At 47.8% G+C, this 288,358-nt stretch overlaps 4 protein-coding genes across 9 annotated transcripts in view; 3 read left to right on the top strand and 1 right to left on the bottom strand.

Moving 5' to 3' along the window:
• Window positions 1–56,766, top strand: part of Sk (small conductance calcium-activated potassium channel) — a 510,824-nt gene extending 454,058 nt beyond the window's left edge. The window contains exons 7-11 of the mRNA XM_077677315.1: window positions 26,586–26,721; window positions 48,381–48,491; window positions 52,952–53,079; window positions 53,601–53,670; window positions 54,898–56,766. Coding sequence (XP_077533441.1) covers window positions 26,586–26,721; window positions 48,381–48,491; window positions 52,952–53,079; window positions 53,601–53,670; window positions 54,898–55,326 — 874 coding nt within the window. The 3' untranslated portion in view covers window positions 55,327–56,766. The remainder of the gene's footprint in view (window positions 1–26,585; window positions 26,722–48,380; window positions 48,492–52,951; window positions 53,080–53,600; window positions 53,671–54,897) is intronic.
• Window positions 56,767–80,242: 23,476 nt separating this feature from the next.
• Nd-b16.6 (NADH dehydrogenase (ubiquinone) B16.6 subunit) lies at window positions 80,243–106,205 on the top strand. The gene is made up of 4 exons (XM_077677309.1): window positions 80,243–80,403; window positions 83,649–83,727; window positions 85,987–86,058; window positions 105,838–106,205. The coding sequence occupies exons 1-4, from the start codon at window positions 80,310–80,312 to the stop codon at window positions 106,046–106,048; spliced, it is 456 nt and encodes a 151-aa protein (XP_077533435.1). The 5' UTR covers window positions 80,243–80,309; the 3' UTR covers window positions 106,049–106,205.
• A 12,751-nt stretch (window positions 106,206–118,956) lies between these two features.
• On the bottom strand, window positions 118,957–120,622 carry LOC144146290 (uncharacterized). Its single transcript, XM_077678250.1, has 2 exons — window positions 120,352–120,622; window positions 118,957–119,248 (listed from the first exon to the last, which is right to left on the bottom strand). Exons 1-2 carry the CDS (start codon window positions 120,558–120,560, stop codon window positions 118,957–118,959), a joined length of 501 nt encoding a protein of 166 aa, XP_077534376.1. The 5' UTR covers window positions 120,561–120,622.
• Window positions 120,623–127,239: 6,617 nt separating this feature from the next.
• On the top strand, window positions 127,240–267,913 carry LOC144145633 (death-associated protein kinase 1-like). 6 transcript variants are annotated; one of them, XM_077677304.1, is made up of 19 exons: window positions 127,240–127,965; window positions 226,612–226,725; window positions 227,868–227,966; window positions 229,137–229,334; window positions 230,757–230,855; window positions 231,630–231,728; window positions 232,436–232,534; window positions 234,305–234,403; window positions 235,335–235,433; window positions 235,935–236,012; window positions 236,810–236,999; window positions 238,809–239,080; window positions 242,410–242,617; window positions 244,808–245,091; window positions 249,884–250,072; window positions 255,587–255,769; window positions 259,084–259,290; window positions 263,591–263,763; window positions 264,867–267,913. In XM_077677304.1, the coding sequence occupies exons 1-19, from the start codon at window positions 127,849–127,851 to the stop codon at window positions 265,585–265,587; spliced, it is 3,528 nt and encodes a 1,175-aa protein (XP_077533430.1). In that variant the 5' UTR covers window positions 127,240–127,848; the 3' UTR covers window positions 265,588–267,913. The 6 variants fall into 6 exon arrangements, with proteins under 6 accessions (XP_077533430.1, XP_077533432.1, XP_077533434.1 ...); XM_077677306.1 differs by having other exon boundaries at window positions 127,241–127,965; window positions 238,839–239,080; XM_077677308.1 differs by lacking the exon at window positions 127,240–127,965 and adding an exon at window positions 173,386–173,514.
• Window positions 267,914–288,358: the final 20,445 nt, after the last annotated feature.

Genomic DNA, 288,358 nt, shown 5'->3' with positions numbered 1-288,358 from the left:
CTATTTGCTTGTGTATTGTTGTGCGCCTGCTTAGAACGTGATTACTTTGATTCAACTGGTGGATTATATTTACGCCTGCTTCCTTCAGAGCAACATGTATCTCTTCATGCTGCCATGAAATGGAGCAAATGTGATGCTAAAAACCCTATTTTCCAAAGAAACGGTGGCGCGCACTGCAAAGGTAGCACCTTGTGACGAGCCGGCAAAATATTATGAAGACAGTGGGAAGCAAATGCTTACATCAGGCGCGTTCATTTGACGAGCAGCTTGGTGGAAAGCAACTGCCAATTTTCAACTTTTGTTGTTTATTTCCTAGGTTTTTTGGTAGTATGCCTACGCCAAGCTTTCGATTCGATTCGATTCGATTCGATTCGATGGTGATTTATTGATCACAAAGGAAACAACATACAGTGTGCATATGGGGAGGTCCAGAATTCAAAAACTGTAGGGGGACAGGTTTTGCTACAGAGGCCTTGCTGGCGCCGTTTTTGGCGGGGTAAGGGCGGAGGGGGAGGGGGGGGGGAGTCAGGGTAAGTGGAGCGGTGTGCAATAGCCACCCTTATTACAGTAGTTTGTATCTAAACCGAAATTTATGCACATGCGGAATGGAAATTTGTGGGCATGACGGATAGCCGCCGTATTTCCTCCTCTTTCAAAGGCTTGAAAGTGCGGCCATGACGCTTCAACGACTTTATAAGTCTATTGTATTTCAGCGCCATGACATGCGCATTTTTAATTGCTACATGTAGTCAATTCTTTCCTTTCTATTCTTATCAGAAAAGAGTGTCCTAACGTGAATACGAACCACATTTCTTTCCTTTTTTGCGAGAGATTAATTGCTCTAAGGCAAAAGAGAAAGTTTCAAAATGTAATACATTGCACCCACATGCTTTTCATGTCTTAACAATACGAAGGAGTAATGAAAGAGAAGTTCTGTGCGCATGCTATGTAAAGGGTCCAGGAAGACAAAAAACAACTTTGTATAATTTTAAAAGAACTAGCCTTTTGTAATTCTCTCAGCTCCATCTGAGCCACGAAAGGTGTTTATTAAGCGAAAAAACGCGCAGTACTATTCCAAACCTTTCAAATTTCGCGCTGCAGTGGCGTATTATGGGCACGCGTGACGTCATCTGGGCCAGCACTAAAAGCGTAGTGATCAGTGTGTTAACCGCGCGTTAGCATTCAAGTGATACTATCAAACGGAAGTAGAGGCCCCACTGCAATCGCTGAATCGGGTTTCTTGGGGGTTGCTTAGATCAGGGGCAGACAATCGCGCAAACAAGATTCTGTGACGTCACGAGAAATCGCGGAAAAGTGTGTATGGAATCGCCGCTGCTTCATATACGCGTGTACGCGTGCGCAATTTGGGACCCCTTTCAATCTAATCATACGTACACACTTGAAGCCGTTCAAAACCGTGCGATTAGATTCGTTTACTCCGACTATTCACATCATACTAGCGTATCTGCCCTCAAACGCCGCGCCAACCTTAAAACATTAGCTTCACGACGAAAAACCTCTCGCCTTTGCCTTTTTCATAAATTCTACCACGCATTGCCTCCTTCATCTGCTATCACACCCGCCCACCGGACGTCATGCCGCACTAGCCATGCAAAAGCTGTTTATCCTCCAGCAGCCCGTACATCTGCCCATCTGCACTCATTCTTCGTGCAAACAGCCAAAGACTGGAACAGCTTGCCCACCGACGCCATCCAACACTCCGACCCTACTAAATTCAAGAATTTCATCGATCACCTTATTAACTGATGTATCTGCCCACCCCTCATGTAATACCCCTACTCGGGGCATTTGAGGTACAATAAATAAATAAATAAATAAATATGTTTTCTTTATTGTCTCGATTATTTGTTTGAAGTTTGCGATCAAGTTGGCGTCACTGTTATCGGAGCAAAGCAATTTTATTTCCAATCACCCAAACTTGTATTTCCTCCTCATGACCCGGTGCACTGTTTGGACGTAAATTCGTTCTTGTGCGGCGACAAAAACGAACTTCACCGCGACTGTTCATGTAATGTGAAAACTTCGTTTCACTAGCCTTTTCTTGCTCGTCTGCCTGTTTCTGCCCTGGGTGGTTTTACAGGTTTGGATAGAGGGCCACGAAGTCATCAATCACCGATCCTAAAAAAGTTGAAACTAACAGGAATGTAATCACTGAGACTCAGTATATTTATGAAATTTGGCATCACGGCCACGATAGACGCAAAACTATTGATTTATGTCTTTAATCGTCCACTGTAGACGTCCAATCAGTTAAACCACTACTCTGTTCACGAAAGCGTGTCACGAAAACAGAAGGGTGAAAAAGCTTAGCGGCAGTTACTCATCTTACTCATCAGTGTTACCGGATGACTCTAGCTGGTAAATTTAAAGTCGCGAATTTCGTACATGGTACGGCATTCATCAGTACGCCGTGTAGTATTTTCCCTCAGATCTGAGTTAACGCAATCGAATACGGTGCGTCATTTATCATGCGCAGCCTTCGCGGTGGCAAGTTTAATTTTCAACGATCCCCGCAATTGCCGCCTAAATGATGCAGGACACTGCAAAAAGGAAGATTAATACAGCCGCGTAAAGCCCTTTATTAAAGCCAAGCTTCGCTTAACGCCCTTAGCCCTCCCATAATAAGATCAGGGGTCGTTAATTCCTGCCACAGTCATCCCATATTTCTTCTGTACAATGGGAATCCGCATCCGACGTGTGGGCGCTTGGATGCTCGAAGAAGCTTGTCACGTCTTATCCGGGTCGTGGCCTCCCGTTGTTTCCGTGTCAGCAAAACTTGCCGATTTAGCCGAACAAAAGAACTTCCCTTCGTGTTTTCTTTTTTATTGTTGTACTCGTTCGAGGCGGCGGAACCGAAATCAGGCTTGGCAGAATGGGAGAAGGAGGGATGCCCGCCCAAGTCAAGGTTACCGGACTCTTGGAATCACTGCAGGCAGCAAAGTTGATCCGTAGGAATAACGTTTGTCCTCCACCCACGCACGCAACTCGTACAAAAACACACAACACTCGTTCGCAATAGGGGCTCATTCGATTACCGCTATTTCAGGCGGAGCGTGTCGGTCTTAACGTGTGGTCTTTTCTTGCCACGTTCTTTGATGGTTCCGTTTCGACGGAAGGAGGCCTCGGACGCCACGTCCGCGTTTCCTTACGCCTTCCTCCCACTTCCGGTTCACCCCTCCGCCCTTCCCGCCTCCTTTTCCAACCACCGCTTTTAGCGCTGCGACATGGAGGAAAGAAAATGTTTCTCCTGCTTTTATCGCGCGAAGCCGGCCGGCAGTCCGGGGGAATTTTATTTACCGCCCCTCTCCGTGCAGATGTGGCTTGTTTGTTTACCCGCCGCGACGCGCACCGCTTCCTCTGTTGTCGACCTTTCCTCGGCGGCCGCTGTCAAATCCCGTCACGTCCTACTTCGAAAGCTTTCGCTGCGACTTCTGTATTTTTTTTAGGGGCGAAGCACCCAAGGACCTCGCTTTGTCCGGGGCTTGGCGTCCGTGTACACAGTGTTGCGCATGCGCGAGGAGCATTGGATTGGATTGGATTGAAACGGATTGGATTAAATTATTGTATCGGATTGGATTGGATTGGAATTTTATATACTGTACACACGCGTAGTCACTCATTTACATGCGCGAGTAGGCAATGCCACGGGTGATTTACGATAAGAACGATCCCCAGTGCTTCGCCCGCTCGTCATGATTCAGTTCGTGGAGATGCGTGAATTTTTTTTCTCTCGTTATTCCTGCAGTCCAGGAGACGACGCACCAACCGGGTTTCTGTGGTATTGATCGGACGTTTAAGAGCAAATATGTGTCTCTTGACGTCGGCTCGCTTTTCGACGTTGATCTGAGGTTTCCCAGAAGCATACGTGAACGGGGACTAGCCATTTTTCCGGGTTGCGTAAACAAAAGTTGGTGACGTGAAATAGTGCAAAGTAAACGAAATAGCGGAACTACTAAACCCAACCTGGCCAACCTGAATGGAAGACAAAGCGAGCGGAAGAAGCCGTCTGGTTTGGTCTGTCAACAGGACCTTGTTGCGGGAAAAGAGACTCTGGGAGGGTTCTTCTTGGTATTGCCCCGCTATAAGAGGAATCTGTGGTCGTTGACAAATAAAATGCTGAATCCGTGTTCTTCATCGAAACTTGATATACTGATTTCAATGTGGTAAGGACACAAGCAGCTGTATTGTTTAGAGCATTGATGACATGGCTGAAAGAACGGCACGGTTCAATCACTGTTATGGCGTGTATGCTACGACGGCAATGGTACACACAGAATTTGTCGTCCTTTTAACTGCGGCCAAGCATTCCCGTACACACACTTACATATGATCTATGACGCAAATCTTATTATCGCACACTCATGCTAGATTTTGAAGACAAAAGTTGCTTTTTATTTATTTACTGGTTGGTTTCTTGCTTTGTTTGTTTGCTTGTTTGTTTGTTTTTAACTTGCCTGCTTGCTTGCTTTGTTTGTTATTTTGTTTGTTTGTTTGTTTGTTTGTTTGTTTGTTTGTTTGTTTGTTTGTTTGTTTGTTTGTTTGTTTGTTTGTTTGTTTGTTTGTTTGTTTGTTTGTTTGTTTGTTTGTTTGTTTGTTTGTTTGTTTGTTTGTTTGTTTGTTTGTTTGTTTGTTTGTTTGTTTGTTTGTTTGTTTACACGTACTGCAGACCGTAATCAGGGCTATGACACCTCGTAGATTACCCACAAAGCGAAGTGGCTTACGTCATCATCCCTACACAGGCTGGCCAAGGTCAACCTACACCAGCGCGCGGAATGCGAAACCGTCATTCGCGGTCTTCAAGTGTTATGGCGGCTGTCGTGAATAGCATCCCATCATTGCCACTCAATGACAGCGCCCTCTCACTGAAACTTCCATATCTGCCCTTTAGAAAAATAGTAATAACAACAACAATAATAATAATAATAATAATAATAATAATAATAAAAGGCCTATTCAGGTCCACTACAGTAGTAACGCCTTTCCAGTCGACCTCCACCCGCTCCTGTCCTGCGCTGCCCGAGTCCATTCCTGGCATCCTAATTTTCTTATTTCGTCTCTCGATCGAGTTAATGTCCTTCCCTTCTTCTAGCGCCGTCTCTCTGTATCCATTCCGTTAGTCTCGTGGTACACCTGTTGTCAGTATCCAGGATAGCTAAGCCCCACCTCCTATGATTGGGAAAATACGACCCCTGAATTCTTTCACTGTGTTCTTTTTCATGCGAAAGCGTTAAATGGCACACGGAGCGGCCGAGACGGTTTCGAAGTTGGCATAGACGTTGGCATAGCTGAGAAAGGGCTTCCGCGACTGTGAAGTGTTCCATAATACGAGCTTCGCTTTCATGAAAACACAAGTACAGGACAGTGCTGATACCAAAGCATGGGCCTTGTGTAGAGCGGAGAGTTCAGTTGTGGCTGTGAGCGCGGTTTTGTGCGGCAGCGACACGTCATATGAAGCAACACTCCGCTGACCTCGCCAGTGGCGCAACGAGCACCATTACTCGCAACGAACACTAAAAGGAGCACTCAGCGGCGTTCAGTTGGACAATAATGCTTGTGCATCCAAACCTCGTAAGAAGTTCTTAGATGCCGTCGGAGTTTTTCTTTTCCCCCTTTTTTATATTTTTCGCCCCAAGAAAACCAATTGGAGCGTCATAACCTAGGTGGCGATCAAACTGCCTTTATCGCATTCATTCAGGCTCGCTGAACGCGCCCATAAACCCGTCGCCGTCGTCTCCCGCCTGGGTGCCCCACCGCCTCCCTCCCTTTGCTATCCGAAGGGTACGCGATCGCATCATCCAGGCCGGGATGCGCTGTCAGACCGCCGTTGAACGATGAGCTTGAAAGCCTGGAACAAATTCAATCATGGCAGCCGTAATCAAATTACGGATCAGCGAACGGCACCGCGCCGCTGATACGAGGGCTCAGTTCTTCGAACTCATTTCTCCTTGTTACCGCGGATGAGGATGAAGATGGCGAGGGTATAAGCTCTCCTCCGCTTCCAATTTATGCTGTATTATTAAGCTGTCGTTATGAAGTGTGCGCCTCCCCCAATTTATTTTTGAATCCCTTGCCTTAATTTTTACAAGCAGAGCGGTTTGAAACACAAGCACCCAGCTGTAATTGCGGCAGCTCATTTTTCAATATCCGCTCTTGTCCATGAACAAGAGCATTCGTCTTTTTTGTTACAGGGGAATGAATCCCACGGCGATGTTTATTGGGCGTCACAAACTGTTCCGGCTGTTATTCGAGCATTTCTTCTTGATCGACTATGCCGCTGTTTCGAGGTCGTGTCGATGTTAAAGTATCTGCAAAGCCCTCCCCTGCATCTTATATATATTTGACACAACGTTATTGCAGAGTGCACCCCCAATGTACCACCAATCCTCGGTGAAGGATTGTGGGGCAGATACATTGAGAATGACTAAGTACTTCCAAAGAAAACTTGGGTCGGCCCAACGGACTGTGGAAAGGAGAGTGACAGGAGTAACGTTAAGGGATCTGGAACGAGAGTCTTGGATTAGGAAGCAAACACGGGGTGGGAAGCATTACAGCTCAAATTAAAGGGTCCATGAACAAAGAATACAGGTTTGGTCTATCAGTAGGACTGCTTGGTCCCGACAACAATGATTCCAATTTCATCGCAAACTTGGAACAAATAATGGAGATGTTAAAGAAAACATGTGAAGCAGTGGCGACTCCCTGGCCACTTTCCGGCAACTTTTCTATGACGTCACAAAATCTCGTTTGTGCGATTGGTGGCCCCCGACCGAAACCATCGCTAAGACGCATGACTGGACGATTGTAGTTTGGCCTCTAATACCGTTTTATCGCATAACTTGAATGCTAACGGGCAGGTAACACAATAAAAATGGGTTTTCGTGCTGGTCCATGTGACGTCACTCCTGCCCATGACGTCACTGAAGCGCGAAATTTGAAAGCTTTTTAATACTTCTCGCTTTTTTTTCTTTCTTTTTTTTTTTTTTTTTGTAAGGCACAGCTTTTGTGGCTGAAGTGGAACTGAGTAAAGTACTGGAGCCTAGTTCTTTCAAAATTGAACAAAGTTGTATTTTTTCTTCGTGGCCCCTTTGAGAAAAATAATTGGAGTCTGGCGTGGCTGGAGTACTGACAACCACTGGGCCTTCTGGGCAACTAGCAAGAGACGGGACGTGAAGTTAGGAAGACCGATAATTCAATAGGGGGCTGATAAAAATATTGGTGCCAAATAGCGTACAAGACAATATAAAAACAGCTTGAAGCGCACGGGAAGCACCTTCGTCCTGCAGTAGACATACAATAGGGGGACGGTGATGAGCTCAACTTCTTTCAAAGTCGTTTATTAGTTCTCGCAGATAGTAGCACGTCTTAACGCACCGCGAAAGTGGCTGGCGCGTTACGTACAATTTATAGGTCTCTAAATGTTATAAAAGTGGTGAAGAAGGGCTATAGGTGCCGTACTATTTTTATTTATTCGCTTAAAATAAAAACTGAGAGACGACCACGCAGATGAACTTGAAATTACTTCAGCAAATTTCACGTACTTTCCGCTTTCGCGTGGCATAATTATGCGAGCAACGCTGGTGATACACATACAGTGGCGACGATAATCAGTGCATTGTCGGTTTGTCCATTGTTCATTGCTCTCCGCCGCGAAGACAGCGCGATTTCACGGACAATGCTGATGCTCTGTTAGGATGTAACTTTTTACATTTTGACAACTTCTGCTGTGAAGTAACTGTTTCTATAATGTCGGAACACTTCATGTGAGGGCACTCCAGTTTGATTCAATATGATTGATATGGCTTCTTGGTCGTTCTCGTGCAACGACGATAAGAGCCATCTCGTAGCTAAATAATGAACTAGGTTTCGTGCCATCACTTAGTAATTACTGATTCGATTAGAAGGCAAGTTGTAACAAGTAAACTGCTTGTAGCTTTTTGGCCAATCCCTACAAAGGGACGTGATGTCTCATAGAGGATGCTTATTATTTATCGCAACCACAGTCGTTGGTATTGAAGGTGGTGGAGGAAAGGTTTTATTTGAGATGGCTGAGCCGTTCTTCTCTTCCGTGGGACGTCCTTAGCCCTGGATGCCTACGCGCGTGTGGCCAAGTTGCCCTTGGGATAGTTTTTACGTTTATTAAAACAAGAAAAACCCCGGGCTGTCTTGCTAATGTATCAGGCTTTCTAGAGATAACAAGAAGCTATGGCGCACAGTGGGTATGAGGGGGAAATAAAGAGGGGATATAGATGGTTGCGATATAAACTTTTTGCTTATTTGTGTAGGTGTGGTTTATGGAACAGATTATTCAAGGAATTTGATTTTAAGTTGGCCGGAAGGGCATCAAGGGGAACCTGTCTTTCGTTCTTAAATAGAAGGCATGTGGAACGAATATGTTCACTAGTGTCCGGAGTTTCACGGGTGATGCGTGTGCCTTGATTAGGAGAAGAATGAAAACTCATTGGTCGTTTATAAGGGGAAAGGTGTTTGTCAGCCATAAGTTGTCTGAGGGGGCTTGTTGGGAGCGAGAATCAGACGAGGGAATGGGTGTGCAATTGACTAGAGAGGCGCGAAAATGTTCCCGGTGTTCCTGAGCAGCCTATCTGATTCCGCCCGGAATATCAGTCAGCTCGAGCTGGTCGCCCAGGTAGCCGTAAGTCAGCTGGCCCTCCGACTGCTCCGGGGTTGGGTTGGGAAGGGGGGTGCGGTTGGGGTGAGGTGGCACTCCCATAGCATGTGGTATGGGTGCAAGGGTATGAGAAGTGTGTGCAGTTGAGGCCGTATTTCGTAGGGTATACTTCGTGACGACAAATGCCGTGCAGGACGGTGGTGTTATGAAGCCACCGAAATAGAGATTCCTCTCTCTCGTGAAGCTTGGGATGCAGCGATAAATGTTTTGTTTGCTATAATCTAATAAGACGTGACTGTTGCGGAAAGGGGGAAGTGTGAGCAGAGAAGCACTCAATATCGTCAGCTTCCGACGTGCTCGGGGTATGAAACTCGGGGCATTTCAATTGTTTTAAGTGTTTTAACTTAATTGTTTTGTTATTTTTTTCCTAAACTTATCGAAATATGTGTGTAATCGGGGCTCCAGCGTGCTTTCTGTTATTGCAATCACGGCACGAAAAAAAAGTCTGCCACACGACGGTCGCGCGCTTCCTGTTATTGCAAAACTGCTGATTATTTGTTTTTATTTGTACTTGTAATTTTTTTTCCTGTACTTGTGCTGTTTTTTGTTAGACATGTACGCTGCCTAAAACTTGCATGTGTCATTATGTACATCACATTGGAGGGTGGGAGGGGGGGGGGAGCTAGTCAAACTGTTCGTACAGCTTTTTTTTTTTTCTTGCTTTTCTTGCCTAGTTTTCTTGCCTATTTTTCTATCTCAAAGGATGGAAAAATAAATAAATTATTATTATTATTATAAACCGCGGGCAGAGGCGTGAACCGCCTCGTTCTCAGGGAGAATTTCGGGGCTCGGTGTCCGCAGAATGTGGACATCGAGGTTGGTGTCGAGTGCAGGATGAGAAAGCGAACGGCAATGGTCGAGATGCAGCCAGCTTGACAGTGTCGTCAAGCGCTCTTAGATTATGGAAGGATAGTCACGTCTTCTGGGCTGGTTTGGTCGGCCAGGGGGATCGCAATCTCTTCTGCGGTTGTGACATCGTCGGTAGGGTGGTAATTGAGGCAACGAGAAGCTCCTTGGTGTCGATGACCACTGACTTATTGGGTAAGAAAGAGGGGCTGGAAGAGGCATCCGTATAATGGGATCCGTATTTGGCTTAGAAGGGGGCAGTCCGTGCCTTGTTGGGGCCTTGGTTGGGCGTTGAGTGCGAATGTCGAGGTATATGGTAGACAGTGATGGTACGGCGAATGGCTGGTGGGACGAGTTGAAGAGTATATGCAAATGAGGTGAGAAGATAGCCGAGGTGACTTATTATCCACATAGTGGTTGTTGCTAGTAGTAGTCTTTTTTAGCTGGTAAGATTCGTCTCGACGATATCGTGAACCACAAGTTATTGGAAACGCATTTTTTGGCGTGATGATGGGGAGTCCAAGCGCTGCTTTGAAAGATTTTGTATAAGGGCATTACATTTTGTCCGTTCCTCGAACTTCAATTTTATATATGGCTTGCCATGTTATTCGACATATTAGAAGAACCTGTACGTGGCCACGACGATGGTGAGTGATTTGTCGAATGAGGCCAACTAGTTGTTTGACAGTGCTCTGGAGTTGGGTTAGAGTTGCGTGGCCTGCCCAGCCTTGTTGGATTCGAAGTCCCAGTCCACGTAGAATGGTCACTTTGGTAACAGGTTTGTCCTGTACGGTGAGTGAGTGTGGGGCTCTGGCACTAGAAACGGTAGTCTGCCGCGAGCGAGTAGCGACGACTTCGGCTGAGCGTGAGTGAATCCGCAGGGGGTCATATTGGTGAGGGTGGCGTTGATGGCTTGTTGGAGTGAGCCTTTCGGGTCGCCCACCAAATCTCCTGTGATCTAGATGGTGAAGTCATGAGTTCAGGGTGCGCCAACATTTTAGGAAAAAGGTGGCGCTTTAAAATAGTGTCGCGACATTGAGTTGGTTAGTTACCTAAGTTACCTATCTGGCTAGATTGCGGATTATTACCTTCATTGGTTGGTAATATTTCCGTCTCTTGGTTGGAGCGGGAGTTATTTTCCTGCTTAGCTGTGTTCAGTTTATTTTGGTTTATTTCAATTTCTCACTCAGTTACACAGCAAATGAGTTGCATCGTTATTAAGTCAGGGATTTCGTTGGTTTGTCAAAGACACCGTCAGCCAGACATGAAGCTTAGATACAAACTGACACCTTACTTCGGGAAAGTATTCGCACATCAGTACGTTATGGCTTATGACAATAGAGAGTTTTAGCATAGCGGGTACCGTCCGCTAACACTACGGCGGCGGGTAGCGGGGCCCGACTGGGAAGGTGAAAATTTGTTCCGGTGGGGGATTAGTTCCGCGGACCGGCCTTCGCCATGCCCGCGCATTCTCTACACTGAGGGGCAACCTGCTTGCTCGCCCTCCCCGCGCGCGTATGCGCGGTCGGGTCGCGGTAACCCGCCACCTTAGCGTGAGCCTCCGCTAGCCGATATGCTAAAACTCTCTAGTATATGGGCAGCCAACCCCAACTTTTCCGGGCTCCTTTAGTCTCGTACACCCTAGGTAAGAGCGCTTTGTCATATACGTTACGGTACGATGCGATATGACATAGTGCCCAATACGACACGATACACTGCTAAACGCAAACAGACCAGGTTTAGTTGGAATGTGGACTCTATTAATCCTAGCAGCATCTGACAGGTCTCTCTCTAATTAATCTAATGCTTAACCGCTGTCGTAGAGCTTGAGCGCCGTGTATCGCGTAATTCCGTTCATTGTATTGCGAGTATGCTGAGAGTTGAAACTCAAAAGCAGTGACCTGCTCAATTGCCCCCAAAAATGTGGAAAACGAGGCCTCTGTTATCCAGAAAAAGAAATGTAGAAGCTCCTTCATGGGAATTGTCGAATAAACGCTTAAGCCGCTGTGCTATGCACAGAGCCATTTTAAAGGCGGCTTCGTACTTTTCGTAGTACTTTTTTCCAACGCCGTATAAGCAGTCATCCCAAAAAAGGAAGGACGTTTTAACAAATACATCCATATAAACACACGTGTCGCTGGAAAAACGCTATAGACTGAGCTTATGTAAAGTTGGTTTCACTTCCATGTAGACATGCCTTGCTGCGAAGGTATTCTCAGGGAGCAATATGAGCGATATGCGCCGTCGGTTGCAACTTCGGGAAAAATAAGAGTCATGATGCATGCTTGAAACATATCGACACTGTATTGGACAGCAAGATGTTGCTGGGGGTATGGGAACGAGCGGCTGTTCTTTCTTTTTCTTTTTTGTTTTCGACCCTAAAAAGCGAGGTATTGCCACACAAAGAAACACGGGGGAAAGTGTTTCGCAACTCGGGAACGTTGTGGGAATGCCTTCCGCTCTATTGCGTTGCAAACGCTGGCCGGAGGCAGAGTGGAGGGACAAAGCCCGGATTAGTGAGAGGTTCCCGATATAAGCCGCATTCACGCTTCCTCGCTACCGTCCGCGTCAGATTATTTACTTCGGGGAACAGAAGGGTAGACGTCAAATGCCTTGTCATTATTCTTGTTCAACCTCTCATCCTGCGCCGAAAAAAAAAAGAAAGGAAAAAACAACTGCGACTTGAGTTGAACTTCTGTATCCGTATGTATAAACGCTGCCGTGCCGCATACAGAGTTTAGGTTCCTTCTCCTTTTCTTTTCGACCCACCCTTGCGAAGATTTTATGGAAATATTCTCCGTGAGCGTGCATTAATTTGAACCGCCTAAAGCATTTAGAGCGTCGATAAAATATTGCCCAGAAACTACGCTTTCCGAGGACTCGCAGATTATCAAACGGTTGCTGCATATTTGGAGAGCTAGACATGGAATACTAAGATTAGTGTAACCAACTACTTAGAGGAATATAATGACTGACAACCATTGAAGGCAGCCCTCTCTCGACAGCGCGCCGTTGCCTCATCGTCGCTCCGCTGAAAGATTGCGAAGAAACACCGAGGGCTGTGTTGCGTCAAAAAACACTTATCCCCTATTAGCGGATTCAACAGGAGCGAGCATTTAAAATCGGTTATTCCGCAGGGAGCGTTGTTTTAAGGAACACTGCGGCCCCTCTATCCGTGAACCGTTTGCGGGCGGTATTCACTGCAAATCCTAAGCAACCGTAACCTTTGAAGTGAGATTTCGGCGTACTCAGAGAAGGATGAGAGCTGGGAACGACGGGGGAAGTATAGGCTCCGGACAGCGAAGTTTGCCGCGCGAGCGCAGCGCCAGCCGCGACAGACTCGCGCAACTCCGGGTCGGTCCCGCCGCGCAGACCGCCTTCAGCGCCAGTGAACGCAACTAAGCAAAAAACGTTTGTTATAACGTTATTTGCGCGTATATGTACTACATAATGCAACAAAGTCATGCAAAATGTTAGGCAGTCGGGGGAAGCCTCCAAATGAAACGGGGCACTGATAAAATGCTGTCGCCTCGCTGCCGAGCCGTAGGCTAGCACAACTGGGAAGCATGTGTTCAAGGCTTTGCATTCTCCCGCGGATTATTCTTCTCTGTTTCTTTTTTTCGCAGATACCGAGCATGGTTACTGAATCTTGAAAGCGGATTACATGCTGCCGTGGTGTATGATAAGCTTGTTAGTATGCTGGCTAGCAGGCGGTCAATACACATAATTGCGCTCTGAATTTGGTAACAAAGAGGGCTCCCAAGCACAGTTATAGCATTGTAGCTTTATCACCCAGCGGTTCTACTCTGCTTCATCTAATATTCCACGTGCTTATACCGCCGAATTAAATACATATAACCACATATGGGGCGCGGACACTTATATATAGGCGTTAATGTTCCCAAATGTTTCGCGAGCATTTGGATAGCATAAAATCACCGCCTCTTCTTGCAAAAGAAACAATAAAATTGTTGTTTAAGCCACTGAAAAGCAAAGAAAAATAGAGCTAAGACGTGCCGCAATCAAAGTTGGAACAATATGTACACAGGAAAAAAAAATTTCGCATTCGGGGAGGAGGAGGAGGACAAACTTTATTTATCCCATCCGTTGTGATTGCGGTTACTCCGTACCAGTGAGGGGTGTACTCAGGGAACTAAATTTTTTCTCCCGTGACTTTTGTTGCAAAAGTGTGGACGGTAATAAAAGCGCTACTATTCCTTCCTAACGGAGGCCTCCTGCCGAACCCGTTGGCGTGGAGAGAAAAAAAATGCCCGAATATGAATATTCCGTAATTTATTCCGATACGCCTATTAGATGTTCTGCGTACCCCTGCCCCATCCCATCCCTGCCCAAAGGAATTTATTGTGATAGCCTTCTCATGATGAGATTCTTTTTTGGGGGCGTGTTTGCATATATGCAACTAACGTACTGGGCTACAACTGGAAGCCCAAAGTTTCTCGGCGAAGCGGGCACTTATAACCTCCGCACTTTCGCTATACCCCAACAAACGTGAATTTCATACTGTTACATGTATGGAGCATCACATTCGGATCAAAGACCTATACGTAACTCCCGTGTGGTCCAGTTAGTAGTTCTGCAGTCGCATGCAAGTCCACTCACATGGATTGAATACCCCGCGCGGAAACATCGCGCAACGTCTGATATATAAAGCCTCCTCTTTTGTGGAGTGAATAATATAAATTACGTTTTTTTTTTTTTTTGAAGCGAAACATGCTGATCTTGAGAAAGGTTTGCCCCGCAGGCAGGCTGTACAAGCGTTTCTCTTCTGGGCATCACGGCTATGCGACCTTTATATGCCTTCTCATACGCGAGTTCAGCCGAATAAATCCTTCTCCATTCACATGCACTATGTGGCAAGATTACTTTACAATCTCTTACTTCGTTTTAAGCCCAAAAGGGGCGACTAATATGCTTAATCCGCGCTGCAAAAAGAAGAGCACCCCGAGCCAGCAGCGCAACGGCTTGCGGGGACCGCCCCAGTGTTGCGCATACTGCCGAAGGAGGCGCTGGGTGTCGCGGGCTCCGTGTCGCCCTCTGGGCGCTGTCCGGAGCCAATAGGCTCGTTTTCTTCGTTCAGAGGGCCTTGCGACACTTTTTTAATGTCGTAACAGCTTTGAAAATTGTGGCAAGTGGGTTAGGCAGTGCAAATTCTGCCCATCAATTACTCTCTAGAAATGGCGCGTTGCTCTCTCTCTCTCTCTCTCTCTCTCTCTCTCTCTCTCTCTCTCTCTCTCTCTCTCTCTCTCTCTCTCTCTCTCTCTCTCTCTCTCTCTCTCTCTCTCTCTCTCTCTATCTATCTATCTATCTATCTATCTCTATCTATCTCTCTCTATCTATCTATTTCTCTATCTATCTATCTATCTATCTATCTATCTATCTATCTATCTATCTATCTATCTATCTCTGTCTCTCTCTATCTCTCTCACTCTACGTCTGTCTGTCTGTTCTCACTCTCTATCTATCTCTCTCACTCTCTCTCTCTCTGTCTGTCTGCCTGTCTGTCGCTCTCTCTCTCTATCTCTCACTCTATCTCTCTCTCTGTCTGTCTCTCTCCCTGAATCTATTGGTCCTGTAGGTCTCGTAGGGGAGCAGAGTTTCGCGACTATCCACCATCTTAAGTTTTAGTTAGCGCGGGGAATCTACACATCGATCGTGCCGCGCTTCAGCGAACGCAGCCGGAATGCATGCGCTTCCCCACCGGGCGCACCGCTTTTGGGGGAAAAAAACTAACAAAAAATACGCTGGCCTAAAGTTATCACTCCTTCACCTGCAAACTTCACTCTGGGATTGTAGTTTATTTTCAGTCGGGACCAGTTTTAACGACAGTATTCGCATGCTCCGCTCACAACAAAACACCTCCCTTCGTTGGAAAATTACGTGTTAACGTCGTTTATGCGCATTGCGCAAAATACGCAGCTAATGAAAGCTCCACTGTGCATGCCTGCACTGAGCAGAATTTGTCCCTTTCACCGGATTTCCATCGGTTTTTAGTTTGCGATGCGACAGCATTGCCTGCTTATTGCGAGTCGTTAAGGCGTGAAATAGTCGCTTTGTTGTCTCTGCAGAAGACTTCCAGTTTATATATGCCAGTGACATTGTCGTAGCTTCGTGCAAAAACTAGACCAGGTCACGTTCAGTATGCATGTGCACGAACTGCTAGATCCTGCCGCCGAATCCGACCGGCTCGCACACGAACCGTTTCGCGCTCCCCCTCACGCGATGCCGAACGAACCCCATTTCATCGGGACACTCCATTGAAGGTGTAGACCTTTTGTAGCTCCTGCAAACGGGGTTCAGCCATGAGCTCTGTCGAGTGTCGAGCGGGGAAAAGCGATTCATGCTCTCACTGCTTTTGCAATTATTTATGCAAGCACTCTGCAGACAGCGTATATGTGAATATAGTCCAGCGTTTCCGGATTTCATTTTGGTCATGATATTCGAAACTTTCGGATCACATACTTTGTGATACGCAACATTCGAAGTTCGGAGTATTTTAGTTAGCGGGTTATAATTTTCCGAGAAAATCGTCTTTCAATTCCTAAATACACACTCGAGCTACAAAAATGATAATCTAGATGTGTCCTTTACAAGGAGGTAAAGAAATCCTTCTCTTTCGAAGCGTTTTAAAACGTGAAAGTATAAAATATCTGGACTCGGTTCAGTTCATCACACGCAGGCCTTTTCGTCGATTACGTTAAATATTGGGAAAGTCAGTCCGTTCATTGCCCTGTGTTTAGAGACAAGTGTAGCCTCGTGAACGTACCGTGGCGTGGACAACTACCGCCACCCTGGGGGAGTCGGAGGAAACTAGCCGCGCGCGTCATTGGAACGCGGATAGGGAAGGTGCGCATTGGGTTTTTCGTGACGGACCAGAAAAATAAACGAAACCCTTCGCTGTAAAACGGTAGGAAACACTGCGTGCTGACCCAATCTCAGTCTTATCTAATCCTTGGCCGAATTATGAATAGATCCGAATTAGCCGAAGTCTGCACGAATAGTATTGGAACCTGACGGCACCGTTTAACTTGGCCGGGTTAAGTGATAAAATCGACCGTATCAAGGAGAAGTGTACCTAGTTCGCCATCCGGACAATCGATCGCCACCTAGTCATTTCTAGTCGTACTTTTCTCCGCTACAGGTACGTTTAGATTTTTTTGCGCGTGTAAATCCATCGGCAATAAAAATACCAAGCGAATGCTGTACAAGCACGAGATTATTTATGGGTCTCTTAAAGTATTCAAACCAGACTGAAAGAAAGTTTTCACAGAAGACTTTTGATCGAATTGTTTACGCGTGCAACCATTTACAGAATCAACTTTATTTATACAACCATTTCCTTCTTTTCTTTTCTTTTTTGTACGGGGTGTGGAAAAGCTCCGTTCGTAAACTGAGGCGACGTCTTTAATCGTTACTCTTCGCTAACTTACTAAGGTACAGGGCCGAACGTTTCTTTAGCCCCCTTCCTACACCTTTAGACACATACGCGCCAGAGCTATTATTTTGGACTTACTGGGTTTCATTTCACATTCAATGCGGCTCCAACAGCGCTTTGTTCAAAAGGAAGCCTATAGCGCCGTTCAATTCGTGCGCTCCATTCTTGGCATACGTAGCGTAAATATTGATCCACGCAAACAAACGTTATTGATCGGGGAGCCTTTTAAAAATGCAAGCGAGCGCACTGCACACGGGCCTCTACTCTGAACTTGGAAACACTTCTCGCCCGTTTTACACGCTCTATGGGCGTGGTTGTGAGGATTGAGCATCACCTAATGGAGACAGCGCGTACACTATGCGTTGAAAAAGTTGGGAGCGCAGTGTTGCCCTGCCAGCGGGTCTTCCCACACGTTTGGCGGGTGCTTAGGGAATTTAGTAGGGCAAAGTAGCGCATGAAAGAAGCCAACCAGGCGTACTGGGTCAACACTGCCGAACGAGGAATAATTAAGGCAGGAAGGGTAAGTTATATATGCAAGGACAAAAGAAAGTTCGTAGTCAACTGTCTGGGGCACATGCTGTACTCGGCCGAAGAACCATTCAGGCCTCATTGCGAATTGGCGTAGGATGAAAAGAAAAAATTCTTGTGCCGTAGTTCCACCGACAACTGTGTAGGGGTTTTAAAGTCTGAACGAAACTTTCGAAGGGCAGATTTATAAACGAATGGAGAACTGGCATTTGAATCAATATTTGAAGTAAAATGCTTTTGAAATGCGCTAATGCGTAAGTAGGTCTTGGTTTTACCCTTTTACGTTCAAAATACCGCGAGCCTTGATTAATCGGCAGCATTATCTGTGCATCCCGCTGTGAAATGTAATTAGAGTGATGACTGTCGCCTCCTGTTGGGCGCTAGGCAATGGCAATGTACTGCCGTGCTAAAGTTTACTGACTGAATAAACTTTATTGAGGTAAAGATGAAGGAAAGGCGGAGGGGGAAAGAAAGATGGGAGAATAAAAGGTGGAACCCTTTGTCCATCGCTCCAGTGGCTTGTGCTCCCGTGCTCGCCCGGCTGATTAGGTCCTTTTGGATCCAAGGAACCGCCACAAACTACACGAGAATCATGGGAGGCCGCCCTCGCGCTAAAGCGGATGCATGCTCTACCGCCATCCACCGTCGTTCTAAAGAACCATGCTCCAAGGCACTTTATCCGCGGGGTAAAAAAGCGGCGTTTAGCTGTTGCGCGTGTATTGCGCAGTTTCCCATTCGGCGCTCGTGCTGTACTATCAATCACAGGTCTAACATCCGCACGTCGAGCAACAAGCAGCGTATACGGTAGCAGAGAGAGAGAGAGAGAGAGAGAGAGAGAGAGAGAGAGAGAGAGAGAGAGAGAGAGAGAGAGAGAGAGAGAGTTTGTAATGAGCTCGAAAGTGAGGGTGGAACCCTTGTCCGGTAATCCATGCGCTGCCCTAGCCGTTTTGGCCCGTGTCATCGGAAGAGTCTGGTCCTCCTGTCAACAGCTCATCAACAGTGTCTCCCACAGCTCAGGAAAGGAACGGGTGCAGAGGGTTGGTAGGGATGGGTTGTGAACGCATTCCAGAATTATATTCTGTAGGGTACCTAGCTGTGACAAAATTTGCATATATGTACTGTGCGGGAATCAATTCATTCGAACTGGGTCCCTGCTTGTAATTGTCGGAGTGTTATTTCCTGAGTTTTTCGGAGGGAAGGGTGAGGGCACAGGAATTTTTTCCTGGTGGCCCGGTAAACTGAGTAATGTCCTGATAGGTGAGATATGGCGTCGGCTCTGCGGTGACCTCGAGGCTCGGTGAGCCAGTCCGCGAGCCTGTTGGTGGGCGAAGTTAGTGCCCGTTACAGAGGCATGGGCGGGAGTCCAAACGATCGCCACTCGGTGAGATGGACGGTAGCGCTGAGGTAACCGTAGGGTCGTTGGTGCCACCATCCCTGAAAGGAAACTGCGGCAGGCTTCAGTGATGATGACTCTGCTGGAGCGTTGGATCAGTGCTAAGGCAATGACGAGTTCTTCGGCGTCTCGAGGGGAAGTCGTCCGGGTGAACGCACATACAATAAAATGGTTTCTGGGTGTTGTCACTGCGACCATGGTTTTGTTGTCAGTGTAGCTCACAGCATCGGTGTAGGACACGTCAGAGCGATTGCCGTGTAAGCGTTCGTGGGCTTGGCTACGGGCGGTCCTGCGCTCGGGATGGAGGTCGGGCTTCATATTCTTCGGTAGGGGTCGTACTAAAATATGTTTACACCGCTCGTTTGACAGAGGCGCTAGGTGGGTTTGTTCTGCACAGGGCAGTTGATGCATTGAAGAACAAAGCGACCTGCTTGAGTGTGTGTTAGACGGAGGCGCTGACTTGCTAGATGACCTTCAAACAGTTCCTTGGTGGTGTTTTGAAGACTCATTTGGAGAAGTCTGTTTGTCGAGATACTCATGGGGAGCCCGAGCGCTTGTTTAAATGATTTTCGAATGATCCTGTTATGTGTTTCAATTTCAGATTTGGTTTAAGGCCATGCACGAGGTGACATAGGTGAGGCGAGGTATGACGAAAGCTTGAATTAGTCTCATTGTGTCCTTTTCTTTCATTCCTCAATGCCGGTTAGTTACCCGCCTAATCATATGCACGACAGCAACGGCACCAGAACACCACCGCGCTCCTGCACGGCGCCGTTCCAGCCGCTCAGGTCACGTGACTTTCGTACCATTCGTGTCGACGCTGACGACGCCGACGATCCCTTTTCGCGTTTGGTGAGACATGTAATGATTTCGCTTTAAAAAATAAATTTGAGGACTCCTAGGCACTTGTAATGAATAATGAATTCAGATGCATGAAGGGGGAACTCACATTTTAAAATTCCTATGGGATAATTACTACTTCATGACACACGGACACTAATCCGAAAAGCTTTACAAATACATATCAATGCTCACAACGGCCTGGTATGCTTATTTTATAGATATTAGACTTCTGTACTTAAATAAAATATGAAACACTTGCTTGCTAGACTTATAGCGCCATCTAGTGAAAACTGGGTAAACCAAAATGCGTTCCTTGTTTATTCTTTATCTCAGTAAATAAGTGATATATTTCTAAAAGAACCAATTAATCTAAACCATCAGTATCATCTCTATGAATTTTTTAAAACCTTTCTTATCGGTACACGATGCTTTTTCAGCCCATGGGTCATGAATTAGTCCCATAGGAGGGGGTCAGGTGAGTCCCCCTTAAAGGGACCCTGCAACACTTTTTCCAACTTTTTTGGAAATCTTGTATGCTTGTAGAACGTAGTCACCCAGCACACGCAGTACTTAGATTAGGGGGTCGCAAAGTACCTCAGCCAAAAATTGCTGCTCTATGCCCATCAGATAACTTGTAAACTCGCTCAAAAGATTTTTCTCTCTTTCCCGCTCTTGACGTTTTTCTACAGCTCGAATTACGTCACCGAGGCCACGTAGCAGCTGTTGGCCGGTTTTCCTTCAGTTGCAGCAATGAACGCTTTTCGACAGCAACTTTAAAAATAAAGCCACGAAAACAAAGCAGAAATGGAAGGCGTATCTGGTGCGTCGAGCAAATGACGGAGTGCAGCTCGGTGCGGGCGATAACTATAGCTTTCGCAGTGGTTCCAGACGCGAAGGAAAGAATGAAAGCGCTTATCGAAAGTGTTTCAGGGTCCCTTTACAGGGAAACTGAAGACAACTAGCGAACTTGGTTCATACGAAAATTCAACTTCCACGTTGCTCTCTCAGCGTTTATCCGCGGCGAAAGATGCTTTGAAGGGACCCTGCGACACTTTCGATAAACGCTTTTACTCTTTCCTTCGCGTCTGGAAGCACTCCGAAAGCTATAGTTATCGCCCGCACCGAGCGGCACTGCGGGATTTGCTCGCCGCACCAGATACGCCTTCCATTTCTGCTTTGTTTTCGTGGCTTTATTTTTAAAGTTGCTGTCGAAAAGTGTTCATTGCTGCAACTGAAGGAAGACCGTCCAACAGCCGCTACATGGCCTTAGCGACGTAATTCGAGCCGTCGAAGAACGTCAAGACCGGGAAAGAGAGAAAATTGGGCCCATCTCCCCGCGAGGGGGACTCGAGTAAATGCGTCGCATAGGGGGTGGGTATATTGCGTTAACGTTTAGTGTTTGGGGAGTTGGTGGTAGTGAATGCGTTGTATCAGCAGCTTCTTGACGTAGTTTGAATGAGTCAAGGATATAAGGCGCGTTCGTAGCCTCCCATTCTGTGTCGGCTTTGTGGCGCAGTGGGTAGAGCACCATGTACATTGCGTTCCGCCCGCAGTGTCGAGGGATCGAAACCAGGCGCCGCATAGTATTTTTTTTATATAGTGTAGGGGGAGGGGTGCGGACTACGACTACGGACGTCAACGCGGGTGACATCGTGAGTTACTGAAATGCTCTGCATTTAAAATCTTTTGAACGGGTTTCCAAGTTATCTGATGGCATAGAGCAATAATTTTTGACTGACGTACTTTGCGACCCCCTAATCTAAGTGCTAGGTGTGTTGGGTGGCTACGTTCTGCAGGCATTTAAAATTTCAAGAAAGTTGAAAAAAGTGTTGCAGGGTCCCTTTAATTGCCGAGAAAGTACCAATTGAAAAACGCGTTTCTTCCTTCGCGCCATTTCATGACGTTTCGCGTTACGGAAACGGTGACCGGAAGCGAGTAAGACAGCGGTGGGGTCCAACAGGAAAACTAAAACCTACCAGGAGAGCCATCGCAGCAGCAGGAGCCACTGGAGGCGCTCTCGGCGCATACGACGAAACAACTTGCCTTCCCTTCACGTCCGTATACCTGCCGCTCTGTGCGCGCTAATCCTGATGCTGCGCGGGACACACGATGGTGTTTGTGTGAATACGCCGCGCGGCCTTTTACTTTTTTACCTACAAAACGTCAAGTGGCTGTCGGCATGGCCTAGAAGCTTTCGATAAAATGTTTCCGTACGTACTTAAGTAATATTTTTTTTTATTTTTGGGCGTAGCCACACATATATGACATTTATGGCTAGAAAACGTTTTGTAGTCATCCTTATGGTCGTTTCTTATTTGTGCAGCATCGTTTCTTTAAAGAAATTCTTCCTTTTTTTGTCTACTACAGTGGAACCCCGCTTATACGTTCCTCACTATTACGTTTTTCTAGCTATTACGTCGTAGTAGAGCGATCCGTCTAAGATGTCCACAGAACACCTTATGTTACAATTTGAATTAATGCGTCGTCACACCACGATACTCCTGCTTTGTACGTTGCGATTATAGGGAAGAAATGATGAGAAAATATCGCTAAACTGATAGAAGTGCGCGGAAAAAAAATAAAAGAAATTCCAAAATGTGTAGTCCCCAACGAGCGCCGTCAGTGGCGCACCACCGAAATCCCGGAAACGAGAAGGCACTGCGCGACACCTGTAAGCATCATCATCATTGTCGTCGTCACAGTGTGAGGAGGGAAGGAAAAACCCCCTCTGCAGGTTCTTGAGTAGGGTGTGTTCGGTGGCAAGTGGGGCTAGCCACAGTCGCCAGTTAATCAGACGAGGGCGCTTTGTGAGGTTACGAAGAAAACATGTATTTTAGAACAAAGCACGATGCAGACAATAATACGTATACGAGAGACTACCAGAGAGCTAACAACAACCCAAAAGGAATAACTAGTCTACTAACGCGACATCAAGAAACCAAAACGCTAACTAATGTACAGAAAAGCCTATAAATCTAAACACCAGAAAAGAGCAACAGAAAAGTTCATAAACAGTTCACCGTGACGTGGCGTAGTACTCGGGGCGTCGGGGTGTCGCGTTGCGTTGCGCTGAGGGCCGCGTCGGGAAGTCTCACGCGCTGGGCCATTGACGGTGCAGCTCCGTCGCTGCTCTTCCAGGAACGGTACTTGCGGGAGCAGTTGTGGCCGGAACCTGGTCACCACCAAGCGCCACGTCACCGAAGGCCGCGGGCAGTCGGCACACGGTAGCCGCCGGTAGATGATCTCCAGGTCGTGGTCGTTCAGGACCGGGGCACGACGCAGCGCGTGTGCCTGCCACGAGCCAAGACACTGGGGAATAGGACGCTGGTCAGAGGAGGCCTTGGCGTCAGGTAGATCCCTCCGAGCTTGGGTCCCCGAGACCCGATGAGCTCTCGATCTGCGCCTGGACGCCGCTCTCCTCGAACCGTCCTCTCGGAACTCCTCCACTGGAATGGCCGTCCTTCCTCGTTCCCGTCTGGCCTCGTCACCGCTCCGTTGTGGCCGGCTCTCATAGGCCACTCGCGTTCACCGTCGTCGGCTCGTGTAACCTGCCACTTCTTCTTTTTCGGCCCTGCCAAAACGGGGACAATCCCTTCACGGGCATGTGTCCGCGACGTCGTCGTCGTCGTCCCCGCCGACTGAGCGCTTCACCTTACACACAGTTGTCGCCACCCCATTTCCACGAGAACGCGAGCTCGTGACCACGCCCGTACAAACCCGTTGCACGTGTTTTCTGCTAGGGAGCTTACTACGATTCGTACTTTGTGTGCCTTCGCCGTGGCCATTGATGGCGTCAAGAAAACGGGAAGTTGTCTCTCTTAACGACAAACTTGACGTTCGGCGGGCAGTCAACACGGAACCTAACCGGGGACAAAAATACGTATCGCAAAAGACTTCCACTGTCGACTTTGAACTAAATTGTAGAACCCAACTGAACTGGACGTTGTACGAAGGGACGTGAGCCACTTCGGCGATGAGGACAGCCACAGGGCGATCTTACGATTGCAGAAAGGCAACATCATTTTACTCTCCCGGAAGGAACGCCAAACTTGTATCAAAAATGTTTTTAAACCTTGAAAATCTTGGGTAAATTTATTTTGCGTTTGAACCACGGCTTATGTCTTTTTATAATGACCAACAGCATTTTTTTTTGCGATACTAACGGCATGTTCGTGTTGTACTCTTCCCGGCCACTACGTTTTTTTTTTTTTTTTTCTGTGGTCCCGCGAAAAACGTACAAGGGAGGTTCTAGTGTATAACTAATGATTCTCTGCAGTTAGCAAACTTTCTGCGTACGAATGAGCGTCATTTAACGCCATCCAAAGAGCGAGAAAAAAAAAAGAATACAGTTATGTGCGTGCTTCTCCTAGCAAAGAATAATCGTGCCCGTGACACAAATGTGCGACACGCGCTCGTTATCAACGCGTGCTCGGGTCAGGGCGTGCGTGATGTGGAGGCGTGCGTGCCCGCTGTGTCGGCGCGGAAAACCACGGCCTTTTCTCGATAAGAGCCAGTCCATGGCGTGTGGGTGCGGCAGAGCTGCTCTGACGCTGCCTCCATTTGCCGCCTCTAGTGACAAACTGGTGGGAAACTGGGAAGCTGTGATTTTAGTTTAACTTGTGTACTCGACGTGGTTTCGAAAATTCGCATTGATTGCTGCAAGGTGTTTATTTGGCGCTGTGTACCGTCGACCAGTTATTGAGATCGAAGAGCAGAGTTTATGTTAAATGAAGGCCATTATGAAAGCAAATGTCAGCAGCATAGAAAGAGTAGACGTTTTTTTTCCGACACACACCACATTGCTTTTTTTTTTTAATTGGCTCTGGAATTGTGTTTATGTCCCCGCGCGTTTCGACAATAATATCGCATTCTCTCAGTTATTTTCGGTGTAATTACCTCGTGTAATTACCTTTTTTACGTTTGCTTTCGGTTTTAAATCAGAACACACAACTTCAATGTATTTCTTTCTACCCGTTATATCTTGGTGGTACGGGTAGGGTCTCTATGGATGAGCCCGTTTAACAAAAAAGTAAACTAGACACTTTACGATGTCGTTGAGATGTGCCTCAGAGGAACTCAATATGGACGGTAGACCACTGATCAAGACAAGATGTTTAGACTGAACGGTCTCTCTCTCTCTCTCTGTCTCTCTCTCTCTCTGTCTCTCTCTCTCTGTCTCTCTCTCTATCTCTCTCTCTATCTCTATATCTCTCTTTCTCTCTATCTCTCTCTCTCTCTCTCTCTCTCTCTCTCTCTCTCTCTCTCTCTCTCTCTCTCTCTCTCTCTCTCTCTCTCTCTCTCTCTCTCTCTCTCTCTCTCTCTCTCTCTCTCGCTCGCTCGCTCGCTCGCACACACGCGCGCACACGGACGCACCCCTCCCTCTACATCCTCCTCATCCTGCTCTTCCTTTTTTTAAACAGCCACACAGCGATGACCATGACGTCATGGGTGCTAGCTTTACAGTTGTAGTTACGGGCAGTCAACGTGGAGGTGGTCATTAGGAAAGAAGAAAAAATCGGGTTGGCGATTACGAAGACCATTACTATCGACGGAGCTGGGACTACCTGTCTGAGCTTGCCGTCAGTGAACTTTTCCCCCAAAAAAGGTAGAAAAACATTTCCGGTGTAGCATGGTATAAATGGTATCTATGACCTTCTGACACGCACACTAATTTTCTGCATGAATCTATGTTTTCTTACGTGAAATTTGGGTCGTTAGTCAGTGGAGGGTTCTGTCTCTTGTGGCTATTTTTGCCTGAATTCAAGCTTTTTTTTTTACAGGCTAGAAGTAACGTAAGCCATTTTATGCTACTTCGCGCGTTGCCGAATGTCGCACAGAGGTTCATTTTTTTGTTTTGTTTTTAACCTCCATTTGAGCAGCCGCCGTCAGGAGTATTATTATCTGCCGTTTCAGTAATCGAGACATTTTTATGCTCATGTTTGTTCCTTACACTCTTTTGTCGTTGTTACTATAGCTTTCAAGTTGTATGCATATTAATGCTGCTGCTTTTGTTTTCGCTGTAAACTCTACTTAGTTGAGACATAGATTTTTGGATCACGCTTTATGTCGCACTAGCATTATTAATTTGATGTGGGCCCTGCTTAACTTTAAATTGAGTTGAAAACAGCTCTGCACTGCTGTTTTCTCTTTTTAATGCATAGCATTCGTTGCCGAGTACCCTCACAGCCAGGACCGTGTAACGCCCTGCATCTCCACAAATGCGGATTTTGCGATAGTTCCAAATGTAATCGCTATAATAACGTAAATGGAGCTAATTGGTCGAGCGAAATTTTGAAAAACTAAAAATATAAGAAAAATATAAAATAATTACAAAAAATGGCGAACCGTGTAACGCCCGGAATTTCCACAATAATGCAGATTTCGGGAAAGTTTCACCTCTGGTCGTTCTAGTAGCGCAAACGGAGATAATTGGTCGGACAGGATTTAGAAAAACCAAAAAAAATGGCTGGAAATAATTCACACTCAAGACAAGCGCCATAAGACTGATATGCATTGTAGTAGGTATTCTCTGAATTTCTGCAGAATTTTTTTTCTTACCACGCCGGTTTTTGCAGCATCAGCAGCAGCGAAACACCCTTATTTATGATACTGCAGAAAGCTCTGGAGCTTCGCCACAACAGTTGGCTGCTTAGCAGTCCTGGCCCTTATATTACCTCATGTTTAAGTTGCTCGTCATCACAGACTATGTCGGTAGCCTGTAACTTGGCGACGAATGAAAGCGAAAGTGTGGTAATCTGTAATTCTGCCCTGCCTAAGTGACGTCCTTACGCTCTCTTCCATCTCCTACGGCGCAGGTACCACGACGAGGAGCATGCGAACTTGCTGAACACCATGTGGTTGACGGCAATCACGTTTCTCTCCGTGGGCTACGGAGACATCGTGCCCAACACGTACTGTGGCAGGGGCATCGCGGTCACCACGGGACTCATGGTACGTCTCTATCTCCTCCTCCTCCTCCTCCTCCCTAGTGGACGCGTGAGGTGCGGCGCTGCATTACAAAAAAAGGGAAGGAATGATCTTCTGTTTGGTACCTTCTATTTGATGACTATAGGTGGTATTCACTGAAAAGTTTAGCTGTCAGTTTCTTCGCTTGGCAACACTGGAAACGGCCACGGACATGGCGCCGCTTCTTGTGCCACTGCGACCGCACGCCGCAGAAAAAAAACACCGGCGTGCGTCGTCTGCTCCGTTTCAACCCTATTCCCAACGGTGGTGTCACCAGATAGGTTATTAATCGCACTCACATTGGAGTCGAGGTATTACTCTGCGTTCGTGTGTAGTTTGGAACGTTCAACACACATCATGTGCTTAGCACACACAAGTACCGCCATCCCGCGGAACCCGACGTAACCAGTGACGCCGCCCTCACATGGTTGCCTGCATGCGTACCTCTCCAGTGAATGCAACCTATAAGCTGAAAAGCTAATGGCCGTATTCTGAACCTGTCCTCCACTCCAAGTGTCTCCTCCAGTCGGCTGAGTGGAGCATACCGTAATGCTTATACACGCCGCCAAACTAGCTTTCGAGCTTCTACTTGACTGGACGATTGAGTGGAGGACGGATTCAGAATACGGGCGTAAGTCTTCAGTTTACTATGCACTAAGTTTGCTTTAAGAGAAGAGGCTGAAAATCTATAATTGTGGAGCTCGCACCAGTAGGAAGAAGCATTGGGATAAGAATTGGATGGCTTGTCAATATTATTTTCAACTAACGGTTGTATCTGAGTTCGTTTTAAATTTCGCAATTTTCATTGCACTCTTAACACTGCGTACGCGATTTCCTTAACGAAGCCCACGTCAACTTTGAGGTATTATCAGCGCGTGGGCGTTTCCGCCACGGAATAGAAAAATAAAATCTAAGTGACGCCAGTAGTAAAAATCGCTTCAAAAGTTATTCAACGTTTCGTCGCGGATCCGGCACTTAAACTCTGATCTTTTAGGAGTGAACCTAGAGACACTTAACACAATTCTCGTCCGATTCCTATTGAAAAAGCTGTGCCTTCATAAGAGGGGTATTGTCCGGGAAAATGGCTGCAACTCCCGCACAGCGCATATCTATTCAAAACTATTCATAAGCCCTACTGAGTCTTGCCCTGTTTATTTCAGCGAATAATTGCCCATCGTAATAACAAAACGATTCAATTGACTGCGCTGCTTCCGCAACCTCGCCAGCCACCGCTAACTCCAAATTACATCCAATAGCCGATAGTTAATTACATCGTATTGCTCACTAGGAATACATCTACACCCGCATCGAGTTTCATCACTCCGGCTAATCCAAAGTACGCGCGACCAGAGTGGGAAAACGAGTGTGAATTCGTACGTTGTATCATCCGTCCGGTCCCTGTAGTGCCAGCACACTGGTCGTGATGGAGGCGGCCGGCAACGCAATGCCGAGCAAATCTCCCCGCCCGTAAGATCTCCCGGCAACCGCGCCTTTTTGCCTTTTTCAAACAGTGTAAACTGTGACACTAATGTCAGTATCACGAAATTTCAAACAGCTGCAAATCCTGCAGACTTTTCTAGCTCCAAGAGAATATTTACTCGTATACGTGTACGACCTGGCTTTCCCGTTACCATCTCCATCATCTTCATCTTTGGAAAGCACTCGAGGGAGTTACAGGTGAATCCTGAATAGTAAATAACACTTTTATTTCCGTGTTCTAGTTTTAGTCTCCCTGGTTATTTGCTTGTTTTTCTTCTCTTCTTTTTAAAAATAATAAAATATGCTTCGGCGCCCGTGCAGAATGTATTAAACGTAAAAATTTCCCGAAAAAGCAGACGCGAAAAAATTTCGTCTCTACCATCCCCTGTGCATTTAAAAAAGAGAGAAATATTTGTTATTACCAAGCACTCGGTATTCCGACACAGCATATTACTTAGAGCCCGATACGGCACCCCACGTCAGCGGGTCTATACCAACTGAGAAGCATTTCAAGCACCGTCATCTTGATACACGGGCCGCGTTGAGCGGGACGTGCATTCGCCACCGTGGGGGCACTTCTTCCGACCGCTCATCCTCCAAAAAGGGGGTCAGGCTCCCCAAAGTCTGCGCGGCGGGAAACGGCCGCAGCAGAAGCCTCGGAACGTGCGTGCCGGGCGTTACTATCACCCCTCAGGTAAAAAAGCCATATGTGGGGCCCCTTTGCTCTACCCCTTACTGTAAAGCTCCCTTTAATAACAGAAGTGATGACAAAGTGGCAATGAAGAACAACGGAAGTTGTCGCCCGATGCTTGGAAGAAGAAAAATAAAACGAGATGGCTGTTTGCCAGGCTTCTTACATGGAAGGTGTTGGCGCGACCTGCCTCGTGTGCTCGTGCGACCCAGTTCTGCTGCGACATCTGACTTTTTTATGTTTTATTTCGTAGTTGGGACCAGGGAGCGTGGGATGACTCCCTACACCCAGCGCCCCCTTCCTGCATCCCCTCCCCTCTCAGAGTCTTTTCGCTGGCTGCCGCTTCTGGACGCTCGATGGGTGGCTGTGTGAGTGATCCCGGACCTCTTCGTCCTTATTAGGGAGCCAGCGACTCCGCGAGGAAAAAGAAACAGGCGCTATACTGGAAATAAACTTCGCGGCAGCCTTCTAGGGTACCAGTTTTTGTTTTTACTTGGCAGTACGCATTCTATTTCATCCTGTTTTTTTTTTTTTTTTTGTCTTTTACTTTCTTACAAGGTTGCTCTCACTCTCTTCAGATTTCGAAAGACATTCGGCGGCGCTTTCGTGGAAAACACGCACACTGGCGCACAATAGAGGGAAAAGTTCAAAGAAAAATGCTCGGCGTTTCATTCATTCGGGAGGCCGCATCAATGTAGGACTCGCCTTAGAGTTTTCTTTCTATACTGCCACGTTGTTCTTTGCCGCACGCTCGCTCCATCCATCCACTGCTCTGTTTGTGTTTTGTCCGTTACTTACCAGTGCGTTTGATAGCTTATACCAACGTTTTGTGAAAGCCCTTCTTGAACAATCTCTTTACGCTACGCTCTCAACTCAAACTGTTGTTGGTTGCATTAGAGGTTACTTTCTTCTTCTATTGTTGCGGTTCTTACATTTTTGTTTGGTACCTGGAAGATGGGGGAGGATGGAGCACGTTTGAATGCTTCAATCTTTTAGGTTCCGGCAAGCTGGGTCGACCGCTGTCCTAAAAAACTGAGCCGAGATAGCTTTCAGGGTAAGACGGGTAGACAGAGGGCCAGCGGACAGCGACATCAACGGCAACAACAGCAAACGGTTGTCGTACAAACCCTGGCCGGGAGGTCATTTCGAAGAACCAACAACAAAAGAACGAAGAAAGGAATTCGGTTCCTGCGGATCTCTTCCTCTCTCTCTCTCTCTCGAGCACTGCGGCATGCGCCGTGGCTGAATAATGGACGGTAGAGTGGGAGAAGGACGGAAGCGGGGTTTGTCCGCGCTCAGGAACGACGCTGCGCTGGCGGGACGATTTCATTGCGGGGAAGGCAGCGGTCAGGGAGCGGAGCCTGTCGAGCACAGATCTGCTTCAAACGGGGGTCTCCAGATGTCTGTCAGAACTGAGGAGTGATTTGGGAGTAACTTTGAACGCGGTCGTAAAGAACACTATTTTGAGGGAAGTTTTCTTCCGGAGCAATCTTTGCTAGCGGAGCAATCGCTGAAGCTGTTCCGATCACCCTTGCTCAGGTATTTCCTGTTCCGTTCGCATCCCCGACTCGAGAGTTGTGAGTTGCGTGCTTCGCTGGGCATTGGACAACGTAATGCGCCATGATCGACGCCGTAGTCCTCGGTTCTGTGCTCTCATAGGTGAAACACGCCTTCACGAACATCGGCAGATTTTTCCAGTCTCATTAATTTGGCGTCGCCACTATGAAGCCTAATTTGGTTCCGCATACGGCTGCGTAATCACCAACGAAGTTACAGACTGAAATGTGGGCGAAAAGCAGAGCATCCCTACGGAACTATTCTACGCACAACCGCCGGTGAAGTGTTCATTAAGCTCAATGTTTTTAATTGCCGAATAAAACTCCTAACGCTTAAACTTAGACACAATTCAGGCAAGCGGAAATCTCGTAACTGAAAGTTGTGCTTCGCGTCGTTTTATTCTTTGTTACGTATTAATCTTAGTTCGTCCTCGAGCTGAATGCGACATTTTTGAAGCTGCACCTCGTGCGTATCGAGTGTCCTTGCTAATTGTTCGAACGAACCGGAAGCGCATGCCTTAGCAGGAAGCCCTGTAATTCTCCTGCTAGTGAAAATAAAATAAACTAAATTACGCCAGGTTAGGTTCCTATAGGTTTTATTATCAAACAATGAATGGTTTCATCAGGCTAATTGCGCTATAAGTGTCTTTCGTTGGCAGTTTAAAAAGGCTACAATTTCTCGTTTCTCACCGCTCATAGGAATGGGCCTTTGTACGGTTCGCGGAAAAGGCCGTAACTCCAGTCGTAGTTCCCCTTCAACGCAAATTTCACCCAAATTGGCCGTTTAAAATGGGCCAGAACAGGAAGATTTCAATTAAACCGGCTGTGTGAGACAATTCATTACTCGAACAATAAAAGCGACTCCCATTTCGCCGTAGACGATCGCGTGGTCGTGATTACCGATGTTCCCCTCTGGTCATATTCTCATAGACGCACTGCAAATAACTAATGCGACACTCGTTAATTCGACTACGTGTAAGTCGATTTCATCGCCTAATTCGACCAAATTTTTGCCTAACGCACGTTTCTCAGTCGAAGGCCGCAACTCATTCACTAAGTCTACCTTAATCAGTTCCGAACTGGGGATTGGATTGGATTGGATTGGATTGGCTTGGATTGGATTGGATTGGAAAACCTCGCTGATGTCCTTTTTTCTGGGGGGGGAGTGCACATTTGTGCGCGCACGCACAGCCAGGCTTCAAGCATTCACCGATTATGTGCGCGTTCAGCTAGTGAGAGATTTCAACGTGGACACCCGATGTAGCCTGACGCTGTGATCCGTGTTCGGGCGGTTTGGGCTGGTATATTACACACACAGTAACATTCGTGCGACGTGGGTAGAAAATGGACAGTCTCATGTTTTCCCGCTAGAATTGAACTGTGGTCGTACCATGTTTCATTCCGCTAATCGGCTAGGAAGTGTGCTCAATCGCTGATTAAGAACAAGCGTGTTTTGTTTCGTGCACTCCTTTAACTGCGCCCAGGTTCGATGGTCGTTCTTAATCCCAATGTGGAAGGGCACTGAATTTGTTTAATTTGTTTTCAACTTAAATTTTCTGCTTTTTTATTCTTTTAGAGTTGGCCAATCGTATGTGCCGTTTGTGTGCCAGGCACGCCTGATTTTTGACCTACGGAGTTAACTAGTCTTCGCATTATTAACAATCACTCTAGGCGAACGTTGATTATGATGTTATATCAGCATGTGCTTCGCATCCGTTGAGGTACACCCTCTGGAGGAATCTCCTGTAATCTTGCGTGTATTTTTTCTTTCCTATCTCTCCGGCTCATCCGGGTCTTCCTTTTACTCGAATACGCGCACGCAACGACCGCTCCGATCCGCCATTAATCTGGCGCGTATACGCTCAAGATAACGGCTTACCATGCAGGGCACGTCCAAGCGTTGCCCTATACCGCAGTGAGACGCCTGGTCGCATCCTAAATGCAGTGTACCAGATTAGCTTTATAGCCTGCGGAATACGCGTTATTTCTCCCGGGTGCCGCGGCTCGGTGTTAGCGCGGTCACACAGCCATTTTCGACGAGATCGAATGAAGCGCGCGGGATAACGCGCTGAAGGAAAGGGAGGGGGTGAAGGGTGAAATGGTGCGAAAAGCACCGGTTGCTGTGACTGTATAGAAGGCCGTTGGACGTCTTTTGAAGTTATGAAGAAAACCCCAAAACGGCTTACTCACTGCTTATTCGTGAAATTATTACTACGCAAACAACGTTGTGTTGCAAAACTTTTTTGTTGTAAAAGGGTGGCTGCTAAAAACTGTGCACAATGGGGCAATGGCAGAGGTTTTTGGTTAAAATATGTGCGCTGAGAAGCAAGTTGCTGCCTGTAACCGGGACTCGGACTCCGTCAAGTGAATGAATTTCACTATTTCCGAGCTCCCACCCACTCTGTCGGATATAAACTTTTATCTTATGTTTATCTTGTGTCAGTGTGTCTGGGCATGCATGCTAACATGCAGAGCGCATTAAACGCAGCAGAGGTCAGAGGCTTTAAATATTTTTTGCATGATCTTATAAATTCTACCTCGGTCAGGAGGTTATTTTTGTTTGACTATGATTAAGACCCGCTCCAAGGAATTTTAAGAGGGGGCCTGGGTTGTTTGTTTGTTTTGTTCCCGGGAGTTTATCGGGCTTGTTTATACTTTGCAGCTGCTTGCAGAATTCTTGTCAAAAAAGGATAAGTCTATCGGTCGCTATAACTGTCAATTAAGAACTGAAGCTGGGAAATTAACGTACCTACAACACGACAACATCCAGCTGGCTTCCTCAGTCTTTTTTTTCGGCCAACAACTATTCATTTCAACAAAAAATACTAATAATATAATGCCTACCAGTTGAAGAAGAAAATTTACACCATCTTCCCGCGAGAGGAACCATGGGGTAGATGCGACGCATCGGGGGTTTCCGTTGCGTTTCCGTTATGTTAGCGTGTCCATTGTTGTTGTGTGTCCATATTTTACGCAGCATGTTCACCCCCGATGCGTCGCATCTACCCCATGGTTCCCCTCGCGGGTAGATGGTGTAAATTTTTATCAGGGTGGCCGGTGCTTGTTACGGTTGCGCCGACCATCGCGATAGCAGGCCTGTTAGTCTCCATTCAAATCATCGGTGGTCATCGGAGGATGTCATCGGCGGAGCGGCGGCGGAACGACTGAGGGAGCGGCGCAGTTACCGCGTTTATATGCAGTGGAATGAGAGAGAGCAGCGCATAGCAGCGCATGCGCATGTGTTAATCGAGCGCAAGCTGCGCGCTAACCCGCACCCACGCACAGCTGGCACGGCGACGGAGCGAGCGCCGGCGAGCGCTAACACGCAGATGGCGCTGCGGTGAGAGCGGCGCTAGCGCGCAGCTGGCGCGGCGAGGAGAATAGGGGAGGGATGCGGACTACGCCGCACGACGCCGGAGGGACAAGGCGAGTGAAAGAGATGCTTCGCATCTAAAAGGAAAGCCCAATAATGTGTAGGCAATTAATAACTGAAAGTCGTTTCAGTGAAGGGAATGCTTGGGGTAGCGCTCGAGCGGGGAGAGCTCCGCTTGATAATTCTTCGTTATCTTGTTTTATTTATTTTTATTAAATTGTTAGACAACGTTTGCATCAGACGACGTTTCCATTAAAACGACGTTTCCATCAGACAACACCTTCCCCCATACCATGACATACCATATATTGTGCCCTACTCCATATTCATTACTATGTCAACCCTCAACCCTGAGGAACCCCCTGGACCCTCTTTGATGAGGTAAAGCGTCGCGACCACGCCCCACTACACTCGCATCATTGCTTCCATTCTTCTTGCGAGCTTCGGGAAGCACCTTTGACCAGTTGAGCGCTGTTGAAGCAGGGTGAGCTAAAAGCACCTTGAATTTAAGACTCGTTCTTTTATTTCTTTGTTTTGAGCAGAAAATGTGTTTCTCTCTCTCTCTCTCTCTCTCTCTCTCTCTCTCTCTCTCTCTCTCTCTCTCTCTCTCTCTCTCTCTCTCTCTTACAGTGCGACTATGTGCAACGATTTAACAGCTGAGCCATTGAGTGTTGCCATAGCAATTCCACAATTCCACATCCCCCATCTCGCTCCAACAGCGCGCGCTTTCCGTGTTACCATTGGGATGGAGTGGTTCACACGGTCGGCTCCGCGATAGTACGGCGGCAGTCATGGCCAAACAGGAGCGTTCTATTAACAGCTGCCCTGTCAGAGCTGAAAACCGCCTGCTTGGACTACGGAGTAAACGATATCTTTCGGACAACATCAAGCCTGAAACTTAACCTGAAATCCACTCCTTTCTTTAACTCCAACGCCCGCCCCAATTTTATTGCGACTATTTTGCGACCGGAAATACGCGCCACAAATTTGATTAGGCTCCGGTTTCTGTTAATGCCTTGCTTTATTGCACAGCGGATGGCTCAACCAAGCAAACATTTTGTCTGACGTAATAAATAGGTGATGGAGGGTTGCAGCGCCCATTTTGGCAATATATATCGCTGGTACCGTCGTCCCCTCATATTTCATATTTCCCACCAAGCGTAGTCGACACAAGCCTTTTTGCAAAACTCGCCGCTACGGCTCGGTGGCTAAGGCGTTGTGCTGCGGGGCCCGAGGACGCGGGTTCGATTCCGGCCGTGGTGGCTGCGTTTGTGATAGAGGCAAAAAATTAAGAAAAGAAACACCAGAGTGCCGATATTTCCGGGAACTTTAAGGATCACCAGGTGGTGCTAATCAATCCGGAGCCCTTCACTGCGGCGCGCCTCCCGGATGTAGCTTGGGCCTGAAAGTCCCGAGACTTGAAACATTTATCCTAGGCACAAAATTAACTCCAGTATCGAAGCGATAGGCAGCAAGCGGAAGTGAGACTAGACCCCAAGTTCAATTTCCACTCGTAACTACGCGATGCAACCTTTCGAAACTACTGGGAAACCTAACCGCGCCAGACATGTACGCAATTGGGTTTTCCGTGTCGCCCAATTCTACCGCGATCATTCGTGCAAAATTGTTTCCTGTGTGGTTCATATTTTTGCTGTCTAGAATAAGCAGCAGAAGCGGCAGCGTCCGCGTAACACCCGACGCTAACCACGTTTACTGCGTCGCAGAGGAGCATGTATGTGCTATACTGCCGCGCCCCGACGTCGTCGCCACCACTCGAAGCGGTTTCCATCGCGTCGTAGGTTTCGGCCGCGGGCAAGTCTATTACATTAGCAAGAGGGCCCCCACCACCCACCACCCGTCTAGCAGCGTCGTTCCCCGCGAAGATCGTTGGGCACAAATATAAATACGCGTAGAGTTGGTCCTCCACATAATCTAGCTCATGGATCCACTCGCCACACATAAAAGAATTAGCGCTGGTCAGTGTCGACTCCGTCCCTCGGTTCTTATTCCTGCTGGTTGCTTTTGTCAACCCCGACTATATAAAAAGAAAGCCGCAGAACGTGGACATCACTCCGAAGGAAGCCTGCGTGCAAAAAAAGAAATAAAAACGAAGAAAAAATATCACAATGCCGACGGCGAAAAAGACCGGACCTATCTATCCAGCGCTGGGGTTAACGTGGCCGTCGTCGGAGTTGCGGCTTTCTTATCTGTGAGGCGTTTTCTCGCTTCCCGCTTCCGTCTCCCACGCTAGGGCCGCTCCCATTTACTTAGCACGGCGTCGTCGCGCTTCTAGCTTTTTATTCCGTGTGGTATGCAGCGGCAGTACCGTTTCGTTGAAAGCACAGTACCGCCTCTTTCCCTCCCGCCCACGTTCTCTTTTTTTTTTGCCCTTTTTTTAGTTCCCATCGTCTTTGTCTCGCGTGCTTTAGCCACACGCAGTCGCCTCCGCGTGATTTCCCTTAAGATTTTCTCCATTTACGCCGATGCCACCCTCTTGTCTTTGCGGTGCGCTCGGTTTTGCTGTTTTCCAGTCCTCTGACACCCGAGCGGTCTATTTCTGCTAATTAGCGTGTTTCTTGCCCTACACTTGCACGCGTGAAACAGGGGGCGTGAAATTGAAGAGAACGAGAGGGAATGGCTGCGCGAACGCAGCGCCGAAGTGAGAAAGCGTGCTCTCTTCCGAAGCACTAGACATTTTCTTGCGTTCCAGTTCGCCCCTTCCCCCATCGAAGTTTCTTCGGAAGTGAAGCGCCGAAACGCCCTCTGCGCGTTACCAGTCCACTCTGGAAATTGTCTTCATCAGGCGAGAAAGACGACTCCTCTCGTATTGCTTTTTGCCTTTTTCCTCCGTCCTTTCTATAGGAATGAGATGAAACTCCAAGAGATCCCGATGAAGCGAAGTACAGGAAGGCCGGCGCTGATAGACGCCATTGCGTGTGCTGGTGAAGATAGAATCGAGCGAATCTCAGTCGAAGCGTCCTGTGTGTTTAGTGCTTGTTACTCTTCCTTTCTCTGTACGTCAACCTTCGTTAACTTCAGCCGAGTAACACAAGAAACCACAATGAGTGAAGCGATGTTAAAGCCAGACCTAATTAAACACGATCAAGTTCTGGCTAGGTTATTAATCCGTTTATAATATGAAATCTGATGGGTTAACCAAAGCGAAAACAAAACCCTCAAAAAATTTCATGTCCCCAACCGTGCAACCGCAATTACGTGTTCTGTGGCATCATTTGTTGTGCTCGTTTTCCCTTAAAAAGAAACAGAGATGAAAAAAAAAAAAAAAAAAACGAGGAAAGCTCACACTAACACGTAAGACTTGAAGATAGCAAAGCTGTACGCAACCTTCACGACCATCAGGACGGCGTAAGTCTACGATTGCAGCCGAGTGCCTCCTTCTTCGCTGCCGCAACGACCTTTACCATCATTGTTGGTATAACTGTGAGCTTGCTTCAATGTTTTTGTAAGTGTTAATCATTGGAGATCACCTTGAAGGGGCGTACCTTATGACGTGTCTTTCTCGTCCCGAGCAAATGTTGCCACGATTACGGCGAACGCTAGAGCTTTGTTTTTTTTTTTTTTTGGGGGGGGGGGGGGGGGGAGTCAACTTTTGTCAATCTTCCTAACTGGGTATGCTTGGCTTGACAAACGTGCGCCGGGGCCGCTGGGTGGTCGCCGCGAGGCACGCGTTCACGTGTGGTCGGAATAGTATTCCTTTTATTATTAACCGCGGACACGAAAAATAACAATTTGCTGAACAGCTTCGCTGTTAAAATATCAAAACCAAACGAGCGTGTTTGAATAGCTAGCGAGAACGTAGTTCATAGTTTGCCAAGCCAGGCGCAGAGTGCGTCAGCGCTTATGGTTAGGTTTACACTGCGCCCGTAGGACGATCGCTCCAAGGGCAAATTTATGCACGTTCGTATCGGGAGTATCAAATGTCGGGATCGTTGTCACGGGGTGTTGACCCGGTGGTACGTACACGGCATAAAAAAAATTAGCGCTCAGGGCAGGCGCAAGGCTAACTAAACTACTCCGAGCTATCAACATTGCCCGCGCCTACAGTGTCGATATGCGCAGACACGCACGTCTCCTTAACCGATAGCTCACATTTTGCCCGAGTGCGATTTTGTTGGCTCTTCGCTGTGTTCGCTTCACTTAACCTGATGAGATCGGCGAGGCTTCCCGGCGTAAGTGGGTGAACGTGGACCCAGCGCAAACAGTTCGATTTTTTTCCTCCAGCTTCCTACTCTGCTTAATCATCCCTACACGTGCGAATAGCTGCATCACTAAATTGCTGGCGCTGCTTTTTCTTCTCAAGCTGTGTAAGCTAAAAATATTTGTGGGCGTAATTTTTTTTCCCAAGCGTTATGATACGTAACGGATAGCGTGAGCGCTAGCCCGGAAATTTCTAACGAACCCCCGCTTGGAATCGAGCTGGGTTTTCTTATTATTATTATTATTGCGTCAAACAGTACTGCCTGGTGTGGGTCAAGCTAGGTGGACGTTGGTAAAAGTTTCATTTTGCTGTCTTCTCCGAAGCGCTTTTACTTCGCAGCTGTTAGTGCCACTATTGACGGGATACCTCGCCAACCCCGCGGCTTTTGGCGTCGGACATAAAAAAAAACGCCTCCTCTATCCGCACGCACTTACTCGGGGGGATTGTCGAATGAAGGTAATAGTTCAAGCAGTTTAGTATTGATTCACCTAATCCTCACTTACGTAATGTGCTCAGAGGGCGCATTTTTTTTTGTCAACATTGATGACGGTCACGAAATTCGTTCCTTAATGCACGTATGCCATCTCAGGGCGACCCTCCAATGTTGACGACAGCAGCCATCGGAAGCCGAAGTGTGAGTTTATGGCTCTGCGCATCGATGGCGGTCGTGAAACGTTTCGGCTGCTTCAAGAGGGGCAATGCCAATTCCCCAGTCATTCGCCGGCCAGTGAAGTACGCGCTCCGATGGTTTGTCCAATGACAATTGCATGTAATCATGACACGAGAAACAGCTTCACTGGACAATTATTTGCCCAGTTTCGTATCTGTTAAACCAGCGCAGAAATGTACACACACGAAATAGAAGATACACAAGTGACCAGCGTGTGACTGACAACTAGAGTTTACTTGGAAAATTGGCATATACAGTCGACTTCTATTAATCCGCACTACCGTTAATCCCGTAAGTCCACGGTGCCCGCAAAAGGACTTCCAGTTACCTGAATTTCCAATTAAACAATTAAACAAATAAAGCCGTTCCACTCAATGGGAAAGCTGCCGGAAGTGCAGAGCAGTGATTCGCCATAATTGGCTGCAGCGCCGTTATCCACTCACTGCAGCTGCATTTAAAATTCGCCGCCTTCGCAGTGCTCGCGCGCTCCCAGCCTGAAACTGCGCCAGCGGGAGTTCTGCTCTTTTTGCGCTGGCTTTGATTTCGTATGCTGGAGCTGCTTTGCGTCATTTCGAACGCGTAATTTTTTTCTTGCGCGGCTGGAGCCTTTCTGCGTCATTTCGAACGCGCCATTTCCTTCTTGCGCGGCCGCTTTTTTCGCTTACTATCGTGAAAACCAACCCAACGAGCGTTCCTAACTAAATGAACGCATGGGCTGCCGGTTATATACACAGATTTTGCCTGAAATGTACCTGCAGTTTTCTTTGCGCTAAACAACTGGGAGATCTGGAGATATATTATGACAAGCGCCAACGGTTCACGAGGTTCGAACGGTTATGGCTATTTAAACCACGTGGTTATCGAGCGTGACTCCCTGACGACGGTACAGAAGGCTCTATTTGGGTCCGTTATCTCGCTGCGCCGCCTGATTCCGGCAGTCGCATCGACCGTTAGCGAGCTAAACGACAAGGCGAGCCCATAAAGTTCTCTGCACTTAAAAGCTCAAGAAGAGCATTGTTATTAGTCCCCAACACGCGCTTCTTCTTTCGTTTTGTTCCAAATCTCTCTCTCTCGCTCTCTCTCTCTCTCTCTCTCTCTCTCTCTCTCTCTCTCTCTCTCTCTCTCTCTCTCTCTCTCTCTCTCTCTCTCTCTCTCTCTCTCTCTCTCTCTCTCTCCCTCTCTCTCTCTCTCTCTCTCTCTCTCTCTTTCTCTCTCTCTCTCTCTCTCTCTCTCTCTCTCTCTCTCTCTCTCTCTCTCTCGACTGTCGTTGCCAATTCCAGAGTACGACATGCGCTGCCCTGATAGTTGAGCCTTATGGCTAAAATCGAATCCTGAAGCGCCGACCGCGCGGACTGCTCACACGGCGCTGGGCACAACAGAGAGGGATGCGTACGCTGGTGCGAGTCTCAACTGACCTGCCGCTTTATCGACTGTGGGCTGCCTCAGTTGCGATGGCGCCGACATGGTGCAGAGGATGGCGGTGTTTTGGCGCTTATAATTTTGAATTTTATCGAGAAATGACGGTCACCTCGATGCTTTAAATAACTTCCAATTAACCGATATAATGGGTTTTAGCTTCGAGTTATCGAGCCTTTTTTTTTTTCGTTTAATTGCAAGTAAAGCTGCCGGGACCAGAACATCACTTCTAATTAACCGAAAATTCCAATTAGGCGGCTTCGAATTAGCGAGAGTCGACTGTATATGGAATTAAGACTAGCTCATGCGTGCATGTGCAGCTTAACAGTAGAGATCAGTACAAACCACACCAAAAAAACAACACTTTTACATACCGTGCGGGGTCGGGATAAGCAAACTTTTTTTTTTTTTTTTCTGGGGGCAGTGTCATGAGTTTTTCTCGACTCAACGTGATAATTGCAGGTCCTTCATAAGGTTGCTTGCGCTAATCCGCGGTCTAAGCTGGCCTGTATGCGCATGCGTCAATCCCACCTCAATTCCAAATAAGCTTCCCGATAAGTTCCAAATAAACTTGAGCTTTTAATACAGCGCCGGTTCGTGTGTATATTTCTGTCCGTGTGTGTCCTTTCCTGTGCTGGTTTACAACTTCAACCAAAACCGACTCGTCAAACTAGCCATACCCTGATGTTTTTATTTATTTTTCTTTTTGTACAACACGGGTTAATAGTACTCATTGGGAGGAGGAGTAATAAATGTGTTTATTCATTCCGACAATAAGAGCAGCTGGGTGGCCTCCTTAATTCCGTAGGCCGCCACCTGCTTTCGCTACTTCGCTGGCATTGCAGGCTTCGCTGGCTTCACTGGCATTGCAGGTCCGAGCTGGTTAGCGGGCCTTTTTTTTTTTTTTATGCGTAGCATTCTTTGCCGAGTACCCCCACCGCCAGGACCGTGTAACGCCCTGCATTTCCACAATACTGCAGATATCGCGGAAGTCCCACCTGTAAAATGGGCTGTTGGGCTAGTTGGTGCATTATGAATTACGAAAATTGCGCTAAATGGACAAAACAGAGAAAGGAAGACAGACAATGCGCATTGTCTGTCTGTCTTCCTTCCTCTGTTTTGTTCATTTAGTGCAATTTTCTTAATTCATAGTCCCACCTGTAATCGCTAAATAGCATAAATAGAGATAATTGGTCGAACGAAATTTCGAAACCCTAAAAAATAAGAAAAATATAAAAAAATATGCTGAAAATGGCGAGCCGTGTAACCCCCTGCATTTCCACAATAATGCAGATTTCGCGAAAGTTACGCCTGTAATCGTTATAACAGCGTAAATGGAGAAAATTGGTTGAATGAAATTTTGAAAAACTAAAAAATAAGAAAATATTAAGCAATTACGGAAAATGGAAAACCGTATAACGCCCTGCATTTCCACAATAATGCAGATTTCGCGGATGTCTCACTTGTAATCGTTATAATAGCGTAAATAGATTTATAAAAACCAGAAAATGTGGCTGCATAACACTCCCTCCCACTCAAGACGAGCGGCATAAGAAGGCTACGCATTAGTAGATAATTATCTCAATTCCTGCTGAATTTTTTTTTTCTGGCCTTATTTACGGGGCTTCAGGAACATGACTTTTGCAAAGCAATATAACAATATCACTCCGAGTCTTATTTTTTGATATAGCTTTATCTCTCAGCAGAGCTGTATCGCTGGTATTTAATTCAAATATTCCCGCTGCCGGGGAGTAGGTGAAGAGAGTGGTATGGGCACGAGAATACGAGGTGAGGGGTAGTGGCCGGAGTGTTGCAGACAGGACAGTCGTTGGTGAAACGAGTGAGGGAGATGTGGGGCGTGATGGTTCAGTTGTAGTATGTTTCTGTGTGGAGACGTCGCGAGTTGTAGGATCTTGATGCATTCCTGAGTGTGGGATGTGGGGGAGGGCACTCTTGGCCCGCGTGTCGGTAGTGAGATAAGATATCCGAGTAAGTGGCTGCTAATAGGGGTTACGTGCTATATATGGGGGCCCCAGCACCGGTCTCTCCTTGGATTTTTGCGTGTTACGGGTGCACTGTGGTGCATTTGAAAACTTTTTCTTATGCCGTCGGGAAATCTTTCGCAAAAAAAAAAAGACGTGTCTGTCATGGTGTCTAAGAACGAATTATTTTTCTCGCAATCGCCAAACAATTTGTTTTGGGACATTGTTTTCACGGAATTACAGGGATACCAAAGAAGTGGGCGTTGTTTCGGACTAACTTTAAAGGCACCGCTCGTATAATGATGACTGAGCTTCCCATACGAACGGCAGTCTAGAGTCTTGGCGTAAAGTAATTTACAGACGACTACTGACCGCTTCAGTGCCCGACATTTCTTTGAAGAATTTGCGCCAGCACTTTTCAGGTGTAAGCAGCTGCAGCAGAATTCGATCTTATACGCAGCAGACGATGTGTTGGCCACTGTACCTCTTGGCGATCCAAACTTGGTGAGCTGGTACCCTGAGTGGACTCAAAATCCCCGACGTAGACTTGGAAACAGAATACGCCCATTTGGCTACTCGCTCTAAATCCTCGATCCGGTTGGCCGGCCACGCGAATGATCGAGGGAACAGGCACGGCGCTTTCTCTGCCGGCGCATGTAGCAGGACATTCTGAACATCAACGAGTGTACACTTCGACTCGGCTAAGTAAACTGTCGAGTCCGGCAATACTCTTGGTGAGGGAACATTTTATCGACTATAAACTTTGCCCCAGGCAGTTTTTTATTTACGGCGTTGATACAACCCAGCGGAGTCAAAGCTGGTGTTGGGGCTGTTCTTTGAAGTGTCACGCAGAGACGCTGCTTGCACTTAATCTTCAAAAGTATGCCGGCGCTACGCTCGTAGAACAAGACTGTGCCGTTCGCTCGACTGAGTCACATCGGCCGATGGTCGAGCGTGGAGAATGTTTCTCGATGCGGCCTGTTTTAGTGCCCGACGCGCGTCGAGCGGGCGAGCGACGTGCCGCTTGAGTTATGGCGCGGTCAACGGCCTTTCGTTCGGGTCTCTCGCCGTTCGCACTGGCCTGCCTGCCAAGAATATCACTTCATATTTCTGGTGAATCACGACTACTGCCTCACCGAAAAAAGCAGGGACGTCACTAGCTTTCTTTTCTGTCTTTTTTTTTTATTATTATCAGCTTAAAAGACGCGTGCCAAGGACGCTCGGGCACTCTCGGTAGTGTCTATCGATTGATTTAAAATTTTCGCCGCGATAAAATGGTCAAAAAGCGTACGAAGTAAACAAATGGCAACAATTGCCGGGATGGCTAGCTTTTCAGAGGAGAATGTCGCTGCTGTTTGTTCAGAAAGCACCAAATGACTTGCTTCAACACGAAAGAACACGGAGAGGGCTTAGAAGGAGGACGAAGCTGCCAGCGGCATTGACGCCAGGTACGTCTCCTGATGTCGAGGCACCTTCCGAGCATAGTTGCGGCAGCGAATAATCCATTTTGGAGGCCGCGTGACGTTCTTCTGAAGCAGCTCTCGTTACCCGGCTGCAACGAGACGTACTAAAAAAGGGAACTATACGTACCATCTTAATTGTCAAGTGATGATGACAGCAGCCATCACAGGTTCATGGTCGATTCACCAATTCCCATCGACAGTGACGTCAACTTTCCCACCCGCACACACGCATTCTCACCTCATACGAGAAAACCTAAGGTGCCCCCGTGCTTGTTTCAACACGATAGTGTTTTATTCCCGGATACACGAAGATTTCGCTGATGTCATATCCGTCACGAATGTGACGCCTGTACAACGCAGCAAGCGGCCTGTAAAGGGTGCACCCTTGCACATAGGTTCTTTTTGCGGGGAAGCAACCTTTAGTACTGAAGAGTACGTTATGCTTAGAGTTGTTCGTTTTCCGGTTTTATATTTTAACACGAAAGTGTTTTATGCCGCGATACCCCACGATTTCACTGGCGTCATATCCGTCACGGAAATGACGCCAGTACACCTTTGCCGAAGAGACCCACCAGCAGGACGTCGCTCGCCAAGCACACCCACAAGACAGCCGGCAACCCGCAAATCATGCTCAGCTGCAGATTTCGCGGCACATTTCACTTTTGTGTTTTACCGATTCCTATGACAGAGGAATCAACCACAGTTTTTTTTTTACCGGTATGCTTCCCAAGGCACGATGTTCCAGAATCCAGGTCCCGGCGAACTCGTCGTGTTCACTCAGCATTCTAGGATAATGCGGATGAATGGCGGGGTTACGACGTCTTTGTTCAGCGACACATTTCTGTTCGCAAGGCATGTCTGGCACTGCATACGCTTAAAACGGTCCCTGAACAATGCGTCCCGTACACGTGCCGCAGCCGCTTCAAACAGCGTCACGTCAGCTGGCCTCCCTTTTTTAATAAGGGCAGCGTCCTGGGCACGTTGGTACTCCATTGCTAAATAAATTGATTGCGCTAAAAAGGGGACACGGACGAAGAGAGGACAGACACACACACGGCGCCGTGTGTGTCTGTCCTCTTTTCGTCCGTGTCCACTTTTTAGCGCAATCAATTTATTTCTCCCTTTTTTGCGTGCATTTGGAATCTGTACATATGTGCAGCGGGAGAAACCATGTTAATGCGGTATTGCAAGTTATAGATCACGCGTCGGGCTGACATCCAACGATTGTGTATGAATTACTGTCTTTTTTTTTTCTTTCCCGAAGTCGGCAGAAGGTGGAACAAACCTCATCCCGCGTGTGTCCTTAACTTCGCATGCCGACTTCTTTGCGTTGCCAGTCATGCTTACAGAAAAGCGGGCTTTACAAATGGCGTGTGTAAAAAAGAAGGTTTATATGATGGTATGGGTACGACGTACGCAAGAAAAATGACCGCAAAACAGTGAGCAACTTGACCCTAAGATGGCTACGATCCCGCCTATATATTTTTGTACGTTGACACCAGACGGAAGCTCCGCGCTGTAGTGGTGCATCTACCATGAGAATGGTGGATGCATTACTCTGACTTGGCTTTCAATGGCGCGTTATCTGGGCCGGTGATTGACTGTCGGCTGTCCTCGTCAATATTTTCACAATCAAAATGTAGTTCAATGGTTCTAGCTTGTCCTAAAGTAAAAACATTTTTTTTCTTTACTTTACGTTTCTCCCCGGCGTGAAGTTTGGTTGTAAAAAGAGCATTCCACGCGTCCAAATGGCCGCTTCCTGCTGCCGTCATTGGGTGCGCAAGTTGATGCCACCGCCAGCACTTTCAGCGCTGAAAGCAGAGCATACTTCAGCCGGAACTCCATTTCGGCTAAAGAACGGTACAAAAATTCGTTCGTCCCGTTCCCTGACAACGAAAGAGAGGCAGCGCATGGCCAGAAAATTACGAGTAAAACCATCTTTTTTTTTTTTCTTCAGAAGTGCTTTATCACAACAAACTTTCTGCGCACTTAATGGCGGGCGAGCCATCTAACTCGGACTTTTCTATTCGTGGAATTAACCCGACCATCTTGGCAGTGCTTTTTTTTTTTTTTTTTAGGGCTGCGTGCATTTGCAACCCCTTAAAAGCGAACTATGGGAGCTTGGAGTAGCGGCTTTCATCTAGTGCACTTAAGCTTTGCGTGGGATGCCTCCATACACCCGCGTGCCCTGTCCCCGCCTTTACGATCGGGAATCCATCATCGCCTAAATATAGACCGTTTCACTGCTTATCAATAACGCTGCCAGAAAACTTCCGGTGGAAAGTTCCGGTTGTCGATTCCGGCTCGCTTTCAGAGACCGTATACGTCACGTCGCTTTCCATTTGGGGAATTCGCGGCCGCAGCAACAGTTGGCACACGTTTTCATCAACAGAGTCGACCTTTCCGCGCGCTCTTCGCCTTCCGTCGCGCACGGCCATCGGAAGTCAGCCAGCGGCGCTGTATGTAAGCGCTGAAGGGTCTAGTATACCACTGGGGAGTTGAAAGTAGAGTCGCCACAGGTGCGCGATGCCTGGATTAGTTCAACAAGGGCCAGAGAAGGAGCGCTTAATTACAAGGGAACGTTTGAACGCTTGACAGGGGAGCACAAACAACGCGGCCTATGCAAACTGCAGTTTGTAAAAAGCAGTTTGTATGATGGGGGGAAAACCCAGTTTCCGATGAGGTCGTAAACTGAAACTGTTATACCTGGCAGCCGGCACAGCTGCCTGCCCGAAAAAAAAACCCTCTCATGGCTTGTAGCCTTGCGAGGAAAGTATAAATGACGCTGAAGAAACAAAAAAAAAGTATGGTTGATCCCTCTTTTATGGGAATCGGTAAAACACGAAAGTGAAAGGTGCCTTCGCAGGAACAGTTGAATGTTAAAGGAACCTCCTTCATGTGCGAAGGGTTCGCGAGCCTGACCCCGCCAGACGAAGTGACGCCGACACGCAAGAAAAAAAAAAATGACCGGTTTATTCCGGGACAACAAAACCAAAAATGACATGCACAGAAACAGCAGCTTGAAACACATAACGGTCATAAGAACAACGCGACAGCAGAGGATGCCTCGATTCATGCGCGTCCCCCGTACACGAAGGCTCTGGTATCGATACGCCAACTGTCGGCGCTCATTAGCGTCATGATGCGCTACTTCGCTTCGCCTCTCCTAGACGGAAGCACCATCTGAATGAGTCATAGGGAATGACATAAGGCGCGTTCGTAGAGCTGCTCCGGTCTCTGTTCATAGCGCAGTAGGCAGAGCGTCACGTACCTCCCGTTGTGGCGAGAAGCTCGTGAGCTCGAGCTCAAATCCTGGCGCCGCCGCTTCAATTGCACTTTTCTGGCGACGTCACTTCTGTAATGGATATGACGTCAGTGCAATCTTTATGTAGCCGGGCATAAAACTCTTTCGTGTTAATAACGCCAGCTAAAATATTCATTTATTTGACTCGTGGAAACTCCCGCCGCGGTGGCTCAGTGGCCAACGCGTTGCGCTGCTGAGCATGAGGTCGCGGGTTCGATTCCCGGCCGCGGCGGCCGCTTCTCTGGTGGAGGCGAAAAGCAAAAACGTCCGTGTGTACGAGATTTCGGCGCACGTTAAAGATCCCCCAGGTAGTCAAAATTAATCCGGAGCCCTCCACTACGGCGCGCCTCATCGCCTGCGTTGCGTCGGCGCGTTAAACCCTACAATCAATCAATCAATCAATCAATCAATCAATCAATCAATCAATCAATCAATCAATCAATCAATCATCGATTATTGTTTTCGCTAACGTTCCCGCTTAACGAGCTTGCCCGCTTTACACTGCGCTTTCTTTCCGCTGGTCCCGCACAAGCGCTCCCAATCAACAGCGTTCCCGCGTAGCAGCGTGCATCCTCAACGGCGTACCCTGTTATGAGCGTGCCCGCTTGCCGGCGGGCCGGCATGCCGACGTGCGGGGTCTTGTAACATTCTCCAAAAAGTGTTGAGAAGGTTAGAATTGGTTGCCAAGGGCGGCGAAACAGCTGTCGCCGTGCTTGAGTCATAGTAACCCGTTGTAGCACTTTGGACACTCTCTTACAAGTCTGAGTGTGCAGTCTGGTGATAACTACATTCTTAAGTGCATCAGGCCCTCGACGAGATCCGTGTACGTCTGACTGTCGTATTTGTAATGTGCAGCTGCCTGCGTCTATTTTTTCACAGAGCGCATTTCGAGGTCGGATCGTTCACCCTTCCTTCCGTTCCCCAGTTCTTTTCAAATACCAAAAAGCGTTACTTGAAAGTTTATTGCGATATGTTGTGTGCTTGAAGTGTTTTCGACTTTTTTCTTGCAGAACGTAGTCACCAAACAGACTCAGTACTTAGATTAGGCGGTCGCAAAGTGCCTCAGCAAAAAAATTACTCCTCTGTGCTCATTAGATAACTTGGAAAAGATTTTTCTCTCTTTCCAGGTATTGACATTCCTTGACGGCCCGAATTACGTCAATGAGGCCATGTAGCGGCGTTTGCCCGGTTTCGCTTCAGTTGCCGCAATGAACGCTTTTCGATAGCAACTTTAAGAATAAAGCCACAAAAACAAAGCAGAAACGGAAGGCGTATCTGGTGCGACGAGCAAATCACGCAGTGCCGCTCCGTACTGGCGATAACCTGTAGCTTTCTCAGTGCTTCCAGACACGAAGGAAAGAGGGAAAGCGTTTATCGAAAGTGTTGCAGGGTTCCTTTAATGGCACTTTGCGTCACAACTTCTTTACGTCTGTCTTTTTTTCTTCCTCGCTCATGTTCTCTCTCTTTCTTTTTTGCCTTTTGTATTTACAGGGGGCCGGTTGTACAGCCCTGGTTGTTGCTGTGATAGCGCGTAAGCTGGAGCTCACACGAGCGGAAAAGCACGTCCACAATTTTATGATGGACACACAGCTGACGAAAAGGGTGAGTAGTGTGCCTCTGAAAAAAGGAAAAAAGCCCACACTAACGCGTAAGACTTGAAGGTAGCGAAGCTGTACGCAACCTTCCCGACTATCACGACGGTTTAAGTCCACGATTGCAGCCGATTTGCTTCTTCTTTGCTGCCGCAACGACCTTTACTCCATCTTTGTTGCTATAACGATAAAGAAGAAGCAAGTCGAAGAAGCGTAACGAACAAACGGAAGGCGTACTTTTAAGTTTGGGGCCCGCAGGTGCAACGTGTACCCTATCACGTGTTCTGTGTCGAGCAGGTGGCATGATTCCTCTCCCCACAGTCACAGCAGAGTGAGTAATACCTGTGCTACACGGTCGTTTCAAAGGCCTTCGGAAGGCCATTGAATCGATTGTATATCGAGTGGCCCATTGTAAATACATAGGGAGTAGTTGTGGGGGAGAGTTCAATGGTCAATTGAAAGTTATCGTGTAGCACAGGCATAAAACCTGTGCTACACGGTCGTTTCAAAGGCCTTCCGAAGGCCGTTGAATCGATTGTCTATCGGGTGCCCCATTGTAAATACATTGGGAGTAGTTGTGGGGAGAGTCCAATGGTCAATTGAAAGTTATCGTGTAGCACAGGCATAATACCTGTGCTACACGGTCGTTTCAAAGGCCTTCCGAAGGCCGTTGAATCGATTGTCTATCGGGTGCCCCATTGTAAATACATAGGGAGTAGTTGTGGGGAAGAGTCCAATGGTAAATTGAAAGCTATCGTGTAGCTACACGGTCGATTCAAAGGCCTTCAGAAGGCCGTTGAATCGATTGTCTATCGGGTGCCCCATTGTAAATACATAGGGAGTAGTTGTGGGGAAGAGTCCAATGGTCAATTGAAAGCTATCGTGTAGCTATCGTGTAATGTTATGGTGTAGCACTGGCATAAGCCGTTTGACTCTCGGGTACTAACTCACGGTAGTAGCCGAGTGGGTAAGGCGGCTGACTTTAACTCCATTGATCTGTTGGACACGTGTTCTGATCCTGTCGGTGCCGGTGATTCCTTTTCTTTATACTGTTATACTGAGTTTTTCGCTCAGAGCATTGGCCGTATACTAGAGCCACGGTGTCGTAACGCACCGCCGTTCTTTTTCCTTTATTTTTGTCTCTACCCTGGATAGCGTAGAGCCGTTTCTGTGTCAATAGGGGCCCACCGGATGGACGTTTATTGCACTCCGCCTAAACAAGGCGTGCCTTTCGCGCTAGGTTCTTAGCCTATCAATTTACGCCCCTTGTGAGGCGGGCAAACTTCGTGTCACTTCCGGCTACTGACACTTCCCTTTACTGTCAATCGTCCGAGGCCTCGCGGGGGTTTTAGTGACACTCGACGGCGAACGCACGGGCTGTCGTCGTTCAAGCTTCGCTCGATTTGATATATCAGGCACGTAATATTAGTGACACGGCGTAAAATGGAAAGAAAAAAAAAACAAATATAGCGAGCAACTAATTTATAGGTCTTTTTACGTTGCCAGCCATTTAAGAACGTAAAAAATACTACATCGAATTCGAATGGCTATCCCTGCGCGCTCAGGGGATTTTATCAGAGAGGTTACAAATTGAAAGGTTAGGGAGTGTTAAACCCTAAATTGTGCGACCTCCCAATTGATGGTTAATGGGTAACATTTGAGAAGATAACAAAAAGCCAACGATGGAAGGGGCACCGGTCGCGTCGGAACTGCGGTAGGGATTATATCTGGTGACATCTCGTGCGTAGCAACTAAACCATAAGGATAGGCTGTGCTCTGTCTTTTGAACAATGGGCATTTACAATTGTCGTCCTGATCAACATCAAAAATGGGTAGGACACTTCGTTCTTTGTGCCTTCCCTCCCTAGTTCAGGGTGACCTCTCCCCTCCCCCCCTTCCTTAGACCTTTGCCGGCACTTTAGAAGCTAATTTTGTTGATATCGAAGCTCCCACAGTCTGGATCTTGGTGTTCTAACGTACAGTTTTCGTTCTTGACCCCGCCGTGTGACCTCGGCTTCAGGGTACCAAGAAAAAACCGCCCCTATTTCTCACTATTTCATAAACACTGGTAGTTTATAAGGGCCGATTGTGTTTGCCACGAAGAGCCTTGCATTCGAAGAGACCTCCACCTGCGAGCTTGCGACTTAGCATGCGACGGAGCGTACTGACCGCCATGTTCCCATGATGTGCACCTCGTGCTCTTTAACCAAAGCTACATACAACGTAAACTTAGACACTTTGAACCTATTACTTTGGAGCGAGGCGGCCGTATATTGACGGCACCTTACGAACAACCGTATCAGTGTACAGCAATCGCGATCTTAACGACAGGACATTATTCATACGTGAGTTTTAGGAGCCCCATCATTGTTCCTGAACCGAATGCAGGCGGTCCATACCAGTATTGGATCCTTTTTACACTTAATTAAAAACACTTTCGTTTTCTTGTTTACATAGAAGCTGTTAGTGTTATCTTGGCCGTCATATTTAGTGACCGTCGTACACAAAAAGTATAATGTATTCATTGAACACTCTTGCACCCGGTTGGAGCTGGCCGAAGCGTATCGTTTATTCTCCTCGTTGCGATAAAAGTGGCACATGACAGCGTCATTTTTCCACCACTTCGTCAGAGATCGATGAGCAGCATTTTTTCTCCTTGCACAGTGGCTTTTAGCCACTTTCTAACAAAATTTCGTACAAACGCGCTTAAATTATTAGGAAACATTGGTTAGGTTAAATACTTCACAGCTGCCTATCAACGTCGTCCTATTATTTCTTTTACTCGCAGCTTAAAGGTGTTTTTTTTAGCTGAGCACGAGGTCGCGGGTTCGATTCCCGGCCGCGGCGGCCGCTTTTCTGATGGAGGCGAAAAGCAAAAACGCCCGTGTATACGAGATTCCGGCGCACGTTAAAGATCCCCAGGTGGTCAAAATCAATCCGGAGCCCTCCACTCTCGCGCACCTCATCGCCTGCGTTGCGTCGTCGCGTTAAACCCTACAATCAATCAGCTTAAAGGTATTTTTAAATGTAAGAAATGTGATTCCCTGTGATGTGGCATGGTGTGGGCTCCCTGGTTTGGCGGAGCCTTAGCGGACGCTTGTCGCGACACACGTCGTCAATCCCACCGTGTGTACGTACGTGTGTTGTCTTTTTTAAATTTGTGATGTGAGCTATCTTGTGCGTGCTATATTAGAAATGAAACGTAGCGCTGCAATTACCTGCAATGCGTGTGATGACCAACTTACAGCCATTTTTACAGCGCAACCGTTTTTTAAGGGTTATTTTCCTTCCATCGGGATGGAATGATGCCCGAGTTGGTGAATGGCCTGCTAGAGCTTCGAAAAGTTTTTGTTCGTCATCTCGGGATCGGAAGTGAAAATCCGCAAGAAGAAACGTGGATTCTAAATATGGATAGTTTGTTCAATAAAGAAAAGCAGTGCACTATTTTTCTTTTTCACTGCTTTGCAAACAATTTTAAGCCTTTTGCCGGGCCGTTCGTTCTTGTGCGAGAAAAATGAGCTTGTCAGGTGGCCTCAATTTCGCAACTTTCGCGTACGCACTTAGGAATTCTCGTCGTGCGAAAGTACGTACATCCTTGCGCCCACATTTTATTCAGGTGTGGATCTGGGGGAGTTGGTGTGCCACGCGAAACGTTCACTCCGCAAAAGGAGATGACGACGAATAGAAAAAAGCAAACGACACAACGCTCTTTGTGTCGTGTGCGCTCTACCGTTAGTGAGTGCCACGACCAGCTTAACATTCCATTCGTGCAAAAATTACTCTCAGCAAATTTAAATCATCGAAAAAAAAACAGCTTGCAATTATTTCATTCTTATGTCAGTCTCCGGGTTCTTTCTGCATGAATCACAGTTCGAGCCCCTTTTAAAACTCATGCCACCGTCATGACCATGAGGAACTTACGCCAAATAGTGTGACGTCAGCAGGCCAGATATTGGGGAATCTACGATAGCAGGCAACGCGTCAGAGCATTCCAGATCCCATTATGTCTTCTGAAATTCTTTCAAAGGTCAACTCTGACGTCACAGCGAAACCTTGCTCCGGACAAACTCAAAACTGGGATGTGGTAAATCTGCCACGGTAAAATACAAAGAGAACTGTTGGTTGCACCCGTGATTGCGTGATTGCAATCGGCGTCATTGCAATTACGCCAATTGCAGCCCTCTTATCGTTTACGAACAAGACTTTAATGAGGCAAAAAAGATAACCCCACTTAAAAGATCTTGTATCTATGCTCCCTTTAAAGGCCTTCAGCAACAGTAATGCTTACCCTGCTTTTTCTGAGGTGTCGGAGATAAGCGTGTTGAATCACGTGTTTTTCTTATCTGCAACAGCGGTACTGTTTTGTGGGTTCTTGCCCGCACAATAGTGTCCATATATTTTCTCATACCCCTCTATCCACCTTTTAGCTTTAGTTCTTTCCCCTCACTGCTATGTCATTTCTCTTTTCAGTTGAAAAACGCTGCGGCCAACGTGCTACGTGAGACGTGGCTCATTTACAAAAACACTAGGCTTGTAAAACGTGTGAACCCTTCCAAAGTGAGAGCGCACCAGCGCAAATTCCTCCTCGCTATTTACAGGTGAGAGAATTTTTTTTTAATATCTAACTTGCTCACTTTCGTTCCTTCTATTTTTTTATTTATTCTTCCTTTACTTCTTTCTTTTTTTATCGTCACAAGCGCTCGTCTTCGTGGCTATCAGGGTGCCCTTCAGTGCGTCTTAGGCTGTTATGGCTTGCTGCCACTTTCTGTTGTGCATTCATTGCACGAGTACTGGGGTCGCACTCAACGACTGAAGCATCCATCACTCCAGGTTCTGATTAGATTTGAAGTTATAAATTTAAATGCTACGTGGCCTTATTATTTTTGCATAAATTTAAATGCTACGTGGCCTTGTTATTTTTGCAACCGTATTTAAACACAAATTTTCTATGAACATTGTCTAGATTGCGGGTGAAGCTCTTCTATTCGCTAAGAGCAACATTTTGCTGACGAGTGGCACGGCCGTACCATTTCATGCCTTAAATGAAATCATAGGGGAGCACGCTCTTACAAAATTGACAACTTTGTGGGTTTTCTCTCTGTTTTTGCTTATTCACCAGCCTAAGAAAGGTTAAGATGGACCAACGGAAGCTTATGGACAATGCAAACACAATTACAGACATGGCGAAGGTATGAATCCGCTTCCTTGCTCCTCTGGGATGCCTCAAAGCTGTCTTTTCTTGCCCATCTTACATATATAAAGTCCTTCTTTCGGAACAGAAAACCACTATTTTTCGATGTTCCCACCCTGTCCACCTTTTGAAAATTGCGTACACAGCAGATTTCGACCAGAATAACATCATTAACGAGAGCATTTATTCGCGCTAAAGAGAGCTTCTATAAAGCAGTGTGCTTTCTAACGTTTCTAAATCAAAATCGACACTACCATGGTATAGCGTTTCGTCTGGCCAATGGGAAGTTGTGTTACTGCGATGGTTAGAAAAAGCCTCCAGAGGAAAGTTACACGTGGCAGGCCAGGAAAAAAATGGGGCGATTGTACACTACCTGTAAAGGGTGTTTTTCTGCAAGCATAGTCATTATGCGGGGAAGACAGAAAACAGCAATGCGGAGCTTCCCGCGAAAAGTTTGGCTGTTCCTGTCACAGAAACTTCAGAAACCTCCGCCAATATGCATTAAAAAAATTCCTAACTAAAACGATGAAAAATAAATATTCTTTATTAGCGAAGGTGGGTTTTCTATTGAAGGCGGGTGTTTAAAATTTAGAATTTTACTGCTCTCGGTCACTTTCTCGAGAATCCTTGTGAATAGAATGAGCGCTTTTTACCCCATGGTGGCACCTGAGCTAAGCGCCAATTTGACTATTTAGGTGTCTAAATAGTCTGACTGGTGGTATCCTTGTATTGACTTTTCTATATTTTTATTATATGATAAACTAACCATTGAATCGCTTGACTTATATCGTAATTAGATAGCCGAATCCTTACATGTTAACCTGCCAGCTTAATCACTGAATTCGTCACACACGAATATAAATTTCTATCCTGGCTTCGTCCAAGCTCGTTCAGTCTTCTAAATTGACCAATTAGTGTTAATGAACATATTTGGAGCCAAAAAAAAAACAACAAATCAAATATGTAGTTATGCAGTATACTAACAGCTATACTGTGTCCCTTTCTCTCTCGTCTTCTGTCTCTCTTAACCTGAAACATTCCACTCACGACCTCCTTCTGGCGGCCGGACGCCTTCCGCATGGACGTTCCGGCCCTTTTGCCCTCAACACCGTGCGTCCAACGACGTGATTGTGCGCGCACGCTCCAACACATCGGCCCCGCCTCAACGCCGTGGGTGTCGTGCCGTGGTGCTTTTCATGGTGTCGGTGCGCGTGCGACGCAACAGACTCAGAATTCCGTGTACGAGATGGTGTCGGACATGAACGCGCGCCAGGAGCTGTTCGACGAGCGGCTGGTGGCTCTCGAGGAGCGGCTGGCCGCCATCCACGAGCAGCTGGAAGCGCTGCCGGAGGCCGTGGCGCGCTCCTGCGGTGCGTTGGCCCTGCAGCAGCCGCCGCCGGCGTCGAGCCAGTCCTACCCGCCGGGCTCGATGCCGCTGCCGGAGGGCGGCGGGCCGGCGCAGCAGCCGCTGCCGCAGGCGCCGCTGCAGCGGCCGCCGCTCCAGCCTCGGCACACGCACCTGCATCCGGACGACGCGGCCTCGCTCAGCACGGGCCGGCCCAGCTGGTCCACCGTCAACCTCTCCGGCACGGGACGACTAGGGGGAGTCCTGGCGCCGCCCATGGTGGCGCGCTCGGGATCCACGGAGAACTGACACAGCCGCCGCGGCAGCCCGCCGGCCGGCCGGCGACGACGACAGTCCACGGGCGGCGAGGCGCCACGCGAGCGGCGGCAGCAGGCACGCTCGGCCTCCATCACGGTCGACGACCACGACGACCCGCAGGCCCTCCGGTGCTCCGCGGCACGCCGCTGCTACGAGTGCGGTGTGCGGCGCTGGCCGATCTAGCGCCGGTTGCTGGCTTCTCCCTATGCGTGACTCGAGCGGTTCTTGCTTTTACGTTTTAGCGCAAACGCTTTGCTCCCCGCTATACCGGCGCTCGGCACGGCGTGGGGCTGCTCGCTCTGAGGCTCTGTCCTGGAGGGCTCCAAGTTAGGCTGCGAACGGCACGCCGATGAACGCGGAGTTGGGGTGATCTTATCGGCCGTTGTACCCAATTACTATTTCGTATAAATGGTTTTGCTCAAACCAGTACAAGCGGCTAATTTAAGGCTCGATGGTTTCACGTGCGGATGAAACGATCTATCCAAAATTTTAAGATATACTGCTCGAAGATTGAGCTCTACTGTCGTTCCCGCGATGAAGCATTTCTCTGAAGCGAGATGAACCGTCTTAATATCTTTTTACAGCATAGTTGTTGGTTGTACCTCGACCACGTTCTCCCGAGCAGTTCATCAACAAAAACAGATTTAATAAACCAGGAGAGGCGTGTTCTACGTTCTTCCGGTCGAGATCGAGGAAATTTCACTTCTCTGTGCCATCATTTTCAGAGACCAATATGCGCACCATTTTTATGAAAAAAATATAGCTGTGTGCACGTAGTTTTAACATAGCGAAGTCTTCCGAGTTAATTTGTTTTCCACAAAAATCCGACGAGCTTCCACATCTTTAGATGTCAATGCCGGAAGTAGGATTGCTTTTGTGCACGCCGGTGAGGGAAGTTTAAGCACATATTTGCTTTAATTGGCTTGTTTTATGGGGTTTAGGGGAAAGTGTCGAGGGAGCTATAGTATCCGTTTAGGATGTTGCCTGCTCTTTGTATGATCTTTCTTTTATTCGTCACCATAATGAACCATAAGAGTTCAGGGCGCACTATTACTTGTTTTAATTCGCTTTTGATTTCGTAAGGACATGAATTTACTAACACAGACTTTGTTTCTTGTTATGCCTGGCTACTAACCCGCAATCAGGTCGGTTTGTTTCTTGTTTGTTTCTTAGCTCACGCACGCTTCAAAATTTTAGCATCTGTAGTTATAAGGTACGCACAAGTGTGAAAGGAACAATTGCCACATGTTTGCAAGAACCTGTAGCCTTAGGTAAAGCCACTGCAGAAAAACCCACACGTTTTTAACGATACACAGGTAGTCATGTTGCCGTATAAACCTAATTCCAAGCCCGATCTGCTTGCTTGCACCCGTAATCGCGTCTCTACTTGCTCGTACCTCTTGAAGACGTTGCAGTGGGGGGAGGGGGGGGGGAAGGGGGGGAATAGCAGGAACTGAGCCTACCTACCCGTCGCGGTGGCTCAGTGGCTATGGCGTTGAGCTGCTGAGCCATAGGAGGCAGGTTCGATTCCCGGCCGCGGCGGCCGCTTTTCTGATTGAGACGAAAAGCGGTAACGCCCGTGTGTTCGAAATTTCGGCGCAGGTTACAGATCCCCAGCTGGTCTAAATTAATCTGGAGCCCTCCACTGCAGCGCGACTTATCGCCTGTGTAGCGTCGGCGCGTTAAACCTCATAATCAATTAACTGAACCTATCTGCCGCCTATGAAGAAAACGACGTTCTTTAAAACCTAGTAACAAGTTGGCTAATCTGCAGACATTACGCCGAAAATCAGGGCACAAAGGCTTACTACTGACAGAACAAAATCTAACATTAGCCAATGAAGCAACAAAAACGAAACTATGCCTCCGGCATGAACTTCAACGACGATTTCGATACTGAACGAGAAGGTAGAAGTTCGAAGCGACAAGTGCGATCGTTAGGAGTTGAGCAATACTATCGACAACGGCGCCTTAATTTTTGTACGACCCGAGAAGCCTCAGAGCGGAAGCCCACGCAGCCAACCGATCTCCGATCCCAGTTTTTGTGTTGTCCATTCTCGCTTGCTCGCGCTGCCTTAAACAGAGCTTCGACAATACGTGCCTGCTGCGGTGACGCGAAGTGGTGGTGTCCTTGGCGGGAGTGTCAGGTGTGCGCGTATATATTAACCTGGTTGCCCACGAAGGCCACAGGCAGTGCGTTGGTGGCGCAGTGACAGTGACGATGGTGGCGACGACGCCCTCCCTGTACACAAAAGTCTTCGTCATCGAGTTCGTCGTGACGCTCTACAACGTGCGCGATCCCTGTGCCGTCTTCGATGTGGCAGGACTTATACGTCAAACTGAACTACAGTGGACGGGAATGGTGGCTGCAGCTACAGGATGTTCGTGGCCACGTTATTTACTGTTGCCTAATGTTACTTTGCTGACGTGACGTATGAAATCGGAGTGCAGATATCGCCGCAGAGCGGATACGTAGTGCTTTAGGAGTAAGTTTTGGATAGTGTTCAATCGTTGGCTTCTTCAATCGTTAACTAAATTTGCATCTTTTGTTTCACAACGCTCATTGTTGTTATACTTCCTCTCCCTTGTATGTGCATTACTGTTACTGATTTACAACTCAGCGCACATGGGGGTTCCCGCGATTTTGTTGCTCATTGCGCTCACGGTGATGTCGGCGACTGGCGTTAACTTTGACTTCCTGGCCTAATCTTTATTCGAGCGCACACCCAGAGGTTATTTAGTTACGTTCAGCGCGAGCCGTTGCTTCCTGGGTCGCCTGTAATCGTTTGTCAACGCAAGTTTAAATCCCAAAAGTGTATGTGTTGAGCACTGAACATACGCAGCTTAGGAGTGTAGCGAATGGACTGTTTTCGTTTGGTTTTGTTGTTCCCGCTGAACCCTATCATTCCAGAAATGTATACTCGTCACCTTGTGTTTTTGGCTTGAAATTTCTTAGAGGAGCACAACCAAGAAATGGAGAAATTTTAGTTGAGAACTTACTTTGTTAGAGAAGTGTATAATGAACTTACTAACTTGCGTCAGTTGATAACCCAGCCTCAGAAGCTGCAGTTTTCTCTTTCAATGGAAGAAACGCATGATGCGCTTGCGAGATTCGACTATTCGCCGTCTTGATAGCTCGATCGTTGGCGGAAGTACAGAACAGCATTCGATAGACTCAACTTCCGCTCAACACGCTACCGATAAAAGCGAAAGAAACTACGTTTAATGCATCGCGACTCGCGAAAGGGAAGCTATAAACGCACCCAACAAAATCTTCTAAGTTACGTCGCTGGTGGTATACGTTAACAGTGTCGACGCGGGGGCGAAGTTTTACGGTCTCAAGTCTAGGTCAATCGTCGAAGACCGTTCCTCCATCTTCTCTACTAAGCCGTATTTATGGCCTGTAAACGTAGCGACTCCGGGTTGTTGAGGAGAGAACGGGTGCGAAGCAGAGCCCGGGTTTCTCCTCTCAATTTTATTGTTGCATCATGCTTAGATGACTTTAAAGGGTGCCTGTGATCGCTCGGAAAGCCTGAAAAGCCGCGAGCTTAGTTTTATAGTTCTCCGGGCTAGAAATCTCAGCTACTTCTCTTCGGCCTGCCGTCTGCTCTCTCCAGAGTGAGCGACAATCAGCAAAAGAGTTGGGGCTGTTTTTTTTTTTTCGTAATTTATCCCGTAAGTTATAAGATTTTTTTGCTGCGTCACTGATTAAAGTAGCGAACGAATTCGCGCAAGACTCTTGACAAATGTGGCTCACTAAGCTTAAGAATCGAAACTTTAATAATTAGTTAATAATGGCTCGCGTTTCCCTTAACACGCCGTTGCTGCCCAGAGTGAAGCGGCGAAACATGTAGCCTTTGTTTTATTTATTTAGCGTTAAATTTTATGTAAGTTTGTTTTTACGTACTCGCAAGCTAAATTGTACAACCCCCATTTTAAAGAAGGGGGAGGTATTTCCGGGGGGGGGGGGGGGGAGGGGGGAGGGGTGACGTTGGGGGTGTATACGCAGCCGCGGCAGATATACTTTTAACGGGTATGAGATACCAACATGCTTGTATAAGGGGCATTTAGTGCGGGTCAGAGAAGAGCGCCTCTTACAGCAGGTTTAACCTAGAAGGCGGTAACTTAGAATGTAAAGAACTTAAACAGAATGAAACCACATCTTCTCCCTTGGTTTCGTTACCTCGAAAAAAAAAACGCGTATAACTCCATACGTAGTCTACGACACGGCTTAGTTACTTTGTTGGTTTTCGCTTTCTTTTATCCGCAATTGTTCCGCGCCAAATGGTTATTCTTCCTGATTGACGGTGCATAACCGCAATGTGTAATTGTGATTTATTGTTTTCACTTTTTATTATTGCGGTAAGCTTAACGAGCACTCAGGAATAAACGTTATTGTACAAATAAACGTATTTTGATGCATAAAAGCAATGTTTTGTTTTTACGCATAACGACTGGGAAACGCCCAGAAAATACTTCTTTCCTTGTTTGCAAATAGCCCTGGTGCATAAATTCTAGTCACGTAGCTGTCGTCCTTATGCAAAATTACCCTGAAGGCAACCAGAACGAAAGTTGCGAAGAGGGGTAACTGTTCTCGACGGCTCAATCCCTCGTCGACAACGCACTTGTTTTTTCAAGAAAATATCGCTGTAATTAATACAAGTAACCATGTTGCCTCCAATAAGTAATAGCCGAAAGTAGTCTATCCTTGCTTTTTATTGTGTTCGTTGGCTTTCCGAATAGACATTTATTACGCCAAGCGTATACATTGCACGCTATTTTATAGCTTGCGTGGGCGAGAAACCTAAGAACGTCACACATGTGTGACTGCCAGCACCGACGACCCTTGAATTCCCAAGGACGAGTTCAAAATTTCTACCCCTGTTCTTATGTTTGGGATAACATTTAGTCGTTTTATTGTGGCGGCTGCTACCCGAAAGATGGTAAGATAGAAATACCCGAAAAACGCCGCGCTCTTTAGCCCGAGAAGACTATAGGCACTGTAAGCAGTGGTGTCTGATGCTAACTTCGACACCCAGTTTTACGGCATCTGCTCACAAAGAACGCGCTTGCGTGTCAACTTGCCTATCGCCTTAACGCATCACGACGATATTGTTATGCCACTAACCACTTTTCAAAACAAAAACGAAGCTACGAGCTCCTTGAATCCTCTCACGGTTGTCGGCACGAAGGAGCCCCTCCCTATTTCAGTTTTGGAGTCGGGGTTTAAAGTAAAATGGAGCGAATTCGGGTAGTTGACCTTTGAGATTAATTTCGGAAGCCAGTTGGAAATGTTCTTGTTTGTTTGACAAACTTCGAAAGTGTATGAATTTCTTTTCTTTTTCTTATTTGTATGTTCAATTTTACGATTCACATTGGTTAGGTTTAACCTCCTGACTTCTCCGCATATTTTCGATATCCACTACCCCACCCCCCACCCCACCTACTGTTCTCACCCCTGAAAAAAAAAACGTCCTTTGGACGCCCACGCACAGTCTATACATTCGGCGACGTGTAGGCCACTAATTACTTATTAGTATTCTTTGAGGACTACTCTTAACATCGTGAGTTTTTATTTCTTTGCTGTTATTGGTTTTTACTGAAATGGCCCCGTAATTCTGAGTTAGCTGTGTCTGAGTTAGCTGTGTGTCGAATCGAGTCACACACTACACTTAGTCTTCGGCGACCCACAAGGCTGTTCATATGGTATACGTTTAGTGCATTTGATGATCTCGTTAACGCAGTTCTGTTTCACCAACGTGAAGTGTACTAGGACGACGGTGTCCTTCCGAAAAAATGTTTTGCAGCGGGGCGTTGCGACGAAAGACGAGAGTGCGACTTCGACGAGGCACGGCGACCCGACAAGAGAAAAGACGACAGAAAGGACTTCGTCAAAGCTTGAAGAAGCATCACCTGAGAACTTTTCGCACCCCAGAAGCATTCCCAAGCGATCCGACGTTGTGAAGAACGATCGCGTGTTGGGTTGAGCGTCGGTTATTCCCTCTGATTTGAACCTCGGTGTGCTTTTGAGTGAACCGACTATAGATTCTTTTCTACATCAGGGCAGTGACTGGGCGGTATTTTCTTCTATTTATTACGTCGATGAGAATGTCGGTGTAAGCCCTGTGATGTGTTATAGAACTTGTGTGAGTGTTTGTGTGCGTGTGTGCGTGCGTGCATTTGTCTCGGGAGAGTGGGGAAAACAGAGGACTTGACGCAAGGGCACACGTTAGTTTACACAAACATGAAATGCGTGGGGGCCGTCCATGTTGTTACAGGTGATGACGTTGCACAAAACGCGTATTACGGAAGGACGAAGGCGTGACGTCATAGACGGCGTCGGTACTGAAAAAAAGATCTGCTTACCACCTATAAACGCGCAAGAGTACTTTCTAGATAGTTAGCTGGCTTAGCATCGAAAAAAAAAACGTGTGTACATACTCGCAGTGGTGACGTTCTTCTCGATCGCTTCCAGTTTTCACGTCGACGGCTTCTAGAGTCTATTTCTATCTCTCTGTCTCTTCGATACATATATATGTCTCTCGCTGCGAACGTTTCAGTGACGAAACTTCCCAGCAGAATACCTGATGGCCGTTGGTACATGAATCGCAGCAGGTATTAAAAACATTGGGCTCCTTTAGCTAAAAGTTCACCCAGGCTATGTTTCCCTTGTGTGATGCTTTGATTGAGCCTAACGTAGAATGCTTTAACTTTGTGGCGCGCGTGAATGGGTCTGCCAAACTGACTATATACGCACGAACGAGGTTCGCTGATAAGCAACCTCTTCCCCGTTAGGCCTTACTTGAGATTGCTAGGTTACGTGAGAAGTTTGCGCAGTCCTTGATCTGCGCTAGTGTAATTAGAATTCGCTAAGTTACAGCTTACAGCGGGCTGAAGGCGGCGTTAGGATTAACCGAGATCGAGTGCCCGTCGCTAAACTTCTAACTACACTGTCGATTTCTTTTTAGAAATTTTAAGACGCTTACATCTTATTGTAGCCAAACTCGAGGCTAAATCTGAGGACCAATTTCGTGAGTCAGCATAGTTAGCTATATTTATATAAAGTAAACCCTCGTATAACGAAGTTCTCAGAATTGAGAAATTTCGAGAGCTGCGGTGGTGACCTAAAAACGTATGTATCGACGTGGGGTGCCGAAAATTTCGGGTGAAGCAGCAATTCAAACAGGAGATTTGAATTGTAAAGAACGCTCACTGTATATATGTATCCTGATGTTGTGTTGGAGGAGAAAATTTTCGTCTGATAACACGTGTGCTCGTACTATCTTGGCGCTTCTTTTGTTTGTTTGGGGAAAAGCTCGGATGAAGTTGCGAACCTGCACTGTGTGCGGTTACATTCTTTTTCAAGCGGCAGTGAATGGCGTGTAGAAGGAATGGCTCAGTGGCATTCATTTGGAGTTGCAACCTGCGCTCTTCAGAAACTTGTGGCTTGCAGTTCCTCCCGCGGTCGCTTCTAAAATACGCACCTTGTTGATCGTGTGTCAGCGAGAGTTCAGCAGTGGCGCCTGTAGGTGAACCCGGTGCTGCACGTGCACTTGCAACGGATGAGCTTCAAATGCGTTAACTAAGCACTTGGCGGTCAGGACTGGTGTACCTCAGTTTCATTCAAACACAACATAAGTGGGTGGAACGCGGAATAAAATGTGAAGCAGCTATAAAGTGCACCAGCGTGCGAGGCAATGAAACCGCATGCAGAAAGCTAAACTTTTTACATGATAGAAGAAAGACCCTACTTCAACATTTACCAAGCCACTCATTAAAAGTCCTACCCCGATATGTTTCATAATGTGCGAACTATCTTATTTTTAGTACAGCCTATAAATTACCGTTAAAAATTTCAGCTCCTCATGTTGCAACCTGAGAGAGACGTATTAACGAGGGCTTATGAACCCTTCTATTATACGATCTCACTCTCGGGTACCCTGTTTGCATAAACCTTAAAATGTACATTAGCACGCCCGGAGTTACTTTCGGTTAGATCAGTGTCCACTTCACTAAGGAAGTACGGAGAACCTGGAGTTCTTTTGTTGCGCTATCTAAACGACGGAGTTTCGCTGCGCAGACACCTTCGAAGCGGGAAGCACGTTAAACGGGTGTTTCGGCAACCCGGCCTGCCGATGCCGTATCCTCTCCCGTCTAGGTTGTGTCGACATGACCAAGTGGCATGGCTTTGTCGCCACGTGCGGAGCAGGGCGCGACCTGGTGTAACTTTCTTCCTCTGAAACATAAAATTTGAGTGCAACGGTGACGCACATACGACACGACTTTCCACCGCTCGATATCGCCTGAAGGCTCCGGTGTCACGTCGCTGAGACACCGGACACGGGGCGTACTGTTTCTCTACACCGAGCGCACGCGTTCAGTTCTCGAACAAGCACGTTCCGTTTCACGTGTCACTGATCGATGTCCGCGCACTTGCGAAGTTCTTGCCGCGATATTCTCCTCAACCTCTTGCCTTAGCCACGTGTCAGGGCTCGTGCGCGTTAAAAGAAAGCCTTTGCGCGCCACTGTTGGGAAGAGAGGAGCGACTGCTTGCACCCCAACCACTCGGGTCGATAAGTGATGTCAGGGGACAAGGATCCATCATTTTGTTTTAAATTTTATCAACATATCTCTCTTTCTTCTTACTGTTCTTTCTTCTTCTTCTTCTTCTTCTTCTTCTTCTTCTTCTTCTTCTTCTTCTTCTTCTTCTGCTTCTTCTTCTTCTTCTGCTGCTGCTGTCACAACTGTCACAACTGACTTGTCACAAAGCCGTCTTACAAAGAGGCGTGCAGTGTTGGACTCCGTGGTCTTGGCTCTTTAATCGCGCTCTTTAACGCATCCTAATGCGAGCAATAGTATACCATATGTACGTTAGCATAAATATTATACCTTTTAAGTATCCAGTTTAAACATCTGCTCCATTCAGCAACAGGGTTTCATTTCAACGCCTACTATGCAGTTCTGCACAAAAAAAAAAAAAAAAGCTGGAAGCCGTATTATCTGATCAGCTTACGGGTTCACGATTTAAAAGAAAAACGAGTGCCTAAAATTTACAGAGCACTGTTGTGTCATTCCTTCGTCTCTCTTTTTTTTTTTTAGAACTTAAATACGCTGTTTTGTTTTTTCTTTTATGAACTGCACAAGCTACGCATTAGGCTCACACCTTTTGTAAATTTGTGATGATGCAGGATACTTTGCTGGCAGATTCTGCGTGTATTTTTTCCCCCTTTGTTCCGAATGAAGCTTTTGATCCTCTGTCAGAACTTAGGCAGGAAAAAAATCGAACAAATACGATTTATATCTGTGACATACACACACCCTATGTTTACTCCTTCGCCTATTCCATATTCAAACATTGCATACTCTGGGGACGGTGCATCACATTTCATTCTTTAGGTGTCTAAAAAGTTTTCATGTATCTGCTTCGCCACAGTGTACCTGAATAACCACCCGCTGCGTCCAAGGAAGCGAATTTGACCGACAACAATGCACGACGCACGGTTTGACGCAAAAATGTTATCTGCGCTTTCCAATGACGTAATTCGAAACTTCGGGCTGGCATTGAGTGAAGTGCAACCACGCCGAGCAGGAACCGGGTTCACGAGGCACCTTGGGTACATCTAAAAGTGCCACCATATCGCGAAGCACACCCTAAGGCGCATCATAACTAGTGTTTGTTAGCATATCCTGGTGTTCTTTTTTTCTTTCTACTGGAAACAAACGGACAAAAAACTATTAGCAATAGCCAGTTTCGCGGTTTTCAGTGTATGTGTGCTGATGACTGAATGCGTAATATTTCGGCGGCTTAGTTGAGTTAGTTTCTCTCAGTAATACCAACAGCAGTTCGGCTTCCCTTTGCCTCGCTCCTGTGGAGTTCATGTTAGCTGCGCTATACTTAGGAACACCAAATTCGTTTTTTCTTGCTACTCTTTCCGACACAACTTTAACCTGCTCGTTGTCAGGTTACCAGTGCGACATCTAGACTACATTGCAGCTGAGGACAGCCTATATAGCGCCTATGTATTTATTCCCGAACTTGATCTCGTATAGCTACGCGTTCTAGTAACAGCTTCTTGAGCGCAATGTGTACAGACCTACTTCACGGCGGCCACAAGGGGATGCGGTGGCGCTTGCATCCGTAGCGATGATCATCAAAATAGTCATGAAAGATAAGTATGGGCGCTATATCGATGGCGTCGGCGGCAAATCTGTGGGTGTTTCGGCAGCTAATGCCTACAGATTTCCATAGTTTGTTTGCCAACTTGATGTAGATGTACAGCTTGCAACCGCGCTCGTGCTCTTTTTATTGTTCGTGATCTAATATTGATCCGTGCTATTGAAATTAGTCCTTCGAGTGGGGAATAAAGAATGAATAAAATGTCGCACCAATTATCACCGGTTATCCACGTTTAAAACGAGCTTAAGTCTAAAATTCAAAAAATTCATTTTGCGATGATTGGCTACTTCAGCGTCTGGGCTATAGGAACTGAAGCATCCAGCACCAATAAAACACGTCACTATCGCAACTGCGAATTGTAATTTGGTTGCTAAAACATTGACGCTAATTAGGAAGGAAAGACATCTCGCGAAGACAAATTTCAAATCGGAATGATAATGGCAGCGCGTTATATAAAACTCCCGTTACCGCCGAACTGTTTTCTTCCTTTTCCAGAACTGCGAAAAGAAGATCTCATCAAAACACATAATCAGGCCACACACGTCGTTCCTTTGCTTCTATTTACATGAAAAAGCAAATTCCCGGGCTAATCTTACTTTTTTTTTTCGTGGGCCTAGAGGTACTAGTTTCAGATCCCCAGACATTATCCTGGTTATATAATCTCGTCGTTAAGGTTAAGGAAGATACCCCAAAGTAGGTTTTAATGCCAAACTCCCTGGGCTCCAAGACGATTTTCAACTTTAAATGCGAGGTTGTCGCGTGCACCCCGCTAACGAGTTGTCGGGGAAAGCGCTGTATTTTACCTTCGATCTGTTTTTTTTTTTTTTTCGCTATCAAATGCTCCAATTCTTATCCTCCGTGCTCTGAGGCCACCGACCAGCGCGCAGTCAGAACTGCGCGCACGAGAAAAGAACCCTCACGGACACATCTCTCATTAGTAAAAGCAGAAGACTAATGATACGTGTGTGAGGTACTCGAGCTTTAGTGTGCTGTGCTTCTAGGGCACCGCCCCCTCGCTAATCGTGTCGCTGCCTCTTTCACTCTCTCTCTCTCTCTCTACCATCGCAAAGAAAGATTGTATAAATACTTACATATATACATACGTATACATATACAGTATACATATACAGATATATATATATGTACATGTGCGTACGCACACTGCTTACGTTGCTCTGCTTACGCACACAAGACGTCTTGTTCAAGTGGTAAAAAACAGTCAAACTGAGAGACAAGCGACTCCTCTCGGAGGAAACTACCGCGAAAACGAAGGCTGGGAAGCTTTGTACGCCCTCTTCGAGTCTGTAATAGTGTGCCTTTTTGCTGTTTTTTCTCGAGCATATTTTTTCATATAACGATGTACAGGAATGATAAACGTATATCTAATACGAATGAGACAAGTTCGAACCTTACTCTGCTGCATCATGGTATGAGTCTTTTAAAAAATGATTGGAAGAAAGAGGCACATTAAGTTTTTTTTTTTTTTTTGTTTTGTTTTTTTTTTTTAGGCTTCTGGCTCCGCTAACGTTTAATTGTTGTTACTAGTATAACCAGTCGCGCTGGAAGCTCGCACAGCGCTTTGGGTTTGGATGGCTTTGCAAAATGTGGTGTGCGCAGAAAATGTATGCGGGAGCCTATGGATGACTTCATACGCATGGAATTTGTCACGTCAGAGGGCGCTGGTTACGCCACACGGAGAGTCGTAGACAAATGAAACGCGAACACGAAAATATGAAACAGAACACACCAATAACGCGATTTATTTCCATCCCAATGAAAATGACGCGTGGATTAGTTACAAAAGCAAAGTTGGAAATGTGGCTTTCCAAATATACCAATAGCGCGTCATTATTGGGCCTCAAGGAACAGTAATATTCAATTTTGCATGTTCTGGTTCTTTTTTTTTTTGTATTCGCATTTCAGCTGTTCTTGATTTAGTATACGATTGATGCCCAGGAAACTGACCTTTTTCTCAAACCACACACCTGTTTCTCGATGCCTGAGGGTCTACATTTGCATCTTTCCTGCGCAAAACAAACATCTGTGTAGCTATTGAGTTTCAGCTCCTCTTTAAACTTGCTGCGATATCGTCATTATTCTTTTGTCCTAAAAGAAACTTGCCTTTTATTTGTTGCCAACTTCTTTTCGCGTGGCCCTAATTTTACAGCGGACTTAACGTGAAACCCCGTCCAATTAAAGAGATTGCTGCTATTTATACCTGAAAATCCCCGCGCTGTGTTAAACGAAGCCTATACTATGGTTACTGAACGCTATATAAGTAAAATTATGCAGGACCTAACTCACCGAAAGTATTATCCTTTGGACAACTAATAATTTAATAAAGCGGAGTTTAGTTTCCGTGCTTAAAAATTGCTGGCAGCGAAATGCATCAACGTCATTTGATTATGTTTAGAGCTAATAATGTAAATGTATAGTTATGACTAAGATTGTCGTGGACATTAAGGCTTGAACAAAGCTCGTAATCACCTCTTCTTAGCCACGACACTAATTTTATAATTTATCACACGGGAGTATCGTTGAGAGACCTGACCTGAGAACACTCGGGGCATTCGGAGGGCGGACAACAGGGTGACATGAGAATCGGGGCTGCAACCTGCCCGCATTGTAAGAATCTTGCCGAACCAACGGCTTAATCGTATGGAAGACATCCAAGTCGAATGCGCTGCTGACGGGCTTCGACGACTGATATACAATACACTCCACTGACCAAAATGTTCGCCCTTTCAAACGAAAAAAACAACAAATACACTGCGACGTGCTGGCATGGAAGTTCGAAGTTGTGGTGACTGTTACTGTCGAGGTATGTGAAAGGTTGTGTTTTCTTTTTGATGTGATGAAGCTGAAAAGTGCTATCTGAAGCCTGTGCGCGCCAAACGCAACTTGTTACTTCAAATCTCCCGCTCCCCTACCTATCCCTCCTCAAACAGTTTCGACCCGGGGTATCCTTCGTGTAAAGCTGCGGCTGCGCCGATGTTTATGATTGTAATTATGCCTTTTCTGTGCGTTTGTGAAGAAGGCCTGTGGTGATTTCCGCAGGGTTTGTATCATACATACGTTTCTTTTCAGTTTCTTGGCATCCTGAAAATTTTGTGACGAGCGATAGAGCGTTTAAATCGCCCGCGTTTCGTGCACTTCTAGCTCTTTTTTGCGGGCGTTGTTTCCTGCGGGATGTTGTAATCGGGCGCGCTTCGAGAGTTTTCATAGGTAACCAAATGTCGATTCACTTGGTGGCCATGTTTTTTCAAGATGTGCGCTGCTGTCACCGAATGAAGACAGAAGGCTCTGTTATTAAAGAACAATTTAAAAGCATGTTGCTTTTGTCCGTTTACTGGTTCTAGAGGTGGCCGGGCTTCCCAATACCGAGGGTAGGGCCAAACACATGTGCGGAGAGAGACGCGTTTCCGCATGCATGCATTTTCCCTCTCCGGAAACCGGTCCGGCGGCAGCCAGGAGCACGCATAAAGGCTATTGACCGGTTTTTGAGAACTAAAAAAACGCGTGCGAAAACGCGTCGCTCTCCGCACATGTGTTTGGCCTTTCAACCTCGCGTCAACGAAGATCCTCGAGGAGTGGTATTCTTACCTGGCCCCGCTGCCGTGACTTCCGAATGGGTAACGGACGAGACCAAGCTTTACCAAACCGTCACGAGTCGCTGCTCATCAGAAGGAACAACCACGCAGTAGAGGTAAGATGCAAAACTTTTCATGAGCCTGTCTGGAGTCGCCACTGTTGGTTTACGATGATGGAGGGGAGTGGGGAAGAAATTAGTAACTACTGATGCGACAGATTAGTGGACCTGTAATGAGTGATTCGAATGTCTCGTTTGACAAGATATGTGCGTTGCTGTTCAAGGGGTGCTTTAAAGGATAGGCGAGTGAACAGGTCACTAGAAAATCCTCCGGCAACAGTGGATGCGGGCTTTTAGCGCCTAAAATTTATTGGTTGACTAGATAAAGCCTCGACTCATCTAGCCGACGTTTCAAGCGTGTGCGGCTTTTTGCAGTACCATGGCTGATAGTGCGAAAGATTACACACAGTGATTCTCAACATCATTGATGATTGGCATGCCCGATGCCATCAATGCAAACCGGTCACGGCGAAACTGAAGGAATGTACTCAAGAAAGAAAAAAAGAAGATGTTTCCGTACGTGTTGCCAAACCTTTCAGTCAGGGGGCCGTACTGAAGGCCATCAGTAGTCAAGTGGGCGCGGAAGTTCAACAGTATAATGCAAAAGAAACAAACAAAACCAAAAAATATTCTAAGATATATGTTGACTCGGTTGCGCTATATAAATATCTGTCGCGCAAAAAGCTGTTTAAACTTTGGCATAACTCCACTCATTTTCACTGTACTGGTTAGTGGCGCACGCAAGGAAAAGCCGAGACCCCCTCCCCCCTTTCCCGCGATATTCTTGGTTTCGAAAGTGGAAGCGGGGATGTGGGGGAGGGGGTGAACGAGGGCCCTTATTCTGCCTTTTATCCCATCTCGACTACTGAAAGCTTTGCCTGTTGAAAGTGGTGCGCTCGTGTCTGCTTCCAACAGAACGATCAGCCAATTTGCAATGCCGCTGACGAAAAGCATAGCCCAATTGGAAGGCTTAGTAGAGTACGCTCAATACACCCCTGAGATTGTTTTATTACTTTCAGATAAATCATTTTCCGAGGTTTTTTCTTGCTTTTTTACTTCTTCCCTCCTTTTTTTCTCGGTCCGCGCCCCTCCGAAACTAAATACTGTGCACGCCACTGGTTCTGTATTGCTGTACCGAAAGTATCATGCCTATCAAATTCAGTATTCGCCCTCCAATTTAGCTCCCCACACGCAAGCATTATCTTCCTACTCCTAGCATCTTTCCGCAAACTATATACCCATTTAACGCTGCTGATTTAGCAATTTTGTGAACTTCAATAAGTATGCATATAATTGGTCGTACCCCCGAAAATGTAATTTATCTATGTAACAGATCAAAAAATTTCAGTCCTTCGTCGTCAGGATATCCAAATTATGAAACTCTATTCTCTAACTCCTAAACTGCTATGGAGGAGTTCAACGAGGCCTTCTCTAACGATCCGGGACTCATGATGCAGGGATATGGCGACAGACGACGCACTCCGCGGCTAGGGAGAGGTTTCTCGTAAGCCCTCCCGGGTGTGGCCACTGGCCAACCCCCTGTTGCCTCGCTGGCTACCTCAATGGTGACCCCTCGCAACAACTCCACGCCCGGAGTTTTCATCAACAAGACTCTTGCCAATGCTGCTCTCGTCCCTCATATCATGTCCAAATAGACCAACCCCGCGTTGCCCGCACTGTTCACTACCTCTATGTCGGACTTACATAATTTAGTTTGGCACTGCGCTGTATTCGCACACCATTGATATGTCCTCTAAAATTCACTCCCATTTGGTTTTTCACCAGATGATCCCCCCTTACCGTGACCCCTTATCCCTCTCCGCGCAAGAGAGAGAGAGAGAGAGAGAGAGAGAGAGAGAGAGAGAGAGAGAGAGAGAGAGAGATACAATTTTATTGGTCAACTTTGCTGAGCGTAACCACCCGAGAGGGAGGTTCCGGGTGGGCGCTTCGTCAGACGACGGCCACGAGCCCTTGGTCCTCGGCGGCATCTCCCGCCACCTGGACGACCTAGGCACGTTTTCCTTTGAGAGCGATCTGGCACTGGTGGTATGATCGAGCAGGGGTCTAAAACCAGCTCGATACGTTTAACTGATAGTTCCTACATTGAAAGATGCCTAGGCGCTTGCAATTGGATACCAGAAAAGTCCCTGATAGTCCCATACTCCCGCTCAGGCCAACCGGTCTACCCTTTCCCAATAAAGGACTTTACTATATACTACTTTTCAGATGTTATGACAACATTAGGCACATTTTAAGCCGCTGCCCTCGACATGCGAGTCAACGGGCAACAGCATCGAAGGCACTTGTGCGACTCCGACGTGGAGGGGCTCCAGAACTCTCACACTTCCTTGGACTCTGGCGAAATCATGACGAGGCAGTGCTGGGAACAAGAACTCTGCTTACTTTTCTTGCGGAAACAGGGCTAGAGGAGGTCCCGTCAACCCTCTGGACATATATATTTTATGTGTGTGTACATCTCCCCCCCCCCCCTTCTTTACTCTCTCTCTCTCTATTTCCCCCTGTCATCTCATTGTATTCACCCCCATCAGTAGTATCAAGCCCTACCGTTAGTGGGGCTGACCTCTTCAGCTTTCATTATAGGTTCTCTCTCTCTCTCTCTCTCTCTCTCTCTCTCTCTCTCTTCTCTCTCTCTCTCTCTCTCTCTCTCTCTCTCTATCTATCTATCTATCTATCTATCTATCTATCTATCTATCTATCTATCTATCTATCTATCTGTGCGTGCGTGCGTGCGTGCGTGTGCGTGTGTGTGTGTGTGTGTGTAACCATTCAATAATTGTTACGTGTTTGTTTTTTGGTTGTGCACACTTCTTTCCAAAAAGACCTCGAGTCTGATGGTGTTGTCGCGACGGCGACAGAGAGATGAGAGGACACACGTCTGCACGCTACAGCGCCGTGGACCCAAAACCGGGGTCCCCGCTTTATTCCACGCTCGTGCCCAGCGCGCACCGCAAGCGCGTGGTTAGCACTCGCCACTCGTGGCTCAGCCCCAGCGTCATCGTTCCTGGAGCGTGCCCGTTTGCGGCCGCAGACGACGCAAGCTGCTGGGGCGCCGCCACATAGCCCCCCCCTCTTCAGACGGAGTGTCGGCAAAACGGACAGTCTTTGCGCTGGGATGTTCACGGGTGGGGCTGCGAACGGAGGGGAGAGTGGTGGTGTTCAGGGTGGAGTGGTGGATGGTGGTGTCGAAGGCAGGCGGTTCGGCCTCGGTGAAAGCGGGCTTGAGGCGATCGATGGAAACGACAGTGTCGCGGCCGTTAACGCGAACTGTGAACGTCTTTTCGCCGCGTGAAATGACGAGATGAGGGCCGGTGTAGGGCGGTTGAAGTGGCCGGCGGGCACTGTCGACACGGATGAAAACGTATTGGCTGACAGAAAGACTTGGGTGAATAAAAGTGGGTTTTGTGGAACACGGCCGTGGCGGTTGGGGACGGATATAGCTGAAAAACCGGGTTAAATCCTTTACGTAGGATGGGCCAGGAGAGGAAGGGTTGTCTTGAGGCTGTGGAGGGACCAGGAAGTCTGCCGGTAATCGCAAAGACGTGCCGTAGACCATTTGGGATGCGGCACAACCAAGATCATCTTTGATGACAGTGCGCAATCCTAGCAGCACAAGAGGAAGGTGATCAGCCCACTGCTCAGGTGATTCGTGAGCCATCAGCGAGGCCTTGAGCTGACGATGAAACCTCTCGACCATGCCGTTGGCTTGAGGATGATAGGCTGTTGTTTTTAGGTGAGTAACACCGAGTAGGCATGTCAAGCGGCGAAAGAGTGTGGACTCAAATTGGCGGCCACGGTCTGTGATAATCTCCGACGGCACGCCAAAACGGGCGATCCACGTCGACATAAGCGTGGAAGCAACAGTCTCAGCCGTAATATCGCCGATTGGAGAAGCCTCCGGCCAGCGGGTAAAACGGTCGATCACTGTCAAGATGTAGCGGCAGCCCTTAGATGGTGGTAGTGGGCCAACAAGGTCCACGTGAATTGTGGAGAACCTTGAGTCCGGTAGTGGGAAAGTAGCCAGAGGCGATGTGGTATGCCGAGAGACCTTGCATTGTTGGCAGGCGAGGCAGGAACGGGCCCAGGCGCGTACGTCAGTATTCATGCCCGGCCAGACGTATCTCTCGGCAATCAAGCGCCGTGAGGCACGAACTCCAGGATGAGAGAGACGGTGAATAGAGTTGAAGGCAATGCGCCTGAGAGACGCAGGAAGGTACGGCCGTCTGCGGCCTGAGACCGGGTCAATGTCGCAAACGATGCTGATTCCCGAATCAGGGCATAGAATGTCCTCGAGTTGCAGAGAGGAGCTGTTTGAAGAACGTAGAGTTCGGAGCTCCTCGTCATCGCTTTGGGCTTGGGCCAACTCCTGAGAAGTGAAACCGGAGCGCTGTATGGCGGAAATACGGCTAAGGGCGTCGGCTGGAATGTTGTTAACTCCCTTGACATGCCGAATGTCCGTCGTAAACTCTGCAATATAGGCCAAATGTCGCGTCTCTCGGGGAGAATATGTAGTCTTCGATGACTTGAAAGCGTTCGTAAGAGGCTTGTGATCGGTGAAGATCACGAAGCTGCGGCCTTCGAGGAAAAAGCGGAAATGCTTCACAGCGAGGTATGCCGCCAGGAGTTCCCGTCCGAAAGTGCTGTACCGTTGCTCAGTGGGAGAAAGCTTCTTCGAAAAGAAACCGAGCGGGTGCCAGCTGCCGCGGATGTGCTGCTGAAGTACACCTCCAATCGCACAGTGGGAAGCATCTACCATCAGGCTTGTGGGAGCGTTGTGGCGCGGGTGCACGAGGAGGGTAGAAGAGGCCAGACGCTCCTTGATGGTAGTGAATGCGCGATCAGCGGCTTCAGACCATTCAAGACTGCACTCGGGAGACTTGGGAGTTTGAAGGAAAGTTTCGAGAGGTTGAACAATGGCCGCACATTCCGGGATGAACCGTCGGTAATAATTCACCAGCCCTAGGAAACGGCGCAGTTGGCGCAAGGACTCAGGTCGGGGAAAGTCGATTATGGCCTTCACTTTGTCTGGCAGAGGGCGAATTCCATTGCAGTCAACGAAATGACCGAGAAACTCCAACGACGGCAACCCGAACGCACACTTGTCGCTATTAAGGATGAGGCCATGCTCTGCTAGGCGTTCGAAAACTATCCGCAGATGGTGCAGGTGCTCAGATAGCGATGAACTGGCTACAAGAACGTCATCTATATAGGCGAAAACAAAAGGTAGACCACGGAGGACGACGTCTATGAAGCGCTGAAAAGTCTGAGCTGCGTTGCGTAACCCGAAAGGCATCCGAGTGAATTCGAAGAGGCCAAACGGTGTAATGATGGCAGTTTTCTTGACGTCATCCGGGGCTACGGGGATTTGGTGGTAGGCTTTTTGGAGGTCAAGCTTTGAAAAGATGGTACATCCACTGAGGTTATTGGTGAAGTCCTGTATATTAGGTAGAGGGTACCTGTCGGGTACAGTGGCCACGTTCAAGGAGCGGTAATCACCACAGGGTCGCCAGTCTCCTGATTTCTTCGGGACCATGTGTAACGACGAGGACCAGTTGCTCGATGACGGGCGAGCAATGCCGATTTCAACCATGTGGTGAAATTCCTGTTCCGCGATTTTATGTTTCTCTGGAGCCAGTCGACGCGCCACGGCGTGCGTAGGTGGACCGGTGGTGATGATCTGATGAACGACGTCGTGCTTCACTGGCTTTGTCCAGTCTGGAGGGGCAGTCAGGGAAGGAAACTCGTTCAGCAATTCCCGGTACGGAGAAGGTAGGTCGCAAAGAAGCGTGAATGCGAACGGATGGACTGGAGACGATTTGCCGATGACAGAAAGGCCGGTTGTGGCGTCCAGGATTCTTTTTCGGGCCATGTCAACCAGGAGGCCGAAGTGCGAAAGGAAATCGGCTCCTAGAATGGCGTGACTCACGTTGGCCACGAGGAAAATCCAGCGGAACGCACGGCGTAGGCCGATGTTTACCATCAGGGATTTTTTTCGGTACACGGGAATGCTGGACTTGTTAATAGCTTGGAGATGACACAGTGGTGCTTGAGTGCGGTCACAGGAATTAGCGGGGAGCACACTCACTTCAGCACCAGTGTCAACTAGGAAACGTTGACCACTGGTTGCATCTGTGATGTAGAAAAGGCGACTGTCGCTGGCTTGGGAATCGGTCGCCGCCGTTAACGATCCCTCGTCCCGTTTCCCGGCCAGCCGCAAGGACGGGTGCAACGTTGCGCCGCTGCACCGAAGCGGCGATGGTACCAGCACAATGAATCAGGGTGTTGAGGTGGCTGGCGCGTTGTGCCTTCCTGGCGAAATACTTGCGGAGACGGGGTACGGCGAGAAGGGCAAAACCGGCGAGCTCGAGGGTTGCGAGGCGGCGGCGAGCTGTAACCAGCCGAGGCGACAAGCTCCTCCAAGTTTTGCATGCGCTCTCGGAGCGCGGCGAGGTCGTCGGATAGCGGTGAGGGCAAAGGAGTAGCAGGCGCCGCCACGGTGGTATGGTCGGAAGATTGAGCGGATGCCACCGTGGACAAAGGCGGATGCAACGTGGCGACTTCCATTATCTTGTCAGCATGCGCGGCCAACGCGGATAAGGGAAGGTCAGAAGCAGTCGCGAGGATCATCTGCACAGAAGAGGGGAGCCTTCGCAGGAAAAGTTCCTTCAACAAACGGGAGTCCGTGGCAGAAGGTGCGTCGCCGAGCAGGGTTTGCAGTTCGTGAAGGAGCTGCGAAGGTCGACGGTCACCCAACTCCTCTGCAGAAAGCAGCCCCTGGAAACGCTGCCGTTCCGAAGGGCTCGTGCGGCTCAAGATGGCAGCCTTCAACGTGTCGTAAGGGTTCGTGGTAGGCGGGTTGGCAAGGATGTCACGAACCTCAACCGCGATCTCAATAGGCAGTGACTGTTGTAGATGGTTGAAGCGGGTCTCTTGCGACGTGATGTGACTCACTCGGAAGCTTGCCTCGGCCTGAAGGAACCACACGTCGGGGTGCTTAGCGCTGAAGGGGGGCAAACGGCAAGCGACGGCGGAGATGCCAGGTGAAGAGGCAGCGGAGGACACAGAAGGACCGCTGGCGTCGCGGGGAGGGTCCATTCTGAGTACGTGGCTCCGCTGCAACGTCCGGGTCACCAATGTCGCGACGGCGACAGAGAGATGAGAGGACACACGTCTGCACGCTACAGCGCCGTGGACCCAAAACCGGGGTCCCCGCTTTATTCCACGCTCGTGCCCAGCGCGCACCGCAAGCGCGTGGTTAGCACTCGCCACTCGTGGCTCAGCCCCAGCGTCATCGTTCCTGGAGCGTGCCCGTTTGCGGCCGCAGACGACGCAAGCTGCTGGGGCGCCGCCACAGTGTTATAAATAAATAATAGATAAAACAGAAGTAAGCGCAATATGAATGATACGCCTTATTTGCGTAGAATATTAGCACTTCGCGAGCTGTGATAACATGCAATAGTTATCACATACATACATAGTATACATACATGTCGTACATACATAGTATGAACCCATTGACATTTTAACATGCATAATGCAAGATATGTGAAGGAGCGCAGCAACGAGAATGGCGGAGCAAATTAGTTCTACTATTTTGCCGAACAGTTTTTCATACCTTTCTTAGAGACTCCTAGACAGAATCGCATTATAGTTTGCGCATTCTGGGCTATTTAATAAAACACAGTCACTCCAAATTGCTACTTTAAAATAAAACGCCAATTAAGCGTTATTTCAGGTTGTTCGTCAGCGAGAAAAATGGTCAACCGTGCCTTCATTTTTACTTGGGTAGTAAATAAAATGGATCTAACAATGATAAAGTACCAGAAAGCGGACGGCCAAAAACAGCAGGTAATTTTCGGGCGCTGTCCGCACGTCGTTTTAAAACCAATTCGCACGTAAGGCTGCACGCCTTGCACATGATTGCTTTTATGCGTGATTTCGAGCGGGTGCTACACGTTCACGAACCGAGCTGATCACATATCTTCCGGCCGTCGCTATGCGGAAAGCTCGAACTCGGCTGTGTGTAAACGGATCGCTGGCACCCGATGTTTGCGGTCCCAAGGTACGCAAAACAGAAAACCGATTTGTCTTCGGTGAGCGCGACCACGGGCGGCGCTGCGAAGCGCGTCTCCGTGACGTCGGCTTCTCGCCGACGTCACGCATTTGTTCTCGCATTTGTTGTCTGCTTCACTCGGGCTCTCTCTCTCTCTCTCCCTGCAGTTTCTTTGCGCTCAGTTGACTTTTGATGCTTGTCCGCACCAGATTTTGTTTGTGCGTAAATTTTTATCCTAATAAAGACTTAAAATCGCCCAGGGCTAGATTTAAAATATAGGGTCTATTCGTTTCACCTGCACCGCGTGAACCAATTCAGGCGGTGCCGCACTTCGCCGTTCGTTTCAGCGGTGCAGCTCGCGGCACCTGAACCGCGCCGTTCGATTCACCGGTGGTGCCGACGGGTGCAGGACGGGTTCATGGCTTTGCCTGCACTCCCTGCCGAGGAGGTGCAGAAGCAGACGACAAAAGTGCAGGGTTGGTTCCGCCGATGGCGGAACCCGCTTTGCACCACTGTGAACTGGTTCAAGAGGTGCAGGCTGAATCGAATAGACCCATATTCTTTGATGCCGCTCCGGAAGAAACATTGCCCGCGTTGCCCCATTCCTTGCGAAGCCGGCCCTGCGCGGAACGCGAAGAGTCGAAGCTATGCGTCAGCTCCTGTATCCAGCAATCCTTCGTACAAAGGTAACAGTCAGCTGCTAATAACCGACAACAGCTAAAATGCAAGACCAGAATAAATCCCCAGGCCTTCGGGGCTGTCGGCTTTGGCAGAAGGCATTACGGTTCCCGGTAATCTTATATGAGGTAAAACAGTTTTTGGAACCTTACCGAACGCTTCAAAGTATTGCATCACATCACTTTGCGTTGTCATGGCATGAAAATGTGCCTACAATGCACTATGGACGCAAAAATATCAAGGTGGGGTTATAAAAAGCTATACTGTGTATATAGGTGCGTGCTGGTTTTATACCAGGCTTCTAACCAGTACGGAGCCTTTTTGAGCAATATGAGTTACGTGTACAGTAAAAATACAGTAACACTATTTGTCTCCTCGATTTGGCTACACTTTCTGCACCAGTTCAGGCGGTGCAGCACTCGCGCACTCGATTTGCCAGTGCACCTTGCGCCACCTGCACTTCGGCCCTCGATTTGACGCCGTGCTGCACCAGTTCTACACTTCTGCACTAGCCCCTGTGCGAGTTCTCGTCTCGTGCAAGGTGTAGCTTGCGAAAGAACTGGCGCTGCACTTGCACGGCACTTTTGTGAACTAGTGCAGAAAGTGTAGCCGAATCGAGGAGACCATATGTTACTTCAGACCTGGAGGCATATTTCAGCAAATTTCCCGCAGCCTTATCTTCAAAATATTCAGATGTGCGTTACAGTAAAACTACACACAAGCGGAAAAGAAGGAGGAGGAGCAGGAATCTTTATTAATCAATGAAATCGAGCTGGTTAGTGGTCGGGGTCCTCAGTCCAGGATGAAAAAATAAGATTAGTTTTCTTCAATTTATAGAACGCCATCCCGAGTAGGCCGAAAGCTTCGAAAACAATAAGGAGCTCCTTGTACATATTCATCGGTTTCGATTCTTGTTGTACTGGAAACCGGCACGTATACTACTTATTGTACATATTCATCGGTTTCGATTCTTGTTGTACTGGAAACCGGCACGTATACTACTTATTGCGTTCGTTAGCGAGCCTTCAACACCGTACGCGTGTCGTGACTGCGGGGGTGGAGAGTCAGTTCGTTATGATAACGATGGTTACGATAGAAATTCTGGGCACAAAAGCCACGTTGTCGGCGCCGTTTCGCAGTGCCGTGGCAGAAATCTTTTCATTGCATTTGCTTGTGAATAAACAACGCACGCTGCTGCACCTTCTTGCACGCAGCCATAACGAAAGCCAATTTGTGAAGAAAGTACTGTATGCCTTACATCCCGAAGAAAATATCCACACGAACGCTGTGAGCCTCCCAAACACCCCCAAACTTCCTAACAAGACGTTTGTGATGGTACAGAAAAATTAATGCATTGGGCACAAAAAAAAAAAAAAAAAAAAACATCCATCTGATACAAGTCAACCACAACAAAAGAAATAGAAGACCGCCGTTTTAGTTCAAGGGCCCGCTAGCTGCTTGGTGCGCATACCATTAGACTGTCGAATCTTCATAAAAGCATCTCAAAAATGCTTTGGGAAAGCCTCTGCATTTGAATGCTTAGCGAGGAGCTTTGAGCTCTGAACCTCGCAAATAAGCTAGAAAGGACGAGTTACGCACGATCATCTGACCGATTCTCTGAAGAAAATTGTTCTCTCTCTCCTTGTGTGTTACAGGCTTGTCCGCATTATTCAGAGGTGTCAGAAGCTGTCAAAATTACTTAACTGCTGGAAATCGCCTTTTCCCGCTTGTGAGGGGCACTGTTGCACCTCACAAGCGCAGTGTAGCAGACGACAGCGGCGCGAATCCCAACGGCGCATGGACAGGAGGGCTAGATGTGTGTGCCTTGCTAAATCAAGGAAGCGATAAAACAACATTTGGAACGTAACTCTGAGTTGTGTTTGTTTCAAAAATGTTCATTTTGCGTCTATTTTAGTCGTGACGTAGTTGCATTTGAGATGTTGGCCTCTGACCAATGACGTACTTGTGCTGCGTCACACCGGTCACACCTGATCGTCTGCTTTTAACCAATCGGAGCTCGCTCGGAATAGACACTTTCGAACGGACATGACATAGAGTTTCTCACTAGGACATGACATGAACAAAGCTGAGCCACGCGTGGGCGCCAAAAATGAGTTTTCGTCATCAAGCCATCGCCATGACGTCAGGCGATGGCTTGATGGTCAGACGTTTTGTCCTCAAAGAGCAAGCCAGACTTCTCTTTTTTTGTCTTTCTGAGGTTAAATGTCAAACGTAAGTAACAACAGTTTTGTGATTCATAGTTACTTGCAAATTCAATTCTGATCATTTGCAGACGTCAAAGCATGAACCAAGCAACCTTTTTTCTAGCCATTGTTCCGACCTTTTCAAGCCAAGCCGTTCCACCAGCTGGATTGCTTTTTTTTTTTTTTCGATGAAAAATGGCGACCTCGCGGTTCAAGCAGGACTTGCCTCCTGAAGGAGGCTATGCCCCTTTCGATGTGAGGCGAGTCCCTGCTAGGGTTTTACTATCTGGTAAGCTTATTTGACATTTCTAGTTTCTGCTGCTTCTGATCTCCGTTACCGGCTGCAGCTACTGAGGGTTAACGGCATGTAGGACATTTGAAGGAGACGACTGCAATACGCCAGTCCGGCGAAACAATTTTGTGGTCAATGTGCTGAAATTTTAATGCACTTAATTCATCATAAGTTAGATGTACTTAATTCGTTTTAAGCTAGAAAATAAGTTGTAATGTTGCGTCCCGGGTGCTCATAAATGGACCCCCAGCGAGCTACTGCTCTAAGGTGCCAGGAGAGTAGCGCTGCTGTAGATGTTTCGTTGACCTGTTTTGATTTAATCGCAGGAATTAATTTCATGTGTTTGCGCCTATAAGTTCGGCCCACTGCAGTCGCATGCTAAAGGCTGGATGATTGTTCTAAGCTACGCATGAACTTAGCACAGCTGTGTGTTACGTTCGTGGTTGTGCCGCTGTGGCACCGTCAGCCGTAAAATACACCGTCTATGGTTACTTGTTATGTTCCAAAGCCTCCCCATAAAGCTTCAGAACATTTCTGCTCCATCGGAATCAAGCACTCTTCTGACTAAACACCCAAGGAAAATAGTACTGCAGGCGCGCCATTCCAAGTTACCCAAAGAAGGGCTGCCGTATCCCGTGCATTTTGTTGCAAATTCTCCTGCATCTGAAATAGTTTTGAGTGCGTTCGAACTTCGAAGTTACTTAATGCTACGCCGAGCGTTGCCCAGCTCACGAGTTTGGCTAACTTAGCACAAGCATCCTAAACCGTCTAAATTAAACTTAAACAATGCTGGCCACATTCTTTTAGGTTTGCCTGCATCTAAAGGTCTCATTGGAGCTGATAGTGAGACGCAGGGCCTATGGATGCACGACATATTCTACCACGCATTTCTCTAAACTGATTTTCTGAAACTGGAGCAAACGCATAATTCATGTGGTCAACAGCAACCATATCAAAGCCCGACTTAAATTGAGGGCATCGACAGAGTGTACGGTGGTGAGCTCACTTAGGGTGAACATGGGAGTGCGTGGCCGTCGCTGCTATCAGGGCAGCCTACCGTGGGCTGTGTGAAGCATCGTGCATGCACTATGCATGTAAGCTAGAATTTGCTTTCAGCTTGCGCATCGCGTCATTGGAGCATCTGCTTTTCTTCTGCTACGTTGCGCGTCGTCTGCTAATGGTGTCTTGCTTTGAACCTCAAATCCTCCACCCTTGTATGAACGTGCCCAATAAAAATCACAAAGGCGCTTTTCCACCTTAAATTGAATTGAGTTTCTAGTGCCGGAGCTCACTTCAAGCTCTCAATTTATTTCTCATAAACATTGTGCACATGCGTTCCTTTGGTTTCAGTGGCAATCACTGATAACAAATAAAGTGCTGTTAAAATGAGCGTCATCTTTTTATCGAGTCTGCTTGAAGCAAGCTGGCGCGTTGCGATGTGACAAACCGATTTCTCTGCATTGAAGCTAATGAACGAGTAACTGCTCAGTCAGAAACATTTTTCTTGCAGATTGCAGTTTCCAGTTATTTACACAGTGGTTGATTGCCCTACCGCTACAAACGAGATGAAGTTAGCAGACGACGTTCGTGCATCCCACAGTAGGCTGCTTTCATATTACCGGCAGCCACGCTTTCCCGATTTCACCTCAAGTGAGCTCACCGCTGTACAGGTGATATGCAGGTGCGATAGAAATGAAGTGGGTGGAACACAGGAATCGACGGCTGGACTCTAATGCAGGGCTGCTTTGTATTGCTGGTGGTAACTCCGGAGGGATAGACAGTGCATTGGAGCAAGCTTTTCATGATTCCTCCTTGACTCCTGCTAATCATTCCCTTGGCTGAGATTGGGAATCCAGCCTTCTGCGTGGCTGATAAAAAACTTGTGGCCTGGATGGTGCTAATTACTATCAGTAAATTCCCAACTTAGCAGGAGGCTGTACCGCACCTGTTTCTGTAGTTCATCCCTTGTGGAAAGTGTGCCGTTTCTCTGTTGAGTTTAAGTGAACTGTGAGTGTCACTGCGGGTGCTGTGTTACATCCAAAGAGCAGGGAAGGGTGCTCTGGATGTAAGCAGTTTCAGGGTAGATCCCTAAAGGTTCATTCACACTTGCGACTGTGGCGGCTATAGCGAGAGCCACGACGGGAGCTACTGCCACCCTCTGCGTTCACACTTGCGTGGGACCGTGGTGAAATTTGTTTGCTTTTCATTGTTATTGCTTCTCAATTACAGTGAGGCTTCACAATGTTTATGATGGATATTTGGTTCTTTCCCAGGGGCCCTTGACACCTTTTTGGGCGCATGCTGTCACAGAGGCACTCAGTTTGGAGCTTCGCTCAGTTTCCACCTGTTACTAGTAGTTTCTGCCTACATTGTGCCAAAATGGCTTTGAAACAAGGTTTTTCAAAAAAGTAGCTAACGTGTACGTACCACTCAGTAGTCAAGATTGCAGCAGTTACCACAAAGATTTAATTTTTGAGGTTCGTGCCCTGATACTAAAAGTGCCCTTTGATGAACAGAACTAGATTATCATTCTCGGTGGCTATTCCCGACTTCAACAAAAACGACGTCGCTGCAGTCGTTTGCGGCAGCGGTTGAACGCTGGTGACAGGGCGTGCAGCAGCGTACGTTTTCGCACGTGTCCAGCGCTCTGCCTTGTTCCGGTGGAAAATCTCCTGGCATTTCGGCAGGATGGGACTTCCCAAAATCATGCGACATCAGCCTCGCTGTTCTGCCGCAAGAATGGCAGCCATGACGTTGGCAACGAAAACCAATTGAGACCAATTGCTCTAGTTGCTGGGACTTAAGCGACACCTGGCGACTAGAGGGACAGAAATAATGTTGCTCGAGTTGCAAGTGTGAACAGGCCTTAACTTACCTTTCAAGGTAGCAATAAACTGTTTTTTAGGGGTATGCACATGACTCCTTTGAATTTGTCATGCTGTGAAATTTTGGTGCCTTGCCCAGCACCTTGAAACGAACTTCAGTCAGAACCAAGAGCCATGGAAAGCAGGTTGATAGGAGTTATGCGTAGGGATGGGGAACTAACCCCCTGTACTAGGGCCAAACTTGCATAGAAGGCGTCCTAGTTGAAAGCACTGGGGTCAGCTTGGACATGTGGGGCAGAGCCGACAACTGGCAAGTGATAGGAGCAACTAGAGTCTATGGAAAAGCCCTTTCCCAGCAGTGGACGTCAGCAGGCTGATGAGAATGATTTTTGCATGGACTGCTGTTTTGTCTTGCAGGCTACAAGCTATTTGGGCTTTATTTCGCCTTCACTGGTTTCTCATGGTACATGCTGAGGACACAGTATGTAAGGAAGAAGTAAGTAACCCTTCATGCTCACATATAGACAGCTGTTTTGTGCGCGGGTGATGTGTTTCTGCACCCTTGAGGTAAACTTAAGCTGAACATAAACATGAGAGTGTTCTTTCTACCGGCAATGAGCCTTTTAAGATGAAGCTATGAGATATCTTTCAGAGGGCTGCCTAACGTTCCCTATGGAAGTCAATATTTTAATAATAAAGCTATGAAGAGCTTTTGCTCGGAAGAGTTGCTGGAATTATTCTCGTAGCATTCTCCACCTGGAACAAGGTACAAAACTGCAGGGATTGAAATTATTACTACTATACTGCAACCCCAACTTGAGCTTTGTGTGTGTTTGCAATTCCTTGCCCCTTGAATGGTACACAAACGGGTCAAACATAAATATAACCAGAGTTGCGCCATAGGGTCAGGGGAGACTACCTAGATGAAATGATCGTTCGCATCTCTCAGTTTCATGTCGTTCACTTCTTCTTCCGTTCACGTTGTTGTCGACGCCTGGCGGCAGATCTTTCGCCGATCTCCTAATTGATGTCTGAGTTCATGACAAGCCGGCTCCACAAAGCAAAAAAATAAAAAAAAAAGACTTCCGAAAACTCCCACGAAACAGTCCAAACAGTCAAGCCATAAGCAAACTCTGATTGGGCAAACGGATATGGCTCACTTTTGTCCATGAAACAGCTGGATCCGGCTCATTTTCGATATGAACGATGATCTGCGCACACAATTGCAGGGCGGCGTTATCTCACATTTTCTTGCCACCTCTTTCTTGTGGAAAAGTTGCCGCGTTTTTCTTGTCACTGCAGTTTTATCTGACTTAGTTTCGGTTTCTGGATCTGGCTCATTTCGGAAAGAAATTACGCACATAGTAATGTAATAAAATTTCACGCTGGCGCAAAAGTGCTGCAGGGGCTCAAATGACGCCAGCCATTCTGTAGACGCAATCCCCCTTCCCTTCCCTTCCTGGAGACTTTAACATTTAAGCATGTGCGCATGATAAAAAAAAAAAACAGCACGTCAAAAGCGCTCATAGCCTGGAGCTAAACAGGGCATTCCCTGCATCATACCATATGATGAAAGAGTTGGCCACACACTGGTCCCCTTTATTTTTAAGGTATAAAGCTTCCAACAGACCCCATGCTATGAAACAGAACAAGTGTAGTGTTCAGTGTGCCACTCTTGTGTTGACTGTGCCATGGAGCATGCAAGATGGACCTCCTCCCTTATGCGTTCCCCTAACTACACCAAATAAAGAGCCGTTTGTTCATGTCCGGGTGTAATGTTGTGCTACTAGAGCAGAAGCGAAACTTATTGGAACTAACCAAGTAACTAAATCTCACTCCATCCAGCATCTTTGTCTGGACTTTTAAGTGTTGTGTGGTTCGGGAAGGGCTTGGATTCATATTTTGTTGTGTTTGGGCCTGTGTTTCTCAAGCATTTTTACTAGTCAAAAGCTACTTAAAATTCTTCCGCTAATACTCACAAGAGGGACGCATGTCGTGAGCCACATTTCTGTCATTAGGAGATGGAAAGCTGGCATTAGAGTGCCTTATTTTTTTTTCGGACGTTAGTGAGGGTCACATTTCTATGGTAGAGAGGACATTGAAAGCAAGTGTCGCATTTTTTTATCGTAGAGAGGACATTGAAAGTGTATGGTATGCCTGAATCTTCATTTACTAATTCAGCCTCACAATGAACCCCACCTTCCCCACACTGATTTTCCTCTAACTGCACTTGCAGTTCAGTCCCTCACTCCCGGATAAAAAAAATGTGCTGATGATTACAATGTACCCTAATGAGAAATTTGAGGGCAGCTGCTTAGGTGCTTCGATTTTGGGATCTATTGAGGCAAAGAACGTAAAGGACGTGCGTGCACATACAGTTACAGAACCACTCTGCCATCATCTCTTAACCGCCCCAAACAGATAGATACTCTCATGCAGTGCGCGTTTTCAATTGTGGTATCGGTGGACGCATTACTGTTGAAGCTAGAGCCACTCAACGCACGAATGGGGGCTTACGAGCTGCGTTCTAAGCTCTCGTCTCCTTCGCTATCCTTCCCACACTGTCTATGCTATCACCGTTGTCCATTCTACACAGCACTACGTGTTCGCGCTTTCATTTATCCCTCTACTTCCCCGTTCATTTGGGTTACACGAGACGCCGCTTAACTGCGGGAACAGGGGCTTGAATTCTGCGGTGAAAAAACATCTTGCCAACGCGTGTTCGTAACATTGCTCTTATGCTCCTTTATTTCAGGCTGATCGATGTGGAAGCTGCAGATGGTTACAATGCAATTCAGCCTCTCATGCTTGCTGAGCAAGACAGACTGTGAGTTGGGTTTTTCTTATAGTACAGTCTTCCCAGAGTTTGTTCGAATTTGTGATTCAGGGGTTCTTGGTTGCATTGCAGCTTAGATCCCCCCCGTATTCACAAGCCTAACTTCAGTAGAACTTTTCCTTTCAGACACTTTTCGGCACCTTAACGCGTTTCAAGAACCAAACTTATGTTCAAAGGGCGCCTTTTCGCGAACTTATCGGACGGAAAAGTAAGCGCTACTTAAGTTAGCTCCAGACCTACCTTAGGTGTGCCTTTTCCCGACCAACATTGCAGACTACTACGATAACATGGCTGAGGTGTTCCATTTCGCGCGTTGTACGCGAGAGATTGATAAAGCTGTAAACAATAAAGCGCTTTCCGCGAGCAACAACGATCCGGGCACACGCCTGCCGCCCTGACGCGGTCGTGCGCACACCGCATACCTCACGCTGGCCCGGCCGGCACGCGATGCGGCCAGTGCTGGCACTATGGCGCTGCCTCCGCTCGTAGAACAATGCCGGCAGGTGCAGCTACAGTTTGCTGTCGCTTGCCCGAATGGAACTAAGTGCGCAAACCAAGTTACGCATGCGAGAAAGGGGATAATGCTGTAGTGAAAATTCACGCAATATATAATCATGCGCGGTAGTAGCGCAAGCGGCGATCAGTATCCTGCCACGATGATAAGCCTAAAGTTCCCTGCGGGTACCGGCTACGGACGGAGCTGGCTGATCCGAGCGCTTCGAAGGTGGCGCCACGGAAGCGTCCTCCCCTATTGGTGCAAAGGTCAAGTCCCACCCACGTGGTGTGTACGGATTGGCGCATCGCGCGCTAGCCTCGTTCGCAGGAGCCTAGCGTGCCTCAAAAAGGGCGCCTTTGATAAGTGCGCCTTAAAAAATGTTTGTGGAGCACAAAGCGGCCTTTTCTCATTCTGGTCCTCTTCCGACACTTACGAAAGGCTTCCTTATGGCATAAGTTAAGTATGCTTTCTGAATACGGGGGATCACTGTGCTTTTACCAGACTGCATTTATACAACAGCGCCCACGTCAAACCATTCCATATTGCCTCGACAATGAGCACTGAAAGTAGTGGGGAAGTATGCGTACTTTTGTACACAGCATTCAGTGTTCAATTCCTGGCTGTCACAGCTGTGATTCCACGGGGATGATCTCTGTGGGCTGTGATTTGAAGACACATTAGAGACATACTGGGGTCCAAAAATTGACTTAAGGCTTTCACTTACAGTGCCCGTTGGTGTAGTTTTGGGTGGTAATTTTAAACGTGAGCCAGAGCTGATGTTCCAAAAACATTTTGGCTTAGTGCAGGTATGTTCTTTCAGGAGAAATCTATCAGGACTAATGGTAGCGCAAGTGGCAGCAACTCTGCACAAGTGCCGGCTTCTAGCTCAGCAACACTGATGGGTGCTGGAAAATGTCCAAACACTCAATCAGTGAACATTCACATCAATTGACTTTTTGCCTTATTTTGCATGAAAGCCTTATGAGTAGAGGCCGGATTTTTAGGCACTAAAAAAGCACGTTTTAGGCGCCAAAAATAGGCGGCAAAAAAAACGTTTTAGGCATTAAAAAGAATAAAATAGGCGCAATAAATTTGTGATAAATGGTAATAATTTCAAGTGAAGACGTGAGCGAACTGTAAGCATGACAGGAAATCCAAAAATGTCATTGCTATGAGGCCACAATGGCGGTAACAGTTCAATTCAATTCAATTCTTTATTTTTCTCTCATAACAAGTTCTATAGATTGACCTTAGACGTGGAATTGCCCCGCAATACCTCTCGGCTAATGGCGATCAATTGGCTTAATATCACAAGCGCATTGCTTACATACATGTTCAGATGCGAAAGTCACTCAAGCGTCGCATATTGTAAAACAGGCAGGAGAAACAATACTTGAAATATGGTAATACTGATTTATAAAAGCGCAAAGTTATGTCTGCCTGACGCAATTAAATTACAATAAAGCAAGAAAATCATAAATGCAAGATAGACAAGGTTTGTTAAGAAATTAACATGTGAGAACTTACGTACAAACTTTAGCAATTTTCTACAGGTACCTTAATTATACAGGCAAGACCTTTCAACACTGCCAAATACACATACGCTCATTCGAAATATAAATATTAAGAATTGTGTTTGGACAGAACGCGGAACATAGTTCAAGAATCACTATGAAAATCATAGAAACAATAGGTAACTACCAGCATCTCCAGATTTCCGGGTTCAAAATTGTGCCTCTTGTCGCTGAGAATGAGTTTGTACGCGGAGAACCAACGCTCGACGTAGACAGATGTGGTTGGTGCGTACTTGGGAAGATTCGATGGGTTAATTGAGACTAGGATCCTACAGTGCTCACCCGCAAGGACTTCTGGACCTTCTTTAAAGGGTCCATGAAGAGAAAATACAACTTCGTGTAATTTGAAAGAACTAGGATTCAGTATCTCACTCAGCTCCATTACAGCCCCAAAAGATGTTTTTTAACGAAAAAAAAGCAAGAAGTATTTTAAAACTTTCAAATTTTGCGCCACAGTGACGTGTTATGAGCAAGAATGATGTCATACGGGCCAACAATAAAACATAATTTTCAGTGCGTTACCTGCACGTTAGCATTCAAGCGATGCGGTCAAATGGAACTAGAGGCCCCATTACAGACGTCCAGTCATGTGTCGTCGCGACAGGTCAGTTAGGCGGCCGCCAATCGCACAAACAAGGTTCCGTGACGTCATAGAAAAGTTGCGGGAAATTGGCTAGGGGGTCGCGACTGCTTCACACGTTTTCTTTAATATCTCCGTTATTTGTTCGAAGATTGCGATTATATTAGTATCATTGTTATCGGGACTAAGCAGCCTTTCTAATAAACCAGACTTGTATTTTGTCTTCATGGCTCCTTTAAGGACAGAAAACCCATTGTTTGTGTCCAAGACCGATTGCAGCTTCGCACGTGCCTTTTCGGCGACGGGTCCTTCGGGAGCGGTGGCGATTCTTTCCTGTGCGTGGAGAATCAGCGCAATGTTCGTAACAAGAGTTTCTCCCGCACTTTCAAGTTTTTTGATAGAATCCGCTAAGAACGTGAAGTTGGCGCAAAGGTACGCGAGGTCTCCTGGAAGGCTATTCACGGAGAGGACAGCTTGAGCCTTTGTGACTGCACCACTCTCGTCAATTGGAAGGCCATTGATCAGTGATTTCCCTACACCCCCCCTAGGGGGTGTGTAGACCCCCCCTAGTTTTTCTGGACACCCCCCCTTGAATCCCCAAATTTCACTCTTGTCAGTCCTTGTATGGACCTTTTTCAGTGTCGATCTGCGCATGCGCGGGCTGCCCGTCTGCTATTCTTGGCAGTAGCCTCGGGCAAAGTAAACAAAAGTGCGCCCCCCGAGCTTGCTGTTAGCGTTGCACGTATTTATTTCCTTTTTTTCGACAGCTCGTGGCAAGTTCGTATGTGCACACAAGAAAGGCTTTCAAAGGAAAGGGGCAAAGTGGTTTGAGGCTGACCACGCTGCGAGCCCATTGCCACCAGCCAGGGAGTAGCGAAAATGAAAAAAAAAAAGTAAAGGAAAAGGGGAGCTTCAACGGCCGCAGATTAGTCACGTGAACTTTGGCCCGCTACCGCGACATTCATATGAATGGTACGGGTGACGGGTGGGTGCGGGAGCAACTGCAGGACGAGAACATCTTGTGCACGAGTTCTCCGAAACCCACATATTTTCGGGGGTGCGCCTTACTGCCATTTTTAATACGCCGAAGTGGAATACCACGCGGGGGACGCACCAATTCCCCACTCGCTTGAAGTGATTTTGGGAGTGACGTCGGGTGCCCAGAGAAAAATGGTCCAATGTTGGCAGCGGAAACGCGAGTATGCAGGACAGTCCCACGGTCGAGGGAAGTTTACTTAACTAGTTATTTAACTTAACTTAATCATTTAACTTAATTATTTAACTAGTTATCCTAACCTAATTATTTCACTAATAATTTAACCTAATTGTTTAATTTTATTAATTAACTTAATTATTTACTAGTGGGATAAAAAAACAGCTTTTCTAGTTTATGAACCCCCCCCCCCCCCCCCCAGAGTCATTGAGACACCCCCCCTTGATTCGATGCCTGGGGAAACCCCTGCCATTGATCACGGCATTGATGTCCGAAAAGTAGAAGTTGTAGTACTCAACAGCTTCTAGCCACGTTCCCCATCGTGTGACGACGGGCACATCAGGCAGCATCTCCTTGAAGACGCGCACACGAAAGGTCTTGTCTTCTCTTCTTCTTCTCTTGTCTTCCCCTTGTCTTCTCGTGCGCTGCAAGCTTCCCAGCAAGAAAGTGAGCGAAAAAGCGCCCTTTGACGTCTGTTGTTTTAAGTGCGAATGCACTTCTTAAGCGACCCTGAATCACGCGTCCACCGCCGTCCGTCCATCCGCACCACATACCCACTTAGGGCGATTGGCCAAGAAGAGTTTTTAAGTGCGAAAGCGACCCCACCACATACCCACATAGGGCGATTGGCCAAGAAGAGTTCCTTCGCTACCCATTCGGCATATCTTCGTGATACTAACCACTTCCTACGGGAAATTAACAACATAAAAATCCCTGATGGCGCCTTCCTTGTAACTATAGATGTAACTTCTCTGTACACAAATATACCTCACCGAGATGGGATTGAAGCCCTGGTTGAATCCTATAGCATACATCGGGATCACGAGGCGCCAAGCCCACAAGTCATTGAAACTTTGACCAGGCTAGTGTGGAATTAAATAGCTTTTAATTCCACAATCAGTATTATCTTAAGCGACCCTGAATCACGCGTCCACCGCCGTCCGTCCGTCCGCACCACATACCTACTTAGGGCGATTGGCCAAGAAGAGTTTTTAAGTGCGAAAGCGACCCCACCACATACCCACTTAGGGCGATTGGCCAAGAAGAGTTCCTTCACATCACCCGTGCATTCGCACTTCCCCATGCTCCCCTTCGGGGAAATGCGGGTGAATTTTTTTTCGTCTATGGAAATCCAAATGCAGGAGTCGCCAAGCTCTTCTCTGATTCTTGCTAATGTCTGTTCATACAAAGGCCGGAGGTAGTTCTTCCTCAACGTAGACTCAGACGGCACGTTGTGATTGCAGTATTTCTCTAGAAATTGTTCCAGCATGGGATTTTCAATTTTGGTCTAAGGGATGTTCGCAGCCACCATGGCCTCGCACAAATCAACGTTGAAAGCGTTCGTCCTGTCGTCCTTGAAGGCTGTTGTCAAAAAAGACTGTTTGGATGTTGAGGGCTTGTCCTGCTTAAGGTTTGCCAGGTGACCTGCCGTCTTCTCATGCTGAGCCAGGTGGTACTTCTTCTCGCAAGGAATCTGCGCAAATGCGTTAGGTTTTCTTAAAGGGGCATTGACACAAAATTTTGAAGGCGAGATAACTTCGGAGATAGATTGGTGGGAACACATATACATCATCTGCAAAATATCAGCGGCGAATACAGCCTAGAACATATTTAAAATCAATTTTAAAGTGTGCGAAACGCAACCGAGCAGCCAGCAGAGGAGCACGCGCAATCGACATCCCGAGGATATGGTGTAAATAAACAACATCTAAACACGTCACGAGTTTGTGTTTGCCGCTTCCGCACTGCCGGCGTTTTTCGGCGGCTCGCCCGACTCGCTGCTCCAATCGGAGGGCCGGAGGGCGGAGCTTCTGTTCTCGAGAACGAACGACCAGATCGTTGGCGGCGGAAGCGCCGTGATTTCGTAAGCTCATCGGGCAGCTGGCCGCGACCAAAGTTCTCCAGCGATTCCAGGCACTCTGTTTCTATTACTGTTTATTACCATTGGATGCGAAAACGCGCCGGAGACACGAAAAGCCCACTGAGCTAGCCGCACGGTCGCTGTGCAGGCGGCGGCCACGGCTGCGAAGTGGCCCAGGCCGGCGCAGGTAGCTCGAGTGATAGCTTGTTACCGCTGCACGAAATTGTCCCCAAGTTCCGACCATGGTGGCTTACATGAGAAAGGAGTTAATGATGCGATGGCGGGTTGCATTAAAAATTGTCATCTGCACCGCTTACGAGAGCGGCACTCGAATATCCGCCGCAGTGCTAAGCCGAACACATCTGTATGCGGACCTGTAGGCAGACCGGCCGGCTGCTCCCAGCGCGCGTCTTGCCACCCATCGTCTCGAGCGTCGCGCGTCGTTCTTTAGTCGCGGTAGCATTTGCACTCGCAGCGCCTGCGTCACATCCACGGTCGCTTTTTAATTAAGCGCCTCACGAGATCAGTACGTGGGGGCATTCGCAGAAACTGCCGTCGATGCGGATTCGACAGTGCTACGGCGGCTCTGCTCTGTGATATCCCTCCGACGGTCACGTGGTCAGCTTTGTTAACACAAAATCCACAAAATCCATCGTTTCGCGGCACTCGCTGAAACCGAAACTGCGACTGGCCGCATTGAAAATGCCTCTAATTAAACAACCGTCGCACGCTGAAGCAAATGACGTTTCTACAGGTTATAAGTAGGTCACTAGCTACTTATCGCAACAAAAAAAACAAGATGCAAAATTTTTGTGTCAGTGCCCCTTTAAATACGAAGCGTATATTCAACACCACAGCGCAGATAAACATGCTGGCATACTAAGCGTCTTGACATGCTACCAGAAGACAAATAAATACGATAAGAATCAATAAACACTCCAACTTTCGCAGAGAAGCGCTCGAACACCCCTGCTGCGTCCTATTTGATGATATAACTGCACTTGTGCGCCACTCTGCTACGCGTGTCATGCCACCAAAACGTACTTGAAAAACAAGAAGGTGAGATTCCATTGACGTTCTGTTCAACTGACTCGGCGCGCGCCATCAATACCCTAAATTTCACGGTGGCACGGCGGGGGAGTAAGATACCAGATTCAATTGCGGGTTAACTTAGCGTGGCGTACTTCGGTAATTCTAGCTAGCGTCTGCATGTAATTAACCGAGTAGCTACGAGTTGGACTTCGATTTAACGGATGTCCAGTGCATATCTTAAAAGCACGCTCCGTTCATCAGCGCTAGTTTTGAAAAATCATCCTTCAGTACCAACCGATCAATTGCTCGTTTGATTAAGAAATTTCTGGATGTTCACTTAACGCAGCACACAGGGACGGTACATAAAAATGTGTATCTCCTTCTCAAGGTATCTAAAATATTTAATTTCAATAATCTCAATGGTATTGAAAGTTTAGAACTTATAAAAAAAGCTAGCAATCAAAATAAGCTACGTTTGAAAAAATGCAGGCACCGAAAGGAACGCTGTCTGCCGTATTCAAAATACACAGGTGCCTCCTTTCTTTTCTCAGAAGAAGGGGCAGTATAAACAAAAAGCAATAACAGCGAATCGCGGCCATGATGCCCAGGCGCCAACCAAGGCGGCGCAATGGACAACGTTGCATAGTTTCGAGTTCGACCACGGCCCATGGATCAAGCGCACTTGGTCGAGAAGCTGTGGTTTCCAATAACACATGATACACTCACGCCACGTTAAAACTCGTCGGCTCACCTTTTTTCCACACGGTTGGCAGAACACGGTCTCTCCGTCTATTCTGTAGCATGGTGAGTCCACTGTCGGATCAATGCACTTCTGGGCGTCTTCCGTTTCGGCATGGCTAAAAAGGGCAGCGGAGAAAGCCAGACCGTGCACGTTGAAAGACCGGACCAGAAGGGAAGGGTGCCTCCTATTGGTCGGGTCCAATCGCCTAGAGCCAATTTCTCCCCTGCTGGTGAACCTTTCAACTACTAAATTGCAAACAAGATAAGGGCGTGTACGTCACAGTGTTTTTAGATGCAACGCATCTCTTCCTCGGGGCTATGTCACTCCTGCGTCTGTCCGGCGGCGGCGTCCGTCTCTCCTCCACTCTTCTCGTCTCCTCTATCCGATAGCGAACGCTCTCGCCTAACAGCGGCGGCGGCAGCGTCGTCACAGGTGCGTCTCTCCTCCACTCTCCTCCTCTCTTCTTGGCGGCGGCGGCGGCACAGGTGCGTCTCTCCTCCACTCTCCTCCTCTCCTCTCTCCAATAGCGAACGCGGTCTCAGTCGACGGTCGTCCGTGCTCCGTTTGCACTCTCGCAGTACTCGACGATTGCTTGATGCGGCGGTTCCTTTAGAGAATCAACCCAACGGAAACACCAATGGAACCACCCAGATGCGTTGCATCACACCAGGGTTCCCGCGAGGGGAGGTGGGCGTAATTTTTCCCCATCACATCACTTTCTTTGCCCCTGACGGTATCATAGTTCCCCTGGGGAGTAGAGTTGTGCGTCCACCGCCAAGTCCTGCGGGAAAGCCACCCGTAAAGCATGCAGAAGCCGCCGCTCCGGTTGCACCGACGCAAAGGGAGGGGGGGGGGGGATGTTAAAAATAGGACCAGGTTCAAACCCATAGAATTCAGAACAGTAAATATTTCCAGGTAGAATGAATAAAGGTATCAAATTGCACTCGAAAGTGAAACTTGGCGATACATAGAGCTGATTTAGGCGCCAATATGAGAAAAAAGGCATTTATAGGCATTTATCGGAGTTTAGGCACCAACACCCAAAATAGGCATTTATAGGCACTATAAAACCACCATAAAAGCCATCCTTGACCTCCAATTCGTGCTCATATATCGAAATGTGGCGATAGGAACGCAAGGAAAAAAATAGGCATTTGCCTAAAATCCGGTCTCTACTTATGAGACTCAGCTTAAAGTCTAAGCGCTCTCCAAACGTACATTTTATGTCTTCTGTCTTGTCCGTTTTCTTTTGGTAGTAGAATTTTTTGCATTTAGACTTTATTGGAGCGCACAGTAACGATTAACGAATCCCGACTTCATGTCACCCTTTCCAGCCACTGTTTTAAAGACTCTTGCTTTGAACAGTTGCGAACAGTTGCGAACCGGGGGCCAATGAGTTCTTTCAGACTGTTGGTGAGGCCTTGGCAGGATCAAGCTGCATTACTCCGTTTTACACAACCAGGGAAGGGCTAAGGGCTCTCAAGGAAAAACCGCACACTTTCTTTTGTACGCACTGAGGCTGTTCAAGGCAGCACACTGGATAGAGGCGATGAGAGCCGACGACTTGCCCATCCTTGCCCGCAAGTGTTCGAACTTCACTCTCTTCCCACAGACCCTTTCATTGATGTGCAGGTCTGAGCTCAACTGGCTGTGACCACCGCTGCAGGTTTAAAACATGGGGATAGCAAGTTACAATGCAGCAACCAAGAGGCGGGTGGAGGAATCGGTAACCATGCCTGATTGAGCAGGGCTGTGCCACACCGCTGCTCTTGGCAAAAACTGAGCTGCGACAATGGCAAACACTGGTGACTGTGTCACTTGAGTGTGCTGCTTTATGAAATAGCCCAGTTTATTGTGTGGGAAATGGGTGGAACATGTCGGGAAGAATGTTTACCGACAATCCGTCGACAGAGCGACAGAATAACAGAGAACAAGAGAGCGCGTGACTGAGGCGGCGCTGCCTTCGTACCACTGCAGCTGTTGCTAGAAGGACGTCGAGTTGAAGCTTGGCTGCCGCCTGCCGAGGCCATGGAGAAGGAACAAGACGGGAGGGTAAACGAGGCTTCCTAGCGAGGCCAGATAATGTCACAAGCGCTCGTCATAGGTTACACTAGCGGTATCTGCCGCGGGTGAAGAAACTGCAGGGCCTCCGCGATTGGCATTTGACTGCGCAGCCACAAAATGAATTGCGGTTGCTATCATTTCGTCCATCAGGTGCCGCTACCCTCTCCTTCACTGTCGCAGCTACGAAGCTTTGCTGTCCGCCTTGGTTTTCGCCGCGACATTATCTGGTCGCTCACCCGCACTTGCCGCAATGGGCCGTTTCCCCTCCTATATATTCTTGCTCCCTGGCCGAGGCACCTGTCGCACGCTGTCTCGATGGGTCTCAAGACTCCCGCCACCGTGTGTATGTGTTGTGAAATGGAGTGCGCAAACAGCGCAAGGTGGCAAAAAATGAGGACGGCAATGAAATTAGTGACTGGCAGCCAATGCCACTGCTGAAAAAAGCAAACATGACCACTGAGATGGTTAGGGTGCTAAGCACGTTTGGCACGGTGGATAAGGGAAGTGCAAGAAACGCTGTGTCGTGGACTTCTGAAGCTGGGGAAACACGTGTGTACGGTTGTAAATAAAGAATAGGATGGGTTCAGGCAAGGGGTGTTTACAGGTTGGGAAGAGGAAAATGAGGCTGCACCGACTGCCTCGCTCAAAATGTGTTACATTGCTTCCATGAGAGCCAGATGTCTGGGCCGTGCTTTCCTTTCTTGATCCGCCATACATATCAGGTCGAGCCCGAAGTTTCTGAGGTAGAGGGACGAGACGGTCATGCATTTTTAGAAATCCACCAATTCATCCTCCACTAATTATTCCCGTCCCAAATGAATGTCAGTGGGAAGTTTGCATCAATCAAACCAAAGGTTAAAGTTCTCTGATGCTGCATTGTGGCAGGCCTGATCCTATCTGGCATGGCCCTATGTGGCACTGTGGTATGGCTAGCACTATCCAAAGGGCAGGCAGCAACGGGGACGCATGAGCGCTGGCACTGCTGCTATTCTGTGCATCATTTTGCCAGTTTGTGCCCAGGCTCTGTGGTTTTTACTATGGGCGACACATTGTTCCTTTCCCCTAGATGAAGTGCCAAGTGGGCTAAAGGTACAACTGCGGAGTGATGTGAGACGTGAATGGAGATGCAGCTTGGAATGATGTCTGTACCTTTGACTTGGAACAGTTGTCTGCAAGCTGTTCCCATCCCCAGTCCCCTTGTTGGTCGTGGACAGGTTCTTCTGCTTGGTCATCTGCCACATGTCATCCATACGGTGGGGTACATTTCCATTGGAACATTTTATGAGCCAGGCTCGCTGTTGCCTGCAAGTTGGCAGCTCACTTCAAATCCAACCTGGCTTCATCTTTATTTGATAGATGAGCATGCTGTCTTCTTTCAAGGGGCACGTACCTTGTCTATTACACTTTGCTTTCCTTTATTTCCCTTTATTTTGTACCTCATCAGCAGTTGCTGCATCTTCAGTTGGTGGAACAGCTGGAACAGCCAGCTGAACACAGCTTTTGCAAGCATTGTTGCGGTCCCGCTGCAGACAGTTCAATGCATGACGTAACAGGAAACATGAAGTTCAGCATTGTATCTTGTAATTAGATGATATCTTGATTGAAATTAAATGATGCCCGCTAAATATCTTGTTTCTTTCAATCCAGCAACGTAACATTATGCTTGTCTATTGCAGCAGGGTGGTACGCCACAGATGTTGTTAAGACATTGTGGTGTAGTATTTCTTGATTTCGCTTGAAACGAAGGCAGTTTCACTGTCAGACACGACCTTTACTATACCAGTTGTTGTAAACAAGCCTTTTATCATATTATTCATGACTTCTGATGTTGCCTGCATCACGTGTCGAACTTCTAGCCACCTTGCATAGACGTCTACCACAACAAAATCAGCATGTGTGGCTGAAATCAGCCAGGCCTGAAGCCTTTGATGGGTGTCACTGCATTTCTTGACATTCAAGCAGAGCTATACGTCCTTCTCTAGTTATTTGCCAATCCGTAGCCATTATTCGTGGGCCTGTGAGTCCTTCATTGCCATGATACCTTTGCGGCCTGCATGTATCAGGTGCAGAATACGGGGCTGTACAGAGCTTTGCATAGCAACACAGCTTCTCCATAGGAGGCATTCGAGATGTGTTGCTAGCTCAGTTAACCTACGTTAGTATAGTGAAAACCCTTCAGTTTGTTGACTGTTCCCTCATGAATAACGTCGCGTGCTGTCTTGTTGCCTTAGATTAGCTGTCCCTGCAGCTGTGAATGCTGATCTTGTGAGAATTTCAAACAAGTTGATGTGACCAGGTGGCTGTGGTTTGTCTTCACTACTTGGCAAACTTGGACGACCTAATGCACCGATGTTTCAAGGGCTCTTTCCCTGCATCATAGACTGCCTGCCTAATGCACTCTCCATTCATTCTTGGCAAAAGCTGCCAGCGTGTTGACTTCTTTTTACCAAATATGGCAAGCAGAAATCAATAATAGGTGACATACTTTTGAATTTGTGGGGTGACTAAAACTGTCGCAGTGTCCTCTTAGTGAATCTGGTAGGGGTTCTGCCCTGTCTGCCCTAGTGTCCATGAAGCAAATAAATGCATAGTCGGCTTCCCTGCTATCGTTGCATAGAAAAAGAAGAGCTTTGATCCTTCCTTCTCGTTACAGTGAGCCAGTATGATATGCTTGCTAAGCATACTTCTAAGTTGCCTAAATAATTGGTTCTGAGGGCTTCTTTTGCCGTTTCCATGTGGTGCTTTTCTGAAGGAACTGGTGTAGGCAACTATGGATGCTTGCCTGGTTCTAGACAAATCTGTCATCGATTGCAAGAATTCCAAGAAACGACTGCTTGCTTGTGAGGAATCGTTGGCCGGGTAACTTAGAATGAAATCTTCATGGACTTGAAAGCAGTGCCTATCCTTCCAGAAGTGGTGGTTGTATTTGTTTGACTGCTGTAGGACTTGTTCCAGCCACAAGCATGTTGTGTAGGATCTATGTTTTACACTGACAGCTACTGAGGTGCATAGCGACTCCACTGCCCACTATAAAGTTGACAGTCATGCGAAAATTTTAGATGGAATGCTCTTGACCTTGTAAACCCCCTTCAAGCATATCAGGATTTTGTAATTCAGCTGTTTCTGGCGTGATGTGAACTCGTTGGTAAGCTTGTGTTGTGACTACAACGACGAATACATGAGGCGACGGCATAAGATGCCGACAGCCTGAGCCCCTAAGGGACCTGGCCCCTAAAAGTATTCTGGAATACAAATACAGTGTACTCCCATGACCATGGACCCTCTTAATCCCGAAATAAGGGTATGGTGTATCCTAAGTCTGCAGTATCCAAACAGAGAGGGGAGGAGGAGGGATATGAACATCAAGGGGGAAACGCAACAATAGAGGTACTACAGTAGACTGGTCTTATAAACTTTTTTTTGCTTTCCAACCGATTTCACAAAACTTCATGGGCTTGTTCACTTTTTTTAGCTGATTTCAAATATCTAATTACTTTTGATGTGAGGTAGCTAGTTTCTGAGTTCATTAAAAAATTTTCCTTGATTGTTCTTGAGAATAATAGGAAAAAAACAATTCAACGAAAGATTACCAGCAAGACATGAATAGATACCAGAAGTTGTGGAGAACGAAATGTGGGAAGCAGTTTTTTCGTTTTGCAATCACATACATATCTACATCAATTCTAACTTCGAGGTTTGAACTACTACTGCTAACCAATCAAAAATAACACCCATTAAGCAACTACTAAAGCACAAAATGCAAAACCTGCTTCCCATATCCCATGGTTTAAACATTCAGCTTCACAGTGCAAAAGAAATGATCTTCCTAGCTGCACTACATGCTGGGATATGCCTCCTGAGAATTTTGTATCACTGCGATACCACTTGTGGCGAAAAGTGGGAAATTATGGAAAAATAATTAATTCTTGGTTAAAATCGGGCCTCTATGGCTTTTATAAGTACCTGGTACTGTTCCACGTATGGAATTTTTGGAGGAAAAACTGTGCAAATCAAGAGAAAAGTGATACCTAAAAAAATGCTTTTTCGAGCAATTTAATGGTCCAAAGACCCATGTTTGGTCCCAAAGAACTCGGTTAAGACGAACGCCATGGTTAAGTTGAACAACACCTTTGCTCTCTTGTAACATCCACAATTAAAAAAAAACTTCCGCTTAAGACACGGAGAAAGAAGTATTTCAGGAGGGGAATCCGCTGGGCTGGGACAGCGCGGGCGGGCGGCGCGTTAATGTCACTGTCTGGCGAGGGGGAAATGCAGCTTGCGGAGAAGCACAACAGATGGCGCGTCAAGCGCGTTGCCATAGTTTACATGTTTTTCTACGGGCGCGGCTCACAAAAGTCGTAATATCATTGAAAATATTGTGAAAATTGCCAGATTTCTTCCTATAAAATAAATAAATAGAAGTGCTGGACATTTTATCAGCAGTTATTAATAAATACTGCCCTAGTTACAAGCCGTACCGCGCTTGAAAATAAGCACTGGAAGGAATCCCGGAGAGCAGACGTCTGCCGATGCCGCCTTCCTGCCAGGAGTGGTTCACTCTCGCTGCTCTCTCCTCTCGCGGGCGGCTTCTCAGATTTGCGCACGCTTCTCTTGTTGCACAGGCATGGCGGCGAAGTTAGGGCAGTCTAAATATGAACTAATGACATTGAAGATAAGAATCATCATTCACTGGCACTAATCATACCTAGCTTTTCAACCACATGTTTTTTATTGTAGGTTCAAGTTCTAAAAAAAATCAAAGCCCCTTCGTCCTACGAAAAATGTTTGAAACGCGATGATTTCATCCGCTGCAAGCCGACTCCAGTGAAAGCCCACGGCGGCAGCCGGCTATGCACTGACTGACCTTGCACCGGCGAGCCTTTTCCCTTTGGCGCCTCGCAACAGAGGGCGCGTCAGTGCCGTGCCCCGCACCGTGACTTTATCGCGCCTCCGGAGCAAGCCCAGTTGCGCCTCCTGAATAATTCTTGCTCCGTGGCGTAAGATGAATTTCTGGTGACACAAACATTGTCACAGTCCCTTCGAGTTCATCTTAACGGGAGTCAACTGTATAGTCAGTTTATTCTCTCTTTGTTTCTGCGGCATCTATTCACATCGTCTACACAAGCAAAAGAACTGCTTAAGGCTAAGCACTGGCGCTTGGAAAAGGCCTTGCGCATGCAGTGGAATGTGCACACTAAGTTGAGCAAATAAAGCAAAAATGTGTTTAAGTGCTATTACTGGCCAGCTAGAAAATTCACCTGTCGCCAGCAGGATTGGCCTTTGGGTACACCTACCTCATCACAAAGTGTTTGGCTTCGTGATGTGGTAGGTCTACCCAAAGCTCATTTGTTTAACATTTCAGATCGCCACTTAGCGTTCCCCAAGACTGCTTGTGCATTTTTAAAATTTTCACATTCTGGTCAGTAAGACAGCTGATACAAAACAACTGGCAAAGTGCAGCTGTGGAACCAAAAGTCAGACTAACAGCGCCTGTACTATAACATTGCCTGTCGCGCCATCCAGTAAGGCCGAAACAGCCACTTTCCTGTTGCTCTCTCTTCCCTTCCCCACCCGCTAGCCTTTCCATGTGCACCCAGCCTGGATAGTGTTTGCTGCGCAGTGCCGCTTCACGTGATCTATACAAAACGGGTTAGAGGGTTTGTGCAACTCTCTCAAGGTGGCGGTCTTACACCTCCCTGTTATGGGCTTCTAGGACGCCTAGTTTGGCCACTTGTCTGCAATGTGGCACGCGCCAGCGTACGTGCCTTAGGCAGCGCTACTGCTGCCATTGGAAAGCGAGTGACCCGGCAGGCAATGCTATACAGGTGCCATTGGTTAGACCAAAGGGATACTGCAGGGCCAGCGGCAGATTGTACTCAGTGGATGGGAGCCATCTTTCAAGCAAAGTTTGAAATAATTGACTTAAACGGCCGTGTGTGTACGCTGAATGCCATACAGTGAAGCCCACCTTATGGGGCCCTGATGATTATGATGACTTGAATTCACATGCAGGTCGAGAAATTAACTTGAATGTACGATGTGTGTATGCTAGAACCCGTACAGTAAAGCCCACCTTAAGGAGCTGTGATGATGGTGGACAGGTGATTCGTTCGGCCCAAGAGCAGGCAGTTATGTGGGGCACGTGCTCGTGAGCTTGTGAGTGTGCTCGTCAGTGTTGTGTGGACCCTGAATGAAAGCCAGGCAAGACGACAATGGTGAGCTGCTGACAGGGTTCGGCAAGCAAGGGGGGGGGGGGAATTTGGTTTGACAGGTATTTCACAAAAGATTGGTGTACAGTTTCACAGGGTTGGACAAGCTTCACATCCACCTCTGTTCCTCGTAGAGGGGGGTTTCAATTTTTTCATCAAATGGGATCGATATATGTATTTGAATAATAAATGCCAAACTACACTGAACCGGACTTCTTTATTACACAAAATACTGCAGGATGTGGATAGTCTTGACCTCCAGGTTCGCCGCTTTGTGCATTCGGAAGCACTTTTCTTGAATCTCACCAGAGTTGTGTTAGCCGGTGGCATCCTTGTTTTTGGCAGTCGATTTCCATCTGCTTAGGCAGGTCCATTCTTCTTGCGATGTCGGCCTGTTTTTCACTGTGTCCGACAGTGTTAATCATGCTCAGTTTATTTGACAGTGAAGTCCCTGTCTCTTCCCTGCTTCCTTGTCGCCGACTGCACAAAAACAAAATGGCCACTTGCGCTGGCTTTGCTCGGCCACGCCAGCGGCTCGGTTCATGTTGACAGGGTTGCTTTCTATGCCACACTGGTGGCGTTCGATGTTGCACCAGAATGCACTGCCGGAAAGCCAACTTCACGCAGTGGGTTTCACAGAACGATGATGATAAATGAAGGCGCATAAACGCCTCAAGAAAAAAGTGTTTCCCCATGACATGTTCGAAGCAGTTTGGATTCTGGACTTTGACTTTGACTCAGGTTGCACAAAGTTCTAACCATCTTTCTCTTGAAGGGCTTTGATCTTTTAGTTTCCTCGTCAAAATTAGCAAAAAGAGAGCAAATCAGGTGTCGGTGCCGTGGAGATCCATTATTGACGTGCAGCCCGAACAGTTTTCATCCGAAATTTGGTCTGTTGTAGCCAAAAGTCTGCTATAGGCTGGGTTCGTTATGAACGGAGTGGATTCCATTTAAAATGCTTGGGAAGCAGCCAACCCACCAGAGAGAGTTCGTTGTAACCAGAAGTCTGTTGTTGCCGGATCTGCTGTAACAAGCGTAGACTGGTAGCACACCTGGAAAGTGTAAATACTCGACGAGTATGACCCTCAAGAGCTGCTTGGTGTCTGAGCCGTTAACTGCTGGCCACAAAGATGCGGATTCGACCACCACCCCCAGCGGTCGTTTTTCTGATGTAGACGAACAACGAAAACTTGCATTAGTCGAGATTTCGACGCACAAAGATCCCCAGGTGGGCTAAATTGTTCTGCCGGATTGCAGTGTATGGTGTGCTTCATAGCACAAGATTAGCTTCTGGGCATCAAGCACGTTAATGGTTTTTGGGAAGTGTGTTTCTATGAGAAAGCAAAAAAAAAAACAGCATGGGCCCACCACGTAGTTATTCCGCGCTGAGTACCCCAGGAATAATTTCTGCTCTCTTTTTTGCTGGCTACAGCCATCGTATAAGAAAACACCAAAAGGTAGATTTCGCTCTCTACAAACCTTTCTTTGTCCGTCCTCACTAAACGTGTCATCACTGTGAAGGCAGCGAGCACCAATAGCTGATATAACCTTCAGTGTTTCAGGTAGGGCAGAGCGGACAACTTCACGATTTTTGCAACGGATTTAAACAGTGATAATAGATTAGCAGAGAAAACTGTCAGCATGCAGTACGAACTTCTTCTTTTTGGAAGAAAGTGTATCTCCCAACTTTGCAGGCACTACGTATTTTGTCTTGGAAGAAGAAACAGCACTGAAGTAGACGGCACACGCAGAAAGGCACGCCCATCCCATACTGTCCCATTTGGCCTGTGCTCGTCATTTCTGCTGGTCCTGCTGTTTCGTCTCTTTCAGTGCTGCTTTGTTTCTGATATATACACTTTCACTGACATAGTCTAACTTGCTACTCTACTGCTTCTGCTACTCATTCCAGAGGTGGGGAGTACTGTTGTCTTCAATTAAAAGAGCACCTTCCCAAAAGCATCTTGGGCTTCACGCCTCAAAACACACTTTCACTTTGCAGTATCATATTTTATAACATTTCGCAACTTATAGCAAAAGCGGTGGTCAGGTGGAACGGAGACGTATTCATCAGTAATAGCTTGTAGGAAAGCGGAGCCGTGGACTCGGTGGGGTGCGCTGTGGCTTCCTACATTTTATTGGGGTGCGCAAGGCCCGGCCGGAACTGGAGTGGGAGCGGCGTAGAGACAAGCGACCGCCCAGCTGCACGGTCGTGTTCCATCTGTTCTGTCTCGTGGCGCGTGGCCCTGCTGACGCAGCCCGGCAAGCACCGCTGCTGATGATGATTGTGGGATGCAGGGGTGATGATGATAGTGGCACTGTTAGCGGGTGAAGCTGCCGCCACTACAAGCTATTTCAACATGAATTTCAGTGATTAGAGCAATACCTAGGTGGTCAAACTTTGTAGTTCATAGGTAGCACTTACGTGGAAGCAGTATTTCGAACGCATCAGTTTTTTTTTTGTTATTATTAATAGTAGCTTCAAACCACCAAACATTTTTTTGCACTTCACTAATACTCACCAAATCAGTTTGCAAACGGTTCAAGCTTGCGAACCGGTTGAAATCAGGATTTAGTTTAACCTTAACTATAACTGAACCCAAACCTTTTTTCTTGGGGGGGGGGGGGGCACATTGCTAGACACATTTAGTTTTGGTGTATCAGGACGTTTCACATACTTTTGCGGGTGCATAAACGAATATTCTGGAATTTCGAAGCTCAATTGAGGTTCATGTACCACTGCCAAGCAGGCAGTCGCTTCCTCCCAAATGAAAAGCTCCAGAAATACCAGCATTGGCATGCCACATAAAGGCGCTACTCATTTTAAGGTTTTTTGTTCTTTCCCCACTTTTTGTGGAATTGGTCAGAATATGTCTTTGTCCACAATCACTCCACCTCTGGGGACATTCTTGGCGGCACTTTGGGTCAACCGAAAAAGGAAACACGGAAATGTGTGCTCCCTATTTCCTTTCTGTCTTCCCGATACCGTGTTGTATGCAACCAAATGTGCAGTGTTGCGACCGGGCGGGGGCACCCGATCCGTTCTCCGTGGCCTCCAACATACGATGGGTAGCGTATATGATGCGAGCGGCCAGCCGCTGTTGCAGCCGTGAAGAAGTCCAGAGCAGTAGGATAACGTAACTGTTTACTTCATAGCGAGAGGTGAGCCGAAGCCAAAAAAACATACAATGCCCTGACGGGCGAGTTTACAATACAGGACACGAGCAGAGCGACCGCATGGATTCGCTGCTCAGACAGGAAGGATTTTCAACGTTTGTGCTGCTTCTATTTATACCCAAAAAACGCCCCCAAGAGTAACACGCCACGGACATCACAGACACACACACACTCTTTCCATAGTTCGTGAGTCATTCATGGGTTTGCCCCACGTGGCGTCCGAGAGGGGGGGAGAGAGTGTCCTTGAAAGGTGCCGAGGTCGCGCTATCGAAGGTTTGATCGCGCCGATAGCGAAACGTCTGAGCCGGGGATGTCAAGGCGGGACTCACCGACGCGCAGGTGCCTGAAGGGTGTGGCGAACATCGTGAAGCATGCTTGGGCGTGCCGCTGGCAGCCGCCGGAGGCCCGTTGCAAAGCGAGGTGACTGACCCGGCATGGCGAGACACGAAAGTACGATTCACCGACACGCGGGCGCACGTGGTCGATTCCCACGTGGTGGCTGATGCGGGAAAATACGGCGGCGTTTGGCCGATTCGTAACAGCAGGCACTATGGGAGCACACCTTATGTTAAACCAACACTTAGCCTCCATTGCTGTAGCACAACAGACACTCGAGTGTATCCTAGGTAGCGGTGTCTGCAGAAAGGTGTGGTGGGTACCCGTACTTGCATTGCCACTGAGTCTCCCTGCTTCGGATGGCACTTGCAATCAATTCCTCCTGTTCATGGAAGATTGGCAGAGGATGTATGATCAAGTGTTTCAGCCCCCTTTTAATTAAAGCTGGTGTTATAACTCGCCCTCTCTCCCGTCTGTCTGTGCCGACAGGTACCTGAAGCAGCTGAAGAAGAACCGTGAGGAGGAGCGGGAGCTGATGAAGAACGTGCCGGGCTGGGCGGTGGGCACCTACTTTGGGGAGCCCATCTACAAGACGGTCAGCCCCAACCACCACGTGGACCCCATCCCTGAGGAGTACTACGCGCACACCTGCCCCAAGACGGCCTACGACAACTGGCACTACTGGGACAGCCAGTTCTGAGGACGCTGTCAAGATGCTGAGGACCCTGAGGCGGGGACGCTGAGAATCCTGCGGTGCAAGAGACACTGCTCATAGTGTCTTGCTTTGTTTTGTTTTTTCTTTTTGTAGGCACTTTACTTGACAAATTTAGGGGTTTCATTAAACATTACACTTTGAACCGCTGCCGTGGCCTAACTATTAGTATCTGAGGCCTGCTGCTACTTACCCAGAGATAGCAGGTTTGTATTTGTGGCAAATTACAAAGATGGACTCAACGTTGGCGCTCTTTGGGCATGCCAAGATGGTTTTTGTTAACCCTGAGCCCTCTGCTGTGGTGCAAAGCCTTTTCGTTGCTCAGCATGTCATAGTCCTTTGTTGAGTCTGAAGGAAAATACTTTAGGCTCTGGTTACCTATGTGCAAAGAACAAGTAGAAGGTCAACACCTGAGCAAGCTTGCAGGGTACAGTGAAATTCGATTCCTTTGCATTTGTAGGCACAGTGTCTGATTAATAGTATGCGTGGTACAGAACAGAAACTTCAGTTGGGTTTTGTTCTTTTTGCACAGAGTGTGTGAAATATAAGTGCAGCATGCCAGAACACTTGAGCGATGAAAAAAAATTAACGTAGGACAAGTAGCGCAATATAATAGCAGTTTGTGTTCAGTCTCCAGCCACTAGAACGCAAGTTGTACTTCATCATTTCTCTCTTTTCTTGTGTAATCACTCATGATTGCTGAAATAGCAAGGGAAGCACTGATGCACAAAGTGGCTTCTTTTCTGAAGCGCTACAGTTTAACAAGCTAGCCGAAAAGCAGGACTGCTTGATAAATGTTTTATGTATTTTAGCCACAGGTCGATTGAAGAGGCGGTAGTGTAAAGACAAATGGGCCTGTATCAGTAGATTACAATGCCATGGATACAAATATAAGTAGCAGCAGTTGTTTAATAAGCAGAAGATGCCAAAAGTGTGAAAGCAAGTGTTGCCGCCCCATGCATTTTTCCAGACCATGATTTGTGGCGTCATGAATTTTAGCATTATGAAAAGAACAACAAGGAAGGAACATGTAAATGGAAAGCAGGTGTATCTAACTGCTCCTCTGGTGAATCCACCTTATTAAGGAACAGATATTTCAGCTAGTAAACCGTGCCAGTTAGGGTGCTTCACCACTGCAGATGATAAACCATGTACAGTAGACTCTCGATAAACGGAACTTCAAGGGACTGGAAAAATGAGTTCCGTTTAACAGGAGTTCTGTTTAACAGGAGTTCCGTTTAACAGGAGTTCCATTTACTGAGAGAGATGTTCTAAGGTGCAAATTTATGTGCACCTTAGAACATTCTAATGGCATTTCAATGATTTCATGGAACTCTAACCACTAGAAAGTGACTGTAGCTGGTAGTTTTCAGAAAGCAAGAAAACTACAAGAAGCGTAGGCACAGCATTCACAAAGTTGATTTGGCAACAATGAGTCGCTGTGCACTACAAAATGCGTCAATGATTTTTGTTTGAGTCCTTGCAACTGCATCTTCATGGAGGCTAGAGGCTTTAACATCGCGAGTGCTTACGAGCCACCGAATTTAGAAGACGGCAGCGTGGTAATGAAGGACGAATAGCACAACGATGGCACGAACGAGGCGACAGGAGGTGAGCCCTGTAGCCTCGGCGTCTAGAATTGAGACCGAACGACTGGAACAAGAACTGCGATGTTGCATTCGTTGCGCTAACACGGCTAACCTCTTACGAGACAAGGCTTACTAGGCCAACAAGGCTAAAAAAGCATTGAGGAAGAAAAAAAAACGAACAAAACAGCCGAAATTGTAAAAAGCTGATTCTCATGCCAGTGGTTTTCACAAGAAGTTCCATTTCTGGTTCCGTTTACATGGTGATGTGGAAATTTTAGTTCCGATTACCGACAGTTTTTTTTTACGTTGACTGAATACAAAACCAACCAACTTACAGGCTACTGTTGCGTTTAAGCGATTTCCGTTTATCGAGATTCTACTGTATTATTTTCAATTTGGGTCAAATGTCCTGTTTTTCTGTACAAGTGATGCTAGACATTTATAGGGGTAAATGCGAGAGCTGTACTTCCATGTTAGTGTAGCTCATACATACGTCAGTCACCGGCAGAAGTCGTAGACGATCACTAAATCCGACTGCAGGACCAAGCTGGCCATCAGCTTTGCCACTGGTGAAGCTTTGCTTCTTCTTTTCTTTCTTTTTCTTTCTTCCTTTTTTTAACCCAACTGTATATTTTGATGTGTGGAAACTTTGTAACTTTTAACTATTGCTGTGCTACCTTGAAAGCACTGAAATAATTCTAGTACCATGAGGTTGTTACTATTATCAGTTACTATTATCATTCCATTTTCCAACACATCGGGAAAGGTGTACACAGTCAAGTCGATCGTGCCGCATCCACATACATGAGACTTCGCCAGTTCAAAAAGTTTGATGTGGCATCAATTTTCGGCTAAAGACAATCTGAAGCAAGGACACCCTGGAGACAATTTGCAGTGTGTGGCATGCATTTGCTACAGCAAGTTGAATTTAAAACAAAGAAAAAATTCTGCAGAAATTCAGAGAATTATCTACTAATGCGTAGCATTCTTATGCCGCCTGTCTTGAGTGTGAGTTTTTTCCAGCCAAATTTTGGTTTTTTTCTAAATCCTGTTCAACCAATTATCTCCAATTACGCTATTATAATGATTACAGGTGAAACTTCCACGAAATCTTCAGTATTGCGGAAATGCCATGCGGTATACGTTTTGACCTTTTCTGTATTTTTTTACATTTTTGTTATATTTTAGTTTTTCAAAATTTTGTTGGACCAATTATCCCCATTTACGTCACATTTACAATCACATTTGGAACTTTCACGAAATCTGTGTTTTTGTAGAAATGCAGGGCGTTACATGCTCCTGGCTGGGGGGGGGGGGGGGGGGGGGGGGGGTACTCGCTACGCATTAAAAGTGGGGTTTAACATGCTGAAGCAGCACCTGGCTTATAAGGCATGCCATAGTGGATGGCTCTGGGTTAATTTCGACCACATGGTGATCTTTGACGTGCACCAAAATCTCAACACACTTGTGTTTTCACTTTTAGCCTCCATCTGAATCGCCACCGCTGCGACTGGAATCGAGCCCACATCCTTGAGCTCAGCAGCACAGGGTCTTAGTCACTGAGCCACTGTGGCAGGCATGTCGGATTTCAACTAGCCCCTATCAAAACACTTTTCAATCCACAAATTTGTCTTTTCAAAGTAGTAGTGGCTGCCACAAATGATTTGCGATAAGATAGCACACTTCTAGTGCACCCATTCCCTACGATGTACTATTTTGCTTTCAGAACCATAGGCTGCAATGCTCTGGTAAAACAGCGCCATCCAAGAATGGTGCAATTTAATAACTACATACCAGCTCAGTAAAGGTAGCAACAGTGTGCTGTGGCGAAAAGCAAAAGCGCCCGTGTGTACGAGATTTCGGCGCACGTTAAAGATCCCCAGGTGGTCAAAATTAATCCGGAGCCCTCCACTACGGCGCACCTCATCGCCTGCGTTGCGTCGGCACGTTAAGCCCTACAATCAATCAATCAACAGTGTGCTGTGGTGAACAGCTGTCACAAAGTCATTGAGAAACTTCTCTTATACACATTTTTAACAACAAAGCTGTTCAGCAATTTGTAATTTTTCATGTCCGCAGTTAAAAATACCAAGAAACTGACAAGCGGCCACACGTGAGTGCAGGCCTCTCGGCGACCGCCCGGCAAGTAACAAAACCAAGAAAATGCCTTGCAGTTTTGTGTGCAGGCCTTGTGACGACCGCTAGCGTCCCCTGCAAACATTCGTCAAGCCAAGTATACCCACTTAGGGAGACTGGCCAAGATTGCGGCGACCACCCGGAAGATAAAAAAAACCAAGAAAATGCCAAGCACTCTTGTGCGAGTGCCTCGCGGTGACCACCTAGCATCCCCAGCGCACGTTTGTCAAGCCAAGCATACCCACTTGGAGATATTGGCCAATACTGGCCAAAAAAAAAAAAAACCTCCAGCGTTTGTTGTAATCGTGGAAACTTGCTCGGAACGAAAAACATTTGTCGTAGCGTTCGCTTCCCCAGGGTGATGTCCAATGATCATCACTTCCAAGAAAAGTGAAAGAAGCTCACCCTTATAGCACCAATGATGGAGTACAGGCCATTGCGGCAGTGTAAAAGCAAATCGGCTGCAATCGTGGACTTAAACCTTTGTGATGGTCGTGAAGGTTGCGAACAGCTTTGCTACCTTCAAGCTTTACGCGTTAGTGTGAGCTTCCTTCATTTTTGTCAAGACTGGCTTCTATAAGGATATAGTTTACAGCAGCTGGAAACCATCATAGTTTTGGTAGCTACCACCTATTTCATTATAATGAACTTTATGTATGCTGCATGGCTTCAACAAAACAGTACCTTCTACCAGTGCCAACGTTATGAATCTGCTTCTGTTTTAGGGAATGGTGGCATTCACCGAAACATTGCCACTTGTGTCTTTAAAATGTTTCTGCGTTTTAAAAAAAAGAACACTTACAATCATAGATTCCTTTTCCTACAAGTTCCAATCAACCGGCAGTCACACACTGGGTTTATTGTGTTTTTAGGTTCTATGTTACCTACAAGGTTTACCATCCATCCAACCAGATTTTATGAAGGTTTTTTGAAAATGGCAGGGTGAAGATCACCTGCTCCGCGACAGCATTGCATCACCGAGAAATTTAACCGACAAAAGAAAATTGCAGACGGATGGTGTATTATGTATGTTTTACACATCATGCCTTACCTCGTAAAAGAGTTACTGAACCAACCATGATGTGAGCACTGCGACTGCCTCCCAGTAACCACAACTCAGATTGGTGACCGACCACCTTAACGGCAGCAGGTTCACTGCTACTGACAACCAGGACTGCGTCTTCTGGACTCCCTAAAAGTTGCAGCAACATCCAGCTTCAGTTTATCTTTTTCCACCTCTGACACCGTGTTGTCTTTCTGAGTCGTACATCCAGAAAGGCAGTAATGTAATCTCATAAAAAGTTTTCTGTGTGCATGTGTTGCACTATAGTTTGCCAAAGCACATAAAACTTGTTTCGTGGCCTTCAGAATACAACTGCTTTCAAGTGAAGAACCTAAGTGAGCGGCGCCCAGAAAACGCTACATGACATGCGTTGTGCCTACCAATGGGCGCAAAGAATTGCGTTGAGCAATTGGAAGGAGTAAGCATGTGTCACGGTAGCGCAACCTGCAAGGGAACTGTTGTGGTACGCACCGTGCTTGACCACATCTAGAAGTTTTAAGACTAATTCTAGAGGCAACATCTTTCAGCTTCTGTTCCAGAAGGGACATCGATGTCTTGCAGACATTATCGCGAATTACATGGGTGGCTTTGGCCAATTGCCTGACGTGGTATTTCAGAAAATTCGTGACAATGTGTACAAGGTCTGAAAACCAACATCTATGCAGGATGAAATGGATGCCTGGTTAGCAATGCACAATTTAATATTACGTCTTGCAGTCATCTTTTTAAGATTTAGGAGGGCTTTCAATGTGACTCCAAGCTGCCTCATAACCCTAGTACCAGGGTGTCGAACCAGAATTGAACCGAACCGGAACCGAACCGGTATTTTTGCCGGAACTGAACTGGAAACTTTTTGAGCGCACTGAACCTCAACCGGAGCCGAACTGAAAAAATTAATAATGGTTACCGGTCCAATGCGAAATGGTTCGACCACCTGTTGTTGGTAATACGCTGTCAATTTCGTTGAGGGCTTTTCTCTTTCACGCGAGATCAACTTCGTAACCTCTCACTCACTTTTCCCCTTCAGTGCAGTCGCAACACTATCAGCGCACTATATGTAGTCGCAACATAGGGAAATGTGTGTCCGACACTGTTACGTTACATTGGTATGGTGCTGCTGGTCGCGCGTGCAGAGTGCAAGTCCGAACAAGACACACTATCGGTATTTAAGGCAATATGACACATCTACCTGACCTTTTCTTCACTGCGACTGTAGGAGCAATCAGGCTGCAAGATAGTTGCACTGCACAAAAGTGAAGGTCTACACCGTAAACGTTCCTCTTTGTTGCATTTCATATTTGCTTGAAGAGGTCCCACACATGAAAAGTGCAAATATTGGACTCCCAGGGTTGGTTCAGTTGCTGAGCCACTGGCGAGCATGCATGTTCCATTGCCGCCCCCTACCACTGCTTTTGTGATGTAGACGGAAACTAAAAACATCTGTATGCTGATATTTCGACGCTGGTTGAAGAAAGCCAGGTGCTCAAAATCGTCCCACTGCAATGTACGGTGTGCCTCATGGCACAGGCACAGGTGATTCGTGGCGGAAAACACGCCACATTTAATGTGCGGAGCACCTTAAAACCGCACGGTGTCTGTAGAACCGCACAGTGTCTGTCCGCGTCCGTGCGCATAGCATTTACAATCGCAAAAAATCACACAGGCACCAGCAGGATTCGAGCCTGTGTCTGGTAGACCAGACAGATTAAGTGTCAGTCGCCTTACCCATTGGGCTACGACCGTGAGTTAGTACCCGAGAGTCAAACGGCTTACTCCCTCGCCTGTAACGGTGCGGAGTACCTTAGGACCTCCCAATGTCCGTCCGCGTCCATCTGTGCGCAGACCGCCGTCAAGCGAAAATCAAGCGAAATTCAATTTGAGCCGTGAGTTGCAGTTTCATTTAGCGAATAATCAAGGCGCAACTCACGGCTCAAATAGGATGACGATCGGGGTGCAAATCAGATGTCACTTGGGGCGCAACTTCGATGTCATTTTGAGTCCCCGTACTCCGCAACCTCGCCATCATCCACAGAGTGGAGATGCTGCCATTTTTTTACAAGTGTGCTCGCACAGGAAAACAAAAAGAAAACCCAGTTTAAATTATTCCTCATAGAGTCCATACAGGCATAGTTTCTGCTATTTTTTGCTGCCTTTAGCCATCGAACAAGCACGAGATCAAGTTGCTCTCCAGATGTCCCTCCTTTGTCCTACTGTTCACATAACTAAACTTGCCATCACTGCGATTGCGATGAGTGCTGTGGTGCCTCGCACAATCGATAGTTGATCAGGATGCGTAGAGCGGACAAGTTTGCACTGGCCATTTGCCCTCTTACGTTGACGTCAGAACTTCATTACAAACCACTACAGCCAAGAACATTTCTCGTGCTTTGTAGCTACAAAACTGCACATACAATGCAACATGTTTTTGAGGCATATGATAAAGAACAGCATTGGCGATTTGTGAAAGTTCAAAAAGATCCAAGATGGATTTTTTTATATTGGTTTCAAAATTAGAGCAAAATTTCTGACTTGCATGCAATGAAGAGCATTTTTCAAACAAATCACTTATTCTACGGAAACTAGGATTGGCACGAAAAATTGAACTCCCTAGTTTTTCGAGATGCAGAAAAATGGGACATAATATTTTGGCAATTCCTGAAGATGAGCTGTGCTTGTTATTTTAATTGTAAAAAGTTCCTTTTCGAAATCAAGAGCAAATAAGTTAACTCCTTTAAAAGCATACATAGTATCGAGAGAAAAAGGCCTGCAGCAATAGCAGCAATTGTTTCTGTATTACAGAGGAAAAGTTTCGAATTTTGAGTGCGCATATGATCTGTCCAACGTGCATGCAACCCAAAGCCATCTTTGGAATTTTTTTAGAAAGGGAAAGTTTTTTCCTGCAAACCTAACTTCAGATTTCATATACGTTAATTGCGTCAAGAAGCTATATATAAATTTTCGTCCAAATTAAATATGTCGAGCAGCCACACTTGTCCCATCTCTCTAGAAAATGCTCCAAAATATGGTTCCTAGGACGACATAAGGGGTGGTCGAGAAAAGTGCTGGTGGATCGCCATTATTTCATCTGCTTTAACACGTGATTTTAACTTATATCTGGCCCAATAATATAAAGTGGTCTTTGAAAATGCACCGCTGTTATTGTAAAAAAGCAGTATTTTGAATTTTTGTATTTTGTGTTTATGGTTGCTTTAATCTAGCAAAAAAAAATCTTATTTCGCTGAAAACTAAACGCAATGAACCAGTTCACAAACCGGTTCAAGCTTTTGAACCGGTTCAGCCCCATGATTTAGTTGAACCGGAACTACATGAATTCACCCAAACTGTAACTGAACCAATATTTTTTTTGGTTCTACACGCTGCCCAGTACACAATGGTACCATTCCGCCGCTTCGCAATGCCTTGCGAAAACTTTTTCATACATGAACTCTGTAAGAACTGTGTCTTGTTGTTGTCCGCTTTCAGCTGGATGAGCATAACTTTTACACGTGAGTGTATATGTATGAATCCTGCCAACCACATGCCTTCAGAAAATTTATACGGCGGTGTTTCAAGTTATCAGCATGTGTCGGTGGCTGCCAAAAACTTGCATTGTTAGGCAACATCATCCTGCCGGATTGTGAAGCCTCTCAGCTGAGCTCATAGAGGAAAAGAATGCCGCGCAAGCAAGACAACGCTTTGCTAGTAGGAGTAGTAATAAAAGTTTATTGGAGAAAAAGGAAAGGGAAGAGGGTGGTGGTAAAGTGTCCCCAGTCCAGGATGCCTCTCAGCTTGGCCGATTCGATGGCCCGAGAAACGCCCTCTGGCGGGCTGGGTTCTGGGATGGTCAACTGACTCCCACTACTTCAGGGTGGGGGATGGGGGTGGGGATAGTGGGTGCGATCTGGTGGAGGACCACATGATTAGAGTAAGTATCGGTTGAAATAAAATACCGATTGAACTGACGGATGAAATGAGAAAAAGCACACAAGCAGGATGTGGGTTCGCTTCGTGGAATGACTCAATTCTTCTGCGCCAATTGAACTTGCATATTTACTGCGGCCAAATTTTACAGCAAATCAAACTTGTGATAAAGCGTCAAAATTTTATTACCATTAATAAAGTGGCACTGAGTGACGGGACTGTGTGAAGCAATTGTGATTCCCGCTACAAAACCGTAGGGCCGTGGTTCAATGCCTATAGTATTGGCAGGTGTCTTATTTTTAAATGTACGCTAGAAGTTTCAATCCACGCACACTCATTTTATGCCTTGAAAAAGGTACACAGAAGAATATAAAGTAGCTGTTAAAAAATGAAATACACTAACCTAAAACCCATTTAGTGCTCGAAGTGCAGTTCGTCATTACACGCAGCGCTGAATATATTGTTCTTTATACAGGAAATATTTCAAAGCTCCCGCTTACTGTGCACAATCAGAGTACGAACGTAACCGTTGCTATTTTTTTTTAATCGCGAGTGAAATTCCGCATCCCCCGCCAAGGGTATTTACGGAAGTCCGTTCTATCGATCTCTTACCGGGAAACAGGAAACAGCTGAACGGCTATCTCGAAGTTGGGTAGGGGTGCGTGCATCGCGCATTTGTCGCTATGGCGACCGCGTGCCATCGCCATACAAACCTGACCGCGAGTAATACATCGACGGTCCACCGCCGCATCGCTTGGATTCGGACAGTAAGCGTCCTGCATTTTTTCTTTTTTTTTTTTTAGCAGCGTTCTCCGAGCAGAGCGATCTGGCATGCCTTTCTGGGCGGGAATTAGAAACAACACCATTGCCGTGCATCGCATGTGCTTTTGTTTGCTTGTACTGCAACCACATATGTGCACGTCTACGCATCGGCACAGCTAGCACAGCTGCCAGCTGCGATGTGACGCGCACCTGGAAATAGCGGTCTCTTAGAGGTCAATGTGTGTTAACCAATAACGCATTTTTAGGTAGTTCAAGCGTTTAGCTTTTCAGTTTGCAGACTTGTGATCCTAAATGTTATCGTTTTTGGCGCCAAAAAAGAGGTGTGGCGTATAGTTTAGTTTGTCCAGACTACACTAAATCGTCTGTTAGATGACCAGCGCACATAGGGTAATGCACATGTGAGGAAATGTCCTGCTGTTTAGAATCTAGGGGCCGGTCACGCGCAGTATTCGCAGAATAAATTGCGTATCGTATTTTCTAAATTGTTTACCGTACAGGCGCGGGAGGCTGCATCGCGCAGCCTTCACCAGATGGCACTAGGAGCACGGGGTTTCCGCCGCTTCAGAGTTGTATCGTCTGCTACAGTATTTGCGCTATTCTAACGCCGAATCTACAAAAAATATGTTGGCGCCGATTGTACCGCGCACAAAAAATAATGCCATAACAGACGCCTCAAAATTGCACAGAATATTTATTTGAACATAAATCGGCACAAGCTGAGGTCTGCTAAAGGCCTTCTGTGGAGCAATGCACTTCAAAAATGGTGTCCCTTTGTTTTTGCCAGTCGCTAACACCCGACTCCGGGACGCTTTATGCACGAGACACTGCCCGGCTCCTTTCCATTTCCACCAAGATAATTAATTTGCGTTTAAACGAAGCCTCCATCATCCATCGACCGCTTCGTTTCGGTTCCGAGCATGCGGTTTCGGTTGTGCGTTTCGAGTTCGAGTAACGCGCAGATCATTTTGAACGCCTACGTTCATAAAAAAATAGTGCGCGTTAGAATGGCGCAAATACGGTATGCAATTTAGCCTGTTTGCGCATAGCTGTAAAGAAATGTGGGATTACAAAATGTGATTTTAAAGTTCTTTAAAACCTTACCTTTCCAGTGGACCGCGGCACTGCTGCTCACGTCTGCATTGATGGATTTTTTAACTTACTCTTGGACACAATCTACGATGAGGTAACGACTCTTTTGACTTTCACGTATTTCATGCCGTCGGTTGACGACCGTGAGCAATCGTGTGAAACTTGAATGTGTAACTAGCTGGAGCCTTGAGTCTGGTTCCATTGTAATGCTGGAAGACGGTAGCGTTATTTCTTGAGACATAAAAGTATTAATTTCTCAATAACCTAGTATAACCTTGGGTATTCCACTAGTAAATGACAATTGAACGCCGTCCTCATTTTTCACGTTCATTCAGTACGGAGAACAAAAGGACAACCCCGCCAAAAAAACAATTGGAGGCCCATTTGCACCTGCCGAAAACGCTATTGGTTCAATTGGAACCATTTGTTATGTAAATGGTTTCAAATAGACCAGTGAGTTCTCGGCAGGTCCAATTATAACGACATATTAGAAATATCCACCGTAGACAGCTGTGTGACTTTTCCAAGGAGACAACGCTGCCAAAGTCGCAAATAAATGCCGCGCATTACCACTGCGCATTACCACTCAAGCATGCACCTGGAGGAAATGGAAAAGGAGGAGGAAAAAACATTTATTGGAGCCGAAGAAGTAAAAGCGGCATCTTATCATTTCGTAGCCTGGGGATTATATTATCTGTGTCGCGTCTCCTTTCGCATGGGGCGTCTGAGACGGGGTTCTGCCGCCGGGATGTGTGCTCAGCCCTTCTGAGCTTCACAGAAAACTCAAATCGATTCCCGCTCTGATTACATTCTTTTACGCTAAAACTTACGTAATAGACCCTATGCAAAATGCGCCCCGCCATCTCACGTCGACTCCGGTAACTAGGTCCGCCATTTTGGTACGGTCGTTTGAAACCGAAACCAATTAGCAAAACATAGAAGTCGGGCATTGACCGCTCTTGTTGATGGGCTACAATGCCGGAGCATTGCTTCGTGCCGCAGTGCACGCAATGCGGAAATACCGTTCCAAATGGAGAAAAGGTACGTGAAGTTCCACGCTTTTGCACGAACTTTCTGACGCGAACTATGCCGGCGCGAGCAACCTTTGTGACACGCTGGGCGCGGTGCGCTGGGAGCGAATATTTGTCGTTGGTTCGCTAAGCGCGGGATCCCGTAGTCGCTGTCCGGATGAAAAATACAGCTGCGTTGGAGTTCTGTGGTTCAGCCTTTGTATTCTAAATGAAGCCTGAGCGTGCACCACCTATTCATGCGACTGACAGCGGCGCTCGACCGGGAGAAGTGCCACACGTTGCCAAAATTAGGCTGTTTCTTTACTCGTCCCTGTGGCTCTGCGCCCGCTTCATTTCATTGTTAAATGGTACCGCTTAGCCCCTACACGAGCCTTTATCTTACCTATGGCTCTAAACAAACTTTTCTTGCCGCACTACGCCGTCACGGGGCGGTTGAAAATTTCCTCTATGGCGGGCGCGCACGGTATGGGAGTGTGTTGTTGGTTTCTTTTACGCTGCATTTAGCCGCGTGTCGTTGCAGAAGTGGCGTACCGTGTTTTATGATGATCTAACGGTGGAAAATTCGAGCTTTTGTACTTGGTTCCTGATTTGCCAGGCTGAAAGGTTTGTTGTTACGTCAAGTTAACTTGGTGCCCATTGTCATTTCAGCCGCGATGTATTTACTGTCGAATATTTTGCGACTAAAATACACACTCACTCTTCTAGTTTGTCACATGCTGCATGCATGCCTCCGACGTAATGATAGTGGCCATTGATGTAGGTAGCTCAGACAATTTTCAAGTTTTATTTAAAAAAAAGAAAACGGCCAGAGTTGCATCAGGCCGCCGCGCATCAGCGTGAGTGGTTTGCATTTTTTGTATCCACAGTGAAAATCCCAGTAAATTAAACTACTTCGCTGATTCATAGCGCGTGCAGTATAGCAAACTGTGGATATAAATGAAACAAAGGGAAGCATTCGCGCACCCCTGCATGCCACGGTCTAGTAAACACGACGTTGTCCAGCCTCTGCGTGCTCGCGAGATGACCACGGTGAAATGTGGCATGAATGCTTGCTGGTAGCTCATAGGTGACCCTTCAGGTGCCGTGCCAGTCCTTCTTTCTGTCACTGTGGGGGGTGAAGCCATCACAACTGGGGCAAAAAACCCATTCCCAAGGCTACCAAGTTTTCTCCAAAGCGCCTGCACGGCACTTTGTTGCTGCTCGCATTGCTCCTGTACTCGACGTGCATCGAACAGACGCATTGGCAAAGGAAGGGAGGGGCCATTTTCTCGCGGGCTTCTCCAGTCAATGTCTTGGACACTCGCTGGCTTGATGCCCTGCTGTCTCGGACGTCCGCACTGTTGTGACAGCGTGCACGCAATCTCCGGTGGTGCCTCTTAAACCCTTCGGCTTGAGGGCGAGTAGGTGCATAGCAGCCAGGATGTGACTCCATGCTTCACTGCAACCCGCCGGGCACTCGCACGCTGCCTCCACAATCGCCCCACTGTCCGTCTCAAAGGTGAGGCACACAACATAGGGCCGGCCACTTTTCTTCTGGGAGCGAAAACAGCTGCTGAGCACATGGATGAGGCCCAACCTGCAAGAATAGTGAGAGTAACAGTAAATAGCACTCAAGGAAGAACGGACTAGTCCGCTCCAGTTTATGGTAAAGGGACAGAGCAGAAAGAAGTGGCCGCAAGGAACAGACTCAAAATGACCAGATTTTGTGTCTTGCTTAACACTGTTGCAAGGGGAATAATCTACACCTCAAACAGCAATGATATCAAAATTGTTTGTCATGTTCGAGCGTGCAAGTATCTCTGCATGCTTTGTTAAAGCATTTTCAAGAGAAGGAAGTTTACCATTTAAAAACCTCACCGTGGGTAATAGAGAGTTTTAGTATAGCGTTTTAGCTGTAGCGTTAACGTTTTGCGGGCCGCAATCGCGAGCGGATAGCGCCTCGTTATGCTACGGTTAGCGTGCCCGCTAACGCTATGGGCGCGCTAAAGTGGTGCTTTCCGATATACTAAAACTCTCTGATACCAGTACCCGCATAATCGTGTTCGTCATAACTTAAGTAAGCAATAATATGATTATCTGGAACTCACTTCTAGAACCTTTCGAGATGAACAGGTAAACATTCGGGCTATACTAATAACCCTTCGAATTAAAAAAAATCTTCTAGTTCAGTGAGTTCGAGCTAACGAGGTTTTACTGTATTATCTATTCGTGCACACCAAAAACATGCGCTTTAGAAACAAACACAACCACCCCACCGCCAAAAAAGGAGAAGAAAGACACACAAACAGATTTTTGCGGCAGAACATGCGCAATAAATAATGAAAATACACAAAAAAAGAAAATTCAAGGCGTATGTGCGCTTTTGTAGTTGACTTCGCCGCAAAGCGCGGTTGCTTTGTGGCAAACGCGCGGGCGGACGACCGTCACGGAAAACGGCCGCAACCTTTCCGTAAACTTCTTCGCCAAAAATCATCCCGTAAATTCGATGTTCAGCATTTGAAAATACCGAATCCACTCAATAGTGGTACGGTCTGGCGATTGTCGCTTTCCTCTTTCAAGGTTACTGCAACAGAATCGCCGCTACGCATTTGCATGATAAACAACGGTGAACAAAGTGCTATACAGATGCTCATACCGGTTAAATAGCGTCAAGTAAAAAACAAAGAAGGATTTACTTACTGCGAGTCGCACGTGTTTGTCCGCACCAATGAAGGCGAGCAATGCGCCTCGGTGGTTAGGCGGCATGCCCTGCTCCGCTGCCGCTCGGATGGGTCTTTGGCGCGGCACCCCGAGTGGTATGAGTCTTCAGACACAGTCGGCAGCGCAGACAAGTCCTTCGTCCACAATTCGCGGTCGGGAGCCGGAAAACGCCGTCCAGTTTGAGCCATACCGCGTTACCGTCACCTACTCTTCCACAGTAAGCAATACGAGACTTCCCGATCGGCGCCCGTACCAATATGGCCGACGGTCTCGTTTACATCAGTGTTGCTAGATCACCAAGCAATTTCGCATAGGGTCTATTGGTTTGAGGGCTTCCCACTTCTTTTTTTAATCTTGGATTTTACTTTCAAAAAGTATTGCCAAACTCCCGAAATTTACTGTTTATGGGAGCCTGTAAATAAATAACATGCTTTTTTTTTACATACCCCTGATCTTTGGCCGATCCCCTGTTTGGGTATGGGCCATTCACCGAGGAACATCATCATTATCATCATCATTATCATCATCATCATTATTAGAAGGTCGCGGGCTACCGCCGCTGCTGGGGTCCGATTGACTGTATTCCAGATACTCAAGCCGCGAGCTGGTCAGCCTGCTCTTCCAATAGACAGATCCCGGCATGTCGCAGGCAGGACAGTTCTAGGGGTACGCTTATCAATAAGGTATTCATTTAAATGGTTTCGGCAGTGGTATAGAACTAAAAAGATTTCGAGGGCTGCTCAGAACTTTCCAAGAACGTGAAAGCGGAAGCCTAGGTGGACCGATCTGTAGGTCTGCTGTAGAATTTCTGATGAATTTTGCGGCCGCGCTCATCACCAGTTGACCAACCCCTGGACAGAACCCTCCGAAGCTCGTTCCTCACGCTCGCCAATGCCGGAAGCATCTTGTTCGGCCCCGTTGGTGGTTTCATCACCTCCCAAGACAGCTCGCATAGTACGTGCGACAGCAGCTTCTCTCTCCACGCGCGCTACGTCGCCCTATTTCAGAACTTTGCACCGACACCGCTGTTCTCCTTTTCCGACGTGCGCTGTGACTTTCTGGCATTTTCTGAGTACCTCAAAACTTCAGACGGAATTCAGCACCACTTACAGCCCTATAGTACTGTAAAGAGGTAAGGGCCCAGGATCGAGACATTCCATATTCGTTACCTCGACAGCCGTAAATACGAATGTGGTTGTTGTGTCGTTGTTGTAGTTCCTCCATTTTTGGCACATACCCACGTGAGGGATTCCTTTGAGGGCTGTAGCGCCCGCTTCATAAAACTATAAAATGACATCAAAATTTAAATGAAAAAAAAAACTCCCCCCACCTCCCCGAAGGGGATCGTGCGGAAATGCGAATGCATTGGGTGCACCGATGAGTGCGCTGCGGCAAGCAGTCACGGAGAGAGGCGCGCGCCCCACTGCATTTATATATATTGTTCCGAGCGCAGCGAGCGGAGAGAGGGTACGCGGAGAGGAGAGAGAGACCCACGCAACACGCCCGCCCCGCGCGCGAGCTCTCTCCGCCGAGCTCCGCGATGCGAGCGCCCTCACACGCCCGAGCGCGCTCCTCCTCTCCACTCACTCTCCGCTACTCCGCCCGAGCTCCGCGATGCGAGCGCCCTCACACGCCGAGCGCGCTCCTCCTCTCCCCTTGCCCTCCGCTACTCCCGCCCGAGCTACACCGTGCTCTGGTTGCTAGGCGCGCCACAGCTGCTGCTAGGCGCACGCCGGCCAACGCACGACAACCCCCGACTAAGAAATGCATTCGCATTTAAAATGCAAGGTTGTTTTCAGGGAGATTCCCGCACGAGTGAACCCGTTTGTACGAGCGTCCCTGCGTGAGCCTGAACGTGCCTGCCTAACAACGGGGTCTCGATCAGGCGTACGCCGGCGGGCCAGCTTGCCGGGCACCTGTAGCAACGCGACATCCCCACTTGCTCGTTTGAGAAGTCAACCCAACATCGTCCACTCATTATGGGCTTGTGATGGGCTCCCAACGTTGGCCCGCATACCAACTCTGTCATCCTGGGAGGCGGGACTGGATATGACCCCAGAGCTGCGACGCGGAAATCCGTGGCCACAGCTCTCAAGAAAGCGTCCTGGACTGAGGGAGCTTGGAGAAACAAAGCTTACTTCTTTCCTTCCTTCTAGGAACACCAGCTACGCCACACTAATTACGTTGTAACTTTTGAATAATGCGTGTTGAAAGCTTGAACATGGTTCCATTAATCACCAAAGAACGTTTAACTAACACACTTGGCATAAAACCGCAGAAAAACCATCAAATTTATGCGCTTAGTGCCACGAAACGTTGAGCTCGAAGAGCCAGAATTAGTACGGTGTCGACAGAAATTTAATTGGTCCTGAATTTGCCGCTGTCTTTCTATCTCCCTCTCTCTATCTCTCTCATTCTCATTCTTGAATATTCAAAGGGAATCCGTGGAAGTCTGTTTGACGATGAAATTTTTAGGGGGCGTGTGTGTGCGTACAGACTGCATGCTGTGACGTGTACTAGTGTCACTAAAACCTTATTTAGTGACACTAACGTGTACCTTTTACCTAGCGGTATATTCGCCGAGGATTGTTATTGGTGTGAAAATTGCACCGTCAGTTCATCTGTTTCAACGAAAGGTAACCACTTCACGTAGGCAGCACAGCGTGTCAGTTTAACTAATCAGAATGGCGGATGGCTTAGTTAATGCTAGTAGGTTCGGCATCGAATACACGGCGAAGCCGAAGTGATAATTTCAATTCGAAGTGAGTTCTCAATGGTGAAATTGAGAAGAGGCCTTTGTGGTTCAGATGATGTCGACGTGAGCTCACAACTTTTCCGCCTACAATGTCCGCTTTTTCCAGCAGGCTTTAACTCTTTCACGTGTACAGTGTTTGTCAAAATTGTCTCGGCCTAGCCGAAAGTGCGCAGGCTGCAAAAATTGAATGTACAAGCTTACGTCCCGAGCGAGGCTGAAACGTTTTATGCCAGAAAGCTAGAGCGAACATTTTTCTTTCTTACTGTCGTAATATAATTTTGTCACCATTAAAGGTAAGGCTGATTCATTAAATTCTTTATGGTCCGCAAGTCTTAAGACTAGCCTAGAAAACTTTAACAAAGAATTTACGTAATACCTGGGGCCCCCACGGCGCAGACTGCGAACGGTGCACGTTTGTTTGTTGGGCTGCTTCGCAGTTTCCTTTTCGTAATCTTATAGATGGCATTCACTGAAAAGTTTAGCTGTCAATTTCTTCGCTTGGAAACCCTGGAAACGGCCACGGACATGGCCGAAGCGCCACGGACAAGGCGCAGCTCGTGCCCCTGCGCGCGCACGCCGAAAAAAAAAGAAAAAGAAAAAACGGTGTGCGTCGTCAGCTTCGTTTGAACCCGATTCTCAACGGTGGTGTCAGTAGAGATGTTTTTGATAGCACTCACATTGAAGTCGAGGCATTACTTTGTGTTCGGTAGGGCAGAGCTTGAAACATGCAACAGAAATCGTGTGCTTAGAACGGACAAGTACCGCCATCCCGCGGAGCCCGACGTAACCAGTGACGGCGCACTCACATGGTTGCCTGAATGCGTGCCTCGCCAGTGAATACAACCTATAGTTTTCGAGCGCAATTTCCCCCTATTAAACTTAAAGGAAACCCAACTGTAAAGGAACCACCAGATCTATTAAAGGAAACCCACCCGTCAAAACATTTTTTCCCGAGCTATTTCTTATAGTGTTCCCCTTTTTTTTTAAACTTCTCCTTTATTCCTCTTTACAAGTCAAAGCTCTGTTTAGACACATCTTATTTTCGACGTCTCAAGTAACCGTGCATCGCTTTTTGCCTACACGAAAGACCAGCCACGCCCGAAGTAATGGCTATTTGCTGCTGTGGGAGACATGCGCATGCATTGACACATAAAACTCCTGTGGAATATTTTCAAATTGAAGCAGTGGAAATAAGTCCCCTTTTTTGAGGCGCTTGCTAGAATGATTACTTTTCGAGCATATGTGTGATTAATTTTAGACGCAAGAAACCAGTTCGACAACTTTGCGACGTGTTATCAAATTTTAAAGAAAATATAATAACATGTTTAATCCGCTTTCACCCCCTCAGTAGTGAAATTAAAAAAAAAGTCATACACCCCTTCATCTAACGACGACGATGGTTGAGCGCGAAGCTTTCTCGTGAAAGATTATTCATTGGTAGCCGTGTGAGTTTGGGCCACGAAGCAAAAATATAAAGGAGGGGAAACGGCCCATTGCGGCAAGCGCGGGCCAGTGACCACGGCATGTCACTCAACCCGCCGCGGTGGCGCAGTGGCATTGGCGTTGTGCTGCTGAGCATAGGGACGGGGGTTCGATTCCAGGCCTTGGCGGCCGCTTTTCGGATGGAGGCGAAAAGCAAAAACGCCTGTGTGTTCGAGATTTCGGCGCACGTTAACGATCCCCAGGTGGTCGAAATTAATCCGGAGACCCCACTACGGCGCGCCTCATCGCCTGTGTAGCGTCGGCGCGTTAAACCTCATAATAAATCATCCAATCAATGTTACAATTAAAACCAAGGCGTACTGCAAAGCTTCGTCACGGCGACGGCGAAGGAGGGGGTGGCGGCACCTAATGGGCGAAATGATAGCGGTCGACATTCATACCGTGGCTGCGCAGTGAAATGGCGATCGCGGCGGCCGCGCAGTTTCTTCATCCGTGGCAGCGCTTGTGACATCATCTGACCGCGCTAGGATGTCTCACTTACCCTCCTGTCTTGTTCTTGCTCCGTGGTTTGGACCGACTCACAGACGGTTTGAGTTTTGGTCGACTCGAAGACGATTTGATTTCGCATAAAGAAAGCTTCGCGTTCAACCATCGTCGTCGTTAGACGGAAAGGTGCTTGAATTGTTTTAATTTTCCACATCCATGCAGCCCTCTCCAAATCCAAACTGCTTCGACCATGCCGGAATGGCGCGATAGGATAAACGTCGGCTTCAGGATAACGCGAGGGAGCCAGGTCCGATACCGAACACGGGAAGCGTTTCTTTATTTTGAGACGCGGAAACCTATCACCGTCATCATGGTCATGCTGTTTGCTGTTGAACTAGAGTGTAGTTGAACAGGGGCAGCCGCCTCGTCAAGCCGCTTTTAGAGTGGCTTTTTACGGTTGTGCCCTTCTTTTGTAAAAGGAAGGAAAATTAACGATTTGATTTGATTTGATCATGTGCCCTCCCATTTCGCGAAGTCGGCTTTCCCGCAGTGCGTTTTCGACGCGGCATACACCATCATTCAAACATAGCAAGCTTCGCTGCGAGATCAACTAAGTCTATACTTACGTGTGAGGATGTGAAAGCGAACGGGTGCTGCACAGTGTTCGCGAGATTCGTTTATGGTTTTACCACACATATTTGAGCCATACTGCCGAGATATGAAGTTTCATTATTGTTGGGCAGCGCATTCTCCAAAGTCCGAAGGAGGCTGTTGCCGGCCTAACGGTCAGGCCGACGCATACGGATGCCTCCACTTTGGGCTTCTCCGCCAACAGTTGGGGTAGTGGCGCATACCCAGCTGCGCCTCCCCATTCCTCTGCGCCACCAGCAATTCGGCTGGCTCCTTCTTGGCAGCGTGACACTAATGCGAGTTGCGTTAAGACCTAACGTCAGGCCGGCGCATACCCGCGTCCCCCCTTTTCCTCTTGTGCTGCCAGCTGTTCGGCTGGTCCGTGATCGTTGCTACCGGGCCACATAACGCGTCGCAGCCAATTGACGTCAGGCCGGAGCTTACCCTATAGTTCGTAGCCAATGGTCATTTTTTTTAAATGCAGAGCATTTCTTTAACTCACGATGTCACCCGGCGTTGGCGTGCCTCGGCGTCCGCAACAGCCGTTCCAGGTGCGCCCTCTCCCCCACTCCTCCTCTCCCGCATCACGCTACCCTCCTCGCGCTCAACAACAGGTCCGCACCCCTCCCCCTACACTATATAAAAAAATAATACTTACCGGCGCCTGGTTTCGATCCCACGACCCTGCGGGCGGAACGCAAGGTACATGGTGCTCTACCCACTGCGCCACAAAACCGACACAGAATGAAAGGCTACGAACGCGCCTTATATCCTTGACTCATTCAAACTACGTCAAGAAGCTGCTGATACAACGCATTCACTACCACCAACTCCCCAAACACTAAACGTTAACGCAATACACCCACCCCTATGCGACGCATTTACTCGAGTCCCCCTCGCGGGGAGATGGGCCCTTTTTTCTAGCAGCCGACGTCTTTTCACGCTACGTGAACTACGTGAGGATTTTTATGCGCCGGCATAAAAATCCTCCTTGTGAATGGGAGGGATTATCTTCGTGACAATATTCCACGTCAAGACATTGATTTTAATGCAGTGTCGATACAGACGCACTGCGTCGTGGCCGACAGCTCTGAAACCGTGTTGTTTCGCGGGCGCAGACCTTGATACGTGTAACTGAATGGCTGTGCGCGTTGCACGGGTTTGTTGACCTCGCTTCCAGCCTCGCAAGCCTCCAGTGCTCCACATTTTAATGTACTCCCTTTTCTTCCTTTTCTCCATCTTTCGGGGTGTAAATAAATATTGCGATTACGACTACTGGGATGCGGAATCCCAGCAGCTTTATCTCTCAGTATGCGTACGTTTCTCCTCACGCGGTGGGCGGTGCCCGACGAATCGCCGGCGCAAACAAGCAGCGTCAGCGCGAGATACAACGCGGCCAGATTGCAACTCCGGCGAGATGGGCCGCCCCGTAGGCGCGATTGTACGCACTGCTTGATTATTAGATAGCTCATGGTGGAGAGGGAGTCTACTGCCCTTCTCCCGGCGGCCGGAAACCGAAACCTGTTTCAGCGGCGAGCCACCGCCACGAGCGGCGGAGACAGTTTCCATCCCTGGAGCACGCCGCACTGCGCCGGCCTCCCCTCTCCCCCCTACCTTGCGTTCCTTCCGCAAGAAGTTCGCGCGCGCGATCAGCCCCCCTTCGCCTGCCTTCGCTCGCTGGCATCAGTGCGGGGACTGCGCGGTGGCTGCCTCCTGCTTGCCGCTAGCCGGCCGAGCGCGCTCCCAAGACAAGGCGAGAGATATGACGGTGGTGGCTTCTTCACGTGCTGCGCGTCTCCCTCCCGAGAGCGCGCATTGTGTACGTCGCGTCGTGGAATGTGCCGTCTCTGTGGGAATTCTGCGGTCGGTGACGTCGTGAGCCGTATTTCTTCCCCGACGAGCCTGCTAGAAACGCCACCGAGGATTGTTTACCTTTCTTTTTTCTCCGCGCGTGCTTGGACAAAGCGCGTAATTGTGTGTGTCACCTGCTACTAATGTGATTACCGTGCGTACGCGGACAGTGCCTGTTCTTCGATGGTTGCTTCTCGAGTGCGGTTGCTGCTGTGAGAGGAATGCTATCGGTGTGGCACGTGTGTGTTTCTGTGCGCGTCCTGGTTGGGTGAGGTAGCGCGGCCCGCCCGGCCGTCTTCGCCCGATTCGCGATGAGTTACGAGGTGGATGATGACTCGTCGTCTGAGTGCGAGGCGGCGCCCGTGTACTTCGGCCAAGAGCCGGATGACTACGACGAGCAGCCGAACTTCGTCGTCGTGTCGACAATGGTGAGTTACACGTCTATGGTAGCCGGGTAGTACGCGAACAATTCGGAATAAAAAATTGCATTAGTTGGCCTAGTTCTTGACGTCAAGCACGGGCTGGAAATACGGACATCAATGGAGCTAGACATATGTTTGCGAAGGTTAACACAAAACTGCGTCGGGATTCCGCAAAAATTCCTTTTTTCCCCCTCCTAGTAGACCCTGGCAAAGGCTGATATTTGAGATGGGCGTGTCAATCACTGTTCGCCGTTAGCAAGCATGTTGATCAGTCGGAATGAAGGAATTACACGACAGGTCTTCTAGAGGTCTTGTCTTCCTTACGAAACTGTGTGGTCTACAGCTAAAGTTATCGAGATCAGTAGCCATATGAGTTGCATACACTAAGCAGGGCCGCCTGACGCACGGCCGATAAACAATACTCGCGGCCGAGCCACCGCAACGGTGTACTAATGACGAGGTAAGACATGAAAAACTATAGTGTGACGATCGCCCCCTAGTTTGCATTGTTTTCCTTGTTATTGTGTAACGTTATCGTTGCTGGACCGCAGGCGCCGAACTACGACGGACAATATATGCCTTCAATTGCATTACTATGCAAGAAGCAGGACTTGTATCCTGCCGTCCATGGAGCGATATGAACCAGCGGTTAATAAATGGCGGTGGTACTGGTACACCAGTATTCGTTGCCGTGAATAACTTCCTGATCCCGTCAACGGGCTAGTGGGGTCGTAGAAGAGGGAGGTATGGTTGCCTGTAATTGTCATAACCTGCGTAAGAGCAAAAAGTCAATGGCAGTAGAGCACGGATATACAAAATTCAAAGTGCATCCGAAAAACGTTCAGAGGGATATCCAGGCTGGTTGGTGTATAAGTTTTTATTTCAAATAGGCAGCGATCGAAGGGGCATAGGAACACAAACGCCGTGTTTAAAAAGTCAAAGGTAAAGAGAAAACTCTATACCAGCACAAAGGCTAGGTAGAAGAGCGGCGAACGCTGTGTCCGTATCATTTTTATTACAGCAGAACCTCGTTACAGTGAACAAACCAAGATCGAACGAAATTTTTACGATAGGGGGGGGGGGATATGCTATACACTGGGACTCACGTCAGACATCCATCTTAGCCACGAAACTAGCTTGGAAACTTCGATGAAACGCTTAGCACTACGCCGGCGAACGGAACAAACGTGGTAGGACCAATTAGGTGACGTTTAAGAAGTTAGGTTCAAAAGTTTTCACGCCTCAGGCATTTTCACAAAGCTTTGTGCGCACATGATCACATCCATAATCTTCAGCGGTTCTTCTAGAAAAGAAAAGGTTGTTATTTAGCTGTGGCTGGTTTGAGCACCTGCTTCGTTTATTTCGTCGTTCTGTGCCTTCTGACAAAAGTTTTTGGGAAAAGCTGATCCGGAGACATTGATCTTTTTTCTTTTTTCTCCTGCTGTCTACCTCTTCGCATCGGCGAATCAAGAGTGAAACTCAAACCTCTGGCGCACGATATCTGAAGCTAATATTTTCGGGAATTTCACCGAAATACATTATTAGGCAAGTGTGGCAGCCGAGATTGTCAGTTTTTGCCTTATTTAGTTTCGCTGAGATGCTCTCCCTTAGGAACCGTGTGCAAATTCATGCAGGGCCACCCTGATCTATCCGTAGTTAATAGAATGAGCCATTACGGTAATATCGATTCGATTTGATGGTGCTTTATTGATCACAGAAGAAACAATGTACAGTGTGTATATGCAAGAGGAGGTCTCGAAGCCAAAGACTGCAGGGGGACGTTCTATAATACAAGCATTGTCGTTATTAGTGGCTAAATCATAAGAAAATTGTTTCTGTTGTTTATTTTAGTCCATTGTTTTTTTATCAATTGCTGGAGTGCCGACAAGTTCGCAAGCGCACAGTGTAGCGAAAAATCTCGTGATGATGAGCGTATAACCCGCGTCGAAGCTGTTAGGGGAAAACCACAGCGTTATAAGCGGACTTAGAAAATAGAAGGTTGCTCCAAGACGTGGTTCATTCCATGTAATAGCGTGGGCTGAGAAGAAGGAAATACCGCCGGTAAATTCCAGTGAGGCGGCAGTAGGTCGTTATTGAATTTTTGAGATAAGATAAGATGGCTGAAAAATATGCCATGACAATGACGTTTTACTAAGCACGGGGAGCCATAAAAAGGAAGATAATATAGACTTTTGAGCTGCTGGAATGTGGTGTGAAGTAGATAGCAAAGGGAGGGTTTTTATCTTTAGCGGCCAGCGCTTTGAACAGCTCATAGGTGTTCGCACGATTCCTGCTGTGATGTGAACACACGATTTTTTTGTGTGTGTGTGTGTTGAAGAGGAAATCTGGAGCAGCGTAGTTTTCGAAGTCAACATAATGATGATATTTGTAACCTAATACGCAGCAGAAACTGCCTCGATGTGAGCAAGGGTGGGGATTAATCGGTGAATGGCAAAATTCTTGAAGGGTAAAACATTGTCGAGATAGAGAAAATAAATATTAAACATGCCGTGGAGCAGACAAAGTCCTTATCGGGCACTTTAACGTCGAATTCTTCTAATTGGTAGCGGTTGTGTTGCTTTGTGGCTTTAACACATCTGCTTATAGCGCATTTACGGTTCCTGTCGCTGTGTAGGAAAGTTCCTCTTCTGCATGGTTTAATCGTAGTTTGTCCACTATAGGTATGCAGGCGGCTGCTCTAAATGATTTCAGTTATAACCATACTTGCTTCCACTTCTTCAGAATTATAAAGCCTATGGCGCTTAGCCTATCGAAAGTATTGGCTTTTATAAGACATAACAAATTTATTTCGATGTTTTGAGGTCGTGGGTTCGATTCCCGGCCGCGGCGGTCGCTTTTCTGATGGAGGCGAAAAGCAAAAACGCCCGTGTGTGCGAGATTTCGGCGCACGTTAATTAAAGATCCCCAGGTGGTCAAAATTAATCCAGAGCCCTCCACTACGGCGCGCCTCATCGCCTACGTTGCGTTGGCGCGTTAAACCCTACAATCAATCAATCAATCACAAATTTATTTCGGGCTGACAAGCTTGCCTGCACTATCCTTTGCCGCTGTGATGTTGTATAGGTATTTGTGGCACTTCGCTCCCTTAGGCGGCAAGCGCCTTGCGTCCGAGTGTTGAAGAATTCTTCGAGAATCCTTTGAGAAGTCTTGTGTAAGAATGTTCGTCACATTGCATCATTCATGTGCAACGGTGTCCCCCACCTGTTATCACAATTGACGCTCACAGCTGAATGAGCGAATGTCTGATTGAATGAATTACGCTTAGAGCGAATAGAACATTATTTAGAGCTATACGTGGTGTTTGCCCGTCGAAATCACTACATCAATTCTCGACACAGTTGGGTTTAGCGGCGTGAAACCGGTTGATTCACGCCTTTGAAACTGCCCGACGTCCCTATACCGCAATACTTTTGAGATAAACTCCTGACATCTGCACCGCACGATAAGGGGGAAAATCTGGCGCCGAGGGTGTCCGCATTGTTTCCGGCGTTGACAATCGGGGTCGGTGAACGGGAAGGTCGTGAGCTGTGTCGCCCGATAGCGTTAAGCCTGCCACAAATTGATCGTGTGCGCGAAAGGACAGATAAGCCCGGAATTCCACGCCATTGAGAAGCAAAGACTTTTCTACGCTGTAGCGTTATTTGAAGCGATTGCTTTGCCACACCGCGGGATTACGTTTCTGCCACTGTTTCCTTCATGCGACTAAACTGATAAAAACACACGCTACTTCCCTATGTTTATATTGAACTGAATTAAATTGATTTATTTCCATGAAATATACATACTTTTATGGTTAATTTGTCGATAACATGCGAACAACGTTTCCTTGAAGTCAAATTTTTCGTATAAGTCGAGATCGCGGTACGATTTTCTGCTTGGCAGCTTCCAGAAGCTTCGCTGTGGCTGTAGGGTTCGTACCAACGTTACCAGAATTCTAGTGACGCTGGTGCGTACATAGTCCGCCGACTCTGTAGGCACGATGCGTAGAATAAAATAGAACACAATTCGGTAAATAGGAGTATGAGTGACAGAAATGTGTCACCTAAGGTGATACCACGTTTTATTGCATTCATTTTGATGAGAAATTACTCACCGCAGTTTTAACTCGAAACCAATCAACTCGTTTTCTAAAACATGCGCGCTGTCCGGGAAAACTGTAGTGATTATGAACGGTTCTGAAATCAAATTACCCTACGTTTAGCCACTAATAATAATTCATAACCACGCAAACTGTCACGTAGTTCGGCAGAGCTACTTAAACGTCGCAGTGTTAAAACGATTGTTTTAAATGCAGAGCATTTCTGGGAAACAGCATATGCTTCGCATTACTGATGTTACGCTCGGAGGCATTTTTGTATCATATTTCTTTTAGGGGCGAAGCCCCTTAGGAGCTGGGGCTGTCGGTGTCTCATGTCGTCGTATCCGTCGTCTCATGTAGTCACGGTACTAAAACACCGGATCACTTGTTTACGCCACGCGCTAGAGCGCTTCGTGCTTCAAAGACTTTTTACAGCAAAGCTGCATACCTCCACCCCCAAACGGTTTCATCTCCGTGGGCAAAAACTCCAGGGCCAGAAGAATGCACTGCATGCATACACTGCATGCATCGCTCTTACCCAGGTTTTCCGTTAGGGAAGATGGCCCGGGAATTTTTATTTTACCAGCCCCTTCTTTGGTCGTCGGTGTAACCGCCCACTGTCGTGATGTTGAATTGATTGATTGATTGTTGGGTTTAACGCGCCGACGCAACGCAGGCGATGAGGCGCGCCGTAGTGGAGGGCTCCGGATTAATTTTGACCACCTGGGGATCTTTATCGTGCGCCGAAATCTCGTACACACGGGCGTTTTTGCTTTTCGCCTCCATCAGAAAAGCGGCCGCCGCGGCCGGGAATCGAACCCGCGACCTCGTGCTCAGCAGCGCCACGCCTTAGCCACTGAGCCACCGCGGCGGGTGTGATGTTGAATCCAAAAATAGTTTTTATGGGGGAGAAAAAAAAATTGTCACTGTACGTTTTTTAACAGGATGCTCGCTATGTTTAACTGTTCCTTCCGTACCCTTGTTTCTCTTCTATCATCGTTGCTTCCGCGCTGTTTCAAACCTGTGCAGCGCTAAAGCTTAGATTTGGGGCTCTCACCCGACATAATACACTTTAAGCAATAGCTGGAAGACTCCTGCAAAAAAAAAAAAAAAACTAGTTTGCTCGTTTGACGTCGGATTTAGCGGGAAAAGATAATAAAATTTCAGGACATGAAAGGAAGGCCTCTTTTATTTGCCTGCCTGGAGCAGTTCTGAGTAGCTCCGTATTTTATTTGCCCGTAGAATGTCTATGGCGGAAGCAGTACTGGGCTGCCCTGGAACTGATCCGAGCTGCTCCGAGCAGGCAAATAAAATAGACCGAAAGCAGTGACATAAGTGGAAACCTGTCTCGCGCACAATGTTTCAGCAATTAGATCGCGCAATGCATGCGGAGTTGCGGACACAGGCGAAACTGAATTCTGTCACGGCTATAGATCGCTTGCACTTACATCACTGTAACTGCCGCGTTGGTGCATGGTGCAAAGGCTGTGCACTTATCTGCCGCTCTTATCTCGAGTAGCGCTGAGGAAGCTGGGAGCGATGCGCGAGAAAGGACTGTGGTGTCGTCATGTAGCAAGCTATGTATTGCGCGCAGTATATAGTATTCAGAATCCTGCGATTCGAGGCAGGAGAGGCTGTGCATGCAGCAAGCGGTCACCGTGTCTGACACGTTCTATAAAAAGGGCTGATATATACTCGGTGACAACTTAAGAACGGCACCGGAAGTTGCCGCTGTGCCTTATCACCGTAGCCGGATGTTTCTCCGCGCGGCGCAAGTATGGCGTTACTGGGAATATTTTGAACATGGCGTGAGCCGTTCCCGTGATTTTTTGGACTTAATATGCTTATAAACGACTCCAGTGACGACAAACGAACTGCGTGAGACAAGGCAGACGATATCACGCATTCATAGCAAACCCCTTTCAAAACGCGCGCGCACTGACGTCACGGGTCCGGCGCTTTGGCGGAGTGATACACTACATGAGGTGGTGCCGTTCTTGAGTTGTAACCGAGTATAGTGTCCTCAGAAGGGGACCAAACTGAATCATCAGAAAAAAAGCCAAGAGAAAGCAGAGTGGGCGGGAAAAACTGAGGCCGTGTTTTACGCCTGCTGGACGGATGCGCCGGCTTCTGGGACCCGTTGCGGCGTTCTTTTTTTCTGTTTTTACATGTTTGGGAAAATAGCATCCGCCCGAGGCCTCGCACGAGTAGAGATGCAGGAGCAGGTTAACGTGAATGGCTAGACAAAGACAGGAGGCCTTCGTGGGATCAGCTTCCGTTCATTTCAGTTCATTTATTTACTCTCAAGGCGCTGGGAATTACAGGGAGGAGTGGGCTAACAAATATAAAAACGTACAGTAAAGAGGTGAAGTTACAATGAATTGCAATTCAGCGTTAGAAATAACCGCTTTGAAGGCCTTGGCGTCTGTGGTAGAAGCGATGAATGCGGGAAGGTGGTTCCAGTTGCCGGAAGTTTTGAGGACGAAAGAGTTGAAATATTGGTTAATCTGGCTGAGAGGAATGTCAACTTTGCATTGGTGATCACTACGTGATGCCACCAATGTAGGTTGGGAGCAAAAACAGTGAATCGGAGAGGGCTCTATTAGTATGGTAGATCTTATAAAGAGACACAGACGTGAATTTTTGCGTCGTAGTGAAATGTTACGTTATTTGAGATTTGCCTTCATTGACGTGGCACTTGGAGTCCGAAAACAGACATAATAAAACGTGCAGAGCGATTCTGATTGGATTCGATGCTATCTGTGTGTGGATCCCAAATAGACGACGCATATTCAAATTTTGGCCGCACTAATGTTTTGTAAAAAAGTTTTAAGGTTTACCGGAGCAATGGAAAAATTTCCGTTGAAGCTGGGAGTTATTCATAGCTCATAGCTTCAACCGAACATGACCACAGAGCAATACACAGGTGTTAAAATGTTGCCATGACGTCAATTTTAGACCTGTGCGTTGCTGGTGGGCTCCGTGTTGCGCACCAACTTTTTTTTTTTTAAGCGAAGCTTTGTACCTTTACCCCCAATGGTTCTGTCTTGTCGTTGGTGTCAACAGAAAGCTCCCGCAAACAAATAAAATAAGTTACTGGCACCATCAGGAATCGAACCTGGAACGAACAGAGAAACGGAGCGAGAGCCTATTGTCTTATGATTGAGCCAAGAGCCCAAGCGGAGACGGGGGAGACAGACGGTGCAGTCATCGGGCACATCTGCGGGTTTACCCCCTGCGTTTTCGCTGAATGATACGTGATCGCGTCCAAGACCTCTCGCGCCACTGTGCGCTCCGTCCACGGCACGTGTAGCGGCCGAGCGCGCCTTGCGCATGCGCTAAAAGTTCGTAAAAAATTAAAGGAAGCTCACACTTCTCCGTCAGTGCCGCCGATCTCGTCGCCTCCGTCGGCGGCAGCAGAGACGAGGAGAAGTGAGATCGTCTAACACCGGGTTTGCAGCTTCCTTTAATTTTATAAAAAATGTTTCCACTCATATGCTTCACAATACAACTCAACCAACCACCATTCATGGATCATGCATTGATTTAACCTTAGCAAAGAATATCTCCTTGAAGTAATAATGGGTGCAGTTAAGTGCATTTCACTTGTCTCTGATTTCACTCTTTGTAGGGCCACGTGTGTGAATTCAAGTGACGTCGCATGGGTAATCGTTGTGGATGTCGCTTACAGCTCCGCTTTCCAACCACCTTAACAAAGTAGATTGGCGCGCTTTTTTTTTTTTTTTTTGCGGGAGGGGAAATATAGGATTGAGAGAGGTTTGGATAGAGAGGGGGGATTCTGTTTACGCATCACTGTCCCCAAAAAAGCGTCTGCTGTACGGTGCCAATATTCCTTCCACTCCTTCTGTGAAAAATGCCACGTGGGATTTCATGCCATAAAATGGGATTACTAAAAATGCGCCACCGAGATTATGTACGTTAAAGGGAAGATCTGAGGTCCGGTGTGCTTTTGAAGGAGGTGAGACAGCGCACTGAGCTAATGGAAGAGTGCAGCCGAGAAAGAAAAAAAAAAGTGGAGTGGTGGTCATGCTTACTCCTTCTTTCGCGTCCTCTGTGCGACTAAGTTGACAGTAACCTGCCTAATATCGACTCGCTTTCCCCGGCGATAGTCCTATCCCGCTGCCCACTTTTCTCATATTATAACCTGTCTATCCTGACAAGGCTGTCTTCGTTCTATTATTGGCTTCGTTCTCCTCAGCTTCCCTAGTCTATACGGCAACGGGGACCGCACAAAGAACACGGACGACCGTGGCTGCGACGCCGCCACCTCCGCTCGGTTTCTATCTCCAGGAAAGGAGAATCAATAGACGCGAAAAATCCCGAGGCCCGACGGACGTCTTGCAGGAAAGAAGGCTCCGTGTGCGGAATACCGGGGCCTCGTTCTGTCGGCGCGGCGTGGAGAGGCCGGAGGACGTGACCAACTAATCGAAGCCCTCGACCGGCGAGCCAGCAAAGTAAAACTTGTTTTTCTTGGAGCCGAGCTTTCTGTTTCCTAGAAACACCCCGTGCTCCGCGAACAGGTCTCCGAGGTAGCGATGGTATAATTTACTGGCTGGCGCTCGCATTCTGGCTCCCTCTAACCATTTTATTTAGGTGCGGTTCATCTTTATTTCCTCAGTTTCGTTTGTTCCCCCGTCGCTTTCGGGTCGCCCTGCTATTTCTTCGTTTGATTCAAGCTTAGAAGTATACCTCTTCAGGTAGCGTCTGCAAACACTTTCTAAACGTGGGAATCGCCTCGCACTTTTATCTCAGCGCGCGGTCGACAACCACCCTCGACTCGCCAGGATAGTCGTTACTCGCTGCCTGCCAAAGACTCCTTGTGAAACTGCCTTTTTTTGGGGGCGCCGTAGAATGTCCAATAAACTGGTTAACGCGAGCAGCGATAAGCGATCTAGCGAAACGTTCTGCGAAGCTGGCTAACCCTCCGCGTCGGTAGCTTCGCCCGGTCCAAAGTTGGGCACAGGCTTGAAGGTGACGTCGCTCGGATGGGTCACTAACCTTTTAAGTCTTTATTCAAACCCACTTCTTGCTTCAGAGTTGACCAAGCACCCGTTTTCCTCTAAAAGAAGTATAGCGCTCCCCGTGCATTGAATATCTACAGCGTGACTGCTCCCAAAAGTATGTGGAAAAGCGTGCTCTCTTGGTTTACGAGTTAATCGATTGATTTGCATACAGCACGCATTACTCCTGACGGGAGCATTCGCAAGGCGCAGTTTTATTGTTTTGCTCACGCATGATTGTCTTGTTCCGAAGGCAGAGCTTGCTTTATATCGTCTCCGTTAGCACTCTGAGTGTATTGGAAAGGACTCAGTCGTGCACTCGGATGGAGGTCCAAGTTAGAATAACTTACTCTTTTTCTAAGCCTTTGAATATCGAGGCCCCTTGGATTTGTCATTTTGGGCTGATCAGAACTGCTCCAAAGTAGCTCTATAATTTTTGCCTATCGGATTTCTATTGCGAGAGCTGTTCTGGACTGCCCATGAGCTGCTCATAGCTGCCGTACAACGCAGCTCTGAATTTCTATTGTAGGAGTAGTTCTACACTGCCCACGAACTGCCCAGGACTGCTACAGTGCGCCTCTATATTTTCTTAGTCCATTGAGTTCAAATTACGAGAGCTGTTCTGGACTGCCCAGGAACTGCTCAGGGCTGCCCAGGACTGGGAAATAAGAGACCAAAGGATTGCGTTGAGAACACCAATCGCGTGGCACCGATGCTTCTCCCGGTTGGAAGATAAAAGGAACAAAAATTCAACACTTTGCCGGATACGGTCGCTGCCTGGTCAACACTGCCTACTGTCAGTGGTTATCGCACCGACGCCTCGCCCACCACTCTCGACAAACGCGGCTGAGCAAACAACATATTCGAGCGGCCGAGTGTCACTGCCGTTATCACGTGTTCACGCCGTATTGAACACACAAATCAAAGCTATTTCAATGGCGATGGTACGTCGTCCCTTTGTCTTTGTTGCTGCGTCATTCAGGGCATATACAGAAAATCCTCATTATATATATATATATATATATATATATATATATATATATATATATATATATATAGATTTCGATGAGTTTTGCAACGGGCCAGAAGAAACGGTCAGGTAAAAGATAAGAACAACTTTGCGGTTAACTTGTTTATTATAAATTAGTCCGACAGTTTCGGAAGTGGAACTTCCTTCCTCAGGGACAATCCCACAATCCTCGCCGCAGCAAGAACTCGGGTGTGCCAAAAAATGGTAGTACTATTAGCACTGCCGTGTATCATGCTTGCAGTAATTGCGTTAGCGGTGCGCAGTCGTCTGTGCGTTTTCTAACCGCCGCTCTTATAACTGAATCAAATTCGCTGCATTATTCCGCAAGGCTGACCACAGGTCAGCCTTTCCCATTTCGATGCTCCCATTTTCGCGGCTTTTTGGTAGCCAAATACGTGGCACTGCCGCGCAAGTCCTCTCGCGCTAACTGGTCCCCCCCCCCCCCCCCCCCGTGGATTCTGGAATAGAACGTTCGGCTTGGCTTTTCTTCTCTCGGCGCGCCCCCTCAAGAGACCAATCAACCCATCTTCTCCTCCGCCCCGTTGCCGTCTATACTTTTCACCCCCTTGCCACAACAGTGATCGCCGGTTGCCATGCCGGCGGTCCGCCCGGCGAAGACAAGTCGAAGATGTCTGGCGCGCGCCCGAAAGCGATGACTCACCGCCCGCCCAGCCCCCTCACGAGGTCAGACCGCTCGGCGCCGAGCGCGCCGCAAGACTACGCCGACGTTGCTGCGGTCGCCCATCTCGGCGTGCTCGCGTTTTTTCTCGGTCAGGCGCTGTTTTTCGCGCCACGCTCGCCTCTCTTATTTTTCTTCTTCCTCGAGTCTAGGCTGATGTAGACGGCCTTTGTCGGACGCGGGTACGGCGGCAGATTGCGCTTGTTGGTGGAATTGGGGCGGCCTGATGCATTGGTTTAACTTCCCGCTGGAATAGGCGCATTCTGCGGGCGTGGTTGCTGTTAGAGGGCTGTCACACGTCCACCGTATGAGGAGGTGCGTGAAATTTCGCCTGCCTAAATGATGGGCCTTATACGAGTGCGCAGCTCTGCGAAAAATATACTGTCAACTTTCTCGAATGCGTAAGCGTTTTTATGTGGACCCGATGAGGAAACCCGTGTGTTCGTCCGTAACGTTTGACGTCACCCTTTCGTGGCGTAAGAAAATGCTGTATTGAAAGGCCGTAGGCCCGTCGGGTCTTCTAAAATGTTCTTTTTAGGCCACCCGCCTATATTTCTCTCAAAAATGGTTTTTCAGCAACGCACGTGTGCATAACAGCGAAGACGACTTTAAAACAGCTTGATGTATAGCGGATTACCGTATGAATACATGCGTTCACACGAAGATATTAAAAAAAAAAAAAAAAACGAAAACGGTTCTAGACCTTCGTAATATCATTTTAAACTCCTTATATTGCCTCGAAAAGTGTCATCTGAACATTGCGCTTGTGCACAGCAGTGAAGCCGACTTCAAACGGACTTGTTGCGCAGCGCTGCGACGCTTCACAAGGCCCTTTCATAGCTCGACTTTTGTTTCAACGCCCCGCTACGGCCAGCCGCTGCGACCAACAGTGCAAATCTTACGAATAATGAGACCTAGCGGGTACACACGTCTTGACCAAAATATATGACGGGCTCTGAAAGACATTGCGCAATGCGAGAGAGCTAGCTAATTTCTCTAGTCAAGTCTTAGGAGATGCCCTATGCGGCCATTATCCGAGTCCGCTGCGCCGGTCGCAGCGTGTATACTTGTGGGCACATTGTGATGACGCGGGCGTCTTTTCGGGTGCACGTGTGTGTTTACGGCCGCAGGGAAGTTGGGCGCTCATCAATTCTGGCGCCGCCGCGGTACGCGGGGTGACGTAACACGAGCGGGGAGTAGGTCACGCCAGCCGAAAGCGGTCGCGTGCGTCTTCTTCCTCCCGCGGTTTCATCCTCCGAGCGTCGTCGTCATCACGCTGGCGCGTGCGACGTCTCCGAGGAGGCAGACGCCGCGTGCGGTCACGTCGAGTCGTTCGCCCCTCTGTGACCCGCATCCCCGACGGCGCGTGCGACGTTGACGGGCGGAGACGTGGTGCCATGTCAGGGAGGGCGTAAAACTTGAGCGGGGCTGCCCTGTCTGACAAGTCTGAAAAAAAAAAAAAAGAGAGAGATTTACCACCCCTGCTTAATGAATGTTGAAAGAAGCGCGAAAGCTCTCTATAATGTCAAAGCTGCGTCAAAAGTTCGTCAAGAATTTCGCTTGAAAGTTCGTCCAATCGATCGTCAATCCTTCAAAGACCCGAATCGCAAACAAAGTACGAACCCGTGCGGCGATTTCCCCCCCCCCCCGCCCCAGGTGGTCAATCCCCAGGTGGTCAAATCCCCAGGTGGTCAAAATTAATCCGGAGCCCTCCACTACGGCGCGCCTCATCGCCTGCGTTGCGTCGGCGCGTTAAACCATACAATCAATCAATCGATTTTTCGCGCACTAAGTAAACGCATCTACGAACGATCAAAATGTATACAGTCTAGTCCACTTATAACAATATCCAAGTGCCAAGGAAATCCCATCGTTATAACCGATAATTGTTATAAGCGAGTTGCGAAATAAAAAGACGGAACAGAGCCCAAAACATTTTATTCGCATGCTAGCAAGGTCGTACTATGTACGAATGTGCGGAAAATAAGCCACAGTCGGTCCCCTTTGTTTGCCGCGTGTGAAGGTGCTTCACCCAGCTGAGGCAAATGTCCTTGGCGGAAACAAAGTCTTCGAGGGGATGTATGTGCCACGCATTGGGCCTCCTACGAAGACACTACCTGAGTAGGCTGCGCAACCGCGTCATTAGAGTCATCACTGTTGCACTTTTGGTGCACAATATAACCGTATTCAATCGTTCTATCCGATATCGTGGCACTGGAGCATTGCAATAAGCGGTTTATTTTACCATAAAAAGAATACAAAAATCGACGGTGCCATAGCTGTTCATCGTTATATCCGATATATTGTTATAAACGGTATCGGTATAAGTGGACTCGACTTATACTGCTGTACTCCTTCTTCATGACGATGCATGTATTGTCTTATCTAGAACCGTTCCCTTTTGACGATTATCAAGTAACCGTTTTGGCACAACTGAAGCCCGGTTTCACGCACGCGCTGTGTGTCAATTATCAGAACTTTTCGCTCGACCAACCGTTCTACGGGGAAATGCATTTTTTTTTTGACAGCACGCCATCGGTCCCACTTGAAAGCTTTTGCTTTAAAAGAAAAAAAAATGTTGCTGTTTTTATTGCGAAGTCACCGTCTGACTACGACGGCCGATTTCGCGAATATAGAAACTACCCAAACTCTTGGTGAAGCCGTGCCGTATTTTTCAGTCTATAACTCGCCTGCGCAAAGGTTGATGCGCTGTAGAGGGGGCAGGCGACGCGGCTGTGCGCCTTCCTTATGTTACGCCTAACGTTTTACGCTTTGAAGTCTACCGTCGTCAACCGGTTCCCGCAGCTCGGCGTACAATGAGTATGACTTCGCTTGACATGTCAGAAGTCTCAACTTGAATGTTACCTAACGTTAAACCTCAACATAAAGCGCTAGGCCTAAGGTCACGCCTCGAGCTATATGACGACACTAACTAGCACCAATTGGGAAAAGTGTTCATTGTACGTCAAGCTGCGGGTACTAGTTCACGTCTTAAGATCTCAATGCTTAACGCTAGGCCTAAGCTTTGGTGCATACCCGATAGTTGCGTCTGTTTTTGTAGTAGTTTTACGTTCCTACAGAGTTGGACATACGTTCAGTGGGATATTTGGCAATGGTTTGTAATAGGATATGCTGGTGCTGCGTTTGTTGCCGCAGACGCTGCTGTGGCATGCGCAAGATCCAGCAATCAAGGAATAAATCAATTACTCCCCGCACAATCACTATGGAGACCACTCTTTGCTTTCCATATATTTTTGATTTTCATATATTCTCCTTCCCTTATTCAGTTCCCTCATTCCCCCCCCCCCCCCCCTTGTTTTTCCGTCTCCTTTCTTATGTTGCACAGGGAACACGAAAAACAAAACAAAAGAAAACATTGGGGAGTCGACCGCCAGATATCTTAACCTGCATTTTAAATCATGTACGTGAACTTTGAAGCCTATGTTACACATCAACAGACACGCACACACCCGCAACGGGATACTGGAAACACTTTACAAACGCTGATGCACACAGCTTTTGCACAATATTCCGTGGTTGAAGCAATTAAACTGGCCGTTTTTTTTTGTTTGGTTTTCTGCTGGGGGCGAAAACCAAGTCCTTGCAAAAATTTTCTCGTTACCGCAGATTCACCCCCCCCCCCCCCCTTTATATACCGCATACATAACTGGCACCGGGTTCAAAGTACTCATTCATGCCACAAAAAGCGGCCTAGTACGAGCAATTTAGCCGGGGTCTACGCCAAAAATTGTGCTCTTATTTTATCTTTCTACGGAGGACTTATTGAGCGTTCCCATACTCAAGACAACCACCATACAGAGTAGAACCATACAGACTAAACTCCCCCTACCTTACTTTTCTAACCCCGCCGGTCACTGGTCTTAAGGCTGCGTCTACAGTGCCGTGCGACGGCACTATAAGCACTCCACTATATCGACGGCCACGTGCGTTTCGTAAAATTAAATGCCGCGTCTGGGACTACACCGCTCTACCAAACGTAAAGGTAACCCCGCCTAACCTAACCTAAGCTAAGCTAACATAACATGACCCAATGAACACAAGGCAATAGTTTAAAACAGCAAAAACTAACCTAAGCCACAACAATGAAAATTCAACTGAAATGCGAAAAAAAAAAAAGCGAGGGAACAACCGGTATCGCACCACCGCCTTTGGCATCCAGAAACTAAGACGGAACCCGCGCACCAGAACGGCAAACGCTTCGAGTGGTGCAAGCTTAATCGTAAATATTCGAATGTCGTCGGACGGTACTCTACACACTGCTTTTCACTAGAGCTATAGCCACCACCACCACCACCACCACCCAGGCGATTCCTCGACCCGTTATCACCCACTGCCTGCAGCATGCCGTGCGAACGATCTGGTTGACACTGAGACACGGTGTAAAGAAAGACGGCCGTGATGAGTGCATCGGTTCCTCCCTGCCATTTGTATTATCTGCAATCCGACCTGTCGGCTACAATGTCAACAGCTAACGTATTTTCGTCTGCGCCACTTAAACCGTTCGTTCTCCTCGGCCTTGTTATCATGACGTTACCTTAGATGCCTTCTTTGTGTGGGCGCCCGTGAGTGACTCGTGATAATCCCGGCTGTTGCTGTCTGGGACAGGGCGTCGACACTTACGTAATATGAATGCTACGAACCGAGCTCATGATATGAGTGGCATCTTTCCTACAAGAAATGACTCCCCTAACCACCAGGATATAGAAAACGGCGCTGCTGCTTGCGAGGCAAACATCAGCGCAACGTGCCTATGGCACAACGGCGCAGCATCCCAGTTGAATCGAAACCAATGCGCGACGCGTGGTACTCCAGATTCGAATGTGAAACGGCACGGCGCTTCCGCTTTCGCGCTGGGAACAAGCGAGGTCGTTCACTCTCGTTGGTCGCAGCGCGATGCCGGGGCATGCGTGGTAGCCACATCGCGCCAAGGTTCACGCTGATGCAAATCGCCGAGGTTTTTAGGGCACAGGCATGCAGGACGTGCGTCGTTCACGGGAACGAGCGCGCGACTTGTAAGTACGTGGCTTGGACTATGCCTCGCTCAGCAATGTCATTGCCAATGCAGCCCTTATGAACGGCTCCCAATTTTGGCGAGTTTCCGCCGTTTGTTTCCGGGTCTGAGCGCGCAATTCTTATCGCGATCTCCCTGCCTGCGTGCTCCGTTCCTTGACCCCGCGGGCACCGAGCGCTCTTTTCCGGGCACCTTATCTCAGAGGCCGTGATTATTTTAGGTTGCCGGAAGGAAGAGAAGTGAGCGACCCTACCGTGAAGTGCCGGGAGCCGTTGCTGAGAATCACGTACGACGGAGATAACAGCGTAAACGACGTGCGCGACCGAAGGCGATCACATTAGGCGGCGACCCGGGTGCGCTTGTTGGTCCAGCAAAATAATCGAAAAGTGATAAACTGTAAACTGGTTAACGTACTGTTATGTTGCTGGAAGAGGTTACCAATTGGTTTCCAGGCTGGCCGCCGCGATGAAATGATGGGAAGTTGACTCGCGGACCGAATTAGCCTGGTATTCTCTCTTGGGAAAGCAGAAGCGGGTACGATGAAAGCCACGGGGCGTCTACGTTTTCCCGAAACTATGGACTTCATGCATGCACCAAACAGCGTCTTTCATGCGTTCCCTTGATAGTGCTTGCGGACGGACTCACTCACTCACTCAATCAATCATTTGGTTGATTGTAGTGTGTAATGCGCAGACGATTAGACACAACGCAGACGATTAGGCGCGCCGTAGTGAGGTCTACGGACTAATTTTGACCACTGGGGATCTTTAACGTGCGCCGAAATTTCGTACACGCGGGCGTTGTTGCTTTTCGCCTCCATCAGAAAAGCGGCCGCCGCGGCAGGGAATCCAACCCGCGTCCTCGCGGCGGGTAATCAATCAATCAATCAATCAACTTGCGTGGGGGCGTGTCAATGAAGGGAAGCTGTGTTGATAAAGGATAGTTGGTGAAGGTGAAATCAGCAGAAAGGGGGTGGGGTGACGCGGTGTGGTCAGATCAGGATGTGCACGATCGTGGTCTTAATTAGTAGCTTTTAACGACGTGTAAATATCTTCTATGTGCAGATAGGTGGAACGCACGGAACCACAAACATTAAACAAGTGGCCCAGTAATCGAGCGGGCTGCGTGCGGGCTCGGAGTGTGCTCGTGGGATCACCGAGCTCACCCGCACGCCTCGTGAATCGTCACGGTGACCGACGGCTGGATCGCCCATTTTCTGCACCACATTCGCGACAGATGGACGCGGCGAGTATCAGAATAGCGACCCGCTCGTATGCACGCCCGCATTCGTGATACACACGCTGTTCGCAGCAAACTCCGCGTCGGGTGAGAACGGGAAACGTGCGATGCTTACGCACTACACGCTTGATTTGCTGCGCGCTCGCGGCTCTGACAGGTGGGGCGTCGGAAAGTGTCAACTCTCGCGGCACTTCCGTGCTGGATGACGGAAGACGCGCTTGTTCCGAACCGCTGAGCACGGCCGTCGGAAGGGAGTGGGGACGGGGCGGAAACTATAAAAGCCCCCCCGCGGAAAGTCCTGTCACGTATACCATACCGTGGGGTGTATAGTTTCCTCAAAGAAGGGTATTGGTTTTCGCATATCGTTCCCGTGACTGGGCCGTTATCAGTCGTCGCACAATGGGAGCGTCTATCGTATGTTGTGCGCGTATGGGCGGCGAGATATGACGTCGTTTCCTCGAACCTGTGTCCTCAATCGTGTATAGTGGGGCAATTCAGTACATGGCATGCAGTTTTTAAATCAAAGCAAAACAAATCGATTACCGGTGTGCTGTAGGAGAATCTGTAATCGTAATGTCCGAACGCTCAGCCCAGCGTCATACATTACAGATTTCCCCCATTACGAATAGCCCTCCCCTCTTCCCCCTTTTTTGTAGGGCCATAGACCCCTTCTAGTACACTGTACTCATGCGAACCATTCACTAGTGATATTGTGGCTCACAACTATGGACTAGTCTGTTTAACAGATATGGTAAGAACAGATTTGCTTATTGTCTTTCGTTAGTGTCGCGGCCCTTGAACCTGGAGAACGCGTCACTGATTTCGTTGCTCGCCCAATACCTTCTCCGGCTGCCACGCGATCTCGTTAGTTATCACAAGAAGGGCACGGCTTAGAAGTCCCACAAAGACGTCTCGTTGCAGCAACTCTCGGCTGACCGCGGTGCAGAGAGTTATAGCAGATCGGTAATCGAACCCACGCCGCTCAGCTAATGGGACCCCGCTACATGGAACGTCGCGGCGGTGCGACATCGAACGAAGGTTCTCCGACATCGCCCAGACCGGACACCCACGGCCTCATTGCGTAAGACGCGTACGTCTGGACAGCGGGAGAACAGACGCAGACCACATGAGAGCGCACCGTCGGCATGCATGCTCGAGCGCGTGGGTCACACTCTCGAGCCATTGTTCGTAACCGGCTCGCCGCAGGTGGCGATCCCTTACCTCGTCACTTCAAGTGGCGCAACTGCGCCATTTCTCGAAGGTTGCTGGCGTCGCTCCAGCCTTATCAGTTCCGGCAGGCAGTGCGTCCGTATATACACCACTAAGCACACGATTAATGCGCGCACTGTACATGTCTGGGTGTATGGCTCTTGCGATTGTCACTTGGACCAGAATTTGGTTGACCCCTCTTCCTGCTTGCTTATTTTTTCTGACCTCCTCTTTCTTAGGCCTTTCTCCCCTTTTATGCGCCGGCTAAACGCTGTTTCTCCAACACAAAGCTTCTCTCTCTCTCTCTCTCTCTCTCTCTCTCTCTCTCTCTCTCTCTCTCTCTCTCTCTCTCTCTCTCTCTGTCTGTCTACTCTGAGTGTAAAACGCTGCATATTTACAAAGGAACGGTCAGGCTGACAAAATGTGGTTTTTTTGCGGACGGCACGATATTGCTTTGGAAGCTTTTTTTTTTTTAATCGGTAACGCTCTTCTACTGCGTTCTCACAAAACCAACTAACAAACAAAAACCCTCGATGACCGTTCCAGCTCTCGGAACATCGTGCAGCAGGAATTGAGCAGTGAAGAGTTAAACGAGAGCTCAAAGGAGCCCGCTTCGGTGGCAGCGCTCCAGAACGACAAGAACAAAAAAAGGGAACTGACTGCGCCTATACGCCTGCTCCCCCCCTCCCCTTCCAGCAGTAGCCAACACAGCGAGAAGCGTGGAGAATAAACGTATGACACGACCTGTTGCGACAGCATGCGCTCTCAAGGAAACGTCAGGGACCGTAAGAGGCCGTGGCTAATAAGGAACGAAGCACGAGGTGGCGTCCCATGGACGGAAAAAAAGGAGAGAAAAAAAGAATAGAACAGCCCACCCTATTACGTTTTCGCAGACTTTTTAAGGGACGTAAAATTTCAGCCGCAAACACGCGTAGAGGGAGAAGTTTTTTTATATATATTTCCTTGAAAGCGAGATAGTTTACTTAACGCGAAGACTGCACAAATCTCCGGGCTGATGGGGGTAAGAAAAACATGCTTCACCAGTCAACGCGGTTTAATTACGAAGATAAAACCTTAGTCAACATCCAGTGGTTGCAGCAGAATGGCGAGCTGGGCTAGTGGGTAAATATGCATGACGAAACCTTCAAAAATAGAGTCGAGTGCAATGTTGGCTGTATTATATTGCCGCGAACCATACATTGGGTTTGTTTATTTGTGTTTTGCTTTTACCGCCCGGCTGCGCCGGTCTGCGTTATCTCTGCGCCAAGGGAAGCGCGTGTTTCATTCTTTCTTTCTGTGCCGCATGTGTTATCTGTTGTGATAGGGAGAGCATTCCGATCTAACGTGAACAGCCCAGAATAATCTTCTTGGATCTACTATGTTCTCGATGCGAATCGACGGTTCCAGAACCACGCGCGCCGAAAGATAAAAAGCCTGCGGAGCAGACGCCGGGGCATTCGATTCGACGACACTCGCCTGTGCAAGTCACTTTGTTGACCGCTGCTTCGCCGCCTCTGTATTCTTTTGAGTTGTTAGGGGAGCACAAGTTCGCTCCAATAAACGTATTTCTCATTCAAGACAACTGCTTCGTCCTTGTCTTCGTGACATCTGGTGGAGGTGCGGGGTACGCACCCTTCATGCCCACTACAACCTCTGGAAGCCGCCAAGCCAGTCCAACAAGAGCCAGCCTCCGCGTGCAAGATTTACCACCCGAGTTCGGTCTACTACCGGAGAAGACGAAGAAGAAAGACGTCGCAACCAGCACCATGCTCAACCAAGCCAATCCTCCTGTCGTTCTGCAGCAGCCACGGGAACCGCCATCATTCCGAGGAGCCCCCGCAGAAGACCCAGAAGAATGGTTGGAAAAACTGGAGCGCGTCCGGAAATTCAACAGGTGGGACGACGCAGAAACGTTCCGGCACGTTTTCTTTTACTTGGAAGATTCGGCTCGCACTTGGTTCGAGAACCACGAGAGCTCCTTGACAAACTGGGCTCAGTTCAAAAGCGAGTTCACTAAGACCTTCACTACCGTGGTCAGAAAAGAACGCGCAGCGCTTTTACTCGAAACTCGAACGCAGCACCCCAACGAAGGGGTAGTGATCTTTGTTGAGGAGATGAAGAGGTTGTTTCGACGTGCGGATCCAGAGATGACAGAAGAAAAGAAACTAAGGTTTCTCATGCGAGGGGTAAAGCAGGAGCTTTTTGCTTGCCTTGTCCGCAATCCTCCCAAGACGGTGGCCGAATTCGCGTCTGAGGCGGCCGCGATGGAGAAGACGCTGGAAGCTCGAACGAGGCAGTACGATCGCCCGGTCAACGTGATGGTTTCCGAGACGATCGGTGCCGGGGCTACGAGCTCCGACACACTGCGTGAGACCATCCGAGCAGTGGTCAGGGAGGAGCTTCGGAAGCTTTTTCCGACGACGCCGCAACCTCAAGTGGCTTCCCTGACTGACGTCATCCGCGAAGAGGTTCAACACGCTTTGGGCACTTCTATGCCATCCGAGGCACCCCGCGAGCCACAGGCGATGACCTATTCTGCGGCTGTTCGTCGACCCTGCCCTGCTCCAACCCGTCTACAGGAAGCTCCACCGTACCGCCGTCCACTCTCGCCGCCGCCCCCACTCTCGCCGCCGTCGACCGTACCGCCGTACACAGCCCAAACCCAGACGTCGAGGAAGACTGACGTTTGGCGAACGCCAGATCATCGTCCGCTGTGCTACCATTGCGGGGAGGCCGATCACATCTATCGTCGCTGCCCGTACAGGAGACTCGGACTGCGTGGTTTCTCCGTCGACGCCCCACGCCCCCGACCCGGCCAGCGCCCTACTGAGATCGACGAATACCTGTCCAACACCAACCGAGGACCAGCCCGCTCACACCGATCGCCATCACCCTACCCATACCAGTCGCCTAACCGCCGTAGCAATGCTGATTTCGCACGTGGAAGGTCCCCCAGCCCACGCGGGGGAAACTAAAAGCAGCAACTTCTGGAGGTGAAGTTGCTCTACGGCGAAATACTGGAAACCCTCCAACGACGCAAGGACGCACCGAAGACAGTGATTCACGACATGCCCTCATCCCGACGACCCGACCCAGCCCTGACAAGACTCCTGAACACGACGACAGCTACACGGCGCGACGCGTACCCGACCTGACCGAGACGTCCGTTGAGAAGACGACGACAACGACGATGCACAGTGCCCGACCGTCAACACGTACAAGCAGAGATACGACTCCCCGACGAACCCGGAACTCGAGGAAGACTGCATCTGACGTCAAGGTGTCCATCGACGGCTTTGACGTAGTCGCCCTCGTAGACACGGGAGCTGACTATTCGGTAATGAGCGGACCATTTGCGTCTAAACTGAAGAAAGTTATGACCAGATGGGACGGTCCGCATATACGCACAGCAGGAGGCCACCTCGTGACGCCAAGTGGAACGTGCACATCGCGCGTCACCATAGACGGCACGACGTACCCTGCCGCGTTCGTCATCTTGCCTAACTGCTCCCGCGACGTAATTCTCGGAATGGACTTTTTGACGGACAACGGCGCAATAATTGATCTGCAGACCAAGTCCATAACTTTTTCCTCCGATCACTCCATGACGCCGGAACCGAACCCCGAACACCGTGCAGCTGTAAGGATAGCCGATGATCATGTCACCCTGCCACCCCGCGCAAGTTTGATGATCACCGTCTACTGTGAAGGTGCTGCTCCTGACGTTGACGCTATCGTGGAAAGTGACCAAAGGTTGCTTCTCGACCGCGGTGTGTCTGTCGCAAGAGGCATTGCGCGCTTCAAGGAACACCAATCCCACATTTTGGTTACTAATTTCACCGAGGAGTACCAGCATTTAAACAAGGGTGTGGCAATTGCATTCCTCGAAGAAACGCAAGAAGCAAGTGACGTGATCGCGGTCGCCGACTTTGAACGCACCCCCGTAGAAACCTTCAAGCTCCCGCAGCCCTTCGACGTGAATCCGGCGCTACCGCAAGAACAACGGAACAAATTATTGGCTTTGCTGCGTCGCTATAGCGAATGTTTTTCGTCGAGCGCAAAACTACGTCAGACCCCTCTAGCGAAGCACCGAATAATAACCGAAGATGGAGCCCGACCTACCCGACAGTCACCGTACCGCGTCTCTTCACACGAACGCGAAGCCATCCGGACTCAAGTCGACGACATGCTCAGCGACGACATTATACAGCCATCGAAAAGCCCCTGGGCTGCGCCCGTCGTACTCGTAAAGAAAAAAGACGGCACATTAAGGTTTTGTGTTGACTACCGACGACTGAACAAAATCACGAAAAAGGACGTGTACCCCCTCCCCCGAATCGACGACGCCCTCGACCACCTCTGCCACGCGAAGTACTTCTCATCGATGGACCTGAAGACCGGCTACTGGCAAATTGAAGTGGACGAGAGAGACCGAGAGAAGACTGCATTTATAACCCCAGACGGCCTATACGAGTTCAAGGTGATGCCGTTTGGGCTGTGCACAGCACCAGCGACGTTTCAAAGAGTCATGGACACTGTGCTAGCTGGCCTTAAGTGGCACACCTGCCTCGTATACCTCGACGACGTAGTGGTATTCGCTCGGACTTTCGACGAACACCTTGCAAGGTTGGAGTCTGTACTCGAGGCCATTCGTACGTCGGGGTTGACGCTGAAGCCTGAAAAGTGCCGTTTCGCATACGAGGAACTCAAGTTCTTGGGCCACGTCGTCAACGCCGCGGGAGTCCTACCTGACCCGGCAAAAACTTCAGCTATCGCGAACTTCCCTAGGCCGAAAGACAAGAAGGGCGTGCGAAGATTTCTCGGGCTGTGCGCATACTACCGGCGCTTCGTCGCAAACTTCGCACGCATTGCAGAGCCACTCACGCGCTTGACGAAAGACAGCACCCCTTTCAGCTGGGAAAACGACCAAGAAAAAGCATTCTGCGAGCTGCAAAAACGCCTGCAAAGCCCGCCCGTGCTCGCTCATTTCGACGAAAACGCCGAAACGGAAATGCACACGGACGCCAGTGATATAGGCTTGGGTGCCGTCCTTGTCCAAAAGCAAAGCGGCTGCGAAAGGGTAATCGCCTATGCCAGCCGTGGTCTGTCGAAGGAGGAGAAAAACTATTCTGCCTCTGAGAAAGAGTGCCTGGCTATTATATGGGCGATTTCAAAATTTCGCCCATACGTGTATGGAAGGCCATTCAAGGTTGTAACAGACCACCATGCGCTGTGTTGGCTCGCCAATTTGAAGGACCCCTCTGGCCGTCTTGGGCGGTGGAGCTTGCGCCTGCAGGAGTTCGACGTTACAGTCGTTTATAAATCCGGCAGGAAACACTCCGACGCCGACTGCCTGTCCCGCGCCCCCGTCGACCCACCACCACAAGACTCTGATGAAGACAGCGCGTTCTTCGGGATCGTGACGGAGAGCGACCTAGCCGCCCAGCAGCGTGCCGACCCCGACTTACGCGTCATAATCGAGTACCTCGAGGGATGCAACGTTGCCGTTCCTAGGACCTTCAAACGCAGCTTACCAGCATTCAGCCTGAGAAACTCCGTCCTCGTGAAGAAGAATTTCAGCCCCGGAACAAGAGCGAATTACCTTCTCGTCATCCCCGCGGACCTTCGTGACGAAATTTTGGAAGCGTGCCACGACGACCCGTCTTCTGGACATCTCGGCACAGCCCGCACTATTGGAAAAATCAAGGCGAGGTACTACTGGCCCGGCCTTACCTCTGACGTCACCCACTACGTCCGGAGCTGCCGTGACTGCCAGCGACGAAAAACGCCGCCGACAAGACCCGCCGGACTTCTACAACCGATCGCCGTCCCATCGAGACCATTTCAACAGATTGGAATGGACCTTTTAGGCCCGTTCCCTACGTCACGATCACAGAACAAGTGGATTGTCGTAGCGACAGACTACATGACACGCTACGCAGAGACCGCCGCTCTTCCGAGGGGGACTGCACAAGAAGTGGCAAAGTTTTTTATAAGCCAAGTTGTGCTGCGACATGGAGCCCCGGAAGTCCTAATCACAGACCGCGGAACGGCATTTACTGCGGAGCTGATGCAAGGAGTATTACGCTACAGCAACACGGATCACCGAAAAACGACGGCGTACCACCCCCAAACGAACGGACTAACAGAACGTCTGAACAAGACAATCGCAGATATGCTGTCAATGTACGTTGACGTTGAACATAAGACTTGGGACGAAGTGCTCCCGTATGTCACGTTTGCGTACAACACGGCTATCCAGGAGACGACGCAGCTGACGCCGTTCGAGCTTGTCTACGGTAGAAGGCCGACTACGATGCTCGACGCCATGCTTCCGCACGTAGAAGACGACGACCTCAACGCCGACGTCCACGGATATCTTCAACGTGCGGAGGAGGCCCGCCAGCTCGCTCGAGTTCGTATAACGGACCAGCAGCTGGTGGATGCGGGCCGCTACAACCTCCGACGCCGAGACGCCGAGTACCAACCAGGGGATCGTGTGTGGGTTTGGACTCCCATCCGACGACGCGGACTCAGTGAGAAGCTCCTGCGACGCTATTTCGGACCCTACCAGATTCTACGACGTGTTGGCCAACTTACCTACGAAGTGATCCCTGATGGTGACTCCGGCACATCACTACAACGCAGGCGGCCTGAAGTCGTCCACGTGGTTCGCCTAAAACCTTTCTACGGACGATGACGAACTTTTATTTTCATTTGTTCGGACTGTCGCTTATGTTAGCATCGGGTCGATGCACTCTTAGAGGGGGGGTAATGCCGCGAACCATACATTGGGTTTGTTTATTTGTGTTTTGCTTTTACCGCCCGGCTGCGCCGGTCTGCGTTATCTCTGCGCCAAGGGAAGCGCGTGTTTCATTCTTTCTTTCTGTGCCGCATGTGTTATCTGTTGTGATAGGGAGAGCATTCCGATCTAACGTGAACAGCCCAGAATAATCTTCTTGGATCTACTATGTTCTCGATGCGAATCGACGGTTCCAGAACCACGCGCGCCGAAAGATAAAAAGCCTGCGGAGCAGACGCCGGGGCATTCGATTCGACGACACTCGCCTGTGCAAGTCACTTTGTTGACCGCTGCTTCGCCGCCTCTGTATTCTTTTGAGTTGTTAGGGGAGCACAAGTTCGCTCCAATAAACGTATTTCTCATTCAAGACAACTGCTTCGTCCTTGTCTTCGTGACAATATGTATGTGCTTCCGCTTTCTTGCGGTAAGGAGCATGTTGGACAAACCAGCAGGTGCGTGAACGTGTGCCTCAGAGAGCATGAATTATCCTTGAAAGGAGATGTATCGTCTTATCTCCCGGCGCATTGCAGCTCGTACCGGTACCGGGGTGGTTGCAGGCCGATTTTCTGGGACACAAAAATTGCGCACCAATTGACTATGGAGATAGCCGAAGCGTTTCGGATAAAATGAGTGACAGTTGTGTAGGCTTCTATCTCCTTACACGCGAAAGAGATTGCCCACATCGGCAGCTATACTCGGGAACAAGTTAAGAACAGCAATAGCTCATGTGCGGTATTGTTTCGCCAAAGCGACGGACTCGGATGACAACGGGCGCGTGCGTTTTGAAATGGGATTGCTAAATGCCTGATATCGCCTGCCTTTTCTCACGCAGTTTGTTTGTCGTCGCTGGAGTAGTTAAAAAGCATATTAAGTCCAAAAAAATCAGGGAAACGGCTCGTGCCATGTTCAAAATATTCCCAGTAACGCCCTACTTGCGCCGCGCGGAGTAACATCCGGCTGCGGTGATGAGGCACAGCGGCAACTTCCGTTGCCGTTAAGTTGTAACCGAGTATAGTCAGTCGCACACTTTGTTAGGGGCTGGGGTTGTTGGCGTCTCCCGTCGTCGTCGAAATCGTCGTCCTATGTAGTCACGACACTAAAACACCGGGAAACTCGTTTACGCCTCGCGCTAGAACGTAACGCGTACTAATACAAAAAGAACACCTTGACACTTGTTTACGCCTCGTGCTAGAGATCTTCGTGCTTCAAAGACAAGAAACTCTACAGCAAAGCTGTATACCTCTACCCCCAAACGGCTTCATCTCGTGGGCAAAAACGCCAAGGCGCCAAGAATACACACTGCATGCTAGTGGATATGACCCGGCATTTTTTTAGTAGTTGTATTTGTTTTTTGATTTGGGTTGACCCTGTCTGCTTTTATGACGCATGCGTGGTCTGGTCACTGGGAGGTTATATGTTCTTCGTTTTTCCTGATTAAACTTCAGTCGAGGGTAGCGTTAATCCTGTTCTTCTGTTTGTCCCACGTTTTCAGTGTTGCGCTTTTTGAAGGTTTCGTCATGCGGTCGTTAATCCACGGGTCGGATGGGCAACGGCGTCGATTCCAGTCACGCTGTTAATTATGTCCCGCTACTGAGAGTGATGGTGTGGGATTTGGCGGGCTTCTTGCCAAATTCCGTGTTTTTCTAATGGAATATTTCAGATCTTTCAATATAACTGAACGTTATACGAGGATGACAGGTGCGAGGACAAAGAATTCGTTTTTTTTCTCTCTCTCTCCTTCTAAGGTAAGGAGTGATGAGTGTCAAACGAAGTGCATCTCGTATATGACGCGTCTGTCGTACGTAAGGCCAGCCATAATAGCACAGCTGCATAGGGCATAAGTGTACCGGTGATTTAATAAAGTGATCGAGTGTTTGATGGCTTTGCACGATGTCGCCCGTGACGAGCGGCGATAACTTTTTATTACATTTGTGAGCTGTGTTCTTTCGAATGTTCCTCTTATCTGCGTTTTTTGGCGCTTTTTTATACCCACGTGCCTTGTTATCTAGCCCATAGTAGTCCGTCTTTGGTTCGAATAACATATTTGTGTATTTTTAAGTCGAAATCGCCCGTCTATTGATTTTAGGTTTCCGTGCGCGGAGCAACCGTCGCTTGCGGCGGTTGCGAGCTGATTCGCCTTTCCTGCATGAGTGTAGATAGTAAGGACAATATTAGTGTTAAACGCTGACGTGGCTGCGACGTCCGGTGTATCTCGTCCACTCGGTTTCAGCATCCGTCCGAGAAGCGCTACTGTTCGTTTATCTTTGCATTCACATGGGGGCAGCGCTCGTATTGCGTCGATTCCATTGTGTCAGACATCCAGGCCTAATCAAACTGGACCAACGTTCAGCGTTCAAGGTTCCTCCCCATTTTTTTTAATCATTTCAGATATAGCGTTACAAAACTGACGTAGAAGCAAATCATACAGTCCCCTTCTCTCTATGTTCGAAGCACAACAGCGTGACATGAATGATTATACATACATAAGCACTCTGAAAAGTTGACAACACCGAAATGAATGCTTTATTAGTTAAACGGTATTGGGACAACGAAATTCCAACTTCACAGGGTTGGAATGGGCGCCACAATAACCGCACTTTTGTTTATTTACTAGTGAATCAGGATAATTTAGGAAGATGTGAATATGGCAAGTCGGTTTTTCCTGCGCCGTATAATGGAGCGTTGGGTTAGTTATTGGGCGGTCATAAATTTAGTCGTGCCAATACGCTCGCCTAGTAAACTTGCGTCAAAAATTGCGTATACGACCACGGCTTGTTTCGTCAACATTAAAACACACCAAAAACTATTATTCCAATGGCTGCAGCCACAACTAGCCGGCCCAAGATTCTCACATACCCACTCAGATTGATTGGCCAGTGACGACATGACAACTGCCGTCAGGAGCTTAAGGCCGATTCACCAATTCGCATTTCACTGCGACGTCAACATAGCCACCCACAGTTCTCACATATACCAACCCGAGGGAATTAGCTGGTGACAGTGACAGCTTGAGTCGGAAGCTCACGGCCAAATTCACCATTCCCTGTTGGTTGCAGCGTCAACGTAACCACCCACAATTATCTCACGTGAACAATCGAGGGAAGTATAAAACCAGGTATAAAATAATCGTCATAAAACAAAAAGCTGTTACTTCGAAAGAAAGAAAAATAGGATAGATAGAAAGAAAAAAAAGTCCCGAAATAGGAGGAAACCTATATATTACAGTATCTACACGCACACGCCGCTTTGCGGGTTTTCAGAGAAGAAATGTGGAAGGAAGTTGGGCGCTATACGTGAGCGCCATTCTAAGCGCCATTAGCGGAGAAATGAAGCACGAAATAAAAAAGAATCAGAAAAAAAAGAACCAGAAAGAGACGGCCGTTGTTCGTCCAGTCTCCATCTTTTCGCAGAGGGAAAGAGGCAGGCGAGATGGAGGACTCCACTGTTTGCCTGGTGCCGCCGTCTCCGACCGTTTCTCGGGGCTTGCTTTGCGAGGGGAACTTTTTTCTGTGTCGCTTTTGTCTCTACTTGGCGTCCTTTTCCGCGGTTCTCCTTCTCGTGGTACGTCGAGTGAATCAGGTCGCCTGCCTGAATGAGCCAGAAGCTAAACTATAGAACAAATATTTCTTACGGTCGGCTCGCATTTTTTTATTATTCTCTTTCGCGTGAGCAATGTTTCCAACACACGCGGGTGCGCTCGTTTCTTTCATTCAAACGTGCAATTTGCATCATGAACCGATATACTGGCCGAAGGAGGTGGCTAGATGTGTGTGAAAATAAAGTGAGGTGAAAATCGGTCCATGATAATCTGACTCGGCGCCCCGTTGCGCGTGAAACCTTTTTTAGTCTTATTGCATGTATAGTCATGAGCAAAAGCTTGCGGACCACGAAAATGGCAATTTTAGGTTATTAAAGACGATAGTCTTTCTTGGGCTACTTAAACCCAGAAATTTTGGTCTGTCTGTTATGTCAGTTTGTCTGTCTGTCTGTGACCCGATTCAGCCACCCGGCCAAAGTAAAGCAAGGCCTGCGCAATAGTCTTAGCCACAGCTAAATCTGCCCGTCTAAATCCGGTGTAATGTTCATACTTGTCAACATTGTCGAACAAGAACAAGACATTACGCAAATATAAGACAACAAAATAATACACAAGTGAGATTTGCAGTGTTATTTTATAAAAAATCATAGATGCTTGATTTTTACGAAATGCAATACTACATCCACTGCAGAAAAAAAAATTCACTCCGCCGTCGCCTGCTGTCGCCCGCGCCACTATAGCTTCCGGCGGCATTTTAAGAAATCAAGCGGCAACAGTTACGAAAGGTTCCACTAGATAGGCTCCATGTTCTGCTTGGAACGCACGTGGACTAGGGAAACGCGGTACTATAAGCATTGAAGTAGGGCGCCTCAATCCATGCGCGTCTCCGCCGTACGACAGCTCTGGCATCGAGGCACCCGGTCAGGAGGAGTGGAACGCGGTAAATTTAAATCGACTTGAGCAAAACTTTAGCGAGTTTACCTTGAGAGGAGCGCGACGGAAGAGGAACAGCATGAGGTAAGCGGGAAAGCGAAGGGAGGCATTTACTTGGCAAATGTCGGCAAAGACTATCGTCTTTTGTCGACGTTTGCAACGAAAGGAGCAGACACGCGGCTAATTTTTTTTCTTCCGGTAGCACCCCACAAACTGTGATAGGCATTTGTGATTTATACTTACTAAAGTATTGCAAAAATACCGCACATAATACCCCGGTCTGCCATGCGGCAGATAAATGACCCGAAATTGCTGCTTTCGTGGTCCGTAATCCTTGCTCTTGACGGTACTTAGTTCATTAGTCGAGTACCCTGTCATGGTATCATACATTCTGTATTCTTTCCTTTCTCTCTTTGTCCGTGTACCCTTGCCCCAATGGGAAGTAGCAGGCCGAAAATCAGTTTCTCTAGCCAACCTTTGTCCTTTCAATAAACCTTTACTCTCTCTCTCTCTCTCTCTCTCTCTCTCTCTCTCTCTCTCTCTCAAGTGAGCTGATTAGGTGCGCATATGCGAAAAGGCTGGCTTCGCGATTGTAATACAGCAATGAACGATGGTGGAACAGCGCTGGGAAGTGTCGCAACTAGCTTCAGTACCTGTACGACAGAGGTCCTCCGTGCCATCCGCGTTGACGTAGTTTGCTTCCGAGATGATAAAGAGTACATTAAAACTGGACGGATGAGATTTATTATAGTTGTTGCTTAGGACGTGAACACGGTCAGCGGGCTGTATGTTGCTTTGCTCATAGTTTCATGCTAATATTTACGTGGGGGTAGATCTATTGCTGCAGTCGCATGACATCATGGAAGGGCTGGGAAGTGTCATTCTTGCTTGGTCTGGCTTGAGACATGTCCTGCTGTGGTATGACTTTTGCTCTTCGGCTTTTTTTTTTTTTTTTTTTTTAATTTTCTTTCCTCCATGCGCGTGGGCCGCTGACAGCTTTTCCCAGCGCGCTACTTCAGCGCGCAAAGGTTATTCATTTAAACTTATGGGGCGATTCGCTGCTCTCTCTAGCTCGCATTTTAATGCCGTAAATTGGTGAGTATTTGGCTGAGAATTAGGTAAGTACAGCGGCGGGCCACCGTAAAAGCCATACAGTCAGTCACGACAGAAATCGCTCCTTTGTCGATCAAAAGGGAGGCAATAGACTAACAACCACAAGGCAAAAGAAACAGTCGAGGTAAAATCTGTTTAATGCGAAGGCATTAAGGGGCCTATTGAGCTGAAAAGCCAGAGCCGGCGTCCGTAACAGCGAAGCGGCTCCTCAACCACGCGTTTTCGAAGCATTCCATTGCGCGAGGCGTTCCATAGCAGTAGCGAAAGGTGTCCGTCCACGTCAGTACACTGCGGATGAAGTAAGGGAGTAGAATTGTTAACGCAGCCAGTCGAGCGAACAGGCAGGCAGCGATGTCGACCATCCTTGAGAACTCTGCCAATGCATGATGGTACGAACGATCAGCGGCGCGACGCGTGGGAGAGAGATCGAAGCCATTCAAAAGCGTTGAGGCGGACGAGTATCGCGAAGCTAGTCGTTTCAATGGATAAGAGGATGAAGCCCGAATGGGTAGGGTAGAACAACCTTAGTTTGTCCAAGATGACGGCAAAGGACTGCAAAGAAATTGCAGCGCTTTTCCGTATTTAGTTTTCACTTTATTTGTATAGAAAATGCGCGCTATAACTACGCCATGTAAGCAGACCGCAGAACGGCTTTATCGAGTAAAAATGACAAAGAACAAGTGACGCGCCCGTAAGGGCTGCAGCGTATACTTGTTCGGCACGGTTTAAAGTTCCAGCACCTGTGTACGTGATTCTCTGTCGACACGCGGAAACACGGAGGCTGTAACAAGGTGCGACGTACGACAGCCAGGGTCGTGGAAGATACTTCTATTGCTCATGGCTGCCTGTTAATAGCTCGAGACGTCCTTTCCTATCTGTTATACGTGCCACTGTCCCACCGTTGAGCAGTGATCCTCCAATGTGGGGAACGTGATTTTATTACTGCGACCTTATCTAATCTTATCTCTCTGCGCATGTTTTTCAAAGCGGCTGTTGGTGTATGCCAGCGCAAGTGCCCGGAACGCATATGTAGATAGGTTAGTGCTCGAGAACCACGTCGGGTAGGAGTGAACGCAACTCGCCGCCATTTTGTCCATTCAATTCGTTGAGCCGCGCTCCACCACACCCAGTTGTAGAACACGTACGCACACATTCATACACTCAGAGGGAGCTCATCGTGTTTGTGTGAATGCGTGCTTGCGCGCGTGCCTCCACATTGTTTTGTGGCGCAAGGATAGTAAAGGCCAGGCAAAGAGCGCCGTTCGCATGATTTTAGACCAAATCGAGGCTCCCACGGGCGCCCTACTGGTCAGGAATGACATTAAAATACATAACAAAGAAAGAAGACGCCGACCACAAGAGAAAATAAAACAATGACGTTTTCGCCCCCCGAACGGGAGCTTTGTTCGTTCGGGGGCCCGAAATGTCATTGTTTTATTTCCTCTTGTGGTCGGCGTCTCCTCTGTTATGTATTTTAATAATGTTAGACCAAACTTGATGGAAGGTTACGGCGCTAAAATAGTTTGATGGATGTAATGCCGTTAAAATTGATTCATGGGTGTATAAGGCCGCTAATTAAAATGTAAAGGTGGTCGCGGTGGGCGGTATACGAAGATGCTAAAAAATTTCAAACCGCATAACCGAATGTAGGCTGCATTGAATGAAATTTGACATTTAAACCCGCTGTCGTCATTGTTCTTAAACCCGTTGCCGCCAGGAAGCTCGAAGAACAAGACCCATTTGAAACTGGGGCACACGGTGCAGAAAAGAAAGACGGAAACAGGCGGATGCACGGTGCTCTTGCGTGAGGTGTACAGTAATTTCAGCATGCGCGGGATGTCAGGAGCTTTCCTCGCTATCTAAAAACCGCGCACAGTTAGAAACGTTAAGCGCGCGAGCCTGTGGCATAGATTACCCGGTTTCCCGGAATTCGCGTCAACCTTTTTTATACCGCTGAAGAGATTAGGAGAGGGCAGGAAGTTTCGATACCCGGCCACTCAACGCGCTGCGGGCCCCAGCGCCCCATTTATGGTTTTCCTTTGTTTCCCGCGGAGGGCCTGATGACGTTTTGTTTCCCCGCCACTTCCGCCTCCGCCGCGTTCTTTCCTCTCGTACACCGGCCGCTTTGTTTTGTCCGAGCCCCGATTCGTTGCGGCCCAAACTGCTGGTTTCGTGATCCGCGCTGGCGTCGCGTTTTTCTGCGCCCATTGTTTTTAAACCTACTTCTCTCGCATGCAAGTCGATAGCCGGAACCGCCTTCAAAATGATGCCCGAGCTATTAAACGGCGGATTAAGTCATCCGCGGTGTCGTTCAGATCAGCCGCGTGAATCGAGTCGTTTTGGCGGGGACCGGCGTCGGTCCTCATTCGAAGCCGCATGAGGTGCCGCGAACAAAGTGCCGTTACACAACTTCAATGTCTGACTAACGGCGCACCACGCCAGCGATGCACTCTTGTGTGCATGGGCTTCTTTTGAGGTTGAGCAATAGTGGTCCGTTCGACTTCTTTAGGCACGCCTCTGCAGTTCGTGCAAGGAAGCAGTCCTGAAGGCGGGTTTCGTCCTACTGTTTTTTTTATGCGTATTTTTCTCTTATTTGGGGCGGAGTGCATCATATGTAAACGGAACATAGGTATAAGCTTTGTCATACTGGTGAATGACCACGATACATTAGTTTCGAAACTTTATTCCAGTTGCATACAGAAAAGCTGATGTACTCTAATCAAGGGCCTCACTATTCTAATACACGAAGTTCCTAGAGTAACCAACATTTACTGAACTCTCTGACTTAGCATTATTAGCACGTTCGTATTTTGGGGGGAAGAGGAAAGGGGAAAGGGGAGAGTATTTGTGTTGCTCTCAAGGAGGTACGAGAGAAGTTTAAGGCTTTAGAAAACTATAAGAACGACTCCTGCGTTACGTTGTAGACTTGTCATGCTTTACGTACAATACGGACAACGTTTTTCTAGGTTGCTCATCTTCCAACAAACAAATAACTCTATCGAATGTACCCTTTATGTTAACCTGGAACTGGAAATAGCCGTGGCTGTTGGTGGGAGGAGTAAATAACTCTATTGGGTCCAAAACGGGAGGCCTATTCGTGCCTGGGGAGTGAAAATACCAAAGTTACGCTCCTCATCGTTGTCCTGAATCGCTCAGAGCTACCTCTGATAAAGCAGCGCCGAAGAATGGCGGCACGTTCAATAACCCTTTGCGAGTTTTGTACTCGCGACAATTTGTACAACAATGGTACACGTGACTTTTAAGAGAATTTTCGTGAGTTACAATCGTCCTCATTCCATTTTAACCGCTCAGCCAGTATTTGCATTTATCGCTCTACGGAACTGTGCTGCGATCTCGTGAATGCCGCGCCTTGACCATCCACCAATGCTTTAAAAGAGCAAGATGGGCGCCTCGGCGTTCTACGGCGCGTCAAGTAGGTGTTCTTGGTGTTACCATTTCTGTCTAGTTAAAACGTTTAATAAAGCAAAACTGAAGCTGTTACCTCAATGAGTTCTTCAGAGGGCTACAGATCACAGTAATGTGTATACGTTTTCTATTGTAGCAATGGTTAGGAAACGGTAGTCATGTTTCCGATGGCATGTTTACGATTAGGACAAGACCTAATTTGTTAACTACTTATGAGATCGAGTTGTTTATGGTTTTTAAGTGAAATTTTGGTTATCAAAAGCATACACAGGTAGTTAAAAACTTTTGTGACGATTGCATCGTGATGCGTGTCGCAAAGGGACAATGCCTGGTAAACTTTAAACGTGCCCTTATCGTGGGCGAGGGTCCCAAGAATTTGTCAAATTAAGCAGCCTTTTCGCGCATACCAAAATACCGAACGTGAAAATTTGGGCGAGTTAGTGATGCATGTTAAACCACACAGCTCAAGCGACGAAGGCGAGGACCTTTGTTCGTCCTCCTTCTACCATCCTTGTCTCCATTGATTGATTGATTATCAGGTTTAACGCGCCGACGCGACACAGGCGATGAGGCGAGCCGTAGTGGAGGGCTTCGGATTAATTTTGACCACCATAGGGATCTTTAACGTGCGCCGAAATCTCGAACAGACGGGCGTTTTTGCTTTTCGCCTCCATCAAAAAAGTGGCCGCCGCAGCCGGGAGTCCTACCCGCGTCCTTGGGTTCGGCAGCACAGCGCCTTAGCCACTGAGCCACCGCGGCGGGTCGTCCTTGTCTTCATGCTTGCGCTCTTGTTTAACATAGATAAACATGTTTCTTTTTCTTTTTTTGCGTCCTTAGAAGAGCGCCAATCAAAATATTGTCAGTGTTTATCGGCAGACTACGACCAGGGTCAAGCCATTTTTAGAATAAGTGTATGTACAGGGCTTTTGCGTTTTTTTTTTTGTTTATGTAGTCTGGCACTGACTCCCATCAGAGGTGACCCGCCAACCGGCTTTCCCGTTCACGCTATTATGGAAGGATCAGACTGGCCGCATACCTGTCCGAAGGGAACAAAAGGGCTATTTTTTGACCCGCACGCACATGTCAAACGCGTCTATCATCTGCCAGGGGTTGAAACCGTTGACCTCATTTTTTTTATTTATTCTTGCTTTCCTAAAAGCCGCTGCCTAAAGGAATTGAAGAAGCGGCGAACTACGCGGCATCGACACGCACTCGATTGACCTCGCGCGTCCAGAAATTGAATGCTGTTGGCAACGCTTAGAGTAAGGACGCGAAAACAGCGTGCCGTATTTATTCGACTACAAGGCGGTCACGATTATAAAGCGAAACTGCAGTTTGGAGAGTAAAAAAAATCGCCATAATATATACTGAGCTTCGAATATAAGGCTGGGTATGACTTTGAGACTACGAATTTTGGGAAAAAAACAAAAAAACTCGTCTTATGTTCGAATAAATACGGTAGTTTTCTTCGCCATGTGTTCACCAAAAGCAGCATAAAATTTTCCTCAAAGCCAGCAGCTGAGCTCTTACCTCCTAGGGAACACCTGTCCTTCTTCGACGAATGTATACGTTCTGTGCGTGCATGGTGCACCAGTGATCCAATCACAGCCGCGATGTGCCAGACTATTTATGCAGTGACCCCCGTCTCGAGGCGGACGTACTTTTTACCTAGGTGCGCAGGAAAAAAAAAAAAACGCCAAAAGAAATGTTTCAGGTTGTCACAGCGAACTTCGGAGCCTTCCCCGAAGCGACCTACCCGACGTTCGCCGGACCCCTGGTTTGGCCAGTCGCATGGCCATTGCACAACGCCACCTTAAGGGGCTAGCGACTGTTCCGCAATACCTGCAGTGACGACTAGACTGCACGCTGTATCGACGTGTGTTTTGAGGCCATTAATGGTTTTACTGATTCCCCTAGAGACCTCGTTTCCGCGGCGTACGGGATCTTGCTGCTGCTGTGAAGCGTTTTTATCTTGTAAGGTGGCTCCTCGTTGGCTTCATCAGCCGGGCACTAAGTGAGTGACGTTGCATACATGCATAAGAAGGGTTCAAGCGAGACGACGAGTTTTCCTTCTCGTGAAATGGCCTGCCAGATTACAAGTAGTGCTTATCCGCGTCAACTGTTGCGGAGCGTGAAAGCGGAAGCGGAGGGGAGCGGGGAGGGGGGAGGAGGCGTCGCCAACACTTCTCTCGTGATACGGTCGCCGTATGGGATGATCAGCCGGATAGGAACCGGTCGGGGCAATACGCAACGCTGCAGCTGCAGGCGCTGGAGTACATCGATGCGCGAGGGCTTGCGTAGGCCGGCGTCTTCTCGACTTCGGGGGACACCACCTATGGCTGACTGCGGGCCTACCATCCCCGTCGTCGCTGCCTTTCTTTTCTCACTTCGAGCCTCCTCAGCGACTCTATTACGGACGTCCCTTCGTCTCTACCCAGTCAGAGCAGCGGATATCGGCTCGTTGCTAACGCAACTCGCAGGCCTTCTCGCCTGGGTGGTGTGCAGGCGCGTAGCAAGCAGTTTTGCCTGCGCCTTCTGACCGAGTGACCAGCAGCGCGGATGACACGCTCCAATGGTCCCCGCCGCCAACGCTACCGCCTCCGAGACCAATTGACCCGCTCCCTCGGCGAGGATGAGCCATTAGAGAGTTTTAGCATAGCGTGCTCCGTCCGCTAACGCTACGGCGGCGGGTAGCGGGGCGCGACTGGGGAGAGCAAATTCGTCACGGTGGGGTGGATTAGTTCCGCGCGGCCTGCCTTCGCCATGCCCGCTCTTTCCCTCCGCTGAGGGGCAACCTCCTCGCACTCCCCGCGCGCGCATGCGCAGTCCGGTCCCGCTACCCGCTAACCTTAGCGTGGCGTACGGGAGCCGCTATGCTAAAACTCTCTATTGTGCTGGGGCGGCGCCTCCCCCCGTTAGTCGTCCGCTAAGCGCGCCAAGTGGTGCTAGACCTCCATAGAGCGACGCGCATCTCAAACTGCTCCGGCTGCTCCTGTACAATGGCATCGCGAGGCCGATCTGGACGGAGATTATCTGCACGACGCCTCGTCCGAGTCGCTCGCTGCTTGCTCGGAGCATTGATTCGAAATGGAGGTGCCTCTTGAACGGCTCGGCACCAATTAAATGGCAGGGATCTTAGACTACGCGGATGTTCATATATGGAGGGATAGTTTTAGGGCTTGCCGGTGCACCAACTTTAGTCTTTAACTGGGGCGTGCATTCAGATTAAAGGCCCTAGTGTGCGCCTTTGGCGCATATGGCACGTAGGTTATGCGTTGAGTTAAGGGGTGGTGATTCTATGAAATAAACTGCTGAGCCGCCAGGCAGGATGGTTGAGAAATTTTCATTCGTTGGCATATATATATATATACCTGCAGTACTTATTTTGCGTTTTTCGAAAGCTTCGCTGTAATACAGTCCATCCCGGATTTATGGAACTCCAAGAGTATCGCAAATACGTTCGATGTATCGAAAATTCGATATATAAAATATTTGCTTTTGCATAGGATTTCGAAGGGGATTTTGGACTGTTCAAAATATGCAATAATTCGATATATCCGGTATCGATTGTATGCACTTTTAGGTATCGACTGTATGCACTTTCAAGAACGCATTTTCGAAGAAAAAAAAATACCCGCTATTGTTACAACAGCATTTATTTTTCTCTTCTGTTTGCTTTCTCCAATGTCTTAAGAAGGGGCCCCGCAATAAAAAAAAAAATTCGGAAAACTCTTCACGGCCAAGATTTTTTTTTTCCTTCAGTGCTATACCTTGCCGAATAAAACGAAGTGTAGATGGCTGGGACTGTTATTACTTTACTTTCCTTTCTTGGGGGTAAATATTTACTTTTCGCTTCAGAACGCGCGTAAGCTGCGTTTTCTTTTTCTTTTTCTTTTTTTTCAGGCCAAGCAGTGGTATCATTTTCTTTTTCGATCAAATTTTTGTTCACGGTATCAAGCTACAAAGAACGTAACAGTGGTCTTGAATAAATGATACCAGCGAAAAAGACACGAACGTAGAAAGATCGTCCTGTCTGCTTCTTCATTGTCCGTGTCTTTTTCTCTGGTAATATATATTCAAGTCAACTTCAAGTATATTCAAGTAAACTTCAAGTCAACTTCAAGTATACGTATTTTTCCCTACATTACGAGAACAAAAAGGTAGTTTTCCATTGCGTCTACTGTAATGTAGGAGCAAGAAGGATTCTTGAACACGGCATAAAAGTTTGATCGCACAAAGTCTGAACCATTTCCTTAAAATAACACAATGCTTTTCATACACGCTGTGAACGCCGTCAGGAAGGGTGGACAGTTATTTTTTTTCCCGGTATTGTCTCTGAACGGAACGTTGCTTTCATTTCCTGGAAGCTTTTGCGTTCTTCCTCTAGCTTGCTCCGGCAAGTTGCATCAGAACGAGAAGATTGTGCAAGAGGTTCCGCTTCATCGCGTACTCCTGCTAGTTTTTCATCGCAGAAATTAATAAACTTTCACACGAGCCATCTGTCAACAAAGCCTTTATCTTTTCGGGGATCGTATATGCGGATCGTCAGGATCGCAATCAAAGTCAACGTCGAAGATTTCGCCGTACGGCAGGGAGATGACTTCTTGTACTTCCTCCTCTATGAGCCCTCTTCTGAATGAATCCATTACAGTACAAAAAATTCAAATCTATTGTTTTTTTAATCACATCAGTATAAAAACAATGCATGCATGCTTTGCTTAGCATCTTGAAATAGCGGTGAGGAACCCCAACAAACCAAACACTGAAAAGTAGGCAAGCAGCCTCATAGACCCGATGTTGCTCCTGAGCAACGGCTAATTTCGCTGCTTTATATTAGGGTTGGGCAAGGATGTCACGATAGTCAGAATCAACACATACTAAAAGTTGTACACATTTCAAGATTGTACACATTTGTCTACCCGTCAGGAGTTTATAGAGCCGCCCTTCGACACGCGTATAATATCTGGTTTTTCAGCGCTCCAAAGTATACGTGCTGCCCTTTCTTTTTTGTTTCTTGATGATCCCAGTACTTTTGTCTGTCAACGGGTGGCGGCAAATGTCCAAAATACCGCCTATCGCGGGAGAAACATATTGCTGTCGGGGTTGTTGCTCCTGAACAACAGTGAGCATCAAAAGGTTTTAAAAACGAGGTAAACGTAAAGCCCAACTAGGCCTCCATTATCTGCAGAACAAAGCATCGGGAGAGCGAAACGCATGTTGTAATGAACTGGTCATGGCTTCCTGGAATAGATCACCTCGCCGAAATCTAGCACCTGTAGCGTGCGAAAGTGGGGATCATACCCAAGGTCTCGTGTATCCGTCCGCGAACTGCGGAGAGATTTTAGCGCCTGTCCTTTGGTTATTCTTCTATCTTCCCCGTCTTTCGCGCTGTGATTAAGTATGAGTTTTCATACGTCGCATTTATTTTAAACTTGCCGCCGTGTGTGGCACGTGCTATAGAACAAGCGTGCGAAAACGCTTCGGGCGCGAGACGGAGGGAAAACCTTTCAAATGGGCCATGAAGGTAACACAAATATTTGCTCTATTTGAAACACTGACCAACTCGCGTACTTCGCGGCATACCTCAGCTCATATGCGTCACGCCAGGTCATACATCCTAGAGTTCCTGTATATAGCTCCCTGCGGGAGCTATATACAGGAACTCTAATACATCCTACCTTACAATCGTCGTCAGCATCATCAGTTGGAGTAAAACAACAGCAAGTAAACTAAGGCATAGGCATATACGTTGAATTGCACCGGGGATATTAGGCAGTTTTAGCATATCGTTACCGTGTTTACGTTACCGTTTAGCGTGTTTGCGGGAGTAGACTGTGCAGCGCGAGAGTTACCGCGAACGGTAACTTACTGGCACAGGCTTCACCGTCGCCAGCGCTTCCGGTAACACGGGAAACGGTAACGCAAACACGGTAACGATATGCTAAAACTGCCTATAAGCCGTGAAGAACTATCTGCGGCCCGCTTTTACGTATTCGATAACTATAGCCGGTATTCAATGGCGTGGAATACATGCAGGCAACTATGCGAGTGCGCCGCCATATCTGTGGCCAAGCGTCTGTTGCCAAGGCGACGTTGTGCGCACGGCCCGCAGATCAGGCACCCCTCTTCTCCTCCATGCCTTCATGGAGGCCAAGCAGGCCGCGGCCCGCCACGTGACCTTGTGTTTCCGTGCAAGGCGTGTGCGAGTGATTCGATAGTCAGTTGTACCGCGATAGCGATGTTTCCGCGAAAAGTCATTATTCTGCTCATGAGTGTAACAACCTTATCTGCAATTCAACCCCAGCCTCCCCGCACACCTACGAGCGAGTGCGAGTCGGTCGTGGCAGAAAGGTTTGAACGTGAGTGCAGTGGTCCGTTTGACAGCAGGAACTGTATAATTCCCAAACTGTTGCCCACTGAACGCAAAGTAATACCTCGACGCCAAGTGCTGTTGATTGCAGATTGTAGCACAGTACGATCTACCTATCGCCAGGCGCGTATGAAGTAGCCGCCGCAGATCAGCTGATTGCCAGCCGTCGCGCTGTAACGTCAGACGTGAGTTGTTTTGCTGAGTGTGAAACATTTAGCGCACGAGAAAGCCAGCGCTAAATCGGTGTACGCGTGAACCATTTCTCCAAAGAAATTATTCGGTTTTTGTACTCAACCACGTATTCGAGGGCACATATCAGACAAAGTCGTGGAAGCGGTGCGGGTGCACTTGCGTCGACATCCGCGGCGGCAGCCAACTGCAGCGTCGGACTTATGCTGCTTATACGCACCGTTCGCAGCCGCGGTTTCATCCTCCGTGGATTCGAAGTGCTCGAGGGTAGGTGGAGCGCCATGTTATATCTGTTGACGCCACTACCGATAATCGGGCTGAAACGCAGCAGACGACGTACGCTGGTGTTTTTTTTTTTTTTTTTTCGAGATGCGGGCGCAGAGCGCATGCGCTGGCACGGTGGCCACCGACATGGCGGTTTTCAGTGTGGCCAGGCGGGGAAATCGCCCGCTAACCTTTTCATTGAATACCGCCTATAGCAGGTGCTATCGGAGCATTCTGAAATGTACGACTCTTTTTAGGAACGCATCAGCTCTCGTAGCCATCGTGACGCAATAACGTCGATCCAGACATTTTTTGGCATTTTCGTCTTTCGTTCTTGCTAGTGGCATTCGAGCTGACAGAATCGAGAAAATAGGTCGAAACGGCGTTGTGTGATGCAAACATGTGAAGAATAGTGCGCGAGAGCACGCTCTGTGGTCCCCGGCCCCCTAAACGCGGATGTCCGGCTTCCACGGTGGCCGCTACGAGAGAGAGAGAGAGGGGGGGGGGGGTAGTGGGTTTTTGAATCGATAAGACCGCCCCGAAACAAGCTACTCCGCCGCGCCCGTCCCTTGACCGGCCACCGTGCGTGCGCGTTCTCGTGCCAGGTATCCCGGCGGCGGCTCGTTCTGCGGACCGGACAGAGCGCAGTGTTTGTTTTGGGGCCCAGCGTTCGGCCTTCAGGAAACGGACAATTGCGGGATGTACAACAACAGCGTGCAGGGTGGCCTCGTCGCCACCTCTGCACGAGCGGCGACGACAATGCGTGGCTTCGCAGATGCTCGCACGGCGAAACCCTTGATGAAAGCGGGCCGGCAGGAGAGCTCTTATTCCATTGTGCGGAATCCTTGCCCGGGGGGAGCAGGATGCCATTGTCCTCTAGCGTTTTTTTTTTTTTTTGGAAGCTTTGTTCTTTTTTTTTCTTTTTTTTGTTTTGTTAATGAGCTCGAGTGTTACGCTGTCAGTGTCATATTTTCAAGGCTTTTGCGTGCCTGCTTGTGGTGGCACTGGTAACTCCAGCTGTTCCATATATTATTAGGCTTGGAAGCTGGTGAGCAGCAAGGGGGCAGCTTCATCCCTGTGACAACATTTCGACAAGAAGCCTTGAGCGCGCGCGCAAGCACGCGCGCACGCACGCACTCGCGCGCACACACATTTAATTAAAGGATATAGCGTTTCTGTTGATGGATGAGCACTGTGTGGAGCGGTATGACCACCACGGCCTCTTATATGTTTACCTATTGTTGCGATTACACGCCGTGAAATGATGTTCAGCATCGCTATACACATCATCTCGTCATTTTGTCTCGCATACGCAGTGCACAAAACGTCGCTTAAAACGACTAGCTCACATATTTTTTCGCTGTTTCGAGTTCGTCTTAGCGAGAGCCAGCAAGTCACAAGACCGCTTTGCCATCTGCATTATCACGCAGTTTTCTTGCTGAACGTTACCAGTATACGTACCACATCCTTCACTTGTATTTTGGATATAAATGCAGCAGTGTGTGTAGAAAATCCGCACTATTTTATTTATTTATTTATTTACACGCGTTCCATTCCATAAAAGTCGGCCTGCAGTAGTGCTATTAAAAGAAAAAGGGAAAGGGGCTGAAAGAGGCGATGGTAACTCATGACGATGGGAAAGAGTTCTTTAAGAGAAATCAACACACATTAATTGATTTCGTACATTGTCATGTTCCGTCGAGAACGCCACTTCTGACAACCCAGATCTACCATCAGCACAAGGTTAGGTAAGCAAATACCGACGTCTCTACAGATTTTTTTTTTTTTTTTTTGACAGGAAACAAAATATTACCGAGGTTTCTTGGTCAGAGAGCAGACAAAAAGAACGGTCCCAGTGCAGTGAAACTCGTGTCATAGCGAACTTCTGGCACATTCTCGACAGGTAAATGACGAGTTTATCCCGTAAGCTTCGACTCTATAGAACGAGCTCTAACGAGCGCTCTTCGCGACGCACCTCGTATAACGGTCTTTTCGCCCGAGAATTGTACGTACCCGCGCTGCCAAGTGAGCGCTGCAGTAGCAGCCCGAACCAACCCAACCGTGCCCGTTCGGGTCACTTGTTTCCGAGACGAACACGAACACTCGAGACAACCTAACAACAACGAAAAGAGCGCATATAACGCCCGGAGCGCGTCCACGCCACGCTGCACATTATGAAGCGCCGTTGGCGTCGACGACCCCCAGCGTAAACGTGAGCGCGCTTCGAGCTCGACGCAGCCACGTTGACCGGAGCTGGCCTCGGCGGCTCGGCGTGCGTAGCGTACACGCCTCGGCGCCGTGCGTGGCCGCGGCTTTCACGAAGCAGCCCGTGCCTCGTGCGCGCGCTTTTGGAGTCGTGACGTCACAAAAGAGCGCGGACCGGGACCGCAGCTGTGCAGAGACACGCTTCTCGGACCGGAAGAGAGAGCTGCTGTCGCTCCAACTGGCGTAATTCGCGGGAGCCGTGGAACAAATGTGCGGTGTGCGAAAATAAATTGGGACTCGCAGCATTCAAAGGGGGATACGAGTTCGGGGTTACTGGCAAGTTGCTGCATACGTACACACTCGGCAACAGCTGGTACTCTGGCTTCTCCCGCTTTCAAGCGCGAACCCCCCTTTTTTATGAGCGTTTATTTTGCCACAGGCATATGTATGAGTTGATGACGAAAGGTTATTAGATGAACATGCAAATGTTCGCTTCGCGGATGAAGTCTTGGAGTGAACGATGATGGCGCCGATGTATTCATGCGGCGCATGCGGAGGCGTCGTCTACGCGGAAACCCGTCGCCCCAAGATGCCGCAGTCTCGTCGGACGCAAGGGGAGGCAGGACCACAGCAAGTGGTGGAGGTCGGCGATCGCGTCGCTGCAGTGACAATACCCCTTTTACTCGAAATAAATGCTTTCCCACCACCAGCACCACCACCACTCGGCAACAGCTGGTGCTCTGGAACGCTGCTATCGACGTAATCGAGCATTTTGAAAAGGAAATATAAGTGTCCGTATAAAATAAAACTGGGGGCCTCTGTTAAAAACAGGGTTTTCAAGGCGGCTTTCAGCGAGAGTAAAAAAAGACTGTCGGAGACGGCCCAAACGTCACTGTGTTGAGAAAGTGGGGCCATGAAAATAAATTTCGAAATGCAGTGGTCATGAACGCCAGTACGGATTTCTCAAGGGAGCTTAAAAAAAAATCGGGTGTCTTTAATAAGATCTTGATCTGTTGTACCTGCCGCGGTGGCTGAGTGGCTAAGGCGTTGTCCTGCTGAGCCCAAGTACGTGGGTTTTATCCCGTTTATACCTGCCGCGGTGGGTGCATTTCTGATTAAGGCGAAAAGCGAAAACGCCCCTACGTCGAGATTTCGGAGCACCGGTCTTAAAGATCCCCGGGTAGTTAAAATTAATCCGGAGCCCTCCACTACTGCGCGCCTGATAGCCTAGGTGTAGCTCCGGCGCGTTAAAACCCATAATCGATCAAATCCTGATCTGTCGTATGAGAAAACTAGCGAGAGGTTTAAAAAAAAATGACGTCAAAAGAAATGTTGGTAAGCATGTATGTCGTCCGCGGAACGCAGATGCGTGTAGGCAGTCAGAACAGTGTCTCGCCTGTACACCTGGGGTAGGACTGAAAGAAGCAGACTGCGGGGAAATGGTTGCTTTTAGATTTTAAATTTGTCGAAGTATCGATTCGGACAGCCCAGGTTGGGAGAATTTGTATGCCATTGGATAGTAGGAAACACAACTTCGCGCCAGGGGGAAGACAGAGCCCCGGTTTTTTTCTTGTACAATGTTCTGGGGCTGTTGGCGTCTCCTGTCGTCGTCGTAATCGTCGTCTCATGTAGTCACCGTACTAAAACACCGGGAAAATAGCTTACGCCTCGCGCTAGAACGTACCGCGCACTAAGAGAACACCTGTACACTCGTTTACGCCTCGCGCTAGAGCGCTTCGTAACGCGTTCTAAAAAAAGCACCGGGACACTCGTTTACGCCTCGCGATAGAGGGCTTCGGGCTTCAATAACAAGAGACTTTTAAGCGGCATACCTCTACCCCCCTTCTCCGTGGCCAAAAACGCCAAGGCGCCAAGAATACGCTTAAGAGTGAATGCTTCGCCCCTCCCAAGGTTTCACGTTAGTGGAGATAGCCCGGGATCTTTTGCTCACCGTAATGTAGTGATCTTAATTGTTTTCTATACGGTATCTATATTGCCAATTGTCTTTAGTATGCCGATAGGTTGCGACGAAAGGGAGAACGCGCGCACGAACGCGCGCTTCTTGGAACGCACATATGTTACGCGCAAGCGAAGTGCATCGCTCGCGATCGCTTGGCATTTTCTCAGCTCAGACAGCTGCTGCTGCACCTTGCCCTGGCGCGTTGCTTCGCAAGAAAGAGAAAAGAAAGAAAGAAAAAGACTCCTGAAAGCTGAATCTCCTGCGGGGACATACGTCAGACGTACCTTCAGATCGTCTGTCTCTGTCGAGATCGCGTGCCGGAGATGTGATCGCGGCGGTTTCTTCGTGACCGGGTTCGCGTTAGGCGACTGTACAGTCTGCCGGGTGCGATTGTCGTTAGTGCTGTGGGCTAGGGTCTGGTTGGAATGCACACGAAGGATTTAGCGGTAAGGATGCCCCCATGCTTACTTCTCGCAGTCACGTGCATCTTTTGATTCGTAATCCGCTTTCGGACACGTGTATATATATACCGCCAACTTATGTTCTCAACAAGGGTGCTCCGAAGCACGCCTTCTGCACCTACATAAGCGTGCGTGCTTCTAGGTTGTACGTTACTCAGATGCAGACTGGTCCTCCAGTCGAAACGTCAGCAAACCACTGTTCTTGTTTTTAATTGTGAGTCGGCCCGGCCGGCGCGGCCAGGAATAGAACCCGCGTCCTCGTGCTCAGCAGTACAACGCCTTAGCCGCTGAGCCACCGCAGAGGGTTTTATATATATATATATATATATATATATATATATATATATATATATATATATATATACCTGGGTGTGCGTGTGATTTCAAGATGTCACAAAAGAGATATTGTTAGCGATATTTGACTTATACGCCTGTATGCCAAGCACTATGCTCGTCGTGTTCAACCGCACCGCTCTGTGGGCGTCACTAAATTGCGTTCTATTTTTTTAGTAATCGTATTTGCACATGCTATATAACTTCCTGTCCAGGCCGTCGACTGCACCTTACTAATTAACGCTGGATGGCCAGGCGATTACATCCGCTGCTCCCGCGATTGCGCGGACATTGTGCACCCAGTGTGCTGCTAGCCTTGGTGTCTCCGGCTCGTGCAGAATTCACTTTCGACGCGCCGGCAGCAGCGCGGCGCTCAAGACGAATCGCTGTGTCCAATCGACGCGTAGCCGCGCGGGCGTGCGGTAATGAGCCTCGCATCGCCGCTGCAATTGCCTCGGCCGTATCTCCCTTCTCTTCCCACGGGCCAAAAGGCGCGCTTCTTAATTATTCCCGGCGCTGCGCGTCGGCGGCGATCGCTGTTGTGTCTTTGCGAATCGCAGACTGCGGCGTCGACGACGACGAGGGGGTCCTCGACCTAGACCTTGTTGACGGGGCTTCCCACGGGCTGCGTCGTATTCGAGTGGGGCCTCCGCGGATGCCAGTCAATAGAATTGGCCGACGATCGTTCTCGGCCGCTCCTCGGTGAGTAGGGAACGTCGACTTCGTGGGTGCGTGCGTGTGTGGACGGCCGCGCATGCATTACACGATGTATAGCGGGTAGGCGAGTTTGATGCGGGCCTGTTGAAATGGATAGCTGCTGCTGATGGAGGACTGGTCGAAGGAATCTCGGTCGAGGATGCATCGAAAAGCGTGGGTGGGCGCCGCCGCCTCGAGCGGGCGTTGAGAGAGTGCGCTAGAGTTCGGCGTACTCAAACAATGAGAGGTTCATCACACGTCCCGGACTCATGTCGCTGAAGCATCCTTGAATACGTCGCTCGCAATTGGGTTTCAGGTTTAAGGCTGTCGGTGCTTCAGGGGAGAGCCTGTACACTCTACGGCAATCACGTGGCTCAGCTTCACCACAACGCACCAAAGTGTGATGCGGTGAAGCGGAATCTGTGGTACAAAGAACATCCGCCGAATGGCAACGTGCGTGCCACTTGACACAAAAAGGTTATCTGCGCAATGCAGAACGTCGCAAATTGCACTGCCTCATGCCACAGCACAGACCAAACTTTTGAGTCAGATAGCGTGCTCTACATTGTCATTCGACGAAAAGTCGTTGATTGTATGTGCTTGTCATTCGAGAGCATTGTGGGGAAGCTGAACCACAGGATGGCCTTATTTTTTAGGCTGTGTGTTTGAGACCTGCATGGGGGTGAACGACTACCAAGCGTGTATTGTTGCCTCTTGTCATACGCTATTTTGACGTTTTTATGAGTCAACCAAAAAAAATTTGCGTTGCATGTACCTGACAACGCAGTCTAACGAAAACAGTACGAGTCAGGCCCCATTAGAAGAAAAAGAAGGCATCTGACAAAGACAGTCGAAATTTTAAAGTGCAAAGCTTGAAAAGGGGGTGGAAGGCTTGAAGAAACTGTTTCCAGGAAGCGGTACATACATCTCAAGAACTCACATTCGTGTACACGACCGTCGAGGATGACTCCGAATTTCGACCTGGCTGCGTTGACTGCGTCGACATTCTCTGCGTGTTTTCAAAAGACTGCACCTGTGGCAGTTTCGCTCCGACTGCTTCAGCGGATCTGACAGGAACGAACTTAAGGTGCCTGCTGGACGTGGACCATGGCTTCTTCGTAGCCGGGGAAGGTATAGAAACTTTGCAGACCGTCATCATTGCGGCAATAGTAGAGGATATCTACTATGGGTCCACAGCTACCATCGTTCTCCATAAGGAGAGCGGCAAAATACCTATAAGGAATGGCGTCAGGCAAGGGGACACAATCTCGCCAATGTTATTCATAGCATGTTCACAGGAGGTATTCAGAACATTAGATTGGAAACAGGTGGGAGTAAGGGTTAATCGAGAATACCTCAGTAACCTTAGATTTGCTAATGACGCTGCCTTGCTAAGTAACCCGGGGGACGAATCGCAAAGCATGCTTACCGCACTGGACAAGCATAGTAGAACCGTGGGCCTGAAAATTAATACGCAGAAAACTAAAGTAATGATCAATAACCTCGGGAGGGCCCAGCGGTTTGAATAGGTGGCGAGGCAGCGGAAGTGGTAAGCGAATATATCTACTTAGGCCCAGTTGTGACTCCGGATCCCAATCAGTAGGCAGAGATGATTAGATGGATAAGAATGGGGTGGAGTGCATACGGCAGACATTCTCAGATAACGAATGACCGCCTACCATTGTCACTGAAGAAGTAATTGTGTGACAGCTGAATCTTACCGGTACTCACCTACGGGGCAGAAACTTGGAGGCTCACTAAAAGGGTTCAATTTAAATTGAGGACGACTCAGCGAGCAATGAACAGAAGATGATAGGCGTAACATTAAGGGACAAGAAGAGAGCGGAATGGGTCAGGGTACAAACGCATGTTAAGGACATATTAGTGGAAATTAGGAAGAAGAAATGGACGTAGGCAGGGCATGTAATGCGAAGACAAGATAACCGTTGGTCATTAAGGGTAACAGGGTGGATCCCTACAGAAGGCAAGCGTGGCAGGAGGTGCTTCGAGCTGCTTCGTTTTCCTCTCAGCGCAATGTAGTAAATGAGGAGCGTTTTTTTTTTTTTTCGGAATGAGTCGAATTCACCTGAACAAAATTTCTGAAACAAGCGAAAATTTTGTTAACAAGTCTTAATGCAAATACTCCAAAGCTAACTTCCCCTAGCTGACATGTAGAACATATGATGGACTAGTTTTGACAGTCAGACATTTTTGCTTGTTTCTGCAATTCCGTTCAGGTGTATTTGACTCGTTCCGAAAAAAAGCTCCTCAAATAGAACACCACCGTGTCACCGGGACGTCACGGCCCTTGGTCTCCTCTTATTTCACATTTTGGCGGTTATAGAAGAAAAATGAGGTATTTGTATGTCATCATATCATAATCGCCCTAATATAAGATTTGAGAGTTGATAAACCTGTATCTTGAATTAAATGATGGCAGGCATATGGCTTATGTATAACAGACTTTTTAAATTGGCTCGAAAGTTCTGCCTTTTGGGTCTTTTAGTAACTACTAAATGTTTATCAGTGCTAACATTAACGATTAATTTATAGTTTCTTGTTCTGTCTGCATGCTTTGCGCTTGTTGTGAAGATGTCGCCATACAACTAGCTAATCTGTCGTTACTGCGAATATCAGACAGCTTCATTTGCCAAGTCCAAAATATGGTAAATTAAAGTCATTGCAGAAACCGCAAAAAAATCCAGGGAACTCAAGCCATGCTTACCTGCTTTGGCGACGAAAGCTAAGCAATTATCAAGGACTTCCTTACTGCTACATCGTGTTCGCGCTTCTTTCCTCGCTTTCGTTTTAAGTGCAGAGCACTTTATGGGCTCGCCCTGTCGTCGTACATCGCTAACGGTCGATGCAACTGCCGGAATCAGGCGGCGCAGCGAGATAACGGACCCAAGTAGAGCCTGATGTCGCGTCGTCAGGGGATCACGCTGAGGCTTCAAAAACCACGCGGTTTGAATAGTCATAACCGCTCCAACCTCGTGAACCGCTGGCGCTTGCCATATGTCTCGGATCCCCGTTGTCTAGCGCAAAGCAAACTGCAGTGACGTTTCATGCAAAATCTCTGTATATAACCGGCAGCCCTCTCGTTCATTTAGTTAGGAACGATCGTTGGGTTGATTTTTACGATAGTAAGCGAAAAAAGTGGCCGCGCAAGAAAGAATTGGCGCGTTCGAAATTACGCAGAAAGACTCCACCCGCGCAAGAAAAAAATGGCGCGCTCGAAATGACGCCGAAAGGCTCCAGCATACAAAATTAAAGCAACCACAACAACAACAACAAGGAAAAAAAAAAACAGAACTCCCGCTGGCGCACTTGCAGGCAGGGGGCACGCGAGCACTGTGAAGACAGGAAATTTGAAATGCATTGGGTGGCAGCAGTGAGCGGATAATGGCGCCACAGCCCATCATGGCGAAACCACTGATCTGCACTCCCGACTGTTTTCGCATTGAGTGGAACGTCTTTAATTTTTTTTTCGTCTTCGATTACTCCGAGAGACAAGCCGGCCGCAATTCACGCTGCATCCTCCCCGTGCACCCGTTCTACGCACGTGCCGCCACGTGCACCTGCCGAGGTGCACGCATTAATTTTTGTTCCGTCTGGCAGGGTGTTGGATTAGCGCTGTGGTTGGCGAACCTAACTGCTGCTCTGGCGACCCTGAAGGTAGCCATATATGGCGGCCATGTAGGTAGCCATTTTGGTTCTAAGGACCACCTCCAAACTTTCGGCGATATCCTCGACCATTTCCGCCAGGTTCGTGCCTATTTCCTATCACCGCATCCATCGCGCAGTCGCAGGCATGCAGTCCTTCTCAGGCAGCTTCAAACACTACCGTTCCCCACTCCTTACCTCATGTCCATAATATATCCTGTGGAATATAAAGACGCTTGGCCCTTCTGTTCTGTGGAACGAGCCTCACTTCACCACGTCGTTTGGTCCTGCCCAGTCATACCGGCATCACGCAGAAGAACTCATCCCATCCTTCACAACATATCATCCTTACCAGAGTGGGAGACTGCCATCCCAGCTCCCCTCGTGCAAGAAGCCCTCGTCCAGTTGACCGAAGACACCGAGCTCCCAAAACACCGCGAGCCCGGTTGTCTACAGGACTGAGTGAATAATTCACTGGTACAATCACCACAACTCTAGGGAAAAATAAAGTTCGTAATACTACTACAACTACTACTACTACTAGCCGGGTTCAAATCCCACTCGAACCCAATTTATTTCTCTTAACAACAGCGGCTATTTTGCCACTATTCGTGTAGACGCCGACAACGACGACTACGACTAAGGTCACTTTCGCGTATTATTATAAGACAGCTAAGGCTTTCGCCTTGGCACAACGAGCACGAGGAAGAAAGGGGTGTGGAGGAGAAATGGGGGAGCGTTTGTGTCCCCCTTTCTTCCCCGGTTCGTTATATCTGCGCTTTTCGCAGTGGCTTTACCTCAGAACGATTTGCCCGACACAACCTCTTTTAAAACATCTAGCAACCTGTTTCGATAGCTTTATCGTCTTGTTTGTGCGAAATCGACCCATAACTTCCAAACCAATTACTCTCGAAGCAATCACTTAGTACTCAGCAGCTTTGCTTTCGCGGCGCGCAGCGCCACCGCGTATCATTGCTCAATGTATTTCGGTACTGGCGGGAGCGCCGTGGTCTTGACCGGAAAAAATGCAAGATGGATTACGGACACACACGCTCGCGTCGCATTCGTTTTCGCGCCTCAGCGGTAGCGCTAATGCCTCCTCGAGGTTCGAAAGGTTCGGGTAATAACGGCGGATGTTGTTTTCCTTTCGTCGTCGTCGGCCGGTCACTAAAGGGCGCTTTCATCTGCAGGAGACGATCGGAGCCAAGGCTGACTGGCTGCTACTTTCGCGCTGTGACTGAGACAGCCATCTGCGAGAGCGGCGGACTTCTAGGAGAGGGAGGGAGAGCGAAGAAGAGGGGAAGGAGGGGCGCCCGGAGAAGTAGCTAGCCTTGCATTCCTTTCGGGCGAAAGAAAGGTGCCCGTTCCTCGGAGCCGGCGCTGTTCTCTTTTCCTTGTGAAATAAGCGCTGCTCGGTGCGTGTCTGCGGTTGCAAGCAGAGCTTGGCCGGCCGACTGTCTGTTGTCGTTGGGTGGGGCCACGCTGATTGCCCGCGATTTTTCAATGACTCGGGCGTGTCCTGTTTTATTTGTTACCTCCGTAGCGTGTATATTGCGTGTGGGATAGTCAAGGGCGTCCGCAGAACTTTTTGTAAGGGGGGGCATCCATTAGCTTGGGGGGTATAGGGGGGGGGGGTGTACGGTTGGATAGCACCAAAAGGCGCTATTTGGGGTTTAAACTACACATATGAAATAAAAATTACAAACAGCGAGTTAGAACCAGACTTGGAGAATATACATTGGATTTATTACCGATTAAAGAAATAAAGTTAGTAAAGAAAATGCAAAAAGTTACTGTCACAGAAGAATGGTTAGTCTCGCTGCGTGAGGGTTTTCGACTCACGCCAAGTGATCACCAGCACACAGCACAAAACGTTCACATACATATATATAACTGCACTCCGTCAATCTTCCTTGAATAGCAGCTGCAGACGCCTCGGGTTTTTCTGGTCAAATTGCGAGATGACATGTGTGATGAAGTCTGTTGAAATGGCTCACACAATAAAGATGTTACTGGCCTCCCTGACTTTCAATGCAGTACAGGCGTACAAGCGTTTTGAGGGGCTGATTTATAGGTTTTGTTTCGGGGCTTTGGTGGTACCGACATTTCGCAATTTGGAAGGAAAAGGTGTACAAGGAGAAGTGACGGCACGGGAGGATGTTACTCTCCCTACTAAGTGTAGCGGTGACGGTTTTTTGCTAGATATAGCTGCAAATTTGTTCCAAAACTGAAGTTATTGCAATAAGACTGCATAAATATAAAGTTTAGAAGAAAAAAAAAAAAACGTCAAACCATTCAGAATTGTTCGCTATCTTCAATACCAGCACAGGCAGCCTGCTTCACTACCATGACATGACCGGCAATGTTTGTCAGTGTCGTGCAATGTTGACCGCAGTCCGGAAGGGCATTTCATACGGATACGCAGGACCTGAGTGTGCTTATCACAGCGTGAATTGTTGGGCTAGTTGGTTCACTTACATAATTCACTTACAAAAGCTTTGCGCTAAAGAACGGGACGAAGGAGAGAACGTCGGTGTCGTTCTTTCCTGCCTTTCGTCCTTCAGTGCAAAGTTGTTTCCGAATATCCGAATTTCCGAATCTCCAAGGGGGGGCAGTTGCCCCCCCTTGCCCCCCCTTCCGGACGCCCATGGGGATAGTTATGCCTGGCTTTTTTTTTGCTGCTAGTTCATTTCCGTATGTGTGACGTTCTGAACTTGATATGGCCGCAGTTTTGTGGCTCACCTCCGTTCCTATCTCTTCCTCTTCGTCTGGCTCCTCTTTCACCTCTGATACCCCACTCCCCCAGTGCAAGGTAGCAAACCGGGCTCTACAAGCAGTGGTAAAAAAAAAAAGAAAACCTAGAAGGCTAACGATGAAATACGGAAAGAACAGTGGAGAGTCAAAGACAGCCAAGGTAACCAGATAAGAAGCAAGACAAATAGAAACGAATAAATGGAGGGGAAAAAAAGAAGCTAAAACGTCGTTAGAGCTGTACAGCTAAGAGAAATTAGACTTCAGAAAGGGAAATTTCTACGATAATTCCAAAGCAAGTACTTTGCTTTTTGAGGCTAGAGCAGGTTGCTTGACAACTAAGACCTTTGGGAGGAAGTATACAGAAAATGATGTGGTATCCGTGATCTGCGGACAAGAAACAGAAACTATGCGGCATATAGTTTGAGAATGTGAGTGTATCCATCCAAATCTTCAATAGGGAAATATTCGGCTTCCAGAAGCCCTAGGATTTAAGGCTGAAACAGAGGGAGTAAACTTCAAGGCTATCGAGGCGACTGAAAGAAGATTAGAATGCTGGTGGGCGAAAAGTAGAGAGGGGAATAATTTCTAGGACAGTTACCACCTGCAACAGAAAAAAAGAAGTACATTGTGCCTGCCTTCAGAGCAGCACCAGTATATAAAACATAGATATATTAATTTTTTCTTGATAAAATGACACTGTCTTCACGCCGTTTCAAAGGGGACACCACTACCAATCAATCAATACAACTTGGTAATCTCCCGGCCTTTAGTCCTTTTTCCCCTCCCCCCCCCCCCTCCTCCTCCTCCTCCTCCTCCTCCCCAACTCATATCTGAACTGTGTTCTTTATGAAAACTCTTATCCACAAGTTGGCTTATTGCGCCTTAGTAACGAGAATGGCCGGCCTTGTGGTCACTTGGATGTACTTAAATCGAGACGTCCACAACGAGTGTCACATTTATATTGAACACTAATCTATACAGGTTCGCGTGAATGTGGTGGGTGCATTCTTGTGATTATCCCCATGTTCGGTGCCTGCGCTGCGTGCGTGCACGAGCTTGGTATGAAACTCGCAGGACTCAATGGTAAGACCATCCTCGGCGTACATGTCTACACCAGGCACTCCGTGATCTGGGCGTTTCGAGCACATAATGCCAGTGTACCCCACAACTTGTATCAGTGCAACAGTCCACGTTTCGGACAAGCGCAGGTGAGGCACGGTCTTGGTAATGAAATCATTGGTGATATTCACATAATGCAACCCAGGCGATCCCACATTAAGTACAGCATAGCCTTGGTCACCGTGGGGAGCCGATGGTTCTCAACACGGCTGAACTTATTGCGCAGTTCACGGGCTATGTTTTTTTTTTTTTGCGTGACAAAACGTAAAGTCGTTCTTGAGAAGCTGGCTGCACGCGTGTTCGGGGAGTGGCTGCGCTTTCACATTCTTTCTGCACACTTAGATCCACGAAAAAGCCAGACCAACAAGAGGCTAACAGCTTTGCTTTAAACATGTCACTCAGTACCACAATGTCTTCCTACTACTATCCATGCAGTTATGCAGTGCACACGTATTCGAGAAAACTACGCCGTCCGTGCGGTAGATACCGCGTTCACATAATTTAAACGAATAATGGTCGCGACGGCCGTTAACGTTTCGTTAGCTCCCTTCTATGGGTCACTGCTCCTCTTCGCGATGATGGTAATGCTGGCGGGGATTTCCCTGGGCATTTAGAATGCTGGGGCGCTCCGATCCGTTCTTCGTAGATGGTTCTGCCCCTCCGAACATTGCTATATCCAGTAGCAGTGCCATTGAGGTTCTCATCATGACACTTCGCGGTACGGCCTTCGAGCTGCCTGTGTCGCCGGAGGATATGGTCTATCCGATCAATTCGCGGATTTCAAAACTAGAAGGAATACCAGTTTTCCACCAACACTTGATCTGGCGCAACCGGGAGCTGTCCCATGCGTCGCGCTGCCACAGCCGATGCTGCTACCTCCTGGATGCATGCACACCGATGGCTGTCGTTGTAAGCTGCCTTGCCAGGGCTGCAGTGACCATGGGTGTCCGCCAGCCGCAGCCAGGACCAGTGGATTTGATGTGGCCATTTCGAAGAAGAGAGTGCCGGGGTCTCCACACACCCAGGACAACTTCCGCAAGGTTCTCCTCTAGCGCGTACAGATGGACATGACATCGTCGGCGCCTCGTGGATGCACCGCCCCTCAACCCGGGGAGAGTGCGCGCGACGCCGAGCAGTTTTTCATGCAAGTTCTCCCCGTGCGACACCACAAATGGAGTGCGCCCTGCGTGTGCCCCAATCGTCACCCTGAGCAGGACGTGGCCACCACAGCTGCGCCCCAGAAGCCGCTGGAACTGGACTGGACCGAGCGGCTACGCACTGCGCCCACACGTTTTTTCCCGTCTGCCAACTTCTCGCCGCCCTCCCGTGTCTCCTGTGAAGAGGGCGCTGGTAAGGGGCCGTCTGGGGCTGGGGCGTAGCGCCCATGACCCGTGCTCTACCCTGGCGCCGGCCCTGTTCGATGACGAGGCTACGGAGCTGGATGCCGGCACCTTCCGCCGGGATGCGGCTGCCTTGCAAGCGGGGCCTGCCTGGAGCAGTTAATAATAGACACCCAAACGCCGACGAGGACAAGAACTCATCGGATGACAACAAGTAGTCGATTACCGGTGACCTGGGCACCAGCACTGCGGCTGGCGAGGGTATCATCCGAGCTTAACAGCGGCGGCGGGCCCCTGGACGAGGTCTCGAACAGCATATCAGAGTCCAGGAACCGATGACGGGGCTTCGTCAGCCTAAGCCCAGCACCCGTCCCCGATAAAGGTCAAGAATGGCAAGCACTGCTCCTCGTGCGACAAGAAGACTGGCCTCGGTTCCATCTACGCCTGCCGGTGCGGTAACATCTTCTGCGCCACCCGCCGTTACGCTGAGGCGCACTACTACGAGGCTGAAGGTCCCTGTTTCGTTCCTTGGTGCCGGCACCACTTTGTCGAAAATACGACTTCGTTAGCGCGGTGAAACCGCTGTATTTACATGATTTAAATCAAAAGTAGTAGCGATGACCGTGAACGTTTGTCGGTGTTCTCTTCTACGGGCCACTGACCGTCCGCGCCATGATTGATTCCGGCGAGGTTTGCCATGTATGTCGTGGACGTTTAGACATCTGCACATTTTCAAACACACATGAAACCCACGCGCCGTTTCAACAAAACGCTGGGCAGCGTAGTCTGTTAAATTACCGCCACTCTATTTTTTAGACCAGGCCACAAAAAGGAATCTCGTTGAAGAACCGCAGAAACCTTCACTGTAAAGGAAATCTTCTATGACTTTGTTCCCCGGAGGAGTTAAACGCATCGGAATGCATGGAGCGCCATAGAAGTGTCTAAATTTTTGTACAAAGTTTTGTATTTCTTTTTTCCCCATCATCTTCCAATTTTTATTGCTCTCTAGATTGTTCTCATTGTTCTTTGACCAACGGTTCCTTAACACTTCGTATTTCTCAAATCGTACGCGGCAAAATGATATCAGTAAGGATCCTTAAGCAACCCATTCTTATGATTTCTTTTTACTATACGCGGTGTCCTGTAACTATTTTTTTTAATCTGCGACACATGGGTAATATAATTTCCTTGTAACCATCGAGAGCAATTTTTCATGCGTCCGGACTTTCCAATACAGTCATTAGGTTCTGCTTCGATTGAACGACAAAAGCGTCGTCTAACACTGCGAAATTTCGGTGCTCGCTTAACTATTACACCAACCAAGCGAACCCGAAGTTTCCTCCGCGGCGTGGCGACGTAACGCGACGGCTTATTTATCCTTAACGATGGCATGACGAAAGGCTCGTTGCCAAACTTTTCCAAGAGTCTCGGTTGCGTCGATCACTTGAACGTCACGCATCAGGACGTATGTAGGTCGCGGACATGTCGTTTTTTACGAAGTTCGGAGGAAACAGGCGGGGGCCATGAAAGCATTGCGCACTGTCCGCGCGTGACGGGCATTGAGGGGGGAAAGATTGAGCACCGCAGACGAGAAGAGGATACTTATGAAATGGAAAAGGGCTGATTTAAAGGGAACGGTAAAAGCAGACTCCGGGGTCTACAGGGCTGTTTTACGTAACTTCCATGTAGCAGATGATCGTTAAACTCGCATCTAGATATCTGCCGCCTTAACTGACCACGGTGTCGTAGTTCTTAATGTCCTTTTTCCTAAAGCTGTATTTCTATTGTCGTGAGTAAAACAGCTAGACCCGCTGACCCATGGTTGCGGGTGCACGTAGGCTAGCAGTTAAAAACGCCCGAACTTCTGTGTCATGTGAATAGGACTTTTATCAGATTGGGTGGGCTTCCGTGTACCGTCACTTTATCCCGAACTGTGACACATTGCTGCTTCCAGCAAAAACCAGGCGTATGCAGGAACGCTGCGAGGACAGGGTAACGGGAGCGTGGTGTTGGGAAAGCGCTGGTTGACTAAATTTAGTTCGCGATTGATATCTCCCTAATATCGGCGTCATTTTGGAATGCATATAGGAAAGCGGCTTATAAATATGAGTTTCTTCATGTTGAGGTGAATTCGAAAACTGCGGGTAACACACGCCGAGAAAAATTGTTGTGATGTGATAATGATCCAAAAGAACTCTGTTTTCGGAGGCTTCCTGCCATGCGAGCATGAGTGTATCCCCACTTTGGGAATTTAAGGGGGGGGGGGGGGGGGGTTTGGAAATTTTCGGGATTTTTGAGGGGAATTTTGGGAATTTTGGGGGGAATTTTGTTTCGAGCGTCGCAAAGTTTGGCTTCCTGCATTTTGGCGGGATTTCGCGTATGACGCTGCGATGCATGCCAAACATTTCGGTCGCTGGTCCATCAGCGGTCCCAATGAGGCTTTGGGACTAACGAACGGGGGCGCCTGATTGCGGTGCTGCGCCTCGTAATAAGAACACTTTTCCTCATTAGCCGAACGCCTGGAAATTATACCAATCTGCACAGGCATGAAATAAGAGCAAACGCAGCTACAGGTATTACACAACCACGTGATCGCCGACTCTCCCCCTGCGGCCCCTGCATGCGCATATGGGCTCGAGGTAAACACACGGGAACCGAGTCACGACTGCGCTCCACTTTCTTGTCATAGCCCCGGGCGCCGGTAGCGTAAACGCGAACTGACGGCGTCGTCTTGCGTTCGCGCGGCTACTTCGTCGGCGGGTCCAATGTAAACGCGCGCGCGCTACGCGCAGGTGCTTAGCGAGGCCGCCGGTGCCGGCACCGCCCGAGGGGGTAAATTTGCTGAGACGACGGGCACACTGCACCGCGCTACGCGCCGGCGGCCTTTGCGGCTGGGACAATTAAGGGCGTTGCTGTTGTCGTCGTCGTCGTTGCTCGCTTCATTTTGTGCACGACAGCTTTGTTCCGGCGTGTGTTGTTGTCCCTGGGCGTTTGTATGCTGTCTCACACGTGGCGCGGTCACGCTACCGTTAAAAAAAAAAAATGCGCGGAAAAAGATTCCCGATTTTTTTCTAACTTTCTGGTGAAACGCCCTTGTGTATGGTACGCTTTTGTAGCTTTTGTAGAATTTGGCCTGCTTGACCATATTTAACAGGCGCTCTAAATATAGCGCGTTGGGCCGTGTTTGTTTTCCGCTTCCGCAATAAAGACTGCCACCGGATTGGGACTGATGGCCCTTTACTTAGCCGTTGATCGGCGTTGCCACTGAGCCACCGCGGCGGTAGCGTTTGCCGAGGCAGTTGAAATTCATCTAGAGGTTCCATTAGTGTGCTTCGCACTGCGCCCGCTTTGATCCTTTAACACTTCGGGGATACCCAAGACGGCTATTCCCTACCAGAAACTTGAGAAGGTTGCGTGCAGAAAAAAATGTGGAAGCCTTTGCTGTATGCCGCCTCGGTTTCGCGTTTTATATTCGTACCGCGATGATGATGATAATTGTTTTCGTTGGGTTGTCGAATTATTCTCATTAGGAAGGTTGGGAGCCAAGATGAGATGGAAAAAAATCCCAGCCGTCTTCGGAGTTCCGCATCTTTGAAGGGCGATTCCAGTATGGCCCCGTCTGAGTCCATGCGTAAAGCCGTATTTAGGCACGAGGACGCGGGTTCGATTCCCGGCCGCGGCGGCCGCTTTTCTGATGGAGGCGAGAAGCAAAAACGCCTGTGTGTACGAGATTTCGGCGCACGTTAAAGATCCCCAGGCGGTCAAAATTAATCCGGAGCCCTCCACTACGCCGCGCCTCATCGCCTGCGTTGCGCCGGCGCGTTAAACCCTACAATCAAATAAAATTAAAACGCCGTATTTAGGGCTAAATGTGCCTGAAATGGAACATACAGCCGTACAGCAGCGTGTCGTCACCATGGGCGTTTGCAAGACTCTTTAGTTTTAACCACCACTAACTGTGCTTGCCGCATCCAATCGAGACCACGTACACGACTGCTACAGGTACACCGCAACCCAAGGTACGAATGTGGTCTGGCTTATGCTAGTCGCGTCTGCAAACGTTCCAGCGTATAGTGTCTCCAGGAGGCACATTTTGTGAACAAGGGTCTTCAGTTGCCTTTTGAGATAACGCTGCAGCATATATAGTGCCGGCACGTTCTGTTTCACCGATACGTTTCCGCCTCCGCATATAAAAGTCCATGCATGCCGATCCTGCACTCGATATGAGACACCGCGGGTCTGTGTAATACCGCGCAACCGACGCACGTACATCCCTCGTCTGGCCGTGTCTCACGAGTCTGAGTTGTATATACGCACTCGCTACAGCATTGGATATGTATGTATGCGCTCTCTCGCGCAAGTATGCGTACGTACAAGATACGTGGCGTCTGGCTTTACAACGCCGCGAGGCTTCAGCGAGTTCCTGCTTCTTTCTTTGCGTGCGAACGGACCGCGTATAGAGCGCATATATATATACACATCCGAAACGCGCTTGTTACCCCGGAGTCGTTTTCGCGGGGAGACGAGACGTCGGCATGCTTCGAGCGGCGCTGCTTCTTGGGTTTTGCCCGTTAATGCCCCCCGCCTTTCTAAGCCGACACCTTCGCGTTTTCTCGTTGACGCTATTAGGGGCGTCGTGTCTGTATAGCGCGTGGGCTGTCTAGAAAAGTCCCCCTTGCGTTTCCGACGACGTAAAAGGAACAACAGCATCCGGCAACTGGGGTGTGATTGTGCTTCGCACCTCGCGTTTAATCGTATGATATATGGCCAGAATAAAACGTGGTCACGCTTGGCCTAGATTCCCGCACACTGGCACGGAAGAGAACGACTCGCCAGGTATTCCCCGAAGCACCTTTTGCGTGGACGCCCGTCAAGAGTTTGTGATAGCCGTGCGTGTATCGGATCGTGTAGCTTCGGCAGTCCTCTGCCTACAGAGAAAGAGAGTACGCCAAAAGTATGGCATATGTCATCCTGGCCTGCAGGTCATTATTCCTTGATTGATTCTAGGGTTTAACGCGCCGACGCAACGCAGGCGATGAGGCGCGCCGTAGTGGAGGGCTCCGGATTAATTTTGACCACCTGGGGATCTTTAACGTGCGCCGAAATCTCGTACACACGGGCGTTTTTGCTTTTCGCCTCCATCAGAAAAGCGGCCGCCGCAGCCGGGAATCGAACCCGCGACCTCGTGCTCAGCAGCGCAACGCTTTAGCCACTGAGCCACCGCGGCGGGTAGGTCATTATTCCTTCATGTATACGGGAGTAGTCCACTCCGGAGGAAGAAATATGTTCAGATGCACTAAATTCGCGCACTATACCTATAGCAGGTATTGCTCTTCAATAGAATGTGAAGAAACGATACGTGCACAAACGAACTAGAAGTATGCGAAATGGTTCGGAAGTTTTTAATTTTGTTTGCTCGGCAAGTGAAATTTTGGTGATCGCTTAACGCATCACGGGTGTCAGTTTCACGAATGCGGAAGTTAGTTAAAGGCACTTTGGGCTCCAGGATTCATCAAAAATGCCCGATTTATTATAGTTTTGCACACAAGATATCTTGTGTTAGAAACCGGTAGTTCCGATCATTTATAGATATTTGACTGGAGCTAATGTCATGCCACGCGAAGTCTGTCTATTCCTTATCATGATAAACCTCACCCCATAACTTTGCAGAGTGCTTGCAGAACACTTCGCCGATGCTGATGACCCTATCTGACCTCTGTGGTGCAGCTACAGCTGACGATGCTTGCTTATATATATATATATATATATATATATATATAATGTGTGTGTGTGTGTGTGACAGAGAGAGAGAGAGCAAAAGAAGTGGGAGAAACCCTAGAGAATATTTCCTTGGAGTGGAACGAGAAGACCCCACGTAAATACGCCGACGATTGCAGAAGCACCAGGAATAGCAGTTCGCAATCACGAGGCAACACCGACGGGTATACTGGCGGCGTGCTCACATCCGCTGTTTTTCTCGCGGCCTCTCGATAGCTGTGCCGTAAACTGGTTTCGTGCGTGCGCATTTTCACTGGCTTTCATGTTTTTTTTTCTCGCATTATTTGCAATCATTCCGGCCTCTGTGTCACATGCACACATTTTCTTCTAACTTGGTGGAGCTCACGTTGTTGGAGCTCTGGACAACATCGCGACGCTGTTGGCTAAAAAATGTTCACTATAGACTCATAACTATAGGGTGGATTAAGACGGTTAGCATTCGAGGCTACACGCGGAGTTTTTCTGCTCAATGATAAACTTGTAGTTAGATTTCCGGGCAAGGATATGGGTGAAATCGCAAGAACTTGCAACGCGCAGATCCTGAGCCCATTCGCAATGGCGCACGCCACAGTGTTGTAGGAAATTCCCCTCCTGTTTTGCAGCGTTGCTTCGAACAGTTAAGAGGGAAGACAAATTTGGCAGATGATTGCATGAATGAGAAGCGATTATGCAGCGTCGTCTTGTCTTATTGCTTGTGCCTCCTCGGCAATAAATTATCTTATAATTATCATTGTTATGAAGACAATGGTTGTCATTGTCTCTGGAGCTGCAATAGCAGGCACACCACAATGGAACTCTCTTGGCAGGATGCTAACGCGATACAATACCGAGCACGTAAACAAGCTGCAGCCTTGCATTCGTCGGACCCGCAGAATCGACATGAACGCCTTCACCGGTTCGATCCAGAGCGAAAGTTCTGGCTCAGCTATGCTCCTAGAATTCGCAGAAGTAAAGAGACATTGCTACACAGGCTGCGTTTTGGAGTAGCATTTACCCGAAAGTATTTCCACCGATTCGGACGGGAGGACAGCCCGGACTGCCTTCTGTGCGGTTGTCGAACATTTGCTTAGCGCTTGTCCAAAGTACTCTAGTGAGTGAAAGAATCTTGAGGCAGCCAGGCGTACTACGCTTGGACACTCGCCCTCTGTCCGAACAAAAGATTTTGGGCACGTGGGCTGACAACAGGAAACAAAGCCTTGCCGTTAAGGCCCTCCTTGCATTTCTTAGTGACTCCTCTCCGGATTCTCGGTTCTAGGTTGCGACAAAATTTAACAGACTGGTAAATAATGTCTCAATGTTTCTTTTTTCGTTTTTTATGGACGATAATCATGTGCGGAAAAGTGGACTGTAATCGTCTGATTCAGCGCCCCGGTGTATGTGAGGTTTTACAGCTTGTACATAGTTCATTTGTCGATTCCATTGTCATTTCCCGTACCTTCCATATTCATTCCTTTCTCTTTTTATCCCCAGTACCCTCCCCCCAGGGAAGTAGCAGGGCCAAGATCAGGCCGACCTCTTCTCCTTTCAATAAGCTTTTACTCTCTCTCTCTCTCTCTCTCTCTCTCTCTCTCTCTCTCTCTCTCTCTCTCTCTCTCTCTCTCTCTCTCTCTCTCTCATTGGCAACTGTATAGTTACCTTCACCACAGCAGAGGTGTGATGCTGTGAAACGCTCCTTATAGGCCCTCCCTCCAAGAAAAAAAAAGAAAAAGAAAAAAGGGCGTACGTTGTCCACGAGGCGCGCCGTAGTGGAGGGCTGCGGATTATTTTATACCATCTAGGGAGGTTTAACTGGCTCGGAAATCTCGACACACGGGTGCCTAAGTTATTTGCCTCCATCAGAAACGCTGCCGCCGGGAACGGGATCGAACCAGCCTCCTCATGCTCTGCAGTGTCTGCACCGCAACGCCTTAGCCACCGAGCCCACTGTGGCGGGTGACGTCAAAAAGAAAAGCGCGACATATCCACGACTTATAATGTTTATCGTTACTGACCTTGCAGTAACACTTGCTGGAGTGTTACGTAGTTCAAGAGGTATTTATGGCAGCAAGTAAGGAGTGTGAAGCGTGCGGCACGCCGGAGGCGATCCGGCACGTTTTATGCGAGTGCCGCCGTTACTCGCCTGAAAGAAAGAAGCTGATGTCGTCAGCACTGTGGAACCTGGACTCTCGGCAGCCATTTTCGGAGGAGAAGATTCTGTGTCACTGGCCTTCTCTGTCATCCGCTCAGAAGGCGACTAAGGAACTCTTACGCTTTCTGCGGGCGACGAACTTAAACACCAGACTACAGACTGAAAGCCTCCATTGGCAATCACTTGAACGTTTAGTGCTTCAGCGCTGGACATTCGTGCTGCTCCAACTTTTCTTCATTCTTTCCTTTCTCTTTTTTTCCTATTTTTCCTTTGGCGCGTGCAGGATGGCAAACTAGGCTCTAGCCAGGTTAAGTTCCCTGCCTTCCTTCTACATCCTTCCTTCCCTCTACGGCAATACGTTTTACAGTATGAGAGTTTTTCGGTATGATCGCCATATAAACGAGCTAATTTCGAGCCTACTTGGCGAATTTTTTACTACGTGGCCGTATATTTTGATGCCGAGCTCCCACACCAGTTTTCATGGCTACGCTTCAGAGGTCCCTCTCACGGTGGAGTTTGTTTCTTCTTTCGGCCTATCTTTTCGACTGCGACGTCCTCTGTTTGCGGTCGGCGTAAACGAAGCGTGAAAAAAAGGCGCGTGCCGGGGGTCGTCATCTTGCCCGGCCTCCTGCTGTTCACCCATTGTGCGTTGCACCCCTGATGACTGGCGCACCGCACCGATAGTCGGAGCATGCCGCTGCGAATCGGCCCTGTGTTTGCGGCATGGGAAGTACAAGGTAACAGGGGCACGCATGTAAGCCTTGTCGCTTATCGTCGCTTCGGTAACAACATCAGCATGTGTCACCTTATTTATTTATTTATTTATTTATTTATTTATTTATTTATTTATTTATTTATTTATTTATTTATTTTATTTTATTTGTTTCCCCCCAAAGCCAAGTACTTTACAGAGAGGAGTGCGGGTATATGTACATGTGATTCGTACTAGGTGGTACCTTGGCGTATTATGGTCACTGCTCTACAGCACTGGGATGAAAATTGTCTTTCGACGCTGCATCATTGAGCGTAAAAATCTCGCAGGGGAGACGAATCATCATCATCATCACCACCACCACCCTCATTAGAAGCCTGTTTTGGTCCACTACAAGACGAAGGTCTCTCCCATTGACCTCCAACCGCTCCTTTCCTGCGCGTGCACGAGCCCCAGATTTCCTTATTTCATCCCTTCATCGAGTTACTGGCCTTCTCCTGCTTCTTTACCCGTCTCTCCGTAGCCACTTTGTTACACTGCAGTGGTCTGTCGGTTACCATTTAGTCTCACTCCATAGCCAGCCCAAGTCCATTTCTTTTTCAGTTTGAGCTACGATATATTCAACTCGAGTTTCTTCCCTGATCCAGGAGGCTCGTTTCCCGTCCCTGAGCGTTACTTCTATCATCCTCAACGGCAGCAGAAAAGTGGGGCCGACGGTACCTGCCATTTTTGAAATTAAGAAGGGTGGGGCAGTGAGAGAAAGAGAGGAAGTTTAGCTTGGAGTGGAGCCAAATTATAGACAGGCGCATTTAAACCGAACCAAACGGTACCAAAATGCAGTGGCGCATGTCTGCATCACGCGCTTTTGTATACTTTAAATTTTTGTTTATAGAAAATGATACATGGTACACACACAGCAAGACAGATTTTAGCCTGAATCGCCAGCCCTACTCAAGCTGACAACAAGAGTTCCCGACTCTAACAAATCGCGGTTTCATCTTTAGGACACCATTCAGCACTGCACACTGGCACTGCACTGGCCCATTCAGTTGGCGTGCTCTTTACCGCCTGTTTTTCACGCACCTGCATAGCAGTTGATAAGGTGTTGAGAAGGTGTCAAGTAGAGGTTGTTGGCACAAGGGCAAGAAAGACGTTTTGTGTTTATGCTTAGCGCATCAAAGGTACGCCTGGGCTATGAAGCGCGCCGTGTTGAAAAGCCATAAATTAATTGAAGCCACCCAGACTTCCTGCTCGGCGCAAGGAGTATGGCATTGCACGTGGATAAGAAACGTTGGGAGCATCGCCATGACACTGAATGATAGGCGAAGTTCCGTTACACGGCACATGACAAACTGCACTAACGTCTTCTTGGCTCTGTTTTTCTTTTCTCAATGTGTGCGTGTGTGCGTGCGTGATTCAGCTTATCTCTCCAACTGTTCCCGATGTGAAACCGCTTCAGCTTTTAAAGACGATAGTTTTTCATGGGCTACTTAAGCGCAGAAATTTTGGTATGTCTGTATGTCTGCCTGTCTGTCTGGAATTCGATCCAGCCACCCGGCCAAAGTGCAACAGAAGCTGCGCAATAGTCTTATATATACCCACAGCCAAATCTAAACGGCTACGTCCGGTGTCAGTGTTCATACTTGTCAACATTGTTGAACAAGAACAAAACATTACACGAATATGAGGTCTAAAATTAATACACAAGTGATATTTGCAGTGTTCCTTTGCGGATGATTGGTTTATGCGATAGCAAATAAAATACTACCTCAACTGCAGAAAACCGTCGCCTGCTGTTGCCCGCGCTACCTGGCGGCATTTTAAAAAATCCAACAGCAACTAGCAACGAAAGGTTCCACTAGATAGGTTCCACGTTCCGCTTAGAACGCTCGTGGAGCAGGACAACGTGGTTCTATAAACGTTGTAGTAGGGTGCCTCGAATCACGCGCGTCTCCGCAGTTCGGCAGCGCTGGCATCGATGCACCCGACTTGGCGCAGTGGAACGTGGTAAATTTGAATTGATTTGAGCAACCCTCTAGCGTGTTAGCTTGGGAGGAACGAGATGGGAGAGAAACAGCGTGAGAGTCGAGCTTGAAGGAGAAGGGAGGTATTTACTTGCCAGAAGCGCCACTCGATCATCGTCTTCCGTCGACATTTACAACGAAAGGGGCAGATACGCGGCCATTTTTTTATATGATGTATATACGCCAGGCTTGACACCCCGCGGCACGCTTCGGCCTTCCTTGCACTTATCTTGGTTAGTTTGTCGCCTTTCTTCCTCCTGCTTAATTGTTTTGTAAGCACCCGGCATTTCCTCTTTCTAGACCGTGCCCATTTTCTCACGGGCCCGTATCTCAACAGAGGAGCCCTGCGCTCCCTCCGCTGTAAACGTTGACGACGTGTTGGCAGGGCGGCCCAGTTACGATATTCATGTGGACGTATATTACTGGCCCGCCCTTATGCAATTGCTCGTATATCCTGTTATGTGCACCCGCGCTGTGCCTTATATAAAACGATGGAAGGTAAGGACTAGCCAGCTGAGTTAGCAAAAGCTTAATGCAAATGAGTTGGTTCGACATACTCGACAAGAGCAAAGGCGCAAAAAAACACGGATGAAAAAATAAGGAACAATTCACGACATACAAGACGCCAAGTGAACTGGTTAGGTACTAGTAGCATCGTGGCGCACCATACGCCACAACCTCGTGTTTCAGCAAGTTTTGTTTAGCTAGCCAGTTGGCTATTTACAGTACCAGTTAACAAAACTGATACGTTTTTATCCTTCTCCTTTCTCTCCTTCCCCCCCCCCCCCCTTTTATGCGGTGTGTAATTCTAAACTAGCGGGCTTCGCACGACTTATGCGCTTTTGTTACTCTGGCGTCGAGATTGTTGTTGTGCGCTGCTGCCTCCTTACCCCTGTGGAACTATTTTTGACGCGCGCGCAACAGCAATTGTTACCTTGGTGTATACACCATTTTCCATAAGCAGCCGGGAAAGGAGGAAAATACTCTCAAACCAGTTCTCTCGGCGGCCGACCAGTGTTGCCTGTGCGCGCTGGGCTGTTAACATCGCTCGGCGCGGTATGCTCCGCTGCGTATACAGGGGGTATTTCGCACCGCGTGCTTAGTTTTTGCGGAACTTTCAACTGTTTTAGCCAATGCTGCGATGCCGTTCAAGGCGCAAACGTCACTTGGTCAGCACTGCGCGGTGGTGGGTTATTGAACAACCAGAGAAAGCGAGAAACAGTCGCTGACAGCACGCATGTGCACGACACTGCCTGGAGAAAATGCAGTGCGGTTGCGGCGTGTTTTTGCTGCATCGCTTCCCAACACACACCGAGTTGAGATATTGGTGGATGCCGCTGATAAATCGCAACGACTTTGTACCAACGACCAACTCCAGGGTTTGTTGGGTGCACTTGGACGGCAAGCAGACGGAGCAAAATCCATTTATCACACGCAAAGCTGCGACAGGGAACGGAACCCCCTGAAATGTTAGAAGCAACTTTATTGTTTACCATACAGCATTGATTGATTGATTGATTCATTATGGTGTTTAACGCCCCGACGCTTCTGGGTGATGAGGCGCGCCGTAGTGGAGAGCTCCGGGTTAATTTTGACCACCTGGGGATCTTTCACGAGCGCCAATACAATACAACATTACAATAACTTCTGGTTCCTTGTAGTCAATTTAAAATACCATATATTGTTTGGTCATTACAGCCGATTGGCATTAAACAATACCCTTTTCATCAGATTCATCTAATCTAACCTTTAAAATCACGGCGTTTTGTTTACTTTTTTTTTTTTTTTTGAGGCCAACGCATTACACTGCCAAACGATATGAAAGGATAACTTTCTCCATCGCACACTGCTGGTCGATAGCAGGATAAGCAGGCAGCCAAATGTGGAAACGCAGCTCGAGATACGCGTGAACGCTGAATTTGGAAAATAGCTCAACCTGTTCACAACGCGGTCAAAGGAAAAGCTTCTAATCCTTTTGCGTTGCCACGGAATCTAAAGTATTACAATTACAAAACAGTTAATGCTGGTCGCGTAAAGCATTCGCGGTGCAAGCAGCGGTTTCACAAAGGTGGGCTCCGAGCGACAGGCCACATGCGCTGCGCAGTTAGGTAAATCATGATCACGATCATGATCAACCAATATTAACTCGCCCGAACGTCAACCCTTTTGCTCAACCTTCGAATAGTAATTTGACTGGTTGTGCGGTCGTGTTATTTTTCCGCCCAGGTATAATTTCGTTTCGTCAGTAACCGTCATAAGTCTAGTTAAGAAAGATTATATTGCATTGCAATGTCAACAGCGTAGCAATCGCCTCGTCGAAAGTCCATCGCGAGCACGGATCACCGTGACCCACATATGCTGTGCGCGCTCCGAATTCGACGCCCGCGCTTCCGTAAACATGACTAATCGGTGAACATAACAAGCACGGTGGCATTGAAAACACGTATTTACTCCCCGATATCGATTTCTATGTCAGTCGGTGCCATACCGGTACGTTTGCATCGCGGAACTGCGGAGCACCACCGGCACCACCACCACACTGCTACTGCTGCTCGCAACAGCCGGGGTCGGAATTCCCGCTCTGGCAGCAAATTAGGACCTAAAATCCGCCCGCATATGATGAAAACAAAACAGAACACACACACACAAGCACTGCAACCGCTAACTTAATGCCAAACCACTACGGTTCACTTGGTAATGCACGGGTACCGAGCAGACGCACGGAAAGAACGGAGCACTTAACAGCCCAGCGTGGAAGTTTCGGCGGGCGCTTCATAGACGGCGCTAGCGTCCGGTCAGAAAAAGCAAATGGCGGCGCCCATCTCTAGCAAGGAAAATGGTGTATAGCGCGATGACCGGGGTAGCCTGGTGGTCTCGCGAAATGAATAGCCTCGTTCTAACCATAAGTAGGCTACGTGCGTCTCAAGAAAGCCTGAACAAGATTTTTACAAAGAGGGCCACGCGCGGCGCTTTATGCGCCTGCTCTTAACCAATGGCACGTATGGTGGGTGGTCTACTTAATATAGGTGACTCGGCTGGGGCAGCACTGCAGGCGCTCCCGCACTCGCAACCCAGTGATCTTCAGACTCCGTCCGAGCTTTAAAGGGGCCGTGAAGACAAAACACAGGTTTGGTTCATTCGAAAGATTGCCTCGTTTGAATCACACTGACACCACTCTTAACGCACACTCGCTCGAATAAGCTTATATAATTAGGAAAAAAGGGAATGGCCATGCGACCCACTAGCTCATGTCCCGCAACAAAAACTATGATGTCATACCGGCCAGCCCTGCGATTGGCGGAGGCCGGCGAAAGAAAACTCAAATTAGGCAGAGCTTATAAGCTTGCCTAACAAGCCGCTTGCGCTTTAATTTAGGGCACATTCTTTTTACAGCATTAGAAATGGGGGCGATAAACAGTGGAAGTTACGAAAGCACACGTAAACATAGAAGTACCTATGCGTACTGTTTGTTGTTGGTACTGCGCCCACTATGCTTGTTTTATCTGCACAGCAGTCCGCCTCTTTCGAGTTGTCTTACACGCACTGGCCGATTGGCGTAAGCGACGTTGTCTTACGTGACCCTGTTTGTCAAGGATATTCCATGTTACACGACAAGATTACTTTCTACACTAACAAAAACAAGCCAGGTGCAAATACGGTCAAAAAAGAAAGCAACGGCAGACAATGGTCCGTGCTGGAGTATGGCAGCGCCATCTGGGAAGACTGACGGCAAGCAGCGCTGCAGCCGAATCACGCTCTGCAAGTTCGTTTGTATACGCGCGCTTATCACTTCATTGCTGACGTCCCGAAAACGCACGATTGACGGGAGAATAAAATTTAGGTGAATCACCTAAATTGATTAATTCCTCAGTGAATATGACACCATTTGCTGCGGGACAAGCGCTAGGAGCACTATCAAACACGAAATCTTTCGAATAAAACAAACTTGTATTTTGTCCTCATGGCCCCTTTTAATAATCCTACAGTTGCTTCGTCACTGCTGCCAGCCGGAACGCCTCCGCATGCACCCCGCTTTTTCAATTCCATTTTGCGACTTTTAGTTTATTTCTTTCCCTTTGAAGAGCTTTTGCTTCGTGGGCGAAATAAAAAAAAGAGAAATGGCGTCAACATTCTTTGACGTCATTGCTTTTCGGGGCGCGCTCGGCCTTAAAGCACGTGTCAAGTGATTGTTTGGCGACCTTGACATTCTAGTTTTCGAAAAAGACGCTGTAATATACTAACCCCGCTTTGTGGGATCGCTCGACGACTGACGTGTATACGAGACCTTTATTTTGATCAGTGCGTAGTCTTTGCGTTATATATGGCCGCAGGTATTGAAACAAGCTGTAGAAAATGACTAATGCAAGCACTCTTTTTCATATTTAATGGACCTCTTGAACTTTCACTCGGGGTCGTTTCACATTAACATCGCCATTTATTGCGAAGGTTATTTGAATAGAAGAGTTTTGTGCTGGGCCTGTTGGTTGAAGAACGACCGGAATCCAGCCTTGAAGACGTGTACAGAGAAGGAGAAAGCAGCCGAGCGCGTGTGTTGCTCTGCTCTGTTACACGTCTTCGAGGCTGGGTTCCGTCGCTCTTAAAATTATTTGAGTAATTCCTGCGACCCATAAAGTCTTATTTGATTTTCCAATGGACGAAAAAATGTACGCCTCGAAGCTCAAAAGCGGTTTTTTGCATTCGTTCACGGGCTCTTCTCCGCACCGGATCAGGACGGTAAGTTGAGAGAGTTGGTTACGACCAGAGGTCGGTGGACTCACTCATGAGTCCACTCACTCAGACTCATTTGGACTCAAACTCACGCGTGAGTTTGAGCTTGAGTGAGCGCAAGGCTAGCTAGTTGGCATGGTGAGTTTGAGCCCGACTGTGTTGAGTGCGCCTGAGACCGAGCGAGTTCTGAGTACATTTTGAGTTGCGAGTATATTTTGAGTTTTGAGTACTTTTCGAGTTCTGAGTACATTTTGAGCTCTGAGTACATTTTGAGCTCTGAGTACATTTTGAGCTCTGAGTACATTTTGAGTTACGAGTACATTTTGAGCTACGAGTACATTTTGAGTTACGAGCACATTTTGAGTTATGAGTACATTTTGAGTTTTGAGTACGTTTTGAGTTTTGAGTCAGAGTGAGTCCTGAGTTTTGCGCTGACTGTGAGCTTGAGTTTGAGTGAGCGCAGATGTGCTGCCCAGCGATGAGTCTGAGTTTGAGTGAGTGGTGATTCGAAAATAAATTTGTGAGTGAGTTTGAGTGAGCTGCGCCAACTTTGCCAAGGTTTGACGACTAATCTCGTTGAAAACAGCGCATTTCTTATAGGCGAAATTGTTTCAACGAAGTTGTTCTCCGCACTGTAACTTGCTGTCCGCATATGACGTCATCAGCACGAGTGCTTGTGATCCCTGAAGCGAGCCGTAAAAGTTTCCGCTACGCGCAGTTGAATTTCTATTTTAAATTTTCATCACGCCTTGACGCATGGGGTCATATTTGCTTGTTATTGTCCAGAACGAAAATCGCAGCCTCGCCGTAGGGAGGTTTGGTAACTTTCCAGTTGGCGTCGTGGAGCCGTATGTACATCCGCGATCCATCAGCGACTGCAGCTGACAGAGCCATTATAAACCACAACAGATGAGCCAGAATTCGTTGAACAGCAACCATAAATCACGAAATACGAGTCACGTGTTGTATTGTGTAGCGAGGTCTCCTAAGCGGTAATATTTATTAACATTAACGTTGGAGATATGGAGATATCAAAAGCGCAGATAACCATTCACGAAACTCGCGCATGAAGTGCGCAGTTTTCTCAAAGTTCGGACTCTTTTTGTTCTCCCGTTTGTTTATTTTATATCCTACGCCGGGGTGGTGGTATACCGTTGCGGGCGCGCGCGTTGTCGCGTGGCCCTAATGCTCGCTTGAGCAGAAACGAACCTCGTCGCCGACGGAGCGGCAAGCTGCGACAAGGTATACGCCCTCCCGCCAAGCCTCGGGGCTGCGGGGTGTCGCGCGGTTACCGTTACCGAAACCGGCGCGTATGTATGTACTACCACACACACCAGCGACCAGGGACGACGTATCTCCGGGTATCCGCGTAATCGCGGCGCTAGAGGGAAGCGGAATTTTCGCGCAAGTGGGACGCCGCGCTACTTGTCGCCTCGGAGGCCGCTAAGCCAGGCGAAAACGCTGAGGCGATGCGGTATCGTTGCGACCCGAAGAGGGGAATGCTCCTTCGCTGAGTGTCGGTAATCTGCCGCGCTTTCTTTCTGCCCCAACGGCCGGCGCCTTTGTGCCGCTCTTTCTCCTGTCCCCGTTTTTTTTTGCGCACACTCTTGAAGAACCTCGTTCAGCTATTGCTTCTTCTTTCGTTTCTGTACACCTCCTTCCCCCCTTTCTCCTCGCCCGCTCTACTCTTGTGTGCGCTGCTTCCATGGGTTAGAGTCAGACTATGGCTGGGTTCGCATTACGCGCGTTATGCGTGCGTGTAATTAGCTAAACTGAGAAAAAAACAGTGCGAGCGGCCAGGTATACGTCGCATTTCACGGAGGCTGTCGTGGCGTGCCGTGTTGAGATATACATCGCGCAGAAAGCGACGTAATTTTCGAGGTCTTGCAGGGACGCTCAAGGAAATAAAGTCGAACCTCCGAACCTCGATTCCGCGTTGATGAAAACCAAGATTGCGCTCCTCGCGAGTGGCATCGGCATGCCTACAGATTGAGGGAGATTGAACGCGCTCGTTGCGAGGTTTCAGTTAATCATGAGGTCTTTCGTTTAGGGCGGCAGGCACGTGAACGTGAAACCTGTAATTCCTGGATTAAAGTAAAAACTGCTGGCGTGTAGCGCGTTGTACAGCATCGCTGTTATGGTGTTCTGTTTCGCCAAAAGGTCACCTCCCTTGGCCCGTTAGCTCGGCGGTTCTCATTCCTGCAAGGCGAACACATCGCTGTGGAATGCATGTTGCTGATGCCGCTTCGTCTGCTTTAATTTCCTGTTTGGCAGTCTTTCAACGTGTGCGTCCTCCTATTCGAGCTTTACCGCTACAAATTCTGGCGCCGTAGGGAGAAAGGGAGGCGAACAGCGTTACTTGTCTTTCATCCAAGCACGTCTTCGGTGGCCTTAGAGAAGCGCACTGTGCCAGCTAGCCGCGCTTCGCTTTCTTTCTTTCTTTCTTTCTTCCTTTCTTTCGTTCTTTCTTTCTTTCTTTCTTTCTTTCTTTCTTTCTTTCTTTCCTTCGCTTTGTTTTAAGCGGTCGGCCGCTTAGGCGTTATCCAAGCGCACTTTGAGACGCGCCGAAGAAAACCGGACTGGGCTGACCAGCCCATCGTGCATGGCTCCGCTCTTTGTTTGAGAGGCGTCTGTGGCACAGAACCGCACACGCGCGCTACTTGTGCCACTTTCTTTTGTCCTTAAACAAAGGACCTAAAGAGACGCGTCAAGCTCCCACACTTAACGCCTCCTCGATCCGTGCCTGCGTACGGCGACAGGGACTTTCATTCGCGCCCTGCATGCGCGCTGTCCCTTTCATGTCGCGAAGCGCGAGGTTCCTGGTTTCGATCGTCGATGTGACAGGCTCGTACAGCGCGAAGGGTCGCTCGCGTATAAAAAGGAAAAAACCTTTTAAAGTGCGATTGCATTGGTGCGCGCACGCTGGCGCTTCCTCTGCGCGTCGTCGGCGTGAATGCGTCCCGTTGACTTTCGTCGCGCGTATCTGCTCTTAACCGCACGCGGTGTGCACGCATAGCACTCGTGCCCGCACCCCCGCTCGTCTATGCCGGCTATGGTCGTTGACCTCTGACTGGCGCAGGTGTGTACTCCTCTGTATTACCTCTGTTCGCGTTTCCTTTGTATATGTATATCCCTCGCGTGATCTTCGCCGGGGTCTATCTCGAGCAGTGCTTCCTCATTGCCCGTGGTTTCCTCATCTCGTCTCTGAAACGACGTCCGTTTCGGCGTCTTTCCCCTTCTCCTCCTCTTAACCGCTTCCTCCCTCCGGCGCAGTTTTCTGCTTTCTTGTCATTTTATCGCTGATTCTCTTCACGCTCGTGACTGCAACTGAATTGGAAGGCAGCAAGAAAGAGCAAAGAGAGACGACGAAGCCAGACTCGGTGCTGGCGCTGGCGCAGTGGTCATTGTTGCCAGCGGGCGTTGCTCGCATAATTGTGGTCGTGGCCGCTAGGCGGCTGCAGTGTTGTTGCATGTAGCAGAGCGCGCGCACCGTTGCACACTTATCTCCGAGCGCGCCTATCTCATATCTAATCTTAACAGGGACGGTTTCGCGCTTGACTGGTAATTATTTGTTAGCACGGAGGTCTGGACGTTGCCTGACCTCGATTCATTTTACGCGCCCCGTTGTGGCAGGCGGAGCGTGGCAGTGGTGGTCCCCCGCAGCGCCACCGACTGAATTGCCGTCTGCCGGTTGGCATGCCCGTGGTTGTGGTCGTGTGCGCGCGCGTGGCAGCAGCAGCAGCTCATTTACGGCGATTACGCTACGCGACCTGCGGCGACGAGGAAAAACCGCAACAGTTGGTTGCACTAAAGTATTTGCAGGCCTTGACACGCGATCATTCACCGTTATTCCGAGAAAAGGGGTAGTGCTGCGCAGCTCCTGTGTTTATCGCGTTTGTTTCTAAGATGTTCCAGGAACTTACACTAAAACAAGGAAGAATTGCGCGCGCTATCACCAACGGTGCTGCTAAGATAAACAAAAAGCGTTTCTGCAGTCGCTGCACCTTGCGAACACAGCCATATTATAAGGCTCCGTAATGGGTGAGGTGAAATGTCTGATGTCAAGAGCCCGGGATACTTCGCGGACGACACAGCTTATAAGTTATTGATTACGTTAGTTAGAGTGCTCGGATAGTTTTTATCCTTTGCCCGCTTACACTTATCAGGATGCATCAAAACTTCTTAAACTGAGCTAATCAGAACAGACAACTTCGCATTGAGCAGATGAATAGGCATCGCTGTGAGCAGGCAACCTCACTCATCCTGCAACTGACACGATTATAAGCCTTGATTGACTTGATTTGAACGAGGTTTAACGCGCCGACGCTACACAGGCGATGAGGTGCACCGTAGGCTGCGGATTAATTTTGACAACCTGAGGATCTTTAACGTGCGCCGAAATCTCGAACACACGGGCGTTTTCGCTTTCCACCTCCATCATAAAAGTGGCCGCCACTGCCGGGAGTCGAACCCACGTCTTTGGGCTCAGCAGCACAACGCCTTAAAGCCACCGCGGCGGGTAATTCTAAGCTTTTTGGTGCGTAAGTTTGAACTTCGCAGCGAGGCAATCGAAATTTTAGACGGTGGTGCTGACCGAAAGCACGCACCAGCCACCCTCGATATCAAGCAATCCTAGCTGTAAAAGAACGCCAGGTATTCAATGGGTAACGTGACCTCCGGAAATACCATGGCGTCCTGCCACGGCATCAAAAGCCGTGATCGGAGGGCGGTGCAGCCTTCGAAAGCCGTTTTGAGCCTTGGAAGTCGGTGAACTGTTGAGACAACGCGGTCGGCGTGCCGAAGCGGCTCACAGGCCTCGGCTGCCTTTCCGTCCTTGCGACCGCTCCGCTGCTCGCAGCCTGTGCCCGTACTACGAGACGCATCCCTCGTTTTAACTTCCGATGCGCCTGCTTGCTTGCCAGCGACTCTTCTCCGGCGTCTTGTTGTCGGCCTTGGGCCCCTCGAACGCGCTCGACGTGACTTGGAGCCAATCTGGACGACACGCTTCGTCAGGCGTTCCGCCAGGCGCGCGCAATCCGACACAAGTCCGTATCACCCCCCCCCCTTCCCCCCCCCCCCCCCCCCATCTCTCTCTCGTTTACTGAGGAATGAGGGTTCCCATCCTGTCATCAACGCGCTTTTGGGCCGGTCTTGGTTTAGCAGAAGATTCCTTTTTTTTTTTTTTCTTATCCGTGCCTCGTCTATACTCTGGAACAAGAACGGCAATAGCTCATATACGGTATCACTCGCGACGGACCCGGATGTCAACGGCGAGCACCTTTTGAAAGGAGATGGTTTGAATGCGTGATATCGTCTGCCTTTTCTCACGTAGTTTATTTGTTGTCGCTGCAGTAGTTTATAAGCATATTAAGTTCAAAAAAAAATCACCAGAACGGCTCGTTCCAAGTTCAAAATATTCCCAGTAACGCACTACTTGCGCAGCGCGTAGTAACATCCGGCTGCGGTGATGAGGCACAGCGGCAACTCCCGTTGCCGTTCTTAAGTTGTACCGGCGTATATCACGGTACGTTTTCGGTGACTCAAGTGTCCCGTGCTCGTAGTTTAAAGGTGCCTTGCAGACAGAATAAAAGTTTGTTTTATTCGAAAGATTTGGTGTTTTATAATGCCTCCAGCGATTGTCCAGAAGCAAACGATGCTTTATACACTAAAAAAATAAGTTAAAGGTTTGATGCTTCCGCAAAATCGTGTGTTTTCGCGGCGTCTGCAATGACGTCACAAAAACAGGTCTTCAAGCGAAACCTACTGCGCCAATAGGCTCGGCAGCCGACTGCGGAGCCTTGTTTACCGTCAGTCCTCCTAGACGGCGCTACCATTCTGCGCCGGGCCGTTTTCTGCCTTTGCATTGTTTGTGGCACTATTTGCACCTGGCTTGTTTTTGCTAAAGTAGGAAACAATCTTTTCATGAAACATGGTGTTCGCTCGACAAATATGGTCACATAAAACATCGCCGCTTACACCAATCGGCCAGTTTCGTCTGAAACAGCCCAAACGCGCCGCACTGCTGTGCAGCTAAAACAAGCATAGTGCGCGCAGTACCAGCACAGCACGCATCGGTACTTCTATCTTTACGTGTACTTTCGTAACTTCCATTGTTTACCCCACGATTATTACTGCTATGAAAAGTATATGCATTGCATTCAAGCGCAAATAGCTCGTTCTGCAAGCTAGTAAGCCTTTCCTAACTTGTCTTTGCTTTGCCGGCCTCAGCCAATCGCAGAGCTGCCGCATATGACATCATAAGTTCTGTTGCGAGAAATGAGCTAATGGGTCGCATGGCCATTTCCTTTTTTTCCTAATTGTGTCGCTTATTTGGGCGAGAGAGAGAGAGTGATAGAGAGAGAGAGAGTGATAGAGAGAGAGAGAGAGAGAGAGAGAGAGAGAGAGAGAGAGAGAGAGAGAGAGAGAGAGAGAGAGAGAGAGAGAGAGAGAGAACTCTTTAATGTGGGCTAGATAGGATGGGGATTTTGGCGAAGTTTACGTTAAAAGTGGTGCCAGTACGATTCTAACAAGGTAATCTCTCGAATGAACCAAACTTGTGTTTTGTCTGCATGGTCCCTTTAAGGAAGTAAAACCAGAACAAAGTTGGCATTTTTAGCGGTTGTTTGAAAAAAAAAACCACAATAATCCGACACCGTCCAGTACAAAGACACATATATAATCTATGGGGCGAAATATAGCGAGCCGTTTTATAGTCTGTTTTACTACTATACACAAATGCATCGCTGGGAACACATTTTTATAGACACAATTTAAATTGTGTGATGTTAAAGTATGAAGCCCCTAGAGCCTTGTAATAAATATAGAACCATGTATATCCGAATGAAGCGCTGTATCAAGAGCCCCCTTTGAAGTCGACTTCCCTACTGTCGTACGACAGTATGGAGTCGTACGAGAATATGGAGTCGTACGAGAAAACATGAGCTTTATTAATATTATTTTCGGATGGGGCGAAAATGTTACCGAGGCGTTCCATTATCTCCTGGATACCTTGTTCAGAGGCCCGTCGGATTTGTTAGTGGTCACTTAGACGGGACCCGTGGCAAATCCTGTTGGCTGCCCGTTGCGCTGGTCATGGGTTCACTTGTGCTACGCCCATTGCTCTGCTTGTACTGCGCATGCGCCGGAAGTCGTCTCTCTAGTCAGACGCAACAGCTGAAACCATTTGCAGACATTTCGGAAGGAAAGACGACTTGCAACGTCTCCATGTGCACGACGAAAACTACGCGTCACGCGTCTTGCCTGCCAAGCGAAGTGCTTCGAGCGCAGGAAGCGCAGAAGATCTCCCTAAACCCGAGCAGAAAGATGAAAAAGAAAAGGGTGAAAGATGCGGCGCTGCAAGTCGGCTGGCAGGTGCTGCGGGGCGTTGTTTGTGTCTGCGCCACATTCAGAGGGCGGCGTGCCACGTGGAGAAGCCGTGACTCACACCGGTTTTTTTATCGCGCGTTTCTCGCGTGACGGGCGTGGCGGCTGAGCTGTCCATTGAATGGAAACTTCTATACCTGCCTTTGTTTATGTGCTGCCCTCCCGTACCTTACAGTTCAGTGCGTAGCCGGCAGCTTCACCCGCACGCTCGTACGCCACACGTCTAAGAAACGTGCCGTTGCAGTTAGAACATCCTCACCTCTTAGATGCTCTATGCCCGAGCCTACGCGATGCTCGTTAGCTCAGTTTTCTCTAGATGATGAAGCACGAGGCGCTGTGCTTGCATGTCTGGGTGCCACTTATTATTTTGCAGGTTAATATAGCGGGTGCACGCGGCGTGTGCGGGCTGGGGTTGGGTTCTTTGGATGAATGGGGGGTACGCCCTTGTTGAGCGTTTTCCCCCTCTGTTTCGGGCGTAAGTCTGGGTCCGCTCTTGAGTTACATTTCTCCATCTTTGTTAACTTCATAAGCTTAAATAACTTTCTCCCCCGTATCCTCTTTCTCATCCTCCTTTTCCTTCTCTTCCTCCTAAAAAAATCACTTGCGTAAAGCAGCAAGTCCACCGGGATGGCAAGATACGGAACGTCTTCCGTGACGTTTTCCAGGCTTTTCATGTTGTACTTTTTTATTTTTTTACCTAAAGCTCTGGGTTCACTTTTAAGGTTGGTTGCTATAACCTATCGCCCTCTCAAAGAAATGTTTTTGTTTGTGTGATAACGCATCTCCCTAGAACTAACTCTGTTTCTGCCGGCATATTGAAATTGAATTGTTGATGTTTACCTTTTTTCTATTCACAAACCAAATGGAGCCATGCGATGCTATTGATACTTTTGTTTTGTGCTCATCCAAATCTGCAGAATTTCCTGTGAGAAGCTTTCGAGATTAGACATTTTAATTAAGTGGACGCTCACACTATAGGTCGCAAACTTTTGCTCCTGATGGTACACTTAAAGTATCCCAGCTTCTTAAACACACCGGCATTAGTAAAGGGTGTTACGTAAAACAAATCATTCTTTGGCAGGCATGTAGCACGACAAGTGGTTGTATATAGAGTTAACGGGCCACTCTTAGGAAGATGATTAGGTATACTTACAGCGTTCTTGTAAAACCCGTCATAATCTTTTATTTTGTGTGTGTGTGTGTGTGTGTGTGTGTTATAATTGAGTAACCAGTATCCAGGCCCCGTTTACTGAGGAGCGCCCGGACTTTTCAGGTGGTGCTTATTTCTCACGCCCTTGCTGCGCGTGCAAAAACCTTACGGATAGCTGCGCTCTGAGCCAGTCACGTGAGACCGCGTGAGAATTCAACCCCGCCGGAAAAGTCCCGGCTCCCCACAGAAGTCGGGTCCTGGTCACAGAACAGCACCAACGCCACACAGCTTTCTCTAAGTGCTCTGACGGGTGTCGTCACAAAACGATGTGAACGCAGCTATGGTCTCACGCCTGGACAACTTGAGCGAGTTAGGACGTTGGGAAGATTGAAGTTACTGGCCGGGCCGCGCTCCGTTGAAGGCCTCGCAGCGTCAAGATTACGCATGACTAAGCATTCCCAACATCTCGTGCGCGCTCTCCGCGATGCCGCCTCTCCGCTAAAGGGCTGACGACGAAATCCGGCGCAACTTCAGCACACGGCGGAACAAGGGTTTCGGATGGGGAGGGGGGCATGGGGTCGTTTGGAATTGACGCACTAAGTGCCTATTGTCTATCATTATGAACCTCGCCGCAAAGCGCAACCTTCGCGGCGTATAATGCCCTAAACGCAGTAACACCTTTTAGATAACATGAAAACCCCCGTATCGCCCGCCTGTTGTTCTTCGCTTTTTCGTCACCTGATTGGCTTGCTGCACCGACCCGTGGGGACGTTCGGTAATCTCTGTGGTCAACAGGAACAGACAGAATGATATTGTGAAGTGGACTGTGATAACTCAACCGTGCCCGGGGCTTTCCGCTTACTTTGGAGGTGTTGTTTGTAGCCGCCCGAACTCTTGTGCGTGCGCACGCGCATAGGGCGGGCACCTGTCGGGCCACCGACGTGGAATTCCGTCTCGCTGTCGTACTTTGTTTCAATCACGAGTCTGCCGGGCGGCGCGCAATTTGTTGGTGTACACGTTGGTAGAGGGACGGGGATGCGGGCATCATCGTGCACGCGAATTCGATTACTGCCGTGCCCCGGGTGCAACGATTGCGCTCGGTGGTCTCTCTCGTCGTGCGGATAAGTGCATTGTTGCACATCCGTCGTTCGGTTACCGCTAATCATTAAACCGATTTGTTTTGTAATGGCATTTTAATTGCTTTGTTTTTGTTCTCTTGTTCATCGTGGTTGAGAGGGTCCACTTCACCCTGATTGATTGATTGATTATTACTTACTCTGGTGCTCTTTGTTTGAATGGTTGATTACTTCAGTGCTGCTTGTATTCGCTTAGACATACGTGTCTGTTTGTCCTGACATTGGCAAAATTGCAAAGCAGCCATGCTATCGTATGGACAGACACAGTTGCGCGAGTCACATCAAATGACGACGAATGCAGGCTTTTATTAGCCCTGAAACTCGGATAGCGTTAAAAAGATCGTGGACGGATGTCTATATTGATACCTACGTGTAGGTGAGGGCCCCACCATACTCCTCTCGCCTCGTTTTTATTTCCCTCTAACTTTTCGCCATACTCTTCGTTGCTTTTCTAGGAGTTGCAGGAGTAGCAGCAACTCGCATGCTTCTTCGCATTCGTAAACGACATAGAGGAAAGTGTAGGCCTTCGCTGCCGGAATGGCTACACAGTTTCGTAGCCGCCCGTATTCTGACGGTTGTCACCACCGACGCTGTAGCCTGAGATCACTTCTGATGTCGGCGCTATTTTCACGTAGTCGCTAGCGACATTAGCGCCACCGCATTTTGATGACGTCACACTGTGACGTAGGTTTGTAAAGAAGCAAAATTAAATGTGAACCGTTTTTTTAACAGCCTTATTGTCCTGTAGCTTAGGGAAATATTGATTATAAAGACAGCAATAAACTGAATGTCTTCTTGCAGATATATTCATTGTGCTCTCCGTGTTTCAGTCAAGGAGGTTTTCAGTCCACTTCACTTACCCCTCATGACACTTTAAATCTCTGTCCTCGCCGACTCCTTTTACGTCGCCTGCACTTGTCCCTGAACTTTTCGTCAATTTCTCGACAAATTCATAACAAATGTTCAAATGGCTACAAATCCGTGCAGCAACAATTCCACGCCTTCTTGGATAAGGGTTTTACCCATTTCAAGCGATTATTTATGGGTCTTATAGCTACAACACTGTAATCAATGTATACATCAAACATTTCTCTCTGCTGGATTGCAAATATTCACGTTGATATCGCGCCTTTTCAGGGGTACTGCGGACATTCCTGGCCGAGGCTAAGTTTCGAAGTCCTTCTTATCTTTCTGAAATGAAACATTCAACCTTCGAAGTTGGTTTCCTTTAGACCTACAGGTTGGTATTGTAAGTCACGGGCTGATTGCGCTGAATAATGACCGCTCAGGTTAAGCAGCATCTGCCTGTGTTTTGCTTCTTTTTTTCCCTCCGTTTACGGGCGAGCGGCTCCTGGCTGTGCAATTACCTCGCATCGCAGCGCCGGCCGACGGCCTTGCGGGTGCATTGGTCACGGAACCGAGCATCGCGGTCACCGAGTCACGCGGAGACCAAGATAAGCCTCGGACGCCGACCGGCGTTCTTATGGCATCGCGACCAGGCATGCAAGGAATGGCGGACTCCTGTAGCGCTTCTGAATACTGCAGGCAGACCCGGAGGCATACACAGTGGGCGCGCTGTGTATACGGGCGAGTAAAGCGCACGTGCACCGCACTGGCGCGAATTCTAGTTTATGCGCGCATTCTGACCCGTTGCGGATGCATCGCGGTTTGTCGCGGTGCTTCGTGTTCGCCCATGCGTGCCTTGCCGCGGGCTTTAGGGTTAGCAGCGGCGGCCGTTGGTTCTGGTTACCTTCTGCCTCTATTTGCGGTAGTGCAGCCGGTTTTGGCTTTGTTTTACGACGTTTGGAAGCTACTGTAGTATGCGAGGGAGAACTTCCTCCCTAGACTACTGCGAAAATACTGCCTCAACCTTAATGTAGGGCGATGGGTTAATAAGCAGTTGCGCTGCGGGCAAACATGACGAGGAAAAAATAGCAAAAACAAAACAAAGAAACGTGAACTTTCTCCCCACGCTCGTGCACGTATCATTGCCCCAGCATTGTCGTCGTTCCCCACCACCGACACGCAGTTGTTGCGATCGATATCAAGTAAGCGACCTTGACGCCGTATACTCTTGAATTGGCACGGTAACTTACACATTTAGTAATCCTTCCTTGTGCTTTTTTAGACGTTTCTGGACCCGGGAAGTATTTTAAGCTTCACGTTAAGCAAGAACTTTCAGTGAACAATGTTAAAAAGGCTTCGACTCACATTTGATAGTGCTTGCTGAAGAAATTTGCGCAGCATATATGTCGCGGGACTGCGCCGACAGCTAGTTTTTTTCAATCATGGACTTAAATAGCAAATATATGCAGCCCAAAAGAACAAGTTTCATTCCACGGCACACTCTGCTCACTTTGCGCCATATTTTGTCGTAGAACTCGATGTATACGCTTAGCTTCTAGCAAAACATCCACCGTGCGAGCAGTTGGGAGCGCAAGTTTACGGACGAGCGGGCGACATTTTGAGGCACTTTCTCCTCCTCAGGACAGTCCAACAGGCGGTGCGCGTGTAGGGTTTTCATTGATATAAAACGAAGAAGGCAAAGCCACCAGCAGGCGTAATTTGCCGCGCCTTGAAGCGGACACCGGGATTTTAGTATATAGTTTAGGAGCCAGACAACCAATCACACGCACACAACAGTTCGTAAAGACATGTTGAGTGATGGGAAATTAATTGAAATCGGCCCTGTCTGGTTCGCAAACTTTTGTCCATGACGGTAAGTTTGTGGGTACGTGGTTTTTGCACTGTTCTACAGCGCCGCTCTGGACTAAGCTGTTTAGATTCCTTTACTAGTTTGCGCCTCACCGCAATGTTTTATTGGCATTCGACCGTATATGTGATTTTTAACCATCTCACTCGCCTTATCGTCAGGACCACGACAGCAGAAAAGATGCAAAGAACGAGGCAGATGTTGCCCTTCTTCCATGCGACCTTATACGGCGATGAAGAAGGAAAACTTGCCACATAGTTGAGCTATTAAGGAACACTCGCCAGGACTGAACTAAAGTTTTCCGGGCCGGGTTTCTCTCTTGAATTGAACTTTATCCGCTAATCTTGGTTGTCGTGGCGACATAAACCGCGGTGTGCGAGCGTCCTCTTCCTAAAGAAAAGCATGCGGGGCTTTGTCGTGCAAGCGCGCACATTATGCCGAGTTGAACAAATAAGCACAGAGGAAACACTTGGGCAGCCAACGGTAAAAACAGAAACGAAAAGGAAATACAGGACGACGTCGGGCTTTTCGGGTCAACCCTCGTCCGTCTTCTCGTCCGCGTTCACATATTACCGTCTGCCTGCCGACGCGTTCATTAATTTTCCAGGCTCACGTTATTCAAAAAAAGGGTCTCTCTTCTCTCGTGCTGTCTTTCCCGCCGAAGCGCTCCGCTGCGTGGCTTTCTCCGGTAATGGCAGTTGCAGGCTGCAGACGACAGCCCTGGCATGGCAGGCAGCCAAACAGACGGTCTCCCCGCACGAAATGGTCGCCAGCGTATATTGCCTGTCATTAGCCTAACGCGCTGCAGCAAGCGCCTCTGCCAAAATAAGGAATGCAAAACAAAACCAATACGGCCAGGCTCGAGTGTTGTATATATACGGGCTCGTCCTTTTCTCCTCTGGCGCGCGGATGTATGCCACAACGACCGCGTGCATTGTGCTCCCGCTGCCTAGTGTCGTCCTACTTTCTCTACGCTGCCATCAGTTGCCCTCGGGCGACCCCCAGACCCGGCGACGACGTCGGCCAATGATGAAAGGGCTCATTCAAGCCACGGCGTATATTTAGCCGTCAAAATAGCGCCGCTTGTTCATGGGCCACGCCGTGGCGTCTGAAGTGGCATCACCGATCGCGTTTTCCCCTCCGTCTGATTTCCGACTGTTTTCTTCTTCTTATTGCTTTCAAGTGAGAGTAGGAGGTTTGGAAATTCCCTAGGGGTATACTATACCGTGCTCTGCTTAGCAGTGATGCATATGTAGGGTTGTTCGTTTTCGTGTGAAACCATATTTTGCCCGATTCTTACACCCCGAACATGTTTCAGGAAATTCGGGATTTCTCCCTGAATGGACCTTTACAAAAGTGCGATCTGCACGATTATGGTCTGGCATTCCGCCGTTCTCAACCAGTACTTGCTGGAAGCAAGCGCACAAACACACCTTCCGAACTCCTTGAGTGTTGGAATGACTCTACCACCCGCAATTTCACGCTGGCAAATGCTACCCTGGCATTGTTGCGCCTAGCTGATGTTGTCGAGAGAACTTTCTTTCAGTCAAGAACTTGAGATACGTTCAGCGATCAGACAGGCCTCGAATGAAGACCGGCAAGTTGCACAAGCAGGTCGCAATAGTATGTATTTAAACAAGGATGAGGGAACATTCGATGACCACCTTTTCGTGAATAAAATGCTTTATTTGCTAGAAGTTATCAATGCTGTCAATATTTATTCATATCTAAAGAAATGCCAAATTTCGGAGAGCATTTTAAAGAGAACCCTGAAGTCTCCCCGGTTACCAGCTTGAAATAAACACCAATGTTAACGCGTTAGACTTAAAAAGCTCGTGATACCCTCAAAAATAAACTGGGTGTAATAAAGTAAACTTAGTACACCTATCGATTTAACCCGAAAAAACCCGAATTTCTGAATGGTTTCACAAAAACTCCCGATTTCTCCCCGAATATCAGTTAAAAAATAGCACCCGATTTTTACTCCCTGATTTTGAAAAAAATATATAAAACCCGAAAACGAACAACCCTATGTATATGGCGCACGCAGAAGGAATGTTTCGCCCCTCATGATGTGTCCTGCAGATTGTCCATCGCCCTTGTTACTCGGGCAGTTTATTCGGCCGTTTAAACATTGCTCATAGTCTAATGCGGGCCGAAGAATCGTCCCGATCGGCAAATAGCACCTTTTAAATTCATCACCGTATTCATGGAAGAAAGAAAAAACCCTTTCAGTCATTTACGGTCGAACTACGTTTGGCTTAGCTTGGCTACGCTTGGTTTGGCCTTAACGACGTAATGACGTCCTTAACACAGGCTGCGAAAAATAAATGAATGAATTCAAAATACCGTACGCCACACTTTGAGGCACAGAAGACCGATTAAAAATTAACCGGAGCTGCATCAGTGTAGTGCCCGATTAGCCGGCACATAACCTACCTGTCTTTCCTCTCCAGTAAAGCACCACCTACACGTGCACACCGACGGCGATTTCCCCCTCCAATTACGCTATGTATGCTTTATCTTTTGTCTTTGGGGAAACGACGGCTTCACGCCCCGATGCCCGAGACAACAAGCACCCCCGCGCGTGCCGCGCTCCGCTGGCTTCTGTGCCGATGGCGCCCGGGCCCGCCTGGGCTCGCTTTGCAACGCGCAGTTGGTTCTTCCTCGCCACCGTAGTACGTGTAGTAGTATACGGCGCGGCCGCTACGTCTTATCGCGTACACTTTTCCACGCCTTCTCTTTTCTTCCAAAGTCGTTGAACAGTGGGAGAGGCGGCGGTGGCGGCGGCGGCGTCCTTTTCGAACGCCCCCCTGCATCCCACGCGCCTTCCTTGTGTGCAATGCGCTGGGAGCCCGCGGCAAGAAGAAGGCTTGGTGCTGGCAGGACAGGCTGCGCGCTCCTGCGCGCTCTGCGAAGCCACCGTATACGTGGCTGGCAGGTTCTTGTCGCGCTTAACGCTTATGTGTCTACGCGGCAGTGCTCTTGATCTATGTACGTGTGTGGTTCGGTCGAGCGTGGCTAGCGGGTGTGGCTGCCAGACGGATGTGGACGGTCCCTTGAAGTGTGCACCTCTTCCGCCAGCGTAGGCTTCTGGTTGAAGCCATTCTCCTCCCTGGCTGGCCAGGCTGTTATCTACGGTCCACGAGCAGTGGGTAGCTCCGCTGGACTACGTCTTCCAACGTAATGTGACCGTCAGCAGACGCTTTGTTTCTCCGTTTCTCCGTACCATCGCCTGTGAGGCTGCAGTTGGTCTATGACGTGTACATCGCAAAGAAGACAGGAGTGCATGGATAACCCCTCCTGGAATTCCGGCTGGAGCACTGTTATGGGATGCGGAGGCAGTGTCTAGAGCCCCCTTCTAGTTATTTTCGAAGCAAAGCTGTAGGTACATCCAATAAATCGCCGTGCCATCGACTCGAGCCCGTGTGCGTAAAATCGTTTCCAAGTATCCAATTTCGACTTCAGAGATCTGATTGGCAAGGCTTCAAGTCGCAGCGTTTGGCCGCATTTGGGTCGTTATGTATTTCTTATTAATGCCGAACAAAGGGGAACAACGCAGTCCACCCTTACTTTCAAAGAATACTGCAGCAGACCTTTTTTTATATTTAGCGTATCTTGGGCGCAACTGCTCAACTCCAACCACGTGAACTCCAAGAACGAAGTGTTACAATAGTCACCCTGATTCGGTGGCCTGTTTGAGTACGGTTATTCATCCCGCACTCTATCTTGAGTGATCAGGTTTCGTATCTTCCTCCCGAAAATTGTAAAGCTGGCTTATGGCACGACACGACCAGAGCGAAGCAACTTCCAGCGCTACGTTCGCTAACTGTGGCTTCGTACAGCGTTTCCCAACGATCTGCCGACAACGTGGCTGAGAGCAAGCGGAATGTATCACGTGACACGATGAACAATAGTATAGATCGTTTCGTGCGTCGCTCGCTGCACGGCAACAACAGGCAGAATCACTTGCCGCATTTCCTATGGCGCCCTGCAGGGGCCCGCTACGGGACTACGCCCGCCAAGCAGTCGCATTCTCTGCTGTGACGTTCGTGCGGTGACGTGCATTTTGTTCGCCGAAAGAAGCATGTTTACGGGCCGAGACTCGGATTGGGTCGGCTTGGACGACGCGGCGGCGCCGACGGTGGACTCGAGGGGTGTGTCGACTTGGCGTGAGAACATTACGGCTGCCATGTGCGCCATGCCTTTGCCAAGCTATCCGTTTTCCTTCGTAAGTATACCTGCACGACGTGTACGAGTGAGACGTTCTCTTTTACCCGCCGCGGGGGCTCAGTGACTAAGGCGTTGCGCTGCTGAGCACGAGGTCGCGGGTTCGATTCCCGGCCGCGGCGGCCGCTTTCCTGATGGAGGTGAAAAGCAAAAACGCCCGTGCGCACGAGATTTCGGCGCAAGTTAAAGATCCCCAGGTGGTCCAAATTATTCCGGAGCCTTCCACTACGGCGCGCCTCATCGCCTGCGTTGCGTCGGCGCGTTAAACCCAGCAATCAATCAATCGAGATGTTCTCTTTTCGAAGCTCTTGGGCTGTTTTACGCTCATCTCTCGCTATAACGAAATTGCTGTGTTTGAATCCCCGCTTTAAAGAAGTGCTTCATGGCTCCCACTGCAATTCAAAGAGAGCGAGTCGTCGTCACTTTTAACGAAGTATCGCTTATAACGTAGCTAGTTTCCTGTGCTGAATACACCTTTATCACGGGGGTTTCCTACAGTTTTATTTTTATTTTTCGCCAGTAAACTCTAAGGTATCCTGGACTGAGGACAACATCCCACCTGGAGAGTGTCCGAAAATCTCGCTTGCTGTTATATAAAGTTTATTCACTCCCTCACTGAGAACCGTGGGCTGTGATACTATAACTCGCCTTAAACAACGGAAGCCAGTAATAAGGTTCGTGAAGTAGGTGCTCCGTACCGTACCCGCTGCGCGGGCTGCGTGTCCTTCCGCTTCTAAAGATGGGCGTTGCCGCCTTCGTTCTTAGCACACTATTTCGCTATTTCGAATAAAGCGATTTCATTGGATAGCTCTAGTTTACGTACGCGTACGGCTTGCTTCATTTTCGCACTTATGCGGTCTCTAAACGGGCCATCAATTTCCTTACGCCGAGGGCCACCAACTGGGGAAGTTCGCCCACGGCCTCCGCGATCGGCTGCCGGCGGCCGGCAGCCGATCGCGGAGGCCGTGGTTCGCCGCTTGATGTCCGCGTATACTCGCGAACTTCGCCGATGGAAGTGGATGAAAACTAACGAAAAGCTTCCTCGAAACTGAATCAGTGCGTAAGGGACTTTTTCAATGAGGCGTATTCTAAAGTCATATTTCTCGCTGCAAATTTACTTAACACCATACTGCGGCGGCTCCTTCAAGGCCGCGGCATGAACTAACGCCAGCGCGGTACATACCGGGCTACCTCGCGTATAGACCCCGTCTAACAACCTGACTTGAGGCACGCTTAGTTCACATTCCGTATGCGCCGCACTCCTAAGCACCGTACAGACCATACCGCGCGTGACCGGATTCATATCCTTGGTGGTGGTAGTTCGGTGCAGCGAGTTTAAGTGCGGAGCCGCTGACAAAGACATCTCATTGAATGCCTGCCGCTGCAAATGGCCGGCCTTCGTTTAAGCCAACTGCATATCCTACTCGTGTGAACGAGACCCTTAGCAGTGGCTTCATGCGCACTTGTATCGGTCGGTGAGGACTAAACAAAACACGTGACTAATGGTGCCCGTACAGGTCACTGGCGGTGGACACTCGTTGCTTGTTAGGTTCACGTGGTCACTGCACGGAACTTGGGGACGAGGCAGGGTAAACCTCTCTGGAAGCGAGGCCTGTTGCGTTGCCGCCACGGAGCGCATATATGTTCCGCCGTTCAAGCGGAGGTTATGGCACAACTTCCTTCATACGCGCTGAACATGTCTGAAATAGCCGGCGCCGTAATTGACAGCATTCGAGTCACGACCAGTCTCGTTGGAGCTTGCTTTGCTATGGATATGCAGGGCGGAATGGGCGCTCTCGACGAGGATGTGGGCTCCATCTGTTGCCTCGCGTGCGTGTGCTCGGCTCTGTAATTGCTGCGACTCGCCATCCCGTTGCTTGATGGGGAAGTAAAACGCGCCGTTTTACAGGCGACTCGCTACTTCTGTTCGCTACATGCGTGAGCTCGGTGTCGCTGACAGAGACGAGGAAACCAGACGAGTTACCGAGTGTTGCCTTGTCAATCAGGAACCGGAAGAACATGGCCACGAACAAGAAAGTTCATGCAACGTCGTGAGTCCGCGCCCGCTACCCGCTCAAAAATGAGAGAACACCTGCGCTGACGTATTTCACACAATTGCTCCGAGCTCTTTGGCCTGTTCGCCTACTTCGCTCAAAAATTCTTTGTAGCCAACCGACCACTATTAGCCTCCGTTCTGTCCCTCTGGTTGGTGTGAAAGGTTTAGGCGGGGAGCGAGTGATACGGAAAGTTTCCTGCGAGACGGAAGGAGTTTCGTTTGCTAGCAAAGCTGTAGACTGGGCTAGTTGGTAATTCATAGTGAACAAATGTAGCGCAGCAGAAACACAAGGGACGAAAGATTACAGACGGACGAGCTGCGCTACATTTTTTCACTATCGTTTCCTATAGGTCTGTCATGATTATCTGATGGAATCGTTGCGACTCTGCTATCACTTGGTGGCCATCTTCGCTGGGCCATAATTTTTGTGCGTGTGTTTTGTGTGTGTGTGTTAAAAAGGGAGAGAGAGAGAGAGAGAGAGAGAGAGAGAGAGAGAGAGAGAGAGAGAGAGAGAGAGAGAGAGAGAGAGAGATTGTTTATGTGTTTGTGAAATGCATCGTGCCTGTGGGTGCGGCTTGAAAGAATGGACTCTTTCCCTCTCGCCCTCACTTAAGCCTTTGTTGCATATCCATTGGTGTGACTTTCGGCTTGTAGATACGTACCGTACGCATGTGTATACAGGGAAGTTCGCACGTGCGTTTGTATGTCTGCTGACCATGAACTGTCTTTGCGACTTAGTTCACGCTTATTTCCATGCGTGTGTGGTGCAATGATACAGCAGGAGGAGGCCAGTCTGCTCCGTTGGCCGCGTCCGTAACGCCGTTCGTCCCGTTTCACCGTCTCTGCATCGCCACCTTTGTAGTGTGTACTCTCCTCCTCCACCGCCTCTTCCTCCCTTCTTCTTCTTCTTCTTTTTCTTCTTCTTCTTTTCTTCTTTTCCCTTTTCTTCTTCTTCTTCTTCTTCTAATGGCTTAATCTTCCTGAGTTCACTCTTAGGATCTCACTATTACGACCATCTATTGCTTGTTTTCACTGGTGAGGCGCGCATGCAGGCAACCGTGTGAGTGCGCCGTCACTCGTTACGTCGGGCTCCGCAGGATGGCGGTACTTGTCCGTGCTAAGCACATGGCGCTGTTGCACGTTAACAAACTCTACCTCACCGAACGCAAAGTATTGCCTCGAGTCCAATGTGAGTGCGATTAATAACATCTCTGTTGACACCACCGTTGAGAATCGAGTTGAAACGGAGCAGACGACGCACGCCAGCGTTTTTTTTTCGGCATGCGGGCGCAGTGACCCAAGCCTCGCCATGTCAGGGGTGCATCGGCCATGTCTGTGGCAGTTTCCAGTGTTGCCGAACGAAAAAATTGGCAGCTAAACTTTTCAGTGAACCACCTATAGCTTTTCTTTGGGCAATGCTTTGCGAAAACCTGCGACGTCTCGTATCCACCTTGCGCACGGAGCGGATCTCATCCTGTCGAGACTAACGTGTCACGTCTAGACTAACGGCCTAACGTGATACACTGAGAATCTCGCTCCTCCGTGACGCCCCGTAAAGACTTCCGCCATGAAATTTGTCTGATAAGACGCATTCTGCGCTAAAGCAAAAGTGGCGAAAATTGCGCGCACTCAGTATACTCAGTTCAGTGACTTCCATCCATCCGCGTTCTTCTCACGAGAATCCTTTGTTCGCTCTTCCCACAGGCCTGCATGCACTTCGGGGGTGCTTATTAACCGCTTTCGAGGGAATCAGGTCGGACTGGAAGGCCGCGGCAGCAGCAGCATTAAACGCCTTGCGCGGCTGGATGATTGTGAAAGATAAGCCGTCCCCCCACGAAAGCACGCGCATACATACATTGCCAGTTGTTCTCCGCGGCCGCCTAGATTTACTGGCGTGCTCGCCTTGCCGCTTGCATATCAGCATTCCCACGTTATATTTCTACGCCTGGCTGCATCTACTGAGCGGAGAAAAAAGAAGAGCGGTCGAAATTTGCGCGAGGAGATTCAGGGCGCGCCTCCAGAAGTGAGAACAGAAGAGCGTTCGTCTTCGTTTAGAAGTGAAGTGATCGTTTTGTTCTGGAAGCGAGTTAAGTGGTACACAACCTTGAAGAGCGGTAGAAATACCCCGCGTGATTTGTTTATGCGCACGCCGTGTGCACAACAGGACGCTTATTCGTTCTGCTCACTTCCGGCTAACTATACGTACAGCCCCGTTGACGTCACCAGGCGGCGCTGCGATGAAAGAGCGCAGTGTTGAAAGTAAACTCGTTAAGAAGTCATAATGTCGGATAATTCATGACTTCAGGCCATCAATGATGCCACAAACCGCAAGTCAGCGCTCTCACACTCCATGACATTATTCTGCGTTGTAGACGCCTAGCTAAGCCCTGCAGCGGCAAGGTTGTTAGCCGGTCGCACAGTTCGGGATATTTGAGGTCACTACCTGAGGCTATACAATGTAAGCAACGAAAACATCAGCGCCTTTGTTTGGTTTGCAGCAAAGTATAAACGGTACGTCGGAAGGCCAGACCCCCCACCTTTCGCCAAGCCAGGCGGTGTTTTCTCCTAAAGACGCGATCGAGCGCGGTACTGAATAGACTCATTGGCTCGAGGTCGCCGCATCACTTGAGTTGGCCTCCTCCTTCCCATCCTTCCGCTTTTCCTCCGAACGGGCTACTGCGAAGTCCGGCTGAGTAAATACGCATCGCTCACCCGCACTTCTCGCACTCATCGTTGCACCATGCGCTGGAATTGCAGTTTCTTTAATGAAACCTTTACAGGTCCGGTTCGGCATTGCAGGTCCAGCATTTGGAAATTCTCGCGTTTTTTCCCATCGCCATTTCCCTGGGCAGATTGGGTGACACACAAAACGCAACCCGTAGTAGTCGACGGTGCTTTGATGCACACTGGCACGTCACTGTGTTGGCGTTCAGATGGGTTGGATGGGTGAACGTGGCGGCACACGTCCGGCGCAAGCTTTCGCGCTTGGCTGCGCCGCACATGCCGCGTCATTGTCGCAGCCCTTGGCGAGCCCTCTGCTGCCACTGCGACGCCGAGCTTCCGTACGGCTGCGTCGTCGTCGTCCCCATGACCTCACTACTCGAGGCTCCTGCCGCAGCGACCTGGAATGGCGAAAGACGCGACATTATGAAAGCGCACTGCGACGCCGCCGCCGTCGTCGTCGTAGCGCGCGCTGACCTCGACGGCAGCGAGCCTGTCCTCGCCTCCCGCTTGTGTGGATGGCTAGCCGCGTAACACTCGTCGCGTATGCCGCCGGTAGACGTTCTCCGTGTTCGCGAGTTTTCTTCCGCTCTCTGATTGCCGGCACGTTAGTGGGTCTCCGTTTTCGTATGGAAAATTTTGAGGGACGTGCTTAGAACTTTCTAAGAACGTGAAAGCCTATTTGTACCTACTGCTGATTGCTGTTGAACTTGGTGTTGAACTCTGCGGTCGCGGCGGTCACAACTGGACTAGCCCATTGGATAGCAACCCTCCGAAGCTGGTTCCGCTGGCTCGCCATCGCCAGCGGCCTCCTGTTCACCTCTCAAGGCGGCTCGTATTGCACATGCGGCAGCGGCTCTGCTCTTTTCCTTTCCCGGCGCGCGCCCCGATTTTCTGTTCGCTTCTGTGGGCCTCACAACGATTTATTGTACCATATATGCGTTCCGTGGAATAGAGAACTAATGACGAAGTTTGTTCAGATTGACAGCAACTTGTTTCGGTAATTCATGCTTTGCCTTGTGTCCATGAATATCCTTCTTCTTCCACCGTTGGGAAACCTAAAGAAACGGCAATTAACGTGTACTGGCGCGAACGATGTCTGCTCTGGCCCACTTGTGTCCAACACAGATATATTTAATCGTTGCTAGAACTGAACTCTCCCCTTCCCCTTCGTACCCTCGAGAAAGAAAGACCCCTTTCGAGTTCAATATATCTACGTTCCGCCCTACTGTCCTTGACGTCGTGTATCGTGTATGTGGTGCACGTGTAGCGCTAGGACGCCACGGAGAAATACGGGAACCCCGTTCTAGCGCGTAATTGTTTGAGCGGCCTTGGCGAACGACCTCCCCCGCCTAAATTCGGCCACCGCGCCGCCGGTGAGATTGATCCCGTCACTTGTTCGCCGCAGTAGGTTGTTCGCAGCCGTCTTGTGTGGACTTCTGTTTCCGCTCGAACTTTGTTGTTATTATATAGAGTTTTAGAAAATTGTTTTCGTGTCCTTCCTACGGGGAAACACAGACGGGACCTGTCAAAGTTCCAGCCATGCCGGAGGTATATCTCGCAAGCAATTATATATATATATGCAGTTTCTTTCACGTTACATCCAGGACGAAGTGATAGTAACCACAGTATAGCCTACCTTTTCGCTCATCACAGCTTTTAGTTCATTTTACTTTTCTTTGATTGATTGTAGGGTTTAACGCGCCGACGCAACGCAGGCGATGAGGCGCGCCGTAGTGGAGGGCTACGGATTAATTTTGATCACCTGCGGATCTTAAAAGTGCGCCGCAATCTCGTGCACACGGGCGTTTTTGCTTTTCGCCTCCATCTCACTCTACTTTTCTTATTCCCGATCTTCTAATGGCACGAAGCAACGGGGAAATTTTGTAAGGAAAAATAACCGTACTCGGATTCGTTAATTTGGTGAAAGCCCTAACCTTCGTTGCGCAATACTTTTGGCACTTCAAAGCCGGTCATGGCGTCCTCCCTGCGCAAAAAAAAAAAAAAAAAAGAGAAAGAAAGAAAAACAGCGCATGCGCACAGCGCGCATCTTCCCCAGACAATAAGCCAGAGAGAGTCACCATGCACCTTCACGGCGTAGTTTACTGGTCCTAGAAGGTGAGAAACAGTTGATTCGTTACAGATTTGCGTGCAAGGGCCAGGGGCTGGTTAGAAGGTCAAAGCGTGACCCTCGCCATTGCGCTGCAAATAAGTTCGCAGTTACGGCGCTGAAACCATCGCCGAAATGAAAACGGTACCAACGCACACGCTGGCGAGCGCGAACGATATGACAATCGATGGTATGTGCGGAAAGATGCCAGCGCGAACCCAACCTGGCTGCTTTGTCGGCAGCCCCAGGTAGACCCAGCGCTGAATCGTCCCGGCTGTGTTTACGCACTAATGACAGCGACCGATAACGATCGTCGCGTCTTATATATATAAAAGAAAAGCGACCGCTAAGGCGTTAACGATTTGAACGAGGCACGAGAGCGCGCTCGCGTGACGTTGCAACCAGGGACGCGTCACGTGGTCGCCGACGTCACGGGCTCCCGAAATTGATCGAACATCCCGGGCCGGGAAGAAAGGAGCGCCACAAACAAGGGAAAGGTTCCGGGTTTTCTGAACCGGGCGTTCGCGGAAAGGGCAGTGCCTGCAGAGACGGACGCCCGCCGGCGCGCTCCGTTCTCCCCGTCGTGGTCGCTACAACCGTCGCCCATTCACGGTAACGTTAACCGCGCTACTTTTACTACGCAGACGCGCACGTACTACTCACACATTGTAGTGCATTGCTCTGCTCGCAGCTGCAGCGTCTCCCTGGCTATGGGCATTGTTGGGGGGCAGAACATCTTTAGAGGCGGCGCATTTTGGTCGAAGTTGTACTGCTATATCCGAATTCCTCTTCCAAAATGGGGACGTATACGGGTTCACTTTTTGCTTCTGTGCTATAACGGGGAATAAGGGAACTTTCGTGCGCAATGTTTGTGCGATCACTAGATACCGTATTTATTCGATTATAATGCGGATACGATTATAAGGAGAGTAAAAAAAAAACGCCATATATCTATACTGAGCTTAGAATATGAAACGGGGTATGACTTTGAGACTACGGATTTTGGAAAAAAAAACTCGCCTTATATTCGAATAAATACGGTACATTTACGTCACTTTATCTTGTGGAGGTTTTTTCCATTGCGGCTGGTTTCATACTTCATGAAAGGAGTGCGGGTTGTTGAGAGATTGATAGCGTGATGTGCTCGCCCCTTCATTATTCTCGTGTCTGGTATTATATAGTTGGAAGTCGCATTGTAGCATGTGCAGCTTTTACTTTTGGCTTGTAGGTGTGTGCGCGCGCGTTGGTGTTGGTGCATATTCACTAACAAGTTAGAAGCACATATAGTGCGCAGATATCGACAACACTTCCTTCCGGTAATGTGTAAAAAATGATTGGCTAAACTTCCGCAGGACTTAACCGGCACCATTATTACTGCTTCCGGACGTAGTGAATCACACAGATACATGTTTTTGTTATGTTTATAAATTACCGTTTTGTTCTCTTGCTGAAGTATTAATTTAAGGCAATGCTCTCGCCCCTCAACGCGTTTTACCGTCATTATTCTTTTGACCAAACAGAAGTCCGTCTGTAACGCCTATGTGTCACGCTTTTGCCGCACAAGAAATTGCTAGCTCTTCACGTTTTCATTTAAGACCGCTTACATTACTACTGGAAAAATGTCTTCGCAGCATTTCATATGCTTATAGTAGTGAGGCCGACTTTAAAGGGGATCTGTATATGGCGCGTATGCATGAGGACTTTTGAGGTATTTATAAAAATACTCGTATCTATAGGGATTTCCTCTTTTCATACAAGAACGCCTATATTCCCCTGAACAGTTGTCTTTCAAGCAATGCACTTGTGTGAACAAGTGAAGCCGACTTTAAAAGAGTTCGGCGTATATCGATTTATAGGAATGCACGGGATTGTATGAAGGTCCTTAATAAAGGACCCTAGGGTCATCACACCTTCATATCAGACGTCTTATATTGCTCACAAAAATGTCTTCACAGCAATGCACTTATGTGTAGTAGTGAACCCAACATTGAAGGGGCTCGCGATATAGCGCTTCATAAGGTTACATGGGGTCTGTTGAAGGTACGCACTAGGGCAGGGGTCGGCAACCTTTTGCAGCGGAGGGCCAAGTTGCATGAAGCCGACACGGCTGGTTCCGCACGGCAGATCGAACGGTGGGTTCGCGGGCAAAGAGAAAACATTCAGAAAATTGAAAATCGTGTACAAAATTGGAATAGAAATCATACTCATGTTTATTTTCAGCACGAATGTCACGAGCTTTGACCCCATTTGAGGTCATAACTTACGTGTCGGCATTCAGATAGGAAGTGACAAGAGGAGAGGAAGGGGGTCTAGCTCCGTGCCGGGGGCCGCAAATACTGCCCCGCAGGCCGCAGGTTGTCGACCCCCGCACTACGGCTTTCACGCTTACTACTGGCCTTTTGTACAGTTTCGGTTTCGAAGTAAACTCTCGTTATCCGCGCAAAGTGCGTCGTTAGCAAAATGGGTTGGGCGCGAAGAAAAATCTTCATAGTGGACGCAGTCAGGGCTCAATTTGGTCGTCGCGAAATGGAACAGAACATTCGCGTATACCCTCATAGCAATGCATTAGGGTATAGTAGTGAAGTTAACTTTAAGGGTTCTCGGTGTATAGCGCTCGATAGGGACACAAGAGGTCCTTGGGCCTTGCTCGCTTGATATCCAACTGCTTATATTTTCCCTGGGGAAATGCCTTCACAGCATTGCATTCGTTTAAAGTAGTTAAGCCGACTTAAAAGGGGCACAGTGTGTAGCAGAGAAGCTTACTGACGATACTCACTTAGGAGCTTCCGCATTTTTTTTTCTTTGCCTTCCGCAATTTTTACGCATTAACGCTCTGTTCTAGCAAATCTTGAGAAAATCGTAAGAGCACCTATAGTCAGCATGCGATCCAGATCCTGCCTGGCGGATTTTGCGGGTGGGGAGAGGTTTGATGTATACATGAAACCAGCAGTTTGAAGCATGGCCATTTGATGGTCAAAATTTCTTCCCGTGGCGTGCTCACAAGATTTCATAGCGCGTACAAACACGGGCAGAAAAAAGAAGGGTCATCGCTCAGCGCTGTGTGGCGCCCCATCTCATCATTATTGTCCGTGTTTGTACGCGTTATGGACAATAGGAGCTCAGCTCAGAAGGTGTTAACGAACATTCATAAGAGAACCATGGCACTTTAAAATGTTTACAGTGTGCACCGGCACGATATGATCCTCGTGAAACTTTCTGGGGGTTTTCCATTTTCCGCAGTTTTGTCATGCGGCAGCGGGCACTGTCGTTCAGGGGGGTATACATTCAACCATCCCACCCCCGGCTATCTTAAAGTTAAAATGAGTGCGCTGTTCTTTTTTTTTTTTTTTTTTTCATGGAGTGTCCAACGTCTGGAGCGCAGGGAATCCACTATTTTAGTGAGACGAAAAACAAAGTTTCTGCGCCTAAATATTTACGAGTGCATAGCAATGAAAGAGCTCTCCGACCTCGTTGGTGCAGTGGACGCGATAAACACCACTTTTCATCTGAGTGCTTTCGACAAGTATACTTTTGCCTTGTTTTTATATATTCTGCTTGTTAAATGTATCCCATTTATTGGCTTTACGGACTGAAACTGTACGTACGCGCATTATGTGTTGACTTTTCGTGATACCACACTGTGTGCCTAGAGTAGAACATTTTGTGGCTGGAACAATTACATTGTATTTTATTCGCGAAAGAAATAAGGAATTTGCGGAGAGAAACAAGAACATACGTCTTCAAGTCAGCCGCATGCAGATAAACTGCAGGTGTAGCAACTTTTGCGGAAACGCACCTCTAGGTTTCTCGCCACTTTCGTCGGGTGTCACAAAATATCTGCCAAGGCCTCGCCTACGCGACCCTGTTTTCCATGAAGATTATACGCGTGTACGTACGAAGGACAGACCAATTCACGGTTCCAGGCAAGGTGTGCGTACATGTACGCGCTTGCACAACACACCTTTCGTACAAATCGCGTCTTCAATCGCAGAATAAGGCGTTCCCGTCTCCAAGTTTGCCCGTACGTACGTGCGTGAATTACGGCATTCGAATCACCACCATCCCCACCACCACCACCACCATCATCATCATCATCTCGCTCGCGCGAGGATCAAAATTGTAAGTGAAATGGTGAAATCCCGATTCATTCTCCACCACAAGCTACAATGGCGTACACATGTACATGTAGGAAAGCATTCATTACGCGTCACTCTATTAAATTTTCTGACCCTTTCCTTTGAAAAGTGAAGCGAACATGAATTAATATTCGGTCTTCCCCGTTTTCTCTTCCTCTCTCTTCGTTCGCAGCAAGACGAGAACTTCGTGGTTGCCGCCCTCTTCTGCGCCGTCGAGGAAGGGAACCTGGCCGGACTGGAGGAGCTCTTCTCCATGTCCCACATTAATCCGAATCAAAGTAACAAGGTATGTGCGAATCGCTGTCCACCCTCTCACCCCCTTTTCTTCGCCACGGTGCGGATACGTTGTCGAACGGCCGTTCCTTTCTGCACTGTGAGTCTGTGACAATCCCGGCTTGTAGCACGGGTACACTGCCGTTCTCGGAAGGATGACGTTCGCATCCGAGTGGCCAGAAATGCAAGCACACCTTGTGAGGACCTCGACAAGGAAAAATGCCGGAGAACAGAGCGTGCTTCTGTATAGGAGACAAGCTATCTGGAGTGTATTGAGAGGAAACAAAAAGGGATAACAGTTTGATGAAGGACAGATCGGCGGATACCTCTTGCCGGTGTTAATCACCGTCGACCAGTTTGTTAACACGAGTGATGTGTAAATTTTGTTAGGTATGGATAAGAATAGATGCCGCATCACTGCAAGCGACGTTTGTAAGGAATACTTAGACATGCACCTTCGCCTCGTCGACCAGCTGGGAATGTTTGAAAAATGCCAAAGACTGCAACGTTCGATGTCATTGTCGACTGGGAGCCTTGGATAGGTTGACTGAATATTCGTACAGTGGTCCACATCGTGAAAACCGATCTGCTGTGTCTTTCGCTTGGTTGATTTTGTTGTTTTATTTGGGGGAGGGGGGGAGGGGGGTGACTGGAAGGCATTAAATTTGGTGGGCAATTATCAATGGTTCCCAGTTTGTGTGTTTTGTGCTCACCCATCGGCTGCAGTTTAAACAATGCGAAAATCCGTCGCATGAAGGAACCAGTATTTCCATGTCCGCAGACATTTCTATAGGATTCCGCTCCACTGCTCCGCAGGCTTCCGCTCATCACTCTGATTTTGCTTACAAGGTTCAGCTTACATAGCAAAAAACAATTAGGAGGTGTTAGACAAGGAGGCACTGTGTGTTTCTACTTATGCAGCTCGGCATGCAGCTTCTCTAAGTGCTGATTGTTGTTCCCATGATGTTAAACTCCGCCCCCATCCCCTTCCCTACCGCTTAATTTTGAGCGACCTGCATCTCGACTGAGCCTTCTCGTGGCCATACCTCCACACTTACTGCTTCTCATACAGTCTCTGTTGGGCCTCCAGCTTTGCGTGAATGCAGAACCCACGGCGATTAAAGCAGCCTTTCTCTGTCGAACTTTCCGCCGCAGCATGGAGAGACTGCCGTCCACATTGCTGCGGGCCTGGCTCAGTTGCAGATCCTCAAGCTGCTGCATTCCAAGGGCGCCAACCTGAAGCTGTCCGATAGTGTAAGTCTGCTCAGAGTTTCATGCAGTGCGCATGCTGATTAGAAACCAGCGCGCTAACGAGGCAAATGAGGATTGGGAAATAAACTGCAATCACTGACTGCAGTTTATTCATCAGCCTTATTTGGTTTTCTTACCACTTAGCGTTAAGGGCTCCGTGCTGCAAGAAAGGCGGCGCTGTCAGCGGCGTTGACCGTGAGTGAAAAATAGCCCTGTGCAAAAAATACCACAGCACCACCTCGCGGCGCTTGGAATAACCACCGGGATTGTAAGGCACTGCCCCCGACTGATGGCGTATGAGCAGGAGCGGAAAGTTTTCACCGGTCGTGGGCGCCGCTAGGCTAGGGGGTACGCTAGCTCTGGGTGTAATGCACTGTAGTGTGTGCTCTCTCTTGACACGCGTGATGGATGCGCTGCCGTATATATTTGTGCCGGGCACATTACAGAGTCTTCCTCATTAGCGAGTACGATAACACTATTGCGCTGTCTTCCCCTCTGATGATCAAACACAGAAGATAGTAAAGATGAAGCTGCATTGTAATTGCTTCCACGTGCAGATTAGATAACTTGTACAATTGCTTCGTTATTTTTACCTAGATTGTCAGTGACACCTTTATCAGAAGTGCGCTTCCCATAGAGCATGTATGGCACCGTTAGCATTCGGAAAGCAGAATTGAAAAGGCCTCGTTAAAAAGGTCCCATAATGGCCCCTAGATGGAAGAGGGGTGGTGCCGTAATGCATGGCAGTGTGGTAGAAGAGAAGCGTGTTATCACTGACGGGAAGAAGAGTGATTCACGGCCGCCGATGCGCTAGTTCAAAGTCAATTTCTGGACAGTCCGTATGGGCTGTCTGTAATTAGTGTGGCACGTTGTTGACCAATGAACCTCCCGTACTATCAAGTGTGATACGTTTGCTGGAAAATGTGTAGATCATTGCAAAGTAATTTGTAATACCCTGCTGTAGATACGAATATCGACACGTTGCATCACAGTTGTTACAACTAACGTTGAATGTTGCATTTTCACATTATCGTTCTCTTTATTTTTGGTTCAACGCGTTCCCCTCCTACCACCTTGTGGTTCTGTTCCAAAGGGCCAAGTCCCTGCCCAGTGGATTTGCTAACGTTCATGTTTTCTCTCAGCTTACTTTTCTTTCCCTCCTGGCCTGCACAGCACGGGGACAGCGCCATGTACTGGGCAGCGCGCCAGGGCCACACGGACGTGATCCAGTATCTCTGGGAGAACGGCGTCTCGGTCGACTGCCAGAACAAATCCGGCGAGACCGCCTTGCATGTGGCCGCCCGTTACGGTCACCATTCGGCGGTCAAGCTGCTCTGTTCCTTCGGTGCCAACATCAATGTCACTGACGAGGCAAGTGACCAAGCAGAAACTTCTTGCTCAGTGGAAAGCTGTACCCGAAATCGGAAGGGGGTTCCTGCTCACAGGTAGACTCGACTCAAACAGACCTGGGGGGTGGGGTCTCAAGAAACTAAAATTGTGTTGACCGTTTTGTAGCTTTGTACAGCATAGCAATATAAGTAGGGACAGGGATGGAAGGAAGAACTTACGTGGCAAACGCAGTATCAGTTCGTATATATATACATATATATCAGGGGTGTAGTTTGGGTGGGGGGGGGAGGGGTTCGGTCTCATAAAATTTCGGGGGTGTTCTAAGTGGCATATCCCCGCCCACTCCTTCCGGTCTTTTTTCCGCCCATGCTGTTTACACACTTAATCTATAAATTTAAGTGTAAAAACGAAAATAAGGTATTGTTTGGGTGCAGACTATGTTTCCTTTTTGTTTTTTTACTAGTCGGGTATAACATCCCCCAAAAATAAATTCTGGCTACGCCACTGATGTATATAGTATATACTTGTCGTGATTAAAGTGACTCGAAGATTGTTTCATTGTCTTGCTCTGTGTTGTCCCTCTTCCTTCTGATTATTCCTTGTATCAAATTGTGAACAAGTTTTAAGAAACAACACGTAACCCCCCCCCCCTTCCTGCAATTCGAGTTCAGTCTTGATTCGACTCTGTGCAAGTCCAGTGCAGGCCTTTCGTTGAATAAGCGTAAACTTTATGGGGAAAGAAGAGAAGGTGGCGAGGCAAAGAGAAAGGGAGGGGAATGGTATGAAAGTTGGTCGCCGGGTGTGGTGGGAAGTACTACAGTTAAGAGATGCTCAAGGGACCCAGGAAACTAGTCTCTTGCAACCAAGGTCTCTTGTAAGCAATGTTGCTAATACAGGAAAACCAACCAAACTATCTTCATTCAAATGCCACTTATACCCAAGTGTCTCTTGTAACAGGGTCTATGTGTTAGTGTACCCTGTTCCAAAGTATATTACGCAACAATGCCATTTCCGTGCTGCTTTGCTGCACGGCATGGCACTAATAATGGCAGAATGCATCAGACGCAGGACCTTCAGCTTGAGTTCTCTACATGAGCATGTAACAGGAATCCCCCCCAACACTTTTCTTTCAGGTATTTTTCGGGCATTACATCTTTTCTCCGTGCCATGCAGAGACACTCATCATAGATGATCAAGACCGCTGCAGAAATAAGAAAGTTATTCGATTTTTAAATACAGCGAGAGAAGTATTTCCAAGCTTACTCGAGCGTAATACAGACATGTTCCTATTGAAGAGTTGAACATTGTAAAAGATGGGCGCACACTTTTTAAGCAGCACTTCGCTGCTGATTTTTTTCACAGCATGTGTAGTTTGTCGGTTAATATTATTTTACAGCCTCATATTTATCATTTTTGCATGTTTTTTTTGTTCCCTTGCCGCAGCATGGGGACACAGCATTGCATATTGCAGCATGGCATGGATTTCCAGCAATCATGCATGTTCTGTGTGAAGCAGGAGCCCACACACACCTACGGAACAAGGTTAGAGACTGCCTGCCAATTTGCATAGCAAAAAAAATCCTAGAGCCTTCTTTTATTCTTTGTAAAAGCCTTGAAAAACGAGAGCCGTTAAATGACATCACCTTGATTTGCATTGTGATGTGATGTTGTTTCAGACTTTATTATCTTGTCATTAACCTATTTTATTGTTATCGCTGACTTTTTTGTTAAGACGCAAGTTATGTAAGGAATGGGTGCCTTCAATCTGTCAATGTGATGTTGTCACAGCCAATGTCACCAAATCATGGGAGGAAGATGGCCGATGAAATGCCTTTGTAAAGACATCTTCCTAGTCACAAAAAAGTGTGTGAATCAGCTGAAAAAGCTTCAAAACGATGAAGAAGTGCGGCTGCTCATGTATGGAAGAAAAACTGATGACCAAAAAATGTCAGGATTGCCGTATGACGACGTACCCATAACAGCTCTTTTTAAACGCTACATTGGCATAAAGAGAATAATTTGTTGTTGAAGGCACTCATGCACAGTGCATCTTTTGAAATTAACTTGTAGGATTTTTTAGAGGCATGCATACATGCATGATAAAAATTGCGTTGCTGAAACCAATGTCTTTTAATTTGTTTTTTTTCCTTCCTGACATGATTTCAGTTGTAAGTGGAAAACCTGCCTTGCATAGATGACAACACTATGGCACAGCTGGATATCGCAATGTAGAGCAAGTTCTGTTTGCCAAATGAATATACGGCTTAATAAAAATTAATGTGCGATCTTGTCTTCTTCTTCTTTTTTCCCATGCAGGAAGGGGAGACTCCAGTGCACACCGCATCAGCAAGGGGTCACCTCGAAAGTGTGCGCTGTCTCCTAGAGGCTGGAGCAGACCCGGACCTCCTAGACAAGGTCTGTATCACAGTGGCTTTAGAGGGCTACTCACCCATTCATTCACTCACTCACTAGAATTTCATCGCGGTGTTCGTAACATTTATGATAAAGATACATTTCATGTATGAGCTGGGTTTTGAATGAATTTGCATTTCATTGTTCTTTCTTTCCACTTTAGCAAAAATTAACCAATAGCCGGTTTATGCTTTTGAAATTAGATGTCGACTACTAATCAGAAGGTGAAGAGAAGTCAAGAAAAGGGGGAACGAATAACACAGACGGCTTGCTTTTAATCTTTTTAATCTACTGTAGAATTGTTATCTAGTATGATTAAAGCTTCATAGCACATGTTGATTGTTGATACGAAATATCTTGGCAAAAGCAATTTGAGGGGTCTGTGTGCACACGGCATTGTAAGAAATAAATGTGAGTTTTTTGGTACTTGTATTGTTCAAGGAATTGAGCTGGTTAGCTGATATGTTTGAAGACCAGCTGAACGAATCTCACGTGAATCATGAATTATTTAGCTGAATCGAGGATCTAGTTAAAATGAAAAGAAGCAAGTAAAATACAGCTAGGTTACATTTGCTGGTGTCGAGATTGTCTCGCGTAGTAAGGCAGCTGTAACAATTCGGGAAATGTGGTTTCAGTTTCATTTTTGGCCTAATTCTACAAGGCGCTGCTGGTTCGCTCAAATCGGTTTATTCTTTTTTCCTATTCTTTAGCACGGTTGCACAGCACTGCACCTAGCCCTAAGGAGGCATCACATCTCGGTGGCTCTGCTTCTCCTTCACAACGGCTGCCAAACAGATGTCGTCGACAATGTAAGCCGCATGTACTCCACAGCTAACTGTATCAATCTTGCGCACTTCCAAAAAAAAGAAACTCCTTGTGCTCCCTGGTGGTTGGTGTATAGATCATTTGTTGCACACTTTTGGCCTGTTTGATTTTCATTCAACTACAAGAATACCCTTACTTCATGTCAGCCTTGTAAAAACATTCAGCAGAAATTGTAACGCATGGCGTTCAGAAAAGGTCACAAAATAGTATTTTGTACCAGAAAAATTGGGTATCTGTCTAGCACTGCTGTACCATTTTTTATAAGCTTTATAAATCACGGTGTGACATTGAGGCCAGATGGCATTTCGAGAATTTTGTGCTTCGTTATAAAAGCACTGGCGTTCACAGTGGATTCCTTTTAATGCGAATTCACTTTGAATTCACGGTTAATACTAACAGGCACTTGTGCTTCCTTGTAGCAGGTGTAATAGAGTTGCTGATAAGACAAATGTATTTTCTTGATCCCGTGTCTTTACAGCTCACTGCACATTAAATTCCTGGGTCATATTTTGTGTAATGTAGCAGAGTGGCACATTAGTGAACTTATAATCTTTCTCATGGTCTTAAGTACATAAGTCTCTAAGAGGAGAAAAGTTGCAAATGTTTGCAACTAAAGTATGCAAATGTTTGCAGCCAATACACATTTGATCTTCAGAAGGTCAGAAACTATTTTTTTGAACAGTTTTCACTGTCTTTTTGAAAGTAATATATTCAAAGTGGCCAAGCACCTGCATGTAGCCTTCCAGTAATCACAGGAGTAAAACCTTGCAAATTCACAACACTTAATCCAGTTATCATGTCAGGCACTATTTTGTCGGCAATGTTGCCAGCAGTTTAAAAGTGGCATATAAATGTAGAAATGTACAAGTGGCATATAAATAAACGCACGAATATGAAAAGGTACGGTTCCCAAGACACTACATGCTCTGCCCTTTCCATCACTTTTCCTCTACAAGCGACGCCTCCTGAGACTAATTCTTCTTATAAATGTTCCTAAACAATACACTACCTAACCTACGAGGAATAACATTGTTACAGTGTATTTTATGGTAGTCAGCTACACTTATCGTGCAGACATGGTAAATGAGCTTCTTCATGTTTGTACGTGAACTTGTACATGATGAATGACAACTCGTTTCGGTGCATGTTAAAGATCCCCAGGTGGTCAGAATTAATCCGGAGTCCTCCACGATGGTACACCTCATTGCCTGCACTGCGTCAGGGCGTTAAACCCTACAATCAATTAATCAATCAATTGTTCATCATGTCTGTGCCATAAGGCTAGCTGGAATCCTTCACAATGCAATGAGCACTTTCTCGCTTCTTTCACATGGCTCCAAGCGAAAATTCCTCTGTATATATAAGTTCGAAGAGAAATTTTTGCATACTTCATGAAGCACATGTCACAACACATCGTAATGTTGCATCGGTCATGGTAATTGTGTAATGCATACATAGGAATGTATCATCGTCACCATGACCTCCTCTTCGTCCACTCACATGACGTAGGATCAAAATCCTGCTCTTCCGTCATGTGTTACACATCTAAATGGAGAGCAAGCTCACAGTCCCTTTCCTCAAACACTTGGTGCCACATTCTGTGTTTTTCCCAACTTCTTCAACAAAGGTGCTAGCCTTAAGCGTGCCTTAATAAGCTAAGGTGCTAGCCTTAAGCGTGCCTTAATAAGCTCAATATATTGTTATTTATCAATGTCTGAAATGTGCATGTTTCTTTTTTTTTAATCTCCCAACAGCATGGAGAAACTGCAATCCATGTGGCTGCTCGTGATGGCCTGCTCTCACTGGCCCAGACTTTGTGTGCCTTCGGATGCAAGGTTGATGTGCCAAACAAGGTATACAACTCCTGTCATAATGTAGCTCTTTTTTTGTTTACGAAACGTAGAATGTTAACTGCTATTTTATTGTTGTTGTGAAGTTCAATGTAGTTTGTGGTGGTAGCTTATCAGACAACCTCTGGGTGCTGTTAAAAGGCACCTTCAGGTGTAAGACGTTTTGTTTCAACTAAAGCAATTACATTGGCATTGAAGTGCTGGAGTTGACTGCTACACTTTTAATTAAATTATATTAGTGGCTCTGATAATCGTGTCTCAGGGAGGTTTTACAAAGGCCTCTTTAAGTACACACCTTTTTCTTACAAATCTCACCTGTCCACAACTTATTGCTCTACTCATGATGCAGGTGTTTACACCTGCAAAATATTTTAACATTATTTTGCATAGTCCAGCACATCTCCTGAAAAGTCTAAACTCGGAAAGCTCGAAAAGAAATACACCACACATTTGCTCTTCCTGGCGTCATGTGCACAGAAATAAAATATCTGAACACAGTATACGCAGCTCTAACTTTCCATGCAGTGTCATTTTGTGCTGTAGATTAGAACCTGTTGGGTAATCGCACGATTCTGATGCTTTTCAGAATGCAGCTCGCAGAATTTGTTTTAGTCACTGCTGCTCTGCGGTGGCATTGGTGCACTAGATAGCAGACAAAGAACTCTAAATGCACCTCAGTTTTTTTTGCCACCGATAAATGAAAGTGGGCAATGTGCGGAACTGTAACTATCAGCAGCAAACCTCACTTACTGTGTTGCTATGTGGCTGCTGTTAGCAAATTCACATAATTACAGATGTTAGCAGAGTCTGACACACAGTGATGACTCTACTTCAACTCACTGTCTTTTTATTCAACATGCAGAGTTTATTGGTGGAGGAAAGCTTTTATTGGTAACAGCCATATATTTTTTTTCACCCTGCTTCCATTCTTTAGGCTGGACTCTATCCTCTGCACCTGGCTGCCAAAAATGGCCACACAGAAGTCGTCCGTTGCCTGTGCCTTGCTGGCTGTAATGTGGATCAAAAGAACAGGGTATGTTTCTCCCTCTCCACTAAACTGTGCCAAAGCAATGAAAAAAGACATGGCCCATATGTCTATAGGCTTTAAATCTCCAAGTGATAATTTTGTCCTTTTTTGGGTAAGTTTGCTGTTGATATTGTGAAGGAACTGTGTGAAACAGAACCCCTATGGCCGATTTCGGTTACCCTGGCATCAAAACTCAAATTCTTTGTAATACTAAAAGCATAGTGAGATCAGCTAGGCACGTTGTTTAAAAGATTTACTGCAGGAATAGATTCTGTTCGTTAAAGGTTGCAGCATGCTGTCTGTTTTGATGATGTGGTTCTTATGGCTCACCTGATAGAACAAGAACAAGATGGCCTAGTAATTTTCTCTGAAATGATGAAGCCTTAAAACAGTGTCTGAAACAAGGGTTTTTGGTTTGATAACCTTCTAATGTCTTTATGAGGGCAATGTGATATGTATATTACAATATCTGGTGTGGTTTATTTTTTTTTCCCCACACTCTTCCAGGATGGGATACCTGCAGAAATCACAGCTCTTGCTCAGGGGCACAGTCCCATTGGTGACCTGTTGAATCGACTGAGGAATGTAAGTAATGAAAGATGGGCACTGACATTGCTCACTGGCTGTAGAGCTAGAAAAGTAAGTTAGCCTGGAACACAGAGTTTACATGACCAGAAAAAGAAGGCACGCCTATTTTGGATGCGTAGTTCATTAGCATCCTATGTGAAATATGTTGTGTGACTTGTGTCAGATATGTGTTGCAGCATTCTTCCAAATTTTAACAAAAACGAAAATAAAAGCAGCAATAATGACTCAGATGAAGCAGTCTTGGTTTCATTTCATGCAATTCACCAATGTAAGAAAGCCCTGCCTCACTCTCAAAATACCTAACTAATCAGAACTTCAATTTTGAATGTTGTGCTGCTGAGCACAAGGACGCAGGTTCGATTCCCGGCCGCAGTGGCCACTTTTCTGATGGGGGCGAAAACCAAAAAACACCCGTGTGTTCGAGATTTCGGTGCACGTTAAATATACCTAGGTGGTCAAAATTAATCCGGAGCCCTCCACTACGGCGCGCCTTATCGCCTGCGTTGCTTCGGCGCGTTAAACCCTACAATCAAATCAATTTATTTGAATGCATGCAGTTTGTAGATAAAATTTTTGTAGCTTTAGCTTTTTAGCCTTAATTTAGCCTTTTTAGCCTTTAGCTTTCATTGCTCACATGCCACATTAATACAGCATTACGGTTCTCTTATGGAGCCAATATGTGAATGATCGACGTATGAATCAGAATCTCTAAGGTGCACTTCACATGCCTGGCTGTTTTTGTTGTGCCATTCTCTAACCGCCAATGTGGCTGCTTCCTCCGTCTCCCCCCATAGGAACAACTGAAAGAGGAGTACATAGCCCAGATGATACCGGGCACGCAGCCGCTGTCCAGGATAAAGCTCAAGGTGTTCGGCCACAGTGGGGTGGGCAAGACAACACTTCTGGAGTCGCTCAAGTGCGGCTACTTCAGCAGCTGGTTTCGACGCTCCAAGACGTCTCCAACGTCACCAAAGCCAAAGCCCAGTATGTGAAACAGCTCACCTAAGTGTGTCCGTTCGTGAATCTGAAGTGAGTGTGTGTAGGTAGAGGAGAGAGGCTTCAAGGAAGGATCGAAATTGACCCCCAAGTCAACAGATCAAAGCGGTAAAGAGTTGCACCTAGTAAAGAGTTTCAGTTTTGGGCCCCTTGACCCGTTGAATTTCTTAGCGTTGTCCGGAAGTGCCCTTCACCGACCGTATGCAGCACATTGGGAGCACAGTGCAGTCTTCGTATGTGATTAGCATCAATGTAGTTATCACATATCAAAATAACGCACATTTATTCACTTTGTTCCCATTGATGAGTCTGTGGAAATTCTCACCATTGGCTTATAGGTGTCTGGTGTGATTGTGCTCACATCGGTGAATGGCATTCAGGTTAAATGGTATGGCAGTGGCATCTGCTCTCTAAGTAGCGAAGTGCTCCTCCTACAGTTATTTGAGCCGGGTGAATGCAGCTTGCTGGCAACAAAGTGTTTGAGCACTAGTATTTGTGATTTAGGATGAACATTTCATTGGGTACAGAAACCAGCGTATGGTACGCTGAACACCTGTCTGAATTCCTGTGTTCTACACCAGTCCGCACACTGTGTGTGAGCGCTACCTTGAAGTTTAAAACAGCACCTTGGGCTTGAGGCACAATGGAGAAAAGTAAAAAGTTAAAGAGGCTGTGTCACATCAGCTGTGTTTTGTTGCATTTTGCTTAAAATTAACACATCAGATGTAGCCACCAGTCGGCATGTTGTCATGCGACGTGGCAGCGGCCATGATGTTTCATAAACTTCAAATGGTATCTGATGCTAACAGGCTGTTCTTCCTGTCTTTATGATAGGAGCCTTTTGCCTTTGCATACAGACGAGTGAAATTGGAAGTGCGTTCTGAGTAGTTTCTGTTTTGTGTTGTAGTGGTGCAACAAGAAAGAAAGGGTAACCATGTAAAATTTAGTCTGAGTGAGCCAACATGAGTGTACGTTCATCTAGAAAGCAGCGCAAGGAAAGAGGAAGACAGAGATAGGGTAAACACAAACACGGCGGTGACTCGCAACTGAGGATTTTAAGGAAGGAAAACAGCCATACTTATACTGTAAATCACTGAAAACACAAACAAGAATGAGAAGAAACATGAATGAGAAAAAACACGAGAAACACAAACATTCTTGTTTGTATTTCTGGTCATGTACAGTATAATTGTGGCTGTTTTCCTTCTCTAAAATCTTCAATTGCGAGTCAGAGCCATGTTTGTCTTTACCCTATCTTTGTCTTTGCCTTTCTTTGCGCTGTTTTCACCATGAGCATAGACCAATTGCCCAGTTTGCCACACTCGTAAACATAACTGTAGTCAGAACGTCAGAGACAATTTTAAATTGAGCAGAAGAGACCAATATGACTTCATCTACTAAAAGCAGTCAAATGTGCACAATTTCCTCATATTCTGTTTTGCGCCCGTCTAAGCATAAAGTTTACACACTCAAATTTGATAAAGGTATTTTTAAAAGCTCCAATTTCATCTTTTTAAGCCTGTGGTTTTTAGGTCATTTCTTTTCCTGTTTTAAAAGCATTGAACACTTTTGCAGGAAGACAGTACCTGTAAGCCTTCTGCATTGGAGCTCTGTTATCCTCAACAGGACTAGTTAATTTAGCAAAACAGTTGTCGTACTTAACATTTACATTTCTACCAATTTTTATCTGCTTTGTTGAGATAAGCTTTCAATCTAGTTATCATGAACATGTAGTTCACTAGCTGGATTCGTTGGCTTGTGCCTAACAAAATCATTTCGCTGTCTCTGTGTGGTTAGTGCTGTCCATTCTGCCATTTTTCCGTGCAGCGTCAGGACCCCACAGCAGCCGATCCAGCACGCCAGCGATGGACGAGTACACGATTGATACGGACAGTGAGAACAACATCAGGACCGTCGACCTCAACGACATGGCTGAGCTGAGCGAATACAAGAAGTCGACGACACCGCCCGCCCTTCTCATCTCCAGTTGCATGGACATGGATGGCTCACAGCCCCTGTTTTCCGAGACGACAAATCCCAACTACACACGGGGCATTGATGTGCAACAGGTTCGTAGAACACAGGCTAATACTCATACTACACGAGTGTTTAAAAGGCCATTTGAGTCTAACGGCCTTCAAAATTTCAAATGTCATTCGAACTGGAAGGAGTTCAGCCAATTTACACGATGATTCTGAAAGGCAGTTGAAAGTTTCTGCATTCACCCGCAATGTTTTGGTGTCGCCGTTGCTGCCCAGTTTGCGTTTCCATAACTTGGCGAAAAAAAATTTAATGTCAGGGCAAAAAGCACCTTTGTGAGCGATAAAACTGAATATACCTAACCTACATACACAAGTACAACGTGCACAAAATAGCTATTTTTTTTCAGTTGTTTTTTCACCACTGGTGTTGAGAGTACCAAGTTACTTTGTAATCATAGACGGAGTCATAGTAAACAAAGACAAAAGAAAAATGATTAAGAGTGTGCCCTTTAAAAACCACGTCTTACTCGAAACAATGTTTTACCCATTTTTGTATATACGGCATGCACAAACTGTGTGCGAGAGTACAAACGTTTGCGTTTCAAAGGCCTTTGAGATTCTCAAAGGTTGGTTATCGTGCTCCTTTGACTCAAATCCCATTTCAACCAAATGCCTCTGAAAAACGTCATGTAGCAGCTCAAAGGTATGAGTCAAATGACATTCGATTCAAAGGCCTTTGAAACGCTTATGTAGCACGGGTATAACTTGGTGAAGAATCATAAGGCGTGGCAAAGGCAGACTCCACCCTTTACTAGCTAACATTCTTTTCCCGTATAATGTTTGACACCTTTACAAGTGGTCATTACATCATTTTTTAATGATGAATGTGTTTTGCTCCTGGTGGAACCAATTTAGGTGGGCTCAATGGAAGTGTGTAGTAGAACTCTGGAAATACATTCCTCATTGATGCTTCTTTCCGGTCATTACTTCAAAGTGAGCTTGGTCCTGCTGTAATATCTGCAGTTTAATGCATGTTCACATAATACATTTTTCAAGGTTGTGTGTTTTTTGTTGGCAGTTTCTTTAAAAACAATGTTTGATAATGAAAACAGTCATGTTGTGAATCACTATACTATGTTACAACTCAAGAACGGCACCACCTCATGTAGCGTATCACTCCGCCAAAGCGCCGGACCCGTGACGTCAGTGCGCGTGCGTTTTGAAAGGGGTTTGCTATGAATGCGTGATATCGTCTGCCTTGTCTCACGCAGTTTGTTTGTCGTCACTGGAAGTCCAAAAAATCACGGGAATGGCTCACGCCATGTTCAAAGTATTCCCAGTAACGCCCTACTTGCGCCGCGCAGAGAAACATCCGGCTACGGTGATAAGGCACAGCGGCAACTTCTGGTGCCGTTCTTAAGTTTTCACCGAATATAACAGTTTCTGCAGCTTGTATAATAATCCTATTTAATATTACCTTTAGTTATAAAGCAACTTTTCTATTCAGAATACCAGTGGCATTCTTTCTTTTGACTAAATTTAATAAAGCTGCCACATTTGTACTGCAGTAACTGTTGCTGAAAGCAATGGTTCTTAAGAATTGAAACCAAGGTAAAGGAATTCCAGATTTCTTCCATAAGAAGTTGTGTAGGAGGCGCACGGAAACGCAGTGCATTCATAGCCGCATCATATCCCAGTCATGTCCATTTGCGTCGCTTTGGGTATCTTGCACGGAGCAAGGTTGTCCCGATGCAAGTCCCAAAATGTCCCTGTTGGCTTGAGTATTGCCGATCATGCATTCAGGGGCATGTGCCGTTATAACGAAGCCTACAGTGTAGATCCCGAGTCCCCAGTTGCGTAGTCACTGTGCCCATTCAGTTCACCATCACGTGCTCACTACCGTATTTACTCGCATAATCCTCGCACTTTTTTTTCGGAAAAGTCAATGTGAAGTTAGGGGTGCGAGAATTATGCAGGGGAAAAAAATCCGGTGCACACTGTTGCCAATTTGCCTTCTGCCAATCCCACTAAATGTAGCGGTTGTTTTTTGTATATGTAAGCTCAGTGTTGCCAACAGCAGATATTTCTTTTTATCTTATCATAAACAGTCTCCCGTTGATCAGCGATCATGAAGTTGCCACCAGGCACGCCGAAGTGCCTGCCTGCGGCGCGGTTGCCGTGTTCGATCGCGTACTCTATCGCTTTAAATTTGAAAGCGGCAGTGTAGCTGGCGTTCTTCCCCATGGTGAAACGGCACCAAGCACAAAACAAACAGATCGGCACCAAGCATAAAACAAAGCGATCAAAAAGATCTCATAATGGCAGCGAGCTATCCACCACTGACGCGAGTGACTCACTGACTGCTGCTGCTCAACGACGGCGACACGACAACACGACAGCGGGCTGCGCGAACGCCGTCTAGTTGCGCGCACGCGAAACCGGCTCAAGGATAGTGTGAGTAGCGTGTTAGGGCGCCTGTTAGGGAGTAGCCATGCAGGTTAGGGCGCCTGGATGGCCTTGAATACACAGCGCTCTCTGCCGAACGGAGAGGCGGCGGGGGAGGGCACGTGTTGGAGAGCGCGTGCACCATGCGGGTTTCGCGAGGAGGCAACTTTCGCCGCTGCAAAGTTGGGGGTGCGAGGATTATGCGAGTAACCAAAAAATCCAAGTTTTGCTGGCTCACATTAGGGGTGCGAGGATTACGCGAGTGCGAGGATTACACGAGTAAATACGGTACTTAGTCTCCACATAGTAGTCCAGTATGTAGGAGTGTTCTACCAGAGCCATTACGTATGCCAATGAATAGCTACTTAGACCTCGCTTCATAGTTCTTTCTCCAACCATATTGGGCAGGTTGCGGTAGCATGAAACAATTGCTGTCTGGGCAGAAGCTCTGCCCATACAGATGTGTTTACCCAGTCTTGTGACATATGGCATGACTGAGTATGGCCATACAGGTAGTTTGTAATGTGTAGGCTACCGCAGATGCAGTGTTCACTAACTTTCTCGTGCCCCTCATGCCAGTAGTAAAGAAATATGCAGTGAATATGCAGTACACACTTATAATGCATGAAAAAAGCCTGCAAAACAGCGCCACTTATCTCTTCATGGTTTCAAGACCTTGGCTAAGTATGTTAGCCTTCGCAGGGCTGTCCATCTTTTCATCAAGCCTGTAGCTTGATGGACCTTTGAACCCAACAAGGAAGTTTTTGAGTCGGTTCATCTTTTTGCACTTGCTTGGAGCTTCCGTAGTTAGACACCCAAAACCATAGTTTTTGTACTGTTTGGCCTAGACAAGTAAACGACTAACATGATCGCTCCCTTTTGTAAATTGCAGCAGTCAGCGTGAGTACCACCCTCTATGAAGAAATGCAAGTGCATGTTAAAGCCATTGCATGGGGCACCCTCTCGCACAGGCGACCGTGTCCGGCGTGGGCGACCTGAGTGTGTGGGAGTTCTCCGGCCATGAGCCGTACCTGATGCTGTACGACCACTTTGTGGGCAACGCCCACTGCCTCCACCTGGTGGTGTTCAGCCTCGCCGACCCCGTGCAAGTGCAGATTCGGCAGGTCTGCTTCTGGCTGGCCTACCTGCAGGCCAGGGCACCACCTGTCGAACCCCTGGGTGAGGAGGGTGCGCTCGCGTACCCCGCTCCCTTCTTGTAGCGATGATGTACTGCTGGTTTGAAAATCGGTAGTTTGTTCACATTGCACATATTTCACGATGACAGCTTAGAGTTCAATTTTCTTTGATCGAATGCTTTAGTTTTACAGTTACGATGATAAAAACTGGAGGACCTATGTAGTTTTCCATTCTATTGTAGATATGAAATTTTTTTTGTGGGTATAATGGCTACATTCAAATTTATTCGGCTTTTTATATTTGATTTTTTTATGGCTTTTGTAAAAAAACTGCTGGAGTGATTCAGCTGAACAAGGTACCAGTGAACTGTGCACAAATCAATGAGTGCAATAAGACTAGCAGCATCATTCTATTTGGTCTGTAGCAGAAGTCACAAATGTTTGAAGTTTGGGATTTGATGGCAAAACCGCTTTTTCTGGTTCCCACCTTCCCAGCCCAAACTTCAAATGGTCGTAACTTTTGCTGCAGACCAGATAGAATGATACTGTTAGCCTTAGTGCATTCCTTGATTTTGGCACAGTTCGCTGATACTTTGTTCAGTTGCATCACTTCAGCAGTTTTTTTACAAAAGCTGTCAGAAAACCAAATAGTATAAAGTACGAATAAATTTGAATGTAGCCGTTTTACACAAAAACAAATTTTATATCTACAATCAGAATGAAAAACTAGATATGTCTTTCAATTTTTACCATCGCAACTGTAAAAATAAACATTTTTGGTTTAAGACCAGTGTGCTCCCTTAAACTAGAAAATAGGTTTGCATTTGATTTTGGAAAACTGTGAACATTGTGCATGCCTGCGAAATTCGATGTTATGTGGTAAATATATCTAGTGTTGTACATTGGCTGCAGTCCACATTGGCTGCTGCTAGGATGAAAGAAAAGTAGGGCAAGGAAACAGAGTTTTCAATTCCGCTGTGAGGACACAGATCCAAGGGGAAAATGGGGCATACAAAGCTTATGTGCAGCTCGCTGCCTCACACTGGCCAGTCTAGGATTGTTGGTTGTTCATTCATTCTGTCCAAGTGAAGGAAAGCAAGTATAAAAATTCTGCGATGCATGCAAAATTTGATCTACACAGTTCTTTATCACGAGTGTGGTATTCGAAGCCTTATGCTGCTACCCCAAGGTCACACGTTTGATTCCTAACTGGTACTGGTTCTTGATCAAATGCGGGCAGAGTTAAAGAAAATGCCTGCATGTGTAAGAGCAAACAAACAAACCTGGTGTTCAATCTAAATTCTTTCATAATCATGACCATGTAATTTCTTCGGCACAATAAGTGAGATTGACTTTTTTGAAATCTTTAAACTATGAGGCTTGGGGGTTACGTAAGTGCCACAACTGATAATGCAAATTTCTCAGGTGCATTATAGACAGGAACCGCTGAAAATATCAGCACGTTGTAACAAGCCAAGGGGACAAATAAATACATACAAGACTGTTCAGTTTTGAAGGTCATATTTTGGATCATTTATATAATTTGTTGTGTGATCTGCAGTGCTGATTTCTCATTGATTGAGACTTTTTGTGCGTTTAAAGGCCAACTGCACTCAAAATTTCGACCACTTGAAAACACTGTTTCCGTATAGTCTGCGTAGAAAGAGAGCAAGATGCAAAATACAACAGCTGAAGTGCGTGCGTGGACGCCGCAAGTGGTCAGCAAAAATCTGCGATTTTGAAACCGAAATTTAGGAGAGCCTGGCCATTAAAATGACGTTGCAGCCGGCAAGCGAGTGGCCGGACAGTCAGCAGCTCGGGAGCAAGCCTGAACACAAGCTCTACGCGTGCACGGGGCAGCAAATGGTGAAGTGTTCGCAGCAGAGCTCGACCGGTTCTCCAGCTGCGTGGCTGGCCAAAGAAAAAAGCCCCTGTCTGCTGGAGTGTCACAGGCGCGTCATGGCTGTTTACGCGATCCGCCGGCAGGTGCAGCCTGGCCTGCGGCGGATCTTTTTTAAACGCTTCTGGCTGATTAACGCGGCATGTTACAGGGCTACCACTCGTGTCCCAGCTGATTCGGTGGTACTTACCACTCATTAAAAGTAAATTTGGTTGAGGTGAAATTTGAGTGCAGTAACTACCTAAGACGGAACAGGTCTTTAGCTTGTTCTGGGCATTTATTTTAACGTTTTGTGCTTGTAACTGATACAGCCGCCCACGCCCTTCCTCGCAGGAATGGGGGGCAAGAGTGCATCTCCTCTGCGAGTGGCACTGGTGGCCACGCACGCCGACGTCTGTGCCAACAACACCTTCAGAAACCAGAACTTTGACCTGCAGCAGCAGCAGAGCAACGCCGAGGGCGACAGCAGAATCGTCCTGGCGGCGGCCCGAGAGCGGTTCCAGCACGTGTTCGACCTTCACGAGAACGTGTTCGTCATGGATGCTCAAGTTGTTGGCTCGCAGAGCATGAAGTTTCTCAAGCAATACCTCTCCAACAACAGGAACAAAATTATTCAGGTATAAACGCATGCCAATTGTAGCATATTAATGAACCTGTACCATGCCTCGGTTGGCAGGGTTTTTTGTCAGACTTGGTGCATCAAAACTGAATGAATGTTCATACATCTAGCACATATGGTGAGTTTTTTTATAGCTGTCTGGTGACACCACAAAGCTGGAGTTATTACATCATTTTGCAGTTGAAATAATTAGGTTCCTTGACACACGACTTTAAATCAATGTGGGCAACACGGCTTAAGGAGGACTTACCTGTTAACAACTTCATGACCCACGGGCTTAAGAACCATCGGACGCCAATGCGAAAAGTTTTACAAATACATAGAAATGTTCACAATGGCTTAGTTTTCTTATTTTGGAAATATTTTCCCTCTGTACTGAAATAAAGACTTAAAGCACTCGCTTGCTGGACAGCTAGTGCTATCTAGGGAAAGCTAGATACACGATAATGTGTTTCTTGTTAATTTTTATTTTATTAAAGAAGTAATCTGTTTCAAAAAGAAGCAAACTAGGCCGTTAAGAGCATTTCTATGTGTTTGTAAAACTTTTTGTATTGGTACATGGTGCTTTTTAAGCTCGTGAGTCATGAATTCCAAAGTCCCATAGGAATGTGGTCAGGTGAGTCCCCTTAAGGCCGAAGGGTTCTGTGAGTTCCCTAAAAGGTGTGAGAGGCAAACACTGCATGTTAGTTGTGAGCAATAAAATGGCACTGCATTCAAATAAGTTGGTACAGCAAATACCTTACAGCACCTAGTAATCAGTGTAGACAATATACAACTTGAGCTCCATGCTCGAGCCTAAAAGTCTGAAACTAACCTTCAGTTTAAATGCATCTGGCCATCATTTCCTGGCACTTCTGTGGTTCATTTCCTTGGCAGTAAGGCATTGCCCTATTGGCGGTGAGCGCGATCACGGGCGGCACTGCGAAGCGCACCTCCGTGACATCGGCTTAGGGATTCTCGCATTTGTCGTCAGCTTCACTCGGGCTCACTCTCCGTGCTGTATCTTTGCGTTTGATTGACGTCTGACGCTTGCCCGTGCCTGATTTTGCGTGTGCGCAACTTTTTATCATAATAATATACTTAAAATCGCATACACTAGCTCAAGGAAAGAAGAATGTAGAAGAAAGGCAGGAAAGTTAACCTGGCTAGAGCCGAGTTTGCTATCCTGCACGTGGGAAAGGGGAAATGGGCAAAAAAGAGAGAGCAAAAAAAAGGAAAAGTTGGACCAGACACATATGCCCAGCACTGAGGCACTTGACAGTGATTGACACTGGAGGCTCTCACTCTACAGCCTAGTGTTCAAGTTCGTCGCCCGTAGAAAACGTAATAGTTCCTTAGTCGCCTTCTGAGCGGATGACTGAGAAGGCCAGTGGCACAGAATCTTCTCCTCCGAAAATGGCCGCCGAGAGTCCAGGTTCCTCAGCGCTGACGACAGCTTTTTTCTTTCAGCCGTACACTAGCTCAAGGTGTAAACTAGTTCAAGGTGTGAGTTAAAGTATAGTTTTGGATACCACTACGGAAGAAGCACTGCCGGCGTTGCCCCATTCCTTGCGGAGCCGGTCCTGTGCGGAGCGTGAAGAGTTGGAGCTGGGCGTCGGCGTCTGTATTAAGCAATCTTTCGAACAAAAGGAACAGCCAGCTGCTAGTAACCGACAACAGCGAAAATATAAGACCGAAACAAATTCCAGCCCTTCGGGGCTGTCGGTTTTGGCAGAAGGCATTACGATTTTCGTTTATCATATGCAAGGTAAAACAGTTTTTGCAACCTTGCCGAACGCTCGAAAGTATTGTATCACATCACTTTATGTTGTCATGGCATGAAAGTATGCTGACATGCACTATGGGCTGCAAAAACTGTATGTTTAGTTCCAAATAGCCCCCTGTGTAAATAGGCACGTGCTGGTTTTATACCAGGCTTCTAACCAGTATGGGGGTTTATTGAGCAGAGCGCGTCACGTTTACGGTAAAGATTAACACTGTTTGTTCAGGCTTGGAGGGATAGTTCGGCACATTTCCCACAGCCATATCATCCCAATATTTAGGTGTGCGTTATAGGAAAGCTGTACTCAAGAGGATGCGGAGGAGGAGGTTGAGGAGGAGGAAGAGGAAGAGCTTTAACAGTAAAGCCGAGCTGATTAGTGGGCCAGGTCTTCAGTCCAGGACAAGAGAGCAAGAGTAATTTTCTTCAATTCATAGAACGCCATCCCGAGTAGACCAGGATTTGTTCTTTACGCGTGGAAGGGTTGGAAAACAATAAAGAGCTGCTTGGAAATATGCATTGGTTTCGATTCTTGTAATACATGCACGTATACTATTTATTATGTTTGTTAGCGAGTATATCAAGCCTTCAACACTGTAATCATGTCATAATTGTCCAGGTTAAGAGTCAGTTCATTATGATAGTAATGGTAATTAGGATCACAAAAGCCACCTTCGAATACTCTGGACAACATTGTCTTGGGCGCTATCGCGGTGGCTTAGCACAAACCTTCTCATTGTATTTGAATCTGAAAAAAAAACACGCACTGCGGATATTTCTTGCACGCCGCCATAATGAAAGCCAATTTGTGAAGGAGGGAATGCATTCCATGCAGCCTGCAGAAAATATCCACACGATCTTTGTGAGCCTCCTAAACATCCCCAAACCAACTAATAAGAAGTTGATGACGGCGCAGAAAAATTAATGCGTTGGGCACAGAAAAAAAACATTAATCTGATACAAGTCCACAACAACGAAAGAAATAGAAGACAGCTGTTTCATTTCCTGCTGTGCGATGGGCATGGAAGGGTCTGCTGCTTGGTACGTAGCATTAGACTGTTAAGTCTTCATAAGCACATCTCAAAAATACTGTAGGGAAGCCTACGCATTTTGAATACTTATCAAGGCACTCTGAGTGTTGAACCTCGCGAATAAACTAGAAAGGACAAGTTACACACGATCCTCTGACCTATAATCTAAAAAAAGTTGTTCTCTCTCTCCTCGTGTGTTGCAAACTTGTGGAGGATACAGCTTGAAATTATTCAGATATGTCAGGAGCTGGAAGAAATAACTGAATTGCTAGAAATATGCTTTTTAACGCATTAAAGCATCAAAGCTGGCGATTTTAGTACAGGCAGTGCTGCCCCTCACAAGAGGAGTGTAGCAGACGACAGGGGCGCGAGTGCCTAAGCCGACGTCAGAGCCAGGGGGCACCACTCAAACATCCCACCGCCAATTGCTGTATGAAACAAACGAATTAACTTTTATAACCTTCCATATTGATCACCTGAAGTGCTTCGCATGTAACCTACGGTACAAAAATTAGACAGATGCGGAGTCGATCACATCAGCCACACGTCTTTAACGACAGTAAAGCTGTAAGATTACCTGTTGTGAATTGACTGGCTCATATCAATATGGTCCATGTTTTTGGTTATACTGGGTGGTTAACTGGGTTTATTAAAGCTCAGATAGAGACAGTGCGTACCACATGGCTGTAAGATAGAAGTGAAAGGCACAGATGAAACCTTATGCGTCGTCTGCTCAAAGTTCACCATGCCCCACCAAAGGGAGGTCACCGTGGAGAGGAAACTCGCGGGGCCTTTCGTTGGGGGCTGTTCCCGGTGGCTTGGTTTCGCATGCAGTGTGGGGCCTGGCTTCTACGCACTCGGCTTGGCTACGTGGTGCCATCTGCTACAGTCGAACCCTGCAATAACAAATCCACCGGAGAAAGCCATAAAATTCTCTTTTGCGGGACTTTCGTTGCTGCGAGAATGAAACAAAAACGATCGGAAAATTGCCCGCAAGCTGAAAATTTATTTTCAAAAGTCGGTTATATTACTTTGCGAGCCTTACCTTGCAGTGACTTCACGGCTAAGCCCTCACACAAGAAGGGCTTCATTGCTAGTCGTGCATGCCTAAGAATTACCGAATCGTGTCAGATGCATCCAAAACGCCCCGTGGGTTCGCCTTCTCTGCACGTTTTTCTCCCTGGTCCTCTGCACCGAGTATGTCCGAGCATGAAAGTGAAGTCCAGCTTCTTCTGTTGATGAACTTTGCCAGACAGTGGCACCTTGTTGTTCCAATGCTGTCTACAAAACTAAGTGAGCACCACTTTGTTGTCGTCCAGAAAGGCGACAGTCGTTACAGTTTTGTTTTGCACATGTACGCTATTAGAGAGTGGCTTCCTTGCTTTCCAAAAATGGTAGAGCGAGCTGCAGATGGTTCCAAACTCATCGGCGCTATCCTCCCTTTTTCCACTTCGGCCACTGAATTGGGCAATGATGACTGCCTTATCTTGTATCAATAAAAACTTTCACTTCTGATTGAGAGCAAATGTGCCGATTGCTGCACACACAACGAACTCGCGTGCGCTGTTCGGCGGTAGCCGGCTAGCGGTAGCCGTGAGCCATGAGTCCCCATATGTTGCCCCCTGGGGGTGTCGCTGCGAGGCTGCCTTTACAACCACCTGTTGCACGGTCTTCTTAGTAAACAAACATGGCGGCAGCCATGCAAGCGGGCTGTAGCAGAAGTTTACACTCTTTGAGCCTCAAAAAATGCGCTTCAGCACTTTTTGGACACTGTTAGCCTCAAATGGGTAGATGAAATGCCGACCGAACTTGCAGCAAATTTCGTTAATATGGGATCACTTTCCAAAAACATTTCGTTGCTGCGAGATATGAAATACATAAGCTTCTATGGACGTTCACCCAGAGAATCCGAAAATATTTTGGTGCCGCGGGAATTTCGTACTCGTGGGATTTCGTTATAGTTAACAGCTTAAACCTTTTCTTTTTACTTCTTCTTGCAGGGGCTCCCCAAGAGTACGGGCTTCCTGGAGTCCATGGTGGGGCACCTCCCCAACTGGCGCAAGTCGTCCCCTTCATTCCCGGTGCTGTCGTGGCGCCAGTTCATGGACATGGTGCACATTCAGGTGAACCCCCTGGCCGGAGAGGAGCACATGCGGGAGCTCATCCACCAGCTGCAGCTCATGGGGGAGGTGAGAGAGTTGCACCGACGATGCCCACAATATCTCGTAGCACAGTATATGCCGTGGCTTGAACTGGAACGGCGTACCAAGAAAATGGGAAGTCAATAGTTCTCTTTGAAATGTTCGTTCAGTCACACCAAAACACACACTGACATTACACTTCCTGCTTCCCGATTTTTTTTTTTTTTTTTTGTAGTCGGGGCCGCTGTACAATCTCGCGGTGTCTGTAAGTATCTGCAAGGTAAAGCTTTGCCTCCTTTCCGGTTAATGCGGAAGCGGATTACCTATTCAGTATGTCAAGAAGCCAGTAAGAGTGCACATCTCTGGTTATACTGTTCCGTTATTTATTCTGTCTTTGCGTAATATGTATTTCATACCTCCTTGGCTGTCTTGGGTATGGTTATTGCTTATACGGGGTCCTATTGGTGGCATGCTGCGTTGACCACACTTAAAGCCGGCTCAGTCAAACAGGCTTTTGTTTACTGAAGTACGTATGTCCGGTCCTGTCACCGCATTGAACCAGCTCTGCACTAACTTCCACAGTGCCGCAAATGGCTTGAGATAGAATAATAGAAGACAGCATAAATATGTGCTTGTTTGATCTGACATTTGCATTAACACTGAGTGCATTTACAAAATTCTTGCGGGAATAGATTGCTCAACGGGTACCATAAGGGACTGTATATGCTGCACAATGTGAGCGTAGAGGGCTTTAGAACAACGGGTACCATAAGGGACTGTATATGCTGCACAACGTGAGCGTAGAGGGCTTTAGAACAACGGGTACCATAAGGGACTGTATATGCTGCACAACGTGAGCGTAGAGGGCTTTAGAACAACGGGTACCATAAGGGACTGTATATGCTGCACAACGTGAGCGTAGAGGGCTTTAGAACAACGGGTACCATAAGGGACTGTATATGCTGCACAACGTGAGCGTAGAGGGCTTTAGAACAACGGGTACCATAAGGGACTGTATATGCTGCACAACGTGAGCGTAGAGGGCTTTAGAACGACGGGTACCATAAGGGACTGTATATGCTGCACAACGTGAGCGTAGAGGGCTTTAGAACAACGGGTACCATAAGGGACTGTATATGCTGCACAACGTGAGCGTAGAGGGCTTTAGAACAACGGGTACCATAAGGGACTGTATATGCTGCACAACGTGAGCGTAGAGGGCTTTAGAACAACGGGTACCATAAGGGACTGTATATGCTGCACAACGTGAGCGTAGAGGGCTTTAGAACTTGTTTATTTCTTACTGCCAGTGTGTGTGTGTCTGCACGAACAGCACACCTGAACACAAGACAGCAGCGTGAACGACCAGCTTTATGAGTATGTGTGTGCTGTCAGACCTGCTACTGCCAGCGCCCTGCTGCACGTTTTGTCGTGCTTGTGCGAGCCCATCTTTTGAGCACGGTCGTATCCTGAAGCAGTATTATGAGCAACGAACACGTGAGATTTTGAAGCGTTTTCTATGCACGAGCGCATAGGCGTGCGCAGGGTTCTCGATTAGGGGGGTCGAAGTCTTACCACAGCCCCCCCCCTTCCCCGGAAACTACCGACCTCTTCCCTCTGAAGGCCTAATGGTCAGAATGCCAGAGCAAAGACGAGTAATGTGTATACACCATTTTCCATAAGCAGCCGGGAAAGGAGGAAAATACTCTCAAACCAGTTCTCTGGGCGGCCGACCAGTGTTGCCTGTGCGCGCTGGGCTGCTAACATCGCTCGGCGCGGTATGATACAGGGGGTATTTCTCACCGCGTGCTTAGTTTTTGCGGAACTTTTAACTGTTTTAGCCAATGCTGCGATGCCGTTCAAGGCGCAAACGTCACTTGGTCAGCACTGCGTGGTGGTGGGTTATTGAACAACCAGAGAAAGCGAGAAACAGTCGCTGACAGCACGCATGTGCACGGCACTGCCTGGAGAAAATGCAGTGCGGTTGCGGCGTGTTTTTGCTGCATCGCTTCCCAACACACACCGAGTTGAGATATTGGTGGATGCTGCTGATAAATCGCAACGACTTTGTACCAACGACCAACTCCAGGGTTTGTTGGGTGCACTTGGACAGCAAGCAGACGGAGCAAAATCCATTTATCACACGCAAAGCTGCGACAGGGAACGGAACCCCCTGAAATGTTAGAAGCAACTTTATCCTTTACCATACAGCATTGATTGATTGGTTGATTGATTAATTGATTCATTATGGTGTTTAACGCCCGACGCTTCATGGGTGATGAGGCGCGCCGTAGTGGAGGGCTCCAGGTGAATTTTGACCACCTGGGGATCTTTCACAAGCGCCGATACAATACAGCATTACAATAACTTCTGGTTCCTTGTAGTCAGTTTAAAATACCATATATTGTTTGGTCATTACAGCCGATTGGCATTAAACAATACCCTTTTCATCTAATCAAACCTTTAAAATCACGGCGTTTTGTTTACTTTTTTTCAGGCCAATGCGTTACACTGGCAAACGATATGAAATGATAACTTTCTCCATCGCACATTGCTGGTCGATAGCAGGATAAGCAGGCAGCCCAATGTGGAAACGAAGCTCGAGATACGCGTGAACGCTGCATTTGGAAAATAGCTCAACCTGTTCACAACGCGGTCAAAGGAAAAGCTTTTAATCTTTTTGCGTTGTCATGGAATCTAATTACAATTACAAAACAGTTACTGCTGGTTGCGTAAAGCATTTGTGGTGCAAGCAGCGGTTTCACTAAGGTGGGCTCCGAGCGACAGGCCACATGCGCTGCGCAGAGTTAGGTCAATCATAATCACGATCATGATCAACCAGAATTAACTCGCCCGAACGTCAACCCTTCTGCTCAACCTTCGAATAGTAATTTGACTGGTTGTGCGGTCGTGTTATTTTTCCGCCCAGGTAATTTCGTTTCGTCAGTAACCGTCATAAGTCTAGTTAAGAAAGATTATATTACATTGCAATGTCAACAGCGTAGCAATCGCCTCGTCGAAAGTCCATCGCGAGCACGGATCACCGTGACCCACATATGCTGTGCGCGCTTCGCATTCGACGTCCGCGCTTCCGTAAACATGACTAATCGGTGAACATAACAAGCACGGTGGCATTGAAAACATGTATTTACTCCCCGATATCGATTTCTATGTCAGTCGGTGCCATACCGGTACGTTTGCATCGCGGAACTGCGGAGCACCGCCGGCACCACCACCACACTGCTACTGCTGCTCGCAACAGCCGGGATCGGCATTTTCCGCTCTGGCAGCAAATTAGGACCTAAAATCCGTCCGCAGATGATGAAAACGAAACAGAACACACACACATACAAGCACTGTAACCGCTAACTTAACGCCAAACCACTACGGTTCACTTGGTAATGCACAGGTACCGAGCTGACGCACGGAAAGAACGGAGCACTTAACAGCCCAGCGCAGAAGCTTCGGCGGTCGCTTCATAGACGGCGCTAGCGTCCGGTCAGAAAAAGCAAATGGCGGCGCCCACCTCTAGCAAGGAAAATGGTGTATAAAATTTTTATTTCAGTGATGGAATTGCAACACATGCAAAATATTTCTGAGCAGAAGCTTTTACTTTCGTGTGTGTGAGCAGGTCCCAGTGCGGATATAGTGCCTAGAACGTATATTCTAGGCACTATAGTGTGGATGCGGCATCGCTTTCACAACGCGCTGTCGAAAAAACTTCCATCCTCCCTAAAGCACAGAAACATATGACACATCTGTCTTTTATAAAGATAAAATTGTCTATTCCGAACCTCTCTTTGCGCAGCTGTTTTGCTGGGTGTTACGCACATTATTTATGACAAAAAGTAGAAGAAAGGCAAACCCCGCAATAGATGCAACAATGAAAATTAAGTGATAACGTGTTTCTCACGACGGCCTGCTTTTGGTCCCCGCCTTCCGGGGCTGAAAATAAACAGCTTTTGGAAGGTAACATATGATGGCTCTTTGGCTGCCATTGTCGTGGAAACACACGCGTGGTCATAACCCTAAGGGACAGGTTTGATTCGGTAAAGGTACGGGGCGAATTTGGCGCCCCCCTAAGATGATATGGGGGGGCGGCCGCCCCCCCTGCCCCCCCTGTGCGCACGCCTATGCACAAGCGCACAGGAGCTTATGTTAGCAGGCCATTGGTGGGCTTGTTACCAAAAGAGATATAGTTTATCTGCGCTTATAACTGTAACTTTTTCCTCATTTGTGTTCTTTCCACTTTTTCTTATATTACCTGTGCGCAATAAACTAATTTGTTTGAAGTCAGCACTGTCCTTCCGTCCCGTTTTGTCGCGCCATTTCTCGCCAAGATTCTGAACCAACTAGCCTAGTACATAAATGTGAGTTTGTTAGTGGAGGCAATGAGGTAACCGAACCGGCCGTCAGCTGAGCTTTGCGTTTGTTATAATTGCTTCTCCTGGGTGGCGGCTCTGTTAAGACTGAAGGCTACCCCATCAACACCATTGAGCATTCTGTCGCTGCTTGATTGGCTCTGGTCTTCTGACTCTTGGATGTGCTCTTCTATGTTGCAAGAAGATGTAAGGGAAAGAGGGAAGGAAATGCCCGTTTATTCACTTCTAAGTTAGGACAGCATACATAGTAGTTGTTAGACGACAACTAAAAGAAGCATGAGAGTTGCGTTGTTTCAGTTAAAATAAAAAAAATTGGCGAAGCTTGCACTAAGTTGTGCAAGGCTTGAACCATAGTGAAGCTGGAGGATTTCTTTTCTTTCTGTGTAAGTACTGAAGGACACACCACCATGTATTTCATTAGGTTTGAAATTGTTTATTTACATGTTCCGTCGTCGCTTTTTACTGTGGTAGTTGTGGTCATCGTCATGTCCATCTATATCGTCATCCTTCTCATGCATGACTGGCGTGCACGGATTGTTTTATCCGCAGGCTTTCACATTTCTCCCAAAGTAGAATGCGTCAGCACGCGCTAGAACCAGTGGCAACTGGCTTCGCAAACTGGGTGTCTGTAGCACGAGCTGTCTTGGGCTCTCTTCTTGAGGCGTGGACACTTGTGGGACTGTTTTTTTGGTATTTTTTGTGAGCACCACATGCAAGCCTGGACGATGCCGGGCGCTCCTCGTTAAGCGTGCGCTCACGTGCGCGGTAAACAGCGAGAGTAACCATGACGACCTGTGCTTTTTTTAATGTCGCTGAACACATGGCCAGCAACAACTGCTCCACGTTAAAAAGTTATTCAGCCTTTAGTGTCCCGTTAAACGCACTGTAAAACACTTGGGCAAGATTTTCTTTTCTTTTTCTTCTTCCACCTTGTACAGTGGTTCAGATACTGATGTTGAGTCAAGAGCTGCATCGCCTTCATCATTGCTTGTCAGTTATTGAGTACTTATAGTGAGCCTTAGATGCACCTGTTTTTGTTGAGCACATTCTGCAAACGACTGTTTTTTTCCATGGCCCACTTTGTTTTGTTGAATTTGTTGAAAGGGGAATACAAAACCAGTGAGTGCAGGCCTGTGGGTTGTGTGTCCTTTTTTACTCAACCGCACACTATTTATTGCAGGTGCTGTACACAAAATCTGAAGCTGAGGACATGGTTGTGCTGAACCCAAAGTGGCTGTGCAGTTCCGTCATTGGAGAGCTGCTCTCCCAGGAGCATCTGGAAAAGGCGCGGGTGACAGGCTGCTACACAGTTGAAGACTTCCAGTTTGCCTATACCGACGCAGATGCCATAGACCTCCTGCAGGTAGGACTGATTTCTAATGCTTGGGTGCTAGCTTGGTATACTGCTATTCTAGACTCCAGGCCACATTAGACACCATCCAACATTTTGACATTAAAGGAGTAGTGACACGAATATTCAAAGCTGAGATATGCTTTTTTTTTATTAGGAGATATCTCTCAGCAAGTTTCAACTGTAACCATTCAGTATAACATATTTTAAACCCATTTTAATCTTTGCCCACATGAGAAAGCCCAGAGCGGGCCAGCATGACATCATCTGCTCCTTGCCCCAAACTGTCGACGTCGGGGCTCCTGTGACGTAGCCGACACGCTGGTAGCGGTTGGAGCGCGCTGCTATGCCATGTGTATCATGTCATGGTTTTGGGACTGACGTCATGCTGCCTGGGCATGTGGGAATGGTTAAGACCTCGGCCGGTCTGGGAACACGCATGCGCTCGCTCACACGCGCGTCCAGACCGGCAGCGGTCTGGATACTGCGACAAGAATGGTGACGTGGGGGGCACCCTCCTGTCATGATGGCCGCTCTGCGTTCGTTTTGTTGAAACCGAAACTGAGATGAATAAATGACACTGTAAATGATTTTTTATCTGCGATTGGCCATCTAATGCACCATTCTATGATTAGTGGGCTGGTAGGCACCCATAGCAGCGAAAAAAAGAATTTTTTGCCACGTACAGTACCCACATTCTTTCAATCTCCATGACTTAAGAATTTTAGAGAGGTTAACAAGCATCAACATGCCTTGTGTCCTCAAAGACCTCTTCTTTGTTGCAGCCTTGATAAATAAATCTATAAAAAATACCTGCAGAAATTCAGAGAATTGTCTACTAATGCGTAGCATTCTTATGCCACTTGTTTAGAGTGCGAGTTCTTTACAGCCGAATTTTTTTTTTAATTCTGTCCGACCAATTATCCCCATTTGTGCTATTATAATGATTACAAGTGTTACTTCTGCCAAATCAGCATTTTTGTGTAACTGAAGGGCGTTACATGGTTTGCCACTTTTACTATTTTTAACAGCGAAGCTGTTTAGCACATTGTAATTTTTCGTGTCCACAGTTAAAAATGCGAAGAAATCGCCGAGGGCGCACGTGAGCGCGGGCCTCACGGTGACCGCCTGGCAATTAAAAAAACGAAGAAAATGTCGAGCACTCGTGTGTGCGTGCCTCGTGGCGAATTCCCAGTGTCCCCGGCGCACGTTTGTCAAGTCAAGCATTACCCACTTAAGGAGATTGCCAAGGTTGGCCAAAAAAAAAACTTCAGCATTCGCCGTAATCGTGGCAACCCTCGCTCGGAATGAGAAAGACACGTCATAGTGTATGCCCCTCCAACCCTCCAAGGCGATGTCCAATGATTATCACTCCCCAAAAAATGAAAGAAGCTCACTCTTATAGCAACAGTGATAGAGTAAAGGTTGTTGCAGCAGTGAAGAAGAAGCAAATTGGCTGCAATTGTAGACTTAAACCTTCGTGGCGGTCGTGAAAGTTGCGTACAGCTTCGATACCTTCAAGTGTTACGTGTTAGTGTGAGCTTCATTTTTTTTTCTATTTTTCGTATTTATTGGTTTTTTCAAAATTCTGTCCGACCAGTTATCTCTATTTACACTGTTATAACAATTAAAGGTATTACTTCCACTAAATCTGCATTTTTGTGGAGATGCAGGGCGTTACACGGTTTGCCATTCTTGCTGTTTCTTTTCTATTTTCGTAATTTTTTTTGTTTTAAAAGATTATGTCCAACCAATCATCTCTAATTATGCTATTATAACGATTAAAGGTGTCACTTCATAACGATTAAAGGTGTCACTTCCGCCGAATCTGCATTTTTGCGGAAATGCAGGGGGTTGCACGCTTTGCCACTTTCACAATTTTTTTTTTCATTTTTCTTGTTTCTTTGCTTTTATAAAGTATGTTCGACAAATTATTCCTAATTACACTATTATAACGATTAAAGGTGTTACTTCTGCCAAATCTGCAGTTTAGTGGAAATGCAGGGTGTTACACGGTTTGCCATTTTCGCTACTTTTTTATATTTTTCTTATTTTTTGTTTTTTCAAAAATAATGTCCAACCAATTATCTCCATTCACGCTATTATAATGATTGAAAGTGTTACTTCTGCCAAATCTGTATTTTTGTGAAAATGCAGGGCGTCGCACGGTCTTGGCTGTGGGGGTACCCGGCAAAGAATGCTACGCATTAATATTTCCGCTATGGTGCCAAAACACTGGATTGTGTTATCAGAGATTGAATTTTACTTTATGCAGCCCACGACTCTCTATTCGCTGGAGAATTTTAAGAAGAAGAAATGCTGGAGAACTTGCTAACAGAAGCTCTTGCTAACACATTCATGCCCCTATCGACAAACACGCGTCTTATGAGTTTCTCAATTTCACCTGTAAGTGGCATTCGACTTCAGCTGCCGCAACCCATGGTTAGCACACACTTGTTTTCTGAGAGGTTTGCAAGCATTCGGCTCCTTTACGCAGCTGCGGCACCGCGCAAGAAAGCCAACCCAAGACCTGGTCTGAAAAACATATTAAAAATGTGGTTGCCTGGTGGCAAAGCAAACTTTTATTCCTTGTCGGAAAAATGCATTGTGGTGTTCTAATGGACTGTTTTCCTATGCTGAAACCTATTTTACATCTACGAGGCTGCTGCTTGCTGTGTAAAAAGCCCGTTTTGCTGCTTTAGAATGTCTTTTTGACTGGTGCAAAATTCAAATTTTCTGCTACAAAGTAGCATTTTTTCTGATGCAAAAACTGCTCTAAAATGATTTTCTCAGATTCCTAAACGTGCTGTGTGGTTGCCTTGTGTGGCCTACCCTCACCAAGGACATGATATTGACAAACACCACTAAATGAGTTGGTGTCTTTAAAGATGCGGCATCTTGACTACATGTGCTAATTGGAAGAGTTTTTGCAAGTGATGGATCTCACATCTTTCCAAGATGAAGTGAGGATGTTCTATTTTTTTCTTTTTTTTCAAGTGGAGAGAATGTGTGAAATTTGTATGCTTCTCCTGGTTCTTCAGGCCACTGTGTTGGCTCCTCAGTCATACTTACCCTTCGTAGCTTCGTAGTACAGAAAAGCATGCTTTACAGGCAGTGCAAACTTTTTTTAGGTGATATCTTGATGGAGGACATCATGAAAGATGGCAAAAGGGCAATCAACACCTTCACTGTAATAGTTGGCAATACCTACACACGTACCCACACCTACGCTTCTACAACTCAACCATAAGTGGTGCTGACGCATTCTCGCATCATAAGAGAAAACTTAGGTGCCCCCGTAACTTTTCCTTCCTCACGCTTTCCAGGTATTGGAGAACCTGAAAATGTGCACAAAGTGTGACAATGACGGTGATGTGGAGTACGAGTTTCCCTGCTACAACTTGGTGGAGACCCTGGAAGGCCTATGGGACCCTTCGGACCCCCGTTACGCACAGGGCGTCTACTGCGGGGTGCACGTCTTGCCATTTGATGACTTCCCGCACATCTTGGCCACCATCTTCACTAGGATTCAGGTGAGAAGGAGTTTTCAGTGAAGATTAGGCGACTACTAACGTCTAACCGGTTCAACTGGTGTTGAGAGTTGTTCCATAAATAAAAGTATGAAGAGATTGTTACTGGGTTTAGATACACGCCTGCCTAGTGTAAATCACTCAGATTGGCAGATGCGCCAGGTCTCTCTGGGTGAGTGATTTTCAGAATATGTGGAGGTCTCTTCTAGACACGAAAAAAACCCGAAAGGAAGGAGTGTGCTGGCATGTTACATGCTGTCAAAACAATTGGCAATTGCACCCTAATTAAGTCTCTCGTTCTCTAGTTTTGTGAAACCCTGTGATCATTTGGCCTTCTTGCAGAACTCTGATGCTGTGCAAAAAAGACAGCTTGAAAGTTCCCACTGTGTAGAACAATTGGAACAGCCAATGTGCTTTCAAAAGGAACTTTCGGCTTTGGCACCGGGTTTGACAGAATAAAAAAAGATGTGTGAGACAGGCTCTGGGGTTTGTGGTTAAGGCTTTGAGGACACTTGAAATGCCTTTGGGGACCCCACCCTGACAACCTATAATAGATCGCTTGGCCGCTTGTAAACTTTTTGAAGTTTCCTAGCCATGTGTGACATTGAGGAGCTTAACATGCATAATTTTCAGTACTATTTGTTGGTGCAATCCAGTTTGGCATCTTATGATAAGGAAATATGTAGCTGCGTTGTTCTAGCTAGTGCTCAGAAAGGCCAAATAATTCCAGCTGTGTTGCAGAAATGGACATATTGTGTGTACATTGGGCATGATGATGCTTTCTTGGTTAGTCAGGGTAGCATATTTCTCTGTTGTGTGCCAAAAATATTCTAAACTGATGTCGGTGTGGGTTTAAGATTTTGCTTCTCAATGAAAAAAGAGATGTCGCTCGATATTTTATGCTTTGGGTAAAAAAATGAAGAAGATATGGGAAATAGAGCAAGAGGAAAAGGACCCTCTGGTGTTTCTTGGAAAAATATGAACTGAGGTTTTAGCAGCAAAGTGCAGGTGTTTTAGTTTTAACCTGAGTACCACAGGAAACGAGCAAATATACTACAGTTAAACCTCGATATAACGAAGTCGTACTTGGGGCCGCAAATTTCGTTAAATCGAGAATTTCGTAAAATCGAGGTTTCGATTTTACAGTTCATTTAACCAGTTATTGGGGTTTCAACACTTTGGCCCTCGCCAGGCAACAACTGCTATGTAGTTACCTCTCCACTTAAAGCGAAATTTGTACTAAAACTGGCCACGAAAATTGTGTGAATTAAGAGTTTCAACACTTAGGCAATGGAATTCGGATAGCCGACGGTAGTTCATGTGTCATCGTAACACCGGTGCTTTTTCCGCAATGCCTCATTAAATATGATAGCAGACTAGGTTTCCACTTTTTCTTTTTTTCATTTAGGTCACTACTAAATGCCGCTGTTAGTCAATTGAACCCGCGTCCATGCCCCATGAACTTCACCCCAGCGAGGTGCTCGTTCGAAGTTACGCCTCTTTTCATTTATTCAGTGGTAGGCTTAGGTGCAGCGTTGGGGGGTGCGGCGGGCCAACAGCGGAAGGCTGCTATGAAACTTTCGAAAGACTTTTTTCATGTACAAAGGCTCTGCAGTATGGGCGCGTGATGCAACCACGACACTCAAGATAAAGCCATGATTATGAGTTGAGCGGAGTACATGCAGACCGCTTCACTGTGTGGAGCAGCGCTTACGTGCTCCGGAAAGCGGAAAGCTTACATTAAATATCTTCCGGCCAAATTCGATTAAGTAATTACTTTTATGCCCATTGAGCCCTTACGAAACCAATTTCTCTGCACCGCAGCTGTCTAATGAACACTGGTGAAACGAAGATGACCACGTTCAAAGAGAGCAATTTATTGCCACCAGCACTCAATGTTCAAGCCATAGTGAAGAAGTCCGTAAGCAGTGCTTGGCGTTTCTTGACCAGGGCGGGCTTTACGTGACGCTCGTATGCTGACAGAGCTAACAAGGCTTGCTCTTTAAACATTCGTGTGCGCCTGCGTGCCTCCGCAGAACGTCGTTGGCATCCATCACACCTCGGTGGCTGTCGGTTTCACCGAACTTCCTCAGGCTCTTGTTCGTAACACTTTTCTTTCCCTTTGAGTGCTCATGCTGCTTACAAGACTCACTTAACGATGCACGAACAAAATATTAATGTGGTTATCAGCGAGCACAACCTAGAGCAGCAGCACCGTGAGCAATGACGCGTAGAAAAAAAGCTTGAAGTAGGCTTCGGCAGCCTAAGCATGGAGGGCGCTGGCGTAGGCAACAATGGAGACGTCAAAATGGTGGCCGCACTATTAAACCGTCCATGACCGCTAGCAGTTTGTGCAGCTTCATTCTTCGCTTTTAATTGTTGTTAACGGTAGATTTCACCGCTTTTCTTTCATTTTAGCCTTTCAAGAGTCACTGCGAGTACTGAATTTTTTCAATGTAGGGTCTGAGAGGCAAAATAAAACGTGCCTCGACCGGAATTTCATTCTTCCTTTCTTGCCGACACCTCGTTAAATCGGAAGCGCCGCACAAAATTACTTAGTAAAATCGAGACAAAAATACATGCATTTAGCAAAATTTTGATAGAAAACTTGAAAAAATTCGTTATATCGCAAATTTCGTTAAATCGAGGTTCAACTGTATTATGACTCAACTGCTTATGTCTGTTGAGTAAACAAAGTAAACTTTGCAGTCAACATCAAAACAGACCTAATAAGAGAAGAGAGAATGAATTTGTAGTGAATAAGACTGGCAAGGCAGACTCTTATTAATGCCGTCAAGTCTGTGAGCGATGTACCTTCCCAGTTTTATGACTGGGGTACTTTTCTGGGCACTTATATAAGTCAGCAGTACTTAATACATTAATGGTACAATTTGCCTGACCTGCTGATGATAATGCAGCAGTTTAGAGCACGGGCTGTACTCTAGCTCAAAGTGGCCAGGTTACATCAGATGCACATCAGTTTGTAGCAAAATGCCCAAATACTCCATTCTTGAGATATTAGTGCGGGGGGTTGTACTCATATGTTGTGTTTTTGACTGCACCTTCCACAGGCCAAATGTGACCCATAGTGTGAAACTGCATATATCAGTGTTGTATTTGTCTAAAGGATACTTGGCGAATTTCAAGCTTAGTTCCTAATAGGTGTGTGAAGTTATAAGTAATGGAGTGCCTGCATTTTGAATAGAAACTTTCTCGCATGTGCTTCTGCTGCCAGCTTCTAGGAATGTTAGCAGTGTGGCAACCTCTTTAATTAAAGCTTAAAAAGGTTTAAAACAAAACACTTGGATGGGTAGTGAGAAAATGCATTTTTGCGCATCATAATAGGAATGTCGACAAAAATTGGATGACTTGCTCATGGTTTTTTTTTTTTTTTTTTTTCTTAGCTCTTAATGTGAACGTCACATGCCAGTTGAAACCAATGGATCTGTAGTATCATGTTTTTGTTTTTGTGCAGTGTAAAGTAATCACACCAAGCCAGCCTAGATGTAACAGATTCACCGGGAAACTTGGGCTTTATCCATATCTTTCTGTGCGTATCGTTTCTGTGTCTTCATTTGTGCAGTGCAAGTTTCGTGAAAAAACAATCACCCAGCTCATTTCTTAAGTTTCTACCGTATTTTCCAGTGTATAAGTCACGGCTTTTTTCTGAAATTTTCATTGCTGCGTCTTATCCACCGGTGCGACTTATGTATGGAATAAATTTGGTACGTGGCGGTCACGCGTGGTCCACACTTGAAAAGGTGCCTGTGTGCTGCGGGAAGTCAGCGCACGTTAAGAGAGACACAGCTCTATGGTCTAAATGAATTAATTATTTGTTAGCGAGTCGAAGGAAGAAGGCTTCAATGGTTTTGCCTAAATGCCGCCGTCTGTAAGAACATGCCATCTGTGTGTGAATTAATAAATCATTTTTGAGAAGCTAGTTCTGTCTGGACTTCGGATGGTAGATGCACGTGTCCAGCACTGCTTACTGGTGGATGCGTTCAGAGGCGGCAGCCGCCACAACCATGTACTTGCACCGCACTTTCTAACAAACTGACCCTCTACGAGTTTACCTGATTAACAAGTGCGTTTTGTGCACTGGTGCGTCTTATACTGTGGTGCGACTTGTGTGAGTTTTTTTTTTCGAAAAACTGCCATTTTGAGGGGGTGCGACTAATACAAAAGTGTGACGTAGAGACCAGAAAATACGGTATATGAGTTACTTTCTTTTATTCCGGACACTTGTTTGACCGAAAGAAGAGGTGCGACTTTTTCAGTCACAGCATGCGCTTCATATGTACAGGTTCAACTGCGGAGGGCATCGATGGAGCACGCCGACTCTGACAGTGATCTATACCAGTGGCTACGGGGTAGCAAATTCTGCAGTGGTGCCCTGGAGGGAATGCTTACTCTTGTGGACAATGACAGCGCATTGGAAGTAAAAGTTCGAGGTCCGAGAGGATCGTCTTCAAGCTGGTGAGTAACGACAGTACAAGTGGCACATCGGTTATCTGCAGCCTTACTGCAAAAAGCGAGGCAACACAGTTGGGCCGTTGTGGTGGCCTTGGGGACCACATATAGACTGTTCAGCTGGACATGTTCTCTTATTTTTTTAAATAGAAAGGGAACGAGAACGCGGGTTCGATTCCCGGCCGTGGCGGCTGCTTTTCTGATGGAGGCAAAAAGCAACAACGGCCATTTGTTCGAGATTTCGGCGCACGTTAAAGATCCCCAGGTGGTCAAAATTAATCCGGAGCCCTCCACTATGGCGCGCCTCATCACCTGCGTTGCGTCGGCGCGTTACAATAAATCAATCAATCAAATAGCGAGAGATTTACTTGAAACACCTGGACATTTACATGTCCAGTAAGTTAATATAATTGCTGTCTGAATTTCCTCTTGCATTCAGTTGCAGCCAACACCCAGAAACACTTTTCGCATGTTTAGTTTGTGTAGAAGGAAGTGGCTGGTCTTCTCAGTCAGGAGTATTTACTTTCTTGTAATGTAACATTGAGAAGTCAGCATACCAATGTATCGTTAAACAATTACCGAGAGATCTTGTAAGTTGCTGTGCTTTAAGTGCCGTGGAGTAGTTGTCTTGGACACGTAAATGCGATCCTGGTTGTGGCGGCTGTTTTTCTGAAGGGGTGAAAAATGCCCATAGGTTTAGATTTTGGTGGGCATTGAAGATCGTCAATAGATCTAAGCTAAAGCATAGTCCTCCACTATGGTGTTCCCCATAGTCCAGGTGCACCTCCGGTGCGCACCATCCCCCCTTTTTTAGAGTAAAGATCTTTAGACTTAAGTGCACATTGAGTTAATATTAAGTAAGTCCAGTTTTCAAAATTAAAACGCAATAGATTTTTTTTATAGTACAACTTGAACAACCTTTGTCCAGGATAACTATGTGAATTGCGGTTGTTCCATCGCAATGGCCTAATTGTGGCCATGGAGATGGAAGTGCTTTTGCAGGGATTTAACTGCATTTTTTAACATTAAAACAGGCTGTAGTAAGAGTGTAGTAACCGATGTCCACTGCCTTTTCCTTGAGATATTTTTTAATGTGTATAATTTGACAGCTTCTACTTTCTGGAAGACCTGCTGATGGTCGTCGACGATGTGCTCGGCGAAGTGTGCCCTGGTGCTCAGTTCGAGCGGCACCTCCTCAGTGCCGCCGACCTCCGGCACCACGCTCTGTCCCCGGCGCGCTACCCAGCACGCCTCGTGATGCGCGCTATGCTTCGCGACGGTGCGGGGCTCCATGCCCAAGTGCTCCACCCACAGACCGGCATGCCTGAGTCAGCATGTGACCTCCTCTGCTGCCGTGACGTTGCCTCCGTCGCCTCGCTGGTATGCGGCCCCGACACGCACGCCTCGCAGCTCTCGCTGTTGACGCGCCAGCGGTTGGGCGCCGCGCTCGACCCCCCCGAGAAGCTTGGCCGTGACTGGTGCCTTCTCGCGGTCCAGCTTGGAATGACCGAGCGGCTGCCCGAGCTCGACCCCGAGTCAAAGGAGTCGGGTGCGCTCGCCACCTCGGGCAAGAGCCCCATCGCCAGGGTGCTGGGCGAGTGGACGCTGGTGATGGACAGCACGATCGGTCACCTGGCAAGGGCACTAGATGAACTGGGCCGAGAGGACGCAGCTGACATTGTGCTGGGGACGTCCCCCCTGGTCAAGGTGGCAGTCGCGGCGGTCGCGACCTCACCAGCTTCACCCACTTCGCCGCGTCCAGGCAGGCATGAAGATGCGAGAGTGGCGGCAGCTGTGTCGGCAGCGTCGAGTTCGAACATCTCACGGTAGTGCATGTTCCAGTTCTGTGCGCGAGTTACACGGATTGTTTGTGCCAGACGTGGAGAGTAAGCAGAGAAGAGGCAGACACAAGGTGCTGAAATTGAAGACTACTGGTTCCTGACAAGCTGGTGCAACATTTGCGTCCACATAGGAAGATTTACACTAACACCCTTGACTTTCAGGAACAAATAAAAACAGGGCTACAACCAGGACTTGGAGGAACCCCCCCCCCCCCCCGCAGCAGGGGGTGAATGAACATTCAAAAGTATGCTGTGTGGTCTTTGTGTGCTTTGAAAAGCCAAACTGGGCAAACAAGAGCAACACATTAGTTCGTGGAGAACTTTCCTGGCAGCATCTTGAAAACTAGCATTCTGGTAATGTCGAGTTTTGTGCGTAGTTATCTTAGTTTTCTGATGTTGCTGCTGTGTACGGTGCTCTAAACTTGCTCAACAGTGGCCATGAATCTGATCTTTTATTGCAACCTGACTGTTTTTGCTGTACTTTATTTCAAAGTACTCTGGGGTGTCTCCCCTCCAAGAACCTAATCTCATTCATCTCGTGCTTTTGGCGTATGTGTCACGAGAGGGAAATCGGAAGCATAGAACTCAATACACTGCATTAGGAAAAAAAAAAATGCTGTATTAGAAAACTTTCTTGGAATGCTTTACTGTTGCTGATTGGTGGCGTGCCTCGAATGAGAAACAAAGAAAGAAGCAACACTGTGGTTTGTTCATGCATTTTGTGAGCTTTTTTACTTGATGTAAGACATTGCAGTTACACTGGTGTTGTAGCAAGTGCACGTCTGTATATACATGTGCTTACAGCACATGCTCTTGTGCACCTGATCAGTCAGTTAGCAATGTGAATTGAAGATCAGCAGAACAGAATGCATTGCTTAATGTAAACTTCTGCCATGTGCTGGCAGAAGCCTCTAATGAAGTGGCATCACAAGACGTGTAAACTATGTGGATAGCAGTTTAATTGTGAATTTTGTTGAGTGCCCGGTCAGGCAGGAGAAAAGTGCATAGAAGTTTGTCAGCAGGCCAGTTATATTTTGTTTGTATGTTCCACTAAGTTGATTTTTTGTTCTGTGAATTTAACTTTTGTTTGACTACAAGTGCAGGGACACTTGCTAATGGTGACAAGTGTAGGAACAAGTGTCACTACTAATTTGGTTTTATGAATACTCCATCCTACATTCTTTTCTTTTTCAACATTGTCGGAAGTGCTTCAGCTACTTAATTATCTCGTTATGCAAGTAAATGTGTGACGCATTAGAATTTTGGTCACCGACTGCCAAGTAAACTAATATGTTGCATCAACAGCTATGAAAGCAGGCGGTGTTTTACATGTGCATACTGTTTAATATTATGACATGCTTACATTTAACAGATGTCTTATCCAAAATATCAGGAAAGTTTCCAGTATCAAAGTTTATGTTTATTTCTTTTCGAAGTTTGCTGCGGTTTGAATACGAAATTTGCATCTAGCTGGTGTCGCATGCAATCGTTTTGTCGAGACAAAGGCAATTTCACGCGACTTGGAAGCGTAGAGTGCATATTTGCGCTGTCCAGATCCATGATGTTTGTCGAGCGTGGTCTCTGCGCAGTTTTTTACTTTTTCGTGAGGCGCCATCTGTATTGAAAGGAGGCTGCGGCTCGATCCTTTACAAGTTTATTCGCACGTTTAGCTTATGAAACGCTATCATACTTGTCTTATACAGCTTATTCTAATCAGCCTTTCTAACCATATTATCCTTGTAATCAGTGCAGCATAGCTGTTGTGCAACAGAAACTACATTAGAGTGTTGAAACACACACACAAAAAACCCAGCAGAATCACGGTTTGTAACCTTGTGTAGAATCATTCATCAAATAGTAATGGCGTCTAACAAATTTGTAATGCGCAATAATATGTAGGCTAAAAAACTGTTAATAGCTTGTTGGAACATACTTAGTTTGATAACAGCGCTAGGACAGGACACAGAGAAGGCAACACGAGACTGGGCGCTGTGTCCTCTGTGTCCTGTCCTAGCACTGTCATGAAACTAAATATGTAGACTAGTGATAGTTTTTGTACATGCTTGATCAAGCAAGAAAGGGATTTCTGTCACCGCGTTTGACACACTTTACAGTTTATACGGCGTCTGATTTGTGTAGATGGGCAAATGGTGCTTGATAGCCTTGATTAAACCCTTTCACAACCTAGGGGCTCTCCGCGGAGGTTGTGCAAGTGTGTGTGCGTGTGCTTTCTAGCATTCACTGCAGCCACAATGCAATGTCTGAAATGTGCCAAGTAGGTAGACTTTTGTTAATACGGATGACGTGTGGTTGCATTTTCAAGTGCTATGATGTACCCGGCATTTCCGACGTTTTTCAAATGTGATTTGTGTGTGCAAGTAGGCAATATGCCTGCGTGATGACAACGTCCAAGTTGCTGCTTTAGTTTAAAAGGATGGGTTGCTTCGACTATGCAATGGCGGGAACTTTGAATCGGGCAAGGATGCTGCTAGACTGTCATTTATACCAGAGCCACGAATGAGGTACCAGGCCATGCAACTATCGAGTAGGTTGGTTTTCTGCCAGATGAAGACAGTGCAATTAGCCACGACTTGAACTTCTGTGTCCTTGGACGCATGGTGCTTCTTATGTTCTGTTGTTTTGTTGCTGCTCTTTTTTTACTATTGTCACAATAAAGCTGCCATTTAAAAAAAGAAGAAAGATGACTTATAAAAGGTTGCCTCTCAGAAGCACAAGAAGAAAAAAAACTATGTTGATTCCTCTGTCATAGGAATCGGTAAAACACGAAAGGGAAATCTGCAGCGAAATCTACAGCTGAGCATGATTTGCGGGTCGGCGGCTGTATTGTTGGTGCGTTTGGCGAGCACCGTCCTGGTGGGGGGGTCGCTTCGGCAAAGGTGTATTGGCGTCATTTCTGTGATGGATATGATGGCAGTGAAATCTTGATTTATCTTGGCATAACACACTTTCGTGTTAAAATATAAAACCCGAAAACAAACAACCCTAAGTATAACGTACTGATGATGATGATTGCTATTGGTTTCCCCTTTGTAGCGGGGTGATGACATGTTATCTCACCAAAAAAGACTAATATACCTATGTTTAATACTACCGCTGCTTAGGGCAGGCACAAAAAGCTTATTAGGCACAAAATACTTTTTTTTTTCTGTTACAGGTGGTAACTGCCCTAGCCAATATTCCCCTCTCTGCTTTTCGTCCACCAGCATTCATACTAATCTTCTTTTCGTCCCCTCGAAAGCTTTGAAGTTAACTTCCTCTATGCTACCCTTAAATCCTAGGGCTTCTGCAGAAGCCGAATATTTCCCTCATGTAGATTTGGATGAATACCCTCACATTCTCTTTAGTACTAAAGGTTGCTTTTCCGCAAGAACACCCTGTGTGTAGGTGTGCACCCTTTACAGGCTGCTTGATTCGTTGTACTTGATTCGTTGTACAGGCCACTTGATTCGTCGCATACACGCGCAACTTCCCCTTTAATATGAAACGAACTACATGGCCACTCTGCCCACACCGCAATGTGCGAGAAACCCTCCAGCACCTGCTCTGTAAATGTGCTTGATTTAGTGCGCAAAGAGTCGTTCGCAGTGTCTTTGGGACTGCCTCTTAACGTGGACATTCAGCTAGAGGATGTTTTAGGACCGTGGGCATGTTCCAAGCGTGCTTCACGAGCTACGAAAGCTCTGGTAGAGTACCTGCAACAAACATGTCTAGACCAGTCTCCGTAAATAACTTAACCTCTTTGGGCGCATTAAGTTCTTCAACATAATCACCATCATCGTCATCACGTCGTCAACTGGCATAGAAAGTTAGGCATTTTAGCCCGGCCAACATCGCCAGACTTCATTAAAGATCCCCTCTCTCTCTCTCTCTCTCTCTCTCTCTCTCTCTCTACCCTCCACACGTTAGCAGCGGTTATACAAAAGTTAGAATAGTGCGTGCCATGTGACATGTGACTGGGATGACATCACCTGACTAGAACAGGTGCATTCCAGTCGGTCAGAACTCTGATTCTGGGAATGTTGCGCTGTTACCATTCTGCTTGTTGAAGTATCTGGCGCCAAAAGACGCATAAAAGCAAGCAAAGAAATAAGCGCAAAAATGATGTATACTCGGTTACAACTCAAGAACGGCACCACCTCATGTAGTGTATCACTCCGCCAAAGCGCCGGACCCGTGACGTCAGTGCGCGCGCGTTTTGAAAGGGGTTTGCTATGAATGCGTGATATCGTCTGCCTTGTCTCACGCAGTTTGCTTGTCGTCACTGGAGTCGTTTATAAGCATATTAAGTCCAAAAAATCACGGGAACGGCTCACACCATGTTCAAAATATTCCCAGTAACGCCCTACTTGCGCCGCGCGGAGAAACATCCGGCTACGGTGATAAGGCACAGCGGACATTCGGGTGCCGTTGTCACCGAGTATAGCTTGTCAAAGTAATATGTGCCAAAACGGAAGCGAAGGAAGAGATATGCAATTGCAACGTAGCAATTCAGAACTCTTTGGCATCACCAGGCTTCCTGCAAAGCAAGTAAGCAGATTAAAGTATCCTGAGGAATTTTTTTAACGCAGCAGTTCTAGGGCTGGGCTTGACAACACTCTGTGCTGGTATTGTGCCATGCTCTCTCCCTAGCAGGTTTCTCTGCCCTGCAAAAAGCGGTTCTCAGCATAGAAAAAATTCCTAAAAATAACCTAAAAAATTGGCTCCAATCCACGCTGCGAAGGTGGTTGGAATGCGAAGCTGTAAACGACACTTACAACGATTACTCATGAGGCGTCACTTGAATTCGCACACGTGGCTCAACAAAGAGTGAGACCAGAGAGGCTGCCAGCCGGCACCTGGTTCGCTGGGGCGGCGTCCCGAACTCAGCAGCATCGGCACAAATAAAATGTAGAGGAGCGTCTTTCGAAGGGTGAGGAGGGGGCGGCACGCGTGGCTATGGCGTCATCTCTCTCATTGCCTCCCCTTCACTCTTGTTTCATCTGTCGCCTCAAAAAAAAAAAAAAAAAAAAGTCCTTCCCCTCTCCAGACGCTGAATACAAACCACCGTCTGTCTCCCCGTCGCCACGTGTGTGGGCATAGCTTAGTCGGCAAGACGACGGGTTCTCGCTCCGCTTCTCTATTCGGACCCAGGTTCGATCCAGTAGTAGCCTGGGTTGTTTCTTTGTGTAGCCAGTAGTCGCCAGGGAGTTTTCCGCTGATGCGAAGATGAAACTTTCCTTGGCTGGTTAGAGGTGTACTGCTTCGCAGGACCAAGCGTCGTATCTAAGACGGCTTATATTGCCCCTAAACGACGTCTTCCAAGCATCGCACTTGTGTTTAGAGGTACAGCCGACAGATCAGATCAGATTAAACTTTATTGTTGCCACGGGTGGGACCGTTTTCAGGTCGATTTCAGTGTCCTTCCGGCGACGGCAGGATTTTATTACTGGTTTATTACTGGTTCGTCGCTGATATACTCCGCTGCCCACTTGACCGCCTTCTGGAACTCTTGGACCATTTCCTTGGACCCTAGCACGTCCGAAGTTAGCACGGTCCAGCGGCTCGGCTAACCCTAACGTCGAACGTCGAACAGCACCCCGCCGGCGCCGGCGGTCACGTCGGCGCAGCGGCCCCCTCGCTACAAGCCTGCCACGCGGCACCAGTTCCAACAGCGACGCCTAAGGCCCAAGCCTCAAAGTTTGGAAGATGGAACCCATCGTGGTTCAAGGTGAGGACATATCTCCTTACATGGTCACCCCCGAGCGGGGATGGCTAGAATGCTACCACCAACGTGGCGCTCGCACTCTGAAGCAGCATCAGAGCGCTCAACCCAGATCCTCAACAATCAAGCAGGATAAGTCCTCGCGACAGCCTCACAAGCCAATCCGACCACCTCAGTTACCGAGGGAACACCTCAAGATAATCATCCGCCCTCGTAACGGCCTTGATGTTACAAAGGCCGGCATGGCCGAACTCCGAGACGCCATACTTCGAGCTGCTGTTCTCCAAACTAACGAAGCCAGAGAAGACGTAATGCGCACAAATCCAGAAAAGAATATCGTAATAGTAAGCACGCCGAGTCTTGTGCGAGCAGAGAAATACAATGTTATTGCTTCCCTCTCCCCCCATGACCGAGAATACCCGACCACCTCTTATGCGACCAGCCCTGAAGGTACATCCAAAGGAGTCATTCACGGAATCCCCGCCTACGACTCCCCCGAAGACATCACAGCAAGCATCATTCACTCGGGTAACCCGACAGCGCTACAGGCGCACCGGATGGGTCGCACCAACACCGTCGTTATTGTATTTGAAGGCTTTCGGGTGCCACACTACCTTTACTACCGAGGAGCAGAGTACCGCTGCCACATCCATCGAAGAAAGACGGAAGCCTGCCTATCGTGTGGGGCTCTCGGTCACCGCGCCGATATCTGTCCCAATCCTGACCCTTCTCGTTGCCAACAGTGCGGTGTCCAAGCCTCTCCAAGTGAGCAACACTCATGCGAACCCATGTGCGTGGTGTGTGGAGGCCGCCACGTATTGGATGATAAACTGTGTAAGCAACGTTTCCAGCCGCCAATACATCGTTCACATCCACGCACCTCCTGCACACAGCGACAAGTTGGTGCGTTTCCACTGACGCATCCCAGCAATGGGCTCCTGAAGTCTGTGAAAAACTTGCCATCCCTCCAAAAATGACAGCAGCCACTCAACACGAAGCCCCGTCCACAGCACTTCTCCCGCCGAACACTTCAACGAACGAGCATAGTGCTGGTGACTCACGTGAGAAACCTCCTCAGCGCACTTCGGGCCATCACCCCAGGGTAAGCTGGTCAGTTGTGGCCTCCCGCTCTCCTCAAGCTAACGAAATAGCACACCTTAAGCAATTACTGGGCATGGTCCCAGCTGAAAACGAAACCCTAAAAACTGAACTCAAAACTCTCAAGGCATCCATCAACAGCCTTACTCCTCCCTCAACCTCCACCACGTGAGACGACGCGATGGATACCGAATCCCCCTCTACACCGAAATCAGAACCCAAATCCCTCAGGCCCTCGACTAACACCATTTCTCCCCCTCCTCCTCCTCCTTCCGCAACCTCTACCTCGCGCGACAATGCAATCGATACCGAATCCCACCCTGCCAAGCGCCAAGCGCCCCTTTCTTCCAAACCCTCACCAGAATACATCACTAAAGAGGAGATTCAATCACAAATGCGAGAACTCCGTGCCAATCTAGCCGAAACGGTAGCTAAACAATTGGAACCTTTTGCCGAACTGGTAGCGACACTCCGCTCTCAGATAACAGACTTCAATTCTCGAATGACTGTATTTGAAGCCAGCTGTTCACGACTATCCGCATTATCCAAAAAATCTTCCAAACCCTACGACCGACCCAAAACCCCCGCCACTTCTGATAATGGAGGTACAGAACATTATTATCTGGCAGTGGAATAGCCGGGGATATCGCCGCAAACGTGGCAATCTCCAGCACCACATAGACCCTAAAACATTAGGCCCACCCCCAGATGTCATTTGCCTGCAGGAGACGGGCTGCGTAGCAAAATTATCCGGGTACAAATCCTTTCCAAACAGTGACCCCAGACCTCGTGAAACGACCATCCTCGTCCATCGTAACCTCCCAGTAATACAACACGAGCTTCTCCTTCCCACACGCATCGACCATGTTTTCATCGAGCTCATTCCTCGACCCAGTAAACGACATCAGAGTGTGTTCATATTAAACATATATAGCAGCCCCCCACTACAACACCGTTTCCACGTACTCTTTATACAAGCTCTGGCAGGCAGACATCCCCTCGTAGTAGCAGGCAACTTCAACGCCCACCACCCCGCCTGGGGCTACCCAAGAGAAAACGTCAAAGGGTGCCGTCTCTGGTTAGACTGCCAACAGGAAGGTCACCTTACTCACAGACCCCGCATACCCAACTCGCTTAGGAAATAGTGTTTGCAAGTACACCTCTCCTTACCTCACCTACACAAAAAACACTCATCTCTCTCCCATCTGGTCTAACACGCAAGCCGATCTAGGCAGCGACCATAAAATTATTAAACTTGAAATGGGCCTACCATCAATACGACCCAATCAAAATAAACAGGCCCGAATAATAAACTGGGACACATTCAGAGCACATAAAACCGGACATCAAACCCCCACTGCACCCGTTACCATCGCCAACCTCGCAAGGTGGGAAGAAGCTCTACACGAACGCCTACGCAACTCTACACAAACAGTAGACATACCAGCAGATTCCCTAGAACCTGACTCCAAACTCGCCCACATGTGGCAAGCAAAGAAACGCCTCTCTAAACAGCGGCACAATCGAACCCTTCGAAGGAGGATAGCTGCTCTCGACCGCGACATTGAAAAATACACCCTCCAGCTCCTCACTCATAACTGCCATGTATGCATGTATGTATTTATTGCACAAAAAACAAGAAAGGAAGTTCCACCAACAGGCGTAAATTGTCTCGCCTAGGGGCGGACACCGGAAACTGGCATTCCGCATGCGCGGCTTTCAACTCGAACTTCAATCTTTCGCAGACGTGGAACATTCTCAAACACCTGATTGACCCCTCTTCCACACGCACCACACAACGCCAACTCGTATCCCACATCATACATCAATTCACTGGTACTGACACCGAACTCCTCGATTATATACAGAATAAATACGCTCCTGCTTGCCCCACCTTAACTCATTCAGGTTACTGTGGGGATTCCAACCCAGAGCTGGACGCACCCATAACGAAGGCGGAGGTGCGCGCCGCCACCCAACACCTTAAAACCAAATCGATTCCGGGCCCCGACAAAATAACTAATAAGCTACTTCGAAACCTCGGCGACCCTACCATCGCCGACCTGACTACACTTTTCAATGAATGTTGGGAGAGCCAAAACCGTTCTTATTCCCAAACAGGGGAAGCAGCCCCACGTCGATCACCTCCGACCTATATCATTAACATCGTGCCTAGGCAAGCTCTTAGAGCACGTCGTTTTCACCCGCCGCAACAATCACATCGAAAAGCACCACCTGCTCCCTCACTCCATGCTGGGGTTCCGACCCCAGCTGTCTACTCAGGACGTCATGCTACAACTAAAACACCACATAGTAGATGCTCGATTCAGTTCTACACATAACACCAAGGCGATCTTGGGCCTCGATTCAACGCGAGCGTTCGACTCCGTTAGCCACTTGGCAATCCTGGAAGGAGTAGCCGCGGCTGGAGTCAGTGCGCGACCATGCAACTACATTTGTAATTTCCTCACGGGTCGAACAACCACACTCACCCTTGGACAATTGACTACACCCCCCATCCCCCTCGGTAGCAAAGGTACCCCCCAAGGATCGGTTCTTTCCCCCTTTCTTTTTAATATGGCCCTACGAGGTCTACCCCCGCTCCTCGACACCATCCCCGACCTACACCACAGCACATACGCCGACGACATCACGTTGTGGGTTATTAGAGGATCTGATGGTCACATCCAAGATACCCTCCAAGCGGCAACTGATGTCGTCGAAGCGTATGCTGCCTCTCGTGGTCTGTCCTGGTCCCAAACAAAATCAGAGCTTCTTCTATACAGACCTAAAAGATCAGGAAGACAACCACCTCTCCACTCCCTCTCATCCAAATCACTACCTTAACGGCAAACCCATCCTAATAGTTGACTGCATCAAGATTCTAGAACACCGTATACAGGCAAACGGACATAATTGAATACTCTCCGTGCCCTAGAAAAAGGGGTTTACCAGACTACACAACTCATCTCTCTCATAGCTACCAAACATCGAGGAGTGAAAGAAAACAATCTAATACGTCTCGTACAAGCCTTCATCATCAGTCGCATAGCATACGTCACCTCCTTCCTAAACCTCAAAGTTAGCGAAACACAAAATTGAAGCCGACATAAAAAAAAAAAAAAAAACGCTGCGAGCTTTGTTTTTGTAAGTTGGCTTTGCCACATCTTATGTTGTGCAGTGAAGCATGACCATTTACGATTACTGAAAACGGCTCTAACTTTTGTGTTATCGAAAGTATCCTTAGACAAATTGTATGAAATTTAGCCGCTATGACGACTCTACCATTACGCCCTTTCATTTACTTGTTAGCTAGCTAGATCACAGTGATGTCGTAAACGTTACGGCTAATTACGGCCTGCTGCCAATAGATGGCCATCTACGGAGGGAGTATGCTTGCAGAAAACGGTGTTGTTTTACCGGAAATATCCGGAAATTGATTATATATCACAATTAGCCGCTAAGACGGCTCTATCGTCACGCACAAGAAAGAATCAAATCAAATCAAATCAAATCATTTATTTGCCATCATACATAGTAGATGGGAGGGCGGCGAGAAAAAAGCTGCTCACAGGCAGCTTGACCAGCCCACAGCCCCTGATTTATTTGGTTCAGCGCAGCTGCACGGTTGCTAAATCCGAAGCTAAACGGAGTCTTCGTTAAGACAACCCACAGCTACGCTGTTTCACCAGATTTTCAAACTGAATGGAGCTGTTTTTTTTTTTTTTTTGGCAAAGCACCGAGTGGCTATCATAAGGGTAAGGTACCATTTACTTCCATCATTTATCACCATTTTCAGACCTTATCTCCTGACCCCTTTCCACAGGTTATTAGTGTTGTTGTTGTTATTTTGCATGAGTTGTTGGCAACATGGCATCTGTGCAATCGAATTCCCGCTGTGAAAATAATTTCGTGTGAGGTCCTATTTGGTTTCTTCAAGATGTCGTTGTTCAGCATATTTCTTCCGTTCGGTTGTGTACCAAGGCTGCTAAGGCGTTGATAGAACTTTGATTGGTCGGCATGTCTACTGGAGCATTTGACTTGTGCGATGTTTTACCCGAATCATAATTTAAGCTTCCCGGATTGCACTGTCAGTGCACACGGTGCAAAACGTATATGCCAAGACAGTGAACAACCATAAACCGAGTGCAAAGTCTTGCGTCTATCCTTGGGCAACACTGCAGAAAACTGCGCGAGAGGTAGCGTACCGGAACAAAATTCAAATGTTCAAACTGATGCATAGTAATGAAATGGCAGGGGCAAACAGATTTGCCACTTTTTGGCAAAGATAACGGTAGTTTTGGGCCCTCACGGAGATATCCTAAAGTGTACTGTGCAATTTTCTTAATGTATCACTCCCTTTCGTACATGCAAACATACAGCGTTCTTAAATTTTACTTGTAAATGTAAGGAGCCATGAAGAGAAAATACAGGTTTGGTTCATTAAAAAACCGCTTTCTTCAATCACAATGAAAAAAATTTTATCCCAAACTTCAAACAAAAAAATTGGCTCCAATCCACGCTGTGAAGGTGGTTGGAGTGCGAAGCTGTAAACGACACCCACAATGATTACCTATGCGGCATCACTTGAGTCCACACACGTGGCTCTACAAAGAGTGAAACCATGGAGTCTCACTTTCGTTACCTGGGGGCGGGGGCGGTCTCACAAACGCAGCAGCGTTGGCAGAAAGAAAACGGAGAGGAGCGTCTTTCGAAGGGTGACGAGAAGGGCGGCACGCGCGTCTATGGCGTCATCTATCTCACTGCCTCCCCCTCGCTCTTGTTTCGTGTGTCGCCTCCAAAAAGCTCCTTCCACCTCAGACGCTGAATCCAAACCACCGTATGTCTCCGCGTCTCCACGTGTGGGCGTAGTGTAGTCGGCAAGACGACGGGCACTCGCTCCGCTTCTCTTCGGGTCCAGGTTCGATCCATGGCGGTGCCAGTAGTTTGTGCAGCCAGTAGCCTGGGATGTTTCTGTGTGTATATCCGGCAGTAGCCTGGGGGCTTTCTGCTGACGCGGACACCAAAATTTCCTTGGCTGGTTAGGGGTATACTACCTCGCAGTAGCAATGAAGATGATAAGGAAAACAGATGAAGCTGTGGCGACTTCCCACCACTTTCCGGCGACGTATCTATGACGTCACAGAGCCTTGTTGGGTGGATTGGCGGCCCCCGACCAAATCCACGGCCGAGAAACATGTCTGGGCGATGGTAGTTGGGCCGCTAGTTCCGTTTGATCGCGTCACTTGAATGCTAACGTGCAAAGTTTTTTTTTTGTTCTGGCCTATATTGCGTCACTGTTGCCCATTTTGTGACCCTGAAGCGCAAAATTTAAAAATTTTTTTCTTCTTCACATTCCTCGCGTTTTTTCTAACAGCGGAGCTGTTGTTACTGGCCGTAAGTTCAACGTTGCAGGAAAAAAATTCCTCACGCTCGTGAGCGCGTGCCTCCTGGCGAACGCCGAGCGTCCCCGCGCGCAGTGGATTTAACAACAACAAAACTGGCAAAAACCCGGAGCAGCGCGAAAATGCCGAGCGCTCGCGAGGCGCGCGTCCCCGGCTCGCGAAGTGGCTTTAGAAAAAAAAAAAAAAAGGAAAACAACTCCAGCGCTGTCGTCCCGCGCTGCCGCACACGTAAAAAATACTCCAGGGCTAATGCTAAAAATGAAAGGACATCCTGCTTGGGAGAGCTCACCGCGACCACCGCATTCTCCAGAAGCATTATGGATAACTGGAGACATGGCTATGAGTGCGCCAATCTTTCCCGAGACGACTTGCAGATCCCGCCACCGCTGCCTCGAGTCTACGACGAAGAGCTGGTGAAAGTCTACAATGCTGAGGAGGAATTTGCATCCACCACTCGCCACGAAGAAGACGACGACTTCTGCGATGCATATGAACGATTACTAGCACCGAAACTATGCAAACTTAACAATGATACTGAAATTTAACTATGTGCCCGGCAATGCTCACCTACAACAGCTCCGCCATTCAAATCTTGCGCGTTAGTGCAAGCTTCCCCGAATTTTTTTAACGGCCAATCTGTTTAGCAAATTGTAATTTTTCCTGTCCTCAGTTAAAATTACAAAGAAAATGCCGAGAGCGCGCACGTGAGTCTGTACTTCGCGGCGACTGCCCGGCAGTCAAAAAAAACCAAGAAAATGCCCAGCGCTGGTGTGTGCGGGACTCGCGACGACCGCTCAGCGTCCCCAGCGCACGTTTGTCAAGCCAAGCATACCCACTTAGGGAGGTTGGCCAAGATTGGCCAGGAAAAACCCCACCGTTCGCCGTAATCGTGGCAACACTTGCTCGGAACGAGAAAGACGCGTCATAGCGTACGCCCCTCCAAGGTGATGGGCAGTGATTATCGCTTCCACAAAAACTAAAGGAAGCTTACACTTATAGCAACAATGATGAAGAGGTCGTTGTTACAACGAACAAGAAGCAAATCGGCTGCAATCGGGAACTTAAACCGTCGTGATGGTCGTGAGGGTTGCGTACAGCTTCGCTACCTCTAAGTCTTACGCGTTAGTCTAAGCTTCCTTCATTTTTGTTAAAAATTACCATCCCTTCCTGAAGAAAGTTGAGAGAAGCACGAAAGCTAAAAGTGTGTGCATCCGTCGCTGAAAGTGCGTCCAATCGATCGCCAAACATTCGAAGACCCAAATCGCGAAGGAAGAACGAACCCACGCGACGATTTTTCTCCCACCAAGTAAACGCATCAACGAACGATCTAAATGTATATCGATACGTGGCTTATGGGATAAAGACGCACTATCGACTCCTTCATGGTCGATGCGTGTGTTGTCTGATCTAGAACCGTTCCTTTTTCGCGAATTTCGAGTGACCGTTTTGACACAATGGAAGCCCGGTTTCACGCACGCGCCGTGTGTCCAGATATCATAACTTTTCAGTCGACCAACCGGTCTATAGGGAAACGCATTAGTTTTTTTTTTTGACAAAACGCCATCGGTACCACTAGGAAAGCTTCCGCTTTAAAATTGTCTTTCATCTCTGGAATCGAGCTGAGTGAGTTGGCAAAAGCTAGTTCTTTCTAAAACTTGAACACAGTTGTGTTTTGTCTCCATGGCCGGGGGATATACCAAGAGGAAGTTTCCTGCATGCAGGAAACGATACTGATTTGTATTAGTCAAGACACATACATAATTCAGTAACGTTATGGATTGGACTTGTTGGTATGCCAGAGTTAAACGCATCAAGCAGGATCAAGCACCGCAATCAGTTTGTTAGTTACGCTGAAAGTGCTCTGCGTTTGTTCGAGGAAACATGCGAATAAGATATGTGCCAAAGCAATGGCAGCCACCTTCGTGTTCCCTGCAAAGAGTGCGCTTGAAGCCCAGTGTTTGGCAAACGTGAAGTGGTCTACAAATCCGCTGACTGTCGCACCGCAGAGAGATAGTGGGAGCCGCAAACATCCAGTGTGTGCGCGACAGATGTGCCAGTGTGTCATTCTCGCACTTATCGCCAAGGGTAGTTGAATTCATTGGTTTTGATGACGCACGTGTCGACAATGTAGGTGATTGAGTGCGCAGTCCACCGCATGCTGTCAAATTCTTTTCATATTTTTTGCTTCGATTTTATCTGCTTTACGGTTGTTATAAAGCAGCGTCTTGGAACAATGAACTTCCGCTGTAGTAGCGTCCTAGTGTCTCGTCTTTTCGTCGTCCTTGTCTACTTTTGCGCTCAACGAAATACACCTATACGGCCACGAAACTCCCCCCTCACAGCCTTGAACACCTCTCGCCATAGCAGCCGTAGTTTAGTCGGAGGGGCCCGTCGAAACAATCACAGTTGAAGTCAGAATATACGGAATCAAACCGACCGCGGCCGCATGCTGCCGCCTTTCCGCAGTGCCTATCTAAAGCGCCTACAGACGGATCATTCCCCGACTAGCATCGCACAACCGTATAGCATCGGCCCCAACAACGCCAACGGGTTTACCTATACCGGCCACCGCAAACCAACCAGCACGCATGACCGCATCACTCCGGAGGCAGTTCCGGCTGCGCAAAGGCGGGTGAGTGACCCAACTTCCTCACCAACATAAAAGCTCCCGCACTTTCACCCTCTTAGGCACCCACACCCCACTTACCTGCACAACCCTCCCTTCAAAAGATATACAAGCCGCCATCACGGCACAATCTCCAAGTTTAACTCAATCAGCACGCCTCCTTACTCCCAATACTTCAGTTCACACTGCAGCCCTGTTTCTGAAAGCGAATCGTCTGCTATGAAGGAACGCTGCACTGCTTGCATATCTGCTGCGAAAGAACACCCCAATCTTCCTTCCCCACAAAGCCGAGAATCAGCTAAAAATTAATGACCATGTGCTATCAATGAGCGCACACCCCTCCTGCCCCTCCATAATAATATGACAGTGGAATTACAGGGGCCTGCAAAAGAAGCGCCTAGCGATCCTGTTGCACATGAGATTTACATGTGCACACTGCCCTTAAAGGGACCATGAAGGCAAAATACAAATTGGTTTCAATACAAGAGTGCTTTGTCCCGATAAAAATGGAACCAATTTTAACGCAAACTTCGAGCAACTAACGGAGATATTAAAAAATGGCCGCGTATCTGCTCCTTTCGTTGCAAATGTCGCCGAAAGGATAGTCAACTGGAGCCCCTGCCAAGTAAAGGTCTCCCTTCTCTTTCCCGCTCACCTCTCATGCTGTTCCTCTCCCGCCTTGTTCCTCCCAAGATAACACGCTAAAGGTTTGCTCAAGTCAATTTAAATTTACCGCGTTCCACTGCTCCAAGTCGGGTGCCTCGATGCCAGCGCTGCCGTACGGCGGACACACGCGTGAATCGAGGCACCCTACTACAACGTTTATAGAACCACGTTGCCCTACTCCACGAGCTTTCCAAGCGGAACGTGGATCCAATCTAGTGGAACCTTTGGTTGCTATTGCCGTTTGATTTCTTAAATGCCGCCAGGAGCTATAGTAGCGCGGGCAACAGCAGGCGACAGTTTTCTGCTGTTGATGTGGTATTTCATTTGCTATCGCAGAAAGCAAGCATCCATAAATTTTTGAATAAAGGAACACTGCAAATATCACTTATGTATTGATTTGCTGCCTCATATTTGCGTTGTGTCCTGTTCTTGTTCAACAATGTTGACAAGTATGAACGCTAACACCGGACTTACACGCTTAGATTTGGCGGTGATTATATGACTATTGTGCAGCGCCGCAGCTGTCGTTTCACGTTGGCCGGGTGGCTGAATCGAGTAACAGTTTTTTTGTGTGTCAACATGTGTGATATTCACTTTGTTTCCTCTGTAGCACATTGCGTATATCTTGTGCCCCGTCGATCCATGTAGTAGCTAACTACAGCGGGTCCTAGCTGTAACTAGTTTTAATAAATTCTCCCCTCGACGGACAGACAGAGCACAATTTCTGCGTTTAAGTAGCCCAAGAAAGACTATCGTCTTTAAAAAATCCCGGGCCATCTCCACTAACCTATGCCTGAAACCCGGGGAGGGGCGAAGAATGCAGTGTACTAGTGTATTCTTGGCGCCTTGGCGTTTTTGCCAACGGAGATGAAACAGTTTGGGGGTACCGGTATGCAGCTTTGCTGTAAAAGTCTGTTGCCTTTGAAGCACGAAGTTCTCTAGAGCGAGGCGTAAACGAGTGTCCCGGTGTTTTTTTTTTTTTCTAGTGCGCGTTACATTCTCGCACGAGGCGTAAACGAGTTTCCCGGTGTTTTAGTACCGTGACTACATTGCACAACGATTACTACGATGACGACAGGAGACGCCAACAGCCCGAGCCCCCCCCAAAAAATTGTGAAGCACAAGGCGACCCCCCAGCCACTTTCCGGCAACTTTTCTATGACGTCACATAATCTTGTTTGTTCGATTGGTGACCGCCGACCTAAACGATCTCTAAGAAACGTGACTGGTGATTGTGTGTGTGTGTTGGAGTGGGAGGGGGGGGGGGGAAGGGGGGGGAGGGAGCTCTTTATCCGTTTGAGCGTACCACTTGAATGCTAACGCGCAGTTGACACACTATAAGGCTTTTAGTTGTGGCCCATAGTACGTCCACGCCCGCTGGATGAGGGGGCACGTCAGTGCGCCTTTCATCCAGCGGCCGTGGTACGCCACTGCCGCCCATATCACGACACTGTAGCGCGAAATTTGAAAATTTTGCAGCACGTCTTCTGTTTTTTTTTTTCTTTCTCTTTTCGGCTGGAATGGCGCTGCGTCAGGTGCGGAAGGCCAGTTCTTTGAAATTGAAATTGAAGTTGTATTTTTTACCCATGTTCTCTTTAAGAAACCCGTGAGGCGTTTTAATCACGCGGCTACGATGCACCAGCCAAGCATTACGCAATGATGACGTAGCATGCACGCAGTCAAATCCCACTACCTTTATATGACTGTTGCATTATGTTCGGAGAGATGGCGTTGCGCTGCTGAGCACGAGGTCGCGGGTTCGATTCCCGGCCGCGGCGGCCGCTTTTCTGATGGAGGCGAAAAGCAAAAACGCCCGTGTGTACGAGATTTCGGCGCACGATAAAGATCCCCACGTGGTCAAAATTAATCCGGAGCCCTCCACTACGGCGCACCTCATCGCCTGTGTTGCGTCGGCGCGTTAAACCCCACAATCATCATGTTCGGAGAGATCTCGCCACTACATAACATGATGCCTTCCAGATGAATATTGCTACCCAATGCACGCTTCCATCCCCGATTTCATACACAGCAGGCGACTTCACATCACCAACCCGTACTGGACGTCCAGCCAGCCTGCAGCTCCAGCAACGTACGCAACATTCTTCGCTAGGGGACTTCAACTTCCCTTATTCCCACTTGGATTGCGATCAGAACACGCCAATCAGTAGGAAAATGTTAGCTTTCCCTAGTGATTATTCTGTTTTCTTCTTGATGACACCGCAACTTCAGCCAGGTTCGGGAAGTGCACGATGTTGAGCATCTCGCATGGAAACGCGGTCCTTTTCAAGATTACGTGGACGTCCGCAGTAGATCCCCTTGGGAGTGACTACTACATCCTCGTAGTACCCTTTGCCCCAGAAAAGAGGCTGTGCCGACGTACTACGAAATATCCACTGGCTAAAATTGCGAATTGCACCCGCACTCCGAAGATCTTGAATCCCCACCTAAGGATCCATACGGACCAGAAAGGGTGCACAGATTCATTGCCTCTGCGATACAAAAGCACACGAAGTTCACGTAACTAAAACGCACAGAAGGCTACCTTTAGTTTGATTGGAATCTTCTCTGTGGGAGTGACGTGGGGATGTGGCCTGCAGCCGCGAAAAGCAGAAAACCAAACGCTTCTTCAAGCACCGCATACACATGGGTTAACCAAGAGTGCCAACGCTAATCCGTACAACTGGCCCTACTCCTACGACGACCTAAATGGCCAGCTACATACTGCTCCCGTCTTACGGTTTTTGCGCACCAAAGTTGGACGTGTTATACCCCAGAACATGCTTTCCAAGCTCCAGCTCTCCCTCGACGCATCTGCCGATGCCTCACTAAATGAAATGCAGGGGGCTCTTTATCCATCACCGAGTGTAACTCCCCGAGATGACCTTGACACTGGTATCAACGCTTCGTTAACTGCCCGAAATACACAACTTCAGTACCTCAAACAAATTATTTATTGTGGAATCTTTCCACTTCAAGCTTCTTGAACTTCTGGAACTCCTAAATCACGTACGAATGACGGTGTATTCCCCCAACTCGGAAAGAAGTGTATTTTGCCCTTCTCCCCACGACCGCCAAGCTAATTACCGCCCTCACTGTTGCCTTCGCCTTATATCCCTGGCTTTCTGAGTAGGAAAGCTTATGGAGAGAATAGCCCTCGTTTCCTTTCAATTGCACCTTCATAAGGGTCACGTGAAGTCTTCCTCCCACTCCTACTGGATTCCGCTAGCATAGCGAGGATAAAAGTGCAGGTATGATTGGTATGATTCGAGTATGATTGCTAATGATTGGTAATCGAGTATGATTGCTGCACTGCCTTTCAATTCGTTCAGCGAGCACATCAAACGCGTTCCTGAAACCTGTGCGCACGTTTTGAGCACGTTAAAGGGACCCTGCAACACTTCTTTCAACTTTTTTGAAATCTGAAATGCTTGCAGAAACGTAGTCACCCAACCCATCCAGTACTTAGATTAGGGGGCCGCGAAGTACCTCAGCCAAAACTTGCTGCTCTATGCCCATCTGATAACTTGTAAACTCGCTCAAATGATTTTTGTTTCTTTCCCGGTCTTGAGGTTCTTCGACGGCTTGAATTACGTCCCTAAGGCCATGTAGCGGCTGTTGGCCGGGTTTTCTTCGGTTGCAGCAATGAACGCTTTTCGATAGCAACTTAAAAAAAAAAAAAAAAAAAACAGCCACAGAAACAAAGCAGAAATGGAAGGCGTATCTCGTGCGACGAGCAAATCACGCAGTGCCGCTCCGTGCTGGCGATAGCTTTCGCAGTGGTTCCAGACGCGAAGGAAAGAGTGAAAGCGCTTATCGACAGTGTTGCAGGGTCCCTTTAATACGAACAAAAATAGAAACCTGTTCTTTACACCTTAGGCCGTGTTCTTGGGGGAGGGGGATATAGCGCTAGCTCACGTCCCTGGCAAGTTCTAAAAGCCTGCTGGTGAACGTGCAAACAGCCGAAAACACGTTCTAGCGGTATCCCGTCGGCGGAGCATTAACACGTGTGATCGGAGTTGCGTCCCGGGCTTCGACGTAGACTGAATAACCGTGGCATCGATGACACAGTGGCTGCGGCGCCCATGCCGTTTGCGTTTCGGTGGCTGCGGAGCGCACGCAAATCCGCGAGCCGTGATTGCGATATTCGATACTTAGGCAGCGCCTGCGCAAAGCATTACCTGTCTACGAAGGCGAGTATCGCGGAATAGCCGTAGAGGGCAGCGCTTAAAGACAGGGGTACGTGCGAGAACAGCGAAGTTTGCTATTTCAGACATAGAAGGTATGTACTGAGCGGTGAAAGTGGCAACGTAACGAACAATATGGGTGAAATAGTGAAAAGAAAAAAATGTTGTGAGCATATATGAATGTCAGCAAAGCTTTAGGCCGCTGGGCTATAACTTTGTAGGTGAGCTTGTAGCAGTAACTGAAGACGACGTGGAAAAGGAGCAGATGAAGGGAACAAAAAGGTGCAGGAGGTGATGGACTTAAATCTGCTGAAATGTGAAGGAGATGTCGATTTAGGAAGTACTTCAAAATTATGCTCAGAATGTCTCGGGTACCACTGGTCCGCGAAAATGCCAACGTAATTGTAATCCACAACAAAGGTGATGTAAAAGAGCTTAAATATTACAGACCCATCGGCGTAATCTCTGTTGTATGCAAGTTACTACGTTAATAGTTAACCCAAAAAGCGATGTACAATAATGGTGGGGGAAAATGATAAGAAGAAAAAAGATACCCGTTGAAAGAGATGAGATATCCATTCAAAACGAAATGAAAAACTCTAAAATAAAGAATAAAATTTAGTAACTAAGTCAGTGGTCTCGTCCGTACCCCCCCCCCCCCCCCCCCCCCCCGTACGGAAATCCTAAAATTTGTAGAAGTACCGTGTGTGTGTGTGTGCGGGGAGGGGGGTGTCACCCAGCCATCATAATAAAATTGCAAAGGTAATCAATCCATCCCGAAATGAAGGAACGCAGCGGTTTACAGAAAGACAGAAAGGGTATTCTTCATTGCAACTGAAGAGGTTAGCGCTGTACAATGCTCGGTTTGTTATTTTAGATGGTTGGTGACGATTTGATGAGAATTAAATCCGAAAGCGCACGCATGCACCTCCACAAAGAGGATATAGAGAGGTAGAAAGGGAGGCAGTCACAAATCGGCCTCAAGTTCATAGGCCGCTAGGGAGCTTAGAAGGTCTTTGATTCTCCGCACCGAAACACATCACACCCCACCGCTTTGCACTGTCATTGGGGTTCCAGGTACCGAAAGAGAGAGAGATTCAAATATTTTATTATAGTCATAGGTTACAGCTCAGCGCTGGAATGTATGCCTAACCGGGTCCCACAAAACTGAAACAGAACCACCTTTTATACCGTATCATATACAAATTTTAATATCCGCAGTAACCTTCCAGTACGCACGTAAAATATGTATACTTTGCATTGAAGCAGCAGCAACGCCCAAGAATCGATCCCACGACTTCGGGCGTGAGCAGCGCATCTTGGCCTATGAGCCACCATTACAGCTAGAAAGCTCTATCGCCAACCCATACTCTGGAAATTCCCTAAGTACTCTGCAGGCTCATCAGAGTCATCACCATCGCATCTGGTTGAGAACATGTTGCGGTCTCATGAAAGTGACGATTCTTCCGAGTTCTTGTTCGCATCGGCACGTGCTATGGTTGGTAACATCGTTGTGTGGCTGCACTGTCTTGCCTCGTGTCCGGCGTGAGCCGGGCCGTGATTCTCGTGGAGGCTGCTGGTCAGTCTTCCACCCCATCACTAAGACACCCTTATTTAACCACCACGCCGACAGTCCCGCCTCTCGGACAGGCAACAACACGTGATACCTCCAGCCTGCCTTTTACGGCGCAACTGTAATGTAGGAACTTACCAGCAACTGATGCGTTGTACTGCTAGGAAATGCTTTATGGCAAAGCCAACTTTACAGAAAAGTCAGGAATGTCTGCCGATGCATACGATTCGGAAGCGACCGTCCTTCTCGTCCTCTTCTGTTCACGCAACCCGCTAGCCGCAAGGAGCGATGTGTTACGCCACGGGGCCTCGAGCCTTTTCTCACCCATCCAAAACCGAACGGTTTTCATCTACCCACTCTCGGGAAATTCCCTGTCTAACTACTCTGTAGGCTCACCACCATCACGTCTGGTTGAGAACATGTTGCGGTCTCATGAAAGTGACGATTCTTCCGAGTTTTTGTTCGAATTTGAGGTTTGATCGTGACATTTGTTCGCGCTCGCTTAGCGAAACGGGTCTGCTTGGGTATACGCACGGGCAAGTGCCGTTCTGACTTGTTATTGCCTGATTATCACTGTACCTGCGATGTCATTTCGCAATACGTCACGTGCTCATCGCGCCATTTTTTTTTTGTTCTCTATTACCTTTCGAGCAAAAACTGCGTTCGAAAGCACGAAAGCCACACATGATTCAGCAGACCATTTCACAGCGAGTTGGTCGACTAGCTTCTTCGAGAAGTCTCTGGTTCCCACAAAAGCAACAATTCGATTAGACCGAGGGTGGTATTAGACCGGCGGCCCACTTCGGGGAGCCGATTGAGCGCGATTTCGCCACTTGAAATTTACGAAGAAGCCGTCAGCGGCTGATCGCCTTGCCATCTGTGGGTGCTCCACTTGAACGCAACATGCCTTGCTCTGCTCATGACGAAAAGGGGTCGTATTGGCGCACTTACCCTGCATTCTAGCCAACCTTGATAAGGAGGTCAAGTTTCTGCGAAATGATTTCGTGCGAGGCTTAAAGCTCAACTTTCGAAAGTTTCTCACGTAACCTGATGTTCGGTAGAAGGGAGACAGCTGGATTTTTTCCTTTTAAATTCAAACTTCATTCATTGGTGCTAGCCTATTTTTTAACCGAAGTTTTGGAAGTTTATATTCAAGACTAAATGATTTGAACAAGATTTAACGAATCTTGCTTGAACGATGTTGAGAAAGAGGGGGGGGGGGGTGTAAGCACTCCCGAAATTTTTGTTTTATATGGCGGCAAAGCAAAGAAAAAAAGAAGCGAGTTTATTAGGATAACGCAATATTATTCCTCAACCTTTTCTATACGACATGCCTCATACGCAGGTGCAGCTTTGTGGTGTCAAGCTCCCGTTCGAACTTGCAGTTTCATAACGGCAACCTGTTTTAAGAATTTTCGAAAGGTGTTGGATAAGAGAAACACGCATGTGTGTCGACTGCGAAGGAACGTTTGACACCACCTGAATG

This window comes from Haemaphysalis longicornis, unplaced genomic scaffold (genome assembly GCF_048455015.1).
Source record: "Haemaphysalis longicornis isolate Haplotype H1 unplaced genomic scaffold, Haemaphysalis longicornis Haplotype H1 scaffold_7, whole genome shotgun sequence".
NCBI lineage: Eukaryota > Metazoa > Arthropoda > Arachnida > Ixodida > Ixodidae > Haemaphysalis > Haemaphysalis longicornis.
Note: the sequence above shows the minus strand (reverse complement) of the source record. Positions and strands in the feature narration are given on the sequence as shown.

Coding starts and splice junctions, on each gene's coding strand:
- Nd-b16.6 (XM_077677309.1), top strand. CDS start 80,310: ATGGCGACCTCGCGGTTCAAGCAGGACTTGCCTCCTGAAGGAGGCTAT. Junction 80,404..83,648: donor TGCTAGGGTTTTACTATCTG/GTAAGCTTATTT, acceptor TTTGTCTTGCAG/GCTACAAGCTATTTGGGCTT. Junction 83,728..85,986: donor ACACAGTATGTAAGGAAGAA/GTAAGTAACCCT, acceptor CCTTTATTTCAG/GCTGATCGATGTGGAAGCTG.
- LOC144146290 (XM_077678250.1), bottom strand. CDS start 120,560: ATGGCTCAAACTGGACGGCGTTTTCCGGCTCCCGACCGCGAATTGTGG. Junction 119,249..120,351: donor ACAAACACGTGCGACTCGCA/GTAAGTAAATCC, acceptor CTATTCTTGCAG/GTTGGGCCTCATCCATGTGC.
- LOC144145633 (XM_077677303.1), top strand. CDS start 215,274: ATGTTTACGGGCCGAGACTCGGATTGGGTCGGCTTGGACGACGCGGCG. Junction 227,967..229,136: donor ACCTGAAGCTGTCCGATAGT/GTAAGTCTGCTC, acceptor TGGCCTGCACAG/CACGGGGACAGCGCCATGTA. Junction 259,291..263,590: donor CCATCTTCACTAGGATTCAG/GTGAGAAGGAGT, acceptor TCATATGTACAG/GTTCAACTGCGGAGGGCATC.